General features: G+C 45.6%; 2 protein-coding genes, 1 long non-coding RNA gene and 7 other non-coding genes across 18 annotated transcripts; 9 read left to right on the forward strand and 1 right to left on the reverse strand.

Moving 5' to 3' along the window:
• The first annotated feature begins 9,490 nt into the window (after positions 1-9,490).
• On the forward strand, positions 9,491-80,066 carry cse1l (CSE1 chromosome segregation 1-like (yeast)). Of its 4 annotated transcripts, none has more exons than XM_038803247.1 (25): positions 9,491-9,639; positions 13,602-13,697; positions 18,885-19,027; positions 30,972-31,073; positions 31,162-31,307; positions 46,280-46,370; positions 46,516-46,623; positions 46,705-46,797; positions 48,370-48,537; positions 51,839-51,968; positions 52,453-52,518; positions 54,917-55,119; positions 55,207-55,291; positions 55,664-55,725; positions 55,991-56,127; positions 56,284-56,387; positions 58,559-58,656; positions 59,220-59,370; positions 61,802-62,010; positions 65,523-65,620; positions 65,712-65,797; positions 66,076-66,157; positions 72,069-72,215; positions 77,938-78,169; positions 79,660-80,066. In XM_038803247.1, exons 2-25 carry the CDS (start codon positions 13,613-13,615, stop codon positions 79,747-79,749), a joined length of 2,916 nt encoding a protein of 971 aa, XP_038659175.1. In that variant the 5' UTR covers positions 9,491-9,639; positions 13,602-13,612; the 3' UTR covers positions 79,750-80,066. The 4 variants fall into 4 exon arrangements, with proteins under 4 accessions (XP_038659175.1, XP_038659174.1, XP_038659177.1 ...); XM_038803246.1 differs by having other exon boundaries at positions 9,530-9,608; XM_038803249.1 differs by lacking the exon at positions 9,491-9,639 and adding an exon at positions 10,077-10,181.
• An 892-nt stretch (positions 80,067-80,958) lies between these two features.
• On the reverse strand, positions 80,959-86,829 carry LOC119969533. The gene is made up of 2 exons (XR_005461392.1): positions 86,383-86,829; positions 80,959-81,672 (listed from the first exon to the last, which is right to left on the reverse strand). It is a non-coding gene; the product is annotated as an uncharacterized LOC119969533 (long non-coding RNA).
• A 40-nt stretch (positions 86,830-86,869) lies between these two features.
• On the forward strand, positions 86,870-147,579 carry LOC119969532 (double-stranded RNA-binding protein Staufen homolog 1-like). 6 transcript variants are annotated; one of them, XM_038803253.1, is made up of 16 exons: positions 86,904-87,080; positions 96,527-96,617; positions 100,931-101,206; positions 105,821-105,945; positions 110,428-110,584; positions 110,904-111,039; positions 118,783-118,954; positions 121,225-121,323; positions 130,793-131,005; positions 136,487-136,630; positions 136,718-136,864; positions 136,946-137,024; positions 141,975-142,306; positions 143,838-143,960; positions 144,140-144,225; positions 145,920-147,579. In XM_038803253.1, the coding sequence occupies exons 3-16, from the start codon at positions 101,029-101,031 to the stop codon at positions 146,005-146,007; spliced, it is 2,079 nt and encodes a 692-aa protein (XP_038659181.1). In that variant the 5' UTR covers positions 86,904-87,080; positions 96,527-96,617; positions 100,931-101,028; the 3' UTR covers positions 146,008-147,579. The 6 variants fall into 6 exon arrangements, with proteins under 6 accessions (XP_038659179.1, XP_038659183.1, XP_038659182.1 ...); XM_038803252.1 differs by lacking the exon at positions 96,527-96,617 and adding an exon at positions 89,272-89,314 and having other exon boundaries at positions 86,929-87,080; XM_038803251.1 differs by lacking the exon at positions 96,527-96,617 and having other exon boundaries at positions 86,870-87,080.
• A 7,572-nt stretch (positions 147,580-155,151) lies between these two features.
• Positions 155,152-155,240, forward strand: LOC119969817. Its single transcript, XR_005461486.1, has one exon. It is a non-coding gene; the product is annotated as a small nucleolar SNORD12/SNORD106 (small nucleolar RNA).
• Positions 155,241-155,386: 146 nt separating this feature from the next.
• On the forward strand, positions 155,387-155,474 carry LOC119969816. The gene has a single exon (XR_005461485.1). It is a non-coding gene; the product is annotated as a small nucleolar SNORD12/SNORD106 (small nucleolar RNA).
• Positions 155,475-155,621: 147 nt separating this feature from the next.
• On the forward strand, positions 155,622-155,709 carry LOC119969815. The gene has a single exon (XR_005461484.1). It is a non-coding gene; the product is annotated as a small nucleolar SNORD12/SNORD106 (small nucleolar RNA).
• Positions 155,710-155,878: 169 nt separating this feature from the next.
• On the forward strand, positions 155,879-155,966 carry LOC119969818. Its single transcript, XR_005461487.1, has one exon. It is a non-coding gene; the product is annotated as a small nucleolar SNORD12/SNORD106 (small nucleolar RNA).
• A 173-nt stretch (positions 155,967-156,139) lies between these two features.
• On the forward strand, positions 156,140-156,227 carry LOC119969820. The gene has a single exon (XR_005461489.1). It is a non-coding gene; the product is annotated as a small nucleolar SNORD12/SNORD106 (small nucleolar RNA).
• A 160-nt stretch (positions 156,228-156,387) lies between these two features.
• On the forward strand, positions 156,388-156,475 carry LOC119969819. The gene has a single exon (XR_005461488.1). It is a non-coding gene; the product is annotated as a small nucleolar SNORD12/SNORD106 (small nucleolar RNA).
• Positions 156,476-156,620: 145 nt separating this feature from the next.
• Positions 156,621-156,708, forward strand: LOC119969814. Its single transcript, XR_005461483.1, has one exon. It is a non-coding gene; the product is annotated as a small nucleolar SNORD12/SNORD106 (small nucleolar RNA).
• The last annotated feature ends 95,452 nt before the right edge of the window (positions 156,709-252,160 follow it).

Genomic DNA, 252,160 nt, shown 5'->3' on the forward strand with positions numbered 1-252,160 from the left:
ATGGACAGTTACCTGGGGCTGAGATTGAGCCCGGGCCCTCCGTGTCATGAGGCAGCAGTGCTAACCAGTGCACCACCCCGCCGCCTCCTGGTTAGAAAACTAGTTGAGCACCAGGAAGAGAGTATTCCCTACAACTGGATTTTTATTAAATATAAAACCCCAGAAGCTTCGTGGATATAAATACTGCAAATAGGCCAAACCTCAACTGTACAGGGTTAATCTTCAAAACATGTTGATACCAAAAACAAGACAGCAGCACGGTAGCACAAGTGGTTAGCACTGTGGCTTCACAGCCCCAGGGTCCCAGGTTCGATTCCTCGCTGGGTCACTGTCTGGGTGGAGTCTGTACGTTCTTCCGTGTCTGAAGTGCAGAAGATTTTAGTTTAGATGGGCAGCATGGTCGGCACAGGCTTGCAGGGCCGAAGGGCCTGTTCCTGTGCTGTACTTGTCTTTGTTCTTTGCATGGGTTTCCTCCGGGTGCTCCGGTTTCCTCCCACAGTTCAAAGACATGCAGGTTAGGTAGATTGGCCATGATAAATTGCCCTTAGTGACCAAAAGGTTTTGGAAGGGTTATTGGGTTACAGGGATAGGGTGGAAGTGAGGGCTTAAGTGGGTCGGTGCAGACTCGATGGGCTGAATGGCCTCCTTCTGCACTGTATGTTCTGTGAGACATTATCAGCTCAAAAACAAAAGTGGGCATCAGGCAACAACATTGAAGAAACTGGGAGCTCATCAAAATTGATGGTCCCAGGCAGCAGCCGTTATCCAAACAAACATCAATAACAGTTTAGGAGAAATGGACTTTATCACACACATGTAGACTTGGGAGGCAGAGAAATTCACACCTTAATGGGGGGTCCATTGTTCCGTTGGTGGAAACAACATCGCGATGAATGGGTTGTCTGGATTAAGGCGAGAGCCAGGTTAAAAGAGATTGAAAACTGCTAAGCACTGACCATCCAAACAGGATGTCTCTCAAGAATATGCCTTGATAGTCTTGATAGTTTTGTAATAAAAGGGGCAAGGCAGTCGAGTCTTGCACTGCAGTCACGAGATTCAGGAACGGTCATCCTGATGCGTGACCTGCACCTCCTGCATGGGTGGGTAGCACGGTAGCCTTGTGGGTAGCACAATCGCTTCACAGCTCCAGGGTCCCAGGTTCGATTCTGGCTTGGGTCACTGTCTGTGCGGAGTCAGCACATCCTCCCAGCGTGTGCGTGGGTTTCCTCCGGGTGCTCCGGTTTCCTCCCACAGTCCAAAGATGTGTGGGTTAGGTGGATTGGCCATGATAAATTGCCCTTAGTGTCCAAAATTGCCCTTAGTGTTGGGTGGGGTTACTGGGTAATGGGGATAGGGTGGAGGTGTTGACCTTGGATAGGGGGTAGGGTGCTCTTTCCAAGAGCCGGTGCAGACTCGATGGGCCAAATGGCCTCCTTCTGCACTGTAAATTCTATGTAATTCTATGTAAAAAAAACCCAGAAAGATCAATTGTGTGGAGACGAGGAATATTGGGGCTGAGGTTTAAAGGTGGCAGCCAAATACTGAGCCGGAGGGTGGTGTTGAGGTTTCGGTAGAAACACAGAGTTTTGCTTGTGGTTTTTCGTGGAAGCTTATTATTAAGAAGTCATTGTTTAGAGTGCTGTGCGGCGCCATTGCACTAATTTACAGCTCTTCAATTAGAGCATCAGGAGTGTTTTTTTAAAAATAAAACGTGTGGTTGAGCCTAAAAGCCTGCGTCTGTATAAATTTGTGCTTAATAAAATCCTAAAGTCAAGAACCAATTGTCAGGAGAACCAGGATGTGGAGATACCGGGGTTGGACTGGGGTGAGCACAGTAAGAAGTCTTGCAACACCAGGTTAAAGTCCAACAGGTTTGTTTGAAATCAATAGCTTTCGGACCACTGCTGCTTCCTCAGGTGAAACAGGACCTTGCACCTCTTACAGTAGCAAAGTTCGGAAACACTTTTACACAGACAGGGTAATTAACAGTTTGCAACTTCCACAAATGGCTGTTGATGCTAGGTCAATTAAATTGTTTTGTCAATCAAAAGCATTAGGAAATGGGGAGGGTGGAGAGCAAAGGTTGGGATATGGAGATAAGCCACATCATCATGTCCTCCGACAAAATGACCGACACTTGTTATTATCACTGTAGCTTTTCTGAAGACCCAATTTCTTCTAAATGTTTCCAGTTGAGAAATGCAGATGACGGCAAAGCAGTGATAATCCAGAAGCCCAGACTAGGGATCTGGGGGATTCCATTAATACATCTGAAGCATAAAACTATTTCATTAATGGTGGACGTGAAATTATCATCATTTGTTTGTTGCAAGAACACATCTGATTCATAAGTAGCATGGATAGAGGATTGGTTAATTAATAGAAAGCAAAGAGTGGGGATTAATGGGTGTTTCTCTGGTTGGCAATCAGTAGCTAGTGTTGTCCCTCAGGGATCCATGTTGGGCCCACAATTGTTCACAATCTACATAGATGATTTAGAGTTGGGGACGAAGGGCAATGTGTCCAAGTTTGCAGATGACACTAAGATGAGTGGTAAAGCGAAAAGTGCAGGGGATACTGGAAGTCTGCAGAGGGATTTGGATAGGTTAAGTGAATGGGCTAGGGTCTGGCAGATGGAATACAATGTTGACAAATGTGACATTATCCATTTTGGTAGGAATAACAGCAAACGGGATTATTATTTAAACGATAAAATATTAAAGCATGCCGCTGTACAGAGAGACCTGGGTGTGCTAGTGCATGAGTCACAGAAAGTTGGTTTACAGGTGATTAAGAAGGCAAATGGAATTTTGTCCTTCATTGCTAGAGGGATGGAGTTTAAGACTAGGGACGCTATGTTGCAATTGTATAAGGTGTTAGTGAGGCCACACCTGGAGTATTGTGTTCAGTTTTGGTCTCCTTACTTGAGAAAGGACGTACTGGCACTGGAGGGTGTGCAGAGGAGATTCACTAGGTTAATCCCAGAGCTGAAGGGGTTGGATTACGAGGAGAGATTGAGTAGACTGGGACTGTACTCATTGGAATTTAGAAGGATGAGGGGGGCTCTTATAGAAACATTTAAAATTATGAAGGGAATAGATAGGATAGATGCGGCAGGTTGTTTCCACTGGTGGGTGAAAGCAGAACTAGGGGACATAGCCTCAAAATAAGGGGAAGTAGATTTAGGACTGAGTTTAGGAGGAACTTCTTCACCCAAAGGGTTGTGAATCTATGGAATTCCTTGCCCAGTGAAGCAGTTGAGGCTCCTTCATTAAATGTTTTTAAGGTAAAGATAGATAGTTTTTTGAAGAATAAAGGGATTAAGGGTTATGGTGTTTGGGCCGGAAAGTGGAGCTGAGTCCACAAAAGATCAGCCATGATCTCATTGAATGGCGGAGCAGGCTCGAGGGGCCAGATGGCCTACTCCTGCTCCTAGTTCTTATGTTCTTATAATGTCCCCCAGGGAAGAAAATCTGCCATCCTTATCTGGTCTCCATTACGGGTGACTCCAGATCCACAGCACTGTGATTGACTCTGAAATGGCCTAGTAAACCACTTAGTTCAAGGGCAGTTAGGAATGGGCAACAAATCTGACCTTGCCAATGATTCCTGCATCTCATGAAATATTTTTTAAAAATGTATTGCAGCCCAGTATTGCAGGATGGCACAGTGACAAATTGTCCTGTAGAACAGTGCTTCTCAAAGTGTGCCGGTACACGAGCCATTGTCTGCCGGTACTTGGAGTGTTTCCAGAAAAGAAAGAGACAGTAATCCTGGATGGGCTTGTTTCGCTCACCGGTCCCTGGCACATTGAAAAAAAAAAACTGCCGGTACGCCACATCAGATAGTTTGAGATGCACTGCTGTAGAATACAAATTTGGATCTAGGATTGTGCAAAATATGTTGAAGGTTCTAAGCGGTTAAACCTAGTAAGACGTGGATGAGGAATGTTTGGAAAACTTCCAGTGTGTAATTGACAGCTTGTTGCAACAGGCATTAAAACGTCTGCATGTTCTCAGCTACTTTATTAAGGAAAGTGTGACAGAGAACATAGAACATAGAACGATACAGCGCAGTACAGGCCCTTCGGCCCACGATGTTGCACCGACATGGGAAGTCAAAAACTAAAGACCATCTAACCTACACTATGCCATTATCATCCATATGCTTATCCAATAAACTTTTAAATGCCCTCAATGTTGGCGAGTTCACTACTGTTGCAGGTAGGGCATTCCACGGCCTCACCACTCTTTGCATAAAAAACCTACCTCTGACCTCTGTCCTATATCTATTACCCCTCAATTTAAGGCTATGTCCCCTCGTGCTAGCCACCTCCATCCGCGGGAGAAGGCTCTCACTGTCCACCCTATCTAACCCTCTGATCATTATGTATGCCTCTATTAAGTCACCTCTTAACCTTCTTCTCTCTAACGAAAACAACCTCAAGTCCATCAGCCTTTCCTCATAAGATTTTCCCTCCATACCAGGCAACATCCTGGTAAATCTCCTCTGCACTCGTTCCAAAGCTTCCACGTCCTTCCTATAATGAGGCGACCAGAACTGTACGCAATACTCCAAATGCGGCCGTACCAGAGTTTTGTACAGCTGCAACATGACCTCATGGCTCCGGAACTCAATCCCTCTACCAATAAAGGCCAACACACCATAGGCCTTCTTCACAACCCTATCAACCTGGGTGGCAACTTTCAGGGATCTATGTACATGGACACCGAGATCCCTCTGCTCATCCACACTACCAAGAATTTTACCATTAGCCAAGTATTCCGCATTCCTGTTATTCTTTCCAAAGTGAATCACCTCACACTTCTCTACATTAAACTCCATTTGCCACCTCTCAGCCCAGCTCTGCAGCTTATCTATGTCCCTCTGTAACCTGCAACATCCTTCCACACTGTCTACAACTCCACCGACTTTAGTGTCGTCTGCAAATTTACTCACCCAACCTTCTGTGCCCTCCTCTAGGTCATTTATAAAAATGACAAACAGCAACGGCCCCAGAACAGATCCTTGTGGTACGCCACTCGTAACTGAACTCTAAACTGAACATTTGCCATCAACCACCACCCTCTGTCTTCTTTCAACTAGCCAATTTCTGATCCACATCTCTAAATCACCCTCAATCCCCAGCCTCCGTATTTTCTGCAATAGCCAACCGTGGGGAACCTTATCAAACGCTTACTGAACTCCATATACACCACATCAACTGCTCTACCCTCGTCTACCTGTTCAGTCACCTTCTCAAAGAACTCGATAAGGTTTGTGAGGCATGACCTACCCTTCACAAAACCATGCTGACTATCCCTAATCATATTATTCCTATCTAGATGATTATAAATCGTATCTCTTATAATTCTCTCCAAGACTTTACCCACAACAGACGTGAGGCTCACCGGCCTATAGTTACCGGGGTTATCTCTACTCCCCTTCTTGAACAAAGGGACCACATTTGCTATCCTCCAGTCCTCTGGCACTATTCCTGTAGCCAATGATGACATAAAAATCAAAGCCAAAGGCTCAGCAATCTCTTCCCTGGCTTCCCAGAGAATCCTAGGATAAATCCCATCAGGCCCCGGGGACTTATCTATTTTCACCTTGTCCAGAATTGCCAACACTTCTTCCCTACGCACCTCAATGCCATCTATTCTAATAGCCTGGGTCTCAGCATTCTCCTCCACAACATTATCTTTTTCCTGAGTGAATACTGACAAAAAGTATTCATTTAGTATCTCGCTTATCTCCTCAGCCTCCACACACAACTTCCCACCACTGTCCTTGACTGGCCCCACTCTTACCCTAGTCATTCTTTTATTCCTGACATACCTATAGAAAGCTTTTGGGTTTTCCTTGATCCTACCTGCCAAAGACTTCTCATGTCCCCTCCTTGCTCGTCTTAGCTCTCTCTTTAGATCCTTCCTCGCTTCCTTGTAACTATCATGCGCCCCAACTGAAACTTCACGCCTCATCTTCACATAGGCCTCCTTCTTCCTCTTAACAAGAGATTCCACTTCTTTGGTAAACCACGGTTCCCTCGCTCTACTCCTTCCTCCCTGCCTGACTGGTACGTACTTATCAAGAACACGCAATAGCTGTTCCTTGAACAAGCTCCACATATCCAGTGTGCCCAACCCTTGCAGCCTACTTCTCCAACCTACACATCCTAAGTCATGTCTAATGGCATCATAATTGCCCTTCCCCCAGCTATAACTCTTGCCCTGCGGGGTATACTTATCCCTTTCCATCACTAACGTAAAGGTCACTGAATTGTGGTCACTGTCTCCAAAGTGCTCACCTACCTCCAGATCTAACACCTGGCCTGGTTCATTACCCAAAACCAAATCCAATGTGGCCTCGCCTCTTGTTGGCCTGTCAACATATTGTGTCAGGAAACCCTCCTGCACACATTGTACAAAGAACGACCCATCTAATGTACTCGAACTATATCTTTTCCAGTCAATATTTGGAAAGTTAAAGTCTTCCATAACAACTACCCTGTTACTTTCGCTCTTTTCCAGAATCATCTTCGCCATCCTTTCCTCTACATCCCTAGAACTATTAGGTGGCCTATAGAAAACTCCCAACAGGGTGACCTCTCCTTTCCTGTTTCTAACCTCAGCCCATACTACCTCGGAAGAAGAGTCCCCATCTAGCATCCTTTCCGCCACCGTAATACTGTCCTTGACTAGCAGCGCCACACCTCCCCCTCTTTTGCCACCTTCTCTGAGCTTACTAAAACACCTAAACCCCGGAACCTGCAACAACCATTCCTGTCCCTGCTCTATCCATGTCTCTGAAATGGCCACAACATCGAAGTCCCGGGTACCAACCCATGCTGCCAGTTCCCCTACCTTATTTCGTATACTCTTGGCATTGAAGTAGACACACTTCAAACCACCTACCTGAACACTGGCACCCTCCTGCGAAGTCAAATCTGTGCTCCTGACCTCTATACTCTCAATCTCCCGTACCCCAAAACTACAATCCAGGTTCCCATGCCCCTGCTGAATTAGAGAGGGGAAAATGAATGAATAAGGAAGGTACTGACTGATGCTGTTTGAGAGGCAATAATGAAGAAATCATAGTATAATCCTGCAAAATCATAAGCCCATTATTCAGGAAAGTTTCCATGATAATTTGTATTAATTTGGCATTCTTGCCAGAAGATGAAAGCAACGTTAGCCAAGAATCTATTAGACCGCTACTTGCAGGAAGTGTCAGTGACTGCAATGTAATATCCCAGAAATAATACAAAAGTAAAAAGTCGTAATTGTTTTTGTAGATTATCTGATTTAAATACAATTTAATGAGCCCTTTGTGTGATGGTAAACCTTGTTTAACTTTTCATAGAATTTACAATGCAGAAGGAGGCCATTCGGCCCATCAAGTCTGCACCGGCTCTTGGAAAGAGCAGCCTACCCAAGGTCAACACCTCCACCCTATCCCCATAACCCAGTAACCCCACCCAACACTAAGGGCAATTTTGGACACTAAGGGCAATTTATCATGGCCAATCGACCTAACCTGCACATCTTTGGACTGTGGGAGGAAACCGGAGCACCCGGAGGAAACCCACGCACACATGGGGAGGATGTGCAGACCGGTCCGCACAGACAGTGACCCAAGCCACAATTGAACCTTGGACCCTGGAGCTGTGAAGCAATTGTGCTATCCACAATGCTACCGTGCAGGGTTCACAGGGTTACAATATATCAACTAATCTGAAGAGAAATTAAAACTGTCTTATAAAACTATGCTGTATGAAAATTGAATAGATACCTTATGCAGCAATGGTGGTTAATTGCTTTTTCATGAGTTGCATTGAGTTCTTTCTCAAGTGGAGTGTTCTTTCACTTTAGTTCAGGTAATGCTAGCATGACTTGCTCCAGGCTGTGGCTGATCACAAGGCTGCAGGTATGGTGTACAGAGCAACATTTTAGAAACATCAGCGAGCTATGTTACAATCCTGGCATTACCCTGATGCTCCTTATTTTCTTCTGCATTAAAATTAGCTGAATTGGTAGTCTTATGCTTCATTTGAACTGAAACCCCTGCTGTATGCAAAATATCTCATTGTGGGGTGCAGGCTGAACAACTAACCTCTTCAGCATTGGGATGTGGAATGAAAATAGAAAATACCATTGTTAAATAATCTCTTTGAAATAGTGGAAAACCACTATTCAGGCTAAACAATTTATTGGAAATATAATTGATACTTTAACTCTTTATTAACCAATCAGATCCCTCTGTCCAACATAAGAACAATGTCATATTTTTCATCTTTATTCTTTAACTGAGATTATAAACAGCTGTTTCAATTTCAATTTTCCGTGGAGATAAGGGATTCAGTCACATGAAACAAACAGACTATAATAATCACTGACAGAGATCTTAATGATGATAGCTGCTCAATAAAGCTGACTGAAAACGCGATGAACTCCTGCATCACATTGTAGCAGTTCACTTTTGCAGAAGATCCATAATTTGGTGTGCAGAGTTGACTACCGAAAGCGGCAAAACTGACGAGGGCATTGTTGAAAGAAATCTTGAATTTATGTAGTGTTTTTCAGGACCTCTGTATCATTGCAGCAATGTAGGAAGCATGAGAAGACTAGGAACATAGAGAATCACATTGTTCATCATATTTCGAACATTTTATTATTGATAGAACATTTTGCTGAGTTTTTGTGTAAACGTTTGTAAATATTGTGCTGTAGCAGTGCAAAGTTTGTCAGTACACGTGGAAACAGCAGCTGCATTTATGGAAGTCGACACTTAGGGGGAACTACAATTAAAAATATTCAGGACATACAGACCCAACCTGTAAAAACGGTCATTTACTAAGCCCGTTGGCTGTGAACCCTGGAGCCTGATGTCTAGAAACCTTGGGCATCAATATGTTTGCAAAATGTTGGAATTGGAAGACTACATGGCTCTTGGACGATTGAATGTTTCCAGAATCATCGAATTTACAGTACAGGAGGCCATTCGGCCCATCGAGTCTGCACCGGCCCTTGGAAAGAGAACCCCACACGTCTACCCTATCCCGTAACCCAGCAACCCCACCTTAACTTTTTTGGAAGCTCAGGACAATTTAGTCGGGCCAATCCACCTAACCTGCACATCACGAGCTGGAGGGAATGAAGCCGTGAAATATTTGACAACAGTAAGAATTGTTAATGGATGGCTTTGAACCAGAACTAGGCAGACAGAATGCGTTTTTATATCAGTAAATGCAGTACATTAATTAAAGAACAGCAGTAACAATGTGGCTCAGATACCCTTGAGTTGGATAATACTTTCCACGGGATGGTTATAGTGACACATCAGTCAGTCCAGCAGCACACTCCAAACGCACATGGTTGTATGGCTTGTAATGTAGGATGTGGGAGTTAGTCAGTGCGCGTGCGTACCTGCGGCAGGAGTCCGTCCCGCTGCAGTGCGCCTGCGTACTTGCGGCAGGGCGTCCGTCCAGCTGCAGTGCGCCTGCGTGCGGCGGGGAGTCCGTCCCGCTGCAGTGCGCATGCCTGCGTTAGGCAGCGCGCCATTTTCCTTGTGTTTGAACGATCCTGAGAGTGACGGGGCGCCCGTGGGTCTGTAATCACTTTGATTTTAAGAGAGAAGGTAGGGGAGAGCGGTTGTGTCCAGCTATGGAGCTACATCTTGTGGCCGGTTTCTAGGATCCCCGTGGATCGATGTTGAGGAGCCACAGACTCTTAACTTGTCCATTTGTTCCAGTCTGAAGGGGTGTGTGTGCTCCCGCTCCCGACCCCCGGGCGGTCGTTGCAGTACCGACTTCCACAATTCGGCTGGGCCCGGCAGTTGCTGCTTTTTGTTAACTGATAGCGGGAGGATGTGGCCGAGGTGGTGGCTAGGCCAGGCGCTTATGTTCGGACGCGAAGGCCCGGTCCTCGGCCTTTCACGTCAACCAAACCTGCTGTTCGCCTCTGGCCAGCGCTGATTGGTAGCTGGACAGCGAACGTCAGCTGTACCGCTTTGAGAGTGGTTGGTCTGCCTGTCAATCACCGTCCAGCATGTTTGGTCGCTCGCTCCAGGCCTTCCTCTGAATGCTGAAGCCCCGCTCCTTCCACAGGAATGCAGCACTCGGGCTCCGCACGCTGCCTCCTTTAGGCTGCCCTTGTAAGCTCCTTATTGTAAAATACCTGGTAGGTGAAAAATATGCATAAGGAAGCCAATTGAGCAAATTCCAGTCTTTTCCTGGCTTGCAATTCCAGACAGCGTCCATCGAGGAAAAAAAACAGTCAAATTGGCGTTTCAAGAATAAACCTTTCCGAAATTAAAGCTGAATAGTCGATTTTACACGTTTATTTAGAAGCCTTTTTTAAGAATGATCTTGAAAACGTCTTTTTCCTCCTTGCCAGGTTTTATGACTCGGCCATTACGATCTCAGTCCTGTGTAGCCGGCATTTTTTTTGCTTCCCATTATGAATTTCTGTGCTCACTTTCATAATGGGGTCACTGTAAACTTGCCACGCTGTGCTGACACTTTACTGCAAGTGGAGGCACTTCAGCAACATTGCAGGTGGGAGGTTTACTTACAGCTGACAAAGTTACATAATAATTGTTTGTTGTCATAAGTAGGCTTCAATGAAGTTACTGCGAAAAGCCCCTAGTCGCCATATTCAGGCGCTTGTTCGGGGAGGCCGGTACAGGAATTGAACCTGCGCTGCTTGCATTGTTCTGCACTGTGCTAAAGTAGCCCCATAGGTAGTACTTTTATAAATGAGAGCAAGATTTGCATTTATATAGCTATTTTCACGGCTACTGGGCATTTCAAAAGTGCTTTACAGCCACAAAGAACTTTTAAAATGCATTCCTTGTAATGTAGGAAACCCTGCAGTAAATTTATGCACAGTAAACTTCCACATACTGCATTTCATTTTGATACTGACCAGATAATTGTTCTTTGAGACATTGGCAGAGATAAATATTGGTCAGGTCACTGAGGGGCTGGGAGAGAGGGGAATAATTCTTCTGTGCCTCTTTGAGATAATGCTATTAGTACATTTCATCAAATCTGGGGGCGTTTCTGAGAGGAGTTACACCTTTATGCACGAACAGATATTTTTGCAGGCTAATGCATGAACAGCATTTGTCTTGTAGAAGACAATGTAGCAAGGTGTAGTTGTGTGTCAGTCGCTTGGTGTTCTGCTCAATTTGTGGCAGTCAGGCTGAAGTTGGTGCTGCGCTCTTGAGCACTGTTTGATGATACAGAAATAGTTCCACCTATATAATGGCATCTTGTGTACTGCGAACCTGTCAGCAGTACAGTGGTAACTCCTTGAAATTCACCCCAAAGTTGAAACATTGCGTAGTAATGTTGCTCTAAGTTTGGATAATGTTCAGTGGTAATAGCCCCCACCAATTTTGTTAGTATAGCTCTATTGGAATCCCTATTTAATGCAGTCTTTGTTTCTTTACAGACAGCAAAAAATAACCATCTTAACTGTTTTGTTAATCCTTTTATTGGTTCTATTTTATGAACTTATGCCTTATTTAAATCTTAACAAGTAAGCCTATGTAGCAATAAGCAATGAGGCTACATAGCATGATCCAATAGTTTAACAACTGATAAAGTAGTCATGATATCATTCCTGCTGCTGAAATTCACTTGTGGTTATATTGGAAAATTTCCAGGATAAGCACATGCCAAATCTGTTAGCAGCTATAAAATAAAAGTTGTAATTTGTATCATAAGCGGCAACACCCAAAATATTAACTTTTTGACACAGAATTCATTTGCACTGAGTTTTTATACTTCTATCTTCCCATAACCTTCCTCCAGCATCTGACAAGATCTTCCAACACCAGTCCTAAGTTTTCTTTGCAAGCATTCATGTGTCAATCAATATTTTTTGTAAAGATTGTATTGCAATCCCGTAACAATAGTAAAATAGTTGTCTTTCAACTTATTAAAAATTAAATTGTGATGTTTTAGTTAATTAGCTTATTGGATTTTGTTTATCCAAAATATAACACTTTGTGGATCAATGGAGATATTCACTACTGAATTGAATCTTCAAAAGGAAACAAAATTGAAGTGAACAATAAGGACAATAGGGAATGTGGAAGAAGGGAGTTTAGAAGAGCCGCAAGGGCATTTGCGGAAAGAATAACACAGAAGATAAAACAAAATGAAAAGGGCTTCTATAAGCATACAAAAAGTAAAGCAATAGGTGTGGAAAGTTTACAGGTGCCCAAAAGAGGTCTAATCGTGCAGGATGGAGGCATTGGACTTCAATTTTTGCAAATAATGAACTTGACATTATTGAGCTTATTGTAGAAAATGATTTGGTCTTGAAAAACATTACCATAGTTTATTGTGAAATCATAGGACCCTGGTGGGGCTGGTTTAGCACAGGGCAAAATCGCTGGCTTTGAAAGCAGACCAAGGCAGGCCAGCAGCACGGTTCAATTCCCGTACCAGCCTCCCCGAACAGGCGCCGGAATGTGGCGACTAGTGGCTTTTCACAGTAACTTAATTTGAAGCCTACTTGTGACAATAAGCGATTTACATTTCTTTTTTCATTTCAGCTACATCCTAGCCAGTTAATAGAAATTAGAGAGGTGAAAGAGGCTGTGGCCATGATTTTTAAAACTTCCTTAAGTGTGCAAATTTTGCAGCAGAATTTTGAAAGGTCATTGAGAGTAGTTGGTCATGACACCAGAAATAAAACGGGTAACAATGGACCAATCATACCAAAATTAGTTGTGATCCAACTTTTAGGATCCACAGTTCAAGATCAAATTACGGTGCATTTGGAAATGCATGGATTAATAAACACAACCAGTTTATATTTGCTGAGGAGGTGGTCTTTGATAAATTTATGGCAAAGAGTAGGGGCTTTTGAGTACAAGGGCAAAATAAATTATAACATTTAAGAAAAATAGTGCTTGTATACATTTTGGGAACCTAATTATCAAGAGGTCATAGAACATTAAAAATATACAGCATAGATTCACCGAGCTAATAACCTGGTATGGCAAACCATCATTATAAGGAGAGATTTGGGATGACGGTTATTTGCACTAGAGCAAAGAGAGCTCAAAGAAATTTTCAAATGCTTACTAAAGCTATGAAGATAGAGCAAATATGGACAGCTATTTCCTTTGTGTGGAGCTGGTGGTGAAGAGGATTATCAATTCAAGATCCTCACTGAGCTAGTGATGAGACATAAGTAATTTCTGTACAGTAGGTTGCTGCTGTGCCACACTGGTTGATGAAGTGTAACTCTTTCAAGTTAAACATGAATAAATCCTTGAAGCAGGGGACGATTAGTTTTGGTTTGTTCTAATCGAGAGCGATCTTGAAATGATGTGTACATCGACTTCTATAGCTGGATGAGAAGTTTCTCATTTGTCTCCTCAAGAAACGGAACAGATGGAAGCTAAGCAATTTCTTTGATAGAGTTACAATCAATACAGTTGTCATCAGAAATCGACAACTGTACTACCTGATAAATTGTCTGGTCTTGGAGTATTTGGGATAATTGAGTTCAGGAGAAAATAAATGGACAGGTAGAACTGATCTGTAGTCAATATTAATCTCATTAATTTCCATTTAGGATTTGTAATTATGGACCTCAGTGATGCCAATTTACAATCCCTGTCTGAATTCCTGAAGAAGACTCTTGACCCTGATCCTGCAATTAGGAGACCAGGTAACTACTTTGATGTTCCTATGTTTTAGTCATTCTGTCGATCATTCCTTCAAAACTACCATCTGTACAATAGCATATTACCTGGTATTCATGTATTTGTGGTATCTTAGTGTGTGCATATTTTGCCATTTGCCTCCGTACAGTTACTGCACTTTGAACAAGTAATCAAAATACATGAGCCATGGCTTGATGGTAACACTCTGTGTGAGGCAAAAACCCCCCTCAAATGACTTGAACACATAATCTATCCTGCCACATTAGCACAGTACTGATGATGTGCTGCACTGGTAGAGCCACCTTTTGAATGCGTGTTTAAACTGAAGTCCTATTGTGAGGGTGGAACTGTAATATTAATTGGCTCGACCAAACCTGTTTAATTAATCTGATATAATACCTATCCCTGAAACCCTGTCCAGCAAATTATTCACAATGATAAAGGATGGAAATAATAGGGTCCAAGTTCAAAAATAAAATGTTAGGAGTAAGCTGGGGATGGGATAGGTGGGAGATGGTGGCAAATGGAGAGAAAGGGATACAAATTGATCTTGGTTTACCAGAGAAAGTAACAGACACATGGCATAAATTGGGCCAATGTTGGTTTAAGTACTCTTTATTTTGGGCTGAAGGAGCTGTTTTAAAAAAAAATTTAGAGTACCCAATTCATTTTTTCCAATTAAGGGGTAATTTAGTGTGACCACTCCATCTGGCCTGCACATCTTTGAGTTGTGGGGGCGAATCCCACACAAACACGGGGAGAATGTGCAAACTCCACATGGACAGTGACCCAGAGCCGGGATCGAACCTGGGACCTCGGTGCCGTGAGGCAGAAATGCTAACCCCCCACGCCACCATGCTGTCCTGGAGCAGCTGTGTTAAGGGTTCCTGACATTTTATCTGAAGGCAAAACTGAGGTAGAGATAGTGAAAATATATTCGTCAATTTCAATAAATCTCTTGACCTTTTTCGTTCCGGAGACACCCAAACTAGCTCCAGAAAATAAAGTTGCCTAAGTTTCACCGTTAGTTACAACAATTAATAATAATCTTTATTGATGTCACAAGTAGGCTTACATTAACACTGAAATGAAGTTACTATGAAAACCCCCTAATTGCCACACTACGGCACCTGTTCGGGTACACTGAGGGAGAATTCAGAATGTCCAATTCACCTAACAACCATGTCTTTCGGGACTTGTGGGAAGAAACCGCAAAATCCGGAGGAAACCCACGCCGACACGGGGAGAATGTGCAAACTCCGCACAGACAGTGACCCAAGCAGGGGATTGAATCCTGGTTCCTGGTGCTGTGAAGCAACAGTGCTAACCACGGTGGTACCGTGCTGCCCTAAGGAGTGAATTGCCCTTGGGGGGTCAAACCTGGGACCTTGGCATTATTACCACCACATTTTAACCAACTGAGCGAATCACTCATAAAATCCCCTCTTACTCATTACAAGGTTTTGCTTCATTAACAGAGTTGCCCCAGCTGCCTATAATATCACCGTTACGTTACGGCTACCACCTTATTCCAGCCAACACTTTTGCTAGTCAATTAATTTGTACAAACGTGCCCACAATGAGCAATAAAGACTATTATTTTATTAAAAGCAGCACCGTTTAACATTTATTATTGGGATCCAGGTATGTTTCCCATCCTTCTTGGCCTTTCGGACATTAAAAATAAATCAGTAAGTGCAGGACTGGAATCTCGGGCAGACTGTGTGGGATGGCAGATACCTTTACTTGGGGACAATAGTGAGCCAGTTGGACTTGTAACAAGTAAACAGTTATTTTGTTATTTGTTGTCATGTGCCATACTAGACTTATTGAATTCCATTTACCATGCTGGAGTTTGAACTTAGGATCTCTTGATTCAACTCGACTATCATAATCACCAGGCTGCAGCGTTCTTGTGTTTGCTAGTCCAATAGCTGGTCCATGTCTGGGTTAAGGTTTTCCGCTTCAGTTGTAGCAAAGAAATGAATTCATTTAGTTTTCTTCGTTCATGAAATGGAAAGTCCTGAAGAAAAGAAATGTGCGTATGCTTTGGCTGCATGTGGATATTAGTGAGCCTTATTTAAGGCATTTGGAAATTTAAAAAAAAAATAATTTTTATTAAGATTTTCAAAAACATATCAAAAGCATAAAATAACAGCAAGAAAACCGTATTAACAACAACAAAAGAAATAACACAATAACCCCCAAAACCAACCCCCCCCCCCCCCCCCCCCCCCCCCCGTAACTACAAAAAGAAGAAATAGATAAGCACCCGGCATATTCAATAAACACATATACACATTTCTCCCTTCCCCCGCCCCCGGGCTGCTGCTGCTGCCGGCCTATTTTCCTACCCTTCAGCCAGGAAGTCAAGGAAAGGCTGCCACCGCCTAAAGAACCCTTGTACTGATCCCCCCAGGGCAAATTTCACCGTCTCCAATTTGATGAACCCTGTCATATCATTGATCCAGGCCTCCACGCTTGGGGGCCTCGCATCCTTCCATTGAAGCAAAATCCTCCGCCGGGCTACTAGGGACGCAAAGGCCAGAACACCGGCCTCTTTCGCCTCCTGCACTCGCGGCTCCACTGCAACCCCAAAAATTGTGAGTCCCCAGCCTGGCTTGACCCTGGATCCTACCACCCTCGACACCGTCCTTGCTACCCCCTTCCAAAATTCTCCCAGCGCTGGGCATGCCCAGAACATATGGGCATGGTTCGCTGGGCTCCCCGAGCACCTAGCACACCTGTCTTCGCCCCCGAAAAACCTACTCATCCTCGTCCCGGTCATGTGGGCCCTATGCAGCACCTTGAACTGTATGAGACTAAGCCTCGCACAGGAAGAGGAGGAATTCACTCTCTCCAGGGCATCCGCCCACGTCCCCTCCTCAATCTCCTCACCCAGCTCCTCTTCTCATTTACCCTTCAGCTCCCCCGCCGAAGCCTCATCCACCTCCTGCATGACGTGGTACACGTCCGAAATCCTCCCCCCTCCAACCCACACCCCCGAGAGCACCCTGTCACGTACCCCACGTGGGGGCAGCAAAGGGAACCCCTCCATCTGCCGCCTGGCAAACGCCCTAACCTGCATGTACCTAAACATGTTTCCCGGGGGGAGCCCAAACTTCTCCTCTAACTCACCCAGGCTCGCAAACCTCCCATCCACAAACAGGTCCCTCAACCTCCTAATACCTACCCTGTGCCAGCCAAGAAACCCACCATCGATGCTCCCTGGAACAAACCGGTGGTTCCCCCGTATCGGGGACTCCATTGAGCCCCCCACCTCCCCCCATGCTGTCTCCATTGCCCCCAAATTTTGAGGGTAGCCGCCACCACCGGGCTCGTGGTATACCTTGTTGGAGGGAGCGGCAACGGCGCCGTTACCAGCGCCTCCAGGCTCGTGTCCACGCAGGACGCCATCTCCATCCTCTTCCATGCTGCCCCTGTCCCGTCCATTACCCACTTATGCACCATCGCTGCGTTGGCAGCCCAATAGTACCCACAGAGGTTGGGCAATGCCAGCCCCCCCCCAATCCCTGCCCCGCTCCAAAAACACCCTTCTCACCCTCGGAGTCCCATGCGCCCATACAAATCCCGTAATACTCCTATTGACCCTCCTAAAAACGGCCTTCGGGATAAGGATGGGGAGGTACTGGAACAGGAAAGCCCGCGCTTCTCAACTCCGACCCTGCCCCATCCACCCTCAGCGCGGGAAACAGAAGAAAAGCCCGCGCTTTCCCTCTGTACGACCCCGCCCCCGGAGAAACAAGACAGAACCCCACCCGTCCTAGAAACAACACACAACCAGCTTGAAACAGCATAAAACAGAGACCCTTCCCACCAAAAGTTAACACAGTTCTTTACAAACTCCCGACCCTCAGTCAGAGTCCAACTTCTCGGCCTGCACAAAGGCCCACGCCTCCTCCGGGGACTCGAGATAAAAGTGCCAGTCCTTGTAGGTGACCCACAGACGTGCCGGCTGTAACATGCCAAACTTCACACTCTTTCTGTGGAGCACCGCCTTCGTCCGGTTGTACCCGGGCCTCCGCTTGGCTACCTCCGCACTCCAGTCCTGGTAGATCCGCACTACCGTGTTCTCCCACTTGCTGCTCCGCTCCTTCTTGGTCCACCTAAGCACGCACTCTCGATCAACGAACCGGTGGAACCGCACCAGCACTGCCCGTGGTGGCTCATTTGGTTTGGGCCTCCTGGCCAGTATTCTGTGGACCCCCTCCAGCTCCAGGGGCCTCTGGAAGGACCCAGCTCCCATCAGCGAGTTCAACAAAACAACCACATAGGCCCCCAGGTTTGACCCTTCCAGCCCCTCCGTGAGGCCCAGGATCCGCAAATTTTTCCGCCTCGACCGGTTCTCCATCTCCTCAAACCGCTCCTGCCACTTCTTGTGGAGCGCCTCGTGCATCTCCACCTTTACCGCGAATGCCGCGACCTCATCCTCTCTTTCAGAGGCTTGTTGTCGGAGCTCCCGAATCTCCACCCCCTGGGCTGTCTGCATTGCCAGCAGCTTGTCCGTATTCCCCTTCAGCGAGTCCAGCAGCTCCACTTTGAGCTCCTGAAAACAGCGCTGGAGAGTCTCCTGCTGCACCTGCGCCCACTGCCTCCATTCCTCGAGGTCTCCGCCGGCCGCCATCTTGATTCTCTTCCCCTGCTTTTTCTTAGGCGCTGCCACCGCTATTCTGCTGGCCCCGCTCCTGGTCAAGACCATAGACCACTGGGGATCCGCTGCAAACACCTTCCCACGTCGGGAACCGTCGAGCAAGTACCGCTGTGGGCCCTTAAAAGAGCCCAAAAGTCCGTTCCTGGCGGGAGCTGCCGAACGTGCGGCTTAGCTCCGCATAGCGGCAAGCGGAAGTCCGGCATTTGGAAACTTAACGACAGAAGGCAATCATAATCTTTCCACATTGATTAGTCATTATCTGTCCCATGAATAGAAATCACTAACGTTTTGAAAATAATAGATTTATGAACTTCCACATCTCTAATTGCCGTAGACCATGCTCCAGTTAAGAGTATATTTTGCCAAATGTTGATTGCACACCTTGTCCTAAAGAAGATGGTGGGAGGGAAAGGGCAATTTTGTATGCATGTTGAAGATTGAATGAATGTGCATTCTATAAATGGATATAAGAAAACGTGCTTTCCAGACACGTATTTAAATCACACCTTTTGCTTTTTAGCTGAAAAGTTTCTTGAGTCAGTGGAGAGAAACCAAAATTACCCATTGCTACTGCTAACTCTCATTGAAAAGTCTCAAGACAATGTTATGAAAGTGTGTTCAAGTGTGACTTTCAAGAACTACATCAAAAGAAACTGGCGAATCGTAAGTAACCTGTGGTGTCTCAATCTTAGAGATGCTTTATAGAAGCTAAAATTATTCCTCCTATAGTACAATTGGATTCCGTTAATGTAAAATGCACTTTCTTGGGCAGTTTAATTGAGTTGAAAAATTGCAAACGTGAAATTTTATATGTTACAACTGAGATTCATGCATTTGATGCACGTAAACGTGTTATTAAATATCGGAACTCGTGTTGGTGAGTTACTTTCCATTCTTCAAATCATGCAACTGACTAGGTGGATGTGTACCTGGGCATCTTTTAATCCAAGTAGAAAATACTCAAAATAACCAGTGTCTTAATACCTGATGGTGTGTGGTTTTCAGCATAGCTATATCCTAGCCACATAATGGGAAAAAAATAAAACTTGCCAGGAGCCACCCTATCAATCCCTCCTATTTACTGTCATCACTTGTGCAGCTAATATCTCTTGGCTTTACGATTCAACTCCACCGTTGTCCAGAATCCACCTTCTACCTACCATATACTTGTGATCATCCAAGATTCTGCAGCCCCTGTCCTAATTCTTTTTTTTGTAAAATTTGAGTACCCAATTATTTTTTCTCCAATTAAGGATCAATTTAGCGTTACCAATCCACCTAACCTGCACATCTTTGGGGTGACCCCCTGTCCTAATTCACCCATTCCTGCTCACCCTTCTCCCCAATGAGCATAAAGAAATAACTGATGCATGTAGAAATGGTACAGCAGTTATCATGGGGGATTTTAATCTACATGTCGATTGGTTTAACCAGGTCGGTCAGGGCAACCGTGAGGAGGAGTTTATAGAATGTATCCGCGATAGTTTCCTAGAACAGTATGTGATGGAACCTACGAGGGAACAAGCGGTCCTGGATCTTGTCCTGTGTAATGAGACAGGATTGATTCATGATCTCATAGTTAGGGATCCTCTCGGAAGGAGCGATCACAATATGGTGGAATTTAAAATACAGATGGAGGGTGAGAAAGTAAAATCAAATACTAGTGTTTTGTGTTTAAACAAGGGAGATTACAAGGGGATGAGAGAAGAACTAGCTAAGGTAGACTGGGAGCTAAGACTTTATGGTGGAACAGTTGAGGAACAGTGGAGAACCTTCCAAGCGATTTTTCACAGTGCTCAGCAAAGGTTTATACCAACAAAAAGGAAGGACGGAAGAAAGAGGGAAAATCGACCGTGGATATCTAAGGAAATAAGGGAGAGTATCAAATTGAAGGAAAAAGCATATAAAGTGGCAAAGATTGCTGGGAGATTAGAGGACTGGGAAATCTTTAGGGGGCAACAGAAAGCTACTAAAAAAGCTATAAAGAAGAGTAAGATAGAGTATGAGAGTAAACTTGCTCAGAATATAAAAACAGACAGTAAAAGGTTTTACAAATATATAAGACAAAAAAGAGTGGCTAAGGTAAATATTGGTCCTTTAGAGGATGAGAAGGGAGTTTTAATAATGGGAAATGAGGAAATGGCTGAGGAACTGAACAGGTTTTTTGGGTCGGTCTTCACAGTGGAAGACACAAATAACATGCCAGTGACTGATAGAAATGAGGCTATGACAGGTGAGGACCTTGAGACGATTGTTATCACTAAGGAGGGAGTGATGGGCAAGCTAATGGGGCTAAAGGTAGACAAGTCTCCTGGCCCTGATGGAATGCATCCCAGAGTGCTAAAAGAGATGGCTAGGGAAATTGCAGATGCACTAGTGATAATTTACCGAAATTCACTAGACTCTGGGGTGGTCCCGGTGGATTGGAAATTAGCAAACGTGACACCACTGTTTAAAAAAGGAGGTAGGCAGAAAGCAGGAAATTATAGGCCAGTGAGTTTAACTTCGGTAATAGGGAAGATGCTGGAATCTATCATCAAGGAAGAAATTGCGAGGCATCTGGATAGAAATTGTCCCATTGGGCAGACGCAGCATGGGTTCGTAAAAGGCAGGTCGTGCCTAACTAATTTAGTGGAATTTTTGAGGACATTACCAGTGCAGTAGATAACGGGGAGCCGATGGATGTGGTATATCTGGATTTCCAGAAAGCCTTTGACAAGGTGCCACACAAAAGGTTGCTGCATAAGATAAAGATGCATGGCATTAAGGGTAAAGTAGTAGCATGGATAGAGGATTGGTTAATTAATAGAAAGCAAAGAGTTGGGATAAATGGGTGTTTCTCTGGTTGGCAATCAGTAGCTAGTGGTGTCCCTCAGGGATCCGTGTTGGGCCCACAATTGTTCATAATTTACATTGATGATTTGGAGTTGGGGACCAAGGGCAATGTGTCCAAGTTTGCAGATGACACTAAGATGAGTGGTAAAGCGAAAAGTGCAGAGGATACTGGAAGTCTGCAGAGGGATTTGGATAGGTTAAGTGAATGGGCTCGGGTCTGGCAGATGGAATACAATGTTGACAAATGTGAGGTTATCCATTTTGGTAGGAATAACAGCAAACGGGATTATTATTTAAACGATAAAATATTAAAGCATGCCGCTGTTCAGAGAGACTTGGGTGTGCTAGTGCATGAGTCACAGAAGGTTGGTTTACAAGTGCAACAGGTGATTAAGAAGGCAAATGGAATTTTGTCCTTCATTGCTAGAGGGATGGAGTTTAAGACTAGGGAGGTTATGTTGCAATTGTATAAGGTGTTAGTGCGGCCACACCTGGAGTATTGTGTTCAGTTTTGGTCTCCTTACTTGAGAAAGGACGTACTGGCGCTGGAGGGTGTGCAGAGGAGATTCACTAGGTTAATCCCAGAGCTGAAGGGGTTGGATTATGAGGAGAGGTTGAGTAGACTGGGACTGTACTCGTTGGAATTTAGAAGGATGAGGGGGGATCTTATAGAAACATTTAAAATTATGAAGGGAATAGATAGGATAGATGCGGGCAGGTTGTTTCCACTGGCGGGTGACAGCAGAACTAGGGGGCATAGCCTCAAAATAAGGGGAAGTAGATTTAGAACTGAGTTTAGGAGGAACTTCTTCACCCAAAGGGTTGTGAATCTATGGAATTCCTTGCCCAGTGAAGCAGTTGAGGCTCCTTCATTACATGTTTTTAAGGTAAAGATAGATAGTTTTTTGAAGAATAAAGGGATTAAGGGTTATGGTGTTCGGGCCGGAAAGTGGAGCTGAGTCCACAAAAGATCAGCCATGATCTCATTGAATGGCGGAGCAGGCTCGAGGGGCCAGATGGCCTACTCCTGCTCCTATTTCTTATGTTCTTATGTTCTTATGTTCAATGCCGACTGACCTACATTACTTAAAGAAAATTTTTGTTTTCAAATTTCAACATGACCTTGCCCCTCCCAATCTCCGTTATCTCTTCCAGCCCAACAACCCTCCCACGATATCTGACCAACTGTAATTCTGGTCTCTTAAGCATCTCCAATTTTAAAGACTCAACTATTGGTGGCTGTGCCTTCAGCTGTCTAGGTTCTCTAGTCCCTTCCCCACACAACTCTGCTTCTCTTACCACCCTTTCCTCCTTTAAGCTGCTGCTTAAAATCTCCCTCTCTTAGGAAGCCTTTGTCCAATTATTTCCTCTGGATTGGAGGTTAAAGGATAGGTCAGCAGAGATGCAGTGACAGATTTTAAAGGGATATTTTGGAATACACAGATACATATCAGTGAAAAAGAGAACTTCCAAGGGGTGGACCCAACATCTTTGGTGAACTAGAAAGGCTAAAGATAGTAAAAAAACATCTAATTGTGCAACAGTCAGAATATTGGACAGACCAACAAAGAATGGCATAAAGATCAATCAGGAAGGAAAAATTAGAGTGCAATATAAAGATTGTATATATAAGGATTGATACTAAGAGTTTCAATAGATATTTTAAAAAGGAAAAGGTAGCCAAGTGACTGTTCTATGGAAAGTGAGTCTGGGGAATTAATAATGGAAAATAAGGAGATGGCAGATGACCTTGAACAGGTATTTTGCATCGATCTTCATGATAGAGGATATACAAATAACGTACATACATACGTACATAGAAGACAGGAGCAGGAGGAGGCCTTTTGGCTCTTCAAGCCTGCTCCGCCATTCAGTACATCATGGCTGATGATCCAACTCAATAGTCTAATCCTGCTTTCTCCCCATAGCCTTTGAGCCCATTCTCCCCAAGTGCTATATCTAGCCGCCTCTTGAATATATTCAATGTTTTAGCATCAACTATTTCCTGTGGTAATGAATTCCATAGGCTCACCACTCTTTGGGTGAAGAAATGTCTCCTTATATCTGATCAAAATGGTTTACCCTGAATCCTCAGACTGACCCCTGGTTCTGGACACACCCATCATTGGTAACATCTTCCCTGCACCTCCCCTTTCTAGTCCCATTAAAATGTTATAAGTCTCTATGAGATCCCCCCCTCATTCTTCTGAACTCCAGCAAGAACAATCCCAACAGTGTCAATCTCTCCTCATATGACAGTCCCGCCATCCCTGGAATCAGTCTGGTAAACCTTTGTTGCACTCCCTCGAGAGCAAGAACATCCTTCCTCAGGGGAGGAGACCAAAATTGCACACAATACTCCAGGTGTGGCCTCACCAAGGTATAATTGCAGAAACACATCCCTGAAATGAAATGAAAATCGCTTATTGTCACAAGTGGGCTTCAAATGAAGTTACTGTGAAAAGTCCCTAGTCGCCACATTCCAGTGCCTGTTCGGGGAGGCTGGTATGGGAATTGAACCGTGCTGCTGGCCTGCCTTGGTCTGCTTTAAAAGCCAACGATTTAGCCCTGTGCTAAACCAGCCCCTACTTCAGTCCCTGCTTCTATACTCGAAACCTCCTGCAATGAAGGCCAACATACCATTAGCCTTCTTTACCGCCTGTTGCACCTGCATGCTTACCTTCAGCGACTGGTGCACAAGGACACCCAGGACCTGCTGCACACACCCCCCTCGCAATTTATAACCATTCAGGTAGTAATCTGCCTTCCTGTTTTTGCTTCCAAAGTGAATAACCTCACACTTATCCAAATTATACTGCATCTGCCATTGATTTGCCCACTCGCCCAACCTATCCAGTTTATGCCATAGGATGCCTGCATCCTCGTCACAATTCACCTCCCACCTAACTTGGTATCATCTGCAAAGTTTGAGATGTTACGTTTTGTTCCCTCATCCAAATCATTAATATATACTGTGAATAGCTGGGGTCCCAGCACCGATCCCTGTGGTACCCCACGAGTTACTGCCTGCCAATTTGAAAATGACCCATTAATCCCTACTCTTTGTTTCTCTCTGCTCTCTGCCAACCAGTTTTCTTTTTTTAAAAATAATTTTTATTGGAATTTTTTGAAAAATATATATCAACAGAACAATAATAACAATAAGAATAATAATAAACACCCCCCGGCACCCGTAACAACGCATATAACAAACCCCCCCACCCCTCCCCCAAACCCAATAAACAACAAAATAAATTAACAACAAGCAAATTAACTTAAACACAATCCCCCTAACCCCCCCCCGGTTGCTGCTGCTCTGCTGACCTAGTACCTTATCGTTGAGCCAGAAAGTCGAGGAAAGGCTGCCACCTCCTAAAGAACCCTTGTACCGACCCCCTCAGGGCGAACTTGACCCTCTCCAGCTGAATGAATCCCGCCATGTCATTAATCCAGGTCTCCACGCTCGGAGGTCTCGCATCTTTCCACTGCAGCAAGATCCTCCGCCGGGCTACTAGTGACGCAAAGGCCAAAACATCGGCCTCTTTCGCCTCCTGCGCCCCCGGCTCCACCCCAACCCCAAATATCGCGAGTCCCCAGCCTGGCTTGACCCTGGATCCCACCACCCTCGACACCGTCCTCGCCACCCCCTTCCAGAACTCCTCCAGTGCCGGGCATGCCCAGAACATATGGGCATGGTTCGCTGGACTTCCCGAACACCTGACACACCTGTCTTCGCCCCCAAAGAACCTACTCATCCTAGATCCGGACATGTGGGCCCGGTGCAGCACCTTGAACTGGATGAGACTAAGCCTCGCACATGAAGAGGAGGAGTTCACCCTCTCCAGGGTGTCCGCCCATGTCCTCTCCTCAATCTGCTCCCCCAGCTCCACCTCCCACTTAGCCTTCAGCTCCTCTACCGACGCCTCCCCCACCTCCTGCATTACCTGGTAGATGTCAGACACCATCCCATCCCCAACCCACACCCCCGAAAGCACCCTACCCCTTACCCCCCCGCGGGGGAAGCAAAGGGAACCCCTCCACCTGCCGCCTAGCAAACGCCTTGACCTGAAGGTACCTGAACCTATTCCCCGGGGGGAGCTCAAACTTCTCCTCCAGTTCACCAAGGCTCGCGAACCTCCTGTCAATGTACAGGTCTCCCAACTTCCTAATGCCCACCCTGTGCCACCCCAGGAACCCGCCATCCATGTTCCTTGGGATAAACCGGTGGTTCCCCCGCAGCGTGGCCTCAACCGAGCCCCCCAGTTCCCCCCTGTGTCGCCTCCACTGCCCCCAAATTTTGAGGGTAGCCGCCACCACCGGGCTCGTAGTGTACCTCGTTGGAGGGAGCGGCAGCGGCGCCGTTACCAGTGCCTTCAGGCTCGTGCCTCCACAGGACGCCATCTCCATCCGTTTCCATGCTGCCCCCTCCCCATCCATTACCCACTTATGTACCATTGAGACGTTAGCCGCCCAATAGTACCCAGAGAGGTTGGGTAGCGCCAGCCCCCCTCTATCCCTGCCCCGCTCCAAAACGACCCTCCTTACCCTCTGAGTCCCGTGCGCCCAAACAAATCCCAGAATGCTGCTGTTCACCCTCCTAAAAAAGGCCCTCGGAACAAAAATGGGGAGGCACTAAAACAAAAACCTCGGGAGCGCCGTCATTTTAACGGACTGTACTCTACCCGCCAACGGCAGCATGTCCCACCTTTTAAATTCCTCCTCCATCTGCTCCACCAACCTAGTAAAATTGAGCTTGTGCAGAGTCCCCCAGCTCCTAGCCACCTGAACCCCCAGGTATCTAAGACTCCTCACTGCCCTCTTTAGCGGGAGCCTACCAATCCCCATCTCCTGATCTCCCGGGTGTACGACAAACAGCTCACTCTTGCCCAGGTTCAATTTATAGCCCGAGAAACTCCTGAACTCAGCAAGAATCTCCATCACCTCCGGCATTCCCCCCACCGGGTCTGCTACATACAGCAGCAAGTCGTCTGCATACAGAGACACTCGGTGCTCCTCCCCACCTCGCACCAAACCCCTCCACCTCCTCGACTCCCTGAAAGCCATGGCAAGAGGCTCAATTGCCAACGCAAAAAGCAAGGGGGACAGGGGGCACCCCTGCCTCGCCCCACGGTGGAGCCTGAAGTACTCAGACCTCCTCCCATTTGTCACTACACTCGCCATCGGGGCCTCGTACAGCAACCTCACCCATTTAATAAACCCCACCCCAAACCCGAACCTCTCCAACACCTCCCACAAGTACCCCCACTCAACCCTGTCAAAGGCCTTCCCCACATCCAATGCCACCGCAATCTCCGCCTCTCCTTCTGCTGCCGGCATCATTATCACATTTAGCAGCCTTCGCACGTTAGTGTTCAGCTGCCTCCCCTTCACAAAACCCGTCTGATCTTCATGTACCACCCCCGGCACCCAGTCCTCTATTCTAGTGGCCAAGATCTTCGCCAGCAACTTTGCGTCTACATTCAGCAGTGAAATTGGCATGTATGGTCCGCACTGCAAGGGGTCCTTATCACGCTTCAGGATCAGGGAAATCAGCGCCCGGGACATCGTCGGGGGCAAAACACCCCCCTCCCATGCCTCGTTGAAGGTCCTAGCCAACAGGGGGTCCAGCAGGTCCGCGTATTTCTTATAAAATTCAACCGGGAACCCATCCGGTCCTGGCGCCTTCCCCGACTGCATGTGGCCAATCCCACTGACCAGCTCCTCCAACTCGATCGGCGCCCCCAGTCCCTCCACCTGCTCCTCCTGCACCCTTGGAAATCGCAGCCTGTCCAAAAAACTCTCCATTTCCCCCTCCCACCGCCGGCGGCTCCGACCAGTACAGTTCCCTATAAAAGTCCCTAAAGACCTCATTGACCTCTGCCGCACCACATTCCCACCCCTATCCTTCACTCCACCAATCTCCCTAGCCGCGTCCCGCTTACGAAGCTGATGCGCCAGCATCCTGCTCGCCTTCTCTCCATACTCATAGACCGCTCCCTGCGCTTTCCTCCACTGTGTCTCCGCCTTTCTGGTGGTCAATAAATCAAACTTGGCCTGCAAGCTACGCCGCTCCCCCAGCAATCCCTCCTCCGGGCCTCCGAGTACCTCCTATCCACACTAACAGCTCCCCCACCAGTCTCTCCCTCTCCCTCCTCTCCCCCTTCTCCCTATGGGCTCAGATGGAGATCAGCTCCCCCCTAATCACTGCCTTCAGAGCCTCCCACACCATCCCCATCTGGACCTCCCCAGTATCATTGACCTCGAGGTACCTCTGGATACATCCCCGAACCCTCCTACACACCTCCTCATCAGCCAACAACCCCACGTCCAGACGCCAAAGCGGGCGCTGGTCCCGCACCTCCCCCATCTCCAGATCCACCTGCCAACCAGTTTTCTATCCACTTCAATCCATTTCCCCCAATCCCATGCGCTTTTATTTTGCACAATAATCTCTTACGCGGGAGCTAATCAAATGCCTTCTGAAAGTCCAAATATACCACATCGACTGGCTCCCCCTTGTCAACTGTACTGGTTACATCTTCAAAGAATTCCAATAGATTTGTCAAGCATGATTTTCCCTTCACAAAAATCCATGCTGATTCTGATCCTGCCACTGCTTTCTAAATGTTCCACTATAAAGTCCTTGATAATGGATTGAAGCATTTTCCCACTACTGATATTATATCCCAGAAATAATTGTAAATCAGGTAATGGAAGTGAGGAAAGAAGTCAAGAAAAAGCAATAACTGGGGAAGTGATATTGAGTAAATTGCTGGAGCTGTGCTGTGTCCTCATGGACTTCTTCCTAAGATCTTGAAATAAATAGCCTGTGAGATTGTTGATGCGTTAGTTTTAAATTTTCTATGCTCTTGGTACCCATTTGTTGGGGTTAAATCACCTTAGCCGATGTTCTTCGACAAGAGTCACCTTTCGCGTGACTACTCGGCTCAGCTCGGAAATCCCGTTATTGCTATTCTTTGAAGGAGCCTGATGTGCTGTGGATAAAGGAGAAACAGAGGGTGTACTGTACTTGGTTTCCAAAAGGAATTTAATATGGTGCTACATCAACGGTTATTGCAGAAAATAAAAGTTCATCGTTTGGGAACATACAGGCATGATAGCTAACGGGAAACAGCGGGTAGACATAAATGGGTTAATTTCTGATTCCAAGATTTAATGCTTCAGACATCAGTGCGTCAACTTTTTGCAATTCATATGAATTTTAATATAAATGACTTGGGATGAAGGGACCGAAAATTTGGTTGGTAAATTTTCTGACACCAAGGTAGGGAAATAAGTTGTGAAAGGACATAAGGAGGCTACAAATGGATATAGATAGGTTAGGTAAGTGGGCAAAGATCTAGCAAATTGAATATAATGAAAGAAAATGCAAAAATCTATTTTGGGAGGAAAAATAAAAACAAAGCAAATTAATCTAAATGGTGAGGGATTGCAGAGCTCTTAGATTCGGAGGGATTTTGATTTCTTGGTGCATAAATTACAAAAGGCTTGTCTGCAGGTACAGCAAGTGACTAGGAAAGCTGATAGAATGTTATTATTTGTTGCAAGAGGAATTGAATAAGAAAGTAGGCAGGTTATGCTTCAGTTATTCAGGGCACAGGTGAGATTACATCTTGAGTACTGTGTGCAGTATTTGTGCCTTTATTTAAGAAAATATGTAAATGCATTTGAAGCAGTTCAGAGAAAGTTTAAAGCTAATACCAAGAATGGGTATTCATGTTACATGGAAATGGAAATGTTGGAGAGGTTTGGTTTGTATCCATTGGAGTTCAGAAGAGGAAGAGGCAACTTGATTAAAAACTTTAAAGATCCTTGGGGGTGGATGTGGAGAGAGGATGTTTACTCTTCTGGGAGAATCTAGAACTCGGGGCCGAGTGGCCTACTATAAATTCATATGTTCACCTGTATGTATGTTTCAGATCTTGTTTGATAATGCTCCTTATCAACTCCTTGGGTCATGTTATTCTGTCACAGGACTTATATAAACTTATTGGTATCATGGGAAGAGTCAAAAGTGTTGGCATCGGGCTGTACCTAGTCAGTAATGATCTGTTGCTTAATTCAGATTCCACTAGAAATGTTCAGTTCTAGAGCTTGTTGCAGGTGCCAATTGTACCTACGAAGTTGAGATGGGGGTGGCATTGTGGTCTACGGGCAATTGCTGCAGTAACAGCAATTAAACCAGATGCTGTGGAAGATGGTCATGCTTGTTTGAGCCCATTTGTTGTAGCCTTGGAGTTCAAGTGCAGTTATTCATCTGTTCAGCATTCTTGGATCAACCACCTTCAGTTGTTTCATCATTTCCTTCTGTCACAAGGTACGAAGTATGTCTTCCTGATTATTCAGATGTTCAGTTCATTCAACGCCCCTCCAATAATCAAAAGTACCTTATAGTCTACAGCTGGCTCTGGATAGCATTCATGCTTGAACAGAACTGATCAGTGCATTTATACTTTGGGCCTTGCATCATCTTGAACAAGTACCTGATTACAACTTACTGAGGCCACCACTGTTCATATGATTGATTGAATAGGCCATTTCACGACTGTGGCTTTCAAGGTAGGGTTGAGGCTGGATATGAGTGGTTCACGTCTTTACCCTGAAGGCTTCTTTACTATCTTTGTCTTTATTCAGCATTGCAATAGAACACACATCTTGGCTGGTTACAGCTGTAGATATATTCAATGTTTGAGCACATGGTCGGAGATGGTGTCAATCAGCACACTTACCACCGTATTCAATATTGACTTTTTTCCACAGCTGGTGTAGTGTAGTTTTGTAGTGTGCAACCTACAGCATATTCCACAGTAGTTCACTAAGATTACTCAGCAGCTCCTCCCAGACCCTTGACCTTTACTGTCAACAGGAACAAGAGCAACAGAGTCACAGGAAAGTCATCAGTTCCCAGTTACGCAGCATCCTAACTTTGATACCTATCAATATTCATTCTCATTGTTGAGGAAGGGTTGTGGAATTCACGAACATAACACCATTTGGGGGTATGCAAGGACTATGGCAGTTCAAGAAATAAGGTCACTGCCAGTGTAGAATTATAGAAATTAAAATCAGAAATTCACAGCATGGAGGAAGCCATTTCATGGAAATTATTCCATAGAATTTCTTAAGTGCAGAAGGAGGCCATTTGGCCCATCAAGTCTGCAACAACCCTCCGAAAGAACACCCTATATAGGCCCATGCCCCCATCTGATCCCCGTAACCCCACCTACCCTGTTGGATACAAAGGGGCAATTTAGCATGGCCAATCCAACTAATCTGCACATTTTTGGACTGTGGGAGGAAACCGGAGCACCCGGAGAAAACCTATGCAGACACGGGATTATGTGAAAACTCCACACAGACAGCCACCCAAGATTGGATTTGAACCTGGGCCCCTGAGGCTGTGAGGGAGCCGTGCTAACCACTGTGCCACCATGCTGTCTCTTCTCTCTCTCTCTGTCTCTCTCTCTCTCTCTATCTTTCCTCCCCCCCCCCCCCAAAAATTATATTGCATTGCATCCATGCCAGCCGACAAGTAACCTTGGAATCTATGAATGGAAGTTAAAGTCTGTTGTCAACATTTCCCAGAATAGCGATCATGTATTTGATGATGGGTAAATGAAAGCCAAGCGTAATTTAAAAAAGTACTCCAGTACTGATATTTCTGGCCGTTAAAATAATACTGAAATCCAAATATACAAAGTTACTGCCAACTATCTCAGCCTGTTTTTACTCATTTTGTTTTGTCCATCAGGTTGAAGATGAGCCAAATAAAATCTGCGAAGCGGACAGGGTAGCTATTAAAGCCAATATTGTGAACTTGATGCTGAGCAGTCCTGAGCAGATTCAGAAGCAGGTACCTGATTACTTCTTGTTTTAAAAAAAAAAAGGGTTATTGAGCATAGTCTGTTCTTATTTCTTAACGTGACCACATTATTTTGCAGTTGAGCGATGCTATCAGTATAATTGGGCGTGAAGATTTTCCTCAGAAATGGCCGCATCTTCTAACAGAAATGATTAACCGTTTTCAGAGTGGAGATTTTCATGTCATTAATGGAGTACTTCGAACAGCACACTCCTTATTTAAAAGGTATTTGCTTTTTTTGAAGATGGGTTGAGGGCTGTGGTGAGATTTCAACCTATGTACACTGCTGTGATTGCTAATTTTTAATGTTTGCTGATCTTTTTATTCTGCTTTTGATTACTTAATAGGCTGTAATCAAAGTTGTGCTTTAGTGGTTAATTATATTTTCCACTTCCTGTGACTAAAATTTCACCAATGCAGAGAAATCATTCCATTCATATGGAAAATCAAGAAAGCATCTATTTTATTGTAAGATGAATCGACAAGGGAATATAGATCAAGATTCTGTAGCCTGTGAGGATTTTTCGAACTATAAATATAAGTTTGAAAGTGTGTTTTGTGTCATAGTCGTGGATTTCAGTGAACAGAACAGTGAAGCAACAACGTTTGCCAGTGACCTCAAAAAAAGCTGCCCACAAAGATCCAGTGACCTCTAGTGGGCATTTCCACTTTCTCAACATCAGTTTGAATCTGGCACCAAGGGAATCTCCAGATGTTTAGCAAAGTAATGTCACCACGGAGGGTAATTTTTTTTGAAGTATTCTCAGTCAGAAAATAAAAGCCACTGAATTCCTTTAGTTTTAAATTTCCATTTTGCCAACAGTGAAATAAATGATTGGGATCTACACATGGGTCAAGGTAGAAACGAGAATACCATTTTCTTTATAAAAAGTAACTCAACGTTTTCTCTCCCTACAGAGCAGCAGGGTAGCATGGTGGTTAGCATAAATGCTTCACAGCTCCAGGGTCCCAGGTTCGATTCCCGGCTGGGTCACTGTCTGTGTGGAGTCTGCACGTCCTCCCCCTGTGTGCGTGGGTTTCCTCCGGGTGCTCCGGTTTCCTCCCACAGTCCAAAGATGTGCGGGTTAGGTGGATTGGCCATGCTAAATTGCCCGTAGTCTCCTAATAAAAGTAAGGTTAAGGGGGGGGTTGTTGGGTTACGGGTATAGGGTGGATACGTGGGTTTGAGTAGGGTGATCATGGCTCGGCACAACATTGAGGGCCGAAGGGCCTGTTCTGTGCTGTACTGTTCTATGTTCTATGCCAGACCTGCTGAGTTATTTCAGCATATCGCTTTTTGTTTCACATTCCAGCATCCACAGTATTTTGTTTATTTAAAAGAAAGTAGTTTTTATCATAATGGCGAAAGGTTTAACAAATTGTTATGATCTCTGCAGAGGCAGATAACTTTAAAAAAAAAGATTTGAATTCCCAGTAACCAATATTTCACATTTTCAGGCTTTTACTGTAACAAACTAAAATCAACACCAGCTAAGCATTAATGTCTTAACCCCATGCTGCATATGTACTTTACAGCATGTCCTCCACAGAACTGCATTCTTTTCAGCGAACAGTTCAAAGTCACTCCCAGCTTCCAATGGGTTCACTTCTCTTCATTTCATCAATTCATCATGTCTAGCATCCATCAAGTACTGTTTCCATTGATCTTCTGAGAATTCACAACCTTAGTTGCAGCAACAAGGTGCTCTTCAGTGATTCCTCCTTCTAGCCTTGCCACTCAGAGGGCATACTTTCACTAGCATCTTGCCTGATAGCTCACTGAGAACAGCTTTTCCCTACTGGCAATGGCTCCTGCTCCTTGTCTCTCTGTTTCTCTCTCTCTCCTCTTCTTTTTCTCGGGTGTTAAAGCTGGCACATGCATTTCAATATCATATGACTATTCTGGCTGATGTGTGATTGTGGTGTCATGTCCACATTCCTTTAAAAAAAATTTTTTATAGTATCAAATTCTTTTTTTCCAATTAAGGGCCAATTTTGCATGGTCAATTCACCTACACTGATCATCTTTTTGGGTTGTGGGGGTGAGACACATGCATATCCGAGGAGGATGTGCAAACTCCACACCGACAGTGACCCGGGCCTGGATCAAACCCGGTCCTCGGCGCTGTGAGGCAGAAGTGCTAGCCACTGTGCCGCCCTACATCATCATCTCCACTTTCTTGTATGCCACCAGAACCTTTGACTCTCTCATTTATCAAAAATCTAACTTGCCTTGAATAAATTCATGACCCAACTTCCACTGTTGTCCAGGGACAAGAATTCCACGAACAACCCTCTTAATATATATTTTTAAATTTAGAGTACCCAATGAATTTTTTTTTCCAGGGCAATTTAGCGTGGGCAATCCACCTAGCTTGTACATATTTTGGGTTGTGGGGGCGAAACCCATGCAAACCCGGGGAGAATGTGCAAACTCCACAGAGACAGTGACCCAGAGCTGGGATGGAACCTGGGATCTCGGTGCTGTGAGGCTGCAGTGCTAACCCACTGTGCCACCCTGCTGCCCTTAACAACTCTCTTAAGGTGTCGGGTGTTTGGGGAGTCCTGCGGGCCATGCCCGTGTGTTTTGGGCGTGCCTGGCGCTGGGGGGGGGGGTGTTGGGGGTGGTTGGATCCAGGGTCGGGCTGGGCTGGGGACTCGCGATCTTTGGGGTTGCGGCGGAGCCGGGAGTGCGGGAGGCGAGAGAGGCCGGTGTTTTGGCCTTTGTGGCCCGGTGGCGGATCTTGCTGCAGTGGAGGGATGCGAGGCCCCCAAGTGTGGAGACCTGGATCAGTGACATGGCAGGGTTTATCAAACTGGAAAGGGTCAAATTCGTCCTGAGAGGATCAGCACAAGGGTTCTATAAACGGTGGCAGCCTTTCTTGGACTTTCTGGCTCAGAGATAGGGAAATGGGTCAATAGCAGCAGCAACCCGGGGGGGGGGGGGGAGGGGGGTGTTATCCATTTGTTCCACGGTTATTCAATTTAATATGTTGTTAATTTAATTTGTTAATTTATTTTGTTGGTCATTGGGGTTGGGGGGGGTTCGGTGTACGAGCTGTTACGGTTCTGGGGGAGTTATGACTGTTATTGTTAGAGACCGTTGCTATTTTCATTACTGTTTGTTGTATAAATACAAAATTTTTCAATAAAAATTATTATTAAAAAAAACAACTCTCTTAAGGGAAAAACATTATCCTCATATTTGTCTTGAAAGGCGAACCTCTTTTTCTTAAACTGTGCCTGTTGGTTCCAGTCTCCCTCACAAAAGGAAACATCCCTCTGATATCCACCCGATCAAGTCCTCTCAGGATATTATATAGAGCAAAAAGAACATTCAAAATAGGAGCAGGTGTAGGCAATTCAGCCCCTCAAGCATACTCCTCTAATACGATCATGGCTGATCTTTTCTTGGCCTCAACTCCACTTTCCTGCACTTCAACCCATTACCAATTAAAAATCTATCCGTCTCCCCCTTAAATTTACTCAAATGTCCCGGCATCCGGGTGGAGAGCCGAAGGCACGCAAAGACAACGAGAGGGATAAAGCTGCAGGGCACTGTCCGAGGGCAAACTGAAGCCTAAACCAAACTGTAAATAGACTCTTGTAAATACGTACTCTGGCCATATTGGGGACTGTAACATGTATGCCAGCTAAAGGGGGATCATGGCCACAAAGGAAAGGAAGACAATTGGCTTTAAATATGCATGTTGATTTCTGTTTATCGTTTTCTTTTTCTTTTTTGTTTTTAGCATGGTGTTGTCATGTGTAAGTTACGAGTGTTCAGTATCAGATGTGAAAATCCAATAACAGCATTTTTAAAAAACGGTCCTGGCACCGCCACCCAGGGGTAGTGAATTCCACAGATTCCTGACCTTTTAAGAGAAGTAATTTTCCTCATTTCTGTTTTAAATCTGCTACCCTTTATCCTAAAGCTACGACCTTTCATTCTAGATTTCTCCACAAGAGGGAACATTCTTTCCACGTCTATTTTGTAAATCACCTTTAGCATCGTTTATACCTCAATTAGATCTCCTCTCATTCTTCAAAATGCGTATGCGTAAAGGCAAACCTGTTGAACCGTGTCTCATCCCAGGAATGAGGCAAATGAGCCTTCTCTGGACTTATTCTTATGCAATTCTATCCTTTTTCACATAAGACCAAACTGTTCTTGGTACTCCAGACGGTATCTGACCGAGGCCATGTAAAGCTTCAATGAAACTTCTTGGTTTTGTATTCCATTACACTTGCAACAAAGGCTAATATTTAGTTTGCCTTCCTGACCATTTGTTGAAGCTGCTTACTAACCTTCATGTGCAGGATACCCAGATCCCGCTATGCCACAGAGTTCTACTATCTCTTTCCATTTAAATACTTCACTGCTTTTCTGTTCTTGCCAAAGTGAACAAGTTCACGTTTCCCACAATATACTCCATGTGTCAATTTTCTTCTCACTGTCTTAACCTATATATATCCCTCTGTAAACTCGTACCTCCTGTGCACAATTTACTTTCCCACCCATCTTGGTGTCATGGCAAATTTAGTCACTGTACATTTGGTCCTCTATCTAAGTCATTGGTATAGATTATAAATAGTTAAGACCTTAGAAGACCATGCATTCATAACACAATATAAAATTAGTCTTGGAGTGAGTGAAGTTGTTTAGTAATTCTGAATGTATTATACGATTGAAAGTCCAGTTACACCTCGTTCAACAAGAGTTTTTACAGAAAGGCTAAGTGTAAAAGTGGAAGTTCTTGTCTACTCAGTTGTATTCAGTTTCGTGAACTTCAATAGACCACCCTCTGGAGAAGCATAGAATCACTGACAATTCTGGATTTGTCTATTTAAGTGAAAATGTCCACACTCCCGAAGTTACTTTAGGTTTTGGGGAGTAATGATGACGAATGTTGGCAGTTTAGCATCATTACGACTGCAAAATCGGAGCCATTGATTTGATTATCTTGCTCAACTAGTTGGAATCCAGTATTTAGTGACTTGCTGTCATCATCCTATCATCCATTGTCCCAAAGCTACATAACCATGGCTAACAAAATAAATTAAGACTGATATTCGATCCAAAGGGGAGTCACATAAGTTGCAAGCAAAAGTAAGCAGCCTGAGGATTGGAGCAGTTTAGAATTCGGAAAAGGAGGATCAAGAGATTGATTAAGAGGGGAAATATAAAGTACAAGAGTAAACTTGCAAGGAACATGAAAGCTTCTATAAGTATGCAAAAAGAAAAAGATTAGTGAAGAAAAATGTAGGTCCTTTGCAGTCTGTAACGAGAGAATTTAGAATAGAACAAAGAAATGGCACAGAAATTAAACAGCTACCTTAGTTCCGTCTTCACGGAGGAAGACGCAAATATCTTCCAGCAATGCTAGGGAAACTAGGGTCTAGTGAAAAGGAGGAATTGAATGAAATTACTATTACTAAAATAAAATGCAGGAGAAATTAATGGAACTGAAAGCCGAGAAATCCCTAATGCCTGATGGCCTACATCCCAGAGTACTAAAGGAGGTGGCCATGGAATAGTGGAGCCGTTGGTTGTCATCTTCCAAAATTATGGAACAGTGCCTGCAGATGGGAGGGTGGCAAATGTAACCCCACTATGTAAAAAAGGAGGGAGAGAGAAAATTAAAATACAAACTGATTTCCCTAACATCAGTAGTGGGGAAAATGCTAAGAGTCTATTTTGAAGGATGTGATAACAAGACACTTAGAAAATATCGATGCGACAAAACAATTTCAACATGGATTTATGAAAGGGAAATCAATGTTTCTCAAACCCACTCAAGTTTTTTGAAGACATAAAGTAGCAGAATAGTTGAGGGAGAGCCAGTAGATGTGATGTATTTGTACTTTCAGGAAACTTTTTTTTAAAATATAATTTTTATTGGAATTTTTTACAGAAAATATAAAACATAACGACAAACAATGAAATGCAACATAATAACCGTACCACCCCCAGACCGTATCGACGCATGTATCCCAACCCCCACCCCCCCAACCCCAATGAACAACAAAAGAACTTCAAAATAAATTTAAATTAAATAAACAAACATAGTCATCGTCTTCTCTCCCCCCCCCCCCCCCCCCCCCCCCCCCCCCGGGTTGCTGCTGCTACTGTCCCCGTACCCTATCGTTGACCCAGAAAGTCGAGAAAAGGTTGCCACCGCCTAAAGAACCCTTGTACCGACCCTCTCAGGGCGAATTTGACCGTCTCTAGCTTAATGAAACCCGCCATGTCATTAATCCAGGTCTCCACGCTTGGGGGCCTCGCATCCTTCCATTGTAGCAAGGTCCTTCGCCGGGCTACTAGGGACGCAAAGGCCAGCACACCGGCCTCTTTCGCCTCCTGCACTCCCGGCTCCACCCCAACCCCAAACATCGCGAGTCCCCGTCCTGGCTTGACCCTGGATCCCACCACCCTCGACACTGTCCTCGCCACCCCCTTCCAGAACTCCTCCAGCGCCGGGCATGCCCAGAACATATGGGCATGGTTCGCTGGACTCCCCGAGCACCTGACACACCTGTCTTCACCCCCAAAGAACCTACTCATCCTTGTCCCAGTCATGTGGGCCCGGTGCAGCACCTTGAATTGGATGAGGCTAAGCCGCGCACACGAGGAGGAAGAATTAACCCTCTCCAGGGCATCAGCCCATGTCCCGTCTTCGATCTGTTCCCCCAGTTCCCCCTCCCACTTAGCTTTCAGCTCCTCTACTGACGCCTCCTCCGCCTCCTGTATAACATTGTAGATATCAGATATCTTCCCCTCTCCGACCCAGACCCACGAAAGCACCCTGTCGCTCACCCCCCTCGCGGGAAGCGAAGGGAATCCCTCCACCTGCTGCCTAGCAAATGCCTTTACCTGCAGATACCTGAACATGTTCCCCGGGGGAGCCCAAATTTCTCCTCCAACTCCCCCAGGCTCGCAAAGCTCCCATCAATAAACGGGTCCCTCAGCTGTCTGATGCCCGCTCTGTACCAACCCTGAAATCCCCCATCAATGTTCCCGGGGACGAACCTATGGTTCCCCCTTAACGGAGCCTCCATCGAGCCCCCCACTTCTCCCCTATGTCGCCTCCACTGCCCCCAAATCTTGAGGGTAGCCGCCACCACCGGACTCGTGGTATACCTCGTAGGAGGGAGCGGCCACGGCGCCGTTACCAGGGCCCCCAGGCTTGTATCTCCACAGGACGCCCTCTCCATCCGTTTCCATGCTGCCCCCTCCCCCTCCATTACCCACTTGCGCACCATCGACACATTGGCCGCCCAATAATACCCCGAGAGATTGGGTAACGCCAGCCCCCCCCCCCCCCCCCCCCCCCCCCCCCCCCCATCTCTACCCCGCTCCAAGAAGACCCTCTTCACCCTCGGGGTCCCATGCGCCCAAACAAAGCTCATGATGCTGCTCGTAACCTTTCTAAAAAAGGCCCTAGGGATAAAGATGGGCAAACACTGAAAAAGGAACAAGAACCTCGGGAGAACCGTCATTTTGACGGACTGCACTCTACCCGCCAATGATAGCGGCACCATGTCCCACCTTTTAAATTCCTCTTCCATCTGCTCCACCAGCCTGGTAAAATTAAGCTTATGGACAGTCCCCCAACTCCTGGCCACCTGCACCCCCAGGTATCTGAAACTCTTCACTGCCCTCTTAAATGGGAGTCTCCCAATTCCCTCCTCCTGATCACCCGGGTGTACTACAAATACCTCACTCTTGCCTAAATTTAACTTATAGCCCGAGAAGCCCCCAAATTCCGCTAACAGCTCCATCACCCCCGGCATTCCCCCTTCTGGATCCGCCACATACAACAGCAGGTCGTCCGCATACAGTGATACACGATGTTCCTCCCCACCCCGCACCAGACCCCTCCATCTCCCTGACTCCCTCAACGCCATAGCCAAAGGTTCAATCGCCAGTGCAAAGAGCAAGGGGACAGGGGGCACCCCTGCCTGGTCCCACGGTAGAGCCTAAAGTACTCCGATCTCCTTCCATTTGTAACTACACTCGCCATCGGAGCCGCGTAGAGCAGCCTCACCCATTTGATGAATCCCTCCCCGAATCCGAACCGCTCCAGCACCTCCCACAGGTACCCCCACTCAACTCTATCAAACTCTTTCTCCGCATCCAGCGCCACCACTATCTCCGCCTCCCCCTCCACTGCCGGCATCATAATAACATTTAGCAGTCTCCGCACATTCGTGTTGAGCTGCCGTCCCTTGACAAATCCTGTCTGATCCTCGTGTATCACCCCTGGCACACAGTCCTCTATCCTAGTGGCCAGGATCTTTGCCAGCAACTTAGCGTCAACATTGAGGAGCGAGATAGGCCTGTATGATCCACACTGCAAGGGGTCCTTATCCCGCTTTAGGATCAGAGAGATCAGTGCCCGCGACATCGTCGGGGGCAAAGCCCCCCCTCCCATGCCTCATTGAAAGCTCGCACCAACAGGGGGCCCACCAGATCCGCATACTTTTTATAAAATTCCACCGGGAACCCGTCCGGCCCCGGCGCCTTACCTGACTGCATTTGTCCAATCACCCTGACTAGCTCCTCCAACTCTATCGGCGCCCCCAGCCCCTCTACCAGCTCCTCTTGAACCCTTGGGAACCGTAGCCTGTTCATGAAGCTCTCCATCCCCCCTCTCCCCATCGGAGGTTCTGACCGGTACAGTTCCTCGTAGAAGTCCCTAAAGACCCCATTTACTTATGTCCCCTTCTGCACTACATTCCCACCCCTCTCCATCACTCCACCAATTTCCCTAGCCGCATCTCGCCTGCGGAGCTGATGCGCCAGCATCCTGCTCGCCTTCTCCCCATACTCATATACCGTGCCCTGCGACCTCCTCCACTGTGTCTCCGCCTTTCTGGTGGTCAACAAGTCAAATTTGGCCTGCAAACTGCGCCGTTCCCCCAGCAACCCCTCCTCCGGTGCCTCCGCGTATCTCCTGTCCACATCCAGGAGCTCTCCCACCAGTCTGTCCCTCTCCTTCCTCTCCCTCCTTTCCCTATGGGCCCGGATGGAGATCAGCTCCCCCCGGATCACTGCTTTCAGAGCCTCCCAGACCATCCCCACCCGGACCTCCCCCGTATCATTGGTATCAAGATACCCCTCAATACTTTCCCGGACCGTCCTACACACCTCCTCATCAGCCAGCATCCCCACATCCAGGCGCCAGAGTGGGCGCTGGTCCCGCGCCTCCCCCATCTCCAGATCAACCCAGTGCGGAGCATAGTCTGAGATCGCTATGGCCGAATACTCTGCATCCCGCATCTTCGGGATCAATCCCCTGCTCAGGATGAAAAAATCTATTCGGGAATAGACCCTATGGACATGGGAGAAAAAGGAATACTCCCGTGCTCTCGGCCTCCCAAACCTCCAGGGATCCACCCCTCCCATCTGGTCCATAAACCCCCTCAGCACTCTGGCCGCCGCCGGTCTCCTACCCGTCCTTGAACTGGACCGGTCCAGTGGGGGATCCAGCACTGTGTTAAAGTCTCCCCCCATGATCAGGCCCCCTGCCTCCAGGTCCGGAATGCGGCCCAACAAGCGCCTCATGAAGCCGGCATCATCCCAATTCGGGGCATATACATTAACCAGCACCACCTTCTCTCCCTGCAGCCTACCCTTCACCATAATATATCTGCCCTCCTTGTCTGACACCACCTCAGCCGCCTCGAACGCCACCCTCTTCCCCACCAGAATCGCCACCCCCCGGTTCTTCGCGTCCAATCCTGAGTGAAAAACCTGCACCACCCACCCCTTCCTCAGACGAACCTGGTCCGCCACCTTCAAGTGGGTCTCCTGGAGCATAGCCACGTCCGCCTTCAGCCCCTTCAGATGAGAAAATACCCTGGTTCTCTTAACCGGCCCATTCAGCCCCCTCACGTTCCAGGTAATCAGCCGAATCAGAGAGCAACCTGCCCCTCTCCCCCGCTGGCTAGCCATTATCGACTGCTCGCCCCAGGCCAGCTCGCCCCGCCTGACCCGTTCCCCATGGCGATAACGCCTCTCCTCTACCCCCCCGGCCCACACCAGCTCCTTCCTGGCCATTCCAGCAGCAACCCGGTATCCCCCCCACCCCCCCAGGCTAGGACCCCATCTAGCCGCGACGCACCCTCCATGGTACTTCCGTGAGTCAGCTGACTTCTGCTGACCCGGCAGCTCCTGCCAAAACCCATCTCCTCCCGGCATGGGGTCATCCCCCTCTTGCCACACCTCCTTGGCACCGCTTCAGCGCGGGAAAGAAAACCAGTAGAGGCCACGCCCCCACCTCCAGCTCCACCCCCCCTGCCCCGCAGCGCGGACAACCAGAGGAAAGCCCGCGCTTTCACACTGCCACACCCCACCCTTCCGACGCAGCTCCTCAAAATCCAGTTTCACCCCAACCCCCGGCCCCGTACAGAAGAGAACATATAAAGCACATACCCCCAACGTTCCCCACATACCCCACACCCATACCCAACAAACAAACCCACCCGGAAACAGAGCAAAAAGAAAAGCAGCATAAAAAAAACACGTGTCAAAATTGAAGAACAGCAACAGCGAAAACAGCAACGGCCATAGTGTGTCCCCAGATCCTAGTTCGAGTCCAGCTTCTCCGCCTGTACAAAGGCCCACGCCTCCTCCGGGGACTCGAAGTAGTGGTGCCGGTCCTTATATGTCACCCACAGACGCGCAGGCTGCAGCATTCCAAATCTGACCTGCTTGGCATGCAGCACCGCCTTCGTCCGGTTGAACCCGGCCCTCCGCTTTTCCACCTCCGCACTCCAGTCCTGGTAGATTCGTACTACCGAATTCTCCCACTTGCTGCTCCTCTCTTTCTTGGCCCAGCGCAGCACACACTCCCGGTCACTAAATCGATGGAACCGTACCAGCACCGCTCGCGGGGGTTCATTTGCCTTAGGCCTCCTGGCCAGCACTCTGTGAGCTCCCTCAAGCTCCAGGGGCAAATGGAAGGACCCCGCTCCCATCAACGAGCTCAACATCGTGGTCACGTACCACGGGAGATCCGACCCCTCCAGCCCCTCCGCCAGGCCCAGGATCCTCAAATTCTTTCGCCTCGTGCGAACGTCCAGCTCCTTCAAGCGGTCTTGCCACTTTTTGTGAAGTGCCTCGTGCAACTCCACTTTCCCCACGAGGACCACGGCCTCCTCCTCCCGCTCAGCGGCCTGCTGCTGCAACTCCCGGATAGACACCTCCTGGGCCGCCTGAGCTCCAAGCAGCTTGTTGGTAGTCGCATTCAGGGAGTCCAGCAACTCAGCCTTCAGCTCCGCAAAACAGCGCAGAAGAGCAGCTTGCTGCTCCTGCGCCCACTTCCACCAGTCCTCGGGTGTTCCGCCGGCCGCCATTTTGTCCTTCCCCCGCTTTTCTTGTGGAGCTGCTGCAGCCTTTTCCTTTGCCCCACTCCGGGTGAGCACCATAAATTATGGGGAATGCTCCTCTAGACACCTTCCCCCACCGGGATTCGTCGAGACAGCGCCGTTTGGGGCCCTCAAATCGGCCCAAAAGTCCTTAAGTAGCGGGAGCTGCGGTGCGCCGCACCTGCAAAGCCGGTTTTCAGACCGCTCCACTCCTAGTCCAGGCCATCCACCGGTGAAGAATCTGAGAAGGAGTGTTCCCACACGGGGAAAATTCCAAACAGCACCACTACGAGCCCTTAAAAGAGCCCCAAAGTCCGAAAATTGTGGGAGCCACTGAACGTGCGGCTTAGCTCCGCATCACCGCTACCGGAAGTCCGTCTCCGCTTCTTCAATGTCCTTGGTGAGATCTTTTCACAGTTCTTCCCTCTGCTGCTAGAATTCAGCTTTCATAAAGGCCCTCAGGTCAGCTTGAGACCTATAAGCTGGCCCTTCCCCCGCTAGCATGCTTGCAGAGGCTTTTGTTTGTTGCTGTTCAGACAAATCTTGCACTGTTTCTGAGGGTCTGATAACCAAGAAACATCCTATTCCTGGGGGAAAATACTCCTTGAACATTCACCCACGCCTTTTCATCGAAATTCCAACCCGTGCTGCCCAAAAAAGAGCTCTTTTCTGCAACCTTAGGCAGGAGCTGCCTCTGTGTGCCCACTCACTTCATGATGCACACCGGAAGTCCTTTCAGGAAACTTTTGATAAAGTTCCACATAAGAGGTTCATTGGAATTGGGCGTAATATTTTGGCTTGGATTGAGAATTGGATAAAAGACAGGAATCAGAGAGCAGGAATATTTTTTTTCGGAGTGGCGGTGACTTTTTAAAAATAAATTTAGAGTACCCAATTCATTTTTCCAATTAAGGGGTAATTTTGCATGGCCAATCCACCTACCCTACACATCTTTGGGTTTTGGGGGAACGCAAACACGGGGAGAATGTGCAAACTCCACACGGATAGGGACCCAGAGTCGGATCGAACCTGCGACCTCGGCGCCGCGAGGCAGCGGCACTAACCACTGCGCCACCGTGCTGCCCTGGCAGGCAGTGACTTGCTGAGTGCCACAGAGATCAGTGCTTGGGCCCCAACTGTTCACAATATACATCAATGATTTGGATGAGGGAACCAAATGTTATATTTTCAAGTTTACTGATGGTACAAAACTTGGTTAGAAAGTGAGTGGCGAAGAAAATGTTAAGAGGCTTCAAGGAAATTAGACAAGTTGGGTGACTGGGCAAATACATGCATTTGCAATATAACATGGTTAAGTGTGAAGTCATCCACTCCAGATGGAGAAACAGAATGGCAGAGCATTATTTAAATAGTGATAGATTGGGCAATGTTGATATGGAAAGGGACCTTGATGTACTTTTACAGCAGTCACTGAAAGCAAGCATGTAGGTGCAGCAAACAGTTAGGAAGGCAAATGGTATGTTGACTTTCACTGCAAGAGGACTTGAGTACAGGAACAAGGATGTCTTGCTGCAGCTGTACAGGTCTTTGATGAAGCCACATCTAGAGTATTGTGTGCAGTTTTAATCTCCTTGACTAAGAAAGAATACCACTTTCCATAGAGGAATGCAATGAAGATACACCAGACTGATTGATGGATGGCAGGATTGTCGTATGAGGAGAGATCGTGTTGACTGGGCCTGTATTCACTGGAGTATAGAAAAATGAGAAGGGATCTAATTCTGACAGGGCTGGACAGACTGGATGCAGGGATGATGTTTCCTCTGTCTGGGGATTCTGGAGCATGGGGTCACAGTTTCGGGGTCCGAACTGAGATGAGGAGAAACTTCTTCACTTAAGGGTGGTAAACCTGTGGAATTCTCTACCACAGAAGGCTGTGGAGGTCAGGTCACTAAATGTATTTAAGGAGGAAATCGATTTCTAGATTCCACAGGTGTCGAAGGGCATGGGAAAGCACGGAAGTATGGTTGGAATAGAGGATCAGCCATGATATTGAATGGTGAAGCAGGCCCGAAGGGTTGAATGAGCAACTCCTCCTATTTTTATGTTTCTACCCATATGCAGGTCAGCTATCTGCATTCTAGGCTCAGAAGTGATGCTAAATGGAGGAATTTAGCATTAAATGAGCCACAAAAACAGACAATCTATATAGTGTTTTTGGTGAACGACAGTGATGCTACAATTAATTTCGGACCAGTGAGTGGAACATCTGTTGCCAGTTTGTTCAGTGATTCCTACTGGAATAGTGTATGTGTGTGTCAATTTTGAGAACAGAATCAGACTCGTGGTCTATGATCCTATACATTCCTCAAAATGTAAATAATCTTGGTGGAAGGCTCCAAAGGGTTAGAATCCAGAATGAAAACTAAAAATACTGCAAATACACATGATCAGTCCGCATCAATTAGTTTATACGGTGCTGATTTCTCTATTTATTTATTTTTTGGCATTTTATGTTTTTCAAATTGGGTTACTCTCCAAGGAATTGCCACCTGGGTGAGGCACTGGTGCTTGGGGAAGGATATTGTAGCTTGCCATTTAAAAAAAACATGGGTTTGCTCTCTCTTGTAAAGCATATTTCTGTTGGAAGTTGGGTGCGGTACTCAGGAGGTGCATTGTTGCGAAGCTGTTATTCAGATGAGGCACTGAAGCTTTCAGACGGATGCATGAGATGCATTTTGGGAGGACTAACAATACAAGGGCATACACAGTGAGCGCTAGGATGTCAAGAAGTACAGAAGACCAGAGGGACCTTGGCGCGTGTGTCCAAAGATCCCAAGGCATCAGGATAGGTAGATAAGTTGGTTAAGAAGGCATATGGGACATTTGCTGTTATTAGCTGAGGCACAGAGAAACATAGGGTAGATACGAAGAAACGGTTCCCCTTAGTCGAGCGGTCAATAACAGTGGGCATAGATTTAAGGTAAGGGGCAGGAGATTTGAGGGGAAAAGTGTTCACCCATCGGGTGGTGGAAATCTTGAACTGACTGCCCAAGAGGGTAGTAGAAGGCGGGAACCTTCACAACATTTAAGAAGCATTTAGATGAATACTTTAAATGCTATAGCATACAAGGCTATGGACCAAGTGCTGGAAAATGGGAGTAGAATAGATAGGTGCCTGATGGCCAGCACAGTCACGCTAGGCTGACCGGCCTCTATCTGTGCTGTAAAAGTCTATGGCTATTTGAAGAAGAGCATGGGAGTTGCCATGGTGTTCGTTGGCAACAATGTTTAAACTGGTCAGCTGATCATTGCTGTTTGCTGGCACTTTGCTGTTTTTCCACATCGCAACAATAACAACATACAAAAGCAATTAATTGATTGTGAAAGATGCAAATCTGATCATTTATTCTTCAAGTGAGAGTCAGGGTTCAGTTGATAGCTCTCTTGCTGCTGAACCAAAAGATTATTGCAAGTCCTCATCTAGGCTGACGCTCGTTCAGTACTGGAGGAGCACTGCAGTGTCAGAGATGCCATCTTTCAGATGATATATTCCTTACCTGCTCTCAAGGTGGATGTAAAGTATCTTGAGGTATTTTGAAGAAAAACAGGGGGCATCCTCAGCAATATTAATCTCTGAATCAATATTTCAAAACCAAATTATCTGGTCATTAACAAATAGCTGTTATGGGAATTTGCTGCTGCATTTCCTACATTACAACAATATTTTGAAATAATTTCACTGGCTGTAAAATGCTTTGTGCCACTTTTAAATGGTGCAAGTTTGAACTAAATGCAAGTCTTATTTATTGTTCAAACAAAAGTCACATTCTTTTCCTCTTTCATGTTTTTCATCCCATTAGGTATCGACATGAATTCAAATCAAATGAATTATGGACTGAGATTAAACTGGTGCTGGACACATTTGCAGAGCCTCTCACTGCACTCTTTAAGGTATGTGTTACTGTTAACTTCATAATGGCCAGATTTTCACATTTCTGAATAGTATGAATGCCTCACTGATCATTTTAATCTTGAGGTAATGTATGTTTTGAAATGTGGATTGAAATTCTATCCTTTAAATGTAATACTTTTGCAGACCACTATTGACCTGTGCCATACACATGCCAAAGATGTCAGTGTGTTGAAGGTTCTCTTCTCTTCCCTCGTTTTGATTGCCAAGCTGTTCTATAGCTTAAATTTCCAAGTAAGTGTCCAGTGTTTGGAGTACACTTTGTGATGTGTCTTTAAGAAGTAGATTTGCAGCTAATATTTTAGTTTTCTGCAGGATTTGCCAGAGTTTTTTGAAGATAACATGGAAACATGGATGACGAACTTCCATAGTTTGCTCACTTTGGACAATAAGTTATTACAAACCAATGTAAGTGTTTCTCTATAAAAACGTTTTATGCAGTTTACATTGTTTACGTAAAAGTGTAATTCCTGCATTAAGAAGTTGTATCTGAAAAGGGTTTTGCAAGGGGAACAGGTTGCACTGATTATCCCCTTTGTTCCCCAGGCAAGGGAGCACTGAGAGGTAGACTTTCTCTGGATTTGTCTTGCATCCTAAAACTATATTATATGTCATTCTTGTCATTGTAAAATGCTGTAGTGAATTTGTAGTTTCCATGGTGTCAATTCAAGGAACCATTTTTTTTTCATAGTTTAAAGTGCCCAATTATTTTTTTTTCTCAATTAAGGGACAATTTAGCATGGCCAATCCACCTACCCTGCACGTCTTTGGGTTGTGGGGGTGAGACCCAAGCAGACACTGGGAAAATGTGCAAACTCCACACGGACAGTGACCCAGAGCCGAGGTCCTCGGCGTTGTGAGGCAATGGTGCTATACACTGCGCCACCGTGCCGCCCAATTCAATGATCCTTGACTGACCCACTCTTCTCTTTCTCATTGTCCGTGGGAATTCAGCAGGGATCCCACATTGAAATAAATAATGTAATAAAACTGCTATACAAAATTTGTGTCACGAATTTTGAAGGAATGAATGAGAAAGAATTCTATCTAGAACTTATTGGTAAATAGTTCTTATGAATGCAGTTTCAGTTAAGAGCTTAGCCCTTGAAGCAGCATTCTTAATTAATTGATTTAACAATTGTAGGAAAATCACTAAATACATTTAAAAAAATTTATTCATTCATTTACGGAATGTGGGCATTGCTGGTTAGGCCAGCATTTATTGCCCATCCCTCGTTGCCCATCAGAAGGTGGTGTGAGTTGCCTTCTTGAACCGCTGCAGTTCCTGAGGTGTAAATACACCCACTGTGCTGTTAGGGAGGGAGTTCCAGGATTTGGACCCAGCAACAATGAGTGGGGTCCAGGAGTCGGGAGGTGAGTTACTCGCCTAGTATTCCTAGCATTTGAGCTGCTCTGGTAGCCACAGTATTTATATGGTTAGTCCAGTTCAGTTTCTGATCAATGGTAATCTCCAGGATGTTGATTGTGGGGGATTCAGTGATGGTAATGCCATTGAATGTCAGGGGGCGATGGTTGGATCCTCTCTTGTAGGAGATGGTCATTGCCTGGCACTTGTGCAGCGCAAATATTTGCTACCTTTGCTTCACAATTGTGACAAAAATGGTGAATATTGATATACATTGTATTGAGCATTAAATTTCATCCAAACTTCTATTCTTCCATCGTATATTTGTGAACAAGACCTTTTTGTGCAGTGAATATTTTATTTGGTCACACTAACTATTAGCTGCTGGCCAAATTATGATACTCAGTATAATTCAAGACTCACTTTGAAGTGCTAACTGTTTTTCTCCTGTAACACTGACCATAGATGTCTTTGGTCTGGAGTAGAACGGGAATGTTTGGCTACAAATGATCTGGCTCTCAGTTCACTCGCAAGGAACTCTGAGAAACTGGATGAACAAAAATAGTCAATTCATTTTTAACTTATTGTTGTAATTCTATTCTTTTATATTGTAGGATGAAGAGGAAGCTGGTTTACTGGAGCTGCTGAAGTCACAAATATGTGACAATGCTGCTCTCTATGCTCAGAAATATGATGAAGAGTTCCAGCCATATTTACCTCGGTTTGTCACTGCGATTTGGAATTTACTGGTTACGACCAAACAGGAGGTTAAATATGACTTGGTAGGTTTTGTAACCATGATAAATTGTATAAGCAAACTGTGAGAAGTGTATTGTGCTATTATGAATGATCAACAAATGCTGGCCGTACCAACAATGCACACATTCTAAGAATAAATACGCATATATATAATATATATATTGACCTTAGAGGGTGTGCAGCATGGATTTACTATAATGGTACAAATTACGAGAATGCGCACATTGGAATTTAGAAGATTATTGGGTGATGTGCTCCAGAACGTTTAAGCGCAATAGAAAAACTATTTCTGATGTTTGGGAAATCAAAGTCTGGGGAAATAGTCTAAAAATTAGAACCAGATCTTTCAGAAGTGAAATTAGTGAACACTTCGTGCAAAGGATGATAGAAGTTGAAACTCTCTTCTGAAAATGGCAACTAATGCTCGATCAATTTTCATTTCAAATCTGGGGCGAAATTCTCCGACCCCACGCAGGGTCGGAGAATAGGCGGGAAGCGGCGTTATTTCCGCTCCCGCAGGTTTTTGAATTCTCCCGCCGGTCATAAACCGGCGTTGTGCAAATCCCGCCGGCAGCCTGTGAAAACAGCTGGCGCCGGCGGGATTTCATTTTTTTTAAACTTACCTCAAATCTCCGGCCCGGATGGGCCGAAGTCCCGCCGCTGGGAGGCCTTCTCCCGCCGCCGAGGTTTACACCACCTCTGGAACGGCGGGCTCAGCGGCGCGAGCAGGCCCCCGGGGTCCTGGGGGGGCGGGGGGCGATCGGACCCGGGGGGGTGCCCCCACGGAGGCCTGGCCCGCGATCGGGGCCCCCCCCTCACTCCGCGGGGCAGTGCCGTGGGGGCACTCTTTCTCCTTCCGCGCCGCCACGGCCTCCGCCATGGCGGACGCGGAGGAGAACCCCGCATCGCACATGCGCCGGCAGTGACGTCAGCGGCCAGCTGCCGCTGACGTCACTGCCGGCGCATGCGCCGACCGCCGAAAGCCTTTCGGCCAGCCCCGCTTCCGACTGCGCCGGGTGTTTGCGCCAGTCTTCTGGTGCAAACTGCTCCGGCGCGGGGCTGGCCCCCAAAGGGAGGGAGAATTCCCCACCTTTGGGGAGGCGCGACCCCTGAGTGGTTGGCGCCACTCCCCTACGCCGGCACCCTCCGTCACGCCGGGTAGGGGAGAATCCCGCCCCTGATCTGATAAACTTTTATTAACCTGAGTTATTAAATGATATGGTGAAATGGTGGGTATATGGGGTTAGGTCGTGAATCAGCAATGATCTCATTGAATAGTGGAACAGGCGTAAGAGGTTCAGTAGTATATTCCTGTTCCTAAGCAACATTTGCAACTTCTTAAAAAAATAATTGTCTGTTTGTGCACAGGAAAACACCTTGCTTTTAAGCCTCTTTTAGAATTAGGCTATTTTGCCCATTGGGTCTGCTCCGCCATTCGATCATGGCTGATTTGTTCCTCATCCCCATTCTCTTGCCTTCTCCCCATAACCCCTAATCTCCTTATTAATCGAGAAATACAAATATTAACCAAGAACACCAGATTTGTGCTTGAGATGCTGTTACCTACAGGGCTACAGATCAAGAGCTCTAAGGTGGAATTGGACAGAATAGTTCTTTCTTGGAAATTAATAACTAGGAGCAACACAATTTAGGCTCTCCAGTCTGTTCCACCATCCAATTCAATCATGGCTGATCTCATGGCCTCATCTCCGTCGTCCTGCCCATTATCCATAACCCTTCAACCCATTACTAATGAAAAATCTGTCTAACTCCTCCTCAAATTTTCTCACTGTACCAACATCCACCGGACTCTGGGGTAGTGAATTCCACAGATTTACGACCCTTTGGGAGAAATAGTTTCTCCTCATCTGTTTTAAATTTGCTACCCCTTATCCTGAGGCTATGATCTCTCATTTTAGAATGCCCCACAAGAGGAAGCATCCGCTCAACATCTACTTTATCCTTGCTTTTTATCATCTTGTATACCTCAATTTGATCTCCCCTCATTCTATCAAACTCTCGAGAGTATCAGCCTATATTGCTCAATCTCGCTTCAAGAGACAAACCCCTCATCTCTAGAATTAAGTAGAATTCAGAAAGACAGCTGATCTACCTCAACTCCTCCTTCCTACACTATTCCCATATCCATTGGTTTCCTTAATATCAAAACATCTGTTAATCTGTCTTGGATATACTCAGCTAAGGAGAGCAAAACTGTATACAGTACTTGCAAATGTGGCATTGCCAAGGCTCTACATAATTGTAATATTACTTTTTTACTCTTGTACTCTAATCCCTTTGTAATAAATGCTAACGTAGCATTTGTTTTCAAATTGCTTGTTGTATGTTAATGTTCAAACTCAATGGTTACCATAACTGTTTATTTTCAGAAGTACAAACAAAGATGCATACGCATGCATCTAAACCATAATGGACAAAGTGAAGCTAGAAACCTTATCTGATTGGATAGGGCACACAACTTGAGAATTCACATTGCGATTCCCTGTTCCAATTATTTTCTTAGCTTTGCTAAGATTGCCTCTAATTCTTTTTAAAATTTAAAGTGCCCAATTTTCTTTTTTCCAATTAAGGGGCAATTTAGCGTGGCCAATCCACCTACCATGCACATCTTTTGGGTTGTGGAGGTGAGACAGATGCAGACACTGAGAGAATGTGCAAACTCCACATGGCCAGTGACCCAGGGCAGTGATCGAATCCGATCCTCCCCGCCATGGGGCAACAGTGCTAACCATTGCCACCGTGCTGCCCTAGATTGTCTCTACATGAATGGAAGCCTAGATTCCCTATAATATATCCTAAACACAATAACATGGCAAAATACATTTAATCAGCTGTTTTCCCTTATTGTTTTGTCTTTTATCCTGAACATGATGTTCAGTCAAGCAGATGATGATTCGGTATATAGACCTTTAAGATGATAACTAAGAAACTTCTGTTTCAACATCATCTTTAAAATAAAATTATACAAAAAAAACCTTATCCTAAACTTTAATCTGGCAAAGTTTTATACTGAAAGCAATGAAATTATATTTGAATAGCACCCCTGGATCTTCACCCATCGATAGTTTACCGTCATTTTTAGGGACAAGAGCTGTTCCAAGATTCTGCAGTAAACCACAACACTGGAGTGTTACTGGCTTTAGAGTGGAGGCCTGATGTGAGATATCTTTTTACATGTTAACTTTCCTTTTTTTAAATCACATGGGGGTAATTGGCACTCGAGTGCTTCCTGCTCTCATCCTAAAATTTGCTAATTCCATCAAACAAAACACTAATTATCCTTTTTTTCTCTCATCTTTTTAGTTGGTAAGCAATGCTATTCAATTTCTGGCATCTGTTTGTGAAAGGCCACACTACAAAAATCTATTTGAAGATCAGAATACGTTAACCAGTATCTGTGAAAAAGTTATTGTTCCAAACATGGAATTCCGAGGTAATTTATCCCGTCAAATACAGAGATAGCTCTCTCCGATGTTTCAGTGAAACTGTTGAAAATGCGTGTTGGTGAAGACAAAATTGGATTTTGCTATTGATGGCATTAATTGTTGAGTAGCTTGGTGACAGTCATCAGCTGGACCTAGATGAAGACTGGCAGCTGAGTGAGATGCCTGAGGACTATTAGCAGTTGTGGGATAATTAACTGGGGCCATCAGAAGTGCAGGAATTAAAATGAAGCACGTATGTGTAAGTTGACTTTGGCAACCATATAGAATGTTGTTTTCAGGATTTTGTAATTATTTACAAAATGACCAGAATTCTAGCTTAAAAATAAAATCTGCAAATGCATTGGGTGTAGTATTTTGGAATGTAATTGCATGAGTTGCTTCGTATGTTTAACCCTCAAATTAATTATTTACTGCATTGATACTTATGTCAAAAAAACTCTCATATTTACAAGCAGCAACATATTTTTTTAGCTGCTGATGAAGAAGCGTTTGAAGATAACTCTGAAGAATACATCAGGAGAGATTTGGAGGGATCAGGTAATTTAGTGTTTCTTGTCCACAATAATGGATGTTTGATTAATCAGGATCACAACCACTAATCACAACGTTGATAAATGTTCAAACTGTCTAATATATTTTGACATTCCTTATTTCAGAAATAGTGGCTGTGACTTCCAGCCAAGAGCTTCATGTTTGCTTTCTCCTTTATCGGTTTTGCTTCTTTTGGCATCTGCCCCAAAAAACAATAAATTGCCTGGATATGTCTGATCCATAAAAATGTAGGCAAAATCTAATCCAAGCAATTATCGCCGAAGCAGCCTCCAACCAATCACCTACAAAATCGTTGGTCAGCGAAAGTGCTATCAGGGAACTCCTACTTGTCAACACAGTTTGAGTTCCACCAAATATGTTCGAACTCCATCACAACCTTGTCCCAGGCATGAGTTCAAGCTGAATCCTCTTTGCAGCATTGGGCATTTGACCAAACACGGCACCAAGAGGATCTAACAAATCCAAGGTTAATGGAAGCTCTTCCAGTAGCTTAACATACAAAAGAACTGTGGTTGTTCAATGTCAGGATCATTGCTGCAAGAAAGCTTTAGGATATTCTTTGCTCATCCATCTTCAACAGCTTTATCAATGGCTGAGCCTCTTTAATAAACCCAGGGCTGGAGCTGAGTGTTAACCTTAATTTCTCCAAAATGAAGGAGCCAATCCAGTCGCAATCTTCTACAACAAACGGGTAATTCGCCTCATCCTGACCTTCAGTGGTACCAAGGTCATATGACTTTGTGAAGTTAACATGCTGTCAATAATTTCATATTTCTGTTGATGTTGACTGCAATTAGTTTCACTGCCAAAATTTACTGTGAGTCACAATTAAACAAAAGCTTAACTCATCCACTATCAACATCATGATTGTAAGAGCAAAGTTGAAGCTGGATACTCTTAAGTGATTCACTTCCAGATCCCTTAAAACATTGCCACTATCGCAAGGCTCAAGTCTGAAGTGAAATGAAATAGTTACCACACAATTGGATAGAAGCGCTGTAGCAACACTCAAAGCTTAACACTATCTGGGACAGAGCCAACCCCAACAAATTAATCCCCCAATCATTGTAGCAAAACAATCCACCTTGACATGGCTGCACTAGACCATTTTCAGGAAGCAATATAACTCGCTCAATTCAGCACACCACCCAGCCCTGTGACCTTTATGACCAAGAAGGAGAGAAATTGCATGATTACAGAAATGCCATCCCTTGAACACCTGACTTGTGCAGATTTTGCTATTCCTGCATTGTTGATTACTTAAAATCCTGAAATCCCTGCTGAACTCGAATAAACGCACCATCAACGTAAGGGTTGCAAGTAGCCAATAAGGCCACAATCACCATTTTTGGGGGAACCCAGATAGGCAATGAATGTAGCCTCCCTGACACCACCCAAGCACATTCTTTTTAAAAATCCTTGTATGACTTTGTGAAATTATGTCAGATCGATGAGTTGATGGTCCCTGGAAGTTAACATGCTGTCAATAATTTCATATTTCTGTTGATGTTGACTGCAATTAGTTTCACTGCCAAAATTTACTGGGCGGAGTTCAGCTCAGTACTGAAATGATGTTCTGGCTGAGATCTGTGTCAGATGAACAAAGGAAATTATAATGTCGAAAAATATATTTCTTCGAGGAGTTGCGTAAGAGCACATGGGCTACAGGGTAATTTGATAAGGAGGATGCAAAATTGGCTTAGTTGTAGGACAAGAGGGTAATGACAGAGGGTTGTTTTAGTGACTGGAAGCCAATGTCCACTAGCCTACCAGAGGGATACATGCTGGGCCCCTATTTGTCACTTATATAAACAACATAGATGACTATGTGGAGGGTAGGATCAGTACATTTGTACATGGCACAAAAATTGGCCAGGTGATTAACAGTGAGGTTGAGTGCCTTGGGTTGCAGGAATATAGAGGGATGGTCAATGGGCAGATAAATGGCACATGGAATTTAACCCTCAAGTCTGAGGTGATACACTTTGGAATGAATCATTTGACAAGGATTCAATGAGGGAGGGTGGTGGAGGCGGGTCGCCTCACATCCTTTGGAAGTACCTGAATGAGCACGTGGCATATTATAACTTTCAAGGCTATGGGCCAAGTGCTAGTAAATAAGTAGGTCAGGTGTTTTCCACGCGCAGACCTGCTCTCTGCGACTCTGTACGGTTAAATGCTAAATTTGTGAAACTCTGAAATAGCTTATAGGGAAAGCAGTAAACTGACATTCATCATCTGGACTTATTTTACTTTAACAAATATTTCAATTGTGACCTTTATAAGCCAAGTGAGTATTCTTAATTTATGTTCCCTCTTTCCACTCATCCACCCCAAACAGCAGACTCATTCTAGGGTTTATTAATGTATAACCTTTTTGCAGACATCGACACAAGGCGAAGGGCAGCTTGCGATTTGGTGCGGGGACTTTGCAAATACTTTGAAGGGCCGGTAACAGCGATATTTTCTGGCTATGTCAATTCAATGCTGCAACAATATGCCAAGAATCCTTCCGTTAATTGGAAACACAAAGATGCTGCAATTTATCTTGTGACGTCACTTGCCTCCAAAGCTCAAACTCAAAAGGTACTGTTTCTCTATCCCACTGGAACAATTTGTGTTTACTGGTGTCTTGCTTTGAATATTGAATACGTTTTTTATTTTTATTTTCAGCATGGAATAACTCAAGCAAATGAGCTTGTAAATTTATCAGACTTCTTTGTCAATCACATACTGTCTGATTTGAAGTCACCAAATGGTGAGTTGAAATATTCCACCAATAACCTTGAAACAATGCTCGAATTTGTGCACAGTTCAAAACTATATATATGCAGTGTAATGGGTTTACTGATAATACGCAATCACGAATGGAGAGAAACTTGTCACTGAACCGATGTGCTTACGGATGGTGCAAATACATAAACAGAAGTAACTGAATCAGAAAGCTCAAATTTAACAGGTGTATTGCTTACCCCAATGCTCCTGGCATTTTGCAGCCTCACAGTAGCTATTGGAATGTTTTTATGGAGTGTATTTCAATTGTTTTCTGGCACAGAGTTCATAGTCTTACTTTAGCACTTAACATCAAGAATAATATATCTGATCTGTTTGCTTTGAATTTTGTTTACAGTTAATGAGTTTCCTGTGCTGAAAGCAGACGGTATTAAATACGTCATGATTTTCAGGAATCAGGCAAGGGCTTTTTGTACTTGATATGTTTTCGCATTATCCACGGTTACTGTTGAACGCAAGAAAAATGTCAGTAATTGTAAAATATGATTGTCTTTCACACACACTGTTACTGGATTTCTAGCAATGTATCAAGTTAAAATTGATAATTCATCGAGAAATGTACCTTAACCATTTAAATTTGTTTTGTTCTTGACTATTTTTCATTGTCATTATTGTTTTTGCCACTGAAGGTAACTTGTGTGTTGATTTTACACTTGCATTACAGCTTCCTAAAGACCAGCTTTTGATGTCTCTCCCACTGTTAATTAACCACTTACAAGCAGAAAGTATTGTTGTTCACACCTATGCGGCCCATGCTCTTGAAAGGATATTCACGATGAGAGGACCTAACAATACAACTTTGTAAGTGTTTAGTAGGACTGCAGTTGAGGTCTATTGTTTAAGGTGGTGATTTATTGCTACCTTGTGTGTTTTGACTTATGTTAATAAATCGATAGTAAAATAGTGTCATATGAAAAGATATTATTTTTTTAAGGAAAAATATTTTTATGTTTTTAGAATATCTGCTGTGGAGCTCGCTCCCATGGTTGAACAGCTGTTAACAAATCTTTTCAAAGCCCTGTCTTTGCCTGGGTCTTCGGAAAATGAATATGTTATGAAAGGTGAGGATGGTTCAGCAGTAAGTTGTTGGTTGGCTAACTTTAGATTAATTCATTCAATGACAGTAAAAGTATGTCTACGAGCAATGTTTTGCTTATTCAAAATTTAATTCTCCACATAGAATGAAGTACTTACAAATCAAATTATCCTAATTGTGGGAAATGAGGTCTTTTGAGAATCTCTTGAAGTCCAGTCCAAATTCCTGTTACAATTCACCACCTTTAATACCTTTCCAACCACAAAGAGCACTAATTTAAATGTCCTTTCGAAGGCATGCAACCACACATCCAAACTACCACATGTATGTATATGACCAGTGGCTAAAGGTACGTATTGCGTGATATGGGTGAGCTGACTTCATCTCAATGCTGTTTTATTTTCCCGTACTTTTTATCTTCCTTATTCAAGATTGTAGACCCATTTCATTTCAATTGTCATGCATTGGTTCCGTCAACGGGTTCCTTCATACCAAGCAAGATAAGCATGCAGCTTACCTTGATTTGGGAGCTTAACTTCAGCATTCTGGTAGAAAATGTGAATGCAAGGGATTTTGTGCTCAGCCTCTGCTTTGCTTTTAAAATACATACCGATAGAGTACATCAAATCTGGCGATCCAAAAATCAGAAATTGTTTCCCGCACTCCAGCTATCCTGACCCCACCTGACCCAGCTCTGAAAAGTTCGGGGAGTTGCCAAGTACTGATCAGCTTTGTGCATCTGATGTTTCCCGTGCTCCACCAAAACTTGACCCCAACGACCCAATGCAGAGACGGTTGAACTCCTCGGGGAAGGACAAAAGACTTGTAGAATCCAGTGAGTTAGAATATTTAGTTATGTATTGTACTTGAGATTAGGACATGTGTGCTCTTGCTCCAGTACAGGGTATCGTTATTGAGGCTTTGAAGCCATTATGGCTACCGAAATATAAGGTCTCAGGCTTAAATTCAAGCATTGCACTTGATTCTCAAAAGCCTTTAAGTTTTATAGAGACGGGTTGCCTTTTTGCAGCTGGCACAAGTCAGTTCAAAGAAAGTTACAGTATGAAAGCGTGCTGCATAATCTTACCAAGTTTAAAACAAAATGGTTTTGAGTTCTATGGGATATTTGTAACGTAATTTTAGTTTAATATTTTCTCACTTGAAGCATATGTCTGGTTTTAACTTGTGTTGGGGCGTGAGGGGGAGACATGAAAGGCTATCAAATTAAGTGCATGAGAAGTGAATTAATATCAGCAGTGATATGGCCATTAACCTAAACTGCTTTGTAGTCATGAATTGGTTTTCCTGTGTCCCCTAGTCACTGAATTGTTTCCCGAAAACCAGCATGTTCTGCAATCTGGCATGGACATGGTCCTGAGATTGTCGGATTTCAGGTATTCTACCTGTATTAACACTACGCTGCTTGTGTCTTCTCCGACTCATTAAACGTTTATAAGTCGGCTATGGTTGAAATGCACATTTTGGTTCATGTAACAGTCGTGGAAACTGAAATAACACCAGTGTCTGTCACCAATGTCCCTCAGTGCAGATCTATGGGTAGTACCCCTCTTACTGCATGTTATAGTTCCATTTATAGACATCAAAACAAAGTATCCATCTATCAACATTTATATGGACATGTCCTATCCTTTCATTGCAAACAAGCTGCAGAATAAGTATCTGAATTTGCAATTTAAATGCAGTTCCTTTAATACTGAAGAATATGGTTTGGTGGTGAGAAAGATGTTAATTTTGAGGAAGGAAGTGATATTTGTGGCATGGTACAAGGTTGCTTTGGGCAATGCAAATCAAAAATATTTTAACAGCTCAATTCCTTTTCATATGATCATTTGGTATAAAACTAAAGGTAGCATTTCTGCACTCTATGTAATCAGTGTATGAAATTAATCGCTTTCCTCTTTTGTCACCTTGTGTCACCATTCTGTACCTGAGTGCACGGGGACAGTGATTTGCTCCCAAGCTTTCCAGGCATTAGAGACACAAGAAAGTGAAGATGATTAATATTGTATATAGTGCACTCCAGCTCACACAATAATGGATGACTTATCAGTTTTCGTGGCTACAGGTTCAAGTCAAAGTATTGGGTTGGGATGCTTGCTTACTCATTTCACAAGAAACAGGTGTATAGCTTATGGAAAAAAAGAGCTACTAAATATGTTCTCTTTCTATTGACAGCCATTATGAGAAGTTTCTCCCTTCTCCAGGAATCAATTGTTCCTTATGTTCCTACACTGATTACCCAGCTAACACAGAAGCTATTACTGGTTAGCAAGGTGAAGTACCCATTTACTAATACCATATACAGTTTGTTTACTTCATTTAGATTAGTTTTGAGTGTATTAAATCCTTCTATTTATTAAACTCTTTGGAAGTTATGATGCCGTCTGAAGAAAAGATCAATACATTGAATTTCGATTTGTATTTGTTCGTTCTTAGATATAATTCTTTTAAGAGCCAGCTCGCTGATAAAGCTGTGGAATCACTTGCTGTTGCCCAGTTGGTGGCACACTCTTCTGAGTCAGTATTTTGATTTAAGCCTCAAAATGGACTCTGTACCTTGCTGTAGTACTGAGTAAATGCTGCATAGTTAGAGGTTCCATCTTTTGGATGAGATGGTAAACTGAGACTTGCTCAGATGGACATGAAAGACTCCATACCTCTAGATGAAGGAGTGCAGGGAGTTTTTCCAGGCTTCTAGTCCGCCCATTCAGTTAACACAATTAAATCCAGAAAGTCTGGTCATTTGCTCATTGGTTGGACTTAAATAAATACAAATTCTTTCTTTGTTAACATGTTTTAGTTTGTCAACATTGATTTGAATTTGATATTGTCATAGAATCCAAGCAAGCCGCACTTCAACCATTACCTGTTTGAGTCTCTCTGCCTATCTGTGCGCATAACATGCAAGGCAAACCCTGCCACTGTGAGAAGTTTTGAAGAGGCACTCTTCCCAGTGTTTACAGAGATCTTGCAGAATGATGTGCAAGGTGAGTACAGCTCCAAATAAATTCACTAACTAACAGTGAATTCACTTTTGGATTACAGTATTTCTGACCATATTGTGCATTAACATGGAGAGAAAAGCAGGAATGATGAAAATCTTAGGAGCAGTTGTAGTTCACCTGCAAGCTGAGATCAGTTAACTAAAGTACAGCCTGGAGATGAAATCTGGGACCTCCATGACCTGTATTGTTATTTTCCATAGATAGAATTTACAGTGCAGAAGGAGGCCATTCGGCCCATCGAGTCTGCACCAGCTCTTGGAAAGAGCACCCTACCCAAGGTCAACACCTCCACCCTATCCCCATAACCCAGTAACCCCACCCAACACTAAGGGCACTTTTGGACACTCAGGGCAATTTATCATGGCCAATCCACCTAACCTGCACATCTTTGGACTGTGGGAGGAAACCGGAGCACCCGGAGGAAACCCACGCACACACGGGGAGGATATGCAGACTCCGCACAGACAGTGACCCAAGCCGGAATCGAACCTGGGACCCTGGAGCTGTGAAGCAATTGCGCTTTCCACAATGCTACCGTGCTGCCCTTATGAAAACTATACTTCGTTCCAAGCAGAAGTCGGGAATTTTAACCACTGACATACTCCAGAGATTCGGTGCATGTACTCAAGAGGGCTGAACATGCGCATTTTTAATAATTTTACTTTTATTAGGATCGAGGGTGCAGCATTCTGGTGCAGAGGTGAAATGGTGTATGAACCCCGGACAGGTGACTGAGAAGCTGTGTGCCATGGAAGACTCGTTTTCAGGGCAAAAAAGAGGGAGCAGGTCGGGGTTCCAAGAGGCAAGGATAAAGGGCAAAGCCCCAAATGGTAGAGAAAACTTGGAGATATCGCAACGGGTGTGTCCCAAATGGGAACAGCGACAGGTCCCAATTAAGTTAAGAAAATGAGAGGAACATAGAAATAGGCTAAGAACAGGAAAAGGGCTACAGGGAGCAAATCTTAAATGAAGAGGGCTCAAGAGAAGCCCTGGAAATCAAAGGGAGCTATGGAGAAGCCCTAAAAGTCTTAAGTAAGCAGCAGAAGATTGGTGACTCTGTACCACAGGTCTTTGGGGCAAAGGTGCCCCATTGCAGCAGTAGTATTCTGCTGGGCCCGACCAAAAAATCTGAAGTTAAGTTTGTGAGTTGGGCCTTGGGTCATATTCAGGAATCTTGGGGAACAGAATCTCGGGAGAAGAGATTGAAACCTTATGAGGTGGGCCATTGTTAATGCCATCAAAGATGGAGTGACCTTTGGAGGGAATTTCCAGATTCAATCTTCATAGGTAAATATTGGAATCCTTGTGAAAAAGAGAAAGTTTCAGTGAGCTTGATTGACTTAGTCTGAGTTACCTGGATGGGTTGTTGAGAAATCCGTGGACTCTATGTTGGTTGCATCTGCCGTTTATGGTGAAGAGTGGTGTGTTTGACCACAGGTTGCTTGTTAATTCATATGTACCTCATATTTACCCTGAAGGTTAGAGTATTAGGTAGATATTGTAAATTGTTTTCTCTTTCTGATCGTGTGCACTGAAGTTTATATTTGTTTGTTCAAAACCAGTGGCATACTGTGGCATTATTCTCCAGGCAAGTGTCTTGAATCCCAAACTTTGTCTCCCTCAAACAAAACACTTTGATCCCTAGCCTAAACTTACTGAAATCTGGTGGTCTGGTCAAGGATTATAACAGTATGCCTTAGTTACGCATTGCGGAAGTTTACTGAACCATCAGAAGTCCAGCCCTGCATATTGGGCTAGTAGAGATGCTGAGAGACCCTTTATGGTTGCCATTGGTGATGTATCGTCCCAATGCTGCAATTGGGAGGAGCTCATTAACTTTTGTTTTACAAGCTGCAGGTCCCAATGAGGTTTTTCGCTGCAGCTCACTGATTTGTTAAGCAATTGGAGCCAGCTGGCACGCAAGGCCTGTGGGGGCAGGTGGAAACCGAGGTGGATGCGGGGAACAGTGGAACTGATGAAACAGGCTGTCTGCAATTGGAACCTTATGTGGCCTGGTGTACCCTTCTTGCAACTCTTGGCCCCGCAAGAACTGACTTTCACCTGTCCCATGTAAGGCCCCTCGACATGGGGAGAAAGTCAGGTTGGCATGAACCTGCAGACTTCCTCCACTTCCCCTTAAAGGTTTTGTCCGGAGTCCTGCGACATGTGCAGAACCCTTATTTACATAGTTTAAAAAGATTCTTCCTGTGTTAGGTGACAATCCTGGTACGCTCATTTAAAATGAAAGTTGATTCAAGCGGACAAATCGGTGCACATGGTCTCTGTCAGATTTTCTGTTTTTCAGATGAGAAACAGGAGAGAGTCTCCCTGATGCTTTCAACGAACTTGAAATTTCAGATCATTACACACCTCAACATTGATTTATTTTCTTCTTTCCGTTTCTGCTTTTTAGAATTCCTCCCTTACGTTTTTCAAGTGATGTCGCTGCTTCTGGAAATATACAGTGCTGATATCTCTCCATGTTACATGGCTCTCTTCCCACACTTGTTGCAACCACTACTCTGGGAACGTGTGGGAAACATCCCCCCTCTTGTCAGACTACTGCAGGCTTTCCTGGAAAAAGGAGCAAATTCCATTTCTACAAGTGCAGCTGACAAAATTGTACGTGGAATTATTTCAACTCTTTGGAACATTTTTCGAAATTAGCGTTACCCGATCAAGTTTTATTTGATTTATAGCACTTGTAATACTGAGTAGAATCAGACTATGTTCAAATGTGCAATAATACTTCTTGAAAAGTTTTAAGGATCCAAAACTATTTGCACATTCTCCCCATGTCTGCGTGGGTTTCACCCCCACAACCCAAAGATATGCTGGTTAGGTAGATTGGCCATGCTAAATTGCCCTTTAATTGGAAAAGAAAAATAATTGGCTACTCTAAATTTTAAAAAAAATCCAAAACTATTAGTTGTCTCCATGAGATATATTGGGTAACTCAACTCCAGCAAAGGTGTAAAATTGCAGTGGAAGTGAAAATCAGAAGGAGGGGGGGCTAATGCACTGCCAATATATTGCCACTGCACTACGTATCTGCAGCCAAAGTGAGAAATTATTCGCATAGAGTTAAGCTTTGATAACCATTTGCAAGAAGTCAGAGCCTGGTGCTATTATTACCTGAAGATCGTTGATTTTACTTTTTAACTTTTATCCCCTTTACAAGGACAGCAAATGCTGCTTTACCATTAGATAAAAGTGTTTTTATTGTTGGATACTTGCTTTTTCCAACAATTTGATGGTTTAGTCTTTGCGAGCTTGCAGAATGTCCATTTCAACCTTCTTGCCCTGTGCCTTTATTACACAATGGTGTCATTATATCTTGTTTGCTTGTTATATAAATTGTTGAGGTATTTATGGGATGATTTATAAATAGTTGAGACACCGTTTTTTCAAGGACTCTCTTTCCCAATATTTTCTTCTTACAATGAAATCAAAGCAGCAGAAAATCAAGGGAGCAAGATTGTAATTCCATTCGTGCTGGAAAATGGCTTGTGATCAAAGTCAGATTTGTTATTTTTCCGTTTGGATATCACTTCACTTTATTTTTACAGTTTTGCCAGAAACTTTGAAGAAAGCATAAACATAACGTGCCAAGATTTTGACTAAATTTATCCTGTTCGGTCCTTTCTGTTCATGATGGAGAAACATCTGGTATCTAAGTTAACTTAACGTAAAACCTGACATGTAAGCCACAGTGTGCTGTTTTCCAGGCTTGGTTTATTTTGGGCTTACCTTCACTCATTCCTCCAGGGAGCTGGTTTCGCACAGGGCTACATCGCTGGCTTTGAAAGCAAACCAAGGCAGGCCAGCAGCACGGTTCAATTCCCGTACCAGCCTCCCCGAACAGGCGCCGGAATGTGGCGACTCGGGGCTTTTCACAGTAACTTCATTTGATGCCTACTTGTGACAATAGCAATTTTCCTTGACTTCCCTGCACCTGCATACAAATGCAGATTTTTGTTTTCTTTTTACTCCCTTTGGGATCTGCAGTATTTCTCTTTATCAGCTGAATGTTAGTTTACAATCGGTTTTCAGGATTAAGCATGTACTCCTAACTTGTGGAAAGATCATAAGGAATATGGGCAGAAGTAGGCCATTTGACCCTTCAAATCTTAATCACCATTCGATAAGGTCATGCTCATCTTACCTCGGCTCCACCATCCACACTGTTTCCATCTCTCTTAATTTCCTTACTCTCCATCCTATTTCTCTCTGACTTGAATCCACATTGTACTCTAGGTGTGGTCTCATCAAGACCCTATATTGTTGCAGTAAGGCTTCATTCTTTTACTGCAATCCCTTCATAATGGTCAGCATACCATTTACTTTCCTCATTGTATTCTCTACCTGTGTATTAACTTCATGTTAAGTGTTCAAGGGCAACCAAATCCCTCTGAACACCAACATTTCCAAGTTTCTTGCCATTTAAACAATATTCTTTTTCCTACTAAAGTGAATAACTTCAAATTTCTGCATATTATATCCCATTCTTACCCTCTCATGTAACTTGTCTCAAACCTTGTAAGCCTACTTGCAACCTCCTCAACAGTTTGCTTTCAAACCTAAATTTGCACTATTGACAACATTGGATGCATTACACTCAATCCCCTTATCCAATTCATTGATCTAGATCGTAAACCTCTTGAGGTCCAAACACTGATCCTTGTGGTGCCCAACTAATTACAGCCTGCCTAACTGAAAATACTTTGGTTCATCATGGAATGCACAAGTGGGGTTTAATTGTTCAATTATTAATCTAAATGGGACATTTGTTTGTACATCAACAAATTTTGTGACCAAAATGTACTCTGATCTATGTTAACATCAGAGATGCAAGGAGAGCAGCATGAAGCTTGCAAAAGACATGCTAATTTAGTTCATACAGTTTTGTTCTTGTCATCTTTTTCTGTTTGTTTTAACTTGCACCGTGACCGTTTTCCCAAGTTCAGTTTTCCTAATGAACTCTACTTTTTTTTAAAAACATTGAATTGTTATAAATAATACAATGGAAATGTTGACAGAAATTAAACTTGGCTATTGTAATGTATGTACTGACTATTTAGTTTAATTAAAACTTTTGTGTTTTGAATTAGGCATTTTATGTGTTCTATGCCTGAGCTTTGACACCTCAAAGAAAAGGTTGTTTGAAGAGTTTGCATAATGATAATGGGCTTAGGTGGAAAATAAAGCCAATTATATCTGGGAGTTTGGTAGGAAGCTGCGTATTGATTAATTGATGTTGTGCTTGGCCCATTTTTGTTGAGTATAAAATAAATTATCATAATTTGCAGAATGGGATTTTGGGCTAAATTGCAAATCTGTATCTTCAATGTAGGATTCTCAGTTGGGCAGCTTCACAATATTCAACAGCTTTAACTATTTCCAACTGGTCTCTTTGAGATAGCAGAATTACATTTCAGCAAGCATTTAGAAGTTATGTAGAGTGCTATTAAATGCAATTAGTTCTCTTATTGTCAGGAAAAGAAAAACCCTAAAGAATGACACCATCTGTTCTAGTAATGTTCATCAATGCTGGCCCCAAGGAGCTGGTTTAGCACAGGGCTAAATCGCTGGCTTTTGAAGCAGTCCAAGGCAGGTCAGCAGCACGGTTCAATTCCTGTACCAGCCTCCCCGAACAGGCACCGGAATGTGGCGACTAGGGGCTTTTCACAGTAACTTCATTTGAAGCCTACTTGTGACTAAGCGATTTTCATTTTTTTCATTTCATTCAATATCTACCCATATTCTAGGATTAACATGCCTGCACTAAATACAAACTCATTGCAACATTTGAGATCAAAATCACAATATGTGGGATATTTACCATTTTAAAAGAAGCATAGAAATGCAAGCATTTAATGAATTTATGACTGTACCTGAGAAAAATAAGAAGCTACGTGTCAGTGGTACAAGACAAGCTGATAGAGAAAGGCATAAATGCTGAGTGGTCACAAGCAGAGTGAAGAGCTGTGAAACTAATTGTGGCATCTGGAAGATACATTTTCTTGACTAGTATTGGTGCCTGGTAGTAAGCAGGAAGTTAAACAGATAATTTGAAAAAAACGATTTAGGTGTAGATTTTTCCTGACTTGCTGTGTTTTTCTTTATAATCATAGCCAGGATTGCTAGGAGTCTTCCAAAAGCTAATTGCATCTAAAGCAAATGACCATCAAGGTTTCTACCTGCTTAACAGTATAATTGAGCACATGCCTCCGTAAGTATAGAGCTACTTTCTACAGTTTTTTGGATGTTAATAGCTGAATAAATTGTGTTCATGGATTGTTCTTGTATTTTACGCCTGACAGTGATGCCATGCACCAATATCGGAAGCAGATCTTCATTTTGCTCTTCCAGCGGCTTCAAAATTCAAAAACAACAAAGTTTGTTAAAAGTAAGGGTTTTTTTTGTTTCTGAAGAATCCCTTCATTAACATTTTACTAAATAGTCTGACTTTTTATTCCCTTTAGCAAAGTGACAGACCTCTTTTTAAAAATTCCAACTCGATGCTTTCATGCATGAGATCAGGAAATTCCCAAATGGAAACCCAAGAAATTTAACCTGTAATTTACCACTGACACTGTTTATTCGTGCTCTCGGGTGCTAACTTTTATTTGGAGGGGGAATCTTAATTTATTGATTGCCTGAATGTGTTATTGTTTTGTTTCTTAGGTTTCTTGGTGTTCATTAACCTTTATGCTGTGAAATATGGAGCAATAGCATTGCAAGAAATATTCGACAGTATACAGCCAAAGTAGGTATCGTGGCACTTTAATGAGAAAAGGAAAATTAACTTCAAAATGGTTTATTTTTGGTTACAGCTTTCTTACTGCTGTGCAGAACAGCTGCTCTTCGCTGCTTATTGGCACATATCAAAAATCTTTTTCACCTGCCTTGTCTTTGCTTCGCAACTGCCACATTATGAAGTCCTCTTTTTTGCATTTAAGTTGGGCATGGTGTGAAACCTTAAGATAGATAGAGAAATACAGCACAGAACAGGCCCTTCGGCCCACGATGTTGCGCCGAACATTTGTCCTAGGTTAATCATAGAATTTTGGACAATTTTTCATGGCCAATCCACCCAACCTGCACATCTTTGGACTGTGGGAGGAAACCGGAGTACCCGGAGGAAACCCACGCAGTCACGGGGAGGATGTGCAGACTCCACACAGACAGTGACCCAAGTCGAAATCGAACTTGGGACCCTGGAGCTGTGAAGCAATTGTGCTATCCACAATGCTACCGTGCTGCCCTTAAGAAGTTAACCTACACTCCATTATTCTACCCTAATCCAAGTACCTATCCAATAGCCGCTTGAAGGTCCCTAACTTTTCCGACTCAACTACTACCACAGGCAGTGCATTCCATGCCCCCACTACTCTCTGGGTAAAGAACCTACCTCTGACATCCCCTCTATATCTTCCACCATTTATCTTAAATTTATGTCCCCTTGTAATGGTGTGTTCCACCCGGGGAAAAAGTCTCTGACGGTCTACTCTATCTATTCCCCTGATCATCTTATAAACCTCTATCAAGTCGCCCCTCATCCTTCTCCGTTCTAATGAGAAAAGGCCTAGCACCCTCAACCTTTCCTCGTATGACCTACTCTCCATTCCAGGCAACATCCTGGTAAATCTCCTTTGCACCTTTTCCAAAGCTTCCACATCCTTCCTAAAATGAGGTGACCAGAACTGCACACACTACTCCAAATGTGGCCTGACCAAAGTTTTGTACAGCTGCATCATCACCTCACGGCTCTTAAATTCAATCCCTCTGCTAATGAACGCTAGCACACCATAGGCCTTCTTCACAGCTCTATCCACTTGAGTGGCAACTTTCAAAGAACTATGAACATAGACCCCAAGATCTCTCTGCTCCTCCACATTGCCAAGAACCCTACCATTAACCCTGTATTCCGCATTCAGATTTGTCCTTCCAAAATGGACAACCTCACACTTGTCAGGGTTAAACTCCATCTGCCACTTCTCAGCCCAGCTCTGCATTCTATCTATGTCTCTTTGAAGCCGACAACAGCCCTCCTCACTATCCACAACTCCACCAATCTTCGTATCATCTGCAAATTTACTGACCCACCCTTCAACTCCCTCATCCAAGTCGTTAATGAAAATCACAAACAGCAGAGGACCCAGAACTGATCCCTGCGGTACGCCACTGATAACTGGGCTCCAGGCTGAGTATTTGCCATCCACCACCACTCTCTGTCTTCTATCGGTTAGCCAGTTTGTTATCCAACTGGCCAAATTTCCCACTATCCCATGCCTCCTTACTTTCTGCATAAGCCTACCATGGGGAACCTTATCAAATGCCTTACTAAAATCCATGTACACTACATCCACTGCTTTACCTTCATCCACATGCTTGGTCACCTCCTCAAAGAATTCAATAAGACTTGTAAGGCAAGACCTACCCCTCACAAATCCGTGCTGACTATCCCTAATCAAGCAATGCCTTTCCAGATGCTCAGAAATCCTATCCCTCAGTACCCTTTCCATTACTTTGCCTACCACCGAAGTAAGACTAACTGGCCTGTAATTCCCAGGGTTATCCCTATTCCCTTTTTTGAACAGGGGCACGACATTCGCCACTCTCCAATCCTCTGGTACCACCCCTGTTGACAGCGAGGACGAAAAGATCATTGCCAACGGCTCTGCAATTTCATTTCTTGCTTCCCATAGAATCCTTGGATATATTCCGTCAGGCCCGGGGGACTTGTCTATCCTCAAGTTTTTCAAAACGTGCAACACATCTTCCTTCCTGACAAGTATCTCCTCAAGCTTATCAGTCTGCTTCACGCTGTCCTCTCCAACAATATGGCCCCTCTCGTTTGTAAATACTGAAGAAAAATACTTGTTCAAGACCTCTCCTATCTCTTCAGACTCAATACACAATCTCCCACTACTGTCCTTAATCGGACCTACCCTTGCTCTAGTCATTCTCATATTTCTCACATATGTGTAAAAGGCCTTGGGGTTTTCCTTGATCCTACCCGCCAAAGATTTTTCATGCCCTCTCTTAGCTCTCCTAATCCCTTTCTTCAGTTCCCTCCTGGCTATCTTGTATCCCTCCAGCGCCCTGTCTGAACCTTGTTTCTTCAGCCTTACATAAGTCTCCTTCTTCCTCTTAACAAGACATTCAACCTCTCTTGTCAACCATGGTTCCCTCACTCGACCATCTCTTCCCTGCCTGACAGGGACATACATATCAAAGACACGCAGTACCTGTTCCTTGAACAAGTTCCACATTTCACTTGTGTCCTTCCCTGACAGCTTATGTTCCCAACTTCTGCACTTCAATTCTTGTCTGACAGCATTGTATTTACCCTTCCCCCAATTATAAACCTTGCCCTGTTGCTCGCACCTATCCCTCTCCATTACTAAAGTGAAAGTCACAGAATTGTGGTCACTACCTCCAAAATGCTCACCCACTAACAAATCTATCACCTGCCCTGGTTCATTACCAAGTACTAAATCCAATATGGCCTCCCCTCTGGTCGGACAATCTACATACTGTGTTAGAAAAGCTTCCTGGACACACTGCACAAACACTACCCCATCCAAACTATTTGATCTAAAGAGTTTCCACTCAATGTTTGGGAAGTTGAAGTCGCCCATGGCTACTACCCTGTGACTTCTGCACCTTTCCAAAATCTGTTTCCCAATCTGTTCCTCCACATCTCTGCTGCTAATGGGGGGCCTATAGAAAACTCCCAACAAGGTGACTGCTCCTTTCCTATTTCTAACTTCAACCCATATTACCTCAGTAGGCAGATCCCCCTCGAACTGCCTTTCTGCAGCTGTTATACTATCTCTAATTAACAATGCCACCCCCCCACCTCTTTTACCATCCTCCCTAATCTTGTTGAAACATCTATAACCAGGGACCTCCAACAACCATTTCTGCCCCTCTTCTATCCAAGTTTCCGTGATGGCCACCACATCGTAGTCCCAAGTACAGATCCATGCCTTAAGTTCCTGATTCCTGATGCTTAAGTACCTTATTCCTGATGCTTCTTGCATTAAAGTATACACACTTCAACCCATCTCCTTGCCTGCAAGTACTCTCCTTTGTCATTGTTACCTTCCCCACTGCATCACTACGTGCTTTGGCATCCTGACTATCGTCTACCTTAGTTGCTGGACTACAGATCCGGTTCCCATTCCCCTGCCAAATTAGTTTAAACCCTCCCGAAAAGTACTAGAAAACCTCCCCCCCAGGATATTGGTGCCCCTCTGGTTCAGATGCAACCCGTCCTGCTTGTACAGGTCCCACCTTCCCCAGAATGCGCTCCAATTATCCAAATACCTGAAGCCCTCCCTCCTACACCATTCCTGCAGCCACGTGTTAAACTTAACTTTTCACTTATTGTCAACAAGAAATTGCACCAATAGCTCCTCTTAGTCAGAAGAATCTCACCTGAGATTCCTGGAGGCAAAAATGGAAAATAAAACAATATCCAGTTCATCAGCTTTTAACAACCAGAGATCACCTGTAGTTGGTTCCCACTTCAAGCTTCATTCCAGAGATGAGGTGAGAGTGACTGTTATTGACTTGGAAGCAACATTTGACCCAGTGTGGCATCAGGGAGCCCTTCTGGAATAGAAATTGGACAAATCCCTTGACTGGCTAGATTCATCCCAGCACAGAAGATGATGGTTGCCTCGGAGGTTCCTTAGGACATTGTCCTATGCAAAACCATTTTCCGCTGCTGCATCAATGGCCTTCCATCTGCCATAAGGTCAGAATTAGGAATGATTGCTGATCATTGTACAGTGTTCAGTTCCACTTGCAACTTTTCAGCTAATAACGCAGTCTATGACCACATGCAGCAAGACCTGGGCAACATTCAGGCTTGAATGGGTAAGTGGCAAATTATATAAGCACTGCAAATGCCAAGCAATGACTGTCTTCAAGAGTCTAGCCATCTCCCCATGAGAGTCAATGGCATTCTGGCAGAGAATGGGTCCTTTTCTGGCTGGTGAAGTGTAACTCATGGGGTGCTGCAAGGATCAGTCCTTGGACCTCAAGTGTTTACAATCTATATAAATGATCTCCAAGAAGGGACAGAGTGCAACATAGCATAATTTGCAGATGGTACTAAAATAGGTGGGAAAGCAGGCAGTGAAGAGGAGATAAAGGTTTTAAAGATGGATATAGATAGGCTGGGAGATTATGCTAAATTTTCCAGATGAAGTTTAACGTGTAAAAGTGTGAGGTTATCCATTTTGGCTGAAAAATAGAAAAGTAAATTATTATCTAATGGGGATCTGGGTGTCTTCGATCATGAATCGCAGAATGTTGGTATGCAAGTACAGCATGTAATTAAAAAGGCAGGTGGAATGTTAGCATATATTGCAAAAGTGTATAAAGGTAGAGAAGTATTGTTGCAATTGTATAGGGTGTTGGTGAGACCACATCTGGAGTATTGTGTCCAGTTTTGGTCGTCTCATTTGAGGAAGGATGTGGTGACATTGGAAGCAGTTCAGAGGTGATTCACCAGATTGATTCCGGGGAGGAAAGGATTGACGGACGAGGAGAGATTAAAGAGTTTGGGTTCATGCTTGTTAAAGTTTAGAAGCATGAGAGGGGATCTGATCAAGGTACATGAAATATTAAAAGGGATTGATAAAGTAGTGTAGAAATGTTCCCCCTTGTGGAGCAATCTAAAATGAGAGGTCACAGAGAAAGGTTGAGAGGCGGTAGATTTAGAACTGAGATGAGGAGGAATTAACTCTGAGAGAATGATGAATTTGTGGAACTTGCTGTCCCACAGTGTGGTTGTGTTTGAGTCATTAAATGGTTTCAAGAAGGAGATAGATATGTTTCTGATTTTTTTTGTAATGGGTTAAATGGATATGGGGAACATGTAGGGAAGTGGATTTGAGACCAGGCAGAGATCAGCCATGATCTGATTCAGTGGCGGAGCAGGCTCAAGGGGCTGAACTGCCGACTTCTCCTAACTCCTATGTTCGTATTATTATCATTGAATTACCCACCTTCAAAATCTTGGGGTTCACCATTGGCTAGAAACCGAACTGAACCAGACACATACTGTTGCTACAAGAACAAGGCTGGGTATTCTGAAGCAAATGACACCTCCTGACTGCAACAACTTTTCACCATCAACAAGGCACAAGTCAGGAATGTGATGAAATGCTTCTCACTTGCCTGGATGAGTACAGCTCTGACAACACTCAACAAATTGGACATCATTCAGGGCAAAGCCAGTTTGACATGTTCCAGCACTTCTCAAATCTTTGATCGCTACCATCTAAATGAATAGCAGCAGGCACATGGGAATACCATCAAGGCCACAGTTCATCCTGACTTTGGAACGTTCCTTCATAGTTGAATCAAAATCCTATAATTTGCTACCTAGAATTACCTTCAGTACACAGATGACACAAGTTCATCACCATCATCTCGGAAGTGGAATGGATCGGCAATAAATGGAGGCCTTTCCAGCAACATCACATTCACTGAATTTAAAAGACTGAGTTTTATATGTTCAGCCAAGTATAATGTCTACATACAAATTTTGTGAACCGATATCTTGCTAAGTAAATAATTAATTTGTTTCTTCTGAGTTTACCTTCACCTTTTACTTGTGTCTTATTTTGAAATGACATGCAGTTGTTTTGTTGCAGAATGTTCGGCATGGTTTTGGAAAAAATTGTTGTTCCAGAAGTACAGAAGGTGTCTGGGCAGATTGAGAAAAAAATTTGTGCAGTGGGCATTACAAAGATCCTAACAGAATGTCCTTCTATGATGGACACCGACTATACTAAACTTTGGTAAGTTGGTGTGGGGTTTTTTTGGAATGAGAGTCTGTGCTTTTTAAAAAAAAAAATAATTTTTTTTTAAGAGTATTCAATTCATTTTTTCCAATGAAGGGGCAATTTAGCGTGGCCAATCCACGTACCCTGCACATCTTTGAGTTGTGGGGGCAAAATCCACGCAAACACGGGGAGAATGTGCAAGCTCCACACCGACAGTGACCCAGAGCCGGGATCGAACCTGGGACCTCGGCGCCGTACGGCAGCAATGCTAACCACTGCGTCACCGTGCTGCCTTGAGAGTCTCTGCTTTGTTTGGAATTTGTTAACTTGCCAGCCAGCCTCTGAAATAAACTGGATTAAGACTGAAATTAGTTTCTTTGGGGCGCGGGGGGGGGGGGGGGGGGGGGGGGAAGAGACATCCAACTGTACAACTCTTGTACAGTTGGGATGGTCTTGCGACACTCCAAATTCAGGCAGGTCACCTACATGAGGAAATAATTTTTATTCTTTCACGGCAGGAAGTACTGCCAGTTGCACAAACTGGCTTTCAAGAGCTCAAGCAAGGACTGGAGTCACTGGCGCATCTGTGAGGCTGAGGGCTACGTGAATAGCACATTCCGACAGGTGGTTACACCAGAGTTTAAGGGGCTGGAGGCAGAGGGGGAAAAGGGTGACCATCAAGCAGGTAGTGCAGGAGCCCCTGGGGTCCTCCTCAGAAATTGTTTTTTTATTTTGGAAGCTGGTGAGGGTGCTGGTTCTCACAGGAGTGCAGTCAGAGCCAGGTTTGTGGCACCACAAATGACTTGGCTGTACAGGAGGGAAGGAAGCCGGACAGAGCAGTAGTGAGGGGGGATTCGTTAGCTCGGGGAACAGACAGGCATTTTTGTGGCTGTAGACAAGGGTATCACAGAACGGCTGCAGGACATTCTGGATGAGCAGCCAGAGGTCGTGGTTCACATGGTACCCATGACTTGGGTAGGAAGGAGGAACCCCCACCCAGGTCCCCATTCCCTGAACTTTAACTTACCCGCTCCCTGTAAATTGTTCTTTTAAGCCTCCCCTGTATGACCACTACTGCTATAAAAAGAGGGAGTAACTTAGCTCTCTGCGCCCGAGTTACTCCACGACAATCCTGCCGGGGATGCACTTTGCTGCACCTGCATGCGGTTTCAAAAAAGATTGGAAGGATGGCCCAGCAATTACAAACCAATCAATTTAACATTAGTGGTGGATCAGTTTCTGGAAACTTATTTCGGATAGATGTAGTAGTCACATGGAAAAATGTGAATTTTTTAAATAAATGTTTTAATTGGGTTTTTGAACAAAGAATATTTACCATTATGTACACAGAATAAGAAATACATATATAGAAGAGAACATACAAAAAAAAAGTAAGAATAAAAAAGAAATAAAGTAGAAGAACTGGTAGGGTATTGTGCACCAGCTCAACAGCAGCAACTCTGTACAACTGGCAAAATTATTTACAACACATAGTAGGTGACTGTTTGTGGGGGGGGGGGGGGGGGGGGGGGGGTGGAGACTGGGGAGGCAAATATACATTTTGGGTGCTGGAGAAACAATTACAGTGGGCAATACTCGAATGGGTTTGGAACAGGATTCTGCGACGGGCGATCAAGGAGGCAAGGGCGTCCGCCCTCCCCAGGAATAGATCTGGCTGGTCTGAAACCCCGAAGACTGCCACTTTCGGGCATAGCTCCACCCTCATCCCCACCACTTTGGACATTGCCTAGAAGAAGGCTGTCCAGTACCCCGCAAGTCTGGGGCAAGGCCAGAACATGTGGGCGTGGCTGGCCGGGCCTCCTTGGCACCGTTCACATCTATCCTCCACCTCCAGCAAGAACCTACTCATATGGGTTCTTGTTAAGTGGGCTCGATGTACCACTTTTAGCTACGTCAGGCTGAGCCTAGCGCATGTGGAGGTGGTGTTGACCCTGTGCAGTGCTTCGCTCCAGAGTCCCCACCATATTTCAATCCCCAGATCCTCCCATTTTTTCCTTGTTGCGTCCAGTATGGTGTCGGCCCTTTCTAACAGTCGGTCATAAATGTCGCTACAGTTTCCTTTATCCAGTATGCTTGCGTCCAATAACTCTTCCAGTAATGTCTGTCGTGGCGGTTGTGGGTATGTCCTTGTCTCCTGTCGCAGGAAGTTTTTGAGTTGTAGGTACCGTAGCTCGTTCCCCCTGGCTGGCTGGAATTTCTCTGTCAGTCCGTCCAGTGTTGCGATCCTGCCGTCCGTGTATAGGTCCCTGACTGTCAGTATCCCTGCGTCCTGCCCCCACCTTTTGAAGGTGGCGTCAGTCAGTCCTGGTGTAAACCTATGGTTGTTGCTTTGTCTCCGTGTTTGTATAGGGTCCCAGGTGCCTCGCCGAGTTGGTGCACTGCTCTCCTCGTGGAGAGCAGATCAAAGTTCCTTTGTAGCTCTTTCCTCTCCGCCAGGAGCTCTACGGTCGTGGCCTCGGAGTATTTGCGGTCTACCTCCAGTATGGAGGTGACCAGCTGCTGCCTAGCCGCTCTTTCCTCCCTATCGCTTCACGCTTTGAAAGCGATGATTTACCCTGTTAGTACGGCCTTTAGTGCTTCCCAGAACGTGGAGGGTGAGACCTCCCCATTCTGGTTGTTCTCCGTGTACTCTGCAATGGCCCACAATATCTTTTCCTTGAAGGCCTTGTCAGCTAGTGGGGTAATGTCCAACCTCCATGTGGGGCATTGGGCCCTGCCCGTCTCCAGCCTCACGTCCATGTAATGTGGAGCGTGGTCTGATATCACAATTGCAGAGTACTCCATTTTGTCTATCCCCGAAAGCACTGTTTTCCCCACCACAAAGAAGTCAATTCTGGTGTATATGTTGTGTAACTCCTTCTCCCCTGGGTCAGTGAACCTCCAGGGGTCCACCGCTCCTATCTGTTCCATAAAGTGACTGGGTGCCCTTGCCATTCCTGGGGTTGTCCCCGTTTTGGGGTTTGATCTGTCTGCCGTTGGATCCTGTACACCGTTGAAGATCCCCCCCAATGATTAGTCGGTGCGTCGCTATGTCCTGGATTTCTGCCATGGTCTTCATGATGAAGCTCGTGACGTCCCAGTTGGGTGCGCACACATTAACTAGTACGACCGGTGCCCCATCCAGGGCCCGCTGACCATGACGTACCATCCCCCTGGGTCTGTAACTGTCTTTGTCGCCCTAAACATTGTCCTCTTGCTGATCAGTATTGCCACCCCCCTGGCCCTTGTCCTATAGCAGGAATGGTAGGTTTGTCCCACCCAGCCCTTTCTTACCCGCAGTTGGCCCTGCTCTCTCATGTGTGTCCCTTGGAGGAAGACTATGTCGGCCCTCGTGATTCTTAGGTGGGTGAGGACTCTGGATCTTTTCACTGGGCCATTGAGTCCCCTTACGTTTCAGGTGACTATCCTGGTGGGGGGCTTCTGTCACCTCGCTCTTGTGGGATTAACCATACTTACCTGGTGGACGTGCCCCTGCCCTCCAGGGTTTCCCTTTGTTAGGGGGACGTCCAGGATGGCCGCTGTCATTGCTCTCTCTATGCGGCTCACTGCACTCTGGGGTCTTCCTTTGCCCAGAGACCGTACTGGGTGGGTGCTTGCAGCAATTCCCTGTTTCGAGCCCTTGGTTGTGGCACTTTGTAGCCCTATTGCTATTCCTTTTCTAGCCTTGTTTCCCCCACCCCTCCCCCGGTGTCTCCCTCCCTGTGTCTCTCCCTTTTTCCCCCCTCTCCCGTATACCCCTCCTTTGTCCCTCTTTCCCCCTATCCCCGTTTACTCTCCCGCCTATTAAGTGGTCCCCCACACCTCCTGACTGCCCCCCCCCCAGTTGGGGGGCGCTGCGGCCCTGCTTTGTTGCATGCCCCCGGCGCTAGCTTTCCTGCTAGTGTGGTGGCCCCCATCTCGGGAGTTACTGTCTCGCTTCTCCCTTGCCTGGCCTCTGCGGTTTTCTGCCCGCTCTTCTCCCATCGTACTCTGCACTCCTCTTGCCTGCTCTCCCTTCTCTGCTACTCTCGTTCCCTCGTGCTGGGGCCTGTTTACCACCTGAAGCGGTCCCTCGGGCAGTGGTTTGTTTTTTGTTCAGGGTGCGCACACCAGGGGGGCCTGGCGTTGCCACCCCCCCCCTCCCCCCCCCCGTCGGCGTGTTGTTGCCCCTTGCCAGGGGCCCCTTATTTCTACCCTAGCTGCTGGTTTTCCAGCCCGTGTTCCTCGACAAACTTGTTTGCTTCGGCGGGGGCTGTGAAGAAGTATTCTCTTTCTTGGTATGTGACCCAGAGTTTCACTGGGTCCAGCATACCAAAACGCACTTCGTTCTTGTGAAGAGCTGCTTTCGCTCTATTGAATTCGGCCCGTCTCCCTCTTTAATGAGGTTTGGAGTCTGGGTTTTTCTTCGTCCCCACTCTTTTGTTGCGGGGTGAATTTGTGCGCTTGGCTGCAAGTTCTCGGCGAGGAGCGGGACGCAACTTTGTTGCCCTCCAGGAGCTCCTCCACCTGCAACTGCGCTCTTCCCCTGCCCCAGCATGGATTTATAAAGGGAAACTCGTATTTAATTAACTTGCTGGAGTTTTTTGAGGAGGTTACATAAAGGGTCGATAAGGGTAATATTGATGTGGTGTACATGGACTTTCAAAAGGCATTTAATATTGTTACACGCAACAGTCTTGTGAGAAGAGTTATAGCTCATGGAATAAAAGGGACAGTAGCAACATGGAGTCAAAATTGAATGAAGAATAGGATGCAGAGAATAACAGTGAATGGATAATTTTTGGGTTGGAGGAGACTTTGTGGTGTTTGCCAGGGGTCGGCTGGAATATAGTATACAGTTCTTGGCACCATACTAAGATGGATGTATATGCATTCGAGAGAGTGCAGAAAAGTTTTCAAGAATGTTTCCAGGGATGAGAAACTTCAGTTATGAGGGCTGGATTCTCAGCACCCCAATGCCGAAATCGGGTCCAGCGCCGGGGTGGAGAATCCAGTGACACGCATGGAAATTGGGACCGGCGCCGTGTTCCTCGTTTCTCTGGCCCCCGAAAAGTGGCGTACTCTGGGAGTATTATTCATTTTATGTTGAATTCATGTAACTTTCCTGACTATTGCTGTAAAGACCAGCCTGTCGACTGATCTCGGAAGGCTGAGATATTGGTGGAACTATGTTTCTTCCAATGCTACATACTGTGACTGGTATAATTTGGAGGGGAGGGGGGTAGATGCAGGAGTGGTGAGGGACAGGATGGTGTAGGTGCAGGATGGAACAATGTACTGTCCCCTTATTTCCTTTCCCCTTTCAAATTCTTTCAGAATTCTCCTTTTTGCATACTTCAATAATTTTGTTCACAGATTTAAGCAAGGTAGCACAGTGGTCAGCATTGTTGCTTCACAGCGCCAGGGTCCCAGTTTCAATTCTCAGCTTGGGTCACTGTCTGTGCAGAGTCTGCATGTTCTCCCGTGTCAGCGTGTGTTTCCTTCGGATGCTCCGGTTTCCTCCCACAAGTCCTGAAGACGTGCTGTTAGGTAAATTGGACATTCTGAATTCTCCCTCGGTGTACCCGAACAGGCGCCAGAGTGTGGCAACAATGGCATTTTCACAGTAACGTCATTGCGGTGTTAATGTTAACCTACTTGTGACACTAATAAAGATTATATTATTGTTATAATTATTAGTAATGACTACAACAAAATTTGAATGTGTTGATTTTGTATATCCATTATTTTCAAACAGGACTCCTTTACTCCAGGCTCTTATTGGATTATTTGAATTGCCTGAAGATGACAGTATTCCTGATGATGAACATTTCATTGATATTGAAGATGCACCAGGTTATCAGACAGCTTTCTCCCAGCTGGCATTTGCTGGAAAGAAGGAGCATGATCCTATTGGTGCCACAGTGAGCAATCCAAGAGTTCATCTGGCCCAGTCCCTTCACAAGCTCTCCACAGCATGTCCAGGCAGGGTAAGTATTAGAGATATAATGAGGAAAAACCAATTTAGACAAGATTAAACTTGTCCAAACTATGGAAGCAGATGAAAGATGCTTTTGTTGTCATTCTGTGGCAACAGAGCCGAGGACATGGTTTCATAGGGTTAGATTTTCCTGTCGGCAGAAAGCGGGTGCCCGGCAATGGGATGGGCAAATTATGGAAAATCTGTAGACATCAGTGGGACCGGAAGATCTTGCTGGTGGCCAATGGCCAGCTGCCTCCGCCGCCGGAAGGCACTGCGCGTGGGGGCAGGCAATCCCACCCATAGATATTGGATGCCTCATGGATCCCACATTTTTGTTTTCAACATGAGGAACATTGTAATCAACCCTTATTCTTGGGTGATTAACACAGAATTGATTGGGTTACATGAACACCTCTCCCTAACCTGGGCAATTAAATCACCAGAGGAAGGAGCAGTGCTCCGAAAACTAGTATTTTAAACAAACCTGTTGGACTTTAACCTGGTGTTGTAAGACTTTTTACTGTGCTCACCCCAGTCCAATGCCGGCATGTCCATATCACAGAAATTAAATCTCACTGGATAAACTGGATTATAAGGCACTAAAGTATTTATGGAAGAAAGTTATATTTGTAAAACAGTTGTCCTCTGTGTTCACCATTTTAGCTGAAGAATTAAACTTGGAGCAGGACGATCGACCCTACTTTTCAGTGGGGATACTTCTCTATCATATTAGGAAACTGCTATGAAACAATGGTACATTTAAATTCTTGGGTCCTACTTATTCCATTACTGGAAGCAAAACTATTTGGTTTGATTCCCACATTTGACAACTGACTTGAATTCACATGCCTCACAGTTACCCAAGACGTGCGGACAGTCAGTCTCAAATATAGTTTGTTGTAGCTTGTCATAGACTAACACCAAAGTCACTAAGTGTGAAAAATCTTGTTTAACTGAATTGACTCCCTAAAAATTAAACTTAACATTGTTGTGCACAAGAAACCATTAGTTCTTATTTTGCTGACTGAACTCAAATGTTTTAGAATTAACGAAAGTGAGGGGGCAAAGTTGGAGAAGTCCAAGAAATTTGAGAATTCAGTCAAGGTCACTCCACCCATGGCCCAGTAAATTTACCAGGAAGGGTCCCAGTTTGAATACTGTGTTTCTGTTGGGTTAACTATTCCTTAGCTGGGATACAGATGAGGTGCTGAGATTACGATTTCAATTATAAATCATTCATTGAGCTCAATTTTACTAAATTATTTCATACTTGCTGCCATGTTGTGTAGAAAATACTGTTTCGGTTGAAACACCCAGAAGTTAATGGAATTGTTTCCTGAAAGAAAAGTATATTTTTAGGTTGTGTTAAAGATGCGAATTGGGTCCTCTGTACAATAAATTATACGAGCTTATGATGTGGATCAACTGAAACTGCTTTTGTATTTATTGATTTAATGTACCATAATATGGGAATGATGTAATACTTTTCTCCTATAGGTGCCATCGATGATCAGCACAAGTTTGAATGCAGAGGCTTTACAGTATCTGCAAAGTTATCTTCAAGCTGCAAGCGTGCAGCTGGTGTGAACCTGTTATAATTGATTAAGGACACTCTTGAAAGGCTATTTGCCATGTGTGCTTGCACAGTGAACATCATTTGATTGTGTATGTGGTAGGAATAAACCTGGGAAGTAGTACCAGCCAACGATGATTATGATGACTTCTGCCCAAATGCATTTCAGCCCTTTGTAGGCTTAATGCTTGTGATCTCTTTCTATCCACCTTTCTGTCTTTTATTTATGTTTTCTTAATCTGACTGCAAAAACCTAAAACAATAAAGCACCTTCAGATGCATTGCCGTGTACAGTTACTCTGGTGTAAAATAAAAATGGAAAATATTAACAGCTTGTCATTTGCTTCCATCATTTTACCCATTTCAGATTTATTGCACGACAGATTTCCAATGTTGTGAGGAGCAAGTTGATGACAGATGTCCAGACAGTGCAGGGTACCACAGAATGGTTGGATGCAGTCTTGTGTCCACAATGTCCAGTGATGACTTACAGGCCCCTGCTGGAAGATTCTCAAAACGGGTACGGTTGGAAAGCATTCTTCCATTCATTTTGTAACCTGACCAATATCACAATTTTACAAACCTACGCCCTACCATTCTGCAATATGAAGTCTTGAAGTATGGATGTATTCAATCATGGTCAAGGATCTTTAAATTAGCTTGCCTCAGGATAGAGGATTATGAGGATCAATTGTCTGGAGTGAATAAAACCTCACTGGAAAAAAGAAGGTTGAGAGGAGGTAGTTTACATAATCTCTATCATTTCAGCAAGTTCAGAATAGTGGAGCCAGAGGACACTGCACTCAAGAGGCGAATTCAATACTAATCTACAAACAATATTTCAACGTGGTCAAATTATGAAACAGGCTCCCTTATTGGTGATTTATTAAAAGCAAATTAGATTTCTCTCCAAAAATAACATTTTTGTATGCTGTGAATAATTTCAGACATGCCAAGTGTGGTATTTTTGGGCGAAACCAGGCAAATTTGGATCCATGCTTCCTAAAGCTTTCCAACACTGATGTTTTCCACATGTCATATTTGGGTCTGTTGCAGACTATGTGATGGAGATTAATTGTCATGATTAGTTAATCACTCCCAATTTTGTACCATGCAACTACCAAGATGGTAGAAAGCAAACTTTTTGCACTTTCTATTTGCTTTGCAATTCCTATGATAATGATAAAGCTTATTCACGAAGCTTCATAAATAAGGAGTCACGGTGATCAGAATTGGAATAGCTTCCCTTTGTTTAATAGCCATGTTAAAATAAGATAGAAATCACTTGAGATGCAATTGATCCAAGAATAGCGCTATTTATAATATTGCATTTCTTCATTGTACCTATTGACTTCTGTGTTAACCCCTGGTTACTCTCATCATCTGTGTTCTTTTTGTCAATGCATTCCAAAATGTTTGTCTTCCAGTAGCTGAGATATTCCCTAGAAAGAGGTGCAGTTTAATTGTAAACAGTTCTTGAAATAGCTGAGTGTTCGAAACTTTATTATATCCATCGAGATATTTTAATAATTGACTTTGCTTTTTGGACTTTGGTATTGGTCCATTTCTCTACTTAGCTTTGGTTTATAAAATCTATATTCTAACTCTGCATACTTAGCTATAAGAATAGTACTCATCGACTAACAAAAGAAATCTCCACTCAAACAAGGGGAAACCAGGACTTGGCCTCATCTTGTCCTATTAAACAGATTATCAGAATCATTACATACAAGACAGACAGATTCAAAGGGCTATATAGTTCATCTAGATCATCATTTCGTCTCTGATGTTTGCATTTCAATATAACCTGTATTCCTTGCAGATGATGTTATTTTGGTGTAATTTCTATAATCTTTTTCATGTCTTCACGGTGCCATCAAACTCTGTGATAGTCATTTCTACGTCGCATTCAGTGGATGGTTAAATTCCATGATTTCCTGGTTGATGCAAATTTGACAGATCAAAACTGGGCCAATCTAAAAATGTTAGCTCAACCTACTAGTTTAACATACTTCGAAAATTAATAAAACTTACTTTCAAACGTATTTCTCACTCACTTATTAACTTCTCAGCTACAGATTACAATATTGTTCAGAACAAGGTCAGTGATCGAGATGCTGAATATGTAAGCTCACATACGTGGACAACTGTTTAGAAATGGAAATAATTTCCTTGTCTGGAACTGACAAATAAAACATGTTTTGAGGGATTGGTAATGGGACTATATGAGAGAGGTCACTAAGTGAATTAATTTTAAATCTACCATATTGACCTATCAAAATCTTACTGGGATGGGAAGGGGGAGACATTTTATTTGAAGTAGAATGTTCTGCTTCTGTTTCAAGAATTCCATCAAGAGAGTACTAAATGCTGCATGGATCAACCTTAGCTGGGATGTTATTGAGAGAGTTGAAGTAACTTATTTATTTCTTCATGATATATGGGTCACTGGAAAGGCCAATATTTCCTGATAATTCTAGTTGGCTTTTGAGGTGATGGCGAACCATCTTCTTGAAACATTACAGTCTGTGTAATGCAGGTACATTCTCAGAGATGTTGAGTTCCAGAATTTTGATTTTGCAAGAATGAAGGAATAGTTTATTTCTCGAACTGGATGGTACGTGGCTTGAAGAGGAACTCTCAGGTGGTGGTGTTCCTGTATCCTCAATGATAAGTTGTGGGTTTGAAAATCCATTACTTTACCATGTTGCCATGTTCAGTTTGACATACCAATAATGGAGATTGGTGAAGTTTATACAATTCCTTAGTGCACTTCATGAGCAGTTAACAGACAGATTATCTTTGATTGCGAATTATATTGCAGAAGCAGATGACCGGTATAGGACAGAAACCATGTCTTCATGGCGTGACATAATGGACTGGAGTAAAAGTTAATCATTGTCAGCTTCTTGCCCAACACTATAGTGACTTTTCCAAAGCTAGTCAGCAGTTTACCAGATATCACATGGCATAGACATAGCATAAAAACAACATTTGTTTGATCTCTGGCATTATTCAATTGATTGTTAACATTGACAATAACATAGATATTAAAGGAAGATTTAATACTGTCCATGCTGGGTATTCATAATTCACCCTTAAGAGAAATGATGTGGAGATGCCGGCGTTGGACTGGGGTTGAGTACTTAAGAGAAATGATAAGAGCAACCAGCTGTAGATGGTGCTTTTATCACCACCTTAACTCAAACACTCAAGTCATTTGTTGCATTTGTGCTATGACTCTGGCAGCTAATTAATAATCTTTATTGTCACAAGTAGGCTTACATTCACACTGCAATGAAGTTATTGTGAAAAGCCCCTAGTCGCCACATTCCAGCACCTGAGGGAGAATTCAGAATGTCCAAATTATCTAACAACACGTCTTTCAGGATTGTGGGAGGAAACGGGAGCACCCGGAGGAAACCCACGCAGACACGTGGGAGAACGTGCAGACTCCACACAGATAGTGACCCAAGCCGGGAATCAAACCAGGGACCCTGGAGATGTGAAGCATCAGTGCAACCCACTGGGCTACCGTGCTGCCTGAAATTGCCCGAGCTAGCTCAATATTGACCTCGGAATCAAATTTGGGATTTTGTTTGTGTATGTGGATCAGAGATTTTCATTCAAAGCTATTAAGGCAGCTCTGCTTTTTCTATATAGGGCAAACACCTGCCAAATGCCCATGGAAATTTGCTGACAAATGGTATATTTAGTCAACTTGGTGTCTTAACATGCAGAAACGCCAAGTTGGAGTCTAAATCTGACAGGTGGCATGTCTGTTTTTCTGGTTCTAAGTGCAGACTGTCATCTGAAGGAGACAGGGCCAATTACCTTAACTTTATCCAATATTTAGATGTGCAAATGTCCTGGTGGAATTTGACAGCCATGAAAATTAGTTAGCTTCCTGCTGCTTATTTAGGTAGAACAAATACCATCTATGAGATATTTTTCTAAAGAATCCGAGGTGCGTTAAATGCCAGTTCCTAATAATTCTTAATTCTCCATCAGGCTGACTGGCTGTTAATAGTGCAAATCTGTATAGCTCAAGAATAGCTCACAACCTGCCATAGATAATTGGCTTGGTTTCCAACTTGTGCCACACCAATGCCAAACAGACCCTTGCCCGGCTTTCTAAAGGAAAATTTGTCTGTAGTTTGTCATCGGACAACTGAAACTTGCTACCTGACAGTATATACCAGATATTCGTAGTGAGCAACATGGTCATCAGCAGAACTCATCATGAAATGTCTGAACGTATTGCCATTTTTCTCCCAACAACTGCATCGACATACCCCATATTGAAGGTTGATTCTACATTTGTCGTGCAGAATTTCAGGGGTAATTGATTGACTCTGCAATTTAGGCATCAAGTTTTTTTAGTTGTTTTTTTAATAAACATTTTATTGAGGTATTTTCGGTATAGTAACAACAACAAAATAAACAATATACATGAAATCATAAACATAGTGCAAAAGCCATTTACCTCTCGTATAGGTCCCACCCTTGTTGACCCCCTACTCTAAACTACTCCCTCGGCCCCTAGTCCCCGTCTGCTGACGATTAATTTTCCGCAAAGAAGTCGATGAATGGTTGCCACCTCCAGGTGAAACCTAACTGTGACCCTCGCAAGGCGAACTTGATTTTCTCCAAACAGAGAAAGCTAGCCATGTCCGATAGGTCTCCGACTTTGGCGGCTTTGAGTCCCTCAATGCTAATAGTATCTGCCTCTGGCCTACCAGGGAAGTAAAGGCCAGAACGTCTGCCTCTTTCTCCTGGATTCCCAGGTCTTCTGACATCCTGAAAATCGCCACCTCTGGACTCAGCGCCACCCTTGTCTTTAACACCGTGGACATGACGTCCGCAAATCCCTGCCAAAATCCCCTAAGCTTTGGACATGTCCAAAACGTGGACATGGTTTGCCAGTCATCCCGCACATTTTGCGCACCTGTCCTCAATCCCAAAGAATCTGCTCATCTGGGCCATTGTCATGTGAGCCTGGTGAATAACCTTAAATTGTATCAGGCTGAGTCTGGCACATGTTGCGGACGCGTTGACTACTTAATGCGTCTGCCCATAGACCATCCTCTATCTCACCTCCCAGCTCCTCCTCCCAGTTGCGCTTCAGCTCCTCAGTCTGCGTCTCCTCAGACCCATAAGTTCCTTGTAAATGTCGGTGACGCTCCCTGCTCCTACCCACCCTCTGGAAACTACCCTGTCCTGAATCCCCCTCAGTGTTAGGAGTGGGAATGTTAACACCTGTTCATTTAGGCATCAAGTTAAGCAAATGTTTTCATGTTTGACCTTTACATAATGCCTTCAACAGCTATCCTTCCTCATCTCGGGGTTCTCTCAAGCTAAATAATGGATACCAGCTTTCAGTGTGGAGGAAGGACCTACACAGAGTAACATTGTGTTCAAGACACCTTGATATTATCCATATTTTAACTGGAATGAGACTTGTCAGTGTTAACCAAGCTCCTCAAGTATTTCACTTTTTGTTTATTCCCAGATCTTGTGCATAGGCTGTAGAAAACCCTTCCATTCTGTATTTTTCCTTAATAGTTTATCACACTAAATTGGATGCCTTATCTAGTAATTGGATCAGAAAAGGCCATTGTTATTATCCAGCTGTATGTCTATGGCAATATATATATATTTAAGCCAAACAAGATCCAGAATGACAATGAGTTATGGTAAGCAGCAGTAATTGAGGTTAAATTTCTTGAATCATACTGGGGCTTATGGCAGTCTGCATCAATTTTGCCAATTCATTCTCAAATTTTCCTGCAAAGCTCAAAATTGTTGCAAAACACGCACAAATAGAGCGTGATGAATAACATGAAATCTAGCCTTCCGTTATGGCGCCTACCCTGGAGTCTGTAGCACCGCCCGTTATGATGTAGAAGATGGGTCTGCGTATTGAGAAGGCTAGTGCAGCTTTTTAGTCTTAAGAACCCACCCCAAAACTATTTAACAATGTTGGGTGCATGGAACTAACAACATTAAGTATAGTTCAGGTTTCAGCCCGAAATTTTATTTTAAAATCCAGGGGGAAAAAATACATTGAAATTCCAGAGGCTGTATTTTGCTGATACCAGCTGTCTTTCAGTGGGTGCTTCTGCCTAAACGATTTTTACATGAACATTTGTGTAAATCCCGGAAATGTGCACCAACTGGTCTTGGATGGAGTTATGGCAGATAAAATGGGAACATTTGTGAAGTGTAGTTTGGGCATAAAAATACCTTCGCCCGAGAAACCAATAGTGCACAAAAAATAATTTGCTTCTCGGCAATATTGCAAGTAAAATATGCTGGAAAAGTAGGTCTGGCAGCATCTGTAGAGGGAGAGCTAATGCTTCGAGTCCGTATGTATTTCTAGTATCTAGTAGTATGCTTTCAATTATATTTGAAGCATGTAAACAAGTAGCTTATCAGTTAACTTTACAATGTGGCCTGATGGTAATGGGAAAAATAAGGACCAGTGCTGCAGTTACATGTACCTGAGAGTTAGAAAACTATTTAAAACATCGCTACAGTATTTTGAGGACACAATCCAGTTTCTCACTTCAATGTCGTACTGAGGGGATTGCTGTATTATGGAGACTAGAACTCAAACCGATATTTCAGCTCAGGCGAAAGCTCACCTGCCACAGTTTTAAGGAATAGTGTCTTGGCCATCACCTCAGGCACGACTACTTAAAAACAAGCGATCTGGGCACCCGTTCATTCCTTGCACGCACGATCTTGCTGCAATCAAATGCACCGCCTTCCAGGACAGTGCGATATGTCAAGCGCGGTTGGACAATCTAGGGATTCTTGGTGACCTGTATCAAATTAAAACGTTGCCTGGTTGCTGCTGACCTGAGGAAATTAAATGCCAGAGGTAGGCGTGAGTCACGTGTGCGCCGTGGCCCGAGGAGGGGTAATTTGTTTTCCGCCAAAAATAAAGACTGCCTCAAATAAGAGTGTGTTGGGTGGATGTTACATATGTTGGTTGCATTTTGCAGTTTTCAGCAGGTTGCCTGAACGAGGAGCCAGCCTGTATGCCCAGGGCTGCCAGTGAGCAGCTGAGTTGGAGGCGCGCACTGGCCGCCGGTTTAAAGGGCAGCGCTGGGGGGGCGGGGCTCCTGGGGGAACGTCAGTTCCGGTGCCGCGCGGCGCTCTGGGAAGGTGAAGCGGTTAAGGTCGGTTCCGCCGCCGGTTCGTCCGATTCTCTTTAGTGTTTGCCGTGTGTCGGCAGCGGGAAGCGGCTCCTCTTTCCTGCTTCGGGAGCGAATGGATTGATTCGTTTCTTCAGAAATTCGGCTTCGAGTTTACCGCCCCTTTTTTTTGAAGAAAGGAGGTAAGTTTTTTTTTTGGGGGGGGCGGGGGAGAGAAATGGGGAGAGGTGATGGTGTCGGGGGGAGGGTGGTTTTGAGGAGGGGGCGGGGGAGAGAAATGAGACCGACCGGCTGCGGCGCCCGCTCTGTCCCACAACTTTCCACCGGCGAGAATGTCCGGCTGCGGGGCGGGAGGTTTTGGGTGGGTGGGTGGGTGGGGGAAGGCCTGCACTTCGAGACGGGGGTATGTGACCAGGCCGCATTGGTACGAGCTACTTGTGTGTCCCGTCCCCCCCCCCCCCCCCCCCCCCGGCTCGGGCCTCCCGCAATGAAGCACCAACCTGTGCGGCTGCTTGCCTGTCCATGCGGCGCTCACAAACCTGTCCAGGCTAAACCCCAGGCTTCAATATACCTGCTGGCCTCTGTTCTCCCACCTCGACCGACACACGGTTTTTCAAACTTTTCAAATCCTCTACAAGTGTTGACCACCGCCCCACCCCACGAAAAAAAGACCTTGAGGAACCTGTCACCCAGATGGAAATTTGTATATCGTTGTCATTGTATTCATCGCTGTGCAGCTGAAAACATCCCAATACCTGCCGCTCGTTGGGGAGGCTGAGTGATTGATAATTCCAATATATTTAGGTGCACACATGCCAGATGTCGTCATTCCCCAAAGCCTTTGCAGCAAGGAGCTGTTCTCAAAGTCACTATTTGGCTAATTTTATGCATTCAAAACATACAGTTCGTGACCATTTTGGAACATAGTTGCTTTCTGTTGTTGTTAAACTTCTTTAGACCATCGGACATCCAACCTGTGTCCCTAGAATCATCCATATGCACGCATGACCTCCTATAAGGCCCCCCGAAGACCAAGCAGCTCTTGTCTTATTTTTGTTCGACTTTCTTATTTCCTGGTTGTTTCTGACTTAAAATTGTGTCTTAGTTTTAAAAAGAGCTGCTTGTGGTCCTGTTTCTTCATTGATGGGTACATCCTAATTATGTTGTCAGCAGTTGGTTTTTTTTTGCAAATTGACAGTGACGTTGGATTTTAGCCTTGTTTCAGATTTTCTGCTTCTGTGTACCCTGGGTGGTTGTTTCCCCTCTGCAGTGGTGAATTAGAAATTGATTTGTTTGTAATTGTTGTGCAGGCACTACACTATGCAATTAATTGTCAGAATATGTTAAAGTTTCTTGGTATTTCACCAATGTATACATAATTAAAACAATCTTAAGGGGTTGGTTGAGGTAATCTAATGTAAATTGAAAAATAATCAAACAAAATACCCCAATTGTTGGTGTACACTTATTGCAGAGCAGAAACTCCATGTAGGAAATGCTTGATGGATTGGCTGAGGTGAGTGAGGCAAATGGAAAATGATTGTAGAAATCTTAATGTAATTCCTGAAGATGCTTTGCAAAGTTGCATCAAGCAACACATCAGCTAGAGCAAAGCATTAGATGAGCTGAGGTTAATTTCCGGATGTGTCTTTAAGGAGAGAATTCTAGAGACGAGACAAGAGTTGATTAAAGCCATGATTGCCAAGGGTGGACAAAGGGACCAGCAAGGCACAAGAGACTAAGAATGTGTTGTAGGGCTGGGAAAGGTTAGAGAGATGGGACTGGACAGGGTCTCAAAGGAATTTGAACACTGGGGTAAGAAGTAAATTATGGGTATTGGGGAGAATGTGCAAACTCCACATGAACAGTGACCCGGGGCCAGGAACGAACCCGGGTACTCTTCGTTGTGAGGCAGTGGTTAGCACCACTGGTGAGGCAGTGGTGCTAACCACTGCCCCACCAGGCTGCCGCGGTGTTTGGATTCACTTTTGTCCTCTATTCATACTGATGCCTTACACTTGGGTATGGGGAATATAACCGTACGATTTTTTACCAACACAAATTAAGTTTGGCAAACAGTGAACAGTACTATTATTTACTTGAGGGGACATCGAGTGGTGAGCAGAATAGGCAGGTATAGTTTAATGTGGAGGAGAGCAAGGTAGTGCATTTGTTGTAATACATTTTTGGAGGAAATATAGTGCGAGTATATAATGGAGATTGGGTGTAAATGAATAGAGATCAAATAAGTCATGTACATAATCCATGCAAATAGAGGGGCAAAAACTATTAAAAGGCACCTCTGATGGTTTTGAGAGAGTGTAAAGGCAGTCATTAATTTATACAAAACATTTTTGTGTCCATTACCGAAAGGAGAGCATACAGTGCAGATCCACTTGGAGTATCACAAGGATGGGTAAGTATAGTTACGATAAATTGAGGTGCATAAATGGATGTATTTGGGGGGAAATTAAGGTAAGGGGGCATAAGTGAGGAACATAACAAAAAGCAGTAGATGTTAGCTCAATAACTTAAAATCTGAGTGTGATTGATTTTTCTTCACATGCACAGAACTGGGAGCAGGAGAACACCACCTGGCCCCTCAAGCCTGTTCTGCCTTTCAATAAGATCATGGCTGAACTTTTTGTGGACTCAGTTCCACAGATTCCTCCTCAACTCGGTCCTAAATCTGCTTCCCTTTATTTTGAGGCTATGTCCCCTAGTTCTAGCTTCACCCGCCAGTGGAAACAACCTCCTTGATAGAACAACGCTTCCATCCTATCTCTTCCCTTCATAATTTTATATGTTCTATAAGATCCCCTCTCATTCTTCTAAATTCCAAAGAATATAGTCCCAGTCTACTTAGTCTCTCCTCATAAGCTAATCCTCTCGACTCCGGAATCAAACTAGTGAACCTCTGTGCACCCTCCAGTCCCAGTACATCTTTTCTCAAGTAAGGAGACTGTAAGTACTACAGGTGTGGCCTCACCAGCACCCTATACATCTGCAACATAACCTCAACTGCTTTTAAATTCCATCCCTCTAGCGATGAAGGACAAAATTCCATTTGCCTTCTTAATTACTTGCTGCACCTGCAAGACAACTTTTTGCGATTCATGCACAAGGACACCCAGGTCCATCTGCACAGCAGCATGCTGCAATTTTGTACCATTTAAATAAAGTCCATTTTGCTGTTGTTCCTACCAAAATGGATGATGTCACATTTATCAACATTGAACTCCATCTGCCAGATCCTTACCCACTCACTTAAACTATCTATATCCCTCTGCAGACTTGGCTCTACCACTCATCTTGGTATCATCTGCGAACTTTGACACATTACACTTGGCCCCCAACTCCAGGTTATCTATGTAAAGTGCGGACCCAACACTGATCCCTGAGGCACGCCACTAGCCACTGATGCCAACCAGCAAAACATCCATTCATCCTCACTCTTTGCTTTCTGTCAGTTAACCAATCCTCTGTCCATGCTAATACATTACCCGTAACGCCATGCTCCTTTATCTAGTGTAGCAACCTTTTGTGTGGCACCATGTTGTCTACCTTCTGGAAATCCAGATGCTACACTTCCACCGGTTCCCCATTGTCCACCATGCTTGTAATAGCCTCAAAGAATTCTACCAAGGGCAGCACGGTGGCGCAGTGGGTTAGCACTGCGGCCTCACTGCGTCGAGGTTCCCAGGTTCGATCACGGCTCTGGGTCACTGTCCGTGTGGAGTTTGCACAGTCTCCCCGTGTTTGTGTGGGTTTCGCCCCACAACCCAAAAAGACCTGCAAGCTAGGTGGCCACGCTAAATTGCCCCTTAACTGGGAAAAAAAATGAATTGGGTACTCTAAATTTAAAAAAACACAATTCCTATATTTAAAACAAAAAAATTCCACCAAATTATTTGAACATGACTTGTCTTTCATGAACCCATGCTGCGTCTGCCCAGTGGGACAATTTCTATCCAGATGTCTCACTATTTCTTCCATGATGATAGATGAATGCACTTTCCCCACTACAGAAGTAAGCTAACTGGCCTATGGGCAGCACAGTGGGTAGAGCTGTTGCTTTACAGCTCTGGGGTCCCAGGTTCGATTCCCAGCTTGGGTCACTGTCTGTGTGGAGTCAGCACGTTCTCCCTGTGTCTGCATGGGGTTCTCCCAGGTGCTCCGGTTTCTTTCCACAAGTCCCAAAAGACGTGCTGTTTGCACATTCTGAATTCTCACTCTGTGTACCTGAAAAGGGGCTGGAATGTGGCTGGACTAGGGGCTTTTCACCGTAACTTGTTGCAGTGTTAATGTTAGCCTACTTGTGACAATAAAAGATTATTATTACTGTAGTTAGCTGCCTTTTCTCTACCTCCTTTTTTAAACAGTGGCGTCACATTTGCTGTTTTCCAATCTGACTGAACCGCCCCAGAGTCAAGCGAATTTTGGTAAATTACCATAAGCGCATTTGCTATTTCCCCCTCCAATTCTTTTCGTAACCTGGGATGCATTCCATCAGGGCCAGGAGACTTGCCTACTTTTAGCCCCATTAGTTTGCCCTACACTACCTCCTTAGTGACAATGATAGTTTCTAGGTGCACTCTATGAACTTCTCTTCAAGGCTGCCCTGACCTATCTTTGTGGTTTGACCAATCCACATGTAGATTAAAATCCTCCATGATAATTGCTGTACCATTTTTACATGCATCAGTTATTTCTTTGTTTATTTCCCGTCCCACCATGGGTGTTATATTATGGCCTAGACACTACGCCCATCAGTGACCTTTCTCCTCACTGTTTCTAATTTCCACCCAAATGGATTCAACCTTTTTCCCTATGGAACCTGTACAATCTCTCACTACCGCCCTCGTGTCATCCTTAAATATCTGTGCTATACCGCCTCCCTTATCCTCCTGCCTGTCCTTCCGAATAATCTGATACCCCTCAGAAGAAATTCCTCTTAATCTCCATTTTAAATTGATGACTCCTTACTCATGAGGTTATTCCCTCTGGTCCTAGACTCTCCCATTACAGCAGACCGCCTCCATGTCTTCCCTGTCAAGCCCTCTGAGAATCCTCAATAAGAGACAATCTCAGCGAGGTCACCATCCAGTCTTCTCAACTCAAATGAGTACAGGCCTAAGATACTCTTATCTCTCCTCGATAAAACCCTCCAGAACCAGGATCAACCCAGGGAACCTTCTTGGGACTCTCTCCAATGTCAGTATATCTTTCCTGAGAGAAGGGGACCAAAACTGTTCACTATTCCTGGTGTGGTTTAGTGTTTTGCCTATTTTTCGCAAATCCTCCCTATTACCTGCTGAACCTGCATGATGATGGTGGGTCTGGCCTGTTGGGTATCCGTGGGGGGTGGGGTGGTAGTTGAGTTAGGGAAGGTGGAAGGGGACAAGTCCTCTGGAGCTGTGGGGGTGGGATGTCTCACGGTGGGCCGGTCTGTATCTTTGCAATAGTTAACCAGAAGTTGGAGGTTTTAATTCTCCTAACCTTTGTGTGTAACACAGTCAGGACCATTTGAAGTTTGTGATTAAATCACGTTTTCGGATGGTTCCCACTGCAGAGCAATTGCCCAGAGGAAGTTAGCACTTCTGTGCAATTGCCATGGAAACTCTTGCCTCTGAAGTTCCAAGAGGATCCTCTTGGAATACCAGGATGATCTTTAGTGCATCTTTGGGGTACTCCCAATTCTGAAAACTCCCTTCATCCCTGGGATCATTCTGGTAACATTGATCACCAAGGCCTATTGGAACAGGGGTAGGCCATTCCGCCCATCATGTCTGCTCTCCCATTGGATTGGGTCAAATGATTTAGAATAAAAAGATGCCAAGTCGTCTTTCGAGCCAGTGTACGGCAAAGCCCCCAAAGTTTTTTTTCTCGTTCCAAGTAATTATCAAATTGCTTTTACATCTGCTTCAGGTAGTGCATTCCAGATCACAAGCAAAAAAACATGCTTCATTTCACCTCTGGTTCTTTTATCTGGTCTTTTATCTAAAATTTATCTGTGACCTTGCATTACTGACCTTTTTGGCACTGGAAAGTTTTTCTCATTTGATCATTGCTGATTTTGACCATCCCCATCCTTTTAATCTTCTCTGCACTAAGAAGAAGAACTCAGTTCCTGATAGTATAATTGCATTTGCAACTTCTCAAACCTTTACTCCCCAAAGTGTGGTGCCCAGAAATGAATATGACACTCTTTGTCATACCATCTTCAAAAATTTGTTCACATCCACCCGCAGGGTCTCTGTTACTACGCTCCCTTTAAAAATTATACCAGTTAGTTCACATTGCTTCTCATTATTCACACCAAAATGTATTCATTCACACTTTGAAGTCTGCCCATTTTACTAGTTCTGTCTTCCCGAAGTCTGTCATTGTTGTTGTCGTTTTGCCCACCATGTCATCTTTGTAACTCCCTGCTGTCATCCGTGTATACCTATCTCAAAACAAAACATAGTACATTAAATTAGGTATAGCCTAGCACACTACATTTTAAAAGTGCTTTCCAAAATCCATATATCCTTCTGTAAGGAGAAGCTACCCTGTAGATTCACCGAAATGTTACCAGGGCTCCAAGGTTTAAAATAAGAGGCGACATTACATAAACCGGGTTTGCAGTTCTTGGAATATACATGGTCGAAGATGATTTGACAGGGACATCCGGTGGCGGCCATGGTGTGAGTGGTTGCAAGTTTGGTGGCTCCCGCTCGTGGCGGTGTTTTTGGATCCTTTCCCTGGCTAACGGGTGGATTTGTTGATTGGAATAAAGGTGCAGGAGTGGTGGAAGGAGAGGGTGTTCCCCCGGTGGATGGATTCGTGGACCAGGAGTGGTTCTAAAAGAAAGGAGCAGTTGCGAAAAGCTGTCACTGCGACACCGAGGAAGATGGTGGAGGGGAAGCGTCCGGCCCTAACGTCTCAGCGGTCGATGGAGCAGCTGGTGGACTTCTTGAAAGAGGCGTTCACCCAACAGAGGAAAGAGACTTTGGGGGGACCTGACAAGGACAATGGACCCGATTTAAGGGGGGATTTACCGCCCGGAAACGAAGCTGGAAGCTCAGCCAGGTGATTAAGAGGGCGGGGGAGTACGAGGAGCATCTCGCCTTGATGGCAGCCGAGATGGGAGTGATGTGTGATACTCAGAAGTGGCTGCAGGAGAAGTTGGAAGAGAGCTAAAGGGGTGGTTTATGAATATGGGGAAAAGGCGAGTAGGATGTTGGCATATCAACTCAGGAGGCAGCGAGGTGAGTAGGGTGTTTAGGGATTTTTATAGGAGGCTGTATGAATGTAAGCCCCCAGCTGGGGTGGAGGGAATGAGGCAATTTTTGGAGGAATTGGAGTTGCTGAGGTGGACCTGGTGGAGATGATGGAGGGTCTGGGGGCGATGTAGGAGGGGAAGGTCCTGAGCAAGGACAGGTTCCCAGTGGAATTTTTCTAAAGGTTTTCAGGGATCGTTATTGCAGGCCTGCTTAATCTAAGGAAAGGATCCGGACAGTGTGGGTCTTGCAGGCCAATTTTGTTGTTAAATGTGGATGCCAAGTTACTGGCCAAGATTTTGGCATCAAGGTTGAGGACTGTGTCCCGGGGGAGATACAGGAGGACCAGACAGGGTTTGCTGAGGGGAGGCATCTGTCAGCCAACATTCAGGTTACTGAATGTTATAATGCCCCCGGTGGGAAGAAGTGTGGATGTGGTGGTCGCCATGGATGCGGAGAAGGCCTTCGATCGGGTGGAGTGCGACTATTTGTGTGAGGTGCTGGGGCAATTTGGGTTTGGACAGGGATTTGTGGGCTGGGTCCGGTTACTGTACCAGATACCAGTAACGACGTGTGCGGACAAACCGAGTGAGCTCTGAATATTTCGGGGGATGAGGCAGGGATGTCCACTTACCCCATTGCTCTTTGCCTTGGCTATAGAGCCACTGGCCATGGCGCAGAGAGCATCCAGGGGATAGAACGGGGATGGTGGAGCACAGGGTCTCGTTGTTTGTGGATGACTTGCTGCTGCATATTTTGGACCCATTGGAAGGTATTTGGGGGGGGGGGGGAGGAGGACTGAGTATTTTGGAGGGATTCAGCTGGTTCTCGGGGTACAAATGTAATGTGGGGAAGAGTGATGTTTTTCCGATCTAAGCGAGGGGCAGGAGAAGAGGCTGGGGGAGTTGCTGTTTAGGGGGGTGGGGGGAATGTTCGGTACTTGGGCAATCGGGTGACGTGGGGGTGGGAGCAGCTGCGGAAGCTGAATTTGGCTCAGTTGGTGGAACAGATGAAGGGGAGACTTTAAAAGGTGGGATGTACTCTCGGGACAGGTGCAATCGGTGAAAATGATAGTCCTCCCGAGATTCTTGTGTTCCAGAACCTCCCGATTCTGATTCCTAAAGCTTTCTTTAGGAGGATGAATGCGATTGATTTCGGGGTTTATTTGGGTAGGTAAAGCCCCGTGGGTGAAGATGATGCTGCTGGAGTGGGGCCGTTTGTGGGAGAGGTTGGCTCTCCCTAACTACATGAATTATTACTGGGCGACGAACATAGCTATGGTTAGTTAGAGGGGGGAAGAAGATGCAGGAAGTCGATTTTGGGGGCTTTGTTGACTGCCTGTGCCATTCTTGCGGCCAGTTACTCCACAAGCCCGGTGGTGATGGTGGCCCTTAGTGTATGGGGACAGGCAGCACCTGAGCGTGAAGGGGGCCTCAGTTTTGGGGGGGGGGGGGCATTCGTGGAAATCGACTGTTTGTTCCGGCGGCGCTGGATGGGGGTTATTTGGGGGGGGGGGGGGGGGGGGGGGGGCATTGGGCGCAGATTTATTTATTTGGGATCTGTTTATTGAGGATGGCTTTCCGAGCTTGGAGGAGGAATTTGAGCTGTCAGAAATGGGTTCCAGTATTTGCGGGCGAGGGACTTTGTTCGGAGGCATGTGCTGTCCTTTCATCACCTGCCGCCCCCGGAGCTGCAGAACAAGGTGGTGTCAAGAACGGGGGTAGGGGATGGGAGGGTGTCAGAAATTTACAAGGAGCTGATGGATTGTGAGGAGCCCCAATTGGGGTAGTGAAGCACAAGTGGGAAGAGGAGTTGTGTAGGGAGTTGGAGGCTGGGCTGTGGGAGGAGGCCCTGAGAAGGGTGAATGCATCCTCGTTGTGCCTTAGCCAGTTCTAGGTGATCCACAGGGCACATATGATGGCGGCCAGGATGAGCAGGTTTTTTTCAAGGGGTGGAAGACTGGTCTGGGCGATATGTGGGTGGGCCTGTGAATCATGTCCATGTTTTGGACATGTCCAAAGCTTGGTCCTGAGTCCAGAAGTAGCAATCTTCGGAGTGTCTGAAGACCAGGGGTAAGAGGGGCCGATTTCCTGGCCTTTTGCCACCCTGGTAGCCTGGAGACAGATATTATTAGAATGGAGAGACTTGGGGGGGGGGGGGGGGGGGGGGCGGGCGGCAGGCAGTAGGCAGAGAGGTGCGAAACCGGGGGTGTGGTTGAGTTGAGTGACCTGGCAGAGTTTCTCAGGCTACGGGGGGGGGGGGGGGTCATTTTGTTTCAGTTCTGTATTTGCAGCCCCGTTGGCTTGTTTTGATTTCTGATTGTTGTGTGAATATATAAATGCCTCAATAATTTTTTTTTAAAGAAGGATAATTTGACAGAAAATGAGAGTATTTTCTGCATGTGAACAAGTCTAGGACAAGAACAAAGAAAAGTACAGCACAGAAAGTTTAAATGTAAGTCAGGCCATTCCGAGCAGTGGCTTGTGGAGTATAAATATCAGTATAAACCTGTTGGGCAAATCCCCCTGTGCTGTAGATTTGATGCTAATCACTGTTGAAGCTATTTTTGGGGGGTTTCCATATGATCCTAAGAGGGAAAAGTCCTATACACTCAGAAATAGAATTGGGCTTTTTCAGTCAGATTATGTGCATTAGAAATTGGCTGGATATGGCTGCAAGTCAAATGATTATAATTTGGGATTTCCATGTAACAAAAGCTGATTTAAAAAAAAAATCATTCAAGGGATTTGGGCTTCACTGGATGACCAACATGCATTGCTCACCTGAGATTGCCATTGAGAAAGTGGTGGTGAGCTGCCGCCTTCAACCAGTGTGGCCCTAGTCGTCGAGTATACCCATGTGCTGTTAAGGAGGGAGTTTCAGGATTTTCACTCGGTGACAGTGAAATAAAGGCAATATATTTTCAAGTTAAGATGGCGAGTGGTTTGGAGGAGAAATTCCAGGCAATGGTGTTCCCATGTATTTTCTACCCATGTATTTTCTACCCTTGTCCTTCTAGAAGGTAGTGGTTGTCCTAGAAGGTAGTGGTTGTGAGTTTGCAAGGTGCTGCCTAAGGAGTCTTGGTGAGTTCCTGTAGTGCATCTTGTAGATGGTATACACTGCTACCACTGTTCCCCACGGTGGCGGGAACGAATATTTCTGGAAGGGGTACCAATCAAGCGGGCTGCTTTGTTCTGGCTTCTTAAAGCTGCATTACTTCAAGAAAGGGGAGAGCATTTAATCATACCCTGACTTGTGCCTTGTAGATTATGGACAGGTTTTGTGGGTTACTTGTTGTAGTATTCCTCATCTCTGACCTGCTCTTGTAGTCAGTGTTCGTTTGGTTTGCTTAATTTCTGATCAATGGTAACCCCCAAGATGTTGATGATGGGGGTCTGATGGTTAGATTCTCTCCTGTTGGAAATGGTTATAGTCTGGTGCGATTGTTACAACCCAAGCCTGGATATTGCCCAGATCTTGCTGCATTTGGACATGGGAGTCACAAATGGTGTTGACCATTGTGCATTCTTCAGCAAACATTCCCACTGTTTAAAAAAAATATTTTTATTGCCATTTTCCAATTTTAACAGTTTGACAATTTGACATATAAAACACATAATGTATGATTTTATATGTACCTCTTTTATCTGCCATCCCCTTTCCTTGCTTCCCCTCCCTTAATATTCGGGCTCTCCCCTGGCCCCATCTTTCGCCTTTGGTGTTGTATTGTTCTTCTACTTCCCTTCATTGTGATTCCTTCTGTTATCCTTGTGGGTTCGTTTGTGCCCTGGGGGGGGGGGGGGGGGGGGGGTTCTCTGCCCCCTTCCTTCCTCACACTTTTTATTCCATGTCCCTCGCTGATATTTTTCTGGGCTCCTTTCTTGCCCAGCGTATGTGAGCATGGTTGGCTGGGTCCTCCTGGCACCGTTCTAATTTGTCCTTCATCTCCGGAAAGAACCTGTTCATTTGGGTTCTGGTTATGTGCGCACTGTAAACTGCATGAGGCTTAGCTTTGCGCAGGAAGAGGTGGAGTTGGCCCTGCTCAGTGCTTCGCTCCAGAGTCCCCACCCTACTTCTGTTCCGAGCTCATCTTTATATTTCTGTCTAGCCCTGTCTAATGGTGTTCTTGCCCTTTCTCGAAGTCGTCTGCAAATGTCCCCACAGTTCTCCTTCTCCCTACTGTCCAGTAGTTCTTCCAATCAAGTGTCTCTCGTGGCCTGGGGTACCTCGTCGTCTCTTTGTAGAGAGTTTTTGAATTGTTGGTGCCGGAGGTCCAGTTCCTCCATTAGTTTGTTTCGGGTTGCGAGTCTGTTCCCCCGTGTAAAAGTCCCTGACTGCTAGCGTCCCCAGTCCTGTCTCTAATTCTTAAAGGTGGCGTCCAGCATGGCTGACGGGAATTTGTGGTTACTGGAGTTGGGGGCCATGGAGGATATCTTGGTTGAAAGGAAACACTGTCTCATTTGGTTCCATGTCCATTGTGTGTTCCCCCACTACCCAGGTAGTCGATTTGCTTTGAGCTAGTTTGAATGGTAGACCTCCCAAGCTCTGTTTTTCTCACCCCCCCCCCCCCCCCCCCCCACCCCCCCCCCCCCCCCCCCCCCCCCCCCCCCCCCATTCGTGCTCACCGGGAATGCCTCGCTATTGCCCAAGTTGAGGTAGTAGTCAGAGAAGGGTCCAAACACTTCCAGAAGCTTCATGATTACTTTCAGGCCGTTCTTTGGGTCCAAGATGCAGAGGGGCAGGTCATCCACACAGTGTGAAACTTTGCGCTCACCTCCTCTTCGATGCCCTTCCTTGGTGATTGCCAGGGCAAGTGGGGGCAGTGGGCATCCCTGCCTTGTGCCTCTGCAGCTGGGAGTATTCAGAGTTGGTGGTGTTGGTCTGACCTCTTGCCTTGGGGGCATTGAAACATCCCCACTTCTGACCTGAATGATGGAAGGAAGGTGAAGCAGCTGAAGATGATTTGGCCTCTGATACTTCGCTGGGAAACTCCTGATATCCTGGAGTTGAGATGATTGTTTTCCAACCACCACAACCATCTTCCTTTGTGCCAGATGTGACTCCAACCAGCAGAAAGTTTCCCCCTTGATTCCCATTGACTCCAGTTTTGTTAGGAGTCCTTGATGCCATGTTCACTCAAATGCAGCCTTGATGTCAAGTTCAGTTAGTCCCACTTCATCCCTGCAGTTCAGCTCTTCTGTCCATCTTTGAACCAAGACTAATAAAGTCAGGAGTGGCGTGGCCCTGGTGGAACCCAAAATGAGCATCAGTCTGTCTGTTATTGCTAAACAAATTCCACTTGAGAGCACTGTTGATGACCGTCCCATTAGACTGATGGGATGATAATTGTCCAGGTTGGATTTGTCCTATTGTTTGTGAACACGACAAAACTAATGCTAAAGTTGTTGCCATGACTAACAAACAGTGTGATGGCTTGTTCTTAAGCGACAAAACTTTAAAATAAATAAATAAATTCAACCTTCATTTTGCCTCATAGTACTGAACATGAGCAATCAAGGCTTCAACTCATTGTCTGCTTTGTTAGCTATCCATTCCCTGGAAGTGTAAATGCTGTTGAAGACAAATAGAGGTTCTCTGAAACCAACCTTGATTGAGTGGATTGTGAGTTTGAAAAAGACTTCCAAATTCATTTGAACCTAATCTTCATACTGAATTGAATCAAGTCATGAAAGTGACGATGCATTAATCTGCTGTATCCCCAGAGTTTCTATTTTTGTACTCTATTTTCTAACCTTTCACTTTCCTGAAGGCAGCTATTCCTGGTTATATTTATGACCACGTACTTTTAAAAGGTGTTGCTAGACACACACGCATATTAAGATCAATCAATTGTATCCCAAATCAACTAACTCAACAAACTAGATTGAAGTGTGGCGATTACTAACCAACATTCTTTGAACCATTGGGATTTTCAAAATGATCTTTTTATGTAGATATTGTCAAAAGCTTAAAGTCAGGGGAAGAATGGCTGACTTTCTGCGATGTTTATTTTTGGTGGGTTTTTAATACTGTTTGGAATCTTGGAACGCTTATTCTTCCTGGGCAGGCCTTCACCATCATATTAGTGTGCATTTAGAGCATGAGGAACCCATGTATCTGAATTAATTTCTTTGGGCTGCTAAGAAATTCTGGGATTTCTGACGGCAATATTTGATGTTACGGAGGAATATCCCAGTTACAACGTGCTGCCTGAAGATTAGCTGGTATGGGGCCAAGACTAGGGGTGGGGGGGGTAATTTTTTATTCTGTTGATTGTGATCCATTCATAGTTTTTGATTTCTGAATTTAGCAGTTGCAATGCTAATTGCAACGTAGTCACAAAAAAGCCTCTTTGAAGCTGATTTACTTGGAACCTTGTCCCTCGCCTGGGGTGTGGTGATCCTCAGATTAAACCATGACCAGTCAGCTCTCTCCTTGTGGAAAGCAGCCTATGGTCACTGGAGCCAATGGCGACTTTACCTTGTTCAGCAATCTGTTGAATTCCCCTCCTTTTATTAGCTTGGACAGAAAGATCACCTGCCATTTACTTTATTTTGAAGTAAGACTGGATAAATTTTGAATTTTATTGCAGTATGGATATTGGAAACTAATTTAGCATTACACTTCAGTTTCTTTAGAATAAATGAAATAATGCTGTTCTGTGAAATATAATTATTGTTGAAGTATTGCAGTATTGATGAGTTTGTGATTTATTAATACAATTGTGCTGAATGATGACCAGTTTCTTTTTCCCCCCCACCCCCCAGATATATCCTGCTACAGCATATTTCTGATCTTAAACCAGCGCCTCTGTGGAATCTTCCTGTAACCTAATCTTCTTAAAAGTTTGAGTTGGAAGTGTGAAATGTCTCAGATTCAGGTTCATAACTCGCCCTCCAGTCTATCGCAGCCTCTTATGGGTAGCACTGTTGGCCAGGGCATTCCTTCCGGAATTGGCCCTTTGGCATCAGAAAGTGCTAGTAGGCCCATTCAAAGCTCAGCTTTACCTTCCATGTCTGCCACTTCCACCACCGCAACTGCAGGTCAGTATGGAGCCTTAGAGAAAATGTCTTTGCGTGTGTTGCTTACTAATGAGAAGAATTCTTTTGTTTGGGGTTCAGGAGTGCGAAAGACCAGGATATTGTTTTCTCTTGGGGAATATTTGCATTAAATATCTAAACTGGAGCTTTTCAAAGTGCAACTAAATGTTTGAATGAGTAATGAAAGGCAGTTCTGAAACTTGTCATACGAGCAGAAACAACGTAGTACCCCGATCTTTACATTGTAATCCCTCACATTTTATTGTGTAAGGTAATCTTTCCTTATATTTTGAGGAAATCTTAATCTTAATCTCCCCTTAATGAGAACACATCCAGTATGTCTATGTAATTGAAGTTCCTCATCCCTGGAACTATTTGCATGCATCTTTTCTACACCTGCTCTCATTCCTTTACATTCTTCCTGAAATGTGATGGCCAGTTGAGGCCGAACCAGTGTTTTATGCAGCTTTATCAGGACCTAATTGCTTTTGCACTCCGTCTCTATTTATAAAGTCCATCCCATCTGCTTTGTTGACCGGTATCTCAACCTATCCTGCCACCTTAAATGATTCGTGAATGTATACCACCAGGTCCCTATGCTGCTGCACCCCATTTAGAATTCTCCCCTTTTGTATTACCACCTAATTTCTCCTACCGAATGCCATGTTTGTGCCCATTCCACCAGCTAAGTCCACTTGAAGTCTGTCACTATGCTTCTGACAATGAGCAATATTCCAAATGTTGTTCACAAGTTTTGAAATTGTGCCCTCTACACCAAGTCTGAGGCATTAATTTTTTTTTAAAGAAGTGCCCAATTATTTTTTTTTCCAATTAAGGGGCAATTTAGCATGGCCAACTCACCTATCCTGCACATCTTTGGGTTGTGGGGATGAGAACCATGCAGACATGGGGAGAATGTGCAAACTCCATACGGACAGTGACCGGGGGTCAAGTTTGAATCTGGGTCCAAGATTGAATCTGGGTCCTTTGCGCCGTGAGGTAGTAGTGTGAACTAATGTGCCATGGTGCCACCCTCCTGAGTCATTAAATAAGAGAAGCAAGGGCCCTGACATCGACCTCTGGGTGAGCCCCACTTTATGCCTGCCTCTGCTTGGATCCTTCAATTTTGTCACTATTATCTTTCACTCAGCCAATTTTGTACCCGTGAAGCCTCTGCCATTTTATTTAATGGGCTTCACCATTGCTGATAAACCTGTTATGTGGCACTTATCAAACACCTATTGGAAATCCATATACAACCTCATCCACCCCCTCATCAAAAACTCCCAAGTTAAACAAGTTTTTCTCTCCAGTTCAAGCTGGGTTTCCTTCATTCATAATTGCCATGATTGTTAATTTAGTCTTCAATTATTTCAAAAGCCTTTCTCATCATTGAGGGTAAGCTGCTTGGCTTGTAGTTGCTGGGCTTGTCCTCGTACCCTTTTATGAACAAAAGTGTAACCATTGCATTTATTCTGTCCTCTAGCATCATCTCTGAAGCTTCCTTAGATCTGTCTCATTTAATTCTGGTGACTCGTCAACTTTTAGGTATAGCCAGCCTATCTAATACCTCTTTATTAATTTTCTTTATCAAATGGCAGAACCATTTATTGTCCATCCCAATTGCCCTTGAGACAGTCACATTGTCTCATTTACATTCTGTACTATACAGTGGCGGACCATTATTCTATGGCTTTGATTTGCCACATTGCTGACTTTGGCAATGTTATTTTATAGGAACAGGTGCTCCCCTAAAATGCAATATGGTGGTCGAAGTTCTTTGGGTTGCTTTATGTTTGCCACCCAATTGAATGCTAGGATGTTATTCATTCATTTTCTTGTGTAAATCCTTGGAAAACTCATTATACAATGTCTAACCAGTGAACCATTTAACTGATATGACCATCACTGCTTTGTAAGCACATAAGTAGTTTGGATATCCCATTGATAAGGTGGTGTTACATATTTATTTATAATGTTTAAATGACAGAAACATTGTGGCTTATCTAATTATGTAGCGATGGTGAGCTATTCATTAAGTTACAGATATCCTGAGTTTGTGTGAATTCTTAAACTCTGAACCACTCAATCTGTACACAGCCTTAACACTTTCAAACATTGCATCCTCTTTGGGCATCTCTTGCACCGTATACTTGGTGCAAACTCGCATGGTTCCACTGCTCCTTGTTGTGTCATGGTCATTATATTACTGTGAGTGCTTTTTCCTTTAATCCCTGCATGATCAGCTTAATTCTTCCCACCCCCACACACCTCAATTGTTATTTTTTGGTGACTCTATCTGGAAGTATAGAATTGGCTTCCTCAAGCATACAGTAATGTTTGCGTTCTTCATCTCCACCTCTTCTATTGACCCCATTCCTGTTGCTGATGTCTTCAACTATCGTTCCGATATGAAGTGAAATTTAAAGTTGATGGCTTTCCGTTCCATCCATGAATCTTTCCAACTGCTTCTTCCAACTTGTGAACTGCTTAATGCTAAGTTCAGCTTCCTTTTTCATCCAACTTGCCGAGATTATTTTTCACATCTGAACATCTGAACCTTTCCTTTACTGACAAAATATTTATCTGTGCTTTCCATGAGTCTTGCTTCCAAGTGGAGCTAATCAAAAATATTGCAAGCTGAACTGCAATTATCCTTGTCTTTTTGAATGCCCAGCTAATTTTCACCATCTTCATGCTTTAAAATGTTTTTGTAAGGATGTTAAAGAAATGCAAGTTGTTCAATTTAAACTGAACATATATTCCAAATTAACTTTGGGTTCATCTTTGTTTGAAGATATATTTGCTGGAGTATGACAATTTTCTGAATGTTTGTTTAAATGGTTTTCTTGCAAATAGTGTAACTGTAAAACCGGTAGCGGTCAGCAGTGTTGTTGGATCTCTGAAATTTTCGTTGCTTAGTACCTGGTCTGTGTATGGTGAATCCCAACACTGGCTGCAAGCAAATAACCTTGATTACAATTATTAAATGTGGTTGACTGACCTAACTTTTTTTCTTCAACCAGTTGTTGTTTTCTACAGCGCAAATTTATTGTGAAAATTGTACGAAAAGATATAATCTAACATTTCCATGTTTAAAAACAGTTTAATTGGGTTGCTTTGTGATAAATTTTCTCTTCCTGTGCTGTCATATGGGCAGCAGAACTTACTTTTGGAAGAAATACAGATTATTTTATTGTGGTGAATCCAGTATCTGTGTCTCGAAAGTATGCTTTATACTGAGGGTGTTCCATTTTGTTTTGTCTTTGGCTGCATAAGGATATACCATTGAGTCTCCTGGTCACACAAAATGCTCTCATTAATCTGAAGTTATTGTTGATTGATATCAACGGGTCTTGGTGGTCTGATTCAGGGCTTATCTGTTGAGGAACTAAGATCTACCTGCACCAAACCACCTGGTCATTAAATTCATGGACTGTAATTAGGGCTGAAATCTGTGCTTGCACTATCCCCAGCCCCAGGCGTTGAATGTGCAGGCACATACCCCTGCATTTGTACATCTGGACGTAGTTCACAGATACTACAACGGTAGTTTAGCTTGTAAGAAGCAACCTAACTGTTCTGTTGTGAGAGTCCATGATATCAAAACAAGTACAATGTCCACCACATATATTCTCCAGCAAACTGTTTCTTGCAACTGGAGTTGATTATTAACTGCAAGTTATGTTAATCAAAATATAGCAGGAATTAAAATGCATATTTCATTCAGTTCATAAGAAACATTATTTGTGAAAGTCTGTCGCCCAGTTTTATGCAGGAAAGCCATTTTGTGGAGATGGAGAGCAGAGGTAAAATTGCAATTGGGTCCTGAATTTTTGTGGCCATTGCATCCTATTCCAACCGCTTATCAGTTGGTAGTAAAAGTACCTTGCCCATGATCCTGAAAGGTTTTCTAATGCAAACACACTTGAGGATTCAGAGACCATTTCAATGACTGCATTAACCTATTAACCTGGGGCAGCACGGTGGCACAGTGGGTTAGCCCTGCAGCCTCATGGCGCCAAGGTCCCAGGTTCGAATCCGGCTCTGGGTCACTGTGTGGATTTGCACATTCTCCTTTGCGTGGGTTTCGCCCCCACAACCCAAAGATGTGCAAGGTAGGTGGATTGGCCACTCTTAATTGCCCCTTAATTGGAAAAAATAGGGTACACTAAATTAAAAAACATTTTTTTTTAAACCTATTAACCTGAGTTAGTAAAAACATCAGAATGTGTCTTAAATATATAAAGACGGGCAGCATGGTGGCGCAGTAGATAGCACTGCTGCATCACAGGACCAAGAACCCAGGTATGATCCAGGGTCACTATCCGTGTCAAGTTTGCACATTCTCCCCATCTCTGCATGGGTCTCACCCCCACAACCCAGAAAGATGTGCAGGGTAGGTGAATTGGCCATGCTAAATTATTCCTTAATTGGGGGGAAAAAAAGAAGTGGGCAATTAATGACTATAAAATCATTTGCGCACAAAGTTTTTAATTGGTAAAATTAATCTGTACAGGTGATAATGGTTGCTTGTTGAAGTGGGAGGGTGTTGTAATATTTAGTAGCAATACAGAAATAAATGTGTTGGTTGTTGCACTTCAACTTATTTTGCAGTTCCTTCAAACATGGCAAACCCCAAAGAGAAAACCCCTATGTGTCTTGTGAATGAGTTAGCCCGTTTCAACAAGATTCAGCCAGAATACAAACTTTTAAATGAACTTGGTCCAGCTCATGCCAAGGTTAGTGGAAAGAAAGCATTAATACTTGTGTCCTTTTGTGCTTTGATAGGAGTCCATTACCCAAGATTTGAATGTTATTTCAAATTGATGTGTGTATTCTGTAACTTTGTTGAAAGTGCTGCAATTTCTCCAGAAATCTAGGGTAAGAGCAATGCAAAGGCTTTGAGGCAACAATGCCCTGAAATTATCTTTGGCTGTGTTGCTCATTTATTTTTATCCAAATACCATGTTGTGGAATGCGCTTTCCATTTAAAAAAAAATCCCAAATAACTTAATGTAACTTGGGATTTTGGAAGATGTACTTAGAAAGTTTTAAATATTTAGTACATATCCTCGAATCTAAATGAATCTGTACATTCTTATTACTAGGTGAGGTTGAATGAAATGTAGATTTGCAGTGCATTGACCTTGGTGTTGGCGAGAGAACAAATTTTTCTTAAGTAGAGGTAGGTTATTAATTTCTATGCGCACACTAATGCTTGCCACAATTGCATTTGGTGATGAGGAAGTGACTGGCTAGACAACCTATCACTGCAAAAGTTAAATTTTAAAATCTATTTGGTCTACCTGGGAGATGATGTTTCCAGTTAGTTTTGCAATATGGCCATTACCACAAGACATCTGAGTTGCACTCCCATCTCAGAATTTGCATTGCTCTTAGAACCACAAGTGCATTTTAATAAGCATCTCCATGAACTCTTAAGTCTGAATTTAATATACCTGAAATTCCTGGAGTTTTTTCCACTGCCAGAGTTGTGGGAGGATGAAGCTTGTAGCCGACTGTGAAACCCAAAATGAATCGTGCCTGTGTCATTTATCACTTCTTGTGCATAGGCTTACCAGTGATGGGGGTGGAACAGCAAACATGGAATGGCCAATATATTCTTCGTTGGAGGTGGGGATGGGCCGTTTTTTCAAAGGCACTCTAAGTTTTAAATATTTTCCACTTTCCAATTAATTGCGCTCCTTGGTACACTTGCTCTCCTTCCAGTTTTCTTTGTGATGGGGAAATGAGATGTGCTGGAACTAGGCTCCCAACCCATGTCCCATAGCATTATCACAGTCCCAACAGCTCTGCAGCCAGTATACAAAATCTTTCATCCCATGGAAAAAATATTTTTGTTCTTGGAGCTTTTGTTTTTTGGCACTTGCTGTACCCAGAAAATAGCCCTGTTGCGCAACATAAGAGTTGGGAGGGAAACCTAAGCTATTCCCAAATGTTGGCTATGTTGGGAAGATGACAGACTGGACTATATGAAAATTAAAAGCATCTCATGGGTTTTTGGATTCAAGTCCAAATAAAAATTGAAATTTTTTTTTGAGATATTGAGATATCCAAAAATTGAGATATACTTTGGACACCACTTCCTGGCTGGATATTAAAGGAATAATGTAGATTATAGATAGACTGTTTACTCAATACAACGTGAGCGAAGAATAAGTCAGCAAAGTAAATCAAATTACGAAAGGACTACTTGTGTTCTATCATGGCTCAGTGATGTATTTACACTAAGCTATATAGGGCACAAGGTGCCTTATTCAGTTACTGGTCTGTGACCTGGTAGTAATTTAACTATAAAAGGTAAATGATCCAAGTTTCCCTAAACTGTTTCTGTCAAGTGTGGACAATTGTCAATTAAGGACAATGATTCTATGATTATATGATACTTGAACCACTATAAAAATAGACATTCTGCTTGAGGTGAGTGCATGGTTCTTTTGTTTCAATTTTGGGTGTTGAATGTTTTGCAATTTGTGATTGTCAGAACATGTACATTGGAGAGCCAAATCAAACGAGAGAGTTTTCTTTACAGCAGTTTTAGACATTTTCACTTCAACTGGAATGCAAGCATCAATCACATAATCCAGAGTTTGATGTCCTCAGCCCTTGTCTCTGTTTAATTCTAATAGCATTATTTGAAGAGTTTTCTTCCTCTGTGCTGCTAAAATCCTCTTGAGCAATTTTGCTATAGGACACACTGGATGAGTGCAACTCCAACTTTCAAGAAGCTAGCATCATCCAAGACAAAACAGCTTGCTTGATCGGCACCCCATCCATCAGTTTAAACATTCATTCCCTCCATCACTGGCACACAGTTGCATTGTATACAATTCCTAAGATGCATTGCAGCAACTCCACAAGGTTCTTTCAACAGCACCTTCTAAACCCAAGATCTATGCCACCATGAATGATTAGGGCAGCAAAGGCATGGGAACACTATCTCCTGTAGGTTCCCCTCCAATTAACTTAGAACTATATCCTTGGTCCTTCACTGTTGCTGGATCACCGTTGTTAGCACTGCTGCATCACAGCGCCAGGGACCTGGGTTCAATTCCGGCATTGGGTGGCTGTCTGTGTGGTGTTTGCATTTCCTCCCCGTATCTGCGGGGGCTTCCTCCGGGTGCTCCGGTTTCCTCCCACAGTACAAAGTTGTGAAGGTTAGGAGGGTTGGCCATAAATTGCCCCTTGGTGTCCAAAAGGTGGGGTAGCATTACTGTGTTATGGGAATAGGGTGGAGGCATGGGCCTAGGTAAGGTGCTCTTTCGTAGGATTGGGGCAGACTCGATGGGCTGAATGCACTTCTGCACTCTCGTTGTGATTCTATTTGAAGATTGGTTCTGGTGCTCTCTTTGATAAGCTGGCTGATGTTCATTGCCTAGGTTTATAAGAATTATCAATAGAGCATGCTATCTCCCATGGAGCTATTAAGTGTCTTTCCTTCTGGAAAGGAAGGAAAAGATCTTGAGGGAATTTTATTTTATGCCATTTGACAAATATGTTGTATCACAATTCCAGACCAGACTCGACCGAAACCCCAATAACTTAGTTTATTTATTTGTAAGACTCTGTGGAAAGAATGAATCACTTCAGGAGTGATTGCATGACAAAATAGGGCTTTGTTGTTTCTAAAACAAAACTTTATAAAAAATACGATATTAAACATTTTAACTTCATATGGCAAAGAACAGCTTACAATTGCCCCTCAATACTACTACTCAATTTCCCATTAAACAGCTAGAAAAGAAACATACAGCTCTCAATCCAGTTTAATAATCAGCAGGGCATATATTAATACTTGCTTTACCGAACACATTCTGGCTCTTATTGGAACCCTTTCAGACTTTGGCTATAAATTTTCAAATAGTTGTTTCAACTGGGTTGCTTCAGCCTCTTGTCTTCGGAGAAGACTGCTCTGTTTTTAAAATATTATCACTTTTTAAAAATTTGACTATCCTACTGGGAAAGGATGCGGCCTTTACTTGTGGTCGAAAAAAAACAGGTTGCCAGAACAGATTTCACTTCCAAAAGCCTTTCTCCACAAAACAGCTCTCTTAGCTCCATCCAGTACTGACATCATCTCCCAAAACTAAAAAAACAACTTGCCAGGGACCAAAAGCACATCAAATCCCCAGTCAAACCACTCTGCATTAGCCCAGCCTGAAAAACACATCCCTTGCCAATTTCATCTGCTAAAACCACCAAGACCCTGCAGAACAGATTTTTAAAAAAATAAAACATGACCATTACAGTCTAACCAGACTTTTAAACCTCAAATTGCCCAATATATTTCTAATGCAATTCCCCATAAATCTTCAAATTGTCACAGTTGGCACAAGCCTCCCTTAATAATCAACATTTATCTGTCTTGTGTGTGCACAGTGTACTGCTGCTCCCATCACCACCCCCACACTGTGTTTAAGTTTCTTGCCACTGCATCTTTCCATTAAGTTTTAGGCCTTCTCTTCCTGGCAGTTTCATTTTCATAACTTGCTTAACTGCATTTCTTCCTTCTCTCCACAACTTATTACTGCCTTCTCCGTTGCTCCTACAATCGTCTTTGAACCCCTGATGTGCTGTTCCCTGATGTTGCCTTTTCTCCATATCTCATTGGCCACCCAGTCATTGTTCTTCTCTTCTTGGTGTTGTACAAGTTTCCACATGATGTAACTATGCCAGATCACACAACTGTCTTGCAGCCTCTCTTTTTCAGATTGTGATACTTTTCTATTGCACCAGAATTCTTCCAATTACTCGAACCAGAGCTCGTCCCTTGTTTAATTTCCATTTCTATACTTTCACATTTTGCCACCACTGGCCCCAGGTACTTGAAACAACTCTTTCTCGTGGTCTTCACCCATAATCTTTACACCTTTGTCCTGATCCCCTTCTCAAACTGACAGTCCATAAATTGTCTCTTTGTCCTCTTCATACCGCTGTCTATCGGTGGTTTTCTCCAGATTTTCGGTCACTCCAATGTAGCATTTATTGTTTCTAAATGTCATAACTTTATGATTATGTAGTTATTTCAGATATTTGAATAATTATTTCTTGGAGATATTGCATAGTTTTTGTTTCCAATGCAATTAGTGAGGTTTAGTCGTAATTATTTTCATTTTAATATGTGACCTAAATGGAAATTAAAGTTAATCATCTTATGGTTTGTACTGAGCTTTTTGACACCTTGTAAATTTTGGTTTTAGGTTTTTACAGTGCAGTTGACACTTGGTGACCAGCACTGGGAAGCTGAAGGAAGCAGCATTAAGAAGGCTCAGCATGCAGCAGCCGCAAAGGCCTTAGTGGAAACCAGTCTCCCAAAACCACCACCTCGTCCCCCACGTAATGATTCAAAAAATCCTGGTAAAAATTAGTTTTAGTAGAATAGTTCCTGAAAGAAGCAATATTGATCGCTGTTTGTCAAACTCTGACAAAGAAGTTAAAATCATCAATAGGGAGCAGTCTCTTTAAAATGTAAGGTCAAAAATGAAGGTACAGGCACTTTGTTTCTTTGTTTAAGAAATAAAATAAAGCGGTTTATTTGGTGAATTATTTTCTCAATATTGCTTTGCACTAGTTCGCATAAACCTTTAGTTTCTAAGCGAACAGCAAATTGAAAAGCGTGTGCATAATTTTGAAATCTGGGATGACTTAAAATTAACCATTTTATTTGTATCTTTAGACAGTGTTACTCCAACAGTAGAATTGAATGCCTTGTGTATGAAAATGGGAAAGAAACCGACCTACAGACCAATTGATCCTTACCCTGGGTTAAGGCCGGGCTACAATATGCTGAGAAATAATGCTTACCCTCAAAGGTATCAATTTTATCAATGGCTACATTTTGTTCTGCTCTGCATATCACAGCTAGAATGATTTATCTATTTAGCTACCCATACAATACAGTGCTTGAAGACGAGTACCATTCCACATTTTGAAGTAGGCTAAGGAGGTAGATTTGTTTTGGGGCATCTGAAATCCAACAACTCTAGTGGAATGTATGAAATGTCAAAAGAGCTCTTCTGGTTGCCCAATAGGTTTAAATAAAAATTACACCTGTGGGCTAAATATTCACGTCCAAATCTTGTTCTGTCAACATGCAATTGGGTGCCACATCACGCCTTCAGAAGGGTGGAGGGAATCAACTTTGTATTCTGCCTTTATCACTGTTTACTGATCTCTGCTATAAAGTGAGCATGTGTTTCTGAAGATCCCAACTGTTATCGTCTGAAATCAACTTGCTCAAGACTTACAGTTATGTTAATAGTTTGCAATAACCAGTTGACAGTCAATGTGTGGCAATGCAATGGTGAGAGCATAAGGCACCTCTGTAGTTATGCAGTGGGGAATTAAAATAAACTTGGGCCATGTGTAGAACATTATGGATGTTCCAACGCGTTTTGTAGCCAATGGCTTTTGAAATGAATTTGGAATTTTCATGCAAGAAGATTAAACAACTAATTTTCATACAGCTTGGACCCCAAAATGACAACTTTCTTTATTTTGGTCAGGATGTAAGAGAAGTTCCTTACTCATCTTTGAATAGGATCATGGGATAATTTATGCCTGCCTTTTTTAAATTCATTCATGAGATGGAGGGGCTGCTGGCTAGGCCAGTGTTTATTGCCCATCCCTAATTGCCCTTGAAGGTAGTAGTGAGCTGCTTTCTTGAACTATTGCAGTCCATGTTTCTTTTTCCCCATTGCTCTGCAATTTATTTATTTTCGTTGGAGTATTAACTTAATGTCCTTCAAAGGCCACAATTGAGTCCACACTCTACTTGCTGAGTAAAAACTTTTTACTCATGTCACTGTCTTTTGCCAATCACTTTAAATTGGTGTCTACTGGTTCTCAACCCTGCTGCCAATGGGAACAATTTCTCCCGATCTACAATGTCCAGATCTGTCATAATTTTGAATACTTCTGTCAGGTCTCCCCTCTACCTTTTTTTCTTTCAGGAGAATAGCCCCATCTTTTATAATCTATCCTTGTAGCTGAAGCCCCTCTTGATGAAATTATTCCCGTAAATCTTTATTACAATTTCTCCAGGAATTTCACTTCACTCTGGAAGTGTGGTGCTCAGAATTGGACACTTATTCTAATTGAGGGTGAACCAGTTTTTGTTATAAAGAATCATCATATTTTGCTTGCTTTCTGTCTAGAAGCCCAAGGTCCAGTATACCTTTAAAATGCTCGCTCAGCCTGTGAGCAATAATCGGTGCACTATACTTCAGGTCCCTGCTGCTGCAACCCCTTTAGAATTGTACCCTCTGGGGCGGCACATGGCGCAGTGGTTAGCACTGGAACTATGGCGCTGAGGACCCAGGTTCAAATCCTGGGTCCCTGTCCGTGTGGAGTTTGCACATTCTCCTGTGTCTGCGTGGGTTTCACTCCCACAACCTAAAGATACGCAGGTTAAGTGGATTGCTGTGCTAAATTGCCCCTTAATTGGAAAAAAAATAATTGCATACTCTAAATTTTTATTTAAAAAAATAATTGTTCCCTTGATTTTTATATTGTGTCGTCCACTATCCGGCAGTCAAAACAAACATTCAGCTTGACCGTTTCCTTTCATTCAGCCAGTTTTGTGTCCATGGTGCCACTGTCCCTTTATTTTTTTTTATAAATAGAATACCCAATTCTTTTTTTGCAATGGGCCAATTTAGCAAGGCCAATTCACCTACCCTACACCTTTTTGGGTTATGGGGGTGAGACCCACGGAGATATGGGAAGAATGTGCAAACTGCACATGGACAGTGACCCAGAGCCAGGATCAAACCCGGGTCCTTGGCGCCGTGAGGCAGCAGTGCTAATCACTGAGCAACTGTGCTGCTCCACTGTCCCTTTATTCCACAGGCCTCCGCTTTGCTGACGAGCCTATTACCCTCATCATCCCTCCGTTACTTCATCAAAAAACAAATTCAAGTTGCTGAAGCGCAAAAGCTGCCCGTAAACATGTTTGTGCTGGCTTTGCATAATTAATCCATAGTTTTCAAGTGACTGTAAATCTTTACCAATGATAATGTGGACAAATTTAACAAAATATTTGCACACAGGCAATTTGGCTCAAAATGTCTATGCCAGTATTTATGCTCCAGATATGCTGCTTCCCTGCCTCTGGTTTTTTGTTGAAATTTTTTTATTGCGCTTTTTCATTTTGTACACTACAATAGACTAGGGATGTTAATGGGGTACAATATATAAACTTTCCAACGGCACCACCAACCCCCCCCCCCCCCCCCCCCCCCCATTCCTTATTGTTTTGGGATACTTTATTAGATTGCATGCTTTGCAGAAGGTGAATGTCATCTATTTCCGTGTGTGCAGTTCTTTCCCCCTTCTCCCCCAACCAAATTGTTCGATTGGCTCATGTTCGGTGTTTCTTTGGGGCCCAGTTCTTCGTGGCCTTGCTTTAGGCCCCCTATTATCTGTTCCAGCCGTTCTCCAGCCCCCCCCCCCCCTTTCTCCCAGGCCTCCCCAGCCTCCCTATCTGTTCCCTGCTGTCCCGTTGGATCCCATGTGCCCCCCCTGCCCCTTGCTCTATTGGCTGTTGGCTTCGAACAGGTCCTGAAACAAGTTGGTGAATGGCGGGGTTGTTTTTAACCCTCGGATGCCGAATTTGATGTTCTCCAGATGGAGAAGTTCCGACAGGCCTGCCGGTCAGTCTGCAGCTGTGGGTGGTGCACAGGAGCAGGAACCTGGGCAGCATGTTCACCTTGACCATCTGCACCTTCCCCGCTTGGGAGAGCGGGAATGTGTCCCACCTTCGTAATCCTTTTTAACTTCCTCCGCCGGACTGGTCAGGTGCCACTTGTGGATCGTGTCCATCGTGGGCAATCTGGATACCCAGATAGCAGAATTTGCTTGGGGCTAGTTTGCCTCTTCCCCTTTTGGGTTCACAGGGAAGAGTTCACTATGCTCTGATTGAGCTTGTCGCCCGGGAAGGCTACAAACTCTCTCCGGAGCTACATGATCCTTTCCAAGCTGCATTGCGGGTCCGAGGTGTTGAGCAGGTCATCCGCGTAGAGTGAGACTGTCTCCTTTTTGGATTCCCTTCCAGCTTCTCACCGCTCTGAGGGCCATCGGCAGCAGCTCAATTGCCAGGGCGTATAAGAGTGGGGACAGCAGGCATCTCTGCCTTGTGCCTCTGTGCAACTGGTGGTGTTGGTCCAAACGCTCGCCTTGGGGGCGTTGTGCAGGATTTTTGCCCATGAGGTGAACCCTGTTCCCAGCCCAAATCTCTGTGGAAGCTATGTGAGGTACTTCCACTCGGCTCTGTCGAAGGTCTCCTATGCATCCAGCTCTGGTGATCTCTCCACAAATGGTGTTGTCATGTTTGGCAGTCACCTGACACTTGATGAAGCCTGTTTGGTCCTTTGCGGCATGCAGTTCTCCAGTCACTTAGCCAGTATTTTGGGGAGTATTTCCGTATCCACATTGAGCGGTGAAATGGGGCTGTATGATCTGCATTCCGTTAGGTCTTTGTTTTCCTTGGGGATCAGCGGTATGGTGGCTTGAGTTAGCATTGGAGGCAAGATACCCCTCGCTAGCAAGTCTGCGAACATCTCCCGCATGTGCGCGGCCAGTGCCATCGTGGATTTTTCATAGACCTTCCCCACCTGCATGGAGCTGATGCTCTCCATGCCCTCTCCCAGTTCTAGTGGTGCTTTCCAGCCCTATACTCTTCTTGTCCCCAGCGACTGGCATGTCCAACCCATTGAAGAACCATTTCATTCCCAAATCCCCATCAGGGGACTCGGAGATGTACAGCGGCCGGTAGAAAGCCATTGACCATTTATCGTTTGGCTACCAGTCTGCCTCTGCTATCCCTCACCTACGCCATTTACATCGTGGCTGCCTGCTTTCTCAGCTGGTGAGCCAGCAGGCGGCTAGCCTTGCCTCCATGTTCATAGAAGGTCCCCTGTGTCTAGCGGAGTTGGTTCCCCTGCTTTCCTGGTGGATAGCAGGTTAAAGTCCATTTGTAGCTTTTTCCGCTCCACCAGAAGCTGTACGATTGGGGCCTCGGGATATCTTCTGTTGAACGCCAGAATAGAGTAGATCAGTTACTGCCTAGCTGCCCCTCTTCCCTATTTTTGCGTGCCATATAAACGACCATTTCTCCCCTAATCGCAGCCTTCTGTGCCTCCCAGCACATGGCGGATGAGACCTCGCCGTTCCAGTAGTTCGTAATATACCTGTCTATGGCCGGTGATGTTTTCTGGCAGAAGACCTCATCGGTCAAGAGGGTAGTGTCCAACCTCCATGTGGGGCGTTGGATACGACTCGCCTCCAACCTCACATCTATGTAGTGTGGAGCGTGGTCTGAGATTACGATTGCAAAGTATTCCACTCTTAGTATCCGTTTTTACTATCCCTGGAAGCACTGATTTCTCCACTAAGTCGCGATGGGTATAGGCCATGTGTACTTGCGAAAAGAAAAAAAAACTCCTTCTCACCTGTGTGCATGACCCTCCATGGGTCCTCAGCATCCATCTATTCCATAAATGTCCGTAGTTCTCTAGCCATGCCTGCCATTTTCCCCGTTTTGGGGCTTGACCTGTCCATCAGTGGGCCCTGTAAACAGTTAAGGTCCCTCCCCCATGATTAGTCTGTGGGTGTCTATGTCGGGGATTTCTGCCATGGTCACTTTTATGAATTCCGTCCCTTCCCGGTTGGGAGCATATACATTCACCAGGACCACCCTATCCAGGACTCCACTGACCATGATGTACCATCGCTCTTGGTCCGTAATCGTCTTTGTTGCAGTGAACATTATCCTCTTATCATTATGGCAACCCACTGGCTCTTGTCCCATGGCATGAATGATACGTCTGTCTCACCCAGCTTTTTCTTGTCCGTAGTCGGTCCATATACCTCAGGTGTGTCTCTTGGTGGAAGACTGTCAGCTTTCATTTTTTTCAAGTGGGCAAAGACTCTGGATCTTTTCACTGGGCTTTAAAGAACTTGATGTTTCAGGTGGCTATTCTGATGGGTTGGGAGGTCGTCCGTTCCCCCTGCAGGATCAACCATACTTACCTTGTGGGTGCACAGTCACCGTACTGCCCATGAGGCTGGGCCCCTGTGCTCCGGGGTTTCCCTTTGTCCAGGGGTCACCCAACAAGACTATCAGCTTTGTGTATGCCATGGGTGAGCCCCTGCACTCTGGGGTTTCAATTTGTTCAGCGACCCTCCGAAGTGGCTACTTGTCGAGCCATCTTGTTCCATATTTCCGAGAGTGACCTGTTGAAGCCAGTCGAGAGCCTTTTCTCTCTCTCTCTCTTCCCCCCCCCCCCCCCCCCCCCCCCCCCCCAATAGCCCACCTCCTGTTTACCCCTCTGCTTTTCCCTCCCTTGGTGTTTTTGTTCCCCCTCCTGCTTATCCCTCTACTTTGCCCTCCCTTAGTGTTGTGTTCCTCTCCCCATTCTCCCGGCCAGGCGCTCCTTGGGGGAAGATGTGCCCCCCGGGTGCAGTCCTGTGCAAATTGTCCATTAGTTTGTCTCTGCCTACTCTGTGCCTTCCTTATCGCTGTCTCCCTTGTTGTCTGACCAGACCTTCATGTTTTGTTTTTTTTGGACAAACCTGTCAGATTCTGCAGGGGCAATGAAATAATGTTCCTTGCCCTGTGATGTTACCCAGAGCCTGGCTCGGTACAACATCCCAAATTTAAAATTATTCCTGTGCAGGGCTGACTTTCGCCCTATTAAATACTGCCTTGCCAGGTCTGCCCCATTGTCCTGGTAGACTCTGATTTTGTGTCCCTCCTAGTTGCAAGCCTTCGTTTGTTTGGCTCAGCAAAGGATCCTTTCCCGGTCCTAGTATCTGTGCAGCTTGGCAATGACCATTCCCCACTGCTCCCACACTTTGGGCTTCTGCTGGAGCGACCTGTGGGCCCTGTCGATCTCTGGTGGCTTGGGGAAGCTGAGGTGAACCAACATTTGGGCCACTTAGTTGGTGAGGTCCCTGCCCGCGATTCTCTCGTGAGTGGCCGGGGTCCCTTCAGCTTGTTGGTCTGATCTTGCTTGCTGATGTTGTCCCTTGCTGCCGTTTTTGGTGTCTCTGCAACCTCTCACTGCTGCTTCCTGGCATCCTTGCTGTATTTCGTTTTGTTGAAGATGAGGGGATGTTTTAATCCGATTTTGTGGGCTATTCTGATATTCTGTCGCCTTAGTCCTCCACCTTCCCTTTCAGGCTCCCCTGAGTCGCCACCAACCTCTTAATTTCGGTTTTCAGGTTGATCATTCAGTCGCTCTGGTCTGTCAAGGCTTTCTCCAGCTCTTTTATTGTGCTCCCCCTGGGCCTCCTGGCTCTTCCCATACTGTCGAAGGCCACCTGCATGGGGGCCAGCACCTCCGCCACCTTGACTGCCAACTTGACTTTTGCCTTAATGTCGTGTCTCATCTTCAGTTCCCTGGTGAGGAACATCTTTCATCCATCACCTGGCATGGGGAGGAAGCTTGTTTTACGGGTCGCTGGTCTCCCTCTCTCGTGAGTGGCCGGGGTCCCTTCAGCTTGTTGGTCTGATCTTGCTTGCTGATGTTGTCCCTTGCTGCCGTTTTTGGTGTCTCTGCAACCTCTCACTGCTGCTTCCTGGCATCCTTGCTGTATTTCGTTTTGTTGAAGATGAGGGGATGTTTTAATCCGATTTTGTGGGCTAAATTTGGATAATGTGACTATTATCCTGAGGAGAGCCACCTAATGTATGACTGCTCCGCAAATCCCCGTCACTGGAAGTCTCTCTTTCCCCCCTCTGATCTAACCCCATCCACATGCTTCTATTTCTTTACCACATGTTTCAGCTCATCCCGGAATGCCTTGGTACTCTTGTAGCAAGTTAACATATTCTAGCCACTTTAAAATTCATCTTGAATTCCCTATTGAATTTCTTTGTGACTACCTTTTATTTCTGGCCCCTAGTTCTGGTACCACCCACAAATGGGAGCATTATGACCTGCATCCGGTCACCCCTTGGCCGCCTTCATGAGCAAAGTCCCACCTGTTCAATCCTTCTGGATGGGTGTCACCTCACCATTTTAGTGTCATTCTAAATCTTTTCTTGTTGCAATTATTCAATATCCTAGGACTGTTCAATGCTCCTAAGTGTGGTCTAACCAAATTTATGCAAGTTTAGCAGTGCATTGTTTGCCTTTAGTAATATCCAATACTTTTTTAACTTGCAACACTGCATACCTTTGTAGCTGATATGAATGTATAACTGGGCCAGCATGGTGGCGCAGTGGTCGGCACAGAGGTTAACAGCGCCAGAGACCTGTGCGGAGCCTGCACATTTTCCCCGTGTCTGCGTGGGTTTTCTCCGGGTGCTCCAGTTTCCCCTCTCAAATCCCGAAAGACGTGCTTGTGAGGTGAATTAGACATTCTGAATTCTCCCTCTTTGTTCCCGAACAGGCAGTGTGGTGTGGCAACTAGGGGATTTTCTAAGTAACTTCATTGCAGTGTTAATGTACGCCTACTTGTGACACTAATAAATATTATCAGACCTTTCACATTGTTGTTCTTGATGATTTCATTGAAATTTCATAATTTCGTGTCTGTCTTTCTTTAAGGTACTTTTACCCTTTCCCTCCTGTTGGACCAGTCACTTACCAAGTAGAACTTGTAATTGGAAATCAGCAGTTCCAGGGAAAAGGAAGATCAAGACAGGCTGCTAAACATGATGCAGCTGCTAAAGCACTCAAAGCCTTGCAAAATGAAACCCTGCCATCCAAGTTACCAACCGTGAGTATTTTTATTTTGGTCAAGTCAAATGGACTATATTGTTGGAGAATGTAATGCTGCATTTGCATTTGTAGATACCAGCCTCCAATCATAGCTGGAGTATAGGTCCTAGCCAAACAGAAGCCTATTTGCACTTCTTTTTGAATAGCATGCCCATCAAGACGCATTCCTCCTTGGTTAAAATGTAAAATGTTTGGAGTATGTGGACTGTTGAGTCTGCAAGCATTTCAATTAACCGCAGCTAGGTTTTTTAAAAAACTACCCACATTTAAGATTTAAAATTGAACAATAGGCCCAGATGTATGGGATGCATTTGCTATTAGTTTAGTGACAGCTCAAATGGGTAGCATTAGTTAAAGAAAATAATCTAGAAGTACAAAATAGAGCAATGTCATTATGTTGAACTTTTCCAAAATCTTGGATTGTAGTTGGAGCATTGTGTATAGTTTGGGTGAAAAAAATATCAAGGGAATGGAAAATGTGTAGCTTAGATTCACAAATGTTACTAATAGGAGCAGTTAGACTGATTTGATGGGAAGCTTAAAGATGGTGATAGGGTTCATCAGAAAAGAGGGATTATCTATGAAAACTGCTGAAAGATGTAAAGGAGTGGTGAGCAAAGCTGCAGCTGTGGGATAGCCTTTGCTTCTTTCTACTTTCAGCTATCTGCTTGTACCTGAAACATCATCTGCAATAGTTTCTCTTGCCCTGCACTTTCACCTCTGATGTTTCTCAATAATTGGTCCCATTATCTGAAGATGTGGAGTCAGCTTCAGCATGCATGTTGATGAGACCCACCTGTGCGTCTCCACTGTCTATTTAGATTGTTTTAATGCCTGTTTGATGTCAGACTGTTAATTTCATCCCAGCCAAATATTGAACACAGGTTCACCTAAATATTGGGAAAACTGAAACTATTGTCTGTGGTAATTTCCACAAGTTCCGTAACCACCTAGGCAATCCTGCCCCCTCTCCCAATGTTGTCTTGGACGGAACTAAACTGTCTGCAGCTTCTACATCCTGCTTGATCCCACACCTGAGCTTCTAGTTCTACATTCCCTGATAAAGGCTGCCTACTGTCATGTGAGAATACCTTTAAGAAATGGGGGTTTATTAAACGGCTGTAGTGGATGTACCTTTAAGAAATGGGAGTTTATCAGTGATGTCAGAGTGTGGGTGGAGCTGGGCTGTCAGTCTGCTTTTACTTTCACTTTGGGCTTGCAGCTGCAGGGTGTGTTTAGTTTCATTTTAGATTTGGAGAAGCTGCCGTCACAGCAAGATGTGTATGAATCTCTGCAAGCTTATGAATGTTTACTTGGTGATTTCAAAGTGGTAACTGTTTTCAGTAGTGAAGTTAAACCTGATATCTTTCTGCAAAAAGGGGTTATTTTTGTCTTATGGATGTTGCAAGGAAAGATTAAGAGTTACTTGGAGTACTGTATTCTTTGGGGGATTTATTGGTATTGATAGTTGTTAAGATGTTTACTGTAGGTTTATGAAATGTTAACTGGTTTGATAAATAAACATTGTTTTAATTTAAAAGTACTGTAGATTTCTGTTGCATCACACCTGCAGAGTGGGCCCGTGTGCTCCCCATAACCACAATCTATTCAAAGTGGTGGGTCAGGTGAACTCCGTGATACACTTTGGGCTTCTCTAAACCCTGGCCCATAACACCACTTCCACTCAGTTTGCCTAATGCTTTAGTCACCTCTTAACTTTATTCCAATGCTGTGCTTTCACTCTCCACTCTGTAAAATGTTTGGCACATCCAAAACCCAGTTGGTCATAAACTGTCACTTGCCAAGTTCACTTACTTTACCTATCGCTTGCATCCATTGGCTACCAATTCACCAACAGTTAAAATGTTCACCCTTGTGCTTGAATCCTTCATCATCCTGAGTCTTCAACCCCTGTTTCTTCATCGCCCCCCCCCCCCAGCATCAGCGTGAGATTAGTGGTTTGTCGAAAACATCACCAGTTTGTTTAGATAAATAGGCTGTTTTTTGAGCAATAGTGTTCCACAATCAGTTAAAATGATTTAGACACCCTAGGGTTATTTTCAAGTAAATATCTTTTGCAATTGAATTTGCTATTTTACAAAAAGAAACATAGACTTGTGTTAATATAATGACTTCAAGACACCCCAAAGCTCTTCAGTCAATGGACACTTCTCAAAGGGTAGTTGCTGTTACAATGTAGGAAAATTATATTTTAAAATTGTTATTGTGGAATTTCATGCTGGTAACTACTTGAATGTTTCCTTGCAGGTTAATGGAAAAGAACCAGATGATGATGATCTCAATAAATCCGAAATAAGCCAAGTTTTTGAGATTGCACTGAAAAGAAATATGCCTGTGAACTTTGAAGTAAGGTTTTCATAACATGTTTCAATTTGAAAATCCATTAATCTGTCCAGTTTTTGTCAAAATCCAGCTGCAACAAACCATTTGCAAGTTCATCTTGAAATTGGGTGTGCAAGTTGTCCTTGCAGTGTGCTTTTTGAAAGGCTGTAGAAGAAATTTGGTGTGCATGTTGTAGAATGACTCGCTGAGGAAACAATACAAATGATTTATGGTCATGGCGGGCAATTTAATGCTGGATTGGCTCAAATTTGCATTTCCACTGTCTCTGGAATTTTCCACAGTGCTACATTTACTTTATTAATGTATTTTATTCCAAACATGCGTAAAAAAAATAACATTTCTAACAACACTCTCAAACTCACTCCAGTTTGTACAATTTTTCCCCTTTTATCCTCTCCCGCCTCCCCTGTGATGAACAGTTCCTCAAACATTGTCATGAACAACCCCCGTGTCCCGAAGCTCTCCGCTGACCCCCTCAACTCAAATTTTATATTTTCCAACTGGAGAAAGTTGTATAAGTTCCCCAGCCACGCCGTCACCCCCAGCAGTGTATCCAACCTCCAATTTAGCAAGATCCTTCGCCGAGCTCAGCACCTCTGGCACTTCTGATACTCCAAAGATTGCCACCATTGAATCTGGACTGATTTCCACTCCCACAATCTCGGATAACATCCCAAGCATCGCTTCCCAGTATCTCTCCAGCTTCTCGCAACCCCAGAACATTGTGTGCATGATTTGCTAGCCTTGGTCAGCAACCCCTTAGAAGAGCCCACTTATTCTCACCCAGGTCAATATGTACCCTATGCACCACCTGGAGCTGAATCAAGCTCAACCTCGCGCAAGAGAGGTTGAATTCCCCCTACACATTGCCTCGCACCAGTCATCAGCCTATTTTCAACCCCGCCCTCAACTCCCCCTCCCGTTTGCTCTTGATCCCTCACCACTTGCTCCCCCAACCACCCATATATATATATATATATATATATTTATTATATCCCCAATCCTACCCCCTCCCGACTCATCCTGGAGCAGCAGATATTCCAACAGTGTGTACTTCAGCAACCTGTAAAATGTCCTCCACTCCTTTCAGCAAATTCCCTCACCCGCAGGACCCGGGTTCGATCCTGGCCCCGGGTCACTGTCTGTGTGGCATTTGTACGCTCTTCCTGTGTCTGCATGGATCTCACCCCCACAACGCAAAAAGATGTGCAGTGTAGGTGAATTGGCCATGCTAAATTGTCCCTTAATTGGAAAAAAAAATCGTGTACTCTAAATTAATGTTTTTTATTTAGAAATTTAAAAAAAGTCCCCCTCCGATATCTAAATTCACTCTCCCTCAGCAACTCAAATCTCTCCTGCAGCTCATTCAGACCTGCAAATCTCCCTTCCAAATGCAAGTCACTCACTAACCCTGCCTCCCTCCACTTCCCATAAACTCCATCCAGCTTAAACCTGTGGTTCCATCACACTGGTGTCAACACTGACACCCCTTCCAACTTCGTGTCTCTGCAGCTGATTCTACACCCTAACTGTCGACTGTACCACTCGGCTGCCTATATACCTCCCTGGAGCAAGTGGCAGTGGAACTGTCGTCAAACCCTCAAACTGACTCCCCTACAGGACTCCCCTTCCATCCTGACTCCCCACCACTATCGCCTCTTCTCCACATTTGCTGCCCAATGTGCTCAGTCGGTTTGTAAGCACCAACCCACCTTTGTCTCTGCCTCAGTAACAATGCCATCTTTACCCTCTGCACTTTCCAAGCTCATATAAACTCCCAAATTCCAGAAGATGGCTTTGGTCGAAAGATCGGGAGGGTCTGGAAAAAGAACAGGAATTTTGACAGCACCTTTTTTTACCATCTGCACCCTCCCTGCCAGTGTCAGGTGTAATGTATCCCATCTCTTAAAATTCCCCTAATCCCCTCCACCAACGTTGTCAAATTCCATCTGTGCATCATAGCCCATTTCCTTATCACCTGAATCCTCAAGTGCCTGAACCATTCCCTCGCCATCTTAAATGGCAACATTCCCAAGTTGGCCCCCTGTCCTCTCGCATTCACCGGAAACTCCTCGCTCTTTCCAACATTTAACTTGTACCCAGAGAAGGCCTCAAACATTAACCTCTCTAGTATTCCCATGATCCTACCCATGCTCTCCAACAGATCTAACACAAACCTTAACAGGTTATCTGCTTACAGTGGCACTTGGTGCTTCCTGTTCCCCCTGTCACTTCACAGACTCCCTAAGGACCATCGCCAAGGGCTCAAATCGTCAGCGTGAACAACAAAGCGACAGTGGAGACCCCTGTCTCGTTCCCCTATGCAGCCCAAAACTCCATGAACTCATCCCATTTGTACATACACTTGCCACCAGGGCTACGCATAACAGACGCATAAACGCCGCGTATTTCCTGTCACCCCGGCTATCTTGTCTAACAACCGTCCATGCTCCATCTCTTCCTCCTATCCCTATGCACCTTGAACAAGAGAATCTCCCCTCGGACTATCTCATTCAGCGCCTCCCAGCAAATCATAGAATTTACAGTACAGAAGGAGGTCATTCGGCCCATCGAGTCTGCACCGGCTCTTGGAAAGAGCACCCTACCCAGGCCCACATCTCCACTCTATCCCAATAACCCCACCGAACACTAAGGGCAATTTTTGGACACTGAGGGCAATTTATCATGGCCAATCCATCTAACCTGCACATCTTTGGACTGTGGGAGGAAACCGGAGCACCCGGAGGAAACCCACGCGCGCACACGGGGAGAATGTGCAGACTCCACACAGACAGCGACCCAAGCCGGGAATCGAACCTGGGACCCTGGAGCTGTGAAGCATTTGTGCTAACCACTATGCTACCGTGCTGCCCTTGGCTGCTGACACCTCCCCGTTCTGGTTAGTTTTCTCATAATCCCCAGTCGCCGATTCACAAAACACACGATCCACCAAAAGACTCTAATCCAGCCTCCATCCCGGCCTCTGCGCTTGTCCTGCGATCAGCCTCACCCCCAGCCAATTGAGTGCATGATCAAGGATCACAATTCCCGTATACTCCATCCCCACCACCTCCAACAGCACCGCTCGACTCACCACAAAGAAATCAATTCTCGAGTACGCCTTATACACTTGTGAGAAGAAGTTGTCCCTCACCACCCGAGTTCTTAAACCTCTACGGATCAACCATTTCCATAAGCTCCTAAACCCTCCCAAATCCTTTCCGTTGACTTCGAGCTTGACCTGTCCACCCTTGGTTCCATCACAGTTAAAATCTCCACCCATAATCAGCTGGTGCCTAGCCAGGTCTGGGACTGCTCCAGTAAATCCTTAACACGCCCCAATTTTGCCCATATACGTTGACTAGCACCACCAGCATCCCGTCCAGCACCCCACTCACTCGCATATCTTCCCCCTGGGTCCCGCACTTCCTGAGCCCCACAAACAAAATAGCGCCCCCCCCCCTAGCCCGAGTCTTTGAGTCAAACCCCAAGTGAAATACTTGTCCCACCCATGCCTTCCTCAACCTAACCTGATCCTTCACCCAGAGATGCATCTCCTATAAACAGATCACCTCTGCCTTCAAACTCCTCAGGTGTGCAAAATCCGAGACCTCTTAATCGGCCCATTCAATCCACGGACATTCCACATCACTATTCTTACCAGAGGCTTGCGCCTCCAGTTCCCTCTACCGTTCGCCATCGTCCTCCTCCAGCCCTGCCTCTGTAGGGCAGCACCATAGCATGGTGGTTAGCACCGTTGCTTCACAGCGCCAGGTTCCATTCCCGGCTTGGGTCACTGCTGGAGTCTGTACGTTCTCCCCGTCTCTGCGTGTGTTTCCTCCGGTTGCTCCCGTTTCCTCCCACAAGTCCCGAAAGATGTACTTGTTCGGTGAATTGGACATCTGAATTTTCCCTCTGTGTACCCGAACTGTCCACCTCTGGGGCCTTATCCAGCACCCCCTCCACCAACCCAGCCAGCATTCTCGACACTTGTTTCATGGCACTTGTTCCTTCCACACCCTTTGGTAGACCTACAATTCGCAGGTTCTGTCACCTGGCCCCTATTCCTGCTCCTCCACCTTTTACTTTTAACAATTTGCACCAGGATCTCCGCCTCCAGGGACCTGATCCGATTGCTCTGGTCGTACACCACCATCTCTGCCTCATGTCTTCGTCCATTGTGCCTCAAGGCACTTCTCGACGTGGTCCATTGACCCTTGCAGAGATGCCACTGTTCCCTCAAAGGACTTCGGCCAGTCACCATGCAGCTCCTTCCTTTGCTGGCGAAGCCCATCTTTGATAAACACCATCAATTTTTCCAGCTGGAGCTTTCCCCACTGGCGATGACCTTTCCCCACTGGCGATGACCCTTCCCCCTCTGCCATTCTCGCAATTGTTGCTGCGATTTGCCAGATCTGGTTGTCAGCAGACATCCCAATCTTGGGTGGAACCTCTCCTTCTACACCTTTTACACCACTTTCCTGCCGGAGCTACCCCACTAATGGATATAAAGTGCCCAAACTAACTCCGTGTGTGTGACCACTCACTCCATGGCTGTCACCAGAAGTCCCACAGTGCTACATGTATGATATATTACAGTATTCCCAAAATGTGGAATTACTTGCCTTCCTGGTCAATCATAAAAATTGGTGCAAGGATGAGGGTGCCAGAAATACAATTTCTTTCACACACTGTCTCATTTTCCTTGTTTGTGACAGGTCAATAGAGAGGAAGTGGGGTCAGTTGGAGATATTTCACAATACATAGATGCATTTCAATAAGAAAGTAAAATTCCATTGGGCGGACCAAACATCTGTGGTTAAATTTTAAAGTTAAAGACAATATCAAACTGAAAGAAAAATCTCAATTGCACAAAGATGGGTGGCAGGTCAGAAGATTGGACAGCATATTAAAAAAGCAAAGAACCAAAAGATTGATGAGGAAGGAGTGCAAGAGAAAGCTGGCTAGAAACATAAGGCTGATAGTAACAGTTTCTATAGATATTTAAAGAAAGAGTTAACAAAATAAGTTTTGGTCCAAGTCTGGGGAATTAATGATAGAAAATAAGGAAATAGCAGATGAATTGAACTGGTATTTTGCATTGATCTTCACTATAGGGAATACTAGTAACATCCCAGAAATAGCTGAAAATCAGGAAATGGAAGGAAGGAACACAAGAAAATTCAATCACTAGAGAAGTGGTATTGAGTAAGCTGTTGGCGCTGCGGGCTCACAATCCTTGCATCCTGATGGACTTCACCTAGGGTCTTAAAATAAATGGCTAATAAGATAATTGTACGATTTTAATTTTACAAAATTGCCTCGATTCGGAAAAGGTTCCATTTCAGTTTGCAATGTAATTCTTTTTTTTAACACGGCAGGGAGTCAAAGCCGGAAACATCTGGCATAAGGCAAGTGTATGAAGCTATTATTCAAGATGTTATAGCAGGGCACTTAGAAAAATCCAAGGCAATCGGGCAGAGTCAACACGGCCTTTGTGAAAGGCAAATCAAGCTTACCCACTTTATTGGAGTTCACTGAAGAAGTAAAATATCAAAACATAGACAATAGGAGTAGAAGTAGGCCATTCGGTCCTTCGAGACTGATTCACCATTCAGTATGATCATGGCTGATCCTGTGTCCCAACACCATAGTCCTGTGCTCTCCCCATGATGCCTTTAGAGACTGGAAATCTATTTCATCGAATGTATTCAGTGGCTTGGCCTCCACCACATTTTGCAGTAGAGAATTCTACAGGTTCACTACCTCTCCTCAACTCAGTCCTCAATGGCCTCCCTTGGTCCTAAGACCCCGACCCCTTGTTCTTGACCCCCTCCAGCCAGAGGAAACAACATCCCTGCAACTAGTCCAGTGTAATAATTTTAGACATTTCAATGAGATAGAACATAGAACAGTACAGCACAGAACAGGCCCTTCGGCCCTCGATGTTGTGCCGAGCAATAATCACCCTACTCAAACCCACATATCCACCCTATACCCGTAACCCAACAACCCCCCCCCCCCCCCCCCCCCCCCCCCCCTAACCTTACTTTTTAGGACACTACGGGCAATTTAGCATGGCCAATCCACCTAACCCGCACATCTTTGGACATGTCAGGCGGCGTTGAAGATGGCGGCCAAGATCTTCTCTCATTCTTCTAAATTCAAGTGAATACAGGCCCAGTTACATTCCCACCCAAGTTTTTGTGTTGTCTGCAAACTTGGAAATATTACTTTTGATTCCCTCGTCCATGTCGCTGATGTATATTGTCCATAGCTGGGGTCCAAACATTGATCTCTGCAGTTACCCCACTGGTCACTGCCTGCCACTTCGGAAAAATACCCATTTATTATATTCCTGTGCTCCATTTCCTGTCTGCTAACCAATTCTCAGTTCATGCCAATATATTGCCCAATCCCATGCACTTTTATTTTGCGCACTAACCTATGTGGGATGTTATCAGAAGCTTCCTGAAAATCCAAATACACTATATCCACTGGTTCCCCATTATCTACTCTACTTATTACATCAGATTTTAAAAATATATATTTTTATTCTGCTTTTTCACATTTTTTCCCAAATTTACACCCACCAACAATAAACAATAATCAGTAACAAATGCAGTGTCAATCCCCATATCAATAACAGCAATCCCATTCTCCCACCAAACTCCCAAACAGCAGCCCGCGTGTTAACATAAAGCAAATTATAGAACTCCTTCATCCTTCCCCTCAGTTCAAATTTGACCTTCTCAAGAGTCATGAATTTCAGCAGGTCCCACGCCAGGGCACGGAGGGTGATCTCCATCCCAACAGGATTCGCCTTCGGGTGTTCAACGAGGCGAAGGCTAAAACATCTGCCTCTGCACCCATTTCCAACCCCGGCTGGTCTGACACCCCGAATGTGACCTCCCAAGGGCCCGGGTCCAGTTCACGTGCACCACTTTAGAGATTACCCTAAAAATCTCCTTCCAGTAAGCCTCCAGCTTTGGACAGGACCGCGCTTTGGACAACACGATAGCACAAGTGATTAGCACTGTGGCTTCACAGCACCAGGGTCCCAGGTTCGATTCCCTGCTGGGTCCCTCTCTGTGCAGAGTCTGCAAGTTCTCCCCGTGTCTGCGTGGGTTTCCTCTGGTGCTCCGGTTTCCTCCCACAGTTCAAAGACGTTTAGGTGGAATTGCCCTCAGTGACCAAAAAAAGTTAGGAGGGGTTACTGGGTTAGGGTGGAATTGAGGGCTTAACTGGGTCGGTGCAGACTCGATGGGCCGAATGGCCTCCTTCTGCACTGTGTTTTATATATCTATGCAAAACATATGAACATGGTTAGCAGGGGCACCGCTGCACCCCCCCCCCCCCCCCCCCCCCCCCCGCGCACACACTGTTCACAAACACCTTCTACCCCCTCAAAGAGCCAGCTTATCCTCTCCCTTGTGAGGTATGCCCTATATGCCACCTTCAGCTGTATCAGCTCCAACCTCGCGTATGAGGTGGAGGTGTTGCGTTCGGTTTGTTAAACATGATTTCCCTTCCAGAAATCCATAGTGACTTTGTCTAATCCTATCAGCGTCCTGTTATCACATTGTTTATAATTGGCTGTAGCATTTTCCCAATGACTGATGTTAGGCTAACTGTGTAATTCCCTGTTTCCTCCCTCCTTTTTAAAAAAAAAAAAAAAATGGGCTTCGTTTTCAATCCGATCTGCTGGGTCTATTCCAGAATCGACAGAGTTTTGGAAGATGACCACCAACGCATTCACTATTTCCATAACCATGTACTTTCGTAACCTAGGATGCAGATCATCAAGCCCTGGGAACTTATCAGTTCTCAGTACCATTAATTCCCTCAGAAGCTGCGCATGGACAGCAGTAAATCAAGTGGTGTAGGTTAGGTTGATCTTAGATTAGGATAAGTGGTCGGCACAACATCGTGGGTCGAAGGGCCTGTACTGTTCTATTTTCTATGTTTAACTCTTTCTGGCAATATTAGTTTCCTTCAATTCCTCCTTCTCGCTTGAACCTTGGTTCCTTACAATTTGTGAGAAGTTAGTCATGTCTTCCTCCGTGAATTAAAGTAATTATTAGTTTAATTGCTCCGGTGTTTCTTAATCAAAATTCTGCTGTTTTGGACTGTTAAGGGACCTATATTTGTCTTCACTTTATATATTTGTATTATGTGGGTAAAGGAGAACTGGTGGACGTGTTGTATTTAGATTTCCAGAAGGCATTTGATAAGGTGCCACATTAAAGGTTATTGCAAAACATAAGCTTATTATGTAGGGGATAATATATTGGCATGAGTAGACAATTGGCATGCGGTAAGCATAAATAGTGCTTTTTTTGGTTAATGAGATTTAATGAGTGATGTGCTAGACCTAGATGAATAAATTACTTGAATGCAGGGATGGTTGCCAGATCCGCTGATGACAAAAGATGGGTAGGATTGTAAGATGTGAAGAGCACACAAGTAGGTTGCAAGGATATATAGATAGGTTAAGTGGGCAACGACTGAACAATTGGACTATAATGTGGGAAATCATCCATTGTGGCAGGACAAATAAAAAATAAGAAAGATTAAATGGTGAGAGTTTGCAGAGCTCTAAGATGCAGAGGAATCTAAGTGTCCTCGCGCATGACTTGCAAAAGGCTAGTATGTCGGTAATTGGGCAAGCTAATAGAAATTTATTGCAAGGGGAATTGGATACAAAGGCAGGAAGGGTTATGCTTCAGTTATACAGGGCATTGGTGAAACCACATCAGGAGTACTTTTTATAGTTTTGGTCCTCTTATTTAAGGAAGGATGCAAATGTGTTGAAAGGTGTTCAAATGATGTGACCTAAATATAACCCATGTCGGCAATGCTGCACTGTTCTTGTAAAAAATAAAATCATAATGGCTATCTTGAACATTGTTGCTAGATGTGGATGCAGGCTGTCCCTTTTGCCATTATTGAGTGTTGAGGAGTGAGGATTTGAAATTCTACTCCTTCGCTTTGAGCAGTCAAGAAAAGCAATAGAATGGGACAGTAAATTGCTCGCTTATTTCTCATCAAGAGAACACCTTTGGCATAAACTCCACAAATCTATAGCTGCTCATTGAATATGCTGTGTTGGTGTGTTTTCCTCACTTCTGTTGCTGGTATGCAAATTCAGTGTTCGCACAATTCTTGAAGACTGCACAATTGCATACTGGCTACCAAAAAGATGATTGGTGCGAAACACAGGGACCTGTGTCACTCTCTGCCTCTGGAGAAAATCCAGTTATTGTCACAATGCTCACTTGAGGCTTTTTTTGAACGAGATGGGGAAGAGGGAAATTTCTAGGCAGATTGTTACTGAAAAACTTTTTAAATGGGTGAGCCGTCCTTGGGTTGTGTGTGAATTAAGTAAGTTAGACAATGACGTATCATCAGTTGCGGCATCCCTACTGTTTGCTATTAAACTAGCCATTAAGTGTTTTTTTTTGATTCCCAGGTAATAAAAGAAAGTGGCCCTCCTCACATGAAAAGTTTTGTAACTAAAGTAATGGTTGGAGAATTTTCAGCTGAAGGAGAAGGGAAAAGTAAGAAAATTTCCAAGAAAGCTGCCGCAATTGCTGTTCTGGAGGAACTGAAGAAACTTCCACAGCTTCCAATTGTAGAAAAAGTGAAACCACGCATAAAAAAGAAAACTAAATCAATAGTGAAGGTGTGTAGGTATTTTATCCGTGAAAAGGAACTGGGGGGAAATACTTGGATGTTCAATGGGAAATCATTTAGCAACTACAATTGAAGCAGAAGTGCAGGTTTTCAGCTCTATTCACTTGGTGACTCTTGTAAGTGGGTAATGTTTATGTTCTGCCACAGTTCTTCAAGTTGTATGCTGGGCTGAGGATTCTGTGCACCATTGGAGGGGTGCTACATTGTTAGAGGTGAAGTCTCTGGAAAGGGTAACCCAAAGTCTCCCAACGGAAAATGTCATGTTGCTATTGAAACAACAGGCAATTCAGTGTGTCACCAAAATAACCTTTAATTATTTGTCTTTTGTTGCTTGTGAGATGTTGCTTTTCAAAATGGCTGCTAGTTTTGTTGATATACCTTATCTTTGAGGATACATGTTTCTGGGTAAAGGGTGAGACGGTAGAGCTGATGCACCCATCTGGTTTACTAATGTTCTTTTGGGAAAGAATCTGTCATTCACTCTTAAAAGCCCTCTGAAATGGCCGAGCAAGCCACTCGGTTCAAGGACATTTCGGGATGAACAATATATGCTGGCCCAGCCAGCAATGCCCACATTCCATGAAAGAATAAAACAAAGTTCAGCCATGGTTTTATTGAATCTATATTCTAATAAGACTATTTGCTTTGAAGTGCTGTTGAAATGCAAGTACATTTTTCATGTTGTTTAATTGTTTTTTGAATGGTGTATTTTGTCCCTCAGAAATCCTGGTTGCATAATTTACCTTAATAAAACATGCAAGTTGGCTGCCAATATGCATCAAAAGGGTAGTAAAGGGAATTCCAAAAGTGCATATAATTGGTTATAACAGTCCAAGTTAAATCTTTTGAGCAGTGTTCCATTAATTAGCTATTTATTCTTTGCATTTGATTGATTCTTGCATTTGTATAGTACCGACAGGAGTTGTCAAACAAAACCTGACACTGAATTACCCTCTGCCATTCACTGGGATCATGGCTGAACTTCACATCTCCACCTTCCTGTCCTAGTTCCATAAATATAAATTCCCAATGGGTAGGTTTGAAGCAGTGCCTTAAAGGAGGAGAGAGGTCGAGAGCAAGGATGCCTCTTAAGGGGAATTTTAGAAGATTCCAAAAACCGGTAACGTCAATATGGGTCAGTGAGATGAGATAGATGAATGGAACAATGTAAGCTGAATTTGGGCGGCAGAGTTTTGGATGTGTTCATGTTTACACAGGGTAGAACATGTAAGGCCAGCCAGGAGAGCACTGGAAGTATAAAGTCACAAGTATTCAAGGCATTGAGGATTTCTAAAGCAGGTGGTTTGAGGCAGGGGAGTGACATAAAGTGATATAGGGATAGTCTTGGTCATGGAGTGGATGTTTGATTGGAAGCTCAACTCAGGATCAAATAAAAGGCTGAGTCGGATTCAATCTTGCACAGTGACAAAGGAGACCGAGAGGGTCAGTGGAAACAGAGTGGAGTTAGTGGTGGGGGCTCAAAATGGCACTTTGCTAATCCCAATATTTAATTGAAGGAAATTGCAGCTCATCCAGTTCTGGAGGTTGCACAAACAATGTGACATGTTGGAAACCAGCTGATGGTGGGGCAGCGCTCAATGTTGTCAGTATGCATGTAGAACCTGACTTGTTTTTGAATGGTGATGCTAAGAGACAGCATGCAAATGAGAAACGAGGGGAGCAAGCATGGATCCTTGGAGGACTCTAATGTTGTGGAAACAAGAGAAAGATGCCATTGCAATTGTTTTTCTGGCTATGACTGGCTGGATAAAAATTGAATCAAACAGTCCCAGTCAGCTGGATGACTTGAGGTGAGGTGGAGGGTAGTGGAGTCAACCATGTTTAAAAACTGCAGGCGTGGCAACGGCTAGTTTACCATGGTCAAATAGGATGTCATTTGTGATTTTAATTGGACTGTTTCAGTGCTGTGGTAGGAGTGGAAATCTAATTGGACGGGATGGAACTAAGATGGTGAAGGCAAATTATTTTGTAAGTACAAAGGATGCAGATGGAATTTTTTATGCAAAGGTTGTCGAAAGATGTGATCAAAGGACATAGTGTGTGACGGCTGCATGAGAGGTAGATTTATGGGGTTTACTATTCCCAGGGAACATGCAAAGCATATTGGACAACCTTGTATGTTTGGGACAGTTCGCTTTTGCCGAATGCAAGTGTTTACTTGAGAGCTTTAACTGGTCCTTACTGTAGATGTGTGACTAAAGCCGGTGTTCTCAAGTTTCTAGTTAAATGCTAGTTCTGAGAGGAGTTATTTATTTGTGAAACTATTCTGAATTTCTGCATATTTCATTCTCTTTAAAGCTATAACTTGTTCCATTTACCTTGAAGAATTAGTCCAAATTCCAAGGTCAGCCTATTAATATGGTTTTGCACACCATTTAAAAAGTGTTTCATAATTACAGAAAGTTTCAAATGAGAAAGCTTGTAGTGTTGAAAATTTGACACTAGGCAGCCGGAATTAAACTTGGCGACAGATGGGGGCCACACAGTGGCACAGTGGTTAGCACTGTTGCCTGACTGAGGTCCTGGGTTCGATCCTGGCCCCAGGTCACTGTCCATGTGAAGTTTGAACATTCTCCTTGTGTTTGCGTGGGTCTCACCCCCACAACCCAAAGATGTTCAGAGTCGGTGGATTGGCCTTGAAAATACAGATAGAAAATAGGATCAGGAATAGGCCATTCAGCACATCGAGTCTGCTCCGCCATTCACTGTGATCATGGCTGATCTCAACACCATATTCCTGCTTTTTGTCCCAGGCACCCTGATGCTGTTAGTGTCGAGAAATGTATTTATTTATTAAACACATTCAATGACCTCGCCCCCCCCCCCCCCCCCAATAGTCTTGTGTGTGAGGGAGGTTCAGCACCATCTGAGTGAAGAAATGTCTCCATTTCATCACTGATGAACCTAACAAATGTTCCTAGCCAGTTTTTTTAATTTTAGGTTAGATATCCTATTAGTTTGATTTAAGTTTTTACCCTGCACTTTATTTTTCGCAAGCAGGTGCATACCCGATTCAAGCGTGTTGAGTAAATTACCTTTTTTAAAAAATAATTCATCGTATCAAAACATTTTCTTTCCTTCTGCCACTGCTCCCCACCTGCCCTCAAAACAGCTCAATGGTGATTGCTGGTATCATATTGAATCAAATTATAAAACTAAAAGAAGGTGGAATTCCGTGTTATCACTGCATCTATTAACTGGACATGTACTGGTAGCAATGCATGGAAACTGTCCTTCTAAAGGGAAAAACTGGATAGTGTAATGGGCCGTGCGATGTACCTCTTACAGAAAATCTGAGAGCCCACATTTCATGAACAGGAAATTTCTGAAAAACCTTGTTTCATATTAAGCAAATGATTTTGAAGTACTTCACTGGAATTTGAAAATTTGTTTTGCTGGGCCAGGTCTGACGATCTGTCGACATGCTGAAGTAAAGCCTCTGAGGCATGGAGATGAGGAAACATTTCTCTGGTTAGTTCTCCTTTGTTAAGCTGGTTAACCAGAGGGAATTATGAAGTCCCTATTTCCTGGATATTGGAAATGAATATTGGTCAGATTTCTTGGGCCTGGCTGCTGTTTGTTGGTTCCTCATGGAAATACAAATATCAAATAAGATCTGAAGAGAATTTGGCTGATTTTTGATTTTTAGTTGGAAATCCTGTGGGCACTTGCTATCAAGATCAAATACTATTGGGCATAGAACATTAACCCTCAGGGTGATTTTAACAGTTTTTAGGGTTGGGTTGAACTCCCTTTATTTTCTATGCCTAGTCAGTCATCAAGGTAATGTAGCCTGAAATTTAGTATCTGGTATATTTCATGCTCCTTCTACAAATTGCTGTACCCCAGTTATGTAATGCACAGAATTACACCAAAATGTTCCCCAAAGATTTGAGCAAATATGTGGTTGCACCACCGCGTTTTAACCTGGCCATTGTCTGACAAAGATGTTACTGTGAGCAGTCCATGAACAGCTTTTTTCTTTGGAATATTTGTGTTCTGCATATCCTCTTCTAAACTTTCCATCGCTTGCTAATCATTATGCATTTTTTGTTTTACAAATTGATCTGCGCATAATTATTGCCTTTGGAATAAATCGTGCAGAAAGAAATTTCTGATTTTCATGCTCACTTGAAACTTAGTAATTGGTTTCTAGTTGTCCACTATCTCAACCTCTCGCATACCAAGATTCAGTCTTATCTCAAATCAAAAGTATGTCTGTCTTCAGAACTTTTTATTTTTTTTAATTTTCTTTTTATAAATTTAGAGTACCCAATTCATTTTTCCAATTAAGGGGCAATTTAGCGTGGCCAATCCACCTAGCTTGCACATTTTTGGGTTGTGGGGGCGAAACCCACGCAAACACGGGGAGAACGTGCAAACTCCACACGGACAGTGACCCAGAGTCGGGATCGAACCTGGGACCTCAGCGCCGTGAAGCTGCAGTGCTAACTCACTGCGCCACCATGCTGCCCCTGTCTTCAGAACTTAATCCAGTTCCCGAGTTGTATTTATTTTTCTCTGAACACTTCTGCATTATATTTTTCTTTCTTATTGGACAGAAAAAAATGAAATGGCCTCTGATGAATCGTGATGCAGGGGATTCTCTACTTTCAAAATTCTTGGTATTAAGTGCATGTATACCAAGCACAGCTACATTATTTACCCGTGTGTAGTTTTCTTTTCAATACCACCTATCTTCGTGGTTTTCAGGAAACAAGTACAGTAATTGGTAGTTTTCTGAACATGGTTTCTCATCCACTTATGGCTTAAACTTCACTAATAATTCTTGTGGCCATATTTTTTCCTGAGTTGAATTTAGTTTCAGCATTAGAAACAACCTAGCTTGCTGTTGCTTCAAACCTTATGCTTGTGTCCTCTTCTTTAATATCTTAGCTACAATTAACAGATTCTAAGTTGTCATCTTTGAAGTTTTAGACTGTTGTACACATTGATGCTTGCCTAACAAATGACCAGTCTTGGACCAGTACAATTGTCATCAGCCTATTAAATTGAGTTGAGTTTATTGGTTGAGAACAAAAACCGCTTTCTTGGGAAGCTTGATTATTCCTTTGTGCATGATGCACTCTTCAGATCAGTGTGAGCCACTAGAGACAGAAATCTTTGGACCTTTTGCTCCACTTCTGGCAACCAATAGTAGTGATTATTGGTAAAGGGTTGGGAGCAGGCCATTTTGGCCTTTAGGCAAATTAATTAAGAACTTGAGGGAAAACAAAGCACTTTGGTGTTCATGAAATCTGCAAGATTCAGCACTCTAATTTATTTTTTTTAAATTTTAACATTCGGTCATATCTTAACCTGGACCAAAACAGAATCTGGCTTTTCAAATTTGGCTACAAAAATTAAACCAATTTTACTCATCTTCTCGCCCGTTGATTTAATTTGAATAGTGCTGAAATGCTGAGCTTGCATCTTTTTTATTTTTAAGCTACAGACAAGTCCAGAGTATGGGCAAGGAATGAATCCAATCAGCCGTCTAGCTCAAATTCAGCAAGCAAAAAAAGAAAAGGAGCCTGAATATACATTAATGGTAGAACGAGGCCTTCCTCGCCTCAGAGAGTTTGTTATGCGGGTGAGAACTGTTACATAATTTATTTGATTATCTACAGATTATGAAGTGTACAATCCCAAATAATCTAAACTGTATTCCATTATCTAGGTTAAAGTTGGTGGTCAAGTAGGAGAGGGAATGGGCCCAAATAAGAAAGTTGCCAAGCGAAATGCAGCTGAGAAAATGTTGGAGCTTTTGGGTTTTAAAGTTCCCCAGCCTCAGCCACCTAAACCAGCTTTGAAAACTGAAGAAAAGGTAATTTTTTTAATTTAATTAAAATTAGTTTGAGTGTAAGTACCAAGGTCTGTTCTGAAGGAATTCTCATTTTCTTTTAAGCCAACAGTGAAAGATCCTGTTAAAGGGCGGAAAGTGACCTTTTTCGAGCCTGGTTCCTCTGTAGAAGATAGTGCAACAGGTATGCTGCATTGAAACACTGCACCTGGTTCTGTAGAATGAAGTGGGGCATGTGGGAAATATTTTAAGAAACCGTGATCAGAATAGTTAGTGTAGTTAGAGAAAATGAATAATCAAACATAAAAATACTGCACAGGATTTAATTTCAGTCAGTTTGTGAGCAAACTGGCCAATCTGGATTGGAATCTATCCAATCGGGTACCTTGAAAGATGTGGTCAGGTACAAACTAGATGTATTCCCGTAAGGGTGGTAGGTAGGAAATTCAACGGGTGAGCTCTTGTGGAGAAAATAGCAGCAAACGCCATTAAGGAGTTAATCAGGCGGCAGCATCCAACATCTGCACATATTTATATAAAGAAATCAAAGCTTCTGTTACAGTTGCCCTGCTTCACCAGGAGCTTTCCAAGTGTCTCTCCAAGAGATCCCATCTTCAAATGCATGGAAAATGCAAATGTATGAAGTTTGTTGTCTTTCATGCAAGTATCATGAATAAACATGACAAAGTTGCACTTATCCATTCAAATTAAAGTTTTAAGTGTGTTTCAAGCCTTAATTGCTGCCAAACAATTTTCCTGGACTGAAAATTAATTTGCCCAGTGTGGAGTCTTATTCCTTAAAATCTTCTCATAATGATTAAATTGTAAAATCTATTTCTGCTTTCCAAATATTTGGCATTTCATTATTTTAACTTGCATTTCATTGTTTATGCTCTGTCTTGAAGGATTCTGCAATTTGGTTAAAGGGAGATGCCTTTGCTTGCCCCAGTCATACAGGTCCCAGTTCCCCTGCAGTGGGTGCCATGCTGTTTTGGCTCACTAATAATTACAAGTTCCAGTTCAAAAACCCACAATCTGTGGGAAAGTGTAATTAATACTGTTCACAACTGACTGCAAAATTTGGCCCAGTAAGTCCAAAATGGAATTTTATGGTAAATATATTCATATAATTCAGTAGAAATCCAAAAGAACTGAAAAAGGTAAAAGTAATTACTGAACATAGAAACAGTAAAAGGATGGAACCAGTTAGGGACCAATCGCCTTGTAGGAACAGAGGGATTGGCTGAGGTACTAAATTAGTACTTTGCATCACTCCATTAATGGACAGGATGCTGCTCATATCACAGCAAAGGAGCAGTGGTAGAAAAATTACATTGGAGGAGAATTTACTTAAGGTTGGCAGTGCTTAAAGCAGAAAGGTGGCCCAGTACTGCAGGGATGACATTGCAGAGACTATAGCCACAATTCTCTTTTTGGTATGGCAGTGGTGGCTCAGGACAAATATTCACACTTCTGATCAAAGGAACATGTTGAAAAATCCCCTGGGTCTGATGATCAACATCCCAAGTGTGTTGAAAGAGGTGGCTGTGGAGATAGTGGATGCATTGGTTGCCAGCTTTGAAAATTCTACAGATTCTGGAACGGTTCCTGCAGATGGGAAGGTAGCCAATGTGACCCCACTTTTTAAGAAAAGGAAAAGAGAAAAGTGGGAACGACAACCCTGTTCACCTGGCATCAGTTGTATGAAGAAATGCTAGAATCTATTATAAAGGATGTGATGACTGGATACTTGGGAGATAATGTTAGGATCGGGCAGTCGACATGGATTTAGGAAATTAAAATCATGTTTTAAAAATATTTCAATTTTTTGAGAATATTACTGACAGAACAGAAGGGGAACCAGTGAATATCATAAAGTCAAAGAGTTCCTTCAGTGCCGAAGGAGGCTATTTGGCCCATTGAGTCTCCACCACCTCCGCCCATACCTCCACCCTATCCGAGTAACCCCACCTAACGTTTTGGACACGCCTTTGGGCAAGGTTTGAGGTACTTGCAACCTGTGTGGACAAGCCAGGGTTGCATGGTGGATGAGCAGCTGGCCATGATACTGTTCACTCGTGGGGTGAAAACAGGATTAACTGATTACACAAATAGATGTACGCAGGTCTGATACAGTAGGAATTAGAGAGATGGCTGCAAGGTGACCAGGCATGGGAATTGAACATCCAGGGGTATTCGATATTTAAGAAGGACAGACAAAAAGGAAAATGATGGTGGGTGGTATTGCTAGTTAAGGTGGAAATCAACGCAATAGTGAGGAAGAATATTGGCTCCGATGATGTAGAGTCTGTAAGGGTAGAGCTGATAAAAACATCAAGGGACAAAAGACGGCAGTGGAGGTTGTATATCGACCCCCTCCCCCCAAACTGCAGTGGTGATGTTGGAAATAGCATTAAACGGGTAATTAGACATGCATGCAATAAAAGAACATCTGTAATTGTGGGTGACTTTACTCTGCATATAGATTGGGCAAATCAAATTAGTAATATTACTGTAGAGGAGGAATCCTGAAGTGTAAACAGGATGGTTTTCTGGACCAGTACATTGAGAACCAACTGGAGAATAGGCCATCTTCGACTTGTGATGAGAAAGGAATAATTGCAGTCTAGTTGTGTGAGTCCCGTTGGGGATGAGCAACCAGAATATGATAGAATTCTTCATCATGATAGAGGATAATGTTGTGATTCTGAGATGTGGAAATAAGGGAAACTAAGATGGTATGGGGCACGAGTTGGCAACAATAGATTGGGGAACGTCCCTTAAAGGGATGACGGTGAATAGGCAATGGCAAACATTGTAGGAGCGCATGGGGGAACTGCAACAATTGTTCCTTCCTATCTGGTGCAAAAGTAAAATGGGAAATGTGGCAAAGCCATGTCTTACAAGGGAAATTAAAGATAATTTGGATCCAAGGAAGATGCATACAAATTGGCTAGAAAAAACAACAGATCTGAGGATTGGGAGCAGTTTAAAATTCAGCAAAGGAGAACAAAAGGATTGATGAGGGGATGAGTACAAGAGTAAGCTTGAGGTGAACATAAAACTGAGTAAAAGTTTCTATAGGTATTTGAAGAGAAAAAGATTGGTGAAGACAGATGTAGGTCCCTTGCAGTTGGAAACAGGGGAATTTATAATGGAGAACAAAAATAGCTGACCACCAAAATACATGGATAAAAGCAAATTACTGCGGATGCTGGAATCTGAGACAAAAAACAGAAAATACTAGACAATCTTAGCAGATCACACGCAACCGTGGAGAAAAACGGGAGCTAAGGTTGAGTCTGGATGTCACCAGAGGTAGTTTTTGTTGAGCAAGGGAATCAAAGATTATTGGAGATGGATGGAATTTGAAATGCAAACAGATCAGCCATATCTTATTGAATGGTGGAGGGGCTGAATGACCTACTTCTGTTCCTATTTCATTTGTTCGTGTGAAAGCTAAGATGCAGGTGCAGCTAGCAATGACTATGGCAAATCATAAAATCCCTACAGTACAAAAGGAAGCCATTTGACCCATCAAGTCTGCACTGACCCTCTGAATGATTACTTCACCAAGCTCACTCCCCTATCCTATTAACCCCTTAATCTAACCTATACACCTTTTTGGACACTAGGGGGCAATTTAGCATAGCCAATCCAAGTAACTGGGCGGCACGGTAGCATAATGGTTAGCACTGTTACTTCACAGCGCGAGGGTCTCAGCTTCGATTCCCGGCTTGGGTCACTGTTTGTGTGGAGTCTGCATGTTCTTCCTGTGTCTGTGTGGGTTTCCTCCCACAAGTCCAGAAAGACATGCTGTTAGGTAATTTGGACATTCTGAATTCTCCCTCGGTGTACTTGAACAGGCGCCGGAGTGTGGCGACTTGGGGCTTTTCACAGTAATTTCATTGCAATATCAATGTAAGCCTACTTGTGACAATAATAAAGATTATTATTATAACCTGCACATCTTGCACCGTGGGAGAAAACTGGAGCACCAGGAAGAAACCCACACAGACAAGGGGAGAATGTGCAAACTCCACACAGACAGTGACCCAAGGCTGGGATTTAACCTGGGTCCTTGGCGCTGTGAGGCAGCAGTGCTAATCAGGCCGCCCAAAAGTTATGTTGGCCTTTATTGCAAGAGGATTTGAGTGCAGCAGTGAAGAAGACTTGATGCAATTGTAGAGAGTTTTGATAAGACAGCACCTGGAGTATTATGTACAGTTTGGTCTCTTGCCGAAGAAAGGATACACATGCCATGGAAGGAATACAACAGGGGTTCATCATTCAAATCCTTGATGTGATTTTCCTATGAGGAGAGTCTGGGCCTATATCTATTGTGTTTAGAAGAATGAAATGTGCTCTCACTGAAGAATATAAAGTTCTTGCAGTGCTCAACAGGGTAAATGGAGGAAGGATGTTCCCGCTGGGCGAGGGGGTCTAGAACCAGGGGCACAGTCTCAGAATAAGAGGTAGGCTGATTAAGATTGAGAATTTCTTCCCTCAGAATTTCTTCCCTCAGAGGGTGATGAACCTTGTCATTCTACTCCAGAGAGCTATGGAGGCTGAATATATTCAAGATTGAGATTCTAGTTATTAAAGACTTTGAGATAGAGTGGGGAAATGGTGTTGAGGTAAAGGATCAGCCATGATCTAGTTGAATGGTGGAGTGGGCTTGAGGAGCCAAATGACGCGCACCTCCTATTATCCATTTTCCTAAAAAAATGACAGGATTAAATCCAACAACTATCCATCAGGAGACTCAGTGGATCCCCTGCCTCTTTGGGGAAGAAGGGTGATCAGGAGAGTGCCATTGGCTGGGGTGCGGTTGTAGAGAAACTGATATTAAATGATGTTTAACTGGTCTGGAATCTTTACTTATTGGGGAACATAAAACCTGTGGGGGGGGGGGGGAGAAATGTTTGTGTTGGAGCCCATGAAGAGCATTTGTGTGGATATGAAAATACAGATTTGAGTTCACAAACTTTCATCATTAAAATGTCCAATTTTCCAAAGATTAAAATGAAAGAAAAAATATCTACATCTGAGCATTCTATAACAAAACTCTGCTTTTATGGTATTAATGGTATTTTCCAGCATTTTAAGGATTCTAATATCTACTACTTTTCAGTTAAAGATGGGAGCATGCGTCTAGAAGATGAGTTTCGAATGCCTTATCCCAGCCACCAGCAACTACCTGCAGGAATCCTTCCTATGGTTCCTGAGGTAGCACAGGCTGTTGGTGTCAATCAAGGGCATCATACCAAAGATTTCAACAGGCCTGCGGCAAATCCAGCCATGGCCACTGTCACCGCAATGATAGCAAGAGAACTCCTATATGGTGGAACGTCCTTAACTGCAGAAGCAATTTTGAAAAATAATCCTGCAGCCCGCAAGCCACAAAGCACCCTTACCAGACCTTCAGAACAGTTGGACTTTTTGGCTAGTGTTCAAGGATTACAGGTATACTAAATCTCTCTTGGGTATAGTCTTTATCCTAGTGACCAGTTTAGTGGTAATAGCAATTTTGTTTTGTCAAGTACCAACAAATGAGTTGTCTTTCTACTTTAGATGGGAAGTGTATGAAACAAAACACTACTTCTCTGCTATAGAACTGGGTTATTTTCTATTATGTGAAATTATGTTGGGGGACACGGTAGCACAGTGGTTAGCACAGTTGCTTCGCAGCTCCAGGGTCCCAGGTTCAATTCCCGGCTTGGGTCTCTGGCTGTGAGGAGTCTGCATGTTCTCCCTGTGTCTGCGTGGGTTTCCTCCGGTTTCTCCCACAGTCCAAAAATGTGCAGATTAGGTGGATTGGCCATGCTAAATTGCCCTTTGTGTCCAAAAAGATTAGGTAGGGTTACTGGGTTACGGGGATAGGGTGGAGGTGTGGGCTTAGATAGGGTGCTCTTTCCAAGGACTGGTGCAAACCCGATGAGCTGAATGGCCTCCTTCTGCACTGAAAATTCTATGACTCTTATGGTACTAATATGGTTAATCTTTTATGGATTAGTGTTGAATGTGGCGTGGCAAAAGGACATTGTGAATTATCTGTTTAAAACCTATATTTGGTTAGTCATCGTAAATTTTTTGAAGCAACACTAATAGTGCTATTAAGATAGCACTATGACTTGCTCGCAAAAGTTCAGGAAGTAATGATGGTATAGCAAAAATAAAGTACACCACTTTCACTTAGTTCATTCCTTACCTTAATGTTGTTGACTTGTGCTGAGCTACAAATTTCCCAGGTACCAGTAGCCTTCTGATAACCAATGAATTATTATATGTTAACATACAAATTTGGAGCCTGAGCCAAACTGGCCTTGGCTGTGACTTCGCTTGAATTGACTATTTGAGAAGGGAACTGTCAGTCAAGGTTTCTAGTTAATTTTCTAAGTAGCAGCAGCACGGTTATCCCTTTTTTAAAAACACTCCCCATAACTCCATGCCCCAGTTAGGATGTTTCAAATCGAGGAGCAGTGGTTAGCACTGCTGCCTCACAGCGCTGAGGACCCAGGTTCAAACCCCGGTCACTGTCCATATGGAGTTTGCACATTCTCTGCATGGGTCTCACCCCCACAACCCAAAAAGATGTGCAGGGCAGGTGGACTGGCCTCGCTAAATTGCCCCTTAATTGGAAAAACAGAATTGGGTACTCTAAATTTATAGGGGAGAAACGATGACTCAAATCATCACAGATTGCATTATACCGGAGGCTTTTTGAGGCAGTGGCTCAATAGCATATCAAGCTATAGTTTTCTGTATCATTGTAGGAAGCCCTTATTAAAAACTTTTAACACTTGAGATTTGTCCATGTTCTGTGATGTTCATTTAAGCTACTTCAAATTTTGCCTGCACACTGCAATAATTTGCAGCTCTAGTATCTTGTTTTGGCTCAGCTGAGTGTGTAGCATTGTACTTGTAGCCCCTAAAAGATCATTTGAGGACTGTCAGTCACTTTTGAGAGTTGGTCACTTATGTCGTCTCTTTTCAGGTTGAATATAAGGATTTTCCAAAAAATAATAAAAATGAGTACGTGTCTCTGATAAACTGTTCCTCTCAACCTCCTCTGATCAGTCACGGAATTGGAAAAGATGTTGAGTCCTGTCATGATATGGTAAAGTATATTTTTTTACATTTTTCAAATATTGAACAATATCTTATTGCTGATTCTGTTAGCAAACTGATATTTTACCTGTATGAAAATAGAGGGCCAGATTTATTTTCTAAGACCAATACGTGGAAAGTGTGCTTTTAATTTTACTAAGGCAATAAATATCATCATTTAATTCTCAGGCTGCTCTTAATATCTTAAAACTATTGTCTGAGCTGGACCAACAAAATGTAGACATACCAAGAACAGGAAATGGACCAATTGCTGTGTAAGTATAAACTAATTCTTGTCTTTCTGATTGAGAGTATGTGGCATAAGGATTGAACTGAAAAGGGAATACTTTTTAAGCTTGGTCTGTGTATGTAAATAGTAACAGAGAAAAGAATAAGACTTGATGAATTCTACCCCCACATTATTCGGAGAAATTGAAGGTACATTGGTTATTTCAAGAATTGTGCCGTGGGATTATAAAGTTGCTCATGCCTGTATTTAAGAAGGGATTTGGAAAAGCCGGTAACTACAGACCTGGCAAAGTTGTAGAATCAGTCCTCAAAGGCAGAGGAACAGTCAGGCCTGAATACTAATTAACGCAATTGGTGGATAGTGGCTGCCCAGCTGTTTAAATCAGTCAGCAGCAATCTGTTCCCAGGAAGGGGTGGGGAAATGGGAATTATTTTTATTAAATGATTACTTTGTGCCCTTTCTATCCAAAACATTGTCCACAACTGAACATTGTATTCCAGTTAGGAACTGAAGCATCATTTTCTTGTGTTTGAATTCCAGTACTTTTACATCAGGGCCAACGTTAGCCCTTTTGCACATAGGGGTGTCTAAATCCACTTGCTCATCCTCCGCTCCAGTAATAATCCCTGGTGAACATCACTTGCCATGTGCCACCAATCACAATCTTTCTTGCCCACTCCTTTCCTTCCCACTCCTCTCTCCCAGCCAATTAGGAACCCCTACCACAAGGTTCCTCCCAATTCCACTCACTCTTATTTCTGCTGCTATTCCTTTCTATAACCTTGTATCAAATGCCATCTGTATGTATATTTGGGCAACTATTATCCACATATCTCGTATGCACATGCTCATGACCACTTCAAAAGAATCAACTAAATCCAATTTTTCAAATTTATGCTGATTCTCTTCATTAAACTTTGGAATGAAGTACAGCACTTGATTAATCAGAATTGTATCTGGGTTAATGGTCTAGGTTGAGAAGTAATTGTATATAAAGTTTGCTTTCACCTTTTTAAATGTTTTTAGGGTTGATTGAATAGTTGTTTAAAATGAAGGGAATTGATAGAATAATTACAGCAAAAGTAATTTCTTTGAAAAATACCTGAACAAGAGGTTCAAATTATGACTAGGCCATTTGGTAGTGAAATCAGTTGGCATTCTCTCAAATGTGTGTTGGATCATTGAAATTTGAAAGACTCTGATCAATAGCTTTCTTTGGGAGGACTATCAAGGGATTTGGAGCATAAACTAGTAAATGAGTTGCATGTCGGCCATGATTAATTGAATGATGGAACAGACTTGAGGGGTTGAATTTAAGGGATATGTTGTACTTTGAAATATGTTGCCTGTGTCCTTTTTAAAAATCTGTACTAAACATGATTGGCAAATGCTTTTAGCATAAAACTAGTAGTGATTACTTCTCTTACTACAGTTTTGCAAGGAAACCTTAATCTGTATTGCATCTTTAATGTGTGTGGTCCATAATTCCCAAGATGGAAGTAGCAAATGCATGTTGGGCTAAATGATGAGCACTTGCACTGAAGTTTTGGATCCCCTGTGATCATTATCCAAACAAATTGGAATCCATAAGCAATCTGCAGCTTTGTACAATTCAGAGCCCACCATATTTGTTTTTACAACTTTAAACCTACACTTTTTATGGATAAAATAAAACATTTTGCAGAAGTATTAAATTAAAACCTAACTGCTTCTTTTCAGATGTGTGAAACAAGAAATTGATGGTGATTCTCTCATCAAACCGGCTAACTCAAACACTTTAGGACAAACACTGGATGTCACTGACTGAAAGCCTTTTATTGACCCAAAGCGCCAAGCACCAGAGAAAATCGGATGCTTCCTGTTCTGTGACATGTAACTTATGTTTTAGACAGCTACAGTTTGAATCTGCTGTAGTATCTAAATCATTAAGTTGCTTAACTTTTTAAAATAGTAATGCATTTCAACATTAATTCATTTTTTTTGATGAAGGAAATTTGTTCCTAATGTTTCATTGGAACCTTGTTCACACCAATATCCAGCAGCAAAAAGTTAGAATTTCTGTTGATGACTCTCCAATAGTACATTACATGATGATTGAAAAATTGCTTAACAAAATGAGGGTCATATCCAATGTATGTAGTTCGTGATTTGGTACCTGTCTGAATTGGCCGTTGGTAACATAAACCATTTGAGTTTGACAAAACTTGGTGCTAGTTTAAAAAGTAGTGTGCCTGCATTTTCATAATTGTATATCCGAAAGAAGCAAGTTGAAACTCTAAATTGAGTTCTGTTTCAATAAGTTATTTTTTAAAAACTGCCTCTTTTCTTCACCCTTAAAAGATGGTATCAAGTAAACTGTTCAGTCTCAGTTCTAGGTTAAGTTTGTATTTTTTAATCTAAACGTTTTTTTTAATTTGGCAATTCTGAAGGACTTTGCTTTTTGTTTTTATATTAAACTTTGTTTATATAAAAAATAAATGAGTAATTTTCAACAGTGCACAAGAATTACATTGTTGGATATGATCTGTTACCTAGCTTATACCAGAAATTGCAGATTACTGTAAATCTTGGTGTAGGAAAATGTAAGATGTTGTCTTGTACTTTATTAATGCTTTGATGTAATGTTCCATGTGATGTACACAAAGTGTGTACAGTAAACATTTTGCTTATTGTCCAAGTAAAGCACGAAACCCTTGCCAACTAAGTCAAAACTTTGTTACTTTACTTTTGGACTTTTTTTTCCTTCCCATGTATTGTACCTATGGAATGGAGAAGTAAAAATTGGTGTTTGTGCAAAAGTACTGGTGGCTTTTTTTGGCATAACACATTTTATCAATGTGAAGCTGAGTTAAAGGAGTTATAAACCACTGTCAAAATTTCAACTTTGATTTCTAAACTGCTTCAACACGTTTTTTAAAGATTATTTTGAAGAAAACATCCTGCTGTTCTGATTTATCTTGCAATACATTTTATTGGAATCTAGTTTTCAAACAGCTAGGCTATTCCAGTACTTATTTTGTGTATCACAATGCCCTCCTTTACAAATGTAGAATTGCTGGAAAATGCTGTAAACATGCCAATAATTAACTTTTAACTTTTAAAAGCCTTTTGGTTGTAAATGAAGCATTTAACTCCTTTAAGTCAAGCTACACAAGCTTTTCTCCATTGTGTGTGGTAGAACAGCTAACCTTTAAATATAAAAGATTTTTTTTACCTAATAGCAATGGTCTGGACAATAACACTACTCCAAAGTTGCACTTCGGTGACTTTTGGTATCTACAGTCAGTAACTTTTAAAATGGCATAGATTTGAAGCTCTGAAAAATTATACAATTGAGAATAATTGAGCTTTTCTGTATTAAAAGTTCTTTTGACTAAAACTTAATTGTTTAAAAATGTTTTGATTCAAATATTGGTAGGAAGAGTAAAGCATTCTTGAGTTTGATCCCAAAAAGGAATTAACTTGAGTACGGAGCAATTTTGGTTTGGAAATAGTGTTTTAAGTAAAAATAACTGCATGATCCCACACATACATTTTTGTGAAACACTTAAAAGATTAGCAGGGGAAAGGGATGATAAGGAGAGGCAAAAGACTGACCAGCTGGAAATTGCATTTGATGTGTCTGGAATTTCTTCCCCACCTCTCGGGTGGTGCTACTGAACTTTGAATTGAAGTTTGTATAGTATCTATTTTACTCAAATTACATACTTTGCTTCCTATTTCGTATCTCCGTAGTTGTGCTCACTTTTCATTCATTTGACTTTTCTGTAAGGCCCATTCTATTTTCATAACTATTCTAGTTATACAGGGGTCTGAGCAATTTACATCTGTCGATCTTCTAAATTAAAATTGCTGCTATTTTGAATGTACAATTATTTTAAGTCTAAATCTACATAAAACAGTCCAATGCTGACAAACTCCAGTGTATTTGACAATCTGACTTCTAACATCCTATCAAAGGATTCAATCTACCAGCAGAACTTTGAATTGTCAGGCTGAATTTCATCAGAATAAACACTTCTAAAGTTCATTTGTTAATTGCTGAATGAGTAAGACTTTAAAATGAGAGGAGCAAAAATATTTGTTTCTGATAGACTTGCATTCATCATTTTTCGGAAATATTTCCAATTCTTCACATACAATGAATCACTTTTGAAATTGTGATTTGATGTAGTCAAGTATAGTGGACATTATGCACAGCGAAGTCTCTCAAACTGCAATGAGATGTATGATGAGTTCATGTATTTTCATATAGCTTGAGATATTAAACTGATATCCTAAAGATAGCATCTTTTATTCCAACTTTGTGGAAGATTCACTTTTGTATTCCCTATGGGCAGCATTTATTGGATGATTGCTATTCTTTAAAAAAAAAAATTAAATACCTTCAACACTGACTGTTAAAAGATATCAGTATACCAGATACTACATTGACTGCTTCAAACCTGTTGATACTTGGATGTAAACAATTTTGGTTAAAAACAAAGTGCTGGAAACGCTCAGCAGGTCTGGCAGTGGAGGAAGAAAGTTAACGTTTCAAGTCCAATACGACTCTTGTTTGGAAGTAGAGGTAGAAATGTGATGGGTTCTCTGCTGTTGAATGTGGGTGAGGGTCAGATGGAACAAAAGGGAAGGTCAACAATAGGTTAGGTTAAAGGGCAAGGGAGAATATATACCAAAGATGTCCAGGAACAAAAAGCAAAAAATACTGATGGTTATAAAAACACAAATGTAAAGGTCCAGTATAGGTGTTGAACTCAGCCAGGATTGTTTATTCTGCTATTACGTATGCGACTTGGGACTGATGTTATTTTAGTTTTCTTGTGACATTGTGAAAACATTTCAGAATGTCATTGTTACCTGATTTGAAACCTGCAAAATCACTTCCCGAAGTACTACCTCATGTACACATTCGTTTTAAGGAGCCTGCTGAACTGTCATTTTACAAGTGTATCTGCAGCTTATTGATTGTGGAAATTCTTGCTTTCCTGCCTTATTTGCATGTTCATTTCAAAAATGTTGCAGGAATATTAACTGGTTCGGTATTGGACTGTGTGGGTGTTCATGGTAATATGAGTAATGTGCTTCCCATAACCATATCTTAATGCCAAGTTACATCACCTCACTTTCGGAGCAAATAAGTTATTTAACCCACTGTTGCTCTAGTTTTTAAATGTCCTGTGAAATCACGTACTTAAATATGAATCTGTCTTTCTGACAATTCATTGAATGTGTTCTCTAAATTAGACCTAAAAATAGCTAATTAGTTTCTGAAATTAATCTTAATTTTTAACTCCCTACACTGGAGATGTTTGCAGACTGATTTTGATTTTCAAATATTAATCTGCAGCCAGGAACTCTTTTGGTTGCCTCTGTGAATTCTGATTAACTCTAATGGTCCACACTATTCTTCCATACCACAACAAATCAGATACACTGCTATCTAACTGCCCCATCATTCTGGTCTGCTGTTGCTCTAGTGAATTTCTGGCTCTTTGGTTTTACTTCTAAATGTAAGCTCAACTTTTTATTTGAATATTAAAACCAAAACATTAGTTCAATGTTTTGCCATGTCTTGCTCTCCATTTCTATTCAATCTGCTTATTCTTTGGCCAGAGTTGGGGAGAGAAAAAAAAGTTATGAAAAAAGTGTTTCTTTAAAAATTTTTTTTTAGAGTGCCCAATTATTTTCTTTTTACAATTAAGGGGCAGTTTAGTGTGGCCAATCAACCTACCCTGCACATCCTTTGGTTTATGGGGGTGAGACCCATGCAGACACGGGGAGAATGTGCAAACTCTACACAGATGGTGACCTGGGGCCAGGATTGAAACTAGGACGTCAGCGCTGTGAGGCAGCAGTGCTAATCACTGTGCCACCTGATTGCGAATGTTTCAACCAAAATGCCTTCAGTATCCTCACTAGCATTCAATGATACTTAGATGCAAAAGGTTAAGTTTCCAGAAAGATTTTGTAATAATTGACGTTTTTTAAAAAAATTCCTCCCAAGTATTTTTGTGGCAAAGGCTACTTCATGCCAGTTAAGAACTAAAGGGAAGTAAATGTCCTTGAATGATTCACGTATGTTCAGACTTCATAAGCTGAATCAATTGTTCATAATCACTGAAGCTGGCCCAATAAATGGCATGTAATTACTTCAGTGAAATTTGTTTGCATTGGCCATATATTTCTGTATTGTCTGGCATTCATCTGCTGTGAATAAACCTGACCAACAGATTTTTAAAAATGTATTCTTGAAGTTTAGATTATGCCAGCAAGGTTACATTGCCCATTCTCTGTTCCCTGAGAAGTTTTTTTGTGGGTATGTTATTGCACTACTGCAGTCTTAAGACTGCTAGGTGTGAAATTTCTAGAACTGATCCAGTTCAAATGAAAGAACTGCAATTTGAAGTATAAATCAGGATAACCTGTGGTGTGCAGGTTGTGTGCCCCCTCGCTCTGATTTCAGAGAAGGAGGCTGTATTGAAATAATTTTGATGCAGTGCATAAGATTATTCACTGCTCCTAGAGTGCATAAATACATAAGGAGTGAATCTCTATTCTAGTGATTTGAGTTTTGTGTAAGATGTTGCTATGTAGTTCAACTAAGCTTTTGATCCTGGTGACCACTTGCTCAGTTTTTGCAGCCTGAAACCTGTAGGTGTTGCTGTCTGGGGCAGCTGGGACTTCTACAAAAAGATGAAGGAAGGATCTCCCAAGGTGAAGTCCACCTAGCGTGGGGTTGCATAACCACATACCTGAGGCCACTTTTGGAGCTCTTCATTTAAATTCTAGGAGAACAACAGCCACTCTTATGATTTAAGTAATGCCATAACATATTACTATTTAGGTTAATAGTGCAATAGGCAGTACAGTACCCTAGTTGCTTCACAGTGCCAGGGGACCGGGTTTGATTCCTGGCTTGGGTTACTGTGCAGAGTCTGCACGTTCTCCCTGTGTCTGCAGTGTGGATGGGGGCTCTTCTCACAGTCCAAAGATAAATGGGTTAGGTGGATTGTTCACGTAAAATTGCCCTGAACTGTCCAAAAGTTAGGTGGGGTTGCTGGGTTATGGTGATAGGGTGGAGATGTGGCCTTGGGAGAATGCTCCTTTTTTTTTTGGAAATGTTTTTTATTGAGTTTTCATATTTTATATCCTACAAATTATTAGAAAAAAAAAATGCAAAAATTAACATGTATATTTACAGGCAAGCATCTTCATAATAACAACTGTGGCCACCCCCTTTAACCTGCATACATATTTTACATTCCCCAATACACCTGAGGCACATGTTTATAGGCATTTATTTACAATTTGGTTTTGGGCCTTAGCTTGCCATCAGACTATCGCTTGCAGCTTTGTCCTTTTTTTTTTGGAATAATTTTTATTCAAGTTTTCAACAACAAATTTTTTCACAACAGAGAAAAACAGTGACCCCTCCCCTCCCATGCAAAAACAATAAATTAACAAGAAAAAGAATATAAAACCATGAGAACAAAATAGGATGCTCTTTCAGGAGCTGGTGTAGACTCGATGGGCCTAATGGCCTCCTGCACTATAATATAATCTTGTCACAAGTTTGCTTATATTTACACTGCAATGAAGTTACTGTAAAAAGCCCCTAATCACCACATTCCTCTGCTTGTTCGGGTACACTGAGAAAGAATTCAGAATATCCAAGTGACCTAACGGCACATATTTCGGGACTTGTGGGAGGAAAGCCAGGCAGACACTGAGAATGTGCAGACGCAGCACAGGCAGCGACCTAAACCGCGAATTGAACCTGGGACCCTGGCGCTGTGAAGCTAGTGTCAACCACTGTGCTACAGTGCCGCCCTATGAAATCTATGATTTAGAGGTACTGACGAGTCACGGGTAATATGAGTGTGGTTTAAATTGTTCCTTTCTGTTGATAAATGGAATTCTTTGAATGTGCATTCCTCCGTATAATCTCACTCGGGCTCTTCCTCGTCAATAGAAAATTAAGAATCCACGCTGCTACGTTGCAATTTGCAGGCGGGATCCCCGCTTCATAGTGCCGGCTGGCTGCCGTTAGAGCCGCATCCAAAATACAATTTCGGAGTTAATATTGTGTACTATGAAACATGGGCACTGTTGGCATTGTGCACTGTCTCAACTGACAGGTTACGTCTATGATGCCGGCAGGTTACTAGCTAACTGCATTGCCAAGCTAAGTTCCTGAAGCTACCTCTCCCAAATTGCACTGCAAAGCAGGATGACCCTCCCCACGGATGGAAGAAATCTACTCTGCTCATTAGTAACATGCAGTGCGTGATTATATTTAAGCAGCAACGCAGAGTCTTTTGGAGATGTATCCTTTAGAAACAAAAAATATACTCAACCGGTTCAGCAGCATCTCTGAGGTGAAGGTTGCCGGTCAGTGACCTTTCTGTTTGTTACATTGGCTCTGAGCACGTGCCGCTCCGAGTGTTGCAAAGTTCCCATGGGCGGGCCTATTTGGCGCGATTGCCCAACGTCACAATGCCAGGTTACCGCGCGCGTGCGCAGCGGCCGGGCGGCTGCTATATAAGCGGCTGCTCGGGGGCGCGTCTTTCTTTTGGCGCCGAGAGTCGGGGTGAGTTGGTGGTGTGTGTGGAACCGGGGTGGCGGCTGCTCGCGCACGAGGTTTCGACCGGCTGGTTGGAGCAGGCCCGGGTTCACATATCTGTGCAGGCCGCAGAGTGTGGAGGTCGAGCCGAGCCCCGGCAACAGGGAGGAGGCAGGCGTGCGTTTGCTGGAGCCTGCATCTTAACTGGTGTTAAGATCAGTCTGATTGCAGCGTTAATTCTCCTGGAAGTTTCCCGAAGTTCGGCTTTTTGAGGGAGGGGAGTGTGCAGGCCATCGGGAAGCTTGGGGACTTTCTTTTTCAGGTTGAATTACTCCTGACCAAGAAAGGCCCAGGCCATCTGGCTCCTTATCTTTGAGACTTTTATTTATTGTATATTTGTTTCCCCATCTAGGGCTATTTGCAGATGGCTGCCGCATCTAGTGTCCCGGCGCCAAATCCTGGCGTGCAGAATATTTCAGGTTGGTCAGAAAATGTTTCATTCGCTCCTTTTTGTCGATGGAAAGTGTCGATTTAACTGATGCGCATTTGGGATTTTAAAGACTCGAATGCTCCTCCGTTTTGGGGGAATTAATTTAAGGGGCAAGAGTAGGCCATTTGGCTCTTAAACGAAAGGGAAAATGCTGGGAAATCTGGCATCATCTGTAGGGAGAGAAAAGAGCTAACGTTTCGAGTCCGATGACTCTTTGTCAGACCAGCTGTGACAAAAAATCCACATAATTGTCTTTGTTATCCCAGATCCTTATTCCAATGTGCACCCCTGGTTGGTTTCCCGCACTTCAATTAGATCTCCCCTCATTCTGCTAAACTCTGTATAAGCCTATCACGGGGCTGGTTTAGCTCACTGGGCTAAATCGCTGGCTTTTAAAGCAGGCCGGCAGCACGGTTCGATTCCCGGACAGGTGCCGGAATGTGGCGACTAGGGGCTTTTCACAGTAACTTCATTGAAGCCTACTCGTGACAATAAGCGATTTTCATTTCATTTTCATCAATTCCTGTTATGACTGAGAAAACGAGAGCACCCGGAGAAAACCCACACAGACGTGGGGAGAAAGTGCAAACTCTACAGTCACCCGAGGCCAGAATTGAACCCAGGACCCTGCTGTAAGGCAGCAGCAGTGCTAACCACTGTATTGCCATGCTGCCCGATACACCATCGATGACTGCATTCCGTAGCTTACCCCAAGTTCTGGAATCCAGGCCCTATTGCTCACTGCTTTGCTTTCCTCCTCTTGGGCCCCTTGAAACATAACTGCCCAAACCTGACCTAATATCTTCTTGTGTGGTTTGGTATTGCTGTTTTATATATCTCCAGTTGTGGACGTGCTTTGTGACATAACTGAGTGAGCTTACTGGTATTTTACACTGTTTGCTTAGTTTCAGTTGTTTAAGCTCCAGTCCCTGTATACAATTTAAGCTGGTATGTTAATGGCCTCTGGGATTGCTTGCTTGGGCTGCAGGTGAATTAACTGATTAGTGTAATGTCTTCTATGAAAAATAGCTATGGGGCCAGGATAACACTGATCTCTGCCCATTGCCACACCCTTGAGGTTCGTGTTTAAAATAGGAATGACAAGAATAGTAATTTATGGTCTTTTGATTTGGTACTTTCACTGCTGTCATCTGTTGACTCAGCAGCACTTTAGTAATGACTCAATGCCTCCCATGCATGGACTCCATCTACAGCTCCCGTTGCCGGGGGAAAGCGGGCAGCATAATCAAGGATCCCTCCCACCCGGCTTACTCACTTTTCCAACTTCCATCGGGCAGGAGATACAGAAGTCTGAGAACACGCACGAGCAGACTCAAAAACAGCTTCTTCCCCACTGTCACCAGACTCTTAAATAACCCTCTTATTGACTGACCTCATTAACACTACACCCTGTATGCTTCAACTGATGCCAATGCTTATGTAGTTACATTGTATATCTTGTGTTGCCCTATTATGTATTCTCATTTATTTTCTTGAATTTTGTTTAATTCCCTTTTCTTCCATGTACTGAATGATCTGTTGAGCTGCTTGCAGAAAAATACTTTTCACTGTACCTCGTTACACGTGGCAATAAACAAATCCAATCCGATCCAAAGACCCAAGTTGAGAGAGGTTGCACTTAACTTTTAGACTTGTATATCTTAATTCTATAACTTCTACAGCATTGTGCTGTTGGCCAGCTCAGGATTTAAAAGGGTTCTTGCTGGAGTTTTCCTCAGCAAAACAAGTTAAGAGGATCTCAACACTGATGGCAAATTTATGAAGTAAGAACATTTAATTTCTTCCCCTCCAGGCTCCGGCCAGATGCTGCGATGGAGATTGGACAATGCTGACAAATTGGGTACGTAGTTATTCAATGCGGCAAATATTTACAGGCTCTAATGAATGATGTTTTGAAACTTTTTTCCCCATCTTATCGAATATGGTGATTTTAGGATAAGCCAAATTATTCTGACATTAGAAAAGTTATTAATTTGCACCAATTCATAATTCTGTGTCGGTTAACATTGTATTTCTTCTTGCAGGCCAGATGTGGCGATCGAAATTCATAGCCAGTCACCATGCTGACAACTTGGGTATGTTGATATTCAATGCTGCAAACACTTAAGAGCTCTAGTGAATGATGTTTAAAACTTTTTTCCCCGTCTTATCGATCATGGTGATTTTCGGATAAGCCAAATTATTCTGACGCTAGAAAAGTAATCAGTTTTGGCCAATTTGTAATTTTATGTCGGTTAACATGGTACTTCTTCTGGCAGGTCAGATGTGACGATCGGCATTCATAGCCAGTCAACATGCTGACAATTGGGTACGTAGATATTCAACGTTGCAAACACTTTTTCAGGCTCTAGTGACTGATGTTTAAAACTTTTTTCCCCGTCTTATCGATCATGGTGATTTTAGGATAAGCCAAATTATTCTGACACTAGAAAAGTAATTAATTTGGGCCAATTTGTAAGTTTATGTCAGTCAACATGGTATTTCTTCCGGCAGGTCAGATGGGTCAACTCAGGCTAGATGCGGCGATAGACATTCATAGCCAGATGACAATGCTGACAATTGGGTACGTAGATATTCAATGCTGCAAGCAAACACTTTCGGGCCCTAGTGAATGATGTTCAAAACTTTTTTCCCCGTCTTATCGATCATGGTGATTTTAGGATAAGCCAAATTATTCTGACACTAGAAAAGTAATTAATTTGGGCCAAGTTGTAATTTTATGTCAGTCAACATGGTATTTCTTCCGGCAGGTCAGGTGGGTCAACTCAGGCTAGATGCGGCGATAGACATTCATAGCCAGATGACAATGCTAACAATTGGGTACGTAGATAGATATTCAATGCTGCAAGCAAACACTTTCGGGCCCTAGTGAATGATGTTCAAAACTTTTTTCCCCGTCTTATCGATCGTGGTGATTTTAGGATAAGCCAAATTATTCTGACGCTAGAAAAATAATTTGTTGGGGCCAATTCATAATTATATGTTGGTTAACATGGTATTTCTTCCTGCAGGCCAGATGTGCCGATCGGCATTCCTAGACCGAATGACAATGCTGAAAACTTGGGTATGTCGATATTCAGATATTCAATGCTGCAAGCAAACACTTTCAGGCCCTAGTGAATGATGTTCAAAACTTTTTTCCCCGTCTTATCGATCATGGTGATTTTAGGATAAGCCAAATTATTCTGACGCTAGAAAAGTAATTAGTTTTGGCCAATTTGTAATATTATGTTGGTTAACATGGTATTTCTTCCGGCAGGTCAGATGTGACAATCGGCATTCATAGCCAGTCAACATGCTGACAATTGGGTATGTAGATATTCAACGTTGCAAACACTTTCGGGCTCTAGTGAATGATGTTCAAAACTTTTTTCCCCGTCTTATCGATCATGGTGATTTTAGGATAAGCCAAATTATTCTGACACTAGAAAAGTAATTCGTTTCGCCCAGTTTGTAAGTTGATGTCAGTCAACATGTCTTTTCTTTCTACAGGTCAGATGGCTAACGTAAAACAATTTCAGAATCTTCAATGTGGGAGTTGGTGAGTTTTGCAATAAAGTTCCTCCTCTTATCCTAATCTGCCTCTTTCCCATCCCCTGGCTTTGATGGTCTGGTTGAATGTAGGACCAATGAAGCTGAGATTAATTGGGTAATTTTGTGAGTGATGGCCAGAACCTTTTTCCCCATCATATCAATTGTGCTGAATAACATTTTATAAAGCTAACCTGTCTGACATTCGTACCTAGCTGCAATTTGGAGGAATTTATTTTTTCTACACTGACCATGTATTTTTCCATCTGCAGGATTTGAAGAACTCTGATTTGTTGATGAAAACATTCCCCCATTGAGTGTGGAAACAGTACATAGAACAGAACAGGCCCTTCGGCCCTCATTGTTGTGCCGAGCCATGATCAACCCACGTATCCACCCTATACCCATAACCCAACAAACCCCCCCCCCCTTAACCTTACTTTTATTAGGACACTACGGGCAATTTAGCATGGCCAATCCACCTAACCCGCACATCTTTGGACTGTGGGAGGAAACCGGAGCACCCGGAGGAAACCCACGCACACGGGGAGGACGTGCAGACTCCACACAGACAGTGACCCAGCCGGGAATCGAACCTGGGACCCTGGAGCTGTGAAGCATTTATGCTAACCACCATGCTACCCTGCTGCCCCAAAAGTAGTTGCTTTTGATGCTGTAAAGTGTACTTTTTCAAATAAATTTCTTGCATAAGTAGCTGTTTTCAATCTGTTTATTCAAAAATTTGCCCAGAAGAATATGAAAAGCAAGTGATTAAATTTGATAAAGGTAGATTATGAACTTAAAGTTTTCATTAAACCTAATCTGTATCTTAAAGCAAAAATAAACTATCTGCCTTGTGCTTTAGAACCATGATCATTTTAATATCTATTGCATAGGCTTATCTGGGTTTATCCCATTCAAATAGTCTTCAACCGTCTAAAAAGCACTTGCAATTCTATAGTACCTTAGCCTAGGTGCTTCGAGGTGCACAGCACAATCAAACCAAACTTCACAGAATAAAGGAGTTGTAGAGAAAAGGAGTTCCAGAAATTCCACATCTAGCCTTTGCTCCTCTGATGAGATATTTACAGGCACCATACCGCTCAGCTGCACCCTTGCTTCCATGTTTGATTCCCTAGTTTTCATTACCATGGTGGGCATAAATCCACACACCGATATAGTGAGCACCAGTTTTTACTAATTCGATGCCACCTTGAGAGTTGGAATTTGGTGGTGAGTCCAGTTAAATTGAACTCCTTGTTTGAAGATGGCTGATGTGGGGTCCAGCTTGCAATGGCAGTTTTGCTTAGCGGTGCTGCACATGTTGGGATAATGACTGCCATTGCGAATGATCTTGGCTAAATGATGCAGGTTTTTGGTGCATTTCCTCTTGCAAACACCTCGCCCAGTATGGTGCCCATCCCCCTACTATTCCAGGTCCATCTAAATCTGTTCAACCAGACTCTCGTGACTGCAGGCATCCCCACCACACTTCCTGTTCACTGTAGCTGACCTACGCTTGCTAGTGTGGAGTCTGCTGCCAGAGCTCCCCTTTCTCTCATCCCTCCCCTGTCTCAGTAAGCCACTCCCATACCCAAAACCCACGTTCTCTCCTTTAAACCAAGAAACAATACAGAACTATGCCCATGAGGAAAACAGAACCAGAATACAAACAAACCCCCTCATTGGGAAAAAAGATAATTGGATAATCTAAATTTTAAATAACGTCTAGGGACTTCATGGGGAGGAAACCAAAGCACCAGGAGGAAACCCATGCAGACACGGAGTACGTGCAGATTCTCCTCGTTTGTGTTGCCCAAGCTTAGCATGTCATCTTGGAGGTGCCAGTTTGCAACATTCAGTCTTTGTACTGGAAGAATAATATTTTGGCCAGGCGAAGGAGCATGTTAATCCAAGCTGGACCTCCACCAGTATTGATGTTTCTCTCAGTGTGCGAACCTGGGAGCAGGACATTGAGCACAGAACTCTGCTGCTCGTGGTGACAAAACAATACATTTCTTTCCAGACCTTCTTTCTAAAGGTATATTTCAGAAGAAGATGGGCAATCGTCGATTTCCCCACCTCAGTTGCTTTGAGGGCAGCATGTGATGGTGCTGACTCTGCGTGTGTGTGAAAGATCTCACAGGGAGAGCCTCTGGCCATCAGCCAAGCTACATCTTGCCGCTTGTTTGAAAGTTCTGGTGATAGGCGTTTTGACAGTCAGCTCAGGAAATCATCTGACAGCATCCACCATCTCCTTTAACCGCAGACCCTCAAGGAGGTTACATGTCATGCGGAACACCGCCTGCTGGACTTGTGGTGAAAGGTTTTCCTCCACAAATTTTTCCATGAATGGTGGTATCTCACTGTCCAACTGAATTCACAGCAATATGTTCAGACCCGTCCTTCGCAACTCTAGGGAACCTCAGCACAAAGCAGCTATCAGTGTTTGCATACTGAGAGTCTATGCACAGCGTGATGCAGTCACACAGTATCACATTTCTCTATTGTTAAATTTTCTTTGGGGTTTAAAAAGGTGAAGCGTGACATAATCAAAGTCTTTAAAATGATAAAAAAATTCAGTAGTATCAACTAGGAAACTTTTTTCTTCTTCTTGGTCAATCCCCCGAATGAGTAATCTTAAAATTGGAGTTGTGCCATTTCAGAGTGAAATCACGAAGCATTTTCTTGAACAAAGTGGAGTGGAAACCTGGAGCTTTCTCGGTCTTCCCAAGGATATGGATACTGGGCCAATTGAAACTTTCAAATCTGCAGTAGATAGATAAGGATATCATAGGATGGGAAGCAAAGGCTGGAAAATAGATTTGAGATGCATCTAATTGAATGATACAACAGGCTTGAGGGGCTGAATGGCCTACTCCGGTTCCTATGTTGCTGACAGAGGATGCTATAGCACTGCCAGCTCACGACACATATTTAGTGAAGGCGCACTCGGGAAAATTCACCACTTTCAGTGACTAGCCAGAAGGACTGGGGGTTTAGAATCATAGAATGATAGAGCGCAGTAGACCATTTCACCCATCATAAGCCCATAAGACATAGGAGCAGAATTAGGCCACTTGGCTCCGCCATTCAATCATGGCTTATATTTTTCTTATTCCCCTTCTCCCCATAATCCCTGATCCCCTTATTAATCAAGAACCTATCTATCTCTGTTTTAAAGATACTCAGTGATTTGGCCTCCACAGCCTTCTGCGGCAAAGAGTTCCACAGATTCACCACCCTCTGGCTGAAGAAATTCCTCCTCATCTCTGCTTTAAAGGATTATCCCTTTAGTCTGAGATTGTGTCCTCTGCTTCTAGGTTTTCCTACAAGTAGAAACATTCTTTCCACGTCCACTCTATCCAGACCTCGCAGTATCCTGTAAGTTTCAATAAGATCCCCTCTCATCCTTCTAAACTCCAATGAGTACAGAACCCTCATACGACAAGCTCTTCATTCCAGGGATCATTCTTGTGAACCTCTTCTGGACCCTTTCCAAGGCCAGCACATCCTTCCTTAGATACGGGTCCCAAAACCTTGTTGGAGCCTTGCCTTGTTAGAACAATCCAATTGATCCCACTGCCTGCCCCTTTCCCCAGAGATTTAAAAAAACATGCCTTTCCTTCAAGTATTTCTCCAGTTCTTTATTTATCAAAACCATTTATGAGTTTGAACATTTCTATCAAATCTCCTCTTGACCTTCTCTGCCCCCAGGGGAACATCCCTACCTCCTCCAATCTCCACATAACTGAAGTTCCTCATCACTGGTACCATTCCAGTAAATCTCTTCTGCACCCTCACCAAGGTCTTGACGTCCTTTCTAAGGCTGTTGCCCAGAATTGCGCACAATCCTTTAAACTAGGGCCTAACCAGTATTTTATAATGGTAAGCATAACTTCCTTGCTTTTGTATTTTCTTTTACTATTAATAAACCCAAGGATCCTGTGGTTGCTCGACAAACACTCTAGAGGCTGTCGTGTTAATCATCCTCGGGTAACACGGTCTGCAACTGGATGCAGTTGTACTTGAAAGTAGACTCCAAACGTTGATGTTAGTCCAATACGATTTATTGAACTTGTTAAGCAGTGCACACAGTTCGCTGTGGGTTTGACAATCTACTAATCTTACTATAATACTAAGCTTACTATAACTAACTAGACCAGACTAGCTCTGAGCCACGTGTAGAAGGTGCTAACTGATATATACACCCTGATTGTCACTAAAGTTGTCACCAGTGGAAAGAGGCAGAATGCTGCATCGTGTGTTTTATAGTGCGAGACCACCTTCTAGTGTTCCCTGGTGATTGGTTCTGTTCTGTCCTGTGTGTTGATTGGCTGTACTGGGTGTCTGTCACTACCTGTCTGTCACATTATGTGCATGAGTGCATATCATGACAGAAGCTTCCAGTAGTAACAAAGGTGTTTATTTATAATTTACAGTACCCGATTCATTCTTCCCAATCAAGGGGTAATTTATCGAGGCCAATCCACCTACCCTGCACACCTTTGGGTTGTACGGGCGAAACCCATGCAAACACGGGGAGAATGTGCAAACTCCACACAGACAGTGACCCAGAGCCAGGATCGACCCTGGGACCTCAGCGCTGTGAGGCAGCGGGGCTAACCCACTGTGCCACCGTACTGCCAACAAAGGCGTTTATTAACAAAAGGCAAAGACTAGTATCTATACAGGCACAGAACACTAAAGGATGGGTCTTGGCTCTGAGGTCCACACTGCCTGGGCCCCAGTTCCGAGGGCCCCACACATACTCACCATTGGCGGCCAGGTCCGCATTCTCCTGCGCGATTGGCCCCGAGCCGGTCATGTGGTCTGCCAGGCCTGTCCCCTTAAAAGGGCCATGCTACCACATTCCTCCTCCCTTAACTGCCTTATTACATTTTACACAATAACTATGTGCAGGTTCTATATACATGGGAAAGAGAGCTCATCAAAGAGCCAGCCGGTCCGGGGATCTTTGAGTCCTTCCAGACCTCTGTAGTCCACTGATAGACTTGACATCCTTCGTGGCAGTCTACTTGTCAGTGGCCGGAGACAGTACAAGAGGCACCGCCTTGAAGGCAAGACAACTGCCCTCACCAGCCACCTAAGGTACAGCTGGCTGGGTGGATTCAGGAGCTATCAGCTCGCTCGGCTCAGAAACATTCACAGAAATGTTGACAACGTTAGTGGGATTCATTTGCACTGAATTGGGAGTTGTCAGCACTCGACTCCTCAAATGGTCAATATGCTTTTTTGACAGTCCTTCCAGTTACGCTCACCACGTATGACAGGCCCCGACTGGGATAGTGCGACACAATCTGTCTGGCTAACTATGGCAGCCCTGAAGCACAGTTATGAACCAAAACCGGATTCCCCCACCCGGAATGATCTGTCGCCCTTCTGCGTAGCCCGTTGACCTCTTTGGGAGGTCTGATGCACCTCTAACCTCCACGCCAAGTTATGAAATCCGAAAGGGTTCTGAGGCAATAGCCCATCAGCAGCTTGGCAGATGTTACCTCCGTTTTGGGGGGGGGGGGGGGGGGGGGGGGGGGGGGGGGTTCAAATTGTGTGACAACAATAAACTGCTGTTTCTCCGACTGTTTCTACATGGCGTTCTTAAAGGTTTGAGCAGCCCTCTTGGTCAACCCATTAGATGCAGGTTGTAAGCAGCTGCCCTGGTGTGGCGTGTGCCAGTAGCTTGAACGAAATTCTGGAAGCTGTCCCCTGTAAAAAGGAGGCCGTTGCCAGATACAATGGACTCCGGCAGTCCATGAATAGTGATGCAAGGCGTCCACCGTGGCCGCTGAGGTTGTGGTCTCCGTCTCCTGTCTAGACAGCCACTTTGAGCGACGCCCATCAAAACTAAAAACATCCAGCCCGAGAAAAGGCCAACATAGTCAACGTGGACCAGGTCCATGGGTGACCCAGCCACACCCAAGGGTGCAAAGTGACGGATGGAGGCAGGGAGTGTTGCGTCTGATAGGGGTGACATTGTTGTACAATTTCTTCGATGGCTTTATCAACGCCTGGCCACCATATATAACTGTGTCAGCATCATCATCTTTGTTTGCCCAGGGTTGGCACTATGCAGCTCCTCCAAAAGAGACCCCCTGACTGGTGGCAGATCAACAACACGTGAGCCACACAAGATCACACCATCCTCACAGGTCAGTGGCGGTTTAAATAGGATCTCAAGTGCTCGGATTACTCATAGTTCCACCCAGTCTGTAACATCCTCTTTACTGTCAACAATATGGGATCCCTCTGGGTCCAGTTACAAATGTGGCCAGCCGACGCTGGCAAGGTGCCTAACAAATTCAAGGCCAATACGATTTCCTGGGGTATGATGGAGGTGGCACACTTTTCAACAGGGGGAGCCTGTTCAACGCATCTGCATTGGCAATCTGCGTATCTGGCCAGTGCTGGATGGCATAATTGTAGGCCACTAGTGGTAAGGTCAAACACTGCACCCCAGCCGAGCCTATTGATGGTATTGGTTTGTCCTCGCTCAGAAGGCCCAGTAGCGGCTTATGGTCAGTGACTTTATCAAATCATCGTCCGAACACACATTGGTGGAATTTCTTCACACCACATATGACTGCTGAACCCTCTTTCTCGATTTGAGCATAGTTCCTCTCTGCTTCTGAAAGGACCCTTGAGGCATAGGCGATGGGGTGCCCAGAACCATATCCCATCTTGTGGGATAATACCTGTAAGGAGGCGCATCACTTGTGAGCACGATCGGTTTCCCTGGGCCGAAGTGAACTAAAGGTTCGAGGACTGCAAAGCTTGCTTCATCAAACAAAAACCTTCCTCTTGAGGCTCCCTCCGTTGTCCCCATTGATGTTTTTTTAGTCGCTGGTGTAATGGTGCCAATGTTGTGGCTAAATTCAAATTGAATCTTCCAGAATAATTTACTCTACCGAGGAAGGATTTGAGCTCACTGACATTCTTGGGTGCTGGGACTTCACAGGTAGCCTTCTCCTCGAGGGTTTGATTTAGATTCTTTCTCTGTTTTCCATCATTTTGTTTCTTGCAGCTGTTACTTTAATAGTGTGCCCCCAGCCATCGCGTTTATGGAGTGCTGTGTGGATGCTCTCAGTGGTCCTGGCTATTTCAACGTCTATTCTGCCCTCTGGTGGTTGAAGGTAGATATGGAACCAATATTCCCTCTCAACAAGGCGCACCCAAAACAAATGAGCTGTTGTTTGTGGAATTGTGCAATCACATCTTTTTGAATTAAAAGCTGTTTGAAGGAAAGCGCTTGCATTTATATGTACCCACTTCATGAATCACAAAAGATTAACATGCAGGTTTAGCAAGTAATTAGAATGACAAATGGACTCTTGGGCTTTATTGCAAGAGGGATGGAGTATGAAAATAGGGCAGCTTGTTGCAATGTACAGGGCACTGGGGTGATCACACTGAGAATAGCGTGTACAGTTTTGGTTTTGTTATACTTACATTGGAAAGAATACAGAGACGTTTCACGAAATTGATTCATGGGTGGCACGGTAGCACAGTGGTTAGCATTGTTGCTTCATAGTGCCAGGGTCCTGGGTTTAATTCCCGCTTGGGTCACTGGCTTTATCCCTGTGTTTGCGTGGGTTTCGTCTAGGTGCTCCGGTTTCCTCCCACAAGTTCCGACAATGTGCTCTTAGGTGAATTGGACATTCTGAATTCTCCCTGTGTACCCGAATATGCCGGAGTGTGGCGACTGGGGGATTTTCACAGTAACTTCATTGCAGTTTTAATATAAGCCTACATGTGACAATAATAAAGATAAAGATTCTCGGGGTTGTCTAATGGGCGGCACGGTAGCACAATGGTTAGCACTGTTGCTTCACAGCGCCAGGGTCCCACGTTCGATTCGCGACTTGGGTCACTGTCTATGCGGAGTGTGCATGTTCTCCCTGTGTGTGCATGGGTTTATTCTGGGTGCTCCGGTTTCCTCCCACAAGTCCCAAAAGACATGCTTGTTAGGTGAACAGGCACCGGAATGAGGTGACTAGGGGCTTTTCACAGTAACTTCATTGCAGTGTTAATGTAAGCCTACTTCTGACAGTAAAGATTATTATTATGAAAAGGTTGAGTAAGTTGGGCACATATTTATTGGAGTTGAAAAGAATGAGGTGATCTTATTGAAACATATAAGCTGAGGGGGCTTGACACAATAGATGGTGAGGGGATGTTCCCTTGGCGTGGGAATCTACAACAAAGGGCCACAGTTAAACGGTCTCCCATTTAAGACGGCGATGAGGAGGAATTGCTTCTATCAGAGAATTTTTGGAATTCTGTACGGCAGAGAGCAGTGGAGGTTGGGTCATTAAATTTAATCAGCTTAGAGTTAGATAGATTTTGGGGGAGATAAGGGTTATAGAGGACAGGCAGGAGAGTGCAGTTAAAGTTACAGTCAGGCCAGCCATCATCCTAATGAATAGCAGAGCAGGTTGGAGGGGCTGAATGGCCTACTCCAGCTTCTGTTTCTTTAACTCTTATGCTCTTCTTAGAATTGTTTCACATTCAATGAATTACTTTTGATGTCCAGCTAATGCTATTCAGAAAAACGCAATAGTCAGTTTGCACACACTGGGATCCCCGGGACTAATCACCAGTTAATTAGATTTTTTTGGGCGGTTTTAACGGCCATGATTGTATCTTTGGACTGCTCCTGCTGCTTGTCCTTGTTCTTCCGCTCACTGCTGTAGCTGAACCTCTTCCTCAAATCTGCTCCTCCATCCAAAGGAGTGAAGCCTAATCATCGGCATTGCTCGATGAGTGTTTCATTGTATATGTGTGGGGGGTGGGGGGGAGGGGGGGGCAGGGGCAGTGCCATGTCAATCAGATGGTGATGCCAATTCCACTAACTTCCACTTGGCGGATTGCTGCTGTTTAAGAATTCAGACCCACCCAGGGAATGAGGTGTTAAGTATTTTTAAAAAACTTTTAACTGCTTGCCTGGTTTAGGGTTACAATGGGTGTCATTGTTTGATTGAGGAATGCAGGAAGGACAATAATGCCCTACTCTAAAGGGTGGCGCACTGCTGCCTCACCACGCTGAGGAGCCAGAGTCGATCCCATCTCCGGGTCACTGCCATGTGGTGCTTACACATTCTCTCCCCGTGTCTGTTTGGTTCTCACACCCACAATCCAAAGATGTGCAGGGTGGGTGGATTGGCAAGACTAAGTTGCCCCTTAACTGGAAAAAAAATGAATACCCTACTCTTCAAATAGTGTCAAGGGATCTTTTTCATTAACTAAACGGGCAGGCAGAATCTTCATGTCAAATCTCACCTGAAAGTCTTGGAACAGTGTCCTGCAATCAGCATCGCAGTGAAGCCATCTGGGAATGGTGTCCTGTAATCAACATCACAGTGAAGCAGTCTGGGAACAATGTCCTGCAATCAGCATCGCAGTGAAGCCGTCTGGGAATGGTGTCCTGTAATCAGCATCGCAGTGAAGCCGTCTGGGAATGGTGTCCTGCAACCAGCATCGCAGTGAAGCCATCTGGGAATGGTGTCCGCTAATCAGCATCGCAGTGAAGCAGTCTTGGAATGGTGTCCTGCAATCAGCATCACAGTGAAGCAGTCCTGGAATGGTGTCCTGCAATCAGCATCACAGTGAAGCAGTCCTGGAATGGTGTCCTGTAATCAGTTCTTGTTAAAATATCCAAAGAATGACATCTTCGGAAAATTAGCAGAGCCTGGGAAATAAAAGAGTGGCAGTAAGCAAGATTGAGAGTGGAGCTGAGAGGATAAAAGAGCGCAAGAAAGGACGAGACTGTCAGCAGAGCCAGGAGGATAAAAGAGCATCAGAAAGAACAAAACTGAGTGCAGTACTTGGAGGATAAAAGAGTGCGAGAAAGAACGGGACTTGGAGCAGAGCCAGAAGGATAAAAGAGTGAGAGACTGAGAGTGGACCTTGGAGGATAAAAGAGTGAGACTGAGAGTGGAGTGCTAGCTTGGAGTTTGAAGCTCCTGAGGTGACATCAGGATTCAAAAGTAAGCTAGGGCCCGTGTAGCAAGTGATTGGGTGAGTGCAGCCGGTAGGCATTTACTACTTTTATCACTTATAGTTTGTACGGTCTTTGTTTGTTGTCTATAGTTTGTCAGGGCCATATTATGTAGTAACAAGGACCAGGAAAGAAGGATGCTAGAATAATTGATATTATTTGTTTTTAGGTATGTTCCCAAAGGTTTAATTAAAGAGGTACATCATGGCAGGATAGCTCAAAGCCGTGGTGTACTCCTCCTGCTCTATGTGGGATGCTGGGAACATTTCCAGTGCTCAGGGCCAGCATGTGTGCAGGAAGCGTCTCCAGCTACAAATCCTGGAAGCCCGGGTTTCAGAGCTGTTACAATAGTACACAGAGAGGTGGTCACACCAGAGGCTCAGATTCCACAGGTAGGTAGGGAATGGATATCCACCAAGCAGAGTAAGAGGACTAGGCAGGCCATTCCACTGCAAAACAGATATACTACTTTGGATAGTTTTGGGAATAGGCTGTAAGGGGAGAGCAGCAACAGGCAAATTCATTGCACCATTGTTGGTTCTGCATCAGAGGGTAGAAGTAAAATGTTTGGGAATGTAATAGTCATAGGGGATTCAATTGTAGGGGGAATAGATAGGTGTTCCTGTGGTCACTAGCGAGGCTCCAGAGTGGTACGTTGCCTCCCTGGTGCTAGGGTCAAGGATATTTCAGAGCAGCGACAAAACATTCTGGAGGGGGAGGGTGAACAGCCAGTGGTTGTGGTACACATTGGTACAAACGATACAGGTAAAAAAAGGATGAGGTCCTAAAAGCAGAATATAAGGAGTTAGGAAGAATGTTGAACAGTGGGATCTCAAAGGTAGTGATCTCCGGTTTACGACCAGTGCCACATGCTAGTCAGAGCAGAAATGGCAGGATGTATCGGATGAATATGTGGCTGAAGAGATGGTGCGATGGAAAGGGTTTCAGATTCCTGGGACATTGGGGCTGGTTCTGGGGGAGGTAGGACCAGTATAAACTGGACGGGTTACACCTGAGCAGGACTGAGACTGATGTCCCATGGGGAGTATTTGCCAGAGTGGTTGGGCGGAGTTTAAACTAAAATCGCAGAGAGATGAGAACCTATGCAAGCAATCAGAGGAGGGGAAACACTGACAAGAACAGAAGACAGAAAGGGGATTAGGAAAAGTGATAGGCAGAGAAATCAGGGGCCAGAATCAAACAGGCCATGATGAGAAATAATAGGAATGGTACAAGGAATGTTTAAAAGACAAGTTTTAACACTTTGTGCCTTAATGTGCAGAGCATTCACAATTAAGCGGATGAATTAAGTGCGCAAATTGATGTAAATGGGAATGATATAATCGAGATTACGAAGACATGGCTACAGGGTGACCAAGGAAGGAAATTGAATATTTAGGGAAAAGGTGGTCAAGTTGTATTGCTGGTTAAAGTGGAAATTAATGCAATAATGAGGAATAATATTAACTTCAATGGTGTGGAATCTGTATGTGTAGAGCTAAGAAACACCAAGGAGCAAAAAACATTGGTGGGGTTGTATATAGACCCCGAACTGGTGATGTTGGGAATGGTATTAAACAGGCAATTAGAGACACATGCGACAAAGGAACATCTATAATTGTGGGTGATTTTAATCTGCATATCGATTGGGCAAAGCAAATTAGTAACAATACCTGAGGAGAGGAATTCCTGGAATGTATACAGGATGGTTTTTTGGACCAATACATTGAAGAACCAACTAGAGAGCAAGCCATCCTAGACTAGGTATGGTGTAATGAGAAAGGAATAATTGGCAATCTAGTTGTGCGAGACTCCTTGGGGATGAGCGACCATAATGTGATCAAATTCTTCATCAAAATGGCGAGTGACATAGTTGAATGTGAGGTGAGGGTCCTGAATCTAAATAAAGGAAACTACGATGGTATGAGGCGTGAGCTGGCTATGGTGGCTTGGGGAATGTTACTTAAAGGGATGACCGTGGATAGACAATGGCAAACATTCAAAGATCGCATGGACGAACTGCAACAATTGCCTGGCGCAAAAATAAAACGTGAAAGGTGGCTAAACCATGGCTTATAAGGGAAATTAGAGATAGCATTGATCAAAGGAAGACACATTCAAGTTGGCCAGAAAAAACAGCAGACCTGAGAATTGGGAGCAGTTCAGCAAAGAGGGACAATGGGATTGATACATGAGGGGAAAATGGAGTAAGCTTGTGGGGACCAAAAGAACGGACTGTAAAAGCTTCTATAAGTATGCAAAGAGAAAAAGATTGGTGAAGACAAATGTAAACCCATTATAGTCAGAACTTATAATAGAGAACAAAGAAATGGACGAAGAACTAAATACATTGTTTGGTTCTGCCTTCACAAAGGAGGACTCAAATAATGTACCGGAAATGTTAGGGAACACCGAGTTTAGTGAGGGGGAGAAACTGAAGCAAATCGGTATTAGTAAGGAAATGGTGTTGGGGAAGTTGATGGGATTGAAGGCTGATAAATCCACAGGGCCTGATAATCTACATCCCAGAGTAGGAAGTGGCCCTAGAAATATTGTGGTCATCTTCCAAGATTTAAAAATGTTATTAAATGCTTTAGATGTTTTATAATGGATGTTGGTAGGTATCCATTTGCTTTTTGATTCAGGGTAACAAGCTGCTGAGCACATCAGAAATACGCCAATAAACTGACGGAGTCTGTAACAGCCAAGGTCACTACCCGTCAGAGGACTGTGACAGGCCAGGACCGTGCTGAGCCCCAGGCCGATTATGCGCCCATGAAGTCATCGGCAACACAACAACTGATGCAGCTGCAGTAAGAGGCGAGGGAGCACTTGCAGAACAAATGGAGGAGCCCACCCTGGTCATGAGTGTTGCTATGTCTCTGATGGTAGGACACTAATCCAGCAAACCACTTGGTAGGTGTCAGAGATGTGCTAAGACCTGCATGCCATTTCCTTGTCCATGAGCCTTATAAAGCAAGGACTGGATGAGACTGGTATAGAGGAGGTTTACCAGGATGTTGCCTGGTCTGGAGGGTGTTAGTTATGTGGAGAGGCTGAATAGACTTGGGTTGTTTTCATTAGAAGATGGAGATTAAGGGGTAACCTGATAGAGCTCTACAAGATTATGAAGGACATGGATAGAGTGGATGGGCAGGCACACTTTCCCAGGGTGCAGCGGCCAGTCACCAGGGGGCATAGGTTTAAGGTCCATGGGGCAAAGTTTAGAGGAGATGTGCAAGGCAGGTTTTTTACACAGAGGGTGGTGAGTGCCTGGAACGCATTGCCAGGGGGGGTTGTGGAAGCAGATACATTAACGGTGTTCAAAAGCATCTCAACAAATACATGGATAGTATGGGTGTAGAGGGATACGTTACTAGGAAGTGCTGAGGGTTTTGGCAAAGGGTGGTATCATGACCTGGACAGGCTTGGAGAGCCGAAGGGGCCTATTCTTGTGCTGTATTGTTCTTCGTTCATTGAGACAGAGGTTGTAGCCATCTGGGATGGCCACTTACAACTAGGTACAGAGAAACTCGCAATGCCTAGCGGGTAAAATGGACAAGCCAAGACTCCGGCAGGCTCAGAGCCTGAAATGCATATTTGAAAGCAAGAAGTCCAGACGGTATCGAAACTCCGACCAATTAATGGGGCCGATTAGCATTTGATGGCCCATCTTCACCAAAACAAAGGATTGGTACTCGAGCAACCGGTACAGTCCCAGACATTTCGGAGCCACTCCCTGTTCAAAGGAAACGCAAACAACGGGGTCAGTGACCTCTTGGGACATGCCCAGCCATCCAGATCCCCGCCCACTTATTGGTTGGGAATCGAACAGAGTGATCAGGGATCACCCAATTAGTGAGGCCTAAATCGGAGGACCGCCCAAAAGACCGCAGAAACCCCCAGGTATAAGAAGAAGAGTTCACCACATGTTCACCCTCTCTTCGTCCTGGTACCCCAGTCACGGCCATCTCCAGTTGCAGCAACACCAGAAGCAAGTACAAGTTCAACGCTCGCTACCAGACGGATAAGCCTAGCTGAGCAGCAGTTACTCCTTCGGACTCGATAGATCCAGAATCGAACAGCTGCCACTGTTTCTCTGGCCTAAGCCGGGTGCCCGAAGTTAAGTACAGGTTGTCTTAGTCGCTAGGTGTAGTTAACTAGTAGTGTTTATGTTGCATGACTAATTGTGTGTAAATAAAGTACCCTTGACCTTGAACTAACCAACTGGTGTTTGACTCTTTGATCGATAGCTGGTTGAACCTTGTGGTGGTATCATTTGATACCTGGCGACTCTAAGCATACGGACATAGATAACATAGCCTCCCCGAACAGGCGCCGGTATGTGGCGATGAGGGGCTTGTCACAGTAACTTGATTTGAAGCCTACCTTTGACAATAAGCAATTTACATTTACATTTACAAGGGCAAATTCACTGATTGCCATAATTGCAACAGAGCCACAGAAAGGACAGAGTAAAAGAGTATAAGAAGAAAAGGCAACAAGGTGAAGTGTCTGGAGTCTCCATCAGCAACTCCACAGATTGTGGGCTGATGCCAAAATCGGGAAAGGTGATTGGGTAGAGAATCGATCGTGAAGCAAAAATGTGGTGGGCACCAGGAGCACGGCAATTTCCAATGTTTCAGCACCTCGAAAAGCAGCGGCAATTCTACTCCACACGTACAGTAAATGGCGTTTGCATATCATTAGTGGGCCTGACCCGGTATTCTCCGGGGCCTCCGCGATGCTTTGCCACAGCCGGGAGGAATTCCCAACAGCGAGTGTGACTTGTCTTTTTAAAAATCGGGAAATGGGCGCTGTGGCTGGCGGGGGAGAGAGAGGAGTCGGTTCTGCCAATGACAGGGCTGGGTGGGGGGTGGTAGGAGAGTGCGGGGGACGGGTCGAGGGGGGGGGGCTCCGCTAATCCTGGGGTGACAGCGGGGAGTGACGGAGGTGACCAGGGCATGGGTCATGGAGTCGGGGTGACCAGCTATGGGACCGGGGTATCCAGGCACGGACCACCATTGCCACAACCTGCAAGGCAGCCACCTTGCTGTGCACCCCACTGACTGCCCTCCGTGGCCCTAGTCGTTCAGAGTGACACCGACTGCAAGGGTGCCCACACCCCAGCCCTCACCAGCTCCCCCCCAAAGCGCCCACCACCCGCCAGCAGGGCAGCTCACGGCCCAACCAAGGGCAAGCCACAGCAGCAGCTGCAGGAGGGCGCCGGGCTGAAGTGTACCGCTGGCATGGGTAGTGCCAGCCACCGGTACCCCGGGTAGTAGGGACAAGCACCAGATCATGAGGCCCCCATGTTGCCGCGCACCAACGGGGCCAGGGGTGCGGTGGACAGAGTGCCGTGCTAACGGCTGGGGCTGGGTGTGGGGATGGGTAGGGGAGCATGTGGAGCAGGAGCAGCGTGCAGACCGGGGCCACTGTAGCTCAGTGGACCTGGTTGGACATGGGGTTACGCACTATGCTAACATGTCAGCCTTTCACCCCCTGCAGGCAATTGACTTCAGAATTCAACCAGGAATCGTGGCTTCATCCTATTCTCACAGCCCTGGGGGATGCACTGAGGTGCACGAGCTGGAGCTGCTCGAGGAGTAAGCTGCAGCAGTGGAGCGTGCCCCAGAGGGACAGGAGGCAGTCGGCGAGGACGGCGAACCGGCCACCCAACAGGCCGAGAAGGAGGAGGTGCAAAAGAGGCACAGCATAAGGCCTCGTGTGCACCAGCACCACCAGTCATTCGAGGATCTGCCGGACCGGGCATGCCGTCGAAGACTCTGGCAGGGGAATGGGGAAAGACACCCGCTCCCGGTGGCTGTCAAAGTGTCGGTCGCTCTGAACCTTTATGCAATTGGGTCCTTCAAGGTGCTGAGTAAAGACTGTCCGGAATCTCACACAGCTCAGTGCACAGGTGCATCCTCACCGTCACAGAGGCCCTACATGCCCGGTCACCACAATACATCAAATTGAATGGGGACTGAGCCCACCCTGGGCAGCGGGGTGCACCATCATCGGCGAGATGCCCCAGGTCCAGAGAGTGATCGATGGGATGCGAGTTGCCCTACGAGCACTGGCCCATAACAGGCCGGTCTTAACAAACTGAAAAGGGTTCCACTCGATGAACTGATGTGACCAGTATAGATGCTGGCAGATGGTGAAGGGTAGGGGTTCGGTCGCCGTCTGGGGGGAGGAGTGGGTTTACAGGTGTGTGGGATTGGGGTTAGTGCCAGGGGCACTGTGCTCACCCTGGCTGCCCTGAGGAGGTCGTGCAGTTTCTTGCGGCACCACTGGCCGGTCCTAGCGGTGTTTCCCATGGCTCTGACAACCTCTGCCACCTCCGCCCAGACCCAGTGCAAGGTGGTGGGTGGCCTAAGTGCCAATCCTGAATCTGGCGAATCAGACACCGTTTTTCATTGGAATCAGTCATGTTCCACGTGGCACCAGTGCTAGCCCCTTAACGGCTGGTGGATTGATCTGGGAACGGCGGCAATTTTGCTGAGGTAGAAAACCACCGATTCAGTCCCGCTGACAGCACTCACTTTCTGGTGCGGGGAATTTGGCCGAGTATCTCTCCCCAGACTGGCACCGCTCCTGTTGATTTGTTGCATGTAATGCTGCCATTCATTTCTGAATTTCTTAAAAATATCTTCCGCCCATGGATACAACTGCAGAATAAAGTTCGAATTAGTGCCATTGCCTGGAGCTTAACTTGACAGAAAAGCATGTTGACAATTGGATTTGTTCGTCATGTCCGGTTTGTGACCCTCATGTTATTCTAATTTTTAAAAAATTTATAGTACTCAAGTCTTTTTGTTTCCAACTTAGGGGCAATTTAGCGTGGCCAATCCACCTACCTACCCTGCACATCTCTTTGGGTTGTGGGGGAGAATGTGCAAACTCCACACGGACAGTGACCCGGGGCTGGGATTGAACCCGGGTCCGCAGCGCTGTGAGGCAGCAGGGCAGCAGAGCTAAACACTGCGCCACCGTGCTGCCCCTGTTTTTCTAATTATTAACTGTAAGAGCTGCAAATTGGATGTGCCACCCATGTGTTTAATAATCTGATATGTGAGAATGTCAGAAATGCTGATCCACAAATCATTAATTTATTAAAAAATGTGCACTGCTTGTGCGTTCATTTGAGATCAGTAGCAACCAGTAACACCTATTGCTAACACATTGCTATTGATAACCATCCTACAGGATGTTACTGTCTGTGAACGAGGAGGTTAGGTCACTTCAACACTGGGATAAATTCCACATCTTTGCTTCTTGTCTCTAAATCAGGGATGCAGCTATTTCCCCCTTTTCTTTTCAACGTTAATTATTGGCATTTTAAAATAATGCATGAACAGCCCTCCAAAGCAGTATCCTTATAACAAAAGGTTGCCATCAATTTAAGGTGACATTTATAGTTTTCACACCAAACTTTCCTGCATAGAATTCCAGTCTTTTTTAAATATTTATCAACTGTGCGCAGAATGGTGGAGGACAAACAAATGTTGTCCCATTTGCTTAACGGGCTGATGAAAAATTCTCAGTCATTCTATTTACCAAATGCCAAGGTTCCAGGCAGAATGACTGAGTACCTTTCTTTACACTGATGATGCACCACAGTGTTTGGTTTGAACCAATTCTATTCAAGCTGCTGGGAAAGATTCGGTTGTTAACTGTGGTGTATGAGTCCTGGTTATTCAACTAGTCCTGTGTCACAGTTTAACTCAATGTATGTCACATTTTACTATTTTTTTTTTTTTACATTTGTTTTTATTCTCCATTTTCACAGTTTCTCCCAAATTTACACCCAACAATAAACAATAATGAGTAACGAATGTAATGTCAATCCCCATATCAATAACAACGATCCCATCCTCCCTCCAAACCCCCAAACATCAGCCCGCATGTTAACATAAACAAATAACAAAGAGGAATCAGGAATCACCCATAGTCACCATTAACACATACAGTCCCCCTCCCCCAACCTTCCCAGCCCCTACCCCCCCCCCCCCGTAATGTTCGATGTGATCCAATTTTCAAAAGTGCATAATGAATAATGCCCATGAATTGTAGAACCCCTCCATCCTTCCCCTCAGTTCAAATTTGACCTTTTCAAGCATTAAGAATTCCAGCAGTTCCCCCGCCGTGCTGTTGCTCTGTTTACTTGCTATAAATATAGCAGTCAATATGGTCGCCTTCCTTAACCCTAATTATGTTTACTTTCAGAATCGCCAGGTATCTCTCGATATCGCCACAAGGTTCAAACCCGAATACCGATCAAAGAGCCAATACACCAGTTAGTTAGTTCAAAGTCAATACTATTTATTTACACACACAGTAAAATCTACTCATGCAGAAAGTACTACAAACTAAACTATCTCTAACGCTAACACGTATACTTAACTTCGGCTGCCCACTCAGTCAGAGGAACAATGGCCGTTGTTCGGATATGAGGCTGTTGGGTTCGAAGAGGTAACAGGAGAACAGCTAAGGTCGTCCATCTGGTAGCGAGCGTTGACCGGGAACTTACTTGCTTCTGGTGATGCTGGTGGATGGGTCTCTCCGCTTGAGAGCCAAATCCAAGAGAGCGCATCTCTTGTGGGGGTTCCTTCTTACACTTGGAGGGGCTTCGCGTGCTTTTAGGTGGGCCTTAAACTTGGCCCCAATTAATTGGGCAGCTTCTCGATCATTGCCATCGATCTAAACCAATAAAGGGGTGGGTGCCCTGATGACTGGGCGTGACCTAGGTAGCCGTTGGCCTTGCTTTGTTTGTGACTTTCGGTTGGGGTACTGGCATCGGGATGTCTGCGACAGCATTAACTACCTGAGTGTTAGTTCTTTGTTCCTCGGAGATGGGCCATCATTATGTTAATCGACCCAGAGTTTCGATTCCGTCTGGTGACTGCTTCCCAAATATACATCCAGGCTCTGTGCCTGCTTGTCATTTAGTATTGTCCACATTTCCCTCGAGTCTCTGTGAGCATCCATTTTGTATTCTGAAAGTGGCCATCCCAGATGGCTACAATGCCAGGGCACAGGGTGGAGAAGTTGATCTCCACCCTAACAGGATCCGCCTTCGGGTGATCAACGAGGTGAAGGCTAAAACATCTGCCTCCGCGCCCATTTCCAACCCCGGCTGGTCCGACATCCCGAATATGGCCTCCCGAGGGCCCGGGTCCAGTGTCACGTGCACCACTTTAAAGATTACCCTAAACGCCTCCTACCAGTAATCCTCCAGCTTTCAACCGGACCAAAACATATGAACGTGGTTTGAAGCACACCCCCCCCCCCCCCCCCCCCCCCCTCCACACTCCGGCGCTGCAACGTTCACATACATCTTCTACCCCCTCAAAGAGCCGGCTCATCCTCGCCCTTGTAAGGTGTGCTCTATACACCACCTTCAGCTGTATCAGCCCCAACCTCGCGCATGAGGTGGAGACGTTCACCCTCCGGAGCACCTCACACCAGAACCCCTCCTCCATACCCTCTCCCAACTCTTCTTCCCACTTTGCCTTGATCCCTTCTAGCGGTGCCTTCTCCTCCTCCAAAATAGCCCCATAAACCGACGATACTACCCCCTTCTCCAGTCCCCCTGCACATTTAACTATTTCACGTTACAAACAGCCCTGATCCATGTTTTCTTTGTAGCTGGAAATGAGGAGGAGAGTAATTGTACTAATTAGGACATGATCAAAAGCAACAACCTCCCGAAGAACAGAAATTAAACGGAATCGAATGAGGAACCAGATTTTCTCTGTAGCAACTGCGTTTGTTGTGAGCGTGGTACAGTGGAACTTTATACTTACCTGGTATTTATGCCACTAAGCCTGGATAATATCAGGTAAATCCTGATTGAAATCATCACCAAAGTTATCAACAACTCATTGGGGGAGAGAGAGAGGAAAATACTTGCTGCTCCAGCAACATCAACTGCCTCAAACTGCTGTCCTTCTACCCTTCCCATGCAAGTCCCTTCTTGTACAGCCCACCCTACCCTCCAGTACCTTTCTTCACTTGAAAACTAGACCTGTTTCGTCAATGACATTGCTGATGACTATCTTTAATAGTATTACTGTGTAAGGGTCCTTCCTGCTGGCTCCCTTATTTCCCCTTTCTTTTTTTTTAACCGTTATCATTTTGATCCATGGATGCTTAATGAACATGTATCTTTAAGTCAAGCCGTAGAGAGAATGAAGAATTCAAGAAGTTTCAACATAGTATCTGGTGCTGGTAGCTTTTGACAGCAAGGTCCAGACTTTTTGGCTCCCAAGAGATAGGGTGGGGCTCGGTTTGATTGATTGGCTGATGGCCAATGACATTGCCAAAATGTTGTTATTTACTCGGTAACGTGGTGATTGGGTCCTACTCGAGTGGAATTATTTTCAGAGATCCAAGGAGCTCAGTTTGAATCCTGGACACTCGGGGGGAAAGTATCTTCTCTCTCTCTCTCTCTCCAGAAAGGCTATGAGTTGCTGTATTTCTGAACCTACAGACTGAATGAATGAATCTACCGTGAAACCATTATAGGCTGCAATTGGAGACCTGGATCTGAAAGCTTACTTTGAAGGAAGGTCTGTTTCAGAATTAGTTGCCTTTTGCTGCATATTTCATTATAGTTCTTGTTTTAACTAAAAAGTAGTTGTGTTTAAATTTACAAACCTGGTTGTCATAGTAACAGCCTTCCCGAGCAGGCGCCGGAATGTGGCGACTAGGGGTTTTTCACAGTAACTTTATTGAAGTCTACTCGTGACAATAAGCGATTTTCATTTCATTTTCAAATGTGGATATTATAAGGAACATAAAGGGTTCATGTAATTTTACTACTCTAGTCACTAGATGGGATTATAGAGCAACCATATAACTATCATGAGCTGATTTCAGCAGCTAAGTGCCGGCTGAAACAGAGAATTGGAGGGCGTTTTACGATGCCAAAATCGGTGCTGAACCTTCACTGATTTCGGGACCGGTGAAGGGCTAGCAGCGGTGCCGGGTGAAACTCCTGGTGACGACCTGCAGCAGTCGCGGCGTACAACATGGTGCCAGCCGTGTGCGGACCCGACCTGCCAAATGCAACCCCACATGCCACCCCCCACAATCCCATCAACCCTCGCGGAGGCCCCCCGGCCAGCAGCACGGATTCCGGCTGAGTGTGGCGACGCTAGACGCAGCTGCCACACCGGGTTCCCAACCGCTCAGATCACATGTCAACCACAAGGTCGGGAACTCGGCCCATTGGGGGCAGAGCATCGCAGGAGGGCCTTTCGATGATGCGCCAATGCTGTTTCAATGGCGTGCGGCGCGTGATGTGATGACACCATCTCGGAGGGGGCGGAGACTCAAAAACCGGCATCACACCGGCAGCACCCCTGAATTGGACGTTGGAAGGGATTCTCCGCCCAATCTCTGATTACGATATCGGCGTCGGGCAATGGAGAATCCCGCCTCACAAGCCTTCTTGACGTCTGGGAGAGAGTGAGAGAGAGTGGAATGGAGCCAGACTGAGTAGATGTGAGATAGTTTAGCTGATGGCATAGTTTAGTATTGTAGAAGTGTAGTGTATTCTTTACTTATTTAATTCCTCAGCAAATGTTCAAATGTAATTAAGTGTAGTGTAAGAAATGAGCTTTGTTAGTTAAACACTGCTTGCTGTTCTTTGTCAACACTACAACCTTCACCATCCTGAAGAACAGTACAAAGAACACAACACTGACTGTAATTATTCGGCAGCCAAGGGGCAAAAATTTTGGGTTTTGTTCTAAGAATTATCAGTTAATTCAATGAATTGTGTTGCGACTCTGGGTCAAGTGGGGCTGGAATTGACCATGCCCTGGCCCAGGTTATCATAACAACTGCAAAAGATATATATATATATGAACTCAAGCATTAAAAACATCACTGCAACAGATGTAAAATACAATATATACACTAATATCTTACGTTCATCACATTCTTCAGTATCCTTTCCTCCTTTGAACTCTCTTCTTCAAAAATCATTTTGTCTAACCCTTCCTCAGGCCCCATGAAGTTTCTCTCCATGATATTATTCTCTTCTCCTTTAACCTCTGCAATTCCCATGCTTGGTGATGTCAATCTCTACTTCAACTCTTCTTACCCTCTTTTTTCCTCACATGAAGAAGGAGCAGTGGTCCGAAAGCTAGTGTTTGAAACAAACATGTTGGACTTTAACCTGGTGTTGTCAGACTTCTTACTGTGCTCACCCCAGTCCAACGCCGGCATCTCCACATCCTCTTTTTTCTAATTTTTCTAATTGACTACTCTCTCGCTCTTTTAGAACCTCCTTCCATTTAAACTCTCCTAATCATAGTCATGACTACTCCCTGGGTCTTCTATCAATGACAAGACCATCTCCAACCTCCCACTTCTATCCTTCATTTCTCACATTATGCCAGACCTCTCTACTCACCTTTCTCGGCATCTTCTCTTTAGGGACAGAAAACTCTCGCTAATTGGATTACAACTCCATTCTCTAACTCCTAACTGCCTGTCCTTTGGCCCCATCGTTAATCTCTCTGGAGCTGTTTGTTCAACCACTCTCTTACCTTCACATTTGTTGCTCTTGACGCAATCATTTTTTGGCAGACTGTCATCCCACGTGGGGAAAGTGGAGGGTGGTTTGCCAGCAGCATTTGTTTGTTTCCTTGCCGTAAATTTAAACTGGTTGCCAAAGGAAATGGGCTGGAATTATCCTTTGGGAGACTATAGGTGGGATCCAGCCACCATGTTGCATCCGGCCTGATCTGGGTAAATCCTACGAGAGCCCCAAATTGGGTTCTGACTTGCTCTGATCGGCACTATCTGGATCATGCCCTTGCTGGGCGTGATTCAGATCTGCATATTTAATTGAGCCATTGGGCTCATTTAAATACCCGGGCTGCGCTTTCGCCGGTGCTCAGGAGTTAACAGTCGCGCCAGTGAGACCTTGACAGGGTGGTCTTTAGCACTGCTTTCTACAAACGTGGACCAGGCAAGATGGCACCTCAGGAGGGGGGGGGGGGGGGGGGGGGGGGGGGGGGTTCTTGCAGGCCATTAGAGACACTCAAGTGATCGGAGACAGGGAAGAGTGGTGCGCTGACACTCCCACTTTCACCCAGGAGTATTGGCATTATCAGCCCAGCACTCTGGAAGTGCCACCTGTACCCTGGCAGTGCCACCCTGGTACCAGGCTGGCCATACCTGGGTGCAAGGTTGACACTGCCAGGCTTTGGGCCCAGGGAAAGCCTTGCCCATTAGAGGGGGTTGAGTGGGATATTTCAGGGGCCTCAAAATGTTTGGGGGGAGTGTGAAAGGAGGCAGAAAGGAGGGGTTCAGAGATCGGGCCTGCCAGTCAAAATGGCGCCCCAATCTACAAGGAGCTGTTAAAACTGTCTGATTTAAGTCCTCTCACTTCCTCGTTTTCTCTGCAGAATGCACTTATCTGCCTATGACGCGGTCGAGCAGCTGTCGATCACAGCTATGTGTTTATAAACATTGTGGTTTGTTTCACAGTTGACTGCTTTAAAGCCTGAAGGGAGACAAATTAAACAATGCAGACAGCTGGGTGTGTGTGGAAGCTATCAATCACAGCTTAGTTAAAGCAGTTTCACAAAGATATAAATGAAACACTTGGGAAGGGGTGTTGGCGTTAACAAACTTGTTGCGTTATTATTGGGTGGAGAAGGTGAGGAGGTGGTGGGAGGGAAAGGGGGCGGAATTGGTTAGGGTGGAATAAGAATCCTGTCGGGGTTCCAGCCTGAGGGCTATGGTGAAGGTGGCGTTGCCGCTGGCATCAAGGAGATATACGGAGAGCCCGGTTGTACAGTCCATGATTAAAGTGTGGAACCAGCTGAGGAAGCATTTTAGGTTAAAGGGGATGTCGGGTGTTAATGCTGTTGTGTGAGAACGATGGGTTTCAGCGGTGGGGGGTGGGGGGGGGGGGGTGTCGGACAGTATGTATAGGAAGTGGAGAGGGGTGGGGCTGGTGAGGGTGAGAGATTTGTACCTGCAAGAGAAGTTCGCAAGCATAGAGGAACTGAAGGAATGGTAGAGCTCCTGAGAGGAAGTGAATTTAGATATTTACAGGTAATGAAGGTGTGGAACGGGATACCCAAGCTGCTGAAGTAAGCCCTAATGGAACAGTTGCTGTTTCTGGACATGGAAGGGGAGGGCAGGATTGGGGACATATATGGATGGTTGAGCGATCAGGGGGGTGCCCAGGTGGTGAGGATTAAGGAGGAATGAGGGGAGAAGCTGGGAGGGGAAATAAATTGGGGAGTGTGGAGTGAATCATTATGCAGGGTGAACTCAACTTAGTCTTGTGCGAAGATGAGCCTGATACAGTTTAAGGTGGTACACAGGGTGCATATGACTCAGAAGAAGATGAGTTGGTTGTTCCAGGGAGTGACAGACGGATGTAAGAAGTGTAGGCAGGGACCAGAAAACCACACACATATGTTCTGGGGCTGTGAGAAGTTGGAGAGATATTGAGTAGGAATGTTCGGGACACTAACAAAGATTGTGGGGAGGAGTTCGGGCTGGGCACTATGATGGTGATCTTCGGAATATCGGAGAAGTAGAAGTTGATGGAGGGGAGGAAGCCCGTTGTCGTGGCCTTCGCCTCTCTGATTGCCCGGCGGAGAGTTTTATTGGAATAGTGGTCGGCATCGCCGCCGGGGGTGGCGCCTGGCTCAGGGACCTGTACGACTTCCTCCGGTTGAAGAAAATCAAGTACGAACTGAGGGACTCAGCGAAGGGCTTTGAGACAAGGTGGGGACTGTTTGTGGCCTTATTCGAGGGGTTGTTCATCGCGGGGGGGGGGGGGGGGGGGGGGGGGGGGGGGGGCAGGTGGTTGTGAGGTGAAAATGGGAAAAAAACTAAAATGGGGAGCTGCCGTATGGCGACTAGAGGATTTTCACAGTAACTTCATTGCAGTGTTAATGTAAGCCTACTTGTGTTAAAAAATGAATGAAACACTTGCAGAACAATGATCTGAGGGAATTTAAACCCAGCAGATTAGGGCAGGAATTCTGTGCTTTGAAGACTATGATGTGATTCACCATTCCAGGACGCCGATATAATCCTACACCCAAATCGGGGGTGGCGCCGGTTTCATGTAGGTTTCCTGTCCTCCACCACCTCCGAAATGGCAAAATTGCATCATTTACCGCACGCCGTTGGAACGGCGGTGGCGCATCACTTGAAGGCCCTCCGCCGATGCTCCGACCCCGATGGGCCAAGTTCTCGACCGCACGAGGGACGTGTGGTCTCAGTGGTCGGAAACCCGGCGTGGCGGCTGTGGACTGTGCCCAGCGCCGCCACAGTCGGCCGGGAGCCATGCTACTGGCCAGGAAGCGTCCGCGAGGGCTGGGGGAACTGGTGGGGGTGGCCAGGGGGACACTATTTGGCAGGTCGTGTCCGCGCACGGCTGATGCCATGTTTTACGACGCGACCGCTGCAGGTCATCGCCGTACGCAAGCGCAGCCACGAATCCGACCATTCTCCAGCCGTTTATATCATGGGAGCCGGGAGTTTTACTCAGCGCGGCTGCTAGCCCCTCACTGGTCTCTGTTAGAGTTAGTTACACTTAATGTCACTTATTCTAGGGGCAGTATTTAAAACAAAAAATGGTAAAGCATTGGGCAAAATCATGTGGTAGAATATTTGCACATGAACAGTGATGAATTTAATTCCAGGAAAGATAAACTTTATTGATTAATTTGAAGGGGATAAACCTTGTAGAATTTAAATCTATCTACCAAACGTTTAATTCAATGGTAAATCTTTTAATATGAGCTGGTCACGTTCATTGAAACCATAACACTGTTCTAAACAATGGACCATAATGCTCTGTATTTACATATAATTAGGTCATGATGTGACTGGCAACAAGGTTAGGTATGAAAAGGATCGCTTGGGTTACGATTTAGTGCTCCAATTATGTTTTTGTTGGAAGAATGTGCATTCATCACTGAATGAGAATAAAGCCAGCTGAGAATGGAGAGTTTGTTAGTTTACAGGGAGTTCAGTGAACTTGGAGGCCACTTGTAATTAGTTCTTACACAAGAGACACATTCGATCTGAACGGGGTTCAAATCACAGCATTAGCAGAAAATGGTGCAAAACCATTTAGATCTTCGAATGTTTGAGTGTTGTCAAAGAATTTTCAAAGATTTAATTTTGATCCAAATGAAAATTTGCTCTCATTAATTTGTTCCCTCAGCACTGATATATCCACACAGAGCACGCGCATGCCAGCAGAATCCTCAAATCCAAAGCCATATTCATTTACCCACGTTTAGTAGGTTTGTTGCTGCCAGTTCCCTGAGCACAGGGGTATTTATGTTATAGAGTATGAGGGAGACTAACATATCTCCAATCGCTTTTATACAGGCTGCGTTGAGCCAACATCAACAATAATTGGCATCCTTTCTATAAAACAAATACATTTTCAGTTTTTGGGTCAGTATCTGTTGGTTTTAGAAATAGATCTGCTGCCTTTCTGTATATCAGGGAGCATACTTGTGTTGTTTTTTTTAGGTATGGAGATGTAATCGTGTAGAGGAATTTCCTGAACTGGGCAGTTAATGAGTTGGCTGATCGAATGTGAAGCACCTTTCAAAACAAAATATCCTTCTTTTGGAAACTATTAAAAAGAAAATTCCAATTCAGGGGTAATTTAGCGTAGTCAATCCACCTACCCTTCACATCTTTGGGTTGTGGGGGTGAGCCCCACGTGGACACAGGGAGGATTTGCAAACTGCCGGCAAGAACATAGGGCGAAAGGTAAGTTTGGGGCCTGTGGGGGGCGGAGAGGGGATCGAGCACCACGGCTGTGCTCAGGAGGGGACTGGCCCGCGATCAGTGCCCACCGATCGTCGGGCCGGCGTCTCCAAGAGACGCACTCTTTCCCCTCCACCACCCCGCAAGATAAAGCCGCCACGTCTTGCGGGGCAGCGGAGGTGAAGACGGCAACTGCGCATGCATGGGTTGGCGCCGGCCAACCTGCGCATGTGCGGCTCACGTCATTTGGCGTCATTTTGCGCCAGCGTCAAGGCCCGGCGGCCGAGTTTCACGCAACGCCGCTCCTAGCCCCCCGGGGGGGGGGAGAATAGGGGGTGAGGCGCCGGCCGTTGCAGAGAATTCCGCCCCACATGTCAACCGTGCGGTCAGGAACTCAGCCCATTGTGGGGGGAGCATCGGGGGAGGGCCTTCCAGTGCCACGCCAACACCGTTCCAACGGTGTGCGGTTCACGACGCGACGGCGCCATTTCAGAGGGGCGGAGTTCGGAAACTGGATCATCAATTACAATATCAGTATCGGGCAATGGAGAATCCTGCCCATAGTCTCCCCAAAGGATAATTTACTCCACTGTAGCCTTCAAATTACCTGTTGTAGATGCTTCCATTTCCGTACGTTGGCAAGTCTAGAACCAGAAGACACAATTTTAAAATATGGGGGATGCCACTTAGGATCAAGATGAGGAGACAGTTCTTTACACAGAGGATTATGATTCTTTGGAATTGTCTACCCCAGTGGGCTGGGGAAGGTCAGTCATTGAGCTGGAATCTCTGATTTTGAGGCTACGTCCGGAGCATGTGTCTAGTCTTCCGATGAAAAAGTCGGCAGCGCCCCCGCACCGATGCTCCGCCCGGTGGGAGGCTGGCAGCCGCGCCATGTAAAACCCCTGGTGTTCCCAACAGAAACGGCCAGAGAATTGCCGGGTCCGTGGCCATGCATGCGCAAGCTGATGACCTGCAGCAGTTGGGCCGTACAACACGCCGGCCGCGTGCGGGCCCAGCCTGCCAAATAGTGCCCCCCTGTAGCCCCCCTCGCCACCCCCGGACCAACCCCACCAGTCTCCCCAGCCCCCACCGAAGTCCCCCTGGCCAGCGGTACAGCCCCCCCCCCCCCCCCCCCCCCCCCCCCACCCTCCCACCGACTGTGCCGACGCTGGACACAGTCTGTAGCCATCACGCGAGGTTGACAAAAACTCAGACCACAAGTGATGCACGCCGTCGGGAAGTCGGCCCATTGGAGGCGGAGCATTGGCAGAGGGCCTTCAGGGGACGTCCTGAGGCCGTCCCAACGGCGTGCGGAGTACTCACCGATTATGGCGTTTTGGAGGGGGCGGAGCATCCAAAAACAGGCGCCGCCTCCAAATTCGGTGTCAAAAAGGATTCTCCGCCCGATCGCCAAATGCAATTTTGCCGTCGGCAAGCGGGGAATATTGCCCAATGCGTATATTTAAGGGAGGGATTGATAGATTTCTGATTGACAACAATGAAAAGAATTATGGGGATAGTAGATGGAAAAGGCATTACGTGTCCAATCAGTCATGATTGTATTGAATGGCAGAGTGGGCTCAACAGGCTGAATGGCAAACTACTCCTGTTCTTATGTTCCTACGTTAAAATTGAAGGCAGAAAATTGCCTGGTATTACTATGAAAACATTCATTTTCTAAATTTTCACATCAGTTTGGAAGAAGAGGCAAATTCAACACAAAACTCTGTTCACTCTGTTTCACCATGGATGCTGCCAGACCTGCTGAGCATCCCCAGCACACTCTGTTTTTACTTTAACCAGCAGAAACTATAACTATTTGGTGTGCAAGTTGAATATATTTGCATCATATTGTTATAAATATGTCAAATGTACTTGGCACTGTTGCCTGTCAGAAGGGTGTAGGTTCAAGGCCCAACTCAAATTCGAAGGCAGAAAGGAGTCGTGCGGACTCGAAACGTTAACTCTTTCTCCACAGATGCTGCCGGACCCGCTGAGTTTTTCCAGCATGTTTTATTGTCGTTTCAGATTACCAGCATCTGGAGTATTTTGCTTTTATTCAATAAATTCTCTTGTTGGTTTGGCCAAAGCACCCCCCACCTCAATAAATCCCACCAAAACACATTCATCTATTTGTGTTATGGGATGTTGCGGTGCACAAGCTGGTTGGCAAATTTGTACAAAATAACAATGGCTAAAATGTTTCTCATGAATTGATCGGCTATGAAATGCTTTCAGATATTCTGAAGTTGTGAAAATTCAACTGAAGTTACTCATGTTGAAGTAGAGTTAATACCCCTGATTTATTAATGTTCATTTAGTTTATCTCACTATTGATGTTTGGTACATTCGAGCACGGCTCTTGAAGTATAGCTAGAACATGATGTTCTCTCCCGTCCCTTAAAACAATGTTCCATGCTCCACAGGAAAGTCATTACTTCCCCTACCCCAGTAAGGGAGGAGCTGCTAGTATAAATCCTTTATAGTTAACCATTTTGGCAGGAGAATTATTTCAATGGTTCTCCTTCAATTTTCATTTGGAGGAGAGGCACAAAAGAAAAACATTTTTAAGCTGTAAGGTGGGAAAGTTTGCCGTTTCTGACGCGGCTGTCACCAGTGTCGCAGGATAAGCTTCTGTCCAAGAATGAAATATGGGAGGGCAGGGCTGCAGACATGTATGTGGAGTTGATGAAGAGGGAGCGTGCTCCTATGTAAGAGGTTAGGCGTCAGTGGGAGGAGGAGTTGGGTAGGTTGTTGGGGGTTGGAGTATGGAGTGATGTTCTGTGGAGGGTGAGTACATCCTCGTCGTGTACAAGGCTAGGCCTTATCCAATTGAAGGTGGTGCACAGGGCCCACATGACGGTGTTCAGGATGAGTTGGTTCTTTCCAGGGGTGGAGGATAGGTGCGGGCAGTGGGCAGGGGTGGCCAGCAAATCATGTGCATATTTTGGGCATGTCCAAGGCTTTTTAAAAAATAAATTTAGAGTGCCCAATTCTTTTTTTCCAATTAAGGGGCAATTTAGCATGGCCAATTCACCTACTCTCCACATCTTTGGTTTGTGGGTTGAAATCCAAGCAAACACGGGGAGAATGTGCAAACTCCGCACGGATAGTGACGCACAGCCGGGAACAAACCTGGGACCTCGGCGCCCTGAGGGAGCAATGCTAACCACTACATCACCCTGCTGCCCGCATGTCCAAGGTTGAGGGGGCTTTGGATTAGATTTAGATTTATTGTCACGTGTACCAAGGTACAGTGAAAAATTTTGTCCTGTGTACCAGCCAGGCAGACCTCTCCATACAAGAAAAACATAAGCCAAATGATAAATACACAATGCAATTACATGGACATAGATATCGGGTGAAGCATACAGAGTGTAGAGCTACAAGAATAGATAAGATGTGTAGAGATATCAGTTTAGTCCATAAGAGAGCCATTCAGGAGTATGGTAACAGCGGGGAAGAAGTTGTTTTAAAATCTGTTGGTGCATGTTTTCAGGTTTTTGTATCTTCTGTCCGATGGTAGAAGTTGGAAGAGAGAATAACCTGAGTGGGAGGGGTCTTTGATTACGCTGCCTGCTTTCCCAAGGAAGCGGGAGGTGTAAACAGAGTTAGTGGATAGGAGGTGGGTTCGCATGATGGACTGGGCTGCGTTCACGATTCTGTAGTTTCTTACGGGTATTCCCGAGCAGTTGCCGTACCAGGCTGTGATACAGCCAGATAGGATGCTTTCTATGGTGCATCTGTAAAAATTGGTAAGAGTCAATGTGGACATCGAAGGGGTGTCTGGACGTAATGTGAAAGATTTTGGAGGTACAAATAGTCCCAAGTCCGGACGTCACAGTATTTGAAGTGGCGGAGGATCCGGGAGCGCAGGTGGGGTGAGAGGCCGATGTGTTGGATCATCTTTGTCGGTGGTACATTTATCCAGTTTGTGAGGCTCCTTAGAGAGGTCGTTCTATTTCTCTTTTACCATTGATCTTTCCCAGCAGCACCTGACCTTCTGTACTACAATTTCTTATGACATGCCCAAGGAATTCCAACTGTCTCTTCCTGATCTGGATCAGCAGAGTTCTATAGGCCTCATATTTTACTTGCACCATTTCATTGGTAGTGTGATTTATCCAAGTTTTCTTCATTACTCACCTTAAAAACCTCAACTCTGCAGTTTCAATTCTTCCCTGCATTGCCTTACTGATCATCCAACACTCGTTCCCATAGGCTAGCACAGGGGTGCCTAGGATCCTCACAACATACACTATCAAAGTAGAACCAGAACACCAGACTCGCACACAGAGAGCAGAGTTGTGGTTGCTTTTGACCCCTTTCCTTGTATATTCCTGGAAGGGAAAAAAACACAAACATAATTTATAAGTTATGATCCTTGCTGAGAGGGTAATCAGCTTCTATTATCTCCACATGAGATTACAGTTCAGTTCACACTGAGTCTCTCCCTTTGAAATGTCTCTGTCTGAAAAAGGGTGCAAGATTCTATTGTCCCTCTTGTGACATAATAGAAACCACATAGGAATTCCAGCAAGTGGTTACCGTGCAGGCTCAGACTGTTTTCGCTTGTGTGTCCTTTTTAAAAAAAACACGTGTCTTATTTAAAAGTTCAATCTGTCCGTACATTCATTCGGGGCTACGGTGCAACATCGTGGCGTACATACTAGGTAACAAAGTTTGTCTATCTGTGTTATCGTTTCATTCTTCACTATGATCTTACATTCTGGCATGATTTTCTTCTTGCACACGTCTAAACATTTTGTTTTCTTACAAGTTATGCTCAGCTCTTGGTTCTCACTTACACCCTAACCAAAATCTTTTGCAGTTTCTCTTCAGATTCAGCAATAAGAACACTGGCATTGGCATCTTTTATATTACTAAAGTTGTAACCTTCAATTAATAATCCAAGAAAGTCTTCAATCTCTCTAACAATATTTTCACTATCTAAATTGAATAAATCAGAGGAGAAAACCCACCCCTGCCTGACCCTCCTTTAATCTTCACAAAATTGTGTAGATCATTCTCACTTTTACAGCTACAGTTTGTGTGGTAAACCACAGTATTGTATTGTACTGTTGCATGCCTGGGCTTGTCCCTGCTGGGTCCGAACCACTGTAGTATATAATCTGTATATTGTGGTAAACTGCCACTATATTATATGTAATTTGGTAACTACTGCCTGCTGGCTCCGCCTCCCCTCGGGCTCGGTATAAAGGTGGCTAGTCTCCGCTGCTGCCTCAGTTCGGGATCCGAGGCTAGGAGGCTTTCTGGTTAGTTTATTAAAGCCTCAGTTACGTTCACCACTTGCCATGTGTTCATTGATGGCATATCAATTTAATAAACTAAACATCTAAGATGAATTCATCACTCAAGCCTGATCGCCTGGCGCTGGACCCACAGGCAGCCGACGCCATTGCAATATTCGAGCACTGGCTAAGCTGCTTCGAAGCTTACCTCGGATCTTTTACCGAAGACTTCCCCGACCTCCAAAAGAAGCAGATCCTCCATGCACGGGTGAGTCCGCAAGTCTTTCTTCTCATCAGGGACACACTCTCATATACGGAGGCGATAATGCTGCTGAAGGGGCACTATGTAAAGTCTGTAAATGAAGTGTATGCTAGGCATCTTCTTGCCACGAGAGAACAACACCCTGGGGAATCACCAGCAGAATTCCTGCATGCCTTGCGGGTACTCTGCCGGAAATGTGACTGCCAGGCGGTATCGGCTACCCAATAAGCGGAGCTGTTGGTCAGGAACGCTTATGTCGCAGGAATGAAATCAAACTACATCCACCAGCGATTGCTAGAAGGGGGTACACTCGGCCTTTCAGAGACAGTTAAGCTCTCAAACTCACGAGGTGACCTTCCAGAACATGGAGGCCTACACCTCCGACCGCGCGGCACCCTCGTGGACCTTGTGGGCGCCGCCATCACCCGACTCGAGTCCGGCGCAAGCCTGTGCCGCGCAGCAGCCCGCCAATGCCGGAAGCCTGAAGTACTACTTTTGCGGCTAGAGTAAGCATCCCAGACAACGCTGCCCTGCACGGAACCCGACTTGCAACAGATGTGGGAGAAAGGGCCACTTTGCGAAAGCCTGCCAGGCCCGATCTCTCCTGAATACTCCTAGGCCCAGCAGCGCTGCCTGCTGCCTGTCGGGGACGCCCCCAGCTGCTGCACCACCTGCCATGTGCGACCCGTGGGCGCTGCCATCTTCGATTTCGCGATCTTCGATTTCGCCCGCCACGTGCGACCCATGGGGGCTGCCATCTTTGATGCCATCTTGCACTCCACCTGACATGTGCGACCCATGGGGGCCGCCATCTTTGACGCCATCCCCGATGCCACCTGCCATGCGTGGCCCATGGGGGCCTCCATGTTGGGATCACTCCGCAGCCTCCCGGGAGCCCTGCTCACCCGATCGTACGCTGGCCGCCGCTACCTCTGACTGGCCTATCGAAGCTCGCCTCCATCATGCTCGACCAGTCTCGGCCTCATCACCTCACAAAATCTACGATGACCGTCCGGATCAATGGGCACGAGACGGCCTGCCTTTTCGACTCCGGGAGCACAGACAGCTTCATACACACAGATACGGTAAGGCGCAGCTCCCTCCCAATATTACCCGCGACCCAGAAAATCTCCCTGGCTTACGGATCACATTTAGTAGCAATCTGGGGGTACACTGTCGCGACCCTTACTGTACAAGGCGTAGAGTACACTAACTTTAAACTCTACGTCCTTCCCCATCTCTGCGCTGCCCTATTACTGGGGCTCAACTTCCAGTGCCACCTCCAAAGCCTTACTTTAACGTTTGGTGGACCCCTGCCCCCCCCCCCCCCTCACCGTCTGTAGCCTCGCGACCCTTAAGGTTGCCCCAACTTCGCTCTTTGCTAACCTCACCCCGGACTGTAAGCCCGTCGCTACTAGGAGCAGACGATACAGTGCCCGGAACAGGGCCTTTATCAGGTCGGAGGTCCAGCAACCCCTACGAGAGGGGATCATTGAGGCTAGTACCAGCCCCTGGAGAGCCCAAGTGGTGGTCGTCAAGACTGGGGAGAAGCACCGGATGGTTATTGACTACAGTCAGACCATCAACCGGTACAAGCAGCTCGATGCGTACCCCTCCCCCGCATATCTGACATGGTCAATCAGATTGCGCAGTATCGAGTCTTCCACTGACCGTAACATGTACTTCCTCAACATTGTTGACGAATACTCAAGATTCCGCTTTGCCATCACATGCCCCGACAATGACCCCTGCCACCGTCATCAAGGCCTTGCACAGTCTTTTCACCTTGTTCGGGTTCCCCACCTACATCCACAGCGATTGGGGTTCCACCTTCATGAGTGACGAGTTGCATCAGTTCCTGCTCAGCAAGGGCACCGCCTCCAGCAGGACGACCAGCTTCAACCCCCGGGGCAACGGACAGGTGGAGAGGGAGAATGCAACGGTGTGGAAGGCCGTCCACCTGGCCCTACGGTCTAGAAGTCTCCCAGTCTCCCGCTGGCAGGAGGTCCTCTCTGAAGCACTCCACTCCATCCGTTCGCTCCTGTGCACTGCCACCAACGAGACCCCTCACAAGCGTATGTTTGCCTTCCCCGGAAGTCCACCTCCGAGGTCTCGCTCCCATCCTGGCTGACTGTCCCAGGGCCTGTCCTCCTCCGGAAGCATGCGAGGAGCCATAAAGCAGATCCCCTCATCGAGAAGGTCATGCTCATCCATGCCAATCCACAATATGCCTACGTGGCACTTCATGACGGGTGACAGGACACAGTCTCCCTCCGGGATTTAACACCTGCAGGTTCCCCAGCGACCATCACCACCACCCCTGCCCACATACCGCGCCCCCCCCCCCCCCAACCCTCCACCGGGCACTCAACTACTGGGTGAAGAAGAGGACGACACGCTCTCGGACGCGCAGGTCTCGACACTGGTGCTCGCACCACAACCGGGACTGAGGCGATCACTGCGGAAAGTAAAGGCCCCCGACAGACTTTAAGTCCACTTCACCCCCCGCTGGACTCTTTTTTAAAGGGGGTGAATGTGGTAAACCACTATTATATTGTACTGTTGTACTGTTACATGCCTGGGCTTGACCCTGCTGGGTCCGAACCATTGTGGTATATAATCTGTGTATTGTGGTAAACTGCCACTGTATTATATGTAATGTGGTAAACTACTGCCTTCTGGCTCCGCCTCCCCCCGGGATCGGTATGAAGGTGGCTAGTCTCCGCCGCTGCCTCAGTTCGGGATCCGAGGCCAGGAGGCTTTCTATTTATGTATTAAAGCCTCAGTTACGTTCACCACTTGTCGTGTGTTCATTAATGGCATATCAGTTTGTTTCTAAGAGAGCAAAGATTTCTTATCATTCGAAGATCTTTTCCATCAAGGTCAAGACAATCCACCAAGCTGTTAGTTCTTCATGTTTCGCCTTATCAAATGCCTTACTCTAATCAATACAACACATGAATGTACCTTTTTCATCTCTCTCTGAGAGCATGCTTACCATTTCTTGCTCCTCTATTTTCTACAAACCTCATTGAAGAGCTGAAGGCTTATAGTGTGTTAGCGTTTATTAACAGGGGGCTTGAGTTTAAGAGCCGCGGGGTTATGCTGCAACTATACATGACCCTGGTGAGACCACATTTGAAGTATTGTGTGCAGTTCTGGTCATCTCACTATAGGAAGGATGTGGAAGCATTGGAAAGGGTGCAAAGGAGATTTACCAGGATGCTGCCTGGTTTGCAGGATAGGTCTTATGAGGAAAGGTTGAGGGAGATAGGGCTTTTCTCTTTGGAGTGGAGGAGGATGAGAGGCGACTTAATAGAGGTTTGTAAGATGATGAGGGGGATAGCTAGAGTGGACGTTCAGAGACTATTTCCTCGGGTGGATGAAGCTGTTACAAGGGATCATACCTATAAGGTTCAGGGTGGGAGATATAGGAGGGATATCCGAGGTAGGTTCTTTACTCAGAGAGTGGTTAGGGTGTGAAATGGACTGCCTGCTGTAATAGTGGAGTCGGACACTTTAGGAACTTTCAAGCGGTTTTGGATAGGCACATGGTGCACACCAGAATGACAGGGAGTGGGGTAGCTTGATCTTGGTTTCGGACAAAGCTCGGCACAACATCGAGGGCCGAAGGGCCTGTTCTATGTTCTGGATTTTTCTTTCTCCTGGCCACAGTCATAGATACTTGAAGAAGAATTTTAATAATGTGACTTATCAGACTGGCATTCACATTCAATTGCTCCAGGATTTTTAGGGAGCATGATATATATTAATTTACTTAAGTATACTGGGTTAGGAAAGGAAATATGGCTATTGTAAATAAACCTAGTTAAATTATTTCAAGGACATCCATTTGTGTTAACTGCTTTCAACCACCTGAACTTCGAGTGCACATTACAATCCCCCTCAGTAACATCCAAAAATGCTTTATGTACAATTTGTTATTTTAAAGAATAATGGCTTGTTAGGTGAGTAAACGTGGCAGTCATTTTATGCAAGATGAGAAATAGCAATGAGATGAATGACCTGTTGTTTCATTTGTATTAGCTTGGTATTAATTTGTTTTTGGTGGTATGGGTGGTAACCAGGGAGAATACACAAGGCCCAACACAATGGGACACCATGCATCAACATTCCAAACAGGAGGAATTATGGCAAATGTCAGAAGTTCTCAGAAGCTCTTGGGCAGTCCCTTCCTCCTGAGGGCTCACCAGTTAGCACCAATAAAGCATGGATGTCTCTGCTGTTAATCATCTGTGAAGCTGCATTAATCATTATTTGCCAAAGGAAGAAACAGGAACAATGATTGCTTTGAGACCCATCTTACAGAAATGACTCATGCCATTGAAGTGAATAGCTGAGCTCGCTTACAACCTGCTTCCTAACCCTCAAGCATGTGAGAACCTCATGCTAGCCAAGGCAGTTGTGCAGAAGACAGCAACGTACTGTACCAACAAGTATTGGATCAATTTATGAAATACAAATTGCTGGAGGCAGTATACGCTCTGTATGATGGTATCAAAAGAGAAGTTGGCCTCACCATCATCAAGATTGCTCCTTTGAAATCCGCAGAAGGGGAAGAACTCACTGACAGGAACAAATAGCCTCCTGCATAAATCTCTGTTCTGAGCTATACTCACATGAGACAGATACCCCTCTGCAGCTACCTGTCATGCTACAGCCTGATGCAGAACCCTCATTACGGTAGCACAGTTGCTTCACAGCTCCAGGGTCCCAGGTTCTATTCCTGGCTTGGGCCACTGTCTGTGCGGGGTCTGCACCTTCTCCCCGTGTCTGCATGGTTTTCCTCCGGGTGCTCCGGTTTCCTCCCACAAGTCCTGAAAGACCTGCTCTTAGGTAATTTAGACATTCTGAATTCTCCCTCTGTGTGCCCAAACAGGCGCCAGAATGTGGCGACTAGGGGCTTTTCGCAGTAACTTAATTGCAGTGTTACATAGAACATACAGTGCAGAAGGAGGCCACCCGGCCCATCGAGTCTGCACCGACCCGCTTAAGCCCTCACTTCCGCCGCAACCCCAAAACCCAACTTCCCCTCCCAATGGTCACTAAGGGCAATTTATCATGGCCAATCCACCTAACCTGCATGTCTTTGGACTGTGGGAGGAAACCGGAGCACCCGGAGGAAACCCACACAGAAACGGGGAGAACGTGCAGACTCCGCACAGACAGTGACCCAGCCGGGAATCGAACCTGGGACCCTGGAGCTGTGAAGCCACAGTGCTATCCACTTGTGCTACCGTGCTGCCCGTGCTGTTAATGTAAGCCTACTTGTGACAATAAAGATTATTATTCTGAACAAGACACAATTTCACGTCTGACACGTACGGCAGACAATGGGCGGAATTCTCCATTGCCCGACGCTGAAATCGGGAACGGCGATCAGGCGGAGAATAGCTCCTGACGCCGAAATCGCGGCAGGCTCCAGTTTGATGCCGGGTTATGATGCTCCAAATCGGTGCCATTGCGCCGGGCGTATTTGTGACCACGTTCGCATCTCATTATCGGGCCCACCCACGATGCTTAGCCTCCCTTGGGCCGAGTTCACGATGGCGTGGGCCACGTGTAATCTCAACAGTCGTGAACCTGGCATGGTGGCTGCGGAGAGAGGGCGTACGGACAATGTCTAGCACCCCCATACGTCACCGCCAATTGTGCCGCTGGCCGGGGGCTTCTGCCAGGGCTGGGGGCAGGAGTGGGGGGGTGGCTGGGAGGTGGGTTGTGGGGTCGGGGTGGATGGGTATGCGGCCCAGCACAACCGGCGCCCTCTTTACAGGCGCGATTGGTGCATGTGTGCGGGGGGGGGGGGGGGGGGGGGGTGTAAGTGTGCGCGTGACTGCAGCTTGTCAGCCCTGCTCGTGTCCAGCACAGATCTGACCATTCTCCCACCATTTTTCACACGTTCCACGGGTGTTTCACGCGGTGCCGATGCTTGCCCGTCACCGGTACGGAATTGGTGCGGGTGTGGCGCCGACTCTTCCGTCTTGGAACTCCCCGGATCCTCCATTGGCGTCAGCAATTAGATGCAGGAACGGAGAATCCGGACCTTTGTCTTTCCAGAATCAGCTTGTTCAGTCATTGAAAGGAATGCAGCAGATGATGTCATCTGACCCCACCAAAATTCTGAGGCTGCATTCCCATCATCTGCCAGTCAGTGGTATTGGTATAAGCACAAGTGTATGACAGGACACTGGGAGTACTCTTTGATCTTTGAAGAGTACCATCCATCTATCAGAATGGTCTTCTGACAACTGAAACAGAATTACTCTCTCACCTACGGCGCTGAGGACCAGGGTTCAAATCCCAGCCCTGGGTCACTGTCGGTGTGGTGTTTGCACATTCTCCCTGTCTCTGTGTGGGTTTCACCCCCACAACCCAAAGATGTGCTGGTTAGGTGGATTGGCCACGCTAAATTGCCCCTTAATTGGAAAAGAAAAATAATTGGGTGCTCTAAATTTATAAAAAAACAAGAATTACTCTATTAATCAGCTTTGGCTCAGGGTTTATATGAATTCAGGCGGCGCCCACATTTGTCTCTCTACCTCCTCTTTTGTTTGCAAGCTTATTGTTCAACCTTCCAGCTGTCTGTCCAGCATCAATTCTCCCTGATTATGCTTTAGATGTATTACCCACATCTGCTCCTACTCTTCACGGCTATTAAAACTCTTATCATCTCCTGGTTTGATTTCTCCAATGCTCTTCTAGCTGGGACTCCTGCTGCAAATTACAATGTGAACAGCAATTCATTACGAATCCTTAAATCATTCCCATGCAAAGCCATAAAATCCATAGAATCTCTATAGTGCAGAAGGAGGCCATTTGGTCTACCGAGTCTGCACCAATCCTGCGAAAGAGCACCCTACCTAGGCCCACTCCCCCACCCTATCCCCATAACCCTGAAACTCCAGCTAACCTCCACATCTTTGGACACTAAGGGGCAATTTAGCATGGCCAATCCACCTAACTTGCACATCTTTGGACTGTGGGAGGAAACTCACACAGGCACAGAGCAAACACGAAAACTCCACCTGGATAGTCACCCAAGGCTGGAATCGGACCCTGGTGCTGTGAGGCAGCAGTGCTAATGACTGTGCCACCATGCTGCCCACACTTCCATTACCCAATTTTTCACTGGTTCCCTGTGCGGGATTCTCCGACCTGCGCCGGATCGGAGAATCGGCGGTGGGTCACGCGAATCGCGCCATGCCACCCCGATGCTGGCACGTGATTCTCCGCAGAGCGGAGAATCAGCGCCATTGGCGTCGGCGTGGTTGGCGCGGCACCGGCCGTGGGCCGCTCTACGCGGTTGGCCCACCGATTCTCCGTATGAAAAGAGCCGAGTCCCGTCGGCGCCGTTCTAACCTGCTCTGGGCCGACGGGACCTCAGCGTGTAAGGGTCGGGTGGCGGCCTTTTTTTTGGGGAGGGGAGGGGAGGGCCTCCAATGTGGCCTGGGCCGCGATCGGGGCCACCAATCGGCGGGCTGGCCTCTGTGGCTGGGGGCCTCCTGTGGAGGCCACCGCATTGAAGGAGGCCACTGCGCGTGCGCGCGTTGGCGCCGGTGCCCTGCGCATGTCCTCGTTGGTGCCGGCGCAACTGCGCATGCGCGGATCCCGCGGCGCCCAATTCGAGCTGGGATCTGCAGCTGGAGCAGCGCAAACCGCTCCAGCGCCGTGCTGGCCCCCTGGACGTTTTACGACGCCGTTTACGACGCGTGGACACTCTGCCGCGGGATTAGAGAATCCCGCCCCCTATACCCATACGGGTAAATTCCAAATGTTTCTTCTTCATCCTGGTTTACCCCTGCAAGCCTATCCAGCCCTATATCACTGCTCATTTCAATGACAGATATTCTTTTTCTGCTGTACTCTTCTTTCCACTTTTGATCGCTCCTTTGAAAATCAAGGCCCAGGAAAACGAGAAATGAATCCAGTTGCTTAGTGTGGTAGCTCAATTTGTCTTGCTGACACCGGGATTAGATTTTACAAGGTCCCTGGGGACAGGTTTGGAAGCGGGTGGGCTGGTAAAATGGCAGTGAAAGACATTGAGAGGACAGCCCAACACATTGGGCAGCACGGTAGCATTGTGGATAGCACAATTACTTCACAGCTCCAGGGTCCCAGGTTCAATTCCAACTTGGGTCACTGTCTGTGCGGAGTCTGCACATCCTCCCCGTCTGTACGTGGGTTTCCTCCGGGTGCTCCGGTTTCCTCCCACAGTCCAAAGATGTGCAGGTTAGGTGGATTGGCCATGATAAATTGCCTTTAGTCTCCAAAATTGCCCTTAGTGTTGGGTGGGGTTATGAGGATAGGGTGGAGGTGTTGACCTTGGGTAGGGTGCTCTTTCCAAGAGCTGGTGCAGACTTAATGGGCCGAATGGCCTCCTTCTGCACTGTAAATTCTATGATAATCTATGATTTGTGTCACCACAACATATTCCCAGAAGTAGCCTCCGCCGACTGGATGTGGGTGGCCGATTAATTCAATTAGTTGGTCAGTTAGCAGCCACTTTCTGCCATCACCAGCATTTTAATAGCGTTGGGTCCCGGACGACATCATCAGAGGGTTCCCACGATTAGGCAGTGGTCCCTGAGCGGCGTCATCATTGTCTGCAGCTGGTAAAATGCCCCATGGCCTCCCACTGTCCACCAACATTGGCTGAGAAGCTTCTTTCGGTGTCAATGGTGGACCTTGAGCCTTCCAACAAACCTCCAGCCACAATAATATTGACCCATTCGAAGAGACTCACCAGCCACCTAGTGAGTACTTTCCTTTCTTGACTTTTCAGTCTGTGAAGTGTTGGCTAGTGTAGACTTGAGAGATGAACAGACACTTCCAACACTGATGAAGGTTCAACTCAATTTTATTAACTACTTCTAACTAACTAACACACGATGACTGTGGGTCTAAAAGATGCCAACTTAAACTAGAGACCTAAGCCTTGTCCGAACCAGTTGATTTTCTCAGCACGTGGTGTGAGTCTGTGCTGGGCTGGATGACTTCTTGTTACACTCAGAGGCAGCACCCAGAATGAGCAGGAACCGTGGTGCCCTCTGCCTTTATAGTGTGTGTATTCTAACTGGTGATTGGCTGCGGTGTTTGTACATGTTGATTGGTCCCTGTGTGTGTCCATCAGTGCGTGTCTGCACCATGATACACTGGTGTATATTATGACAGTCTGTTCATGTGGTCCAAGATCTATGCATTAAAGAGTTTGCTCTCTTTCTCTGAACTTCCCAGCTATGAATCGTGATAAAGAATGGGGCACCAATTCAACAGATGCTGTGTGCCTGCGATTCTCAAAACAGGCTGCAACCAACCACTTGAAAAAGTTTAACTCCAGGATCGAGCAATGTTTTAAACAACTGTGGCATGATTTACCCAAGAGAAAAGGGAAACATACCACTGAAGCTGGAACCTTGATATTTTGAACTAATGGCTACCTGAAGTTACCATGTTGTCAAAGGAGCCCAAATAATTTCTATGTTGGCTTGCATGAGCTTTCAATAGGAATTCTGGAATAAGAAAGAAATGATTCCGATCATTAGCCTGAAAATTGCTGCTGAAACTTGAATTAAAGTAATGGACTGCCAAATATTTTAATGCAAATGTTAGCTTATCGACAGAGGAATGCCATGCAAGTGGTTTAAATATTCGTCTCCGGTTATCATTTTGAAGGTGTAGGGAAGAATTTTTAACTTGCCGTCAGTGGAAAATGAATGCAGTTCAGCTGCCTGTCATAGAAATCACCATTTTCATTGTATTAATCTCAATGTGAACAACATCAGTTTTACCTTCAGGTGGCAAGTTGAAACTCTTCCCCCACTGCCTTGTCAGACTCAAATCATTTTTATTTATTTAAAAAATGATAAACGTGTTTCATCCCTTTCAGCAGACTTCATAAAGCTGAGTATAAAATTGAATTTGAGTAATGATTTTACCCGCAGTCAAAAAAAACCCTTCCTTTCTGAAATCTGCAGAATAATCTCTCTTCTATAATTCAATCTGAAATTTACTGCAGTCTGGCAGTATTAAACAAGCAAATTTAAATGCAACATGCAATCTCATTTTTGATATAGCTACAACTGATTTATTTTGTGAAATGTATTGAGCTCATAGCAACTCACCAATCTCAATTATTACAGACTGGCTGCTCCCTAAGGAGTAAAGTGACAAAGATATTAGGAAAATCCATTTCAGGTTTGACCCGTCCACTAAAGATAACATGCGGATTGATTATGGAATCTAGTTAAAGGACACCCACATACATTTGGATCGTTTTTTGTAGACAGTGAATGACTTTTAAAAATGCAACAACTTAGGGTGGGATTTTAACCTTCCCTGATGGATGGGAATACAGTGAAGGAACAGCTCAGTTTCTTGTTCTGTTCCATCCTACTTTCGATTTTAGCACTGTTGTCTTTGATGGCAGGTGGGTTACATGCATTATCCTGGTGAACTGCCTCATGCAAAAATGTTGACTGTAGTCCTCTGCCATCCAATGGCATTTTAACCAGGGTCTGAATGGAAAAACTGCTGTATCTTTTGGTAGCATGCAGCAGGAACCCAACCCTCCACCATCTCTGACCTGTTGTGCTAGTTCCCTGGCAGCTTGTCCAATATCATCAGCAATTGTTGGTGCGCAGAAAACATTTATGTTATGCCTGGATCTTTAAATATACGGTATATATCTCTATTCAGCAAACCTAGGAGACAAATGTGCCTTCTAGAACATAGAACATAGAACAGTACAGCACAGAGCTGTTTCCATTTCCTTCAGCTCCAAACTCACTTGTGCTCCGTGAATCACTCTGTGCAGTAGTATTGTTACCAAGTGCTGGGAAAGATAAGATCAAGTGATGACAAATCTTAGAAAGGACTGCCAGCTTGCTATCAGCACTGCCTTTACAAGAGGTATAAGGTCCTCATTAGGTTATTAAATTTCAACCAGGTCCTGGAATTACTCAATTGCCCAGCTATTTCCAGTGATGCTCTTTTAATTTGCTGGGGACTTGTTAGCCCTGTGAAAGAAAAAGGACCTCTTTCCTATTCCTTACTTGCTCCTCAAGCCTATTTTGACAAAGCAGAGACTGGGCTGACCCCTGTCGAAAAGCGCATTTCCCCCATTAATGACTGCAGGCTTCCTTAAGGTTAAGTGAATGGGCTAGGGTCTGGCAGATGGAATACAATGTTGACAAATGTGAGGTTATCCATTTTGGTAGGAACAACAGCAAACGGGATTCTTATTTAAACGATAAAATATTAAAGCATGCTGCTGTGCAGAGAGACCTGGGTGTGCTCGTGCATGAGTCACAGAAAGTTGGTTTACAGGTGCAACAGGTGATTAAGAAGGCAAATGGAATTTTGTCCTTCATTGCTAGAGGGATGGAGTTTAAGACTAGGGAAATTATGCTGCAATTGTATAAGGTGTTAGTGAGGCCACACCTGGAGTATTGTGTTCAGTTTTGGTCTCCTTACTTGAGAAAGGACGTACTGGCGCTGGAGGGTGTGCAGAGGAGATTCACGAGGTTAATCCCAGAGCTGAAGGGGTTGGATTACGAGGAGAGGTTGAGTAGACTGGGACTGTACTCGTTGGAATTTAGAAGGATGAGGGGGGATCTTATAGAAACATTTAAAATTATGAAGGGAATAGATAGGATAGATGCGGGCAGGTTGTTTCCACTGGCGGGTGAAAGCAGAACTAGGGGGCATAGCCTCAAAATAAGGGGAAGTAGATTTAGGACTGAGTTTAGGAGGAACTTCTTCACCCAAAGGGTTGTGAATCTATGGAATTCCTTGCCCAGTGAAGCAGTTGAGGCTCCTTCATTAAATGTTTTTAAGGTAAAGATAGATAGTTTTTTGAAGAATAAAGGGATTAAAGGTTATGGTGTTCGGGCCGGAAAGTGGAGCTGAGTCCACAAAAGATCAGCCATGATCTCATTGAATGGCGGAACAAGCTCGAGGGGCCAGATGGCCTACTCCTGCTCCTCGTTCTCATGTTCTTATGTTCTTATGTGACAACAGGTCCACTGACTGTACCCCTCCCAAAGGATGAACTGCCTATATGCAGTGAGATTAGCGGGGACACCTCGCCTGCTGCATTTAGGTGAGTGTCAACTTCTAAATCAATTAATCCTTTTGCCAACGTCATCGGTAGACAAAACAGACCTGTCATCCATCCTGATAGGCACCAAAGATGAAAGGCGATCCACTATCTCGATATAAAAGTGACAATTTTCTCCCCTCCCGACCCCAAACTCACCCCAACAATAAAACAGATTGGCTGGCCATTTGTGCTGTTTAAAACACATTGTTGGCATTGGGTGGCTGCCATATTTGTCTATTAAATGTCATTTCCCTTCAGAAAACATTTTTTTAAAGATATTTTGGTATGAAATAAATTGTTGTTCTAACACACTATTGGATACAAACATCATTATCCTGTGCTTTGCCCCGTCCATGCTGGATTGTGCCAGTCTTACATTTGCTTTACCGCACTGTGTTGATGTAGCTCAAGGGGACCAGGATAATCATATTGTTTTAGGATCTGTGTTCCAGGGTGTTAGTTTAAAGACTTTGGAAACTCTGAATTCAAATCCTGTAAGAAACTCCTGTCAGTTTTGCCCTTGTTACTCAAGTGGCAACGTTCTGCAAGACAATTGGATGCAGCTGAATGATGAGACTGAGATGAATGTCCCGGATCACTCCCTGAATTCATCCTAAGTAAAAGTTTTTTTAAAAATCCTTTGAGTTTTTTAGGGACACAAACACTCTCAATCTCTTCACTGGCCCTCCCAAACCCCTCACGTTCCACATTCCTATTCTGACTGGGGGTTGTGTTGTTCCTCATGTCTTAATAAAGCTCGTAGTCTCAAAGGTAGAGAAGATGCTTTGTTGTGAATTTGTTCTGTCTTCAGAGCTTAACTTACGGCTACCTCAAATGCTGCCTGCCTGTGTGTCTGTGTCCTGCTACGAGTTCTGCCTTCCGTGAAGTGTGTCGTCACTTCCTGTCCCTGTGTATATATAGCTCTCCCGTGCTCCCTCTAGTGCTTGCTCAGTTGTATTGCATCTACTTAGATCTACAATCACCACAGGGGTCTCTCACCGCCCCCCTCTCCTTCTACCCTCCATCCTCATAACTCTGGGCCCTGCCCACTGTGCCTGGCCCGCCATGTCCCTTTGTTGCCATCAAACCCCTCCTCCCCTCCCAGAATCCCCCCATCCACTTCCTCTCTCAAACACCTCTCCCAGTATCGATTCCCTCCCCCACGTTTCACACCTCTCAGGCCCATTGAAACTTGTTCGACCAGCCTCCAGTGACCGCGGTCCCTCCCCCCAACCACACTCCAGTTTGTCTTGTTATGCTCTGAGTGTGGCATAAGCGGCTTCCTTGTGGTGCACTTGACAAAGGAAGGTTCAGACGTGGAGATAACTTCACCACGTTTATTAAACTATATACACTTCTATTACTCGGGTTCTACACTACTGCTAATCCTACTATATCTACCCAGACTGACTAACCAGACTGCTACAATCCACGTGGTGGGAGTGATATTGAATCAACCCTGTGTCTGTACTCACTGAGTGTCTCCACTGGAAAGAGGCAGATCATGTGTATGGTGTCCTTTATATATGGGTTGGTGTAATGCCCTCCTGTGGTAGTGTCACCTCTGTGTGTATCATGAATGCCCATTGGTCGTGTCCTATCTAACTGTTCTATTGGTTGAGTGTCTGTGTCATGTCTCTGGGGCTCCCTCTAGTGTCTAGCTAGTCTACATGTATTTACATTAACCCCTTGTGTATTTACAGTGATGCACATCACCACACAGTTCATTAACCAATTTAAGCTTGCTAGCACCCTTAGTAAAATAAGTAAGTAAAGCCACTGGAGTCCCAGATGGCCATAGGCTGCTTTTCCTTTTAAGAGCGAGACCTGACTGGTGGTGATTTAACCTGAGGATCACCACACCACAGGCGAGGGGTAAAGTTGAGAAGGCAGGACCTTCATGAATAACCTCAGCTGGTATGGGGATTGAACCCCTGTTGGCCTTACTCCACGTTACAAACCAGCTGTCCAATCAACTGAGCTCAACTGCCCCCGAATTCATCACATGAGTAGCTGAACCACACAATGCAAGAAAACTGGGGATTCATGCTGAACTGTGATGAAGTAGCTGACTTTAGCCGCAATGGTGCTGCAGATGGTATAATTGATTAAAAACTCCTCATTTCATTGGAGATTAATCAGCAGCATTCCTACTCAGGCGTGATGCCCGACATAGGGCGAAATTCTCTAATAATGGGGTTATGTCCCCACGCCAGCGTGAAAACCGGTGCCAATCACGCCGGTATCAATGGTTCCAAAAAGTGAGGAATTCTCCCCTTCCTAGGGGGCTAGGTTGGCATCGGAGTGGTCCCCGCTGCTCCAGCCGGCGCGAGTTTGCGCATGTGCAGAACGGCTGCCATATTTTCCTGCATGTGCGCTATGGCTGGCGTATTTCCGCGCATGAGCGGGGGTTCTCTTTGCCGGCGTCAGCCCCCCGGGCAATATGGCAGAGCCCTATAGGAATCCGGCGCGGAGTAAAGTAGACCCCTATGGAACCAGCCCGCCCGTCGATCGGTAGGCCCCGACTGCGGGCCCGGCCACTGTTAGGGCCCCCCCCAGGGTAGGAACCCCCGGCCCCCCTCCAGGATGGCCCCCACAGACTCACCTTCCAGGTCCCACCATGTGGGACCTGAGTAACCCACGCCGGCGGGACTCGGCCGAACTCGTCGACCACTCGGCCCATCGGGGCCCAGAGAATCGCCGGGGGGGAGGGGGGCGGGGGGGCGCTGTCAACGGCCCCCGACCGGCGCGGCGGGAATCTCGCGGGTGCCCGAGAATCGACGCTGGAGATTGGGGATGCCGGCGTCGGGGCGGCGGGGCGCGATTCTCGAGTCCCCCTGGGGTTTCTCCGCGCCGGGTCGGAGAATCCCGGCCATAGTCTAATAGCAGGGCATAATTGCTAAGGTTCACAAAAATTAATGATCACAGTACAGAAAGAGGATTGTCAAGGTGTGGAACAGTAACCTATCAATGAGTCAATGTCCCCACGAGGGAAGGGGAGCGAATTCTTGAAATAATTCTTCTAAAAGGATTGTAAGGATTTCCAACACCAATGTATTCATTTAATTTGCGTTCATGAACTTCATGGTTATAACCGTTCCCCTAATGTATATGACCTGAGTCATGAATGCAGATTGGAAATCTGTAAAGTGCCCACAAAACAACCGCTTCTTTGAGGCAGGCTTGGGATGGAATAAGTTCTCATTATTAGTGGGTCAATTTAATCAAGGGATTCCCAACATCAAAGACAGCCCAGATACAAATTCTTGTAAGAGTTTAATGGGTGGTGTAAAATCAACAGTAAATCCTGTACTTTAACAGCAGCTAAAAGACTTAAATGGTTTGTGGATTTATAGATTCTACACTAAACCCATAAAATCAGATCTACCTTTATGGCCTGGTCACACAGGTGTTCCAATGTCTTGAAATTGAAATCAACAGAAACGTCTGATCTATGTCACTTGCTCTAAAACCCTGACGTGTTCAATTGCTTTTTGAATTATTCAAAGTGCAACGTAAATGGCAGTACCATTTTGTGGGGTGCATGAAACAATTGGGGTGATTTTAACCTGGAGGACCTGGTTTTGGGGTTCAAAAAAACTATCAAAAATACAATTGTGCCTTTAACTGGAGCTTGTTAGGCTGCTTGTGTGTGAAACCTCCACAGAGGAGGTACAAACAGAAGCGAATTACTCAATTGGAACAATTTTCAACATAATTTTACATTTAATAATGTGTGTAGCGGTTTTCTGACACTCAACGTGCATAAGACAGGTTGTTTTCCATGGTCAGCAGCAATGTGCATTTCACCTGCAATGATGCTAGTTAGAATGAGCAGTTGTTCGAGTGTGCATCGTTGGTTGGCTTCACCAGAACAGCCTCCACTTCATTAATGTCCAGCTAGTAGGAAGCCAAAAAAAGATATTTCTGCAGAAGGACACCAGATTTCTGGGCACCTGCCACAACACTTCCGTCCTGCAATGTTCCAAGCTCCTTGATGGCTTTGAACATGCACGCAGACTTTATCTAAGAGACAAGGGATGCTCTCTTCAAATTTGGCTCATGATGCCCATCAGAATTCCGACCACAAAAAACCAAATGTGCTAAAATGAATGCCATATCATGGCATTTAATGTGTGATCAAACAAGCCATGGTTATACTCAAGATGCATATCCATAGTCTAGAGAGGGAAACATTAGTATGCACCAGTCCAGGTGTCCTGAAGAGTTGTGATGAGCTCCAGAACATTGTAACAAAGTTTGAGTCTACAAGAGGAACAAAGGTGTAGAGGAACATTGTTTGCCAACGGTTCCAAGGACGAGGGAGAAGATCAGAGCAGCGCAGAACTAGATTCTCGTGTTTCTGCTCAGGGGCATCCTTATGCTCTTAAAACTGCAAAATTTGCTTCGGTTGCACCTGTGCAGAAGCACATGCAGTGACCACTCTCCCTGCATCCCTGACAGCATGTCCTGTTTATTCAACAGCTGCAAGGAAACACATCTGCTTTGCTAATGGCAGGCAGTGGTTGAAAAGTGGTTCTTTTCTGTTGGAGAATTGGAGATTACAAAAAACCTTTTCATTTTTATTATGGGGATTTTTAAAACTTCTTTGGAAATCCTAAAGGCATACATTGGTGGTAACAGGGTCAGTTTGCTTGACCTCTTGCTGACCATTTACAGACTTTGAACTGCTAAACAAAACTCCACAAAATAAGTGCATCAGGCAATCAGGCACACATCCAGAGTCACTTTGAAGCCTCATTTCTAAATCATACAATACACTGAAACCTTTTATTTTATATTAGTGTTTTACTCTGCCATAATAAAAGCTAAGTGTTATTAGTTGCCTGGTTTACTGTGCATATAAATTTATTTACGGCTAGTAGTTTTGCGCAATGCATTTATTATCATTGGCACTGTTTACTTTGTACTTACATTGCTATTCCTTTGAAAGATCTGAACTATCATTTTCTTTCATCGTGCAACACTGACAGATTTAATACAATGAAAAGCCATTAAGATTTACCATTTCAGCCGGCAGGAAAATGATATCTTGCTATGTGCTTTTACAGTACTACTTGTACTAATTACCTCTCCTGACAAAGAACCACTATTTTAGTTTTTGTTATTTTATGCCACTGTCTCATTCTCACGCCTATTACTCATTGGGATAATTTTATATAAGTTCACATTTTACACATTACAAGTTATACTTCATGGAAAACAGCAAAATTGTACATTATCCTGTTTGTCACATTAATTAACAATTGTCTATTTCTTGAAATACTTTCATGTTCGAGATATGTTGGATAGTACTTCTTGAGAATGCACGCCTGAAGTTCTCTGCAGACAGAAAGGTTTTTAAACACAGGCCATCAGCTGAGAAAAGTCAGATTCACTTCCCCAGCCTTTCAATCAGAAGTGAAACTTTCACAGGCTGGGCTGAGAAGTGTTTAAATCGCCAGCCTTAGCTAACAGAACCTGCTGCTTCCCAGGTTTTGCACATAACTGAAACTCAGCTCCTCAAAATGGAGCTTGCCTGTGTTTTCAGAACATTCCGGAAACAGTCCCTCAATCAGAATCAAAAGCCCGTCAAAGACCCTGATTTCCAAAGAGCTGTTTGGCTGCTAGCCGATGATGTGTTGTGTGTGCTGGGTCTGTGATGACTGCGTTTACCATAGCAGTGAGAGAGGCAGGCTACCAACACTTGTAGAAGTACAACTCTATTTTATTGAACTATGAGCTGTTAAACATACTTGCACTGTGGGTTGACACTATGTTGAGTTGACTGGAGACCTGAGGTTAACCTGACCAGACTATCCTGCTATCACATGGTGGATATTTGTGTTGCTGATCACGGGCTCTGGCTGTCTCAGAGGTTGCATCCCGCGAGAGCGGGAAAACTAGTGTCCTCTGGCTTGATAGTGGCCGTGTCCTGTCTGGTGATTGGCTGCTGTGTTCTGTGTGTTGATTGGTCATTCAGTATGTCAGTCAGTGTCTGTCTATGCACCATCATATACTTGTGTGTATATTATGACATCTCCCCCTTTTGAAAAAAAAATGTATATATGGCAATAAATAGTGTGGTATGTGAATGTGCCTGACTATGTACAGAGTATGTGAGCATATTTACATGACCATGATCCTGACTATATACAAAAGTCCGAACGTATTTACATGGGAAGGTGTCTAGTGCAGATAGAGTGCATGTAACAAAACATGGAATATAAATAACAGTATGTACAAACGAGCAAACGAAGAACCAAGGTAACGAAACAATCAGTTCATAAATTCGGTCTCTGTGGTGGGCGATGAATTCTGGTTGACCGCCTCAAGGGTGGTTCGGGGGCCGCCTGCTCTGGAATGGGCGGGGCTGTATCAGCCGCAGAGGGTGGCAACAGAAGAGGTAGATCGGCGAGCTCTTGGAAAGGCGTGTCCTGAGGGCGAGGCAGGGCATCACGATCTGGTGGCGAGCGTGGAAGCAGCCGCAGTGCCCGCCTATTACGCCGAAGAAAAGAGCCATCCTGCATACGAACCAAAAATGATCCGGGGGCCACTTGCTTGATCACCACAGCGGAGGCAGACCAGCCACGTTTAGGGGGCTGAACACGAACCTGGTCGTCAGGGACGAGAGGAGAGAGATCCGTGGCGCAGGCGTCATACGCTGACTTGTGTTGGGCCCGAGACAGTTGCATTCTTTGCAGGACCGGAAAGTTGTCAAGGTCAGGGATGAGTATTGCAGGCACCGTCGTCCTTAATGTGCGGTTCATTAACAATTGTGCTGGGGTCAGGCCAGTGGACAAAGGAGTCGACCTGTAGGCTAGTAGTGTGTGGTAAAAGTCTGAACCCGCATCAGCCGCTTTGCACAGGAGTCGTTTGACAATGTGTACCCCCTTTTCAGCTTTGCCATTTGACTGGGGGTAGTGGGGACTCGAGTTGACGTGCGTGAAATTATACCGCCGGGCAAACTTGGTCCACTCCTGACTGGCAAAACATGGGCCATTATCGGACATAACCGTGAGTGGAATGCCATGATGAGCAAAAGTCTCCTTGCACGCACAGATGACTGCCGCCGAGGTGAGGTCATGCAGCCTAACCACCTCTGGGTAGTTAAAGAAGTAATCCACAATGAGGACATAATCCTGGCCTTATGCGTGGAAGAGACCAACCTTGGTCCATGGGGACGACACCAGTTCATGTGGCTGCAAGGTCTCTTTTGGCTGAGCCGGCTGGAACCATTGGCACGTAGGACAGTTCAGAACAGTGTTGGTGATGTCCAGGTTGATGCCAGGCCAGTACATTGCCTCATGGGCCTGCCGGTGGCACTTCTCCACCCCTAGGTGACCCTCATGGAGCTGCTCAAGGACGAGCTCCCACATGCTTTGCGGAATGACGATTCTGTCCAACTTCAACAGAATTCCATCTACCACTGCCAGGTCATCTTTAATGTTGTAGAATTGCGGGCATTGGCCTTTGAGCCATCCGTCTGTAAGATGGCGCATGACTCGTTGGAGCAGAGGATCCTTGGCTGTTTCAATACGTATATGGATGACTTGTTCGTCAGTGGCGGGCAAGTTAGATGCGGAGAATCCAACATGGGCATCAATTTGGCAAACAAAGCCCGACTGCTCACATAGCGTAGTGACAGAGCGGGAGAGTGCATCGGCCACGATGAGCTCCTTGCCCGGGGTGTAGACCAGTTCGAAGTTATACCGCCTGAGTTTAAGGAGGATGCGTTGCAGGCAGGCCGTCATATCGTTGAGGTCCTTCTGTATAATGTGGACCAGTGGCCTGTGGTCCGTTTCGACTGTAAATTTGGGGAATTCATATACGTAGTCATGGAATTTGACAATTCCCGTGAGGAGGCAGGGGTACTCTTTCTCGATTTGAGCATAGCGTTGCTCAGTGGGCGTCATTGCGCACCGCATGGACTGCAGCCCATGAGGAGGAGTCGTCGCGTTGGAGGAGCACTGCTCCAATGCCAGACTGGCTCGCATCAGTGGAGATCTTTGTCTCCTTGGTAGGGTCAAAGAATGTCAATACCGGGGCCTTGGTGTGTTTCGCCCTGAGTTCACGCCACTCTTGCTCGTGAGCGGGGAGCCACTGGAAGTCGGTGATTTTCTTCACAAGATTGCGGAGAGCTGTGGCGTGAGATTCGATGTTGGGGATAAACTTCCCCAGGAAGTTGACCATCCCCAGGAAGCGGAGGACCGCCTTCTTGTCCTCCGGTGTCTTCATGGCATTGATCGGCGACACCTTGTCTGTATCCGGCTGCACACCAAACAGTGATATGTGGTCCCCGAGGAACTTTATTTCTGTTTGACCAAAGGAGCATTTGTCTCTGTTGAGGCGGAGGCCATGCTCATGGATTCTCCGGAACACGTGTTGGAGTCGGTCGATATGTTCCTGCAGAGTGGTGGACCAGACAATGATGTCGTCTACGTACACCCGCACCCCCTCGATGCCCTCCATCATTTGCTCCATTATTCGGTGGAACACCTCCGAGGCGGAGATGATGCCAAACACCATCCAGTTGTAACAATACCAGCCAAATGGGGTGTTGAAGGTGCAGAGCTTCCGACTGGATGCATCAAGTTGCATCTGCCAGAACCCCTTGGAGGCGCCCAACATTGTGAAAAATTTGGCGCGAGCCATCTCACAGGTGAGCTCTTTGCGTTTTGGGATAGGGTGGTGTTCCCTCATGATGTTACGGTTCAAATCTTTGGGGTCGATGCAAATGCGTAGTTCCCCTGATGGTTTCTTAACACACACCATGGAGCTGACCCAGTCGGTGGGTTCCGTTACCTTAGAAATGACGCCCAGGTCCTGGAGGTCCTGCAGCTGCTGCTTGAGGCGGTCCTTAAGGGGTGCCGGCACCCGGCAGGGTGCATGAACCACAGGTGTGACATTTGGTTTTAAAATAATTCTGTACGTGTATGGGAGTGTGTCCATGCCCTCAAAGACACTGAGGTATCGAGTAATGATGCCCTTCAGATATGTCTGAAAGTCAGCGTCTGGCGAGGCTGATGCCTCAGCGGGCGACATGGAGTGAACCCTTTGAACGAGATTCAGGATCTTGCACGCCTGAGCACCGACTGCGAAATGTGGTTGGCTGAAGCGCCGGTGTCCAGCCTGAATCGGATGCGTGATTTGTTGACTGTAAGGGTGGCACACCACTCGTCATCTGGATCAGAGTCTGGAACCATGTCGGAGTCGGAATCTGTAACTGGTTGTTGAACGGACCGGACATTCCTGTGTTGTTGCTGGGAGCGACGGGAGGCAGGTGGTTGAGCAGATCTGCACAGGGCTGCTTAGTGCCCAAGCTTGCCACACTGGAGACAGCGTCGAGATTTCGCGGGACATTGCCGCTTTAAGTGGGAGGAGCCACAGTTGTTGCATGTCGTGACGTCAGAACGCTCCGTGCGCCACCGCGCATGCGCGGTGCGGTCGTACGTTGTGCGCGTCTGCATAGTTCGGTCTTCGACCTCGCCGTCCCATCTGTCGTTGCGCGCATGCGCAGGAGCCTTGGAAAAGCGTGCAAAATGGCTGCCCTCATCCAGACTCAGGCCCTGGAGCTGTTTTACAGCCTGCACCCGCTCCGCATCGTGGGGGCCTTGCCGCGCCATCACTGCCGCTTGAATGTGTGAGTACCGATTAGTAGCGTGCTCATGCAGAATGCAGGTTTTGATGGTTATAGCGAGGGTGAGCTGTTTCACTTTAAGGAGCTGCTGGCGTAGAGGGTCAGAGTGTACTCCGAAAATGAGCTGGTCGCGGATCATGGAGTCGGAGGCGGAGCCGTAATTACAGGATTGCGCGAGGATGCGAAGGTGGGTTAGGAAAGATTGAAAAGGTTCATCCTTACCCTGCAGACGCTGTTGAAACACGTAGCGTTCAAAACTTTCGTTGACTTTGATGTCACAGTGGCTGTCGAATTTGAGCAGGACTGTTTTGAACTTGCACTTGTCCTCACCTTCAGCAATTGTGAGGAAATTAAAAATGTGGATGGCGTGATCCTCGGCTGCGGAGAGAAAGAGAGCAATCTTTCTGGCATCCGAGGCGGCTTCAAGGTCGGTGGCTTCGAGGTACAGCTGAAACTTCTGCTTAAAAATCTTCCAGTCGGCACTGAAGTTGCCGGCGATGCGGAGCGGCGGGAGAGGGCGGACGCTGTCCATACTACCGGATGGCTGATCCCTGGTCAAAGGCAGACTATCTCAGGGTAGGTCCATCAAACTCTAACATCATGCACTGGTACCATGATGTATTGGGTATGCTGGGTCTGCAAGGCCTGCGTTTACCATAGCGGGGGGGGGGGGGGGGGGGGGGGGATTTCAAGGTCTATAGTTCAAACCCAAAATCTGCAATGTTGAAGCAACCAGCAAAACAGGAATTAAAAAGGACATAGGGATTTAAAAGAGACAGGCATTTAAAAGAGGTTCCTTACAAAGGTGCAACTGTTCAATTATGAACAAGGTGAAGGTCTAATTAAACTGCCGGGAGTTCCAAGGAATCCAGAGAAAGCACTGGATTCTTACAAAGTGACGGGTGAAATTCTCCATCACTGCCATTATGATTGTGAATCGGCCAGAGAATCTTGCGGCCACCCAAAAACGGTATTGGTGCCTGCGGCAGACCCGGAAACAGTCTCTGATCATGACCCTCTGGCCATAGTGGCTTCCTACCCCAGTGTGAACATGAAAACAATTGACATGAATTCATTTAAATGCGATTAATGGGCTGGAAGCCTGAATCTCCACGGCACCATCATACCCTGACCCCCTCCAATGGAATTCCACCGGGGAGGATAGTATTGTCAAGCAGAGCCCTGGCATGCTGGACATTGAACGGGGGGGGGGGGTCAAGGAGGATAGCCCATTGCTCATGTGCCCCTCTTCCCCCAAGGGTCCTAGGGGTTGGGTGGGCTTGGGCTGTGGTTAAAATGTTGGACCCACGACTCTTCCCTGGCTCTCAAGTCTGAAATGCCCCTTCCATTCCTGGGCAACTTGAAAGGTCACTCTTGGCATGATGATTCAAGCAACCCTCTGTTCAAAAGCATTATCCTTGTCTGTGAATTGTTTAAACTTTGAAGTGGCCTTCTCACTCTGAACTACTCTATCTGACAGTTGATTAGCAGATCCGACATTTTATTGAAGATTCAAGCCAGGAAGACTTTTCCTTTCCTTACTTCTGCTCCCTCAGCAGTATGCTTTTAAAACTGTTATATTTTGAAGTTTCTGAGCCTTTCTAGAAAGCCCACGACACTTGAAAAGCCTTGAAATTCCATGAGATCCTTTGAAATGCTGAGCATTCAATTAATTTCACAGTGCAGTACCACTTTTCTAACCGCAGAAAGCACATAGCATTGTCAAAGTGGCCAGCAGGTGTCAATCGGAATGTTTATAAACATTGCTGTTAGGATCAATGGAGGGTACTTCAAATGTATTCAACATGAACAGATAAATAAATAACCAGTCTGCTGTGTTTAAACCATTAAGCTGTCAATCAAAGACTAGTTAAATGTACTGCACTGTGAAATTGAATGAATGCCAATCATTTCAAAGGATCTTGGGGTTGAAGGGGCAGGGGAGTGGGTGGGGGGTCAAGCCACCCTCATGCATGGGTGGTGTGGGGGGTGGGTGACCTGATTTTCCATTTGTGAGGGGGGGGGAGGTTGGCCCTCCTTGATGAGGAGTTGGGGGTGCTCCCCTTGTCAGTGAGGAGGGGGGGGGGGGTCAATATTTGGTGCCATTTGCAAATTTAGAGATATTACATTTTGTTCCCTCATTTAAATCATTAATATATATTGTGAATAGCTGGAGCCCTAGCACCGATCCCTGTGGTACCTCACTCGTCACTGCCTGCCAATTTGAAAAAGACCTATTAATTCCTACTATTTGTTTCCTGCCTGCCAACCAGTTTTCAATCCATCACAATACCCTACCCCTATTCCCATGCGCTTAAATTTTACACACTAACGCTTATGTGGGACTGGTGTTAAAACCCTTCTGAAAGTCCAAATATACCACATTCTCTGGCTCCCCCTTGTCAACTCTACTAGTTACACCCTCAAAGAATTCCAGTAGATTTGTCAAGCATGATTTCTCCTTCATAAATCCATGCTGACTCTGTCTGATCCTGTCGCTATTTTCTAAGTGTCCTGCTCTAAAATCTTTGACAATGGATTCTAGAATTTTCCCTACTATCAACGTTAGGCTTACTGATCTATAATTCCCTGTTTTTTCTCTACCTCCCTTTTTAAATAGTGGAATTATATTAGTTACCCGCCAATCTGTACAAACTGTTCCACAGTCTATAGAATCCTGGAAGATGACCACCAATGCGTCCACTATTTCTACAGCCACTTCCTTAAGTATTCTGGGATGTAGATTATCAGGCCTTGGGGATTTATCAGCCTTCAATCCCATCAATTTGCCCTGCACCATTTCTCTACTAATATTGATCTCCTTCAGTTCCTCCCTCTCACGAAACCCTGCATTCCCCAATATTTCTGGTATCTCATTTGTATCCTCATTTGTGAAGACAGAAGTATGTGTTTAGTTGCTCAGCCATTTATTTGTCTTCCTATTATACATTCCCGTTTCTGACTGTAAGGGACCTACATTTATCTTCACCAATCTTTTTCTCTTCAGGTACCTATAGAAACTTTTACAGTCAGTTTTCATGTTCCCTGCAAACTTACTCTTGTTCTCTATTTTCCCCTTCTTAATCAACCCCTTGGTCCTTCTTTGCTGAATTCTAAACTGTTCCCAATCCTCAGGCTTATTGTTTTTCTTGGCCAATTTGTATGCTTCCTTGGATCTAATACAATCTCTAATTTTGCTTGTAAGCAATAGATTGGCCACCTGTCCCATTTTACTTTTATGCCAGATAGGAATAAACATTTGTTGCAGGTCCCCAATGCACCCCTTGAATGTTTGCCATTGTCTATCCAATGTCATCCCTTTAAGTAACATTCTCCAATTGATCAAAGCCAATTCATGCCTCACATCATCGTAGTTTCCTGCATAAAGATTCAGGACCCTAGTCTCAGAATCAACGACTTCATTCTCCACCTTGATGAAAAATTCTACCCTATTATGGTCGTTCATCCCCAAGAGGTCTCAAACAACTAGATTGTCAATGATTCCATTCTCATTAAATAGTACCCAGTCTAGGATGGCCTGCTCTCTTGTTGATTCCACAATGTATTGGTACAGAAAATCATCACAGAAACACTCCAGGAATTCCTCCTCTTCGGTATTGTGGGTAATATGAACTTCCCAATCTATATGTAGATTAAAATCACCCATAATTACAAATATTCCTTTATCGCAAGCATCCTTAATTTCCTGTTTAATGCCATTCCCAAAAACACCACTGCAGTTTGGGGGTCAATATATGACATCCACTAATGATTTTTGCCCCTCGGTGTTTCTCAGCTCTACCCATACAGATTCCACATTGTTGGAGCTGATATCTGTCCTCACTACTGTAATGCGTCAATTTCCTCTTAAGCACTGCCACTCCACCACCTTTTCCTTTTTGTCTGTCCTTCCTAAGTACTGAATATCCCAGGACATTCAGTTCCCATCCCTGGCTAACCTGCAGCCATGTCTCCGTAATCCCGATTATATCATACCATTTACATCTGTTTGTGCGATTAGTTAATCCGTTTTATTGCGAATGCTCCGCACATTAAGGCACTATGCCTTTAAGCTTGTCTTTTTAACATTAATTGTCTCACTCCCAATATTTTTCACTGTGGCCCTTTTAGAATCTGGCCTTTGGTTTCTCTGCCTGTCACTTTATTTATTCACCTTCCTGTCTTTTATTTTTGTCCTTGTTTTCTTCTCCTCTGACTCCTTGCATAGGTTCCCATCCCCCTGCTGATTATGCAATACCTACAAAAGAAACCCCGTTTTGTTTACCTGGTCATTCCTGCTGTAATTTAGATGTTTTACGTCAATACGTTCTTTCATGTGCTCCTTATATGTGTTAGTTTATCTTTTTTGGGAACAAATCACATTGACAGCCAGACATAGGACTCAGGCAAGAATCCTTTTAATCTTTTCCCTCATTAAATATGCAATGTGGAACTGTTGATAGCACAGGAACCAACCGAACAAGTGAAGATGCAAAATTTACAAGTTGTGTCAATTCAAAACACTGCTAAAACCTTATTGGGGTAGAATTTGCTGAAATCTTTTGGTGCATGTTCCATATGCATGTAGTGATCTATTTACCTAGACCTCTGCATCTTCCTGTGGTACAGACATGATGGACCAAATGGCCTTCTTTCACACCATAACAATTCTGTGATTATGGTGCAGTCATTCCGGTAAATAATGACATGAATGGCTCTTGCCTTTACTTACTCCAAAATAACTCTCATTGAAGAATTTGCATTAACTCTGCCCCCCCCCCCCCCCCCACCCCCCGAAACAAAATCAATGATCAAAATCATGGCTTTCCAAGCTTACATCAATGATAGCTGCTGCCAGATCATTACAGAATGGTGCTAAAGGTTACAGAATAGCATTGGTGGGTTACAGAATGGAACTAGTTTGTTACAGAACGGAGCTGGCTGGGTTACAAAATGGGGTTAGTGGGTTACAGAATGGAAATGATTGAGTTTGAATGGAGCTGGCAGTTACAGAATGGGTCTTGTGGGTTACAGAAAGGCAGGGTGGGATTCCCGTTTGAGAATAAGTGGTGATGCCGGGACTGAATCGGTGGATTTCTACGTACACCGGGCCTGGATGCAGGTGGCAGAGGCCGTGAGCGCTCTGGGCCCCACCGCAATGGCTCGACGGCAGTGCAGAAAGAAGCTGCCCAACTTCCTCAGGGCGGCCAGGATGAGTAGGCAGCACTGTGCCCTTGGCAATAACTCTCGTCCCAAACATCCGTAAAGCCCCCCTTCACCCGGAGGATGACCATACCCCACCCACTAGCAGTGTGCGCGCACCCCACCCTGCACCGCATCCCAGCACACATACCGGCCGCTGGGTGCCCTGGCCATGAAGGCCACAAGTTGCCCACACCCTGTGCTGAACATGTCCGACTGCCAAACACTTTGCGCTTTCTGTCTCCCCCCCCCCCTCCCCCCCCCAACTAGGAGAAGGGGCCACATAACCGCAGTGAGGGAGAGAAGACTTGCGGATCCTAACCAGCAGCAGGCACTGGACCTAGCAGGTGGGATCAGAGAGAGGGCAATCGACAAGGTGGAGGTTGGCATCGGGCAACCAAGTGAGCCCCCGCTACGTTGTGGTTTCCATAGTGCCTCAGACTCACCCCCCCCCTCCTGTCCCTGCACATTCGGGCAGAACAGGGTGGCACCGTGCCACCTGGGACACCCGAGCAACTGCCAGGCGCAGCCAGGCCCAGTCGCTTCAGAGGACGGGACCTATGTCACAGGGCGGGATTAACAGCAGGCCATCTCCATCCCTAATGTACCACCTGAGGATCCACCTAGATGTAGTGTTAGAGCCCGTAAGGTCAGGAAGGTAGACATCAGTGAAGTTGGCATTGCTGCAGCACATAGGACAGCGTAAGGGGCTAGGGCACAAATTTTTATCTGTGATTTTCACATGTTATTTTCAAAATAAATACCTGTGCACATAGGTTCCAAACTGCCTTGGTGCTCTGTCAGAAGGGTATGAGGGATGGGCTGTGCTAAATGCAGAGGGAGCGCTGGGGGTGGAATGGCAGATGGCAGAGGTGCTCATGGGCTCGGGGTCCCAGGTCAGTCCCCGCGCATCATCCCGGTACCCTGCCCCTTTACCTCCCCTGCATTTTAAAAATAAATTTAGAGTGCCCAATTTATTTTTTCCAATTAAGGGGCAATCTAGCGTGGCCAATCCACCTACCCTGCCCATCTTTGGGTTGTGGGGGTGAAACCCACGCAAACACAGGGAGAATGTGCAAACTCCACACGGACAGTGATCCAGCGCCCGGATCGAACCTGGGACCTCGGCGCCGTGAGGTAGCAGTGCTGCCCTCCCTCCCTGCTTTCTTGATCCGCCTCATTCCCTCCAACCTTGGGGAGACCCCAGGAACCCCCCTCTATCTGGCAAAGCCCACCCGGGCCTGACCCCCTGGTAGTGCCAACCTGGCAGTGGCAGGGTGGCATTGCTATGGTGCCCATGTGGCACTGCCATGGTGCCAGACAGGCAGTGCCAGGTTGACTGGGTGGCAGGGGAGTGCCAGGATGCCACCCTTCCCTATTCCAGGCCACCCGGTGGTCTCCAATGGCCTGGGAGACCTCACAGGTGCTTTTATGCCTGGTCCACGTTTGTAGGGACCAGAGCGAAACAGTGCCCTGGCAAGGTCTCCCAGGAACAGCTGGCGAGTCACTGACGCCAGGTGAATCTAGCACCCGAGTATTTAAATGAGCTACAATGCTATTTTAAATTTTCAGATTTTGATCTCACCCAGTGAGGGCAAGATCTAGATTGTGCGGTGGGGGGGGGGGGGGGGGGGGGGGGGGCACGTTGGGTGACGTGCGACCGGCCCAGCGCTTGGTGCGGAGCTAAATTTGGGGCTCACACACGATTCACCCATTGTGCCCGGATCCACGCCGGATGCAATGGGATCGCTAAATCACGCCTCATAGATTGAAGCAGGCACAGACCTGCACCAGTCACGTTATTGATTCATAATAGATTGAGATTAGTGTTATTTCTACCTTAGAGGAATCCTGAAATAAACATTTTATCAATATATAAGTCAATAGGACCCATGTGCCTAGATGCCTAGAGTTTCCTGATCTGTGTGCAATCCTTAGCCTTATTTCATTAACTCACAATCCATGCTTAATACATGGGCTCAATAAAAGAATGGTTCGAGGAAGATGCCTGGTTGTCAAAACACTATTAGGTTAAGTGGCTCATTCAACAGAAAGTAAATACAAACACCGAGCTGAAGCTTAGAAATATATAAACTAGAACCAATGCGCATAAAGTTGTCCCAAATTCCTTGTAATCTCTATCCAGAATTTATTACGAACTGTAATCTCTGCTTTGTGCACAAACTCAATAAAATTAGCCCAGAAATTGCTGAAATACAAATGGCAAGCTCATCATTATTGCCATTATTAGTTTGCAAAAGAAAACTCCCACAATTTGGGGCTGAGATATGCCATGAATCTGGATTCTTCACAAGTTGCTGGATGATTTATGCTGCTCTGCTGTTAGTCAAGGAAACCCCCAAATCATTGCAACCTCCCGGTGAACCTCCATTGAAATTAAATGTGACTCATGCGATTACTGGATTCATGCCGTAAATGTGAATGAATTTCATCACAGCCATTTATGGCTGGTAATTCATGCCGTGAGTACCCTGTTATTGTCAAGATTTATGGTCCTGACTTGAAGAACAACCTTGGAAGTCCAGGATGGGAGCAATGAAACTGTGGAATAAAACTTCTACGGATAGCAAATTGTTCCTAAAGGTTTGTTTTAAATTTAAATTTTAGTTTTTTTTCTTCTTGTTCTTTTCTGTCTCCTTCATCTCTTCCTCGATCATTCTCTTTCCTTTCCACCTCTAATTTATCCTATTTCGTTACACATTTTTTGCTTTGTTTCTTTATCCTTTTGTTTCACGGGGCAGACCATTGGGTATGACATAAAATCTCAGATGCGACTTCAATGCTGCTGTGTTGTTATCCAGTTGCAGCAACCTAGTGCACAAGTAGTGCGTCCTGGAGAGTGAGGGGGCAAAGGTCAGCTCTCATCGTCAGGTGTGGCATGCCAGCAAATTCTGAGCCATTATTTGATCAATGAGAATGCTCAGTTGTCAAAACACAACAACCAATTAAAAAGGGCAATAATCTTAAATAAATATTTGGAATTAAAAACTATAACTGATAATGGACTGTGACCTTTATAGAAAGTGAGGAATAACGATGGCAAGACCGGCACTCTGATTGCTCTCCTGAAACTGACAGCAACTTCTGGAGCCTGCATATTTTTGTCCATTGCAGCCTTCGGTGCACGGGGCAATGCCATCTGCTTCTCGACCGATGTACCCGGCTGGGGGCACCCTTCGGAGGAGGAAGAGACAGGCAGAAGGGAAAGGAGGGTAGGTGTCCACAGGGCGCATCGCAGGGAGAGGCCTTTTGGGGGAGCTGCAGGCACTGTGGGTACTGGGCCTGCAGGGAGAGCATCGTGGACAGCACCACAAAGGGTGCTATTATCTTGCTGCCACAAGTTACAGACAACGATTCAGCCATCTGAATATGTCCAAGGTCCAGTGCCGTGGGGAGGATCCACCACTCAAGGGACACAATGACTTCATTCTGCCACGTGATTGGGTTGGAGATCACCTCCAACTGTGTGTGCGTGGACCCAGTGGCTCTAAAAGTCACAGGAACCCTCAATTTTTATGCCTGTGCATCATTGCAGGGGTTAGCTCATAACTAATGCTCTGTTGAGATGGGTCCTCATATTCATTCATTACTTACCGGATGTACCAAGCCAGCCAGACTGAGCGAGCCAGAGGCTTCACAGCTACTTCTGAGTTCCACACATTCAGGGTGCCATGGACTGCACTCATGTGGCCATCAAGGCTCCAGGTCTCTTTGTGAATAGGAAGGGTTGCCAGTAGGAAGGCATACAACATGCTTGCATTAATCGACTGGGGCATTGAGTATAAAAATTGGCAAGTCATGCTGCAGCTGCACAGAACCTTAGTTAGGCCATAAACTTGGAACATAGTGATGTACCATCAATTTGACTCAAGACACATTTAGGATCCGAACTGTGGCTTTAATCTGCTAGTTGTTAGCCCGGTGGTTGACTACAGAGAATGGCCGACTGCCGGGAACTCTGGGTACTTATACCCTGCCTCAGAGGCGGGGCCTACTTGCCTCTCGACCAATTGGAGAGCAGTCACATGACTAGTCCCAACCAATCGGATGAGAGGCACATGACCAGCCAGAGCCAATGGGAATCCAGTGCTCTGCACCAATGGCAGTGCTCATATCCATACCACCACATTCACCCTTGTGGAGAAAGAAGGAGGGGGGGTGTAAGTGGGAGAGAGAGAGGGGGGGTCCGAGGACTGGTGGTATGAGCAGCGAAAATCGATAGGGGTGAGCTGGCCACTGGCTCGTAGCAAAACCATACTACTACTACTAATAACAACACAATAACACAAGAATGTCCAAAAAAGTCCCATGGCCGCATCAGATGGAGACGATCAGCCTGTCGGGTGCCCGTGGTGTTCTGGAGGACTGTCGCAGTGGAGCCGGTGACGTCGGGCTGATGGTCGTCCTTGCCTCCGGGAGCATCGGTCGTAGATGTGTCTCCGTACCCCGGGCCGGTGGTGGAGACGCTGTCATCAGGGAAGAGGGGGCATGTACGCTGGGTTGTGGGGGCGCTGGGGGCACTGGGAGGGAATTGGGGTTGGAGGGGGGGGTGTTGGTGTAGGGGATGAAGGCCGCACGCCGGCGGGTGCCAGGTCCCGGAGCGAGACCGTATCCTGCCGACCGTCGGGATACTCCACGTACGTATTTTGCGGGTTGGCGTGGAGTAACTGGACTCGCTCAACCAACGGGTCGGACTTGTGCACCCGCACATGCTTCCGGGGCAGGATGGGCCCGGGGGTGGCCAGCCAGGTCGGGAGAGGGGATCCTGAGGACGACTTCCTGGGGAAAACAAGAAGACGTTCATGAGGTGTTTGATTAATGGTAGTACAGAGGAGAGACCGGATTGAATGCAGGGCGTCGGGAATGACTTCTTGCCAATGGGGAATAGGGAGATCTCTGGACCGTAGGGCCAGCAGGATGGTCTTCCAAATGGTGCCATTCTCCCGCTCGACCTGACCGTTACCCCGGGGGTTATAACTGGTCATCCTGCTAGAGGCTATGCCCCTGCTGAGCAGGAACTGATGCAGTTCGTCACTCATAAAAGAGGACCCCCGGTCGCTGTGGATGTACGCGGGGTAACCGAACAGGGAGAAGATGGATAGGAGGGCCTTTATGACGGTTGTTGTGGTCATGTCGGGACAGGGAATGGCAAAAGGGAATCGAGAGTATTCATCGATAACACTCAAGAAATAAGTGTTACTGTTGTTGGAGGGGAGGGGACCCTTGAAGTCTATACTGAGACGTTCAAAGGGGCAGGATGCCTTGATCAGATGCGCTCGTTCGGGGCGGTAAAAGTGCGGTTTGCACTCAGCGCAGACGTGGCAGTCCCTGGTGATGGTCCTGACTTCCTCAACAGAGTAGGGCAGGTTGCAGGTCTTAATAAAATGGTAGAAACAGGTGACCCCTGGATGGCAGAGGTCCGTGTGGAGGGAGCGGAGGCGGTCAATCTGCGCGCTGGCGCAGGTACCATGGGATAGGGCATCGGAAGGCTCGTTGAGCTTCCCAGAACGATACAAGATATCGTAGTTCTACGTCGACAACTCGATCCGCCACCGCAAGACCTTGTCGTTCTTGATCTTGCCCCTCTGTGCATTGTCGAACTTGAAAGCTACTGACCGTTGGTCTGTGAGGAGGGTAAACCTCCTGATGGCCAGATAGTGCCTCCAATATCGCACAGCTTCGACTATGGCCTGTGCCTCCTTTTCCACCGAGGAATGGCGGATTTCGGAAGCGTGGAGGGTTCGTGAAAAGAAGGCCACGGGTCTGCCCGCTTGGTTCAGGGTGGCCGCCAGAGCTACGTCAGACGCGTCGCTCTCGACCTGGAATGGGAGGGACTCGTCGATAGCATGCATCGTGGCCTTTGCAATATCCGCTTTGATGCGGCTAAAGGCCTGGCGGGTCTCCATCGACAGGGGAAAGGAGGTGGACTGGATGAGGGAGCGGGCTTTGTTGGCGTAGTTGGGGACCCACTGGGCGTAGTATGAGAAGAAGCCCAGGCAGCGTTTGAGGGATTTGAGGGAGTTGGGGAGGGGAAGTTCCATCAGGCGGCACATGCGTTCGGGATCGGGGCCTATCACTCCGTTACGCACTACGTAGCCAAGGATGGCTAGACGGTCGGTGCTAAACACGCACTTATCCTTATTGTAAGTTTTGGAGGTTGATGTCGCGGTCCTGCTGGTCGTGGCCGCAGATGGTGACGGAATCGAGATACGGGAAGGTGGCCCGTAAACCGTGCTTGTCGACCATTCGGTCCATCTCCCGTTGGAAGACCGAGACTCCATTTGTGACACCGAAGGGAACTCTGAGGAAGTGGTAGAGGCGCCCATCTGCCTCAAACGCGGTGTACTTTCGGTCACTCGCGCTAATGGGGAGCTGGTGGTAGGCGGACTTAAGGTCCACCGTGGAGAAGACTTTGTACTTCGCGATCCTGTTAACCAGGTCGGAAATACGGGGGAGAGGATACGCGTCCAGCTGCGTAAACCTGTTGATGGTCTGACTGTAATCGATGACCATCCGGTTTTTCTCCCCAGTCCGAACTACCAGCACTTGGGCTCGCCAGGGACTGTTGCTGGCCTCGACCACTCCTTCCTTAAGGAGCCTCTGGACCTCGGACCCGATGAAGGTCCGGTCCTGGGCACTGTATCATCTGCTCCGAGTGGCGACAGGTTTACAATCTGGGGTGAGATTAGCAAACAAGGAAGGGGGGTCCACTTTGAGGGACGCGAGGCTGCAAACAGTAAGAGGAGGAATAGGGCCGCCGAATTGAAAGGCCAAGCTCTGCAGGTTGCACTGGAAGTCCAGGCCCAAGAGTGCCGGAGCGCAGAGACGGGGGAGAATGAGGAGGTTGAAATTTTTGAAAACCCTCCCCAGGCAGGCACCTTAGGCGAGATTCTCCGCTGCCCACGACGGGTCGGAGAATAGCGGGAGGGCCTTCCCGACATTTTCCCCTACCACCCGCTATTCTCTCCCCCCCCCCACACGGCCGCCCCACGACACGAATCGCTGCTCGCCGTTTTTTACGGCGAACAGCGATTCTCCCCTATCCGATGGGCCGAGTTCCCAGGCCTTTACGGCCGTTTTCACGAACGCAAACACACCTGCTCTCACCGTTCGTGAAAACGGCCGCAAAGTGCCGTCCCGGACAACCATGGCACCGATTGGCACAGCCGCACCACGGCCGTGCCAAGGGCAGCATGGGCCCGGGATTGGTGGGCACCGATCGCGGGCAGCGGGTCCGATACCCGCGCACTCTTTGTTCCTCCGCCGCCCCGCAGGATCAGTCCGCGGGGCGGCTGAGGGGCATGACGGCCCGCGCATGCGCGGGGTTGACGCATATGCGTGATGACGTCAGGCATCCGGTGCCCAAGATGGCGGTGCCCGTGGGAGCCTCGTAGCGACTGGGGGCAGTGTCAGTGTCAGTGCTCTGCACCAATGGCAGTGCTCATATCCATACCACCACACATAGTGTTCAAATCTGATTGCCACACTATCAGAAGTATGTGGCGGCTTTGGAGAGGGTACAGAAGAGGTTTACCAGGATGTTGCCTGGTATGGAGGGCATTAGGTATGAGGGGAGGTTGGATAAACTCAGTTTATTCTCACTGAAACAACGGAAATTAAGAAACGACCTGATAGAAGTCTACAAAATTACGAGGGGCGTGGACAGAGTGGATAGACAGAAGGTTTTTCTAGGGTGGGTGAGTCAATTACTAGGGGATGTAGATTTTAGGTGCAAGGGGCAAAGTTTAGAGGAGATGTGTGAAGGAAGTTTTTTACACAGAGGATAGTGGGTGCCTGGAACGCGCTGCTGGAGGAGGAGGTGGTGAAAACAGGTCCAATAATGATGTTTAAGGGGTGTCTTGACAAATACATGATTAGGATGGGAATAGAGGGACACAGACCCCAGAAGTGTAGAAGGTTTTAGGTTATTCGTGCAGCATGGTCAGCGCAGGCTGTGCTGCACTTTTCTTTGTTCTTTTTTTTTGTACTCCACGGACATTCAGATCATGTGTAACCGCAGCACCCAGATACGTCAAGTCTACAGCTCCCATGATGCATACACTCCCAAGTGCCAAGGTTGTTTGTAGCTCCAGCTCGGCTAATTGGCTGCTGGTGGCAAAGGGTATCTGTTGAAAATATGGCTCATGATGCCAGTCTGGCACTTTACGACAGGGGCATACAAGAGGTACAATCAGTGTCATGCCTCCACAAGGGTGATAGTTGAGTGCGCAATAGGGCTACTAAAAATGAGGTTCCGCTCCCTGGACTGTTTCAGGGAAGCCCTGCAATATCCTTCAGAGCGAGAGTCACTTACCATTGTGGTGTGCTGCACTCTGCGCAACCTGTCATTGGCAAGGGACAACCCACGTGAGATTGTGGATACCGAGACAGCTCTAAACCCCTCAGACGAAGATTCTACAGAAGAATCTGTTGAGTAGCCCGAGAAGGCACAGAATGAGGGTGAGAAGCCAGACATGAAGAACGTTCAGGGAGGCAGGGAGCAGGCCTTGAATCAGCCCTCCTTCAGCTAGGCTGCCAACGCTTGCCTTTCATCTCAGTGCAAGAGCACCGCCTACTTCACAAACATTTAAGACAATAACAATGCAATGACCCCAATGTCACCTCACAACCTCTGTAATAAAGTCTGCACAAGGCACTGATGAGGACTGCACCTATGGAAAACATGAAGAACACTCAGGGCATTGAAACTGAACCTTGATTTATATTTTTAACATAGATGCAAGCAAGGAATAAAACAAAATGGTTGCCACAGCTACATAGAAACAATACATTATACTGATGAAATGGATGACTGTCACCTGTGAAAATCCCTTCCTGTGATCATGGTGCCTCAAACTTATGTTTACGAGTGCTACATCTTGATGCCTGTGCCCCATCCCCCAACCCCACTCACTGACTGCAGCATTGGAGGCAGAGTACTGATTCTTCTGCCTTGTCGGCCCTGAGGAACTGAACAGGTTTTGGGTCGGTCTTCACAGTGGAAGACACGAATAACATGCCAGTGACTGATAGAAATGAGGCTATGACAGGTGAGGACCTTGAGAGGATTGTTATCACTAAGGAGGTGGTGATGGGCAAGCTAATGGGGCTAAAGGTGGACAAGTCTCCTGGCCCTGATGGAATGCATCCCAGAGTGCTAAAAGAGATGGCTAGGGAAATTGCAGATGCACTAGTGATGAGTTACCAAAATTCACTAGACTCTGGGGTGGTCCCGGTGGATTGGAAATTAGCAAACGTGATACCACTGTTTAAAAAAAGAGGTAGGCAGAGAGCAGTGAGCTTAATTTAGTAGGGAAGATGCTGGAATCTATCATCAAGGAAGAAATAGCGAGGCATCTGGATAGAAATTGTCCCATTGGCAGACACAGCATGGGTTCATAAAGGGCAGGTCGTGCCTAACTAATTTAGTGGAATTTTTTGAGGACATTACCAGTGCGGTAGATAACGAGGAGCCAATGGATGTGGTATATCTGGATTTCCAGAGAGCCTTTGGCAAGGTGCCACACAAAAGGTTGCTGCATAAGATAAAGATGCATGGCATTAAGGGGAAAGTAGTAGCATGGATAGAGGATTGGTTAATTAATAGAAAGGAAAGAGTGGGGATTAATGGGTGTTTCTCTGGTTGGCAATCAGTAGCTAGTGTTGTCCCTCAGGGATCCGTGTTGGGCCCACAATTGTTCGCAATTTACATAGATGATTTGGAGTTGGGGACCAACGGCAATGTGTCCAAGTTTGCGGATGACACTAAGATGAGTGGTAAAGTGAAAAGTGCAGAGGATACTAGAAGTCTGCAGAGGGATTTGGATAGGTTAAGTGAATGGGCTAGGTCTGGCAGATGGAATACAATGTTGACAAATGTGAGGTTATCCATTTTGGTAGGAATAACAGCAAACGGGATTATTATTTAAACGATAAAATATTAAAGCATGCTGCTGTGCAGAGAGACCTGGGTGTGCTAGTGCATGAGTCACTGAAAGTTGGTTTACAGGTGCAACAGGTGATTAAGAAGGCAAATGGAATTTTGTCCTTCATTGCTAGAGGGATGGAGTTTACGACTAGGGAGGTTATGTTGCAATTGTATAAGGTGTTAGTGAGGCCACACCTGGAGTATTGTGTTCAGTTTTGGTCTCCTTACTTGAGAAAGGACGTACTGACACTGGAGGGTGTGCAGAGGAGATTCACTAGGTTAATCCCAGATCTGAAGGGGTTGGATTACGAGGAGAGGTTGAGTAGACTGGGACTGTACTCGTTGGAATTTAGAAGGATGAGGGGGGATCTTATAGAAACATTTAAAATTATGAAGGGAATAGATAGGATAGATGTGGGCAGGTTGTTTCCACTGGTGGGTGAAAGCAGAACTAGGGAGCATAGCCTCAAAATAAGGGGAAGTAGATTTAGGACTGAGTTTAGGAGGAACTTCTTCACCCAAAAGGTTGTGAATCTATGGAATTCCCTGCCCAGTAAAGCAGTTGAGGCGCCTTCATTAAATGTTTTGAAGGTAAAGATAGATAGTTTTTTGAAGAATAAAGGAATAAAGGGTTATGGTGTTTGGGCCGGAAAGTGGAGCTGAGTCCACAAAAGATCAGCCATGATCTCATTGAATGGCGGAACAGGCTCGAGGGGCCAGATGGCCAACTCCTGCTCCTCGTTCTTATGTTCTTATGTTCTTATGATCTTGGCAGTAGTCCCCTGGACTGCGACACCTGAACGAGGGCGCACTAAGCGACAAGGCTGGGCACTCCTCTGTTGCCTCGGCCTCAGAAATTCCACGGTCATTAGCAAAGGGGCAGAGGAGCTGCCGCCCTTGTCCAGAGCGGTGAGAGGAGCACATAGACACAACAAGCAGCTCATCTGCAAGTGTGAGGCACGTCTGGACCTCCCAGCTCACCAGTGATGGACGGGCTCCAGAGAGACAAGGTGCCTCATTCATCTCTCATACTGGCAGTGACCTCCTGAGGTTGTTACCTGTGTGAGGGCCTTTCAGGCCTGATCCCGTAACTTGGATTTTGTTCCTGCAGCTACCTCTCCGATTGCCACACTCTCAGTGGGAGATGCTGAGTGCTCGGTATTCAGGCTCAGCACAGGAACCAACCTCCTTGATGCACAAACAATGGACACAAAACGTAGATGAACTCCGAACGATAGGCTTTAATTTGCAAGAAGTGGACCCGGCCGCAGACGTACAGAAGAATGGCTGGCTGCTGGGGAACATGGGTTCTTATACCCCGCCTCGTAGGCGGAGCTACCTTCCTCTCAGCCAATCGGCTGAGAGGCACACAATACCTGGGCCAATGGGCAGCGAGTCCTCTGCACCAATGGCAGCTCACACTCCCAGGTACCGTAATTCCCCTAGTCATACTACCACACTCCTCATGGTCCCCTTCATGACAAAGACCAAGGCACATAGACCCTACCAGATCTCCACCAGAATTTCCCATGCATTCTGCCGGGCATTCAGCATCTGGTGCCTGATGGATTACTCCAGAGGCTGATCATCTGCCTCAGACTCAGCCTTGTCCTGAGTGTGAGCAATCCTCCAACACTGGCGCCTGGACATTCTTTGCCTCTGTCAACTCCTCATGTGAGTGTGCCATGGTCACGCACAATGCGCTTCAAACTGAGCCGGCGACATAAAGTCCACTGACGTGCTTGTATCTGTGCTGGTGCTTGTTTCTGAGAGAGGGTGTGCCGTAGGTATATCTATCAGTGGTATCTCCTCAGGTGTCAATGGAGAGTCCTGACTGGCTCTGGAGGATGACACACCTGAGGGAGGAAAACAATTGGTCAGCATTATCACTCATCACACAGTCAATGTTCATGTTAGGCAGCTGGGTTCGACTGATATGAATGGCACCATGGTGGTTTTGTGATTGATTTATAACTGGTGACTCATGTTTCGAAGTCCTCTTGAGAAATTAGATGGCCCTACATTGTTTGCACTCTCTGCCTGTCCCAATTCTGTCAACTAGACTCTGGCCTTCCTCCGAGATGCCTGCCTTTCTCCGACCTGGTGACCTTGGTGTGCACTCGCACTTGAGTCAAGGGCGTCCATCTTACATTTGCTCAGAACGAACAGGCTGGTCACACCGCCAGTTCTTGTCTGCTCAGCGGCAATATGGCTTCTCTTTTCCTTTAACTACAAAGATCCATTCATTGCTCCACCTTCCACCTACAACACCATACCATGCACAAAGATATAACAAATGGTGTCCAAGGATAATATCACCATTGCAGAAAACTATTTTTATTTGATGATAATGCTAGCCCTGGAATAATCAACACTCTCAAAGTGTAAAAACCTTGTAAAAACTTTCATTTGAATCGATAAAATGATTCAAGTTATGCTGATGGCAGAATGTTCAATTACTGTTTTATTTACTGTATAAAGGTTAATAAGTAAAGGATAACTGACCACCTTAGCACCTCTTATATTGGGAGGCAAAGTCTGATATGTACCTGTGAAAAGGAAATTAAAAGGGACACAGGGAGATTAAGTGAATTGGCAAAACCATGACTGATGGAGTAAAATGTGGGTCAAGGAAAGGTCAGATACTTTCAGAAACACAAAATGGGAATATTTTCTTAATGGTGGGAGACCAGAAACTATGGAGGAAAAAAGGGATCCAAGTTTTCAGATAAACAGGTCACTAAAAGCTGGTGGACAAACGTAATCATAAAGGTCAATGGACTGCTAGCTTTTATCTAAAGGGAATGGAATATAAAATGGAGGAAGCTTGATTTTAGATCGGGGCGAAATTCTCCGCTTTGCGCTGCCGGTAGCGGAGTTGTCGGGAATAAAACGGGCGCGATCTGTTTCTGATGCTTTCACCCCCCCCCCCCCCCCCCCCCCGCCCCGCCTATGGCGGGATGGGAGTTGGTACCTGTGCACCACCAGCCGGAGGATGCAAATGGATCATTGAGACCCATTTGCATCCGTTTAATGGTCTGGGCACCATATTCTCCGGGCCCACGTGACTCCCCAGCCTCTGGGCCAGGAATCTAATGGGTGAGAATCACTGCAGGTTATGAAAAAGTGTGGCCAATCATCTCCCCTCACACTTGAATGATTTTGAAGTGGTCATCTGGAAATTGGCAGCACTTAGCTCTGTTTGAAGTGACTGATGTTTATAAACTTTGTGGTTGGAGCACTTCAGAATTACTCAAGCATGAAGGACAATGAATGGAGTAAAGCTGACAGCTGTGTGTGTGTGTGGAAGTTGTCAATAACAGCTTAGTAAGGGAAATGAATGAATGGCTTATAGCTCAAGGATATGAAGGGGTTTAAACACAGCCTCTTGCGAGATTCACAGAGCTTGAGATGTCTTGCAAGATTCAGCTGAACCTCACGAGAGGTCATGATCTGGATCTTGCCCACGCTGGGTCCATTTCGACATATTTAAATACGAGCTATTAGTCTAATTTAAAAATGCCTGCACCGGAGTCTCTGGGCTCCCGGGACCCAACACCCTCCCCAGCAAGGCCTCAACTGATCACCGTTTGGTACTGGTCCATACATATGTAGACAAGGTGTAATTGGATCTGGGAGTTTCCCAGTGATTTGGAGATCTCTGGGTGATTGGTGACAGGGCAGGGTGGCGCTCCCCCGGCACTTTGGCACTCTGGCACTGCCTGGGTGCCAGGGGGCGTGAAGGAGGCCATGCCCGTGAAAGGCGAATGAGGGGGGTATGAGGGTGGTGGGGGGGGTGAAGTGTGACTATCATAAAAGGTTGGATGGTGAAGAGTGGGAGTTCTCAAAGGGGTGTCCAAAAGGGGGCTGGTAGGCCTGAAAGGGTGAGGCCTTCAGCGATCCAATAGCGGGGTGTCATCACTTGGGGGGATGTGCGGTAATGCCCATGTGTGCGGTGTTGGGGGGGGGGGGGGGGGACAATGTCTGTGGGTGGAGGATGTGGGGTGTCCAGTCCATTGTGAAACCGCTTCATCCGCAGTTTCTGCCTTCTTGACTTATTTTCCTGCTTCTCCACCTTTGCTCTCAATTTCTTGCAAAGGTCTCCTAAGAGCCCCACCTCCTCCTCCAGTGCCACTACCCGATCGCTGTGGTCCGACATCATCCTCTCAGCTCCCGGATCTGTGACCCCTGTGCCTCCAGACATTTCTCCACCCTCTCCATTGAGCCCTTCAGGGATGCCACAGCCCCTTCGATGGCCTTCGAGGATCCTCCTGCATCTCCTTCCTCTGCTGGCAGAGCTCTTCCTTGAAGAAGGTCATCAACTGTTCCATCTGAGGCTTTGCTACTTGCACTAGCCCCTCCCCCTCCACCATCCTTCCACTGGCTGCAGCACCACAGGTCTCTTCCAACTCCTTCGCCAGGTCTTTCACCTTCTTCTGCCGGGTTTGGAAACCAGCAGACATATCACTCCTGTGGGGACCTTCTCCGGCTTTCAGTTACACTTTTTTGTTGAAGTTGCACCTAATTTCCAGTAAAACGAGCTCTTTCCTACGCCTTCAAGCAGGAGCTGCCCTGTGTGCGACCACTCACACCATGGCCGCCACCGGAAGTCCAAGTCTCTATCTAACTAGATGTTTTCTTGGCTACTAAATGTACATATGTGTTAAAGTCAAACCCATGTGAAGGTCAACCTATGACGTTTGGTTTAAAATTTCATACTCCTTCATATACCTCATGTAAAAGTGAACCTTCGTTTTCTCAAGGGATGTGGGGTTCCTCAAGCTCACTTCGAGATTGGGGCACCCTTTCTAAATGGTGGCCCAATCTCTGATAATTGGCTTAAATGGAATTTCAATTATTTGATGTAAGTTTATTCAACTTCAAAGTATACTATCAGAAAAACGTTAATCAATGTTGGTGAATGTTGACAACACCAAAACTGACCCACAGGCATCTGACAAACTGACTGTTCTGGTTATCATTAATCAGATAAAATGGACATTGAAAAACCTTTTCTCAGTTAGTCATTTGTGGCATCGTGATGTGCTCAAGTCTTCCCAACCAGATGGGCAGCACGGTAGCATTGTGGATAGCACAATTGCTTCACAGCTCCAGGGTCCCAGGTTCGATTCCGGCTTGGGTAACTGTCTGTGTGGAGTCTGCACATCCTCCCCGTGTGTGCATGGGTTTCCTCCGGGTGCTCCGGTTTCCTCCCACAGTCCAAAGATGTGCAGGTTAGGTGGATTGGCCATGCTAAATTGCCCTTAGTGTCCAAAATTGCCCTTAGTGTTGGGTGGGGTTACTGGGTTATGGGGATGGGGTGGGGGTGGAGGTGTTGACCTTGGGTAGGGTGCTCTTTCCAAGAGCTGGTGCAGACTCGATGGGCCGAGTGGCCGCCTTCTGCACTGTAAATTCTATGAAAAAAATGCTATTGCAGTCACTTTGTGGAGACTGAAGTCTCCAATAATGTAGCTCTTGCTGCAATGACAGCCAATTCCCTCCCACTGAATGTGCCTCCATTGTGTTGCTGACACAAATGCTCCTGGCCCCTCTGCAGCAAGCACACTGCAAGAAGACCTGCAGAAGATTTTCAAGCTATTTGTCTGCATGGAGACATTGCCTTGGTTGCATTGTTGTTGTCATTACCAAGAACACAACACACACGGAATTCGAGTCCAGGTTTGTGCTCACTCAACGAGGTCTCTGACATACTTGGCGGTGAGTTGTCTGATGGTCTTCTTCTGATTCATGGTGGGCTCATTCTGTTGCTGGATGGCCTCCGGAGGGGTAGTATGGTCACGTTAATGTCATCCAGCAGAAACTGTTCTGCACCGTGGCAGAGCACATGGGGTCCATGTCCAGTGGGATGGAAGTGCAGATGGACCACATCTGCGAGAACTCCTGGGCCGCAGCTTTGACCAGGAGAGGGAAAAGAATCCAGTAAATGATTCGCTGCACCTGGTTCTCGAAGCAAAGCAGCCACCGAGCAGAGGGTGGTGGTTTGTTGGAGGGGGAATCTTGAGGCTTATAGGAAATCAATCAAATAATTGCTCCCTCTAGAGGACTGAATTGACATTTTAGGCAGGATCTTCCCTGTAGCCTTCTGAATACTGACATTGGGAAACTTTGCGTTTGGGGCTGATGGATGCAGAACACCATGATACTTAGTTCCGTGACATTTCTGACATCCGCCTATGACCCATCCGTCGGTCACGACCCGCACTTTGAAAAACCCTGAACTAGACTGGGATTGATCGAAAAAATGCTAAGTGAGAGTATGAAGGGATGCAGATTAAAGATGATCAAATGGAGTTGAGTTACAGGTCAGGCGTAATGAACTGAGGGACAGACTGAATTTATTTCTTTTTCCATATCTCCATGTTTCCATGTGTTGCCAGAATCAAATAGATTTATCTTTCTGAGATTGCAAACTGAGACTTTTTAAATTTCAGAATATTTATTTATTTTAAAGTAGAGGTCATATTGGATTTGTTCAGAATCCTAAAGAACGTATGTTCTCTCTATTCTCTCCTCTCCCTCTTTCAACATCTCTGCCAAGTCAAGATTGGATTATTTCAGAGTGCTCACAGTCATAACTCTTGATCTGATGAACGCAAAGGAGAGAATGAATTTCATCTTCGTAGTGCCGGTCAAAGTGTGACGGAGGCTTAGATTGGACAGACATAACTCAGAATGTTAAAGACAGTGATTAAAACACACAGTAAAAGACTCAAAAAACAAATTTTCCTCCTTATTTGCTCAACCAGTTTTGTTATGGGCCTCAATAATTGGTGGGAGAACGTTATTGCAAACTCAAAATTGTTGCTATGTGCCTCATTCACCTCCACAAGAACACATAGCACATTGATTCGGAGTTACTTAACTTACATCTCTCAAACAAAGATTGTTCTAAGAAGGGAACTGTGACAAACTGGTTTGGTTCAGTTAAGATCCGATTACATTTCCTTAAAGAGTCGGTCCAAAATTAAAAAGATAACCATTTCAATTTTTTTAGTGATTAGTGTCTCACATTGCTTGTGACTTCAAGTAGCACACCTTTCATAAATCTTACCACTCTTATTTGTATATTCCTTTTTGCAAACTTAATTTCAATGAGCTTTTCACATCCATCAAAGAATGGACATCAGCGCAGAACTGAACACACTCCAGTTTTTCGTATAATGTCAAACATATGGCACTACCAGATCATGTACAGTAAGAAGTCTTACAACACCAGGTTAAAGTCCAACAGGTTTAATTCAAACACCAGATCATGTAGGTTGAGAAGTTACATTCCCTCTATACTTATGTAATAATCAAACATTGGGCATGTGAAGATGGATATGAAGTTTTCTTCACATTAAAAGTGAGTGTGGCCGCTCCACTATGATGGCCCTGGCAAGCTGTGGCCGTCTGGCATGTGTGGCTCCGTTCTGGGTGTGCGGCAATCAAAGGATACTTCGCTGGTGCCTATTGCTAGGAAGCTGCCTCCAGGTACCTTCCAGGCTTTGGCCTAGGTGAGGGAGTCCAAATAGCTCACAAATGGACAGTTAATTGTGGAAATTTTATGATGCCAGGCAACTAGCCTCTGTCAGTGAATACCCACTGCTGGGAAGATCACCCAGAGGGTGAACAAATTTAAACGCACTCCAATTCATTTTTTGCATCTCTCTGACTAGGGTATTATTTCAACTACAACCAAACACTTTTACTGTGAAGAAAAAGTCCAAAACACCTCACAGATAGATGCAGGAATGAGTCACTGAACCAGGGTGGGGATATTGGAGGGCGTGGGACTAGGAGGAATTTCACAGAAATTGACCTTGGGTCAGCGAGCAGACTCTTTCTCCCTATGGGTGTTCTTCTTAGAGGTGAGTCAGCACCTCACCCCACCTTCTTTAATTGGGAGAAGTTTCCGGTGGGGGCCTCCAGTACTGATCGTGCAGGTGGATCGGACTCAGACACTATTGGGGTTGGAACCTGCCAATGACACCAGCTCCCGAGAATCTGTTAAGAGGAAGAGATTCTGCCCTTATTTTCCCAGTCCTCAGTGCTGAAAAAGTGCCAAATTTTAACCACATATTTTTCTTTACAAACGCTGATGGACCGATTGTGTGCTTGCCCTGGGCTGAAGATTTCATAAAGCGAACATCCATCATTATCTTTCTTTTGCTGCAGTCTGAAATATTGATCACTGAAGAATATACCTGAATTAGAACACTAATGCTGTATTAGGCGTTTTGAATCTTCCAGACTGCACGTTTGGAGTTATTGCGAGATCATTATTAACCAGGAATTACAATAAACTGTGATGATCTCTACTTTCTTGATAAGGATGGCTTTGATGTGTAGTGTTCAACAAAGAACATCAAGCTATGTTGATTAAGCCATGATGTGGAGATGCCAGCGTTGGACTGGGGTGAGCACAGTAAGAAGTCTTACAACACTAGGTTAAAGTCCAACAGGTTTGTTTCAAACACTAGCTTTCGGAGCACTGCTCCTTCCTCAGGTGAATGTAGAAACTTAATGTCAGTGTCTATATGCGCGACCTTCCTGGAGATCCTCTCCACTTTGAGCCAGCAGTTTGCGGTGTCGATGGTAGCCAGGATGTGGAGATGCCGGCGTTGGACTGGGGTGAGCACAGTAAGAAGTCTTACAACACCAGATTAAAGTCCAACAGGTTTGTGTAGAGTCACCTGAGGAAGGAGCAATGCTCCGAAAGCTAGTGTTTGAAACAAACCTGTTGGACTTTAACCTGGTGTTGTAAGACTTCTTACTATGCTGATTAACAAAGCTAACTTATGAATACTACTTATAACTACATTTGAATGTCTTACTAAGACACAAATGTTGCTAAATAAACTATTCTATAATACTATCTACAGATCTCCTCAATATACGACTGTCTCATGCCGAAACACCTTCTCCCAGAATCAAGGGTGTCACGTGATCTACGTGACTGCTCTTGATCACCATCTGGTGGTTAGATGTATTTACATAAAATTATTAACCCTTCATTTACCATACAATATCTTTATTGTCACATAAACCATTTCAACAAAGACTCCTGAAGCGTGGGAAATCTTGCTACTTTAATATTTGGACAAATGGCGGGGTGATTTTTGAGTCGGTAACCCAGACATGTGAGCAGTGGCTTGCTGGAAGGCGCTAGTCAGGAACCTGACTCCAGGATCACTGTCCAATTACAGTTAACGGGTGCAATAACGAGTCAGGATATTGATTGCAGTGTAGGATTGAAATGGCCACAACCCTTCACAGGAGAGCCATAGTGCCCCCCACCCAACCCCCCCACCCCCCCCCCCCCCCCCCACCCCCCACCCCCCCCCCCCACCAATAAAATTTAGCTCCAAGAAACATTTCACAGAAATGGACTGTGAGAATGAAGAAAGCAGCACCCCTTAAGGCCATTGATACAAAATCAACTGCAGTGCTTAAAATTAAGCCAAGTATTTGTATTCGATACTGAGCAGCGTTACAATCAGTCCACCGTTCCAAACTCAGAATGAGTATTCTTACAAGCAGCACAGTAGCATTTATGGGCATTTATGGGCAGCACGGTAGCATAGTGGTTAGCATAATTGCTTCACAGCTCCAGGGTCCCAAGTTCAATTCCCGGCTTGGGTCACTGTCTGTGCGGAGTCTGCACGTTTTCCCCGTATGTGCGTGGGTTTCCTCTGGGTGCTCCGGTTTCCTCCCACAGTCCAAAGATGTGCAGTTAGGTGGATTGGCCATGCTAAATTGCCCTTAGTGTCCCAAATTGCCCTTAGTGTTGGGTGGGGTTCCTGGGTTATGGGGGTGGGGTGGGGGTGGGGGGGTGGGCTTGGGTAACGTGCTCTTTCCAAGAGCCGGTGCAGACTCGATGGGCCGAATGGCCTCCTTCTGTACTGTAAATTCTATGACTGAAAAAAAAAGTGAAAGTGATCAGGAAGTACTTTTTTAAATAATAATCTTTAGCACCCCTGTATTCCCATAGCACCAACACCAGGAGTGTTACCGATTCCAATGCTGTGGCTAACATTTTGTCACTTGAGCAGTTACCAAAATATAAACCACAAAACCCCGGGGTAGAACTCTTCCTTTCCATCTCTTGTGTAACATTTAGAAAACAACTTTCAAATGCTCACCGAGGGAGAGTTAGTTAGGATTATACACAAAGCTTTGTGATATCTGAGCGTCCAAGGGCTTCATTTTATAATTAGTATCTCTGAAATCTCAGAAGATTCGTTAGTGAATTTATTTAATTAATTGGAATTTAAACAAGGTTGCAAATCATCTTTTATCCTGTACAAGCTGTGTTTCTAGGAAATTTGGCAGCTTTGGCACAGTTCCAGCATTCTGAAAGCTAAACTTTAATCTCTTTCATCCGAGCTGGAGGAATGGGCCAGCTAATTCAGGTGGGAAGCTGTATTGTTTTGCTTCTGTAAAACACAATTCCTTTTAAGCAGACTTGAGGTAAAACAGTGAAATCTGGTTAATGAGACTCTCAGGGCGAGATTGGATAATTCCGGAATGAACTGGGAGCAGAGAACAACCCGAACAGGTGGGATCAAATTCCGTGCAGTTGAAACTGGGTGGCTGGGAGTTGAGTTGGTGCTCTGGGTGGAACGGGGCGGGGGGGGGGGGGAGGTGATGGAGATCGGTGGGGAGGGGCTGCAGCGAGTGGGGGTGTGGCGATTAGTAGAGAGGTGAAGGGCGATCGGGAGAAAGAGGAGGATGCAATCAGGACTGGGGGAATGGCAATCTGGAGAAGGGGAAATTGTTAATGGGAATGCTGGTCACGCTCATCGGTGTTGCTTTGTATATCATGAGCATGTCAGGCCTTGAACTTGCTTGCGTAATTGTAGGGAATGAAATGAGATGCAATTAATTGTATCCAACATGTGTTTGTGATGGGGCTGAATTTTACTAACCGTTTGGGGACAGGCTGGATGGCAGAAAGGCTTGGAAATGGTGTGGAAGGCTGCAGGTAGCCTGCCTACCATCTACCCACTGTCATGTTGGCAACAGCAGGATAAGTGGCTAATTAATGGCCTCTTCCCGACTCACTGGCATTGGTCGGTTTGTGGGGGGTGGGGGGTGGGGGGGGGGGGGGGGGGAGAGGTGCAGTGCTGCTGTCACCATGTGGTTGCCAGAGACATCCTGGTGGCCTCCTAGTCGGCTTCAGATGATGGGGGGAGCTCTTGTTTTGGACACTCTTTGACCAATGGAAGGGCCCACTGTCAGTAACAGATGCAACAGCATTGCCTGCCCACAGCAAACCCCCCACCCCAACCTCACTATGGCCTGCCTGGCTGACCCTGGCTCCTCCAGGCCACACCTGCCGGATGTTGAGGGCACGCAGCTATCAATGTGCCTTATTCCTGCAGGCAAAGCCACAGCAGTGGCATACCAGTGGCACTCTGAGCTGCCAGCATTCGGATTGGGGACGCGGTTTCTGAGGCTGGGCTGCCATCCTTAATACAGATGGGAGCCCCAATGGAACCACACAATTGGCTGTCACAATCACAATGTGGCTCTTTGTCTTGCTACCCACCATGAGGTTTCCCCCTCCCTTCCACCCCACCTGGGTCACCCTTATGCCTGGGAGGTGTGAGGAGGGGTGGGTGACAGAATATTTAATGATGCACGGGAGGTTGCCCCTCGGGGATCGAGGGTTGGGGGTGTTACCCATGTCGGGGGGGGGGGGGGGGGGGGGGGGGGGGGGTGTCATGATGTCCATGGCTAGGAATTTTGGGGGACCTTCAACTTAACTTTGAGATTTGGACACCCTTTCAAAAGGGAGCCCTGGTCTCTGAGGAGCCGGTTGTGCTGGCGTCTTTAGTTCCCCACTCTAAAAAAAATTCCGTGCGTGGAATATTTCCCCATCTCCCCAATCTCCAAAAAAAATGATTAAGTGTGGGTGAGTCGACCAGTCTGGATCGTGACTATACACCCGATGAAATTCACCCCACTATTCCTGCCCAAAATTACACGTAGTCATTTTCTGGGAGAATCGTGCCTGTAGTATCCAGTATAACCTTTGAACAGGTGTACAAATATTGGTATACAGACTATTTTACAGAAGGCTGTATCCATAACTTTGTCTCCAAAGTGGCATTTCTGAGAAGCCTGTGGTTTGGTCTGATCTATGTTTTAGTGCATGTGATAAGAAATGACCTTTATACTGAGGGTTTCTGTTCTTCTCAGCTCTGTCTGCAACACTCCTACATTTTGTCCTTGAGTAAAGATATAGATTTGCTTTACCTTGATAAGTCTCATTCCTTTGTAATTGTCACATTCAGAACATGATTGATGTTTTCAATTTATGAATAGTGTGCTTACTGACCTGGCATTTCACAAATGGTTCAACTTCTGTTTCTTATAAGTTTGGAGTACCCAATTCCTTTTTTCCAATTAAGGGTCAGTTTAGCGTAGCCAATCGTCCTAACCTGCACATCTTTTTGGGTTGCGGGGGGGGGGGGGGGGGGGGGGGGGGGGACCCACACAGACACGGGGAGAATGTGCAAACTCCATACGGGCAGTGACCCGGGGCTGGGATCGAACCCGGGCCCTCAGCACCGTGAGGCAGCAGTGCTAACCACTGTGTCACCGCGCCACCCTTAACTTCTGTTTCTTGAGGAATTTTCAACCACAAAATGTGGCTAGAAGAAATAAATGAATGATTGTAAACCCTGACTGATCTTTTTCTTTTGCCTTTTAGAAGCCAAACTCATCTATGAAGATAAAATAAGTGCATCTATTAAACAATAGGTTATGTGCGCTTGCAAGTTCCACTGTATGATGGTAGCATAAGATTATATTTTTCAGCTGCCTGGGTTACTGTTGTCAAAATTGATGATTTAAATAAATGCTAAAAATCTAAATATCGTCTGACTATTAGTATCTTGGTGAGTTCCTGTGAAAGTTTCTTACCATGGATTAGCTCTACTGTTGAAAACTATTCATTGCGATTTTCATAAATAAGTTAAGTGAATGCAGGTTAAAATTCATTAAAATAAACCATTACATCAGTGAGTGAAAGCTAATGGCCAGGGAATCAGCTGTTTAAGAGACTAGTTTGGTTTTAAAATGTTTGGAAGATGATCACTCAAGTCACGGGGGGCTTTATGAATCCACAATTCAAACATTCAGGTTACACTTCATTGGCAAAACATCCTAAAATGTATCTGTGTGTTTTCTGGATCCTCGTGCACTAGACCAAAGAAGTGCCTGCCCTGGCCATTGGAGGTCATAACTTTTTTAAAATATAAATTTAAAGCACCCAATTCATTTTTTTTCCAATTAAGGGGCAATTTAGCATGGCCAATCCACCTTCCCTGAACATCTTTGGGTTGTGGGGGGTGTGTGGGGGGGGGGGGGGGGGGGGGGGGAGACCCACACAGACATTGTGCAAACTCCACATGTACAATGACCTGGAGCTGTGATTGAACCTGGGTCCTCGGTGACGTGAGGTAGCAGTGCTAACCACTGCGCCACCGTGCCACCCTTGTTGAAGGGCACAATGACAGAATTGAAGACCCTGTGCTCCAATGACATCACTTGCCAAACTTGCTTCCGTTTTGGGTCTCCTTGCATGAAAGAGAAGTCCCTGATTGTTTAAGTGACAGCTGTTGATGCTGAGACTGGGACCTAGTAAATCTGTATTGTTGTTTCTTAATCATTATTGTTTTGAAAGCCAGTCAACCGTGATTTTCCTCAGACCGCCCATTATTTTTGGCTGCTATGGAGAACACAATGCCCCCTGGGGGAAGGAGAAGAATGTGGGGAAAGGGGGGGAATGGGGGGGGGGGGGGGAGAGGAGGGAAATGGGGGGAAAGGAGGGGCATGGGGGAGAGGAGGGGAATGGAGGGGAGAGGAGGGGAATGGGGGGAGAGGAGGGGAATGGGGGGAGGCAGGGGAATGGGGAAAGGAGGAGAATGGGGGGAAGCAGGAGAATGGGGGGAAAGGAGACGAATGGGGAAGGAGGGAATAGGGGTGCGCTGAAGGACAAAGCCTTGTCCTATGAAAAGCGGGTAAGGATGAGGGCCTTCCTGGTATGCGGGCTCCTCCTGCGGCTCCTCTTCAGGCTCTTCCACCACTCCCTCCTGGTCCACCTCCTCCTCCTCCAATGAGGCCGCATGTCCTTCCTCCTCCCGAATGTCGCCCCACTGTTGTGCCAGGTTGTGGAGGGAATAGTAGACCACCACAAAGCAGGGGACCCTCTGGGGGTGTACAGGTACAGGTCCAGGAATCGGAACCACATTTTGAGTAGTTTGATGCATCCCTTAATGGATTGGATTTTGTTTATTATCACGTGTACTGAGGTACAATGAAAAGTATTTTTCTGCGAGCAGCTCAAGCAGATCATTTAGTATATGAAAATAAAATAAAATAAAAAGAAAATATATAAAAGGGCAACATAAGGTTCACAATGTAAATACATAGACACTGGCATTGGGTGAAGCATACAGGAATGTAGTATTAATCAGGTCAGACCATAGGCGGGTCATTTAGGAGTCTGGTAACAGCGGGGAAGAATCTGTTTTTGAATCTGTTCGTGCGTGTTCTCAGACTTTTGTATCTCCTGCCCACTGGAAGAAGTTGGAAGAGTGAGTAAGCCGGGTGGGAGGGGTCTTTGATTATGCTGCCCGCTTTCCCCAGGCAGCGGGATGATAGCGTGGGTGGCAACATTGTCCGCATTATATCGGGTCTCCGCCTCGGTCTCTTGCCTCCGTACCAGCGTCATCCAGCCAGGACGTCAGCAGGTACCCTTTATCTCTTAGGGGCCAAGTCGTCATCCTGGGCTGGTCATTGAAGATGCCTGGGGTCGCCAAGTGTCCCAGGATGTAGCTGTCAGCACACTCCCTGGGAAGCGTGCACACACATGCCCGATCTGGAGGTCGTGGTCCCACTTGAGTTGAACATTCAGGAAGTGGAACCCCTGTTAATGAGGGGCACTCCCTGATGCCCAAGTGCATCCAAGGCAACATGTGCGCCATCAATAATCCCTGGAACTGGGGCATCCCAGCTATGGCAGAGAATGGGTATCTTGGTGGGGGGGCTTGGTGCAGCTCAAAGTTGATATAGTCAAGTGACTGGGCATACAGGGCATCAATGACCTGCATTTGTGATCTGTACCTTGCAATATGCCGCATAAGTCCCCTCTCGAGCCCTGGAATGAACCAGTGGCATAAAGGTTCAGGGCTGTGGTGACCTTCACAGCCACCGCGAGTGGGTGTCCTCCTCCTCCATGGAGTGCCAAGTCCACGATGACATGGCACAGGTGCTGCACTGTTTCTTTGTTGAGATGAAGTCTCTTGCGGCACATGCTGTCCATCGGGGCAGCACGGTAGCATTGTGGATAGCACAATCGCTTCACAGCTCCAGGGTCCCAGGTTCGATTCCGGCTTGGGTCACTGTCTGTGCGGAGTCTGCACATCCTCCCCGTGTGTGCGTGGGTTTCCTCCGGGTGCTCCGGTTTCCTCCCACAGTCCAAAGATGTGCAGGTTAGGTGGAGTGGCCATGATAAATTGCCCTTAGTGTCCAAAATTGCCCTTAGTGTTGGGTGGGGTTACTGGGTTATGGGGATAGGGTGGAGGTGTTAACCTTGGGTAGGGTGCTCTTTCCAGGAGCCGGTGCAGACTCGATGGGCCGAATGGCCTCCTTCTTCACTGTAAATTCTATCTATGTAATCTGCTTGAAAGACCAATGATGCCTGTACACCATGGGCCATTGTCGGCGTCCCCCTCTGGGTTCCTCCTCAGCCTGATGGGCAGCCCCTGCACATAGGGTGCCGCCCCCATCCTGCGTCAACACTGCTGCCTTCTATGGCGCCTGGGCTGCTGCCAGCACCGCGAGGGCATCCTCTGCAGGATCAACACCACCATCCATTCTGGTCTCTGTAAGGAATTGGAGAAGAAGATAGACTGGCAATCAATTAGGGCTCCCACCCCGGGACCAATTGCCCAAAGACCTCCTCCGCCATTCCCTGTCCCGCCTTCTCTCAGAGTGCCATCCACTGAGCCAGTTGTGCTGGAAAACCTCGCTCTGCACACTCACCCCCGGTCACAGCAGAAGCTCCGAGGCGCCAGACCCCTGTCAGGAACATGAGGGAGTCTGCGCACAGGTGCCCTCCCCTGACCCACATACTTACCCTTTGGTCGCGAGGATATCCTCAATGCTGAAGTCCAGCTCTTGAGTGTTTGATTGTTGGCTGCTGTCTCCATGTTGCTGACGCCTCTAGAGTTCAGGCAAACTGTTCAGACTTCAAAGTTTGATTGAAATGCGATGCAATAATCATTGTCTGAGACATGGCACCTGTACCCATGAATATGCACTTGAGAATATTTTGTTTATTAAACGGTCAACAGTAACAAGATTTGAAAATCAACGACATAACATTCCACATATCACACTAACCATTAAACAACAAGAAAACATCACTGTTCCATATTGGTACCAATACAAAGCTATATCAGCTCATTTTCACAACAAAAAAAAAACAAACACATGGTATCACCCCTCGCAGGTTCCTCTACAGAAATGGAGGATAAGCCTAAAATGTGTTACCATGCATTGCTCTTTGCCATAGAAATGATCTGTCCATCAATGTGTTACTTGTTCCACATATCAGTGCCATTCTCCGTCCAGGAGCCGCAGCTGTGCCGGCCCTCCCACACGGCCCAATCTCACTGGAACCAAATCCTGCCATCCACATATCCCACTGGCACTCAAGGTGCAGTTGAGCATCCTGGACCTCCAGCATGCTTAACCAGCGGTGATGTGCCAGTTACACGCAGCACACCAGCAACAAAAGCATCAGCAATCTGCGAAAGCATTTCTTCAACAGTGTTAGCAGTTGTCCCATTTGGAACTATGTCGTGCATCAGGTCCCACAGCGTCTTCTTTCTGAAAACTGGATTGCCTTCTGGACTCATACGTCCCCCTGAGCTCGGCGTTCTAGGACCCAGGTATCTTAGCAAAAATTGTTCTTCTTTCCAGCTACAGAAAAGGAAGGAAACAGCAACGGAAGCCTCTAGGCATCTGCAGCCATCAGCAGGTGCAAGCAGCAAACATAACCTGCAGCTGTGAAGTTCTCTCCCAACTACCAAGGCCAATCTCTTACCGGCAATAGCCTGTGAAGCTAGAGACTGCTCACAGTCAGAGGGAGTTAAGGTGACCGTCAGCATATAACCAAGAACAGAAATCTGTTCTGGAAGTGTTGGGTGGGACAGACAGGCAGCATCTTTAGTTGCCCCTGTTATGGGTATCCACAATATTGAAAGATTGAAGGCCTCATGCCCCCCTGTTGTAGTATGACTAGGGGTATTATGGTACCTGGGAGTGTGAGCTGCCATTGGTGCAGAGGGCTCGCTGCCCATTGGCCCAGGTACCGTGTTTTCCTTATTCCTATTGGCTAAGAGGAAGGTAGCTCCGCCTATGAGGCGGGGTATAAGAACCCGTGTTCCCCAGCAGCCAGACCATTTCTGTACGTCTGCTGCCGGGCTCACTTCTTGCTGATTAAAGCCTTTTGTTTCGGACTTCACCTACGTTTCGTGTCCATTGATTGTGCACCAATTTAATCAGCAAGATTGTAAAGGATGGAGCTCCGCATCGAGCCGGAGTGTCTTCGACTCAGCCCCCACGCAGCGAATGCTACAGCCGCATTTAAGCATTGGCTGGCTTGCTTCAACAGTTACCTAAGCATGGCGGAAATCGTCCCGACGAGGGAGCAGAAACTGCACATCCTCCACTCGTGCGTCGGCACCGCCATATACACGCTCATAGAGTTCACGACAGACTACGACGCGGCTATGGACTTGCTCAAAGGACATTTCATACGGCCGGTGAGCCAAGTCTACGCTCGGCACTTACTAGCCACAAGGCAGCAGATACCTAGTGAGTCACTGGATGATTTTTACCGTGCCCTCCTCGTGCTGGGGAGGAACTGCGGCTGCCCACAGGTATCTGCTGCTGAGCATACTGAACTCCTGATTCAGGACGCCTTTGTTGCAGGCATGCAATCCTCGCAGATCCGCCAAAGACTGTTAGAGAGAGAAACTTTAAGCCTCACGGAGGCACAGGCCCTCGCCTTCTCCCTAGACATCGTGAACCGGAACGCTCGCACGTACGCCCCCCGACCGCATGGCGTCCCCTGGGCAGCGTGGAACTCAGCCTCTCTCTCCCCCACGGACTCGGATTCCCCCCCCCCAGGCCTGCGCCGCAGGGCGCCATGGAAAACCCACGGGACCCCGTTGCTATTTCTCGGGCCAGGCAAAGCACCCCCGTCAGCGCTGCCTGGCCCATTCCGCAACCTGCAAGGGCTTCGGGAAGAAGGGCCACTTTGTGGCCGTTTGCCAGGCAAAGGCGGTCGCTGCAGTTCCAAGCAGCGACTGCGGGACTCCCCCCCCCCCCCCCCCGCTCCCTTCAAGGGCCCCGTGCGGCCCGCAGACCTTACTGCCCCCATCCTCCAATGCCACGTGTGAACCCTGGGCGCCGCCATTTTACACTCCCGACGCCATGGGCGGGGAACGGGCGCCGCCATTTTGTCCACCCCCACCATGTCCGAGGACCCCGCAGGTGACTACACCCTGCCTGATGAAGACTCCGACTATCTGCCACGACTCGCTTCAGTCACGCTGGATCAGTATCGGCCCCGTACCCTCTCCACAATGACCACGAAGATTTTGCTCAACGGCCACGAGACTAACTGCCTGCTGGAGTCTGGGAGCACAGAGAGTTTCGTCCAAACCGCCACGGTAAGACGCTGCGCTCTCCCTGTCTACTCGGTTAAGCAAAAAATCGCCCTGGCCTCCAGCTCTCACTCAGTACAGATTACGGGGTGCTGCATAGCGGACCTCATGGTCCGGGGAGGGAGTTTAAAAACTACAAGCTCTTCGTCCTTCCCCACCTCTGCGCGGTAGCACTCCTGGGGTTAGACTTCCAGTGTAACCTCCAGAGCCTAACATTCACATTCGGCGGCCCTATGCCCCCCCTCACTGTCTGTAGCCTCGCGTCCCTCAAGGTCGATCCCCCGTCCTTGTTTGCAAACCTCACCCTGGATTGCAAACCTGTCGCCACCAGGAGTCGACGGTACAGTGCCCAGGACTGGACCTTCATCAGGTCCGAGGTCCAACGGCTTCTGAAGGAAGGGGTCATCGAGGCTAGCAACAGCCCCTGGCGAGCACAAGTGCTGGTGGTAAAGACCGGGGAGAAGAATAGGATGGTCATAGACTACAGTCAGACCATCAACAGGTTTATGCAGCTGGACGTGTACCCCCTCCCCCGTATATCTGACCTGGTCAACAGGATCGCGCAGTACAAGGTCTTCTCCACGGTGGACCTCAAGTCCGCCTACCACCAGCTAACCATCCGCGCGAGTGATCGCAAGTACACTGCGTTCGAAGCGGACGGACGGCTCTACCACTTTTTAAGGGTTCCCTTCGGTGTCACAAACAGGGTCTCGGTCTTCCAAAGGGAGATGGACCGAATGGTCGACCAATACGGTTTACGGGCAACCTTCCCATATCTCGATAATGTCACCATCTGCGGCCACAATCAGCAGGATCACGACACCAACCTCCGTAAATTCCTCCTGAACCTGACCTACAAGGACAAATGCGTGTTTAGCACCGACCGTCTAGCCATCCTCGGCTACGTAGAGCGTAACGGAGTAATAGGCCCCGACCCCGAACGCATGCGGCCCCTGATGGAGCTCCCCCTCCCCCACTCCCCCAAAGCCCTCAAGCGCTGTCTTGGTTTCTTTTCATATTACGCCCAGTGGGTGTCCATTACGCCGACAAAGCCAGTCCCCTCAACCAATCAGCCATGTTCCCCCTGTCGATGGAGGCCCGCCAGGCCTTTAGCCGCATCAAAGCAGATAATGCAAAGGCCACGATGCAAGCTATCGATGAATCCCTCTCCTTCCTGGTCGAGAGCGACGCGTCCAATGTCGCTCTGGCGGCCACCCTCAACCAAGCGGGCAGACCCGTGGCCTTCTTCTCCCGTACCCTCCATGCTTCCGAAATCCGCCACTCCTTGGTCGAGAAGGAAGCACAGGCCATAGTAGAAGCTGTGCGACATTGGAGGCACTATCTGGTCGGCAGGAGGTACACCCTCCTCACAGACCAATGGTCAGTGGCCTTCATGTTCGACAACACACAGAGGGGCAAGATAAAGAATGACAAGATTTTGCAGTGGAGGATCGAACAGTCCACCTACAACTACAACATCTTGTATGGTCCTGGGAAGCTGAACGAGCCTCCCAATGCCCTGTTCCGCGGCACCTGTGCCAACGCACAAGTGGACCGCCTTCGAACCCTCCACGCGGGCCTCTGCCACCTGGGGGTCACCTGCTTTTTTCACTTTATCAAGACCCGCAACCTACCCTACTCCATCGAGGAGGTCAGGACAGTCACTAGGGACTGCCACATCTGCGCGGAGTGCAAGCCGCACTTCTACCGCCCCAAAAAAGAGTAACTGATAAAGGCTTCCCGCCCCTTTGAATGCCTCACCATGGACTTCAAAGGTCCCCTCCCCTCTACCAACCACAACACGTACTTCCTCAACGTGATTGATGAGTACTCCCGCTTCCTGTTCGCCATCCCCTGCCCCGACATGACCACAACCACCATCATTAAAGCCCTTCACACCATTTTCTCCCTGTTCGGATTCCCCGCTTACATTCATAGCGATAGGGGTCCTCCTTTATGAGTGATGAACTGCGTTAATTCCTGCTCAGCAGGGGCATCGCCTCCAGCAGGACGACCAGTTACAATCCCCGGGGTAACGGACAGGTCGAGAGGGAGAACGGTACAGCCTGGAAGACCGTCCTGCTGGCCCTACGGTCCAAAAATCTCCCAGTCTCCCACTGGCAAGAAGTCCTCCCAGACGCCCTCCACTCAATCCGGTCACTTCTTTGCACATCCACTAATCAAACGCCTCACGAACGCCTTCTTGTTTTTCCCAGGAAGTCTTCCTCAGGGACCCTGCTCCCGACCTGGCTGGCTACCCCCGGGCCCATCCTGCTCCGGAAACACGTGTGGGTGCACAAGTCGGACCCATTGGTCAAGAGGGTCCAGCTGCTCCACGCGAATCCGCAGTACGCGTATGTGGAGTATCCCGACGGCCGACAGGACACAGTCTCCCTACGGGACCTGGCACCCACCGGATCCCGACCACTGCCCCCGGCGCCAGCCCCCCCAACCACCCCCCAACGGCAACTGCTCCCGGCAGGCACTCCCCTCCCTGGCCCACCGACACCCTTACACGCGCTGCCTAGAGGACTCCCCCGGCCCGGCCCTCGCCAGCTCTGACTAGGGGTACGGACGAAGCCACTAGGACCGGATCATCGCTCCCGGAGTCATGGACGCCCACAACTCCAACGTCTCCAGCGAAGCTCCGCAGGTCGCACAGGACGTCCAAGGCCCCCGATCGGCTGATCGAGTCTATGTGAACTATTGATGGACCCTTGTTCTTGCTTGTTCTCTCGTTTTTTTTCTCTCACTCAAACCTGTATATAGTTACTGTGTTCTGACTCGACCCTGTACATAGTTGTGGGCCAGTGGGCAGCCACCGTTGAAGAGGTACGATCTGACATCACTAGTCATACTACCAGTCTCTTACCCACTCGCACGGGACACCCCCCCCTCTCTCCATGTCCGCATTCCCCGTACATGCCCCCCCGCCCTCCCCCCCCCCGGTTCCTTTCTGAACAAGGGGTGAATGTGGTAGTATGACTAGGGGTATTACAGTACCTGGGAGTGTGAGCTGCCATTGGTGCAGAGGGCTTGCTGCCCATTGGCCTAGGTATCGTGTTCTCCGTATTCCTATTGGCTAAGAGGAAGGTAGCTCCACCTACGAGGCGGGGTATAAGTACCTGTGTTCCCCTGCAGCCAGACCATTTCTGTACGTCTGCTGCCAGGCTCACTTCTTGCTGATTAAAGCCTTTTGTTCCGCACTTCACCTATGTTTCGTGTCCATTGATTGTGCATCACCCCCCCCCCCCCCCCCCCCCCCCCCCCCCCGCCCGTGGCCTAGGTCTGACACCCAACCCAGAACACTTCAGCCCCCCGACCAAGCCCAACCTCCACTGAGGGGACACTCCACCACTCCCCCCACCAAGCACTGGGGCAGCAGCTCCGGTGCCCTTGAGCTGCATGCCCGACAATGGAAATGGCTGCTCACCACCTCAGTTCCCCTCAACAGCCATTGCACCAACATCACGTTTTTAAAAAGGAATACTAAATGACGCCCACGTGATTTCTCGCTGGAGAGTAGGTTAATTCCCGGGAGACCATTACATTCAACTTCAATCGCTCTAACAAAATGGAATTTGGTGCTAATTAGGGCCAATGATATGCTCGCCATATTTGGGCGAGATCCAGAACTCGGCACCGGGATGAGGCCGGTTAGATGGCAAACTGATTTGCACCCATCGTGGATCTCGAATTGTGGCCTTTCCCTATTTAACTGGTGCGCCCAGATCAGCACTGGGTGCAACGCGGTGGTTAAAGTGCACCCCACATGTCTGTTTCCCCTCTCCCTTACTGTGAACGTATATATTGTAAAAGCTTTACCAATGGACAATTCTCAAAGGGATTGAGATTTCCTAAAAAAAGTCTTCAGGATATTTATCCTCACGCTGATATGAAGGTCCCAATAGCCTTGAACGTCTAAGCATCTTAATCTATTCGGACTGAAAGAACATGCATTAGCAACATGTGCAAAGTAGCTGAACAGTGATGTATAAAGAACATTAAAGATATTGAAAAAGCAACAAATTATACAAATATGACAATAGATTTGCGGGTTGTTGTCTTCCACCAAACTACAGGGTGGCATCAATGGAACCCAAATCACTGTAAAACCCTTTTCATTGGAGCTTCACATATGACTAGAATGTGATTCCGCTCCCTCAACATTCAATGGGCGGGATTCTCCGTCAGTTGACACCAAATCAGGAAAGACGATTGGTCGAAGAATCAGTTCCGACACCAAAATCGCGACTGATGCCGATTTGACGCCAAATCGCAATGCTCCAGCACCTTGACAGCAGTACCAATGTGTTACAGAATGCAGGTACAGTAGACACCGTTTGCATATCAATAGTGGGCCTGACCACATACTCTTCGGGGTCTCTGTGATTCTCCACCTCCAATTGGCCAAGTTCCCGACGCCGTGAAATTGTGAAAGTGGCGTGGCAGCTGCTGAGGGAGAGGGGATACGGAATGTGTCCAACAGAACCATAGTTTGCTGACAGTTGTGCTGCTGGCCGGCGGGCTTTTGCCAGGACCAGGGGGAGTAGTGGGGGTGTCCAGGAGGTGGGCTGTGGAGTTTGGGTGAACGGGCATGGAATACCATTGCCGCAGCTGGAAAGGCAGCCATGCTGCTGCGCACACCGCTAACAGCCCACTTTGAAGCTAGTGCCACGAGTCGTATAGCTGTCCCTCCAGGGCACCCCTCTGGGTGCCCTCTGGCCCCAGATGACCCATCAGCTAAATGGACACACTCCAGTGCAACCGGTGCCATCTTTTTGGCTGGGATACGTGTGTGTGAGGAGTGTAATGTGTATGCAGCTTGTCAGCCTCCTGTGTGTCGATCACGAAGCCGGTGAATCTCCCACCCCTTTTACATTGGAATCGATTGTGTTCCACACAGCACACCGTAGCCCCTCAACGGTAGCAGGATCGGTCCAGGTGTGGCACCGTTTTTTCTGTCGTAAAAGTCCACGAATCTGCGTTGGCATCAATACCTAGTCTCAGAAACGGAGAACCCCGCCCCGTTTCTCTGACACCAGCACTATATTATAAATGTCAATGTCTGCTACCTTAGAATAAAGACCTTATTCTAAGGCAGTTGAGTATGAACGTCATATTTTGAACTGCTACCAATGTGTAAGGTTGGCTGTGGAGGGACCTATAAATCACCTAATTCAGAAAAACCCCTTCCATGGGTGGAAGGGGCTAACAATCTGCCATAGTTTTACAGTTTAGCAGAAAGCTCAGCTCTAAAGACTCCTGTTAGAATTCCGACTTCCTGGGTGTCCAGTATTCCGGGAGACGAGTTGAGAAAATCTCCGCAATATTTTAAATGTAACGAAGAACCAGAGGATAAAAATAATAATTTCTCGCTTTCATTTTTAGTGGGAGGTAAAGTCTTACTAAAATTATTATATTGAACCAGAGGAAAGGCCAAACAGTAACCAGATGTGGTACAATGGATTTCTCGTGTGAAGAATTTTATTTTTATATTTTGTTTTTTCCTCCTATTCAGATTCAACATTTCTAACTGAATGTTGGGAATTCAGCCATTTGATAACAATCTCCTTGGATTGAAGCTAGCATGATGACAGACTGTTATAGGAAGAATTTCAATGTGGTGGTCTGTTTTTGCAGAATCTTAATGGATTAAGATGGCAAAATATCAGAAGAATGAATTTAGTTTCTGCTTGAGATAAATAAATCCTAAATTACCAAGCAAATTAACTGTTTATTCACACAACTAGCATAAAGTTCTATCCTGTTACAAGCATTAGGTATAGCTATGGTGGAGCAAGATAGCACAGTGGGTAGCACTGTTGCTTCCAGCTCCAGAGTCCCAGGTTCGATTCCCGGCTTGGGCCACTGTCTGTGCAGAGTCTACACGTTCTCCCTGTGTCTGCGTGGGTTTTCTCTGGTTGCTCCGGTTTCCTCCCACAAATAGTTGCCATAGTATATAGATATGACCACAGTTGCAACAGTATATAGCTATGACTATAGTTGCAACAGTATATAGATATGACTATAGTTGCTATAGTTCATATAATCCCTGCAGTGCAGAAGGAGACTATTCAGCCCATTGCGTCTGCACTGACCCTCTGAAAGAGCACTTTACCTTGACCCACTCCTCCCCCATCCCGATAACCCCACACCTTCCCGGTAACCCCACCCCTCCCGGTAACCCCACCCAAACTTTGGACATGATGGGGCAATTTAACATGGCCAATCCATTTAACCTGCACATCTTTAGACTGCAGGAGGAAACCGGAGCACCCGGAGAAAACTCACGCAGACACGGGGAAAACGTACAAACTCCACATAGACAGTCATCCAAGGTTGGATTCGAACCTGTGTCCCTGCCAATGTGAGACAGCAGTACTAACCACTGTGCCACCATGCTGCCCTATAGTTGCTACACTATATAGATAAGACTATAGTTGGTACAGTTTATAGATATAATTATAGTTGGTATAGTATATAGATATGACTATAGTAACTACAGTATATAGCTATGACTATAGTTGCTACAGTATATAGATAGGACTATAAATATTCTGATATAAAATCATCGACCTGAAGACAATTAGATCTGTCTCTCTCTCCACAAATACTGCCTCATCTGATGAGTATCTTCAGACTTTCTGTTTTGATTTCTGTTGGAATTATTATTGACTTTCCTGATATTTATACATCTAAAAAAGATTCACAACTCTAGCAGTCAAAAAAGACTAACTGTCAATCTAAAACATATGTTGCATTCAGGTTATTATCTGAATGATGGCAGTTTAGGAAAAGGGGAAGTGCAACGAGACCTGGGTGTCACGGTGAAACAGGCGCTGAAGGTTGGCACATGGGTACAGCAGGCGGTGAGGAAAGCTAATGGCATGCTGGCCTTCATAGCCAGAGGATTTGAGTATCGGAGTAGGGATGTCTTACTGAAGTGATACAGGGCCTTGGTGAGGCCACACCTTGAGTATTGTGTGCAGTTTGATCTCCTAGTTTGAGGAAGGACATTCTTGCTATTGAGGGTGTCCAGCGAAGGTTCACCAGACTAATTCCCAGGACGGCTGAACTGATATATGAAGAAAGACTGGATCGACTAGGCTTGGACTCGCTGTTTAGAAGAATGAGAGGGGATCTCATAGAAACATATAAAATCCTGATGGGACTGGACAGGCTCGATGCGGAAGAATGGTCCCAATGTTGGGATGTCCAGAACTAGGGGGGTCACAGCCTAAGAATGAGGGCTAAGCCATTCAGGACTGAGATGGGAAAGAACTTCTTTTCTCAGAGAGTTGTGAACTTGTGGAATTCTCTACCACAGAAAGCTGATGGGGCCAGTTTGTTGTATATATTCAAGAGGGAGCT

The sequence above is a fragment of the Scyliorhinus canicula genome, chromosome 7, assembly GCF_902713615.1.
Source record: "Scyliorhinus canicula chromosome 7, sScyCan1.1, whole genome shotgun sequence".
NCBI lineage: Eukaryota > Metazoa > Chordata > Chondrichthyes > Carcharhiniformes > Scyliorhinidae > Scyliorhinus > Scyliorhinus canicula.

Bases quoted from the DNA above. Each gene is read 5' to 3' on its own strand.
- cse1l (XM_038803246.1), top strand. From the start codon at position 9,539: ATGCCTGCGTTAGGCAGCGCGCCATTTTCCTTGTGTTTGAACGATCCT. The intron at 48,538-51,838 runs GTAGGTTTTGTA...TCATCTTTTTAG, and splicing joins AGGAGGTTAAATATGACTTG to TTGGTAAGCAATGCTATTCA. The intron at 59,371-61,801 runs GTGAGTACAGCT...TCTGCTTTTTAG, and splicing joins CTTGCAGAATGATGTGCAAG to AATTCCTCCCTTACGTTTTT.
- LOC119969532 (XM_038803251.1), top strand. From the start codon at position 101,029: ATGTCTCAGATTCAGGTTCATAACTCGCCCTCCAGTCTATCGCAGCCT. The intron at 118,955-121,224 runs GTGAGTATTTTT...GTTTCCTTGCAG, and splicing joins TGCCATCCAAGTTACCAACC to GTTAATGGAAAAGAACCAGA. The intron at 131,006-136,486 runs GTGTGTAGGTAT...TTTATTTTTAAG, and splicing joins AAACTAAATCAATAGTGAAG to CTACAGACAAGTCCAGAGTA.